Source organism: Zophobas morio, unplaced genomic scaffold (genome assembly GCF_036711695.1).
Source record: "Zophobas morio isolate AGI-343-1 ecotype UQ-CSIRO unplaced genomic scaffold, CSIRO_AGI_Zmor_V1 ptg000031l, whole genome shotgun sequence".
NCBI classification, from domain to species: domain Eukaryota; kingdom Metazoa; phylum Arthropoda; class Insecta; order Coleoptera; family Tenebrionidae; genus Zophobas; species Zophobas morio.
This window is the reverse complement of record NW_026972136.1, coordinates 3,982,734-4,271,091: the sequence shown is the minus strand read 5'-3', so window position 1 is coordinate 4,271,091 and position 288,358 is coordinate 3,982,734. Positions and strand designations below refer to the sequence as shown.

At 31.6% G+C, this 288,358-nt stretch overlaps 13 protein-coding genes, 2 long non-coding RNA genes and 1 pseudogene across 24 annotated transcripts in view; 13 read left to right on the top strand and 3 right to left on the bottom strand.

Moving 5' to 3' along the window:
- The window catches only part of LOC135139393 (lysosomal alpha-mannosidase-like), a 10,837-nt gene extending 6,634 nt beyond the window's left edge, over nt 1–4,203 (top strand). Inside the window, exons 2-12 of the mRNA XM_064069604.1 lie at nt 656–765; nt 813–915; nt 970–1,577; nt 1,627–1,760; nt 1,808–2,230; nt 2,279–2,681; nt 2,727–3,049; nt 3,099–3,520; nt 3,578–3,708; nt 3,757–3,906; nt 3,954–4,203. Coding sequence (XP_063925674.1) covers nt 664–765; nt 813–915; nt 970–1,577; nt 1,627–1,760; nt 1,808–2,230; nt 2,279–2,681; nt 2,727–3,049; nt 3,099–3,520; nt 3,578–3,708; nt 3,757–3,906; nt 3,954–4,163 — 3,009 coding nt within the window. The 5' untranslated portion in view covers nt 656–663 and the 3' untranslated portion in view covers nt 4,164–4,203. The remainder of the gene's footprint in view (nt 1–655; nt 766–812; nt 916–969; nt 1,578–1,626; nt 1,761–1,807; nt 2,231–2,278; nt 2,682–2,726; nt 3,050–3,098; nt 3,521–3,577; nt 3,709–3,756; nt 3,907–3,953) is intronic.
- Nucleotides 4,204–9,536: 5,333 nt separating this feature from the next.
- Nucleotides 9,537–33,730, top strand: LOC135139386 (lysosomal alpha-mannosidase-like). Of its 2 annotated transcripts, XM_064069598.1 has the most exons (12): nt 9,538–9,865; nt 9,913–10,021; nt 10,078–10,159; nt 18,379–18,564; nt 18,619–18,824; nt 27,162–27,429; nt 27,479–27,901; nt 31,840–32,245; nt 32,290–32,630; nt 32,679–33,097; nt 33,146–33,426; nt 33,473–33,730. In XM_064069598.1, the coding sequence occupies exons 1-12, from the start codon at nt 9,773–9,775 to the stop codon at nt 33,680–33,682; spliced, it is 3,024 nt and encodes a 1,007-aa protein (XP_063925668.1). In that variant the 5' UTR covers nt 9,538–9,772; the 3' UTR covers nt 33,683–33,730. The 2 variants fall into 2 exon arrangements, with proteins under 2 accessions (XP_063925667.1, XP_063925668.1); XM_064069597.1 differs by having other exon boundaries at nt 9,537–9,865; nt 32,679–33,426.
- A 6,565-nt stretch (nt 33,731–40,295) lies between these two features.
- LOC135139328 (lysosomal alpha-mannosidase-like) lies at nt 40,296–44,276 on the top strand. 2 transcript variants are annotated; one of them, XM_064069531.1, is made up of 12 exons: nt 40,296–40,426; nt 40,486–40,594; nt 40,884–41,151; nt 41,198–41,525; nt 41,571–41,704; nt 41,755–42,177; nt 42,227–42,635; nt 42,688–43,004; nt 43,057–43,466; nt 43,516–43,643; nt 43,697–43,843; nt 43,893–44,276. In XM_064069531.1, the coding sequence occupies exons 1-12, from the start codon at nt 40,337–40,339 to the stop codon at nt 44,211–44,213; spliced, it is 3,084 nt and encodes a 1,027-aa protein (XP_063925601.1). In that variant the 5' UTR covers nt 40,296–40,336; the 3' UTR covers nt 44,214–44,276. The 2 variants fall into 2 exon arrangements, with proteins under 2 accessions (XP_063925601.1, XP_063925600.1); XM_064069530.1 differs by having other exon boundaries at nt 42,685–43,004.
- A 2,312-nt stretch (nt 44,277–46,588) lies between these two features.
- Nucleotides 46,589–50,788, top strand: LOC135139218 (lysosomal alpha-mannosidase-like). Its single transcript, XM_064069363.1, has 13 exons — nt 46,589–46,679; nt 46,736–46,844; nt 46,897–46,978; nt 47,031–47,216; nt 47,262–47,589; nt 47,635–47,768; nt 47,819–48,241; nt 48,287–48,695; nt 48,748–49,064; nt 49,117–49,526; nt 49,576–49,703; nt 49,757–49,903; nt 49,955–50,788. Exons 1-13 carry the CDS (start codon nt 46,599–46,601, stop codon nt 50,204–50,206), a joined length of 3,006 nt encoding a protein of 1,001 aa, XP_063925433.1. The 5' UTR covers nt 46,589–46,598; the 3' UTR covers nt 50,207–50,788.
- Nucleotides 50,789–51,260: 472 nt separating this feature from the next.
- On the top strand, nt 51,261–55,335 carry LOC135139219 (lysosomal alpha-mannosidase-like). Its single transcript, XM_064069365.1, has 12 exons — nt 51,261–51,385; nt 51,450–51,558; nt 51,796–51,877; nt 51,923–52,108; nt 52,154–52,359; nt 52,412–52,524; nt 52,577–52,710; nt 52,756–53,178; nt 53,231–53,977; nt 54,024–54,723; nt 54,776–54,947; nt 55,196–55,335. The coding sequence occupies exons 1-12, from the start codon at nt 51,299–51,301 to the stop codon at nt 55,201–55,203; spliced, it is 2,967 nt and encodes a 988-aa protein (XP_063925435.1). The 5' UTR covers nt 51,261–51,298; the 3' UTR covers nt 55,204–55,335.
- A 434-nt stretch (nt 55,336–55,769) lies between these two features.
- Nucleotides 55,770–58,251, top strand: LOC135139220 (lysosomal alpha-mannosidase-like). The gene is made up of 8 exons (XM_064069366.1): nt 55,770–55,938; nt 55,984–56,117; nt 56,167–56,589; nt 56,635–57,043; nt 57,096–57,412; nt 57,465–57,874; nt 57,924–58,051; nt 58,107–58,251. Exons 3-5 carry the CDS (start codon nt 56,537–56,539, stop codon nt 57,390–57,392), a joined length of 759 nt encoding a protein of 252 aa, XP_063925436.1. The 5' UTR covers nt 55,770–55,938; nt 55,984–56,117; nt 56,167–56,536; the 3' UTR covers nt 57,393–57,412; nt 57,465–57,874; nt 57,924–58,051; nt 58,107–58,251.
- Nucleotides 58,252–61,310: 3,059 nt separating this feature from the next.
- Nucleotides 61,311–68,702, top strand: LOC135139413 (lysosomal alpha-mannosidase-like). Of its 2 annotated transcripts, XM_064069630.1 has the most exons (12): nt 61,311–61,534; nt 61,584–61,692; nt 61,824–61,905; nt 61,952–62,137; nt 62,192–62,397; nt 62,451–62,697; nt 62,755–63,177; nt 63,223–63,619; nt 63,666–63,970; nt 64,016–64,550; nt 68,200–68,346; nt 68,398–68,702. In XM_064069630.1, exons 1-12 carry the CDS (start codon nt 61,436–61,438, stop codon nt 68,674–68,676), a joined length of 3,015 nt encoding a protein of 1,004 aa, XP_063925700.1. In that variant the 5' UTR covers nt 61,311–61,435; the 3' UTR covers nt 68,677–68,702. The 2 variants fall into 2 exon arrangements, with proteins under 2 accessions (XP_063925700.1, XP_063925701.1); XM_064069631.1 differs by lacking the exons at nt 62,192–62,397; nt 62,451–62,697 and having other exon boundaries at nt 61,313–61,534.
- Nucleotides 68,703–76,424: 7,722 nt separating this feature from the next.
- LOC135139450 (lysosomal alpha-mannosidase-like) lies at nt 76,425–80,198 on the bottom strand. Its single transcript, XM_064069689.1, has 14 exons — nt 80,077–80,198; nt 79,862–79,964; nt 79,730–79,811; nt 79,502–79,687; nt 78,979–79,452; nt 78,712–78,931; nt 78,465–78,667; nt 78,221–78,417; nt 77,971–78,173; nt 77,585–77,922; nt 77,247–77,538; nt 76,937–77,197; nt 76,736–76,885; nt 76,425–76,690 (listed from the first exon to the last, which is right to left on the bottom strand). Exons 1-14 carry the CDS (start codon nt 80,164–80,166, stop codon nt 76,472–76,474), a joined length of 3,018 nt encoding a protein of 1,005 aa, XP_063925759.1. The 5' UTR covers nt 80,167–80,198; the 3' UTR covers nt 76,425–76,471.
- Nucleotides 80,199–83,993: 3,795 nt separating this feature from the next.
- On the top strand, nt 83,994–87,890 carry LOC135139432 (lysosomal alpha-mannosidase-like). Its single transcript, XM_064069663.1, has 14 exons — nt 83,994–84,167; nt 84,311–84,413; nt 84,464–84,545; nt 84,622–84,807; nt 84,857–85,330; nt 85,378–85,597; nt 85,643–85,845; nt 85,893–86,089; nt 86,137–86,339; nt 86,389–86,726; nt 86,773–87,064; nt 87,114–87,374; nt 87,426–87,575; nt 87,627–87,890. The coding sequence occupies exons 1-14, from the start codon at nt 84,078–84,080 to the stop codon at nt 87,843–87,845; spliced, it is 3,018 nt and encodes a 1,005-aa protein (XP_063925733.1). The 5' UTR covers nt 83,994–84,077; the 3' UTR covers nt 87,846–87,890.
- Nucleotides 87,891–92,561: 4,671 nt separating this feature from the next.
- Nucleotides 92,562–242,059, top strand: LOC135139250 (G-protein coupled receptor 52). 3 transcript variants are annotated; one of them, XM_064069413.1, is made up of 5 exons: nt 92,562–92,778; nt 149,136–149,180; nt 221,926–221,991; nt 222,107–222,237; nt 236,485–242,059. In XM_064069413.1, exons 4-5 carry the CDS (start codon nt 222,123–222,125, stop codon nt 237,318–237,320), a joined length of 951 nt encoding a protein of 316 aa, XP_063925483.1. In that variant the 5' UTR covers nt 92,562–92,778; nt 149,136–149,180; nt 221,926–221,991; nt 222,107–222,122; the 3' UTR covers nt 237,321–242,059. The 3 variants fall into 3 exon arrangements, with proteins under 3 accessions (XP_063925483.1, XP_063925481.1, XP_063925482.1); XM_064069411.1 differs by having other exon boundaries at nt 221,926–222,237; XM_064069412.1 differs by lacking the exon at nt 149,136–149,180 and having other exon boundaries at nt 221,926–222,237.
- Nucleotides 210,525–211,036, top strand: LOC135139551 (uncharacterized). The gene is made up of 3 exons (XR_010282173.1): nt 210,525–210,638; nt 210,695–210,796; nt 210,854–211,036. It is a non-coding gene; the product is annotated as an uncharacterized LOC135139551 (long non-coding RNA).
- Nucleotides 211,232–221,251, bottom strand: LOC135139585 (lysosomal alpha-mannosidase-like; annotated as a pseudogene).
- Nucleotides 242,060–242,078: 19 nt separating the features above from the next.
- LOC135139251 (protein UXT homolog) lies at nt 242,079–242,965 on the bottom strand. The gene is made up of 2 exons (XM_064069414.1): nt 242,340–242,965; nt 242,079–242,284 (listed from the first exon to the last, which is right to left on the bottom strand). The coding sequence occupies exons 1-2, from the start codon at nt 242,777–242,779 to the stop codon at nt 242,215–242,217; spliced, it is 510 nt and encodes a 169-aa protein (XP_063925484.1). The 5' UTR covers nt 242,780–242,965; the 3' UTR covers nt 242,079–242,214.
- Nucleotides 242,966–245,042: 2,077 nt separating this feature from the next.
- LOC135139280 (uncharacterized) lies at nt 245,043–246,891 on the top strand. The gene is made up of 5 exons (XM_064069462.1): nt 245,043–245,200; nt 245,254–245,355; nt 245,411–245,783; nt 245,843–246,689; nt 246,742–246,891. The coding sequence occupies exons 3-5, from the start codon at nt 245,602–245,604 to the stop codon at nt 246,748–246,750; spliced, it is 1,038 nt and encodes a 345-aa protein (XP_063925532.1). The 5' UTR covers nt 245,043–245,200; nt 245,254–245,355; nt 245,411–245,601; the 3' UTR covers nt 246,751–246,891.
- A 563-nt stretch (nt 246,892–247,454) lies between these two features.
- On the top strand, nt 247,455–248,199 carry LOC135139498 (uncharacterized). Of its 2 annotated transcripts, XR_010282161.1 has the most exons (3): nt 247,455–247,550; nt 247,763–247,982; nt 248,045–248,199. It is a non-coding gene; the product is annotated as an uncharacterized LOC135139498 (long non-coding RNA). The 2 variants fall into 2 exon arrangements; XR_010282160.1 differs by having other exon boundaries at nt 247,763–248,199.
- A 1,017-nt stretch (nt 248,200–249,216) lies between these two features.
- LOC135139224 (roquin-1) lies at nt 249,217–284,224 on the top strand. Of its 4 annotated transcripts, none has more exons than XM_064069371.1 (10): nt 249,217–249,476; nt 249,814–250,400; nt 256,778–256,953; nt 257,007–257,340; nt 265,373–265,604; nt 270,938–271,724; nt 281,931–282,011; nt 282,235–282,361; nt 282,422–282,645; nt 282,702–284,224. In XM_064069371.1, the coding sequence occupies exons 2-10, from the start codon at nt 249,815–249,817 to the stop codon at nt 282,894–282,896; spliced, it is 2,742 nt and encodes a 913-aa protein (XP_063925441.1). In that variant the 5' UTR covers nt 249,217–249,476; nt 249,814; the 3' UTR covers nt 282,897–284,224. The 4 variants fall into 4 exon arrangements, with proteins under 4 accessions (XP_063925441.1, XP_063925442.1, XP_063925444.1 ...); XM_064069372.1 differs by having other exon boundaries at nt 249,218–249,476; nt 270,938–271,715; XM_064069374.1 differs by lacking the exon at nt 281,931–282,011 and having other exon boundaries at nt 249,219–249,476.
- The last annotated feature ends 4,134 nt before the right edge of the window (nt 284,225–288,358 follow it).

Here is a 288,358-nt window from a genome sequence, read left to right as displayed (position 1 = left end):
CACCACTTTGTATATTTGAACCCGAAATATAATAAGTTTATATAAAAAAAACTGAATATCATTATTGGAAAAAAAATCTAACGACGGAAATTAATTTCGTCGCGTGTACTAAACTCCCGCTGGCGATTAAGACATATTTTTGTCCCTTGTGTCATAAACAAGCATTATCTCACTACAACTATCAAATAAGATTGATATATGGAGCTTTGTTACCGATGAATTTATGCAACGCTGAAAAAAAATCGACACCCTGTACAACACTAAAACCTTGTAATAATAATGTTTCATCTGTGAATAATGTTTTCACGGATTGTATACACAATATTATAATTCAAAACATTAACGACTGTACTTTAAAACATTTTTACTATAACCTATAACTCATTTGGACCTGATCCCCTGGCGTGGCGGCAAAACATAATAAAACACGAGTTTAATTTTAAGTTTAAATGTAAACGTAAATAGAAGGAAACTTATGACCCCTAGTTTTTGCAATACAACCGTATTACTGATAAACTTAAAAATAACACAAGCACTTCGATAAATTTCATTATCGCTTACTGATCAAAATCGCTAATCACTATGATAACATTATCCTTAAATGTAATAAAACACAATACCGATACCCAGATAACGTAACAATATCGTGTTTTAGATCCAACCATGTGTACTAGACTCGGAATAATTTTAATTTTTTTGAATCTCGCAGCCGTAAGTCCGAAACCATTTACAAGAGACGCTCAATTAACCCCAGCCACGTGTCAAGTAAGTCACTGCAAGCAAAAATCGCCCTATGTACTCTAATTTTTAAGGCCTGCCATCCCATTGACGTGGAAAAAATCAACATCCATTTAGTCCCTCACTCCCACGACGACGTCGGCTGGTTGAAAACCGTCGACCAGTATTATTATGGCAGTAAGTAGAAATTTGGAGTTATCAGAGAATCTCCATGATTGTTTGAATTAATAGACCAAAAACGCATCCAATACGCTGGGGTTCAATACATCATCAGTTCGTCAATCCAAGCCTTGATAGGCCACCCCGATCGACGCTACATCCAAGTCGAAACCGCCTTCTTCTGGAAATGGTGGCAACACCAAGAGGACGCCCTCAAACGACAAGTCATAGAGTTGGTCAATAATGGTCAATTGGAAATTATCAATGGGGCTTGGTCCATGAATGACGAAGCCGCGTCGCACTACCAGTCAACCATTGACCAGTTCACGTGGGGTTTTAGGTTCTTGAATGACACGTTTGGGGATTGTGGGAGACCCAAGGTGGGTTGGCAGATTGACCCGTTTGGGCACAGCCGCGAACACGCGTCTCTCATGACCCAATTGGGCTTCCAAGGGCTAGTCATCGGGCGTTTGGACTACCGAGACAAGATGAAGCGACGTCTGGACAAAAATTTGGACTTCGTGTGGCGAGGTAGCGCCAACTTGAACAACTCCGAGATTTTTACGACCATGTTCCCGGATTTTTACGTGACTATCGATGGGTATTGTTTTGATGTGCTGTGTAACGTCGAACCTATTGTTGATGACGAGAAAAATCCGGATTACAATTTGAAGAAAAAAGTATACAGTTTGAGAGGGGTTAATGGGGATGACATTGTTTGTGTTACAGGTGGAAGGATTTGCTAACAAAATGGACCAGTATGAGAGTTATTATCAAACGACCCAGTTCTTGGTACCGATGGGTGGCGACTTCAATTATCAAGCAGCTGAGATTAACTTCTCCAATTTGGACAAACTGATAAAGTAGTGCTTGGACTATCTTCACTCGTTTAGTTATTGTTAAATTTTAGCGGCTTCAAAGCTCACAAAAAGTACAACGTCTTCTACTCAACTCCGTCGTGTTATATCAAAGCCGTCAATGACGAAATCGCTAGAAGATCTCTCACTCTACGAAAAAAAACTGACGATTTCTTTCCATATGCGTCCGAAAAACACGCCTACTGGACTGGGTATTTCACCTCCAGACCGACGTCGAAGAGATTTGAAAGAACCGGGAACAATATTCTACAAGCAATGAAGCAACTGGTCACTTTTTCTAGAGTAAAAGGGGACGACCGAGAAAGTTCGATCACTGGTCTACGTGAAGCTATGGGAATAATGCAACACCATGACGCCATCACAGGTACCGAGAAGGCAGCAGTTGCTAAAGATTACGCACGATTGCTTACTCAAGCTATCAAAGATGCTGAAGCACCAGCTGGAGTTATTATAGGGTAAGCACCAAGTGCGAATTTTGAAATACAACTGAAACCCAATTCTAGAAATCTTTTGAAGAAATCTTTCCAAAATGATGTAGATCTCAAGTTGTCTACTTGTTTGTTGGCAAACGTGAGTATTTGTCAAACCACACAGAAAGATCGTTTTGTGGTGGCGGTTTATAACCCGCTTGCACGTCCAGTGACCCATTATGTTCGACTACCAGTAGAGGGAGACAATTTTAAAATTAGTGGACCAGATGGTGACGAAATCTACGATGTGGTGCATAGCATGTCCAAGTTCGACCATGTCAAAGAGAGTTTAAAACCGACTTCCAAAAATTTAGTGTTTGCAGCTAAAGAGATTCCCCCTTTGGGGATAAAGTTGTACTATGTTGAAAAAATAGAAGGAGAGGAGGAGTTTCGCGCTTTTGAAACACTGTCAGAGAATGACTACTTTGGAACGGATGTAAGTTTATAATAGTTTTTTATAGTCAACTTAATCGATTTTTAGGAAAATGGATTTACCATTGATACAAACACTGGAAGATTAAATTCAGTAACTATCAACGGGCTAACTCTTAACATCACACAAGATTTTATGTATTATCAAGGTTATTCTAGTGGTGGTCGAGTTTCCGGTGCCTACGTGTTTCGAACCACAGACAAACAAGCCAAACTTATAACTTCCGAAAAACTCGAAGTTAAGTTTATCAAAGGAAAACTCGTAGACGAAGTTCTCCAAGTGTACAGTCCAGAAGTGTCTCAAGTTATTCGTGTTTACAAAGACGACAGTGGGTTTATAGAGTTTGACTGGTTAGTTGGAAACCTACAACAGTAAGAACATTTTCGTGTGAAACCATTTCGACTAGTTAACACTTTTCAGAGACTCCAACGCCGGAAAAGAAGTTATCACAAGATTTGCTGTTCAGAATTTCTCCAATAAAGGTGTCTTCTATACGGATTCCAACGGTCGGGAACAAATCCGTCGAGAATTGAATAAAAGAAGTGATTATGATTACGATGCAACTGATGACCCGATTTCTAGTAACTATTACCCCGTCACGTCGAAGATAGTAGTCAAGGATGAAGAACGGAATTTAGAGGTGGCTGTGTTGAATGATAGAGCACAAGGGGGTAGTAGTTTGGGTGATGGTGTGATTGAATTGATGGTCCATAGAAGGTTAGTGCGAGATGACGGTTTTGGGGTTGGTGAAGCTCTAAAAGAAGACGAGTATGGGAAAGGGTTGTATGCGAGGGGTCAACATTATCTGGTTTTTGGACCAATAACAACCGAAGACGATGGTGGTAGGATTAGTAGCATCTAGAGAGTCATAGTGTACTTATTATAAATTGTAATTTAAGAGAAATCAGCTGCTGCGATAGAACGAGATCTAGCTCGTAAGAAATTACTAGCACCATGGGTACTAGCAGTTGCTTCCACAGAAGGACCCTTCAGCTCGTTAGAAAACACAAAAAGTTTTATCAACTTTAAGGTAGTCGTTACTTTTGGAATTCGATTTTCATTTTTCAGTTATTTATAGTTCGCAGGTCTTACAAGACCCCTTCCGGAGAATGTTCATCTTCTAACTCTAGAACCCTGGAGGGACGATACTTACCTTCTGCGACTCGAGCACGTGATGGAAAAGGGCGAAGATGCGGTTTTATCCAAGCCGGTCGTGGTTGACATAGAGGTATTTTTTGTTTTTGGAAACAATGTTTCTAGAAGTTGACGTTTTAGAACCTTTTCACTGGTTTTCAAATTTCTGCGATTGGTGAAACTACTCTTGGTGCTAATCAGTGGTTGGACGACTACGAAAGAGAGGAGAAGTTGGTTTGGAACGACAATGCGCCGACGCCTTGGATGACATTGGATGAGAATGATCCTTTGAAGATTGAGTTGCATCCGATGCAAATACGGACGTTTATTATTAGAGTTGAGGCAAAATAATGTGTACAAAAAGACGTAAATATATGAGCAAAGTGTTGAACAGCGTATTTTTTAAATGCGATTATAACTGCAAGGAAATGTGTTTAGTTGAGTTTTTAAATGTCAAAATTTTTGCGAAATTTGAAGAAAGAGGGACCATTAAAAAATTTCAATTTTAAAAAAGTTGTCTAAAACTTATAAAAAAATTCAGGGATGTAGATCTCGACACGCTGATTCCAAAAATATAACATGTTGATGGTAACGAAGCAACATTTTCGAAAAAATCGCTGCGAAATGCGAATTTTTGAAAATTTCAAAAATTTCGAAATTTCAACGGTCGATTCTGGAAAAACGGTTGCAGGTATCAAATAACCGAAGACGGATTTGAGTTCTAGAGCTCGAAATCTACAAGAACATGTGTTTAGTTGAGTTTCGAAAATGTCAAAATTTTTGCGAAATTTGAATAAGGGGGGACCATTAAAAAATTTAAATTTTAAAAAAGTTGTCCAAAAATTATGAAAAAATTCAGGGACGTAGATCTCGACACGCTGATTTAAAAAATTTAACATGTTGATGGTCACGAAGCAACATTTTCGAAAAAATCACTGCGAAATGAGAATATTTGAAAATTTCAAAAATTTCAAAATTTCAACGGTTGATTCTGGAAAAACGGTTGCAGGTATCAAAAAACCGAAGACGGATTTGAGTTCTAGAGCTCGAAATCTACAAGAAAATGTATTAAGTAAAATTTCAAAAATTTTGTTGAAAATTGGTCGAAAATTGGGGTATTTTGCATATTTTTGAATGTTTCAAAAGACGATTCTGGAAAAACCAATGGAGTTATCGAAGAAATGAAAGCGGTTATGATTTCTGCGTCCCGAAATCTACAAGAAAATGTAATAAGTAAAATTTCGAAAATTTTGTTGAAAATTTGTCGAAAATTGGGGTATTTTGCTTATTTTTTAATGTTTCAAAGGACGACTCTGGAAAAACCAATGGTGTTATCGACGAACTGAAAGCGGATATGACTTCTGCGGCCCGAAATATACAAGAAAATGTATTAAGTGAAATTTCGAAAATTTTGTCAAAAATTGGTCGAAAATTGGGGTATTTTGCATATTTTTGAATGTTTCAAAGAACGATTCTGGAAGAAACATTGCAGTTATCGAAGAAATGAAAGCGGATATGACTTCTGCGGCCCGAAATCTACAAGTATAATGTATTTAGTGAAATTTCGAAAATTTCGAAATTTAAGTGGTCGATTCTGGAAAAACGGTTGCAGGTATCGAAAAACTGAAGCCGGATTTGAGTTCTAGAGCTCGAAATCTACAAGAAAATGTTTTTAGTTGAGTTTCGATAATGTCAACATTTTTGCGAAATTTGAAGAAGGGGGGACCATTGAAAAATTTCAATTTTAAAAAAGTTGTCTAAAAATTATGAAAAATTTCAGGGACGTGTATCTCGACACGCTGATCCCAAAAATATAGCATGGTCACGAAGCAACATTTTCGAAAAAACCGCTGCGAAATGCAAATTTTTGAAAATTGGAAACAATTTCGGAATTTCAACGATCGATTCTAGAAAAACGGTTGCAGGTATCAAAAAACCGAAGCCGGATTTGAGTTCTATAGCTCGAAATCTACAAGAAAATATATTTGGTTGAGTTTCGAAAAGTCAAAATTTTTGCGAAATTTGAAGAATTAAAAAATTTCAATTTTAAAAAAGTTGTCCAAAAATTATGAAAAAATTCAGGAACGTAGATCTCGTCACGCTGATTCCAAAAATATAGCATGTTGATGGGCCCGGAGCAATATTTTCGAAAAAATCGCTGCGAAATGCGAATTTTTGAAAATTCGAAACAATTTCGGAATTTCAACGATCGATTCTGGAAAAACGGTTGCAGGTTGCAGGTATCAAAAAACCGATGCCGGATTTGAATTCTATAGCTCGAAATCTACAAGAAAATATATTTAGTTGAGTTTCGAAAATGTACAAAATTTTTGAGAAATTTGAAGAAGGGGGGACCATTAAAAAATTTCAATTTTTATAAGTTGTCTAAAAATTATAAAAAAATTCAGGGATGTAGATCTCGACACGCTGATTACAAAAATGTGTCATGTTGATGGTCACGAAGTAACATTTTCGAAAAAATCTCTGCGATATGCGAATTTTTGAAAATTCGAAAAAATTTCGGAATTTCAACAGTCGATTCTGGAAAAACTGTTTCAGGTATCGAAAAACGAAAGCCGGATTTGTATTCTAGAGCTCGAAATCTACAACAAAATGTATTTAGTTGAGTTTCGAAAATGTCAAAATTTTTGCGAAATTTGAAGAAGGGGACCATTAAAAAATTTCAATTTAAAAAAATTTGTCTAAAAATAATGAAAAAATTCAGGGACGTAGATCTCGACACGCTGATTCCAAAAATATAGCATGTTGATTGTCACAAAGCAACATTTTCGTAAAAATCACTGCGAAATGTGAATTTTTGAAAATGTCAAAAATTTGGAAAGTGAACGGTCGATTCTGGAACAACGGTTGCAGGTATCAAAAAACGAAAGCCGGATTTGTATTCTAGAGCTCGAAATCTACAACAAAATGTATTTAGTTGAGTTTCGAAAATGTCAAAATTTTTGCGAAATTTGAAGAAGGGGGGACCATTAAAAAATTTCAATTTAAAAAAATTTGTCTAAAAATTATGAAAAAATTCAGGGACGTAGATCTCGACACGCTGATTCCAAAAATATAGCATGTTGATTGTCACAAAGCAACATTTCCGTAAAAGTCACTGCGAAAAGCGAATTTTTGAAAATTTCAAAAAAACCGAAGCCGGATTTGAGTTCGAGAGCTCGAAATCTACAAGAAAATGTATTTAGTTGAGTTTCGAAAAAGTCAAAATTTTTGCGAAATTTGAAGAAGGGGGGACCATTAAAAAATTTCAGTTTTAAAAAAGTTGTCCAAAAATTATGAAAAAATTCAGGAACGTAGATCTCGACACGCTGACTCCAAAATTATAGCATGTTGATGGTCACGAAGCAACATTTTCGAAAAAAATCACTGCGAAATGCGAATTTTTGAAAATTTCAAAAATTTGGAAAGTTCAACGGTCGATTCTGGAAAAACGGTTACAGATATCAAAAAACCGAAGACGGATTTGAGTTCGAAAGCTCGAAATCTACGAGAAAATGTATTTAGTTGAGTTTCGAAAAAGTCAAAATTTTTGCGAAATTTGAAGAAGGGGGGACCATTAAAAAATTTCAATTTTAAAAAAGTTGTCCAAAAATTATGAAAAAATTCAAGGACGTAGATCTCGACACGCTGACTCCAAAATTATAGCATGTTGATGGTCACGAAGCAACATTTTCGAAAAAATCACTGTGAAATGCGAATTTTTGAAAATTTAAAAAATTTGGAAAGTTCAACGGTCGATTCTGGAAAAACGGTTGCAGATATCAAAAAACCGAAGACGGAGTTGAGTTCGAGAGCTCGAAATCTACAAGAAAATGTATTTAGTTGAGTTCCGAAAAAGTCAAAATTTTTGTGAAATTTGAAGAAGGGGGAACATTAAAAAATTTCAATTTTAAAAAAGTTGTCCAAAAATAATGAAAAAATTCAGGATCGTAGATCTCGACACGCTGATTCCAAAATAGCATGTTGATGGTCACCAAGCAACACTTTCGAAAAAATCACTGCGAAAAACGAATTTTTGAAAATTTTAAAAATTTCGAAATTTCAGTGGTCGATTCTGGAAAAACGGTTACAGGTATTAAAAAACCGAAACGGGATTTGAGTTCTAGAGCTCGAAATCTGCAAGAAAATATATTTAGTTGAGTTTCGAAAATGTCAAAATTTTTGCGAAATTTGAATAAGGGGGGACCATTAAAAAATTTTAATTTAGAAAAATTTGTCTAAAAATTATGAAAAAATTCAGGGACGTAGATCTCGACACGCTGATTCCAAAAATATAGCATGTTGATTGTCGCAAAGCAACATTTTCGTAAAAATCACTGCGAAAAGCTAAATTTTCAAAATTTCAAAAATTTAGAAACTTCAATGGTCGATTCTTGAAAAACGGTGGCAGGTGTCAAAAAACCGAAGCCGGATTTGAGTTCTAGAGCTCGAAATCTGCAAGAAAATATATTTAGTTGAGTTTCGAAAATGTCAAAATTTTTGCGAAATTTGAAGAACCAATCAAAAATTTCAATTTTAAAAAAGTTGTCTAAACATTATGAAAAAATTCAGGGACGTAGATCTCGACACGCTGATTCCAAAAATATAGCATGTTGGTGGTCACGAAGCACATTTTCGAAAAAATCGCTGCGAAAGTCGAATTTTTGAAAATTTCAAAAAATTACACAATTCTAAACATTTGTCAAAATATTCTAAATACTGTGAAAGTTCAAAGACAATAGTGAATCCAGGAATTTCAAAAGCCTTTAATTCTGTGACAGCAACAATGATTATAGATAAGTGTATATTAAGTTGCATAACTACATTTCCATGTTTGAAATCTACTCCAAGACAAATAATTTTTGTGATGTGATCCTTATTATAAAATTTTTAGGGGTAAGGCTATTTTTTAGGAAGTGTGACAGGCTCTAGAGAGCACAAATTTTAACAACTTTTTTGTCTAATTTATTCATGAAGAAGAGAAATCTTCAATAAGCAACCGGATGGTAAAACCCAAGGCATTACGATGGTATGGCGACAGATTTAAATTATTAACACACAAGAAAGTAACAAAAGATTTTATTCTCAAAAGACCTGTCGCATATTATACGCTATACTCCGTTTTCAAAAAAGATATAACAAATAACATGAAAACAAAACCGCTTTACGTAGAACAGAATGAGTTCTAGAATTACAACTGAGGAAAGAAAAAATCTTCAAAGCATTAAAATTTTCATATCTGTAGAGATATGCCAGTAGTAAAGAGATTCGTTTTAGTTCATACATTCTGGGAAATCGTTGATGTGTGAGTAAAATGAGGACGAGTCCCAAGATGAATCTCTGTAAAATGAGAAGTTGTTTTCTAATAATTTTTAAGTAGCTTTTCATTTAACAATTCCTGGTCTGCCATACTTTATTGCATTCTGAATCATTTTTCGAAGAGTTTTGGACAACTTTCGTTCGATTTCACGTTTTTTAACAAAACAATTTTTTCCACATCTGGGTTTTTGCTGAATTAAAATTTCAGTTAATCGTTTAAAATACGTAAATGATCAGTTTCACTTGCAATGATTCAATTTCTTTGTACAATTTTATTATTACACTGTTTAAACCGTCCGAATAATCCGTTTCACGGACAATGATTCAGTTTTATTGTCCGATTTTGAAAAAACCCGATCACATCATTGTATTGGCTTCGTACTACCATTACCAGCCGTGCATTTCAACCCACTCTCCCATCACCCAACTTCGCCGTATTCGCTTCCAACAAAAGCGTTCCCCCTTCCCAGCTAAGGTACTTCCCGGGCACAAAATCCGTCCGACGCTGAACCTGGTGCAGCCTAGCAACAATATATCTCCAGATATCCAAATCTCAAAATCGGTACTCGTCTCAAAATCTAAAGTGGCGCTCGAGTTTCCATAAACAAGGAGCACAACATGTAAACAGCACAGGTCGTACCATGGATCATCGAACAGTGCTTGTGGTACTCTCCTTGAACTTCCTAGTGGCTGCAGTTCCCGTCAGACGAGACTCAAAAGCGGCCACTTGTAACGTAAGTACCGCATTTAGAAAGTCGCGAAGTGGCGAATTTGTTTTCAGGCCTGCCATCCGACCGTTGAGGGGAAAATCAACGTTCATTTGATCCCGCATTCGCACGATGATGTCGGGTGGCTGAAGACCGTGGATCAGTACTACTACGGGTCTGGAGGTAATTGAACTGCTTGATTTCGAGCAAGGACAGTCGAGTAATTGTTAAATTGGTAGTTTTTACTAGCTATGAGACTGCAGGAGTGCAGTACATTATCAGCTCCGCCGTGGACGCTCTACGGAGTCATCCTGACAGAAGGTAAATTTTGTTGAGTCACGGTTTTTCTATGTTTTGATGTTGTTGGTGATAATTATCGAGGAGGTTTTATCAGAGTTGTTTTAATTATGTTATTGCTAGCTCGGGATTCGAAGCTTGTTTTAATGTCAGATTTAAATGTCAGTGGGCTAAAGATAATAAATCTTAATTCGAGTTTGTTTAAACTACTTTTTATGTCCAGTAGGTGGTTTTAATTTCTTGGTTATCGAAAAAGATTACGTATTTAAAGACAAAGTATTTAATATAGGTTTGGGTGTTCTTGTTAATCCGATTTTAATTTAATTTTTGGTGGTCACTGGGCCTTAATGTACCTATTGGAAAATAAAAATAGTCCATTGTTCCAGTGTGAACTGTCTCACTAATCAATCGTGAAAAATTTTGTTTATTTGAAATATCAGTTCTACAGTCTACATTTGATCCAGGTTTTGCAATATTTATTATCTCTATTATTGTATTTGCTAAATCAATAAATCAATAATTTTCTAACACAAATCGAAACTGTTAAAAAACTTAGAATCAATCTTCTTGATAGTTTGGTTGGAAACTAAAAAAACCAATAAAATGGGGAGGGAAGGTGGATGACGCTTGTCGATAAAACCGACTCCTCTGAAATCTTGTAAATGTTCCAAGGTTAACGTAAATATTTACGTTAAATATGGTAAATCGCTAATTAAAATTTTTGTTCATTCGTTCCAAAAACTTGTTTATTTCATCCCAAAATTTTGCTGAATAAATCCTAGCTAAAGTGTGCAAAATATGATGAATTGGTGACTCATTCGATATTTGTAATTTATCAGTCTGTCATTTTTATTTCAAAATTTGTGTTGTGTTTTTTGTTGATTTTCTGTGTTTCTTTTGGTAGTTTTATGTATTGTCCTCTTTGTCGCCTTTTCGGTGTTCCACTATTTCTCACCTCTTTGTAACATATTCTGTCGCTTTCTGTTACCCTTTTTGGCGTATTTTGGTGTTTTTTGTGTTTTTTCTTTTATGGCCCATTCTTCGCTTTTTTGTTGTCATTTTTCTTTTAGGCTTTTTTTTTAACTTTTCAACGTTTATTTTTGGGATTTTTTACTCCTTTTTTTGGGTCTTTCATTGTCGCCGTGTTTTTTTGTTTCTTTTGGCAACCTTTTTTTTGTAGCATTTTTTGTGCCATTTTTTATTGCTTTTATTCTGATCGCCCGTTTTTTTGCTTTTTTTGTTGCATTTCCTAGGTCCCCGGTTTTCTGCAGCTTTTTTTCGCCTTCTTTTGCTGTTTTTTGTGTCTCGTTTTTCTCTACCACTTTTTTTAACTCTTTTGTAGCATTTTTTGACGTTTTTTAACGCCTTTTTTCGTATAGTTTTTTTTTTTGTGGATTTTTTTGCCTCTTTTTTTGTCGTGTTTGTTTGACTCTTTCATTGTCGCCGTTTTTTTTTTGTCTCTTTTGGCAACCTTTTTTTGTAACGCATTTTTTTGTGGTTCTTTTTAAAGTTGTCTTTTTTCTGTGCCATTTTTTATTGATTTTATTCTTATCGTTCGGTCTTTTGCTTTTTTTTTGTTGCATTTCCTAGGTCCTCGTTTTTCTGTAGCCTTTTTTTCCCGTTCTTTTGCAGTTTCCTTGTCGTCATTTTTAGTCGGAGTTTTTGTGAACCTTTTTCTTGTCTTTTTTTTGTCGGTTTTTATTACCTTTTTGTGTCAACATTTTTATCTCGCTTTTGGGACCATTTTTTGACCTTTTTGGTCCCCGTTTTATGCTCCCTTTTTTTCACCTTCTTTCATCGCCCATTTTTGTTTTCTGTTTCCTTTCCTTTTTTCGCCTTTTTTGTCTCGTTTCAGATATTCTTTTTTTACTCTTTTTCTATAGCACTTTTTTTACCTTTTCTTATAGCACCTATTTTACCTTTTTTTGTAGTGCTTTTTGTGTTGTTGCAATTTTTGTCTTTTTTTTATGTTGCCTTTTTTTAATCCATTTTTTATTTCTTTTACTCTTATCCCCCAGATTTTTGCTTTTTTGCTGCATTTCTTAGGTCCTCTTTTTTGTAGCTTTTTTTCGCTTTTTTATTGTCATTTTTAGTGGGAGTTACTGTGAATTTTTTTCATCTCTTTTTTGTTGGTTTTTGTTATCTTTTTTTAATCTCTTTTTGTACGCTTTTTGACCTTCTTGGTCTTGCTTTTGTGCTCTAATTTTTTTTGACACTTTTTTGTGTCATTTTTTATCGATTTTCTTTGTCGGTTTTATGTGGATTTTTTGACGCCTCTTTGTGCTCATTCTTGGACTCCCTTTTTCGTCGATTTTTTTTTCATGTTTATTTGGCCCCATTTGGACTCCTTTTCTGTTTCCTTTTTGTATTTTTTTGTCTCTTTGACGCTTTTACTTGTATTTCTTTTGATCCCCTTTTACAACAGCGTTACTTTTTGTCGCCTTTTTCTGTATCTGTTTTTTGTTGTCTTTCTTGTAGCTTTTTCTGTCGTTTTTCTTTGTCGGAGTTTGTTGCCTTTCTTTTCGTTTTCTTTTGTCGCCTATTTTTGCGGTGATTTTGTTGGATTGTTGTGTGCATTTTTTCACCTTCTTTTCTCGCATAGTTTTGTCGTTTTTTTGTCCTTTCTTTTTGTCACCTTTTTTTGTGTCGTTTTTTAAGGCCTTTTTTGACTCCTTTTCTATAGAACTTTTTTTGCCTTTTTTGTAGCATTTTTTATACCGTTATTTGTAGACCCCTCTTCTGCAGCCGTTTTCGTAGCAGTTTTTTAAATCTTTTTCGCACCGTTTTTGACCACTTCGCTATAGCCTTTTTTCTAACCTTTATTTTTGGCGTCTCCTTTTTCTCGTCTTTTTTTGCTCTTTTATTGTGGCTTTTATTTGTCTTCTGTTTTGTCTTCTTTGTATTTCCTCCATTGTCGCCTCTTTTGTGTTTCTTTTGTTTTTATGCCATTTTTTGTTGCTTCTTCTTTGCCAGTTTTTGTCGCCTTTTTTCTTTGATTTTTGGTCCCTGTTTCTTTATCGTTTTTTTTTGGCGTTTTTTTTGTGATCATTTTTTGTGTAAGTTTTTGTACACTTCATTTGCTTCTTTTTCCTATATTCTGCTACCTTGACTTGTTCTTTTTCTATAGCACTTTTTTTACCTTTTCTTATAGCACCTATTTTACCTTTTGTTTGTAGTGCTTTTTGTGTTCTTTTTATGTTGCCTTTTCCTTTTGTGCCATTTTTTTTGCTTTTATTCTTATCGCCCGTTTTTTGTTTTTTTTTGCATTTCCTAGCTTTTTTTGGCCTTCTTTAGCGACTTTTTTTTCGGCATTTTTAATCGGAGTTTTTATGAATTGTTTTCTTGTCTTTTTTTGGCGGTAACTGCTACCTTTTTTTGTCACCTTTTTTATCTCTCTTTTGGACCATTTTTTTACCCCCTTGGTCGTATTTTTTTTTATTCCGGTTTTGTGATCCCATTTTTTCGTCTTCTTTTGTCACCTGTTTTTGCAGTTTTGTCGGATTGTTGAACAGTTTTTATCACCTTCTTTTATCGCCTAGTTTTGTCGTTTTCTGTCTCCTTTCCTTTTCTCACCTTTTTTTGTTTCGTTTTTGAGAGCCTTTTTTTAGTCTTTTTTCTATAGCACTTTTTTTAAACTTTTTTTTGTAGCATTTTTTGTCGTTATTTAACGCTTCTTTTGTATCGCTTTTTTGTGGATCCTTTTTGCCTCTTTTTTTGTCGTGTTTGTTTGGCTCTTTTATTGTCGCTGTTTCTTTTTTAAGTTGTCTTTTTTTTCTGTGTCATTTTTTATTGCTTTTATTCTTATCGTCCGGTTTTTTGCTTTTTTTTGTAGCATTTCCTAGGTTCTCGCTTTTTTGTAACCTTTTTTCGCCTTCTTTTTGCAGTTTTTTATCAGAGTTTTTGTGAACATTTTTCTTCTCTTTTTTTTGTCGGGTTTTGTTACCTTTTTTCTCACATTTTTTTGTCTCTTTTTTGTGTGTGATTTGTTGTATTGGATTGTTGTACATCTTTAATCGCCTAGTTTTGTCGTTTTCTGTTTGTTTTCCTTTTGTCACCTTTTTTTGTCTCGTTTTTGAGAGCCCTTTTTACTCTTGTTCTATAGCACTTTTTTTTTACTTTTTTTGTAGCATTTTTTTAGCGTTTTGGCGTTTTTTTAAACCCTTTTTTTCTTTTTTGGGAACCTTTTTTGTTGCGCATTTTTTTATTGCAGTTTTTGTCTTTTTTTATGTTGCCTTTTTCTGTGTAATTTTTTATTGGTTTTATTCTTACCGCCCGGTTTTTTGCTATTTTTTGTGGCATTTCCTAGGTCCTCGTTTTTTTTTGTAGTCTTTTTTTTCGCTTTCTTTTGCAGATTTTTTGTCGACATTTTTAGCCGGGGTTTTTGTGAAGTTTTTTCTTCTCTTTTTTTTTCGGTCTTTGTTACCTTTTTTGGGACCTTTTTATCTCTTTTTTGGCCTTCTTGGTCGTCTTTTTTTGACACTTTTTTGTGGAATTTTTTATCGATTTTCTTTGCCGATTTTTTGTGGACTTTTTTGACGCCCCCTTTTCCTCCTTCTTGTACTCCCTTTTTGTTATTTATTTGGCGCCATTTTGATTCCTTTTCAAACTTTTTTCTTTGTCGGAATTTGTGTGTTGTTTTGGTCCCCGTTTTCTGCCCCCTTTTTTCGTCTTCATTTGTCGCCTATTTTTGCCGTGATTTTATCGGATTGTTGTGCACATTTTTCATCTTTTTTTATCGACTAGTTTCGTCGTTATTTGTCTCCTTTCTTTTTGTCACCTTTTTTTCTCTCGTTTTTTGGGGCCTCTTTTGGCTCCTCTTCTATAGAAATTTGTTTACCTTTTTTTTGACATTTTTACACACCTTTTTTTATACCGTTGTTTGTGGACCCCTTTTGACTCCTCTTCTACAGCCGTTTTAGTGGCCCTTTTTTAAATCTTTTTCGCACCCTTTTTCACCACTTGTCTATATATAGCCTTCTTTGTAACCTTTATTTTTGGCGCCTCTTTTTTGTCGTCTTTTTTCCTCTTTTATTCTGGCTTTTATTTGTGTTTTTTTTTCATTGCACTTTATTTGCTGTATTTTTTGTCCACTTTTCGTCATGTTTATTTTGGAGCATCTTTTTTGTCTTATTTGTGTTTCTTTTGGTCGTCTTCTTTTTTTGCGGCGTTAATTTTTTGTTTTTGTTTTTTTTTTTTTGTTGGATTGTATGTGGTTTTTATGCCATTTTTTGTTGCTTTTTTTCGTCGGTTTTTGTCACCTTTTTCATTTTTTTGGTCTCTGCTTCTTTATCTTTTATTTGTTAGTCGCTTCTTTTATCATCATTTTTTGTGGAAGTTTTTGTACACATTTTTGCTCCTTTTTCCCATTTTCTGCTACCTTTTATTTTGTGGCATTTTTTGTCTTGTTCTCTGTTGTTTTATTGTTACGTTTTTATGTAGTTTATGATATTTTTTGTTGCCTTTTTTTAGTACCCGTCTTTTGTCGTTGATTTTGTCAGATTTTTGTGGACTTTCTATTTTTTTCTCCCTTTTTTGCTTCCTTTTTTGTCCCCTTTTTTTGCATTGATTTGGTTTGGACCCTTTTTGACACCTTTTCTGGCCTTTTCTGTAGTCTTTATTGTTCTTTTTTGTCCATTTCTTTTGTGTTTCTCTTAGTCGCTTTCTTCAACCGCGTTGTTTGTTTGTCTCTGTTTTTTGTTGCCTTTCTTGTGGCTTTTTTGGTGTTTTTCTTTGTCAGGGCTTGTTGCCTTTTTTGGGTCCCCGTTTTCTGCCCCATTTTTTCGTCTTCTTTTGTGGTCTATTTTTGCAGTATTTTATTTTGTCGGATTGTTGTGCACTTTTTTTTCGCCTTCTTTTATCGCCTAGTTTTGCCTTTTCTTAGTACATTTTTTTACCACTTTTCTACCATATTTGCCATTTTTTTTCACACCCTTTTTTTGTATGGTTGTTTGTGGAACCTTCTTGACCTCTCTTCTATAGCCCTTTTCGTGTCTTTTTTTTTAATCATTTTTCGCACCATTTTTCCCGCCTTCTCTATAGGTTTTTCGCAACCTTTATTTTTGACGCTTATTTTTTGTCATCTTTTTTCCTGTTTTATTGTGGCTTTTATTTCCGTCGTTTCTGTTTACACTTCATTTGCCCTATTTTTTTGTCATATTTAACTTGAAGCATCTTTTTTTGTCTTCTTTGTGTGTTTCTTTGATTGTCGCCTCTTTTGTGTTTCTTTTTATCGTCTTCTTTTTTGTTTCGTTAATTTTTTTTCTCGCATTTTGTGTCATTCTTATAGCATTTTTTCTTGATTTTTTTTTCCTTTTTTCGTCTCTGTTTCTTTGTCGCCTTTTTTGTCGCAGTTTTTGTAAATTTTTATTGCTTCTTTTTTCGATTTTTGCTACCTTTTTCTTTATTATAGCATTTTTTGTGTTGTTTTCTGTTGTTTTATTGTTGCGCGTTTTACGCATTTTTTGGTATTTTTTATTACCTTTTTTGGTACCCGTCTTTTGTTGTTAACTTTTTCGTCGGATTTTTGTGGACTTCCCCTTTTTTTGACGTCTCTTTTTGTCCCTTTTTTGCTTCTTTTTTTGGTCGCCTTTTTTGTATAGTTTTTGTTTGGACTCTTTTTGACTCCTTTTCAGGTCTTTTTGTAGTTTTTATTGCCTCTTTTTGTTGCTTTTCTTTGTGTTTCTTTTGGTCGCCTTCTTTCTGTCGCGATACTTTTTTTGTTTTTTTTGGCTTTTTTTTATTTGTCGGATTTTTGTGAACTTTTTTACCTTTTTGTCGATTTTTCGCTCAATTTTTTGGTGCCTTTTTTCGTTTCGTTTTTTTATGACCTTTGTTGTGGCATATTTGTTCCTTTTTTGACGCCTCTTTTTTGTATCGTTCTTTGTACGTTGTATCTTTTTTTGTTTCGAACGTTTTTTTATTACCTTTTTTAATTTTTGGCCTGGATTAAACAACAATTTATTTGTTGGTAATTCAAATTCACACGACTAATTACACAGCGATTATGTACAAAAATAATTCCGGCGCAACTTGTCTGGATTTTCTCAACACTCGCTGTACTCGACTTGTTCGCTGAATAATCCTTGTTCTCTGTTTAAACCCATACTTCCTTCTCGATGTTCGGTGATCGGCATCTTTCTGGAATACCAATCGCGAGTTCCGCTTCCAGGCTTTTCTGTAGCGAACGCCATCCGGCCACATCATCGACGATGAGTCATTATCGCCGTATTTGCTAGAAGGGTCTCGAAGACCCCTAGGCGTCGTACCGGGGCGGCGTATGGGTTTATTTCTCGAAAATGTGAAGAACACCCACAAATTCATTCAAATCAAACTAATTTCTACGTGACATTCTTCCGATGTATAAATATAAATAAACACTGCCTAGTGCTGAAGGACAATGGGTGTTATTTATGCCTCTGGTTTTTTACTTTACAGCGGTTATCACAGAACGAAAATCGTAAAATCAAATTTTATCATTTTTTAAAAAAGCTGGATTTGTCGGATTATACTTGTAGTCTTCGGCCAATTTTTTATTGATCAAACTGAGAACCATATTCAAAACATTTTGTTTCATTGTGTTTTAATTAATAATGTTAGTCTTCTGTTTTGAGGAGACAACTCATTCAAATTAAACAAAATTCTACGTGACATTCTTCCGATATATAAACATAAACAATCGAAGTTAAGCATGTATACTGATAATAATACACTATTTTCCGATGGATATTTGCTTTGAATATATCTACACCACTGGTTTTTATTATATAAAGGTTATCAGAAAACACAAATTTTCTATTTTAAATATTTAGTCTGAATATACAGTCAATAAAAATGGAGTGCTTTAGTTTTTTTTCCCTCTAGAAAGAAGGTCTTGTTTTTGGCTTTGTTCTCACTTTTATAATTAAGTGCATTAAAAAAAAATAAACAAGAAAAATTTAGTAATAAAATCTAAAAATTTGAATTACCCTCGTAAATGATCCTGATTGATTAAAAATTCCAACTATGTCAACCCCAGACCCAAACACACTTAACAAAGTATTAGGGATTATCTTATCGGATTTTTATTGTATTTATGCAAACAGCTGAAACAATCCCGACGTAAATCGATGATTTATTATGTGTAACATCAACACAAAATCGCCAAAAAATAGATCAGGTCATGTAGTTTAAACAATGGATAATAAAATAAAATAAATAACATTACAATCTTTGTTTCTAATTAATTACGAAACCTCACACCCCAGGTTCATCCAGGTCGAGACCGCCTTCTTCTGGAAATGGTGGCGGAACCAAAACGATGCAGTGCGGCAGGACGTGGTTGATTTGGTTAATAATGGACAATTGGAGATTATTAATGGGGCTTGGTCCATGAATGATGAGGCGGCGTCTCATTACCGCTCGACCATAGATCAGTTTACTTGGGGCTTCCGGTAAAAGTGCATTAATTACGAAAAACGAATTATTTGGTTTGTGTTTGTCCGCAGGTTCCTAAATGATACTCTGGGGGAATGTGGACGGCCGAAAATTGGATGGCAGATTGATCCTTTTGGTCACAGTAGGGAACATGCGTCGCTTTTGAATCAGTTGGGCTTTCAAGGGTTGATTATTGGACGTATTGATTTCAGGGATAAGGAGAAAAGGAGGGCGAACGGCAATTTGGATTTTCTGTGGCGGGCTAGTGACAACTTGGGTATGGAGTTTTTCAGAATTTTCATCTTTACTGTGGAAATACTGAAGTTAAAACTAAAATGATGTTTGCTATCAACTCCAAAAAAAGGGACATAATTAACATTTATTTGTTTATCCCCTATGGAATACTGATGACGTCATCTCAAAAATAAATCTGTCGTATTTTTAGTTTTTTATCACGTGTGCGATGTAATGTGTCATTGAATTTATTACACAGATTGAAATGATAGGATTACTAAAAAATCCGAACACAATGGAGAATGTTTGTGTTTGGGATTTTTTACTGTAATAAAATTGATGAAACATATTACATATTACATTGCACACGTGATAAAAAATTAAAAATGTTCATTATGTTTCCGATTTGATAAAAAATATCAACTTTATGCTAAAACTTAATACATTAATCTTTCGGAGTTCATCCCACTAGTTAATTTTGTTTAGAACAAGATTATCAGCTTAAAATTTGGCTAATCGTTTTTGATAAAACATTTAATTTTTAAGAATGATAAAAGTTTACTTAATTTTTTTGTATACATGCTAAGATAAAAAATATTACTAATTCAATTACTTACAATTTGTTTGTTGCGCGCTTGGAGGAAACCTGTATGTGTAAGCTGGACTTAAGGGAGACCGCTTACTTATTTTCCGAGCGACTGGATACTTTCATGTTTTTGTGTCGAATTTTGTTATACAGATAATATCCGAAATCACTGGATCCATTATTGTCAAAAATTGACGTCATCTACAAATTTTGCGATATATATTTAAATTTTGTAAGATAACATGTGGTTTATGAATCCGTGTTGAATTTTTATTTTAGCCGTCGAGATTTTTGGAAACAAATCAAAATTGTACAATTTTTCGTTTTCTCAAGTTTTCGAATTTTCGATTTTTTGGCTTATCGATGTTTTAGATATTAGTTTTGGAATTTTTCAGTCTTTTGGTTTTTAAATTTTTCGAATTTTCAGTTTTTCGATATTTCAGTTCTGGGATTTTTCAAATGTTCTATTTCTCGACTTGTTTGTTTTCCGATTTCTCAATTTTCTCAAGCTTCAGTTTTACGATTTTTCAATTGTTCGATTCTTCATTGCTTTTTTTTCGGATTTTCAGGTTTTCAATTTTTCAATTTTCCAACTTTACAATTTTTAGATTTTTCAAGTTTCTGCTTTTTCAAATTTTCGATTTTTCTAATTTACCACTTTTCACTTTTACGGCTTTTCAATTTTTTCTCGGTTTTTCAATTTTTCGATTTTTAGATTTTTCAACTTACCGATTTCTAAATTTTACGACTTTTCGACATTTAGATTTTTAAATTTTTCGATTTTTTGATTATTCTCTTTCTCAATGTCTTGACTGAGATGTTTCGGTTTTGGCATTCTTCGGTCTTTTGATTTTTAAATTTTTCGACTTTTCAATTACTAGATGTTTTAATTTTTCAATTTCTCGAGTTTAAATTTTTCCATACTCAATTTTTCGATATTTCAGTTTTGGGATTTTTCAAATTTTCCATTTCTTCATTTATTTATTTTTCGATTTCTCAATTTTCCAATGTTTGTTTTACGATTTTTCAATTTTTCGACTCTTCATTACTTCGATTTTTTAATTTTTCAATTATTGGCGTCTCTAAATTTTCGATTTTTCGATTTTTTAGATTTTTATGATTTTCCGATTCTCGACTTTTTGATGTTTCGGTCTCCCGACTTCTGATTTTTCGTTTTTTCGAATTTTCAGATTTTCAATTTTTCAACTTCACGATTTTTAGATATTTCGCATTTCTGATTTTTTTAAATTTCGATTATTAGAATTTTCGACTCTTCGTTTCGATTTAACAATTTTTTGATTCCTCAGTTTTTCGATATTTTGGTTTTTCGATTCTACAATTTTTATTGATTTTTTAAGTTTTCGATTTTTGGATTTATTGATTTTCCTATTTATCGATTTCTCGACTGTTAGATGTTTCGGTTTCTCGACTTCTTCATTTCACAAATTTTCATATTTACAATTCTACAATTTTTCGATTTTTCAATTTTTCGGTATTTCAGTTTTGGAATTTTTCAATCTCTCGATTTATAAATCTTTCACCTTTTCGATTACTCGATTTTTCAATTTTTCAATTTCTCCTTTTTGAATTTGTCGATTACTCAATTTTTCGATTATCAGTTTTCAGATTTTTCAAATTTTCCATTTTTCGATTTGTTTATTTTTCAATTTCTCAATTTTCTGACGTTTCAGTTCTACGATTTATCAATTCTTCAATTCATTTCTTCGATTTTTCAATTTTTGGGGTCTCTAAATTTTCCGATTTCTCGACTTTTCCATGTTTTGGTTTTTCGAATTCTTGATTTTTCGATTGTTCGAATTTTCACGTTTTCAATTTTTCAATTTTTAGAATTTTTACATTTTTCAGATTTTTGACTTTTTAAATTTTCGATTTTTCGAAATTTCGACTTTTCGTTTCCACCATTTTACAAGTTTTGGATCCCTCAGTTTTTCGATATTTCGATTTTTCGATTCTTCAAATTTTTCAAATTTTAGATTTATCGATTTACCTAATTCTCGATTTCTTGATTTATTTTATTATTCAATTTCTCAATTTTCAGATGGTTCAGATGGTTCAGTTTTATTGTTCTTCGATTTTTTGACTTTTCGATTTTTTGACTTTACGACTTTCCAATTTTTAAATTTAAAAATTTTTCAATTTTCTTGGTTTTCCTATTTCTCGATTTCTCAACTTATTCGATGTTTCGAGTTTTGAATTTTTCAATTTGTGGCTTTTCTAAATTTTTGATTTTTCTATTTCTCGGCTAATCAATATTTCGATTTTTCGATTTCCCAATTTTTCAATTTTTTGAGTTTGGCACTTTTCGACTTTCAGATTTTTCGATTTTTCGTTTTTTTGATTCTCTCATTTCTCGATTTCATGACTTCTTGATTTTTCGATTTTCAGGTTTTCATTTCTACAATTTTTCGATTTTTCATGTTTTTGATTTTTCAATTTTTCATTTTTTTAAATTTTCGATGTTTCGATTTTTTGACTTTTCGATTTTTTGATTTTACGACTTTCCGACTTTTAAATTTTAAAATTTTTCAATGTTTGGTTTTCCTATTTCTCGATTTCTCGACTTATTCGATGTTTCGATATTGCGACTTTTTCATTTTTCGAATTCTCAGGTTTTCATTTCTACAATTTTTTGATTTTTTAGGTTTTTGATTTTTCAATTTTTCGATATTCCGATTTTTCGACTTTTCGTTTTCTCGATTTTACAATTTTTCCATTCATCAGTTTTTCGATATTTCAATTTTTTGATTCTTCAATTTTTCTTCGATTTTCCCATTTTTCTATTTTTCGATTTAATCAATTTTTCGATTTCTCAATTCTTTCATTTTCGATTTCCCAATTTTCCGATCTTTTAGTTTTACAGTCACCAATTTTTAAATTTATTCATCAATTTTTTCTATTTTTAAAATTTTGGATTTTTGAATTTTTCAATTTTTGGCTCTTCTAAATTTTCGATTTTTCGATTTCTCGGTTAATCAATCTTTCGAATTTTCGATTTCTCAATCCTTCAATATTCCTCGATTTTTCAAATTTCGATTTTTCGTTTTTTATTTTCTTGTTTCTGGATTCTTGACTTTTAAATGTTTCGGTTTCTCAACTTCTTTATTTTTCAAATTTTCAAGTTTTCAATTCTACAATTTCTCGATTATTCAGGTTTTGGACTTTTCAATTTTTCGATATTTCAGTTTTGAAATTTTTCGGTTTTTGATTTTGAAATTTTTCAACTTTTCGATTACTCGATTTTTCAATTTCTCGTTTTTGAATTTTTCGATTAGTCAATTTTTCGATATTTTAGTTTCCGGGTTTTTCAAATTTTCCATTTTCCGATTTATTTATTTTTCAACTTCTCAATTTTCTGACGTTTCAGTTATACGATTTTTCAAATTTTCAATTCATTTCTTCGATTTTTCAATTTTTCAATTTTTAGATTTTTCAGGTTTTCGACTTTTTGAATTTTCGATTTTTCGAAATTTCAACTTTTCGTTTTCACCATTTTAAAAGTTTTCGATCAATCAGATTTTCGATATTTCGGTTTTTCGATTCCTCAGTTTCTCTTCGATTTTTCGATTTATCTATTTTTCGAGATCTAGATTTTTTTTATTATTCAATTTCATAATTTTCAGTTGATTCAGCTTTGCAGTTTTTCAATTTTTCGATTCTTCAATTTTCCTTCGATTTTTAAAAATTTCGATTTTTCGATTTTTTGGTTTTCCTATTTCTTGATTTCTCGACTTTTTTGTGGTTTCGGTGTCGCGACTTTTTCATTTTTAGAATTCTCAAGTTTTCAATGCTACAATTTTTTTAGTTTTTTGAGTTTTCAATTTTTCGAATTTCGATTTTTCGTTTTCTCGATTTTACAATTTTTCTTTTCATCAGTTTTTCGATATTTCAGTTTTTCCATTCTTTAATTTTCCTTCGATTTTTCCATTTTTCTATTTTTATTTTGCGATTTCCCAATTTTCCGATGTTACAGTTTTACGGTCACCAATTTTTGAATTCATTCATCAATTTTTTTCTATTTTTAAAATCTTGGATTTTTGAATTTTTCAATTTTTGGCTTTTCTAAATTTTCGATTTTTCGATTTCTCGGTTAATCAATCTTTCGATTTTTCGATTTCTCAATTTTTCGATATTTCAGTTTTACGGTTTTTCAATTTTTCGATTCTTCAATTTCTCAATTTTTCAATATTCCTCCATTTTTGAAATTTTCGATTTTTTTATTTTTATTTTCCTATTTCTGGATTTCTCGACTTTTAGATGTTTCGGTTTCTCAACTTTTTTATTTTTCAAATTTTCAAGTTTTCAATCCTACAATTTTTCGATATTTCAGTTTTAAAATCTTTCGGTCTTTTGCTTTTAAAACTTTTCAACTTTTCGATTACTCGATTTTTCAATTTCTCGTTTTTGAATTTTTCGATTAGTCAATTTTTCGATATTTCAGTTTTCGGATTTTTCAAATTTTCCATTTTTCGATATGTTTATTTTTCAATTTCTCAGTTTTCTGACGTTTCAGTTCTACGATTTTTCAATTTTTCAATTAATTTCTTCGATTTTTCAAATTTTCAATTTTTGGAGTCTCTAAATTTTCGATTTTTCGATATCTTAGGTTTTTTGATTTTCCGATTTCTCGACTTTTCCATGTTGCAATTTTCGACTTCTTCATTTTTCGATTGTTCAAGCTTTCACGTTTTCAACTTTTCAATTCTACAATTTTTAGATTTTTCAGGTTTTTGACGTTTTAAATTTTCGATTCTTCGAAATTTCAACTTTTCGTTTTCACCATTTTACAAGTTTTCTCGATTTCTAGAATTTTTTATTATTCAATTTCTCAATTTCCAGATGGTTCGGCTTTACGGTTTTTCAACATTTCGATTCTTCAGTTTTCCTTGGATTTTTTAATTTTAAAATTTTTCGATTTTTTGGTTTTCCTAGTTCTCGATTTCCCGACTTTTTCGATGTTTCGGTATCGAGACTTCTTCACTTTTCGAATTCTCAGGTTTTTATTTCTACAATTATTCGATTTTTTAACTTTTTGATTTTTCAATTTTTCGATATATCGATTTTTCGACTTTTCGTTTTCTCGATTTTACTATTTTCCCATTCATCAGTTTTTCGATATTTCAGTTTTTCGAATCTTGAATTTTTTTTCGATTTTCCACTTTTCTATTTTTCGATTTAATCAATTTTTCGATTTCTAGATTCTTTCATTTTGCGATTTCCCAATTATCCGATGTCCCAGTTTTACGGTTTACAATTTTTTGAATTTATTCATCAATTTTTTTAATTTCCGATTTCTGAATTTTTCAATTTTTGGCTTTTCAAAATTTTCGATTTTTCGATTTCTCGACTTTTCTATTTCTTGAATTTTAAACTTTTCGACTTTCAGATTTTTCGAGTTTTCAGTTTTTTTATTATTCCATTCTTTGATATTTTAATTTTTAAGTTTCTTCAATTTTGGATTTTTGAGATTTCGATTTCTCGTTTTTCTATTTTTCGATTTTTCCATTTTTCAATCTTATAATTTTTTATCTTCTTTGACACCTCGGTTTTTCGATTTAAATTTTTTTTTTGACATTTCAATTTTTCTATATAACTTTTTGACTTTTTAAATTTCATATCTTTTAGTTTGTCGATTTCGCAGTTTTTAGATTTTTTAAACTTTATTTAGTTCTTAATTTTTCCGGTGTTTCGATTCGTTTTTGTTTTTCAAATTTAGATTTTTCGGTTTTACAATTTTTCGTTTCTTCAGTTTTCCCTGAGTTTTTCAATTTTTGATTTTTCGATTTTTCGACTTTCCGATTTCTTAATTTTACGACTTTTGGACTTTCAGAATTTTGAATTTTTCGATTTTTTGGTTTTCCTCTTACGGTTTCTCGACTTCATTTTTCGATTTTCCAGGTTCTCGATTTTTCAATTTTTCGAAATTTCTGTTTCAGGATTTTTCAGTCTTTTGATTTTTAAATTTCGACTTCTCAATTACTCGATATTTCAATTTCACAATTTTTCGAACTTCAATTTTTCCATACTCAATTTTCCGATATTTCAGTTTTGAGATTTTTCAAATTCACAATTTTTCGATTTCTCAATTTTCTGTTATTTCGGTTTTTCGATTTTTCAATTTTTCTTCGCTTTTTTCAGTTTTCAACTTTTCGATTTATCCTTTCATCCATTTTTCGCTTTTTAGATATTTTTTATTTTTCAATTTCTCAATTTCGAGATGTTTCAGTTTTTCTATTGATTGATTTTATCAATTTTTCGATTTATCGATTTTTTTATTTTTCGATTTTCCGAATTTCCAATGTTTCAGTTTTATGGTTTTCAATTTCTATTTATTAAAGTTTTCGATTTTACATTTTTCAATTTTTTACTTTTCTAAAGTTGTTTTTTCGATTTTTCGATTTGTCTACTATTCTGTTTCTTGAATTTGGGACTTTTCGACTTTCAGATTTTTCGATTTTTCAGTTTTTTTATTATTCCATTTTTTGATATTTTAATTTTTCGATATTTTCAATTTTGGATTTTTGAGATTTCGATTTCTCGTTTTTCTATTTTTCGATTTTTCCATTTTTCAATTTTATAATTTGTATCTTTTGGATTTTTCCATTTTTTGACATCTCGGTTTTTCGATTTAAAAATTTTTTTTTACATTCCAATTTTTCGATATAACTTTTTGGCTTTTTAAATTTCATATCTTTTAGTTTGTCGATTTCGCAGTTTTTAGATTTTTTAAACTTTATTTAGTTCTTTATTTTTCCGGTGTTTCGATTCGTTCTTGTTTTTCGAATTTCGATTTTTCGGTTTTACAATTTTTCGTTTCTTCAGTTTTCCCTGGGTTTTTCAATTTTTCGATTTTTCGATTTTTCGACTTTCCGATTTTTTAATATTACGACTTTTGGACTTTTAGAATTTTGAATTTTTCGATTTTTGGTTTTCCTCTTTCGGTTTCTCGAGTTCATTTTTCGATTTTTCAGGTTCTCGATTTTTCAATTTTTCGAAATTTCTGTTTCAGGATTTTTCAGTCTTTTGATTTTTAAATTTCGACTTCTCAATTACTCGATATTTCAATTTCACAATTTTTTCGAACTTAAATTTTTCGATACTCAGTTTTCCGATATTTCAGTTTTGGGATTTTTCAAATTCACAATTTTTCGATTTTTAGATATTTTTAATTTTTCAATTTCTCAATTTTCAGATGTTTCAGTTTTTCTATTGATTGATTTTATCGATTTTTCGATTTCTCGATTTTTTTATTTTTCGATTTTCCAATTTTCCGATGTTTCAGTTTTATGGTTTTCAATTTCTATTTATTAAAGTTTTCGATTTTACATTTTTCAATTTTTGACTTTTCTAAAGTTGATTTTCGATTTTTCGACTTTTTCTTTCCTCGATTTTAAAGTTTTTCAATTTCCCCAAATTTCAGTTTATCGATTCTTCAATTTTTTTATTCCGATTTTTAGCTCTTCGATTTTTCAAATTTTCCGCTTCCTGACATCTTGGTTTTCCGATTTATAAAATTTTTCGAAATTTCGATTTTTTTCATTTATCGATTTTGAAGTTTTCGATTTCTTGATTTTTCAAAATTTTAATTTAAGGAATTTTTTCATTTCTGCATTTTTCAATTTTTCGATTTGTTAAGTTCAATTTTTTTTAATTTCAATTTCTTAGTTTCAATTGCTTGTTCTTGTTCAATTTCGAATTTCGATTTTTCGAATTTTAGTTATAATTTTTTGAAATCTCGATTAACCGATATTTCGACGTTTCAATTTTTCGATTCAGACAACCCAAACCTCTTCACATCCATGTTCCCCGACTTCTACGTGTCCGAGCCCGGCTTTTGCTTCGACATGATTTGCAACGAGCGCCCAATCAACGACGACGAAGAAAGCCCCGACTACAACCTAAAACAAAAAGTCGACCAATTCGCACAACGCATGGACACCTACATCTACTACTACTCCACCTCCAACCTCCTCATCCCAATGGGCGGAGACTTCAACTACCAAGCGTCCGAAATCAACTTCTCCAATCTAGACAAACTCATCAAGTACGTACCCATTCTATATCACCTCCCGTCACCATAGAATAACTTCCAGAGGCTTCAAAAACCACACCAAATACAACGTATTCTACTCAACCCCATCGTGCTACATTCAGGCCGTTAATAACGAAATCAGCAAAAACTCGATGAAACTGACTACGAAATCGGACGACTTTTTTCCATATGCGTCAGACCAGCACGCCTTCTGGACCGGGTACTTCACGTCAAGACCCACTTCCAAGAGGTACGAAAGACAAGGCAGCGGTGTTTTGCAGAGCGCTAAGCAGCTGGCAGCGTTTTCCAAAACTTTTGGCAAAGATGTAGATGAATCGTTGAATGAGTTGAGGGCTGCGATTGGGATAATGCAGCACCATGATGCTATCACTGGTACTGAAAAGCAAGCAGTGGCGGATGACTACGCCCGCTTGGTGAGTAAAGGTCTGGCGAAAGCGGAGGCACCTGCTGGACGAGTAGTCGGGTAAGTACTATTCTAGTCTCCAACAGCTACATCTGGATTTTTTCAATTTTTCCATTTGATTTTTTGTTTGTTTTCTAATTTTTTAAATGTTTAAGACATGTTCAATTTTTAGGGTTATTTAAAATTATTAGATTTCGAGTTTTTTGAATTTCTTAGCTTTCTTGGATTTTTAAATTCTTTGACTTTTTGGATATTTTTTAAACTTTTGATTATTTTCGATTTTTTGGATTTTTGTTTTTTTTAAATCTTTGTGCATTTTCGATCTTTTATTTTTCAGATTTTTGAAATTATTGGCTTTCTTGAGTTTCTTGGGCTTGTTGGATTTTTTGAATTGTTTGGAATTCCTGTCTTTTTTTGTTTTTGTTCTTTTGTTCGTTCTCTAATTTTTTTAATTGTGTGGATTTCTAAGATATTTTCAATTTTTTGGATTTTTAGAATAATTGGGTTTCCAATTTTTTGAGTTTCTTAGGTTGCTTGTACTTTACAGATTTTTGGATTTTTTAAATTCTTTGACTTTTTGGGTTTTTTTTAACCTTTTGAATATTTTCGATTTTTTTCAATTTTTGAATTGTCTAGATTCTATGGACATTTTTGAGTTTTTCCGATTTTTGGAATCTTTGGATTTCTTGAGTTTCTTGGGCTTTTTAGATTTTTTGAATTGTCTGGAATTTCTGTTTTTTTGTTGTTGTTTTTTGAATTTTTTTGGGGATTATGCGATTTTTTCAATTTTTCTATTTGATCTTTTGTTTTCTAATTTTTTGAATTTTTTAGATTTTTAGGGCATTTTTAATTTGTATGATTTTTAAAATTATTGGATTTCGAGTTTTTTGTGTTTCTTAGGTTGCTTGGATTTTTTAGGTTTTTTAATTTTGGATTTTTTTAATCTTTTGAATATTTTCGATTTTCTATGATTTTTGAATTTCTTAGATATTTTATACATTTTCAGTTTTTTGTATTTTTCAGATTTTTGTAATTGTAGGATTTCTTGACTTTCTTGGGTTTCTTGCATTTTTTTTAATGTTTGGAATTTCTGTTTTTTGGGGATTATTTGATTATTTCCATTTTTTGCATAATTTTTCTTTCTGCGCTTTTGTTTGTTTTCTAATTTTCTGAATTTTGTGGATTTTTAGAATGATTGGATTTCGAATTTTTCGGGCTTCTTAGGCTTCTTGGATTTCTTTTAATGTCTACAATAGTTTCGATTTTTTTTGGCTTGTTCGAATTTTTTGGATTTAATCACTTTTCTGATTTTTCTGATTTTTCAGACTTCGAATTTTTTTATTTTTCGGATTTTTTAAATTCTTTCACTTTTTGGATTTTTTGTGCTTGTCAGATTTTTGGATTCCTTGGGTTTTTGGACTTTTTTAATTGTTTAAAATTTCTGTTTTTTGTTTTTTTTTGGGATTATTCGATTTTTTTTTTCGGATAATTTTTCTATTTGCTCTTTTGTTTTTTGAATTTTGTGGATTTTTAATATCTTTCAATTTTTTGGGTTTTTATTTTTTTAATGGATTTCCAGTTTTTTGAATTTTAGGTTTCTTGCATTTTTTGAAGTTTCGAGTTTTTTTATTTCTTTCATTTTTGGATATTTTGAATTTTCGAATTTTTTAAATTCTATGGACATTTTCGATTTTTTGTATTTTTCCGATTTTTGCAATTATTGGATTTCTTAAGTCTTCTTTTGGGGATTATTCGATTTTTTTTCAATTTTTTTGGATAATTTTTCTATTTGCTCTTTGGTTTGTTCTCTAATTTTTTAAATTTCGCAAATTTTTTAAAAATCTTCAAATTTTTTAATTTTTTTTCTCTTTTGAATATTTTCGATTTTTTTGAATTCTTAAATTTTTTATATTATTTGGACATTTTCGATTTTTGTATTTTTCAATTTTTGGAATTATTGGCTTTCTTGAAGTTCTTGGGCTTTTTGGATTTTTTGAATCGCTGGATTTTCTGTTTATTTTGTTTTTTTTTGGATTATTCGATTTTTTTCCATTTTTTGGATAATTTTGCTATTTGCTCTTTGGTTTGTTCTCTAATTTTTTTAATTTCGCAAATTTTTTAAGAATCTTCAAATTTTTTAATTTTTTTCCTCTTTTGAATATTTTCGATTTTTTTGGATTTTTAAATTTTTTATATTCTTTGGACATTTTCGATTTTTGTATTTTTCAATTTTTGGAATTATTGGCTTTCTTGAAGTTCTTGGGCTTTTTGGATTTTTTGAAACGTTTGGATTTTCTGTTTTTTTGTTTTTTTTTTGGATTATTCGATTTTTTCCATTTTTTGGATAATTTTTCTATTTGCTCTTTTGTTTGTTTTCTAATTTTCTGCATTTTGTGGATTTTTAGAATGATTGGATTTCGAATTTTTCGGGCTTCTTAGGCTTCTTGGATTTCTTTTAATGTTTACAATAGTTTCGATTTTTTTTGGATTGTTCGAATTTTTTGGATTTAATCACTTTTCTGATTTTTGGGAGTTTTCAATTTTTTCTGATTTTTCTGATTTTTCAGACTTTTCGAATTTTTTTATTTTTCGGATTTTTTAAATTCTTTCACTTTTTGGATTTTTTGTGCTTGTCAGATTTTTGGATTCCTTGGGTTTTTGGACTTTTTTAATTGTTTAAAATTTGTGTTTTTTGTTTTTTTTTTGGGATTATTCGATTTTTTTTTCGGATAATTTTTCTATTTGCTCTTTTGTTTTTTGAATTTTGTGGATTTTTAATATCTTTCAATTTTTTGGATTTTAATTTTTTTATTGGATTTCCAGTTTTTTGAATTTTAGGTTTCTTGCATTTTTTGAAGTTTCGAATTTTTTTATTTCTTTCATTTTTGGATATTTTTAATCTTTTGAATATTTTGAATTTTCGAATTTTTTAAATTCTATGGACATTTTCGATTTTTTGTATTTTTCCGATTTTTGCAATTATTGGATTTCTTAAGTCTCTTCTTTTGGGGGTTATTCGGTTTTTTTTCAATTTTTTTGGATAATTTTTCTATTTGCTCTTTGGTTTGTTCTCTAATTTTTTAAATTTCGCAAATTTTTTAAAAATATTCAAATTTTTTTATTTTTTTTCTCTTTTGAATATTTTCGATTTTTTGAATTCTTAAATTTTTTATATTATTTGGACATTTTCGATTTTTGTATTTTTCAATTTTTGGAATTATTGGCTTTCTTGAAGTTCTTGGGCTTTTTGGATTTTTTGAATCGCTGGATTTTCTGTTTATTTTGTTTTTTTTGGATTATTCGATTTTTTTCCATTTTTTGGATAATTTTGCTATTTGCTCTTTGGTTTGTTCTCTAATTTTTTAAATTTCGCAAATTTTTTAAGAATCTTCAAATTTTTTAATCTTTTTCCTCTTTTGAATATTTTCGATTTTTTTGGATTTTTAAATTTTTTATATTCTTTGGACATTTTCGATTTTTGTATTTTTCAATTTTTGGAATTATTGGCTTTTGAAGTTCTTGGGCTTTTTGGATTTTTTGAATCGTTTGGATTTTCTGTTTTTTATGTTTTTTTTTGGATTATTCGATTTTTTCCATTTTTTGGATAATTTTTCTATTTGCTCTTTTGTTTTTTGATTTATAATATCTTTCAATTTTTTGGAATTTTACAATTATTGGATTTTGAGTTTTTGAATTTATTGAGTTTCTTGGATTTTTTTTCGGTGTTCGAAATTTTTAATTCTTTGACTTCTGGATGTTTTTTAAACTTTTGAATATTTTGCATTTTTTTGGATTTTTGAATTTTTAGATTCTTTCCACATTTTTGATTTTTTTATTTTTCAGATTTTTTTGAATTATTTGGAATTCTTGTTTTTTTTGTCTTTTTTTTGGGGAATTTTTTTCGGATTATTCGATTTTTAAATTTTTTTGGATAATTTTTCTAATCCTTTTAATTTGTGGATTTTTAAGACATTTTAAATTTTATTTTGTATTTGTAGCACCCTTTTGAAGAAGGAGTCTGCAGCGGAAGTCGATTTGGCTCTTAGTACTTGTCTTTTGTCAAACGTGAGCATTTGCTTGACGTCCCAAAAAGACAAATTCATGGTGGTGGTACAAAACCCATTGTCACGACTAATCACTCACTATGTGCGGCTGCCCGTCGATGGTACTAGTTATAGAATCACGGGTCCTGATGGTGAAGAAGTTTACGACGTTTTTGACACTATTCACAGTTTTGACTATGTACAAGAGCAAGTAGTACCGAGTTCCAAAGAGTTGGTTTTTGCGGCTCGCAATGTACCGCCTTTGGGGATCAAACTGTACTATGTTGAAAAAACTGACGCTGCTTCCAGTTACAAACCCTTCAAAAGTGGTACTAGTGGTGACGATTATTTCGGGACGGAGGTTTGTGGAAGATTTAGTAGTACCACGATTACACACTTTTGCAGATGAACGGGTTCACCGTTGACGGAAGTACTGGAAGGTTGTCCTCTGTTACTCTAAGAGGTGGTACCTTGGGTATTACGCAAGACTTTCTTTACTACACGGGTTCAAACGGGAACAACGGTGGTGCTGAAAATCGGGCTTCCGGTGCCTACATTTTCAAACCAACGAAAATTGAGGCAGTACCTATTGTGACAAATATTTCAGATTTTAAAAGTGCTAGAGGGAATCTATGTGATGAATTTATCCAGGTTTTGAATAATGAAGTCAGCCAGATTATTCGGGTGTACAAAGGGGATGACGATGCCTATATCGAGTTTGATTGGTTGGTGGGAAATCTTCAATTGTAAGTGGTCGTACCTAGAGTCGTCTAAAAATTAATAAAGAGTTTCAGTATTGACCAAAAGGGTAAAGAAGTGATAACAAGATTTATGGTGAGCGATTTTTCGAACGACGGAGTTTTCTGCACGGATTCTAACGGACGCGAGCAAATCAGAAGACAACTAAACACTAGAAGTGACTACGAGTACGACCCTAGTGAAGAACCAGTGTCTAGTAATTATTACCCAGTCACCACTAAAATGGTAATAAAAGATCTACAGAAAGGTCTAGAAGTGGCAGTTTTGAACGATCGAGCCCAAGGTGGTACCAGTTTACACGACGGCGACATCGAATTAATGGTACATCGACGATGTACCAGAGACGACGCTTTTGGTGTCCATGAAATTCTAAGCGAGAAACAATACGACGTCGGTCTTTACGTCCGCGGCCAACACTATCTCACCTTCGGTACCATAGAATCCACAACCGACGGTACTACCAACCCCATTTCCCAAAAAACTCTTCAACTTTTGCTTCTAGATTTATCCACAGCTGCGTTCGAGCGCGAACTCGCCCAGAGAAAACTCCTCACACCCTGGATTCTCCTCTCCGACGCCACCACAACTTCCTTCAACTCCCTCGACAAGGTCCAAAATCTCGTCAACTTCCAGTTCGCGGGTCTCACAAGGTCGCTTCCCGTCAACGTCCAGCTGCTCACGTTCGAGCCGTGGAAGGACGACTCCCACATTTTGCGCTTCGAGCACATCCTGGAGAAGGACGAGGATCCCGTTTTGTCCCGGAGGGTCATGATTAATCTAGAGGTGAGGCTGGTGGGGGTAAGAAAGGGTGAATAAACTCGTGTTTTAGAATCTTTTCACCGGTTTTGATGTTATCGAGCTCGCGGAAACAACTCTCGGCGCTAATCAATTGTTGGACGACTACAACAATGAGGAAAAACTAATTTGGAACGGAATTATTCCCACGCCTTTAGCCAGATTGGATTCGGCTAATCCTCTACAAATTGAGCTGGGGCCTATGCAAATAAGGACTTTTATTGTGAAGGTTGCGAAGAAGTGAAACGTTGATGTGTAGATACTGGCTTTTTTAATAAATAAATAAATGTGTTTGTAGATTTTTATTTCCTGAGTGAAAAATTGAAAATAAAAAAAAATCAAAAAATCAAAAAAATGCAAAACTGGAAAATTTAAAAATTGGAAAATTGGGGAATTGAAAAATCGAAAATTAAACATTTTAAAAACATAATGAATAAACTATACAATCGGAAAAAGCATTGAAAAAATAAAGGAAATAAAAAAAACGAAGAAATGTGATATAAAATCGAGAATATGAAAAATAAAAAATAGGTGGAAAAAATAAAAATATTGAAAAATGTAGAAATCGAGAAATTATAAAACTGAAAGATATTTAAAAGTTGAAAATACTAAAAATTATGAAATTGAAAAATGGGAAAATTTAATTTTAAGGATTTATTCGCCAAAATTTTGAGACGATGTCATCAGTTTTTTGGAAAAATTTTTGTTAACCTTTTACCATGATTACGATAACCTTGAAAGGTTTGCAAGATTCATAGTTTTTTTACTAAAGTCAAATTTACAATATTTCGTTTTTTTGATTTTGCCCTTTGCGATTTTTAAGTTTCTCAATTTTTAATCATTCGATGTTTCAGTTTTTCGTTTCTTCAATTTTTCAAGTTCCAGATTTTGAAAAGTTTTCATTTTACAGTTTTTCGTTTTTTTATTTTTGATTTTTCGATTTTACAAATTTGCAATTTTTTTCATTTTTTTTACTCGAAAATTTGAAAAATCGAAAAACTGAACAACGAGAAATACAAAAACGAAAAACTGGAAAATTGAAAATTTGCAAATCGAAGAACTGAAAAAATGCAGTGAAAAATTAAAAATCGAGAAACTTAAAAATCGAAAAAGCAATTAATTGAAAAATTTGAAAACCAGAAAGTTGTAAAACCGAAAAATTTTAAATTCGTCAAAATGGTAAAGTGAGAAACTGTAACATCGAAAGATGGAAAATTTAAAAAATTGAATATCGAGAAACTCAATAAATTAACAACTGAAAAATTAAAAACTCGAATAAATGAAAAAGTTTTAAAACCCAGTAATTGAAAAATGAAAAATTCTAAAATCGTAAAATTGAAAAAAATCAAATTCATATTAAAACGAAAACTAGAAAAATTGGAAATCAAAAATTGAAGACATAAAAACTGAAAAAAACATGAAAAACTGAAAAATTGACAAATCCAAAAGAAAATATATAAAATTGGAACATTGAAAAATCGAAAATTTGAAAAAATAAAGAAAATAAAAAACCGAAAAATACAAATCGGAAAATTGAGGAAATAAAAAACTGAAAAACTAAAAATTGGGACATTCAAAAGTTGGAAAATCGTAAAATTAAAAACGAGAAATTGCAAAAACGAAAACCCGCAAAATCAAAAAATCGTAAATCAAAGACTGAAGAAACCAAAATTGAGGAACTAAAAGTCGAGAAGCTTAAAAATAGGGAAATTAAAAATCAAAAAGAATAAATGAATCAAATAGCAGAAAAAACGAATCGAATCGGAAAATTGAAATACCAAAAAATTGTAAAATGGAAAAATTATTGAATCGTCAAAATTGAAAAAGTGAAAAATTTTTAAATTTACAATTATTATTACTTTATTACATATATATTTAAAATGACACTAGAAAAATTGAAGAAACGAAAAATTTGAAAAATCTAGTAACTGGAAAATTTGAAATTGAAAAAACAAAAAATTAAAAAAATCTAAAAGTTAAAAAACCGAAAACTGAATACTGAAACATTACAAATCGAACACCTGACAAATCCAAAAATTGAAAAATTTTATTGAAAAAAAAATTATAAAATCGGAACACTGAAAATCAAAAATTGAAAAAATAGAGAAAAAAAAAACCCAAACCAGAAGTTTCAAATCAAAAATTTAAGAAATGAAAAATTGAAAACTCGTGAAATAGCAAATCTAAAAATAGGAACATCCAAAAGTTGGAAAATCGAAAAACTAAAAAATTTGAAAACCAAAACTAGAAGCGTTACCTATGGTTAAATTGAACAAACAAAAAAAAATGGAAATGAAAAATTCCAACCCAAAAATTGAAATTGAAAAAACGAAAAATCTGACAATTAAAAAACTGAAAATTCCAGACATTTTAAATCGAAAACTTGCAGAACCTAAAAACTGAAAAATTCGAAGACGGTAAATTGAAAAATTGAAAAATTTTAAAACGAAAAGTGAACAAAAAGAACTGAAATCTTGAGACTTTGCAAATCGAAAAACTGACAAAATTTAAATTGCAAATACAAAAACTTATGAAATTGGAACATTGAGAAGTCGAAAAATTGTAAAACCAAATGAAATAGAAAAACAGAATCTAAAAAAATAAGAAAAATTCCAGAGGTGGTAAATTGAAAAATTAAAAACTTTAAACTCGAAAATTCAAAAAATTGCAGATCGAAAAATTGAAGAAATGAAAAATTAGAAGTTGGAAAATCGAAAAACTGAAAAATTTTAAGAAGAAAACAGGAAAATTGAACAATTAAAAAAAATGAAAATTTGAAAAAAATTGAAATTGAATAAACAAAAAAATATAAATTCTGAACTTTGAAAAATCGAAAAATTGTAAAAATAAAGAAAATAAAAACCGAACGAAAAACACCAAATTGAAAATTGGAAGTAATGAAAATTTTGAATATAAGAAAAACTAAGAAATCTGAAATTGAAAAATCGATAAATAAAAAAGTCTAAAAATGAAAACCGAAAAATTTAAAACTGAAAAACTAGCAAATCCAAAAATTTTAAAAATTGCATGTTAAAAAAAATGTAAAGTGGGGACAGTGAAAAACCGAAAAATTGTAGAAATAAAGAAAATAAAGAAAATAAAAACCCGAAACGAAAAATTGCAAAGCGAAAATTAGAAGAAATGAAAAATTAAAGTAACAAAAAACTTTAAAATTAAAAATTGAAAACTGGAGAAATTTTAAATCGAAAAATTGAAAAATCTAAAAACTAAAAAATTTCAGAGTGGATAAATTGAAAAATTGAAAAATTTAAAGTTGGAAACTCGAAAAATTGTAAATCGAAAAACTAAAGAAATGAAAAAATGAAGAATTGAAAATTGAAACTTAGTGACATACTAAATCGAAAAAGTGCCAAATGTAAAAACTGAAACATCCATAAGTTGGAAAATGGAAAAACTGAAAAATGTTAAAACGAAAACTCGAAGAGTTACATATCGTTACACTGAAGAAACCAAAAAAATGAAAATTTAAAAAATCACAAACACTAGAATTGAAAAAAAAAAACAAAAATTTACAAAAATTGGAACATTGAAAAATTTAAAAATTGTGAAAATGAAGAAAATAAAAAAACGAACCAAAAATTGAAAATCAAAAATAAGAAGAAATGAAAAATTGAAGAAACGAAAAATTTAAAAAGCGAGAAACTAAGAAATTTAAAAGATGAAAACCGAAAAACTTAAAATTGAAAAATTCAAAAATCCAAAAATTGAAATATTTCATGTTGAAACAAAAATTGTAAAATGGGGGCATTGAAAAACGGAAAAATGCAAATCGAAAATTAGAAGAAATGGAAATAAAAGAAAAGAAAAATTTGAAAATTAAAAATTGAGATCACGAGAAATTTTAAGTCGAAAAATTGAAAACTCTAAAGACTGAAAAATTTCAGAGTTGGTAAAATAAAAAATTGAAAACTTTAAATTCGAAAACACAAAAAATTGCACATCGAAAAATTGATGAAAGGAAAAATTAAAAATTATAATCTGAAACATCCAAAGTTGGAAAATCGAAAAACTGAAAAATTTTAAAACGAAAACGGGAAAATTGAACAATAAAAAAAATTAAAATTTGAAAAAAATGAAAATGAAAAAACAAAAAATTATACATTCTGAACATTGAAAAATAGAAAAATTGTAAAAATAAAGAAAATAAAAAACCGAACGAAGAACTGCAAATTGAAAACTGGAAGAAATGAAAAATTTTAGAAACGAAAATTTTGAAAATCGAAAAACTAAGAAATCTAAAATTGAAAAATCGATAAATTAAAAAATCTAAAAAATGAAAATCGAAAAATTTAAATCCGAAAAATTGGCAAATCCAAAAATTGAAAAATTGCATGTTAAAAAAAATGTAAAATGGGGACAGTGAAAAACCGAAAAATTGAAGAAATAAAGAGAATAAAAAACCAAAACGAAAAATTACAGAGCGAAAATTGGAAGAAATGAAAAATTGCAAAATCCAAAAATTCAAACATCCAAAAGTTGGAAAATCGAAAAACAAAAAAATTTAAAAATGAAAACTCGAAAAGTTACATATTGTTAAATTGAACAAACAAAAAAATGAAAACTGGAAAAATTGCAAACAGAAAAATTGAAAAAACATTTTTTTCTCTCAATTAAAAAAAATTAGAAATCTAAAATTGGAAAAAATGAAAAATTAAAGAAGCGGAAAATTTGAAAATTACAAATCGACACCTCGAGAAATTTCAAATCGAAAAATTGCAAAATCTAGAAACTGAAAAATTCGTTGGTAAATTTAAAAACTGAAAAATTTAAACTTGAAAACTCGAAGAATTGCAAATCGAAGAATTGAAAAAACTGAAGGAAAACCAAAAAATTATAACATCGGAACAGTGAAACATCGAATAATTGTAAGAAAAAAAAATAAAAAACCGAAACGAAAAATTGCAAATCAAAAATTTGAAGAATCGAAAAATTTAAATATTAAAAATTCGAAAATTTTTAAATCGAAAGTTGGTAAATTGAAAAACTGAAAAATTTATTTACACCACTAGTTTTAACTTTATAGATGTTACAAGAAAAAAAAAATCGCAAAAAATGTTTACAGTTTTCAAAGAAGCGGGATATTCTGGACTGCACTTCAGAAGCCAGGGAAGTTCAGTCGAAATAACATTCGACCAATTTTTGATAACGTCGGTAGTATTAATCAGGTAATTACAGATCTTGTACAATTAATTAATGTAACGAAGTGTTGGTTATCTGATTGCGTTTCACAGTACGCTGTCACGCAAATTTTCAAACGAATATACGTAAATCAACATTTTAAAGTCATGCTTCTTTAAAAACAACGTCAAATGAAGTGTGAAGTTCGTTTTCGTGGAAATTCTCAAGTACAAACTTTCAGATACAAGTGTTTTTTTAAAGATAAGAATGCCATTAAAATTTACATAACAATAATTTATTTTCGGAATTAAACGTGATTTTGGTGACAAAAATTTAACGTATGTATGATTCTTACAGGATGAACGAACATTGGGACGTTTATCTCATGACAATCTTTTTCTACGGAACGAAAAATATTTATGATTGAGAAACAGTTGAAAAAAAGAGAAAATGATTACATCGATAAAAAGAGAATGCTTCTAAAGATAAGATCGAAGCAAAGTAAACATTTTATAATGAAAAGGATTAATGAGTCAAAATTTGAAAAACAAGTGTTTACGATAAAATTATTTTAGCACTATTTGAAGATCGTCAGGTTTGGACTGAAACTTTCCACTCATAGAAAATTTTTTCTTTATCCACTTGCGTCATAAACAACTACATACTATTGTTTGAAATAAGTGTGCTATTCGAATGTTCTATCACGTCACATTTGGCAATAATTTATTTGTTTATTTTGGATATCTTTAACTACGTTATTAACTAAATATTACATCCGTTACATTAAATTATCTTGTAAACACTATTATCAAGTGGACTGCGAAGGACAAAACTAAGTTGCTATGTGTCAGTTGGATGAAACTCTATTTTGTGAAAATGAATAACTACGTACCTCTCCAACACTTGCTAAAAATAAGTTAAAAATGTCAGTTAACAATTAATTGGTCAATGTAATAGATACGTTATCAGAAATAACTGTCCACATCGATCACCTTCAAAATTTTTCAAATGCGCAATAATATAGAAATTTGGTCCAACTCTCAATAGTTTGTTTGACTGTTTGGCTTTTCTCCATCACGTACGTGTTTAACTTCAGCAAAATTATCTACATGTTTGAAATTATTGATGCCAACACCTTCTGCCTAAGAAGCATCCTACCTGCGTTCCCTGAGGCCTAAAACACTCACGCTTGATTTAACTAATGAAGTGTCTACTAAATTAATCTTGTTTTCAGCGTCGTACGTTTACATATAGCATTTCACACGCATTTCCGGGGATGCTAACAGCGGTATACATTTTTTTACATTTTAGATTTCTGACGTAACAATATTTTTATAAAACTTGTATTTTAAAGTCCATTTATTTTTAACGATCAGTTTCCTGTACTTTGGCGTCATGAGAAATCTAGAATCATCGATACTTTTATAAGTACATCAATTATCTGGATAATTCGTTGAATCTTTACCGCGATCCTTTGTCCTAGATTTGTTCTGATTGATAATACTTAGGGGAGAGCGGGCGAACTGTTCTCAGTGGGTGCAAATTTTAACTTCGTGTTGCTACGATGTCCCGAGGAAATTTTTTTGATACGTGACTTTCCCTCACTGTCCCCTACTCCCGGTGATTCAGAACAAATGATGCTCACTTCGGATATATCGACACAATCATCTGATAAACATAATCGATTCACTATCTTTTTATATAAATGAAGACCGCAAATACTAAAGTCGAGTAGAGTCAAAATTTTCCAGAGTTCACAATGCTGAAGACGGTCGTGTTTTTAGTAAATTTGTATTTCGTTTTTGGTACGCCGTTCTGGCCTTCCCTCAAAGCCACCACTTGTCAATCTGTAAGTTCAGAAAATAGAGTGCAGTTTGTTTGTTAGTGTTGTTTTTTTGTAATTTTTAGGGTTGTCATGATTTAGTTGACGGGAAAGTGAACGTACATTTCGTACCACATTCACATGATGACGTCGGGTGGTTGAAAACGTACGACCAGTACTACAATGGAACTGGACGTAAGTCCGACTTTATTTTTTGTGTTTCGTCAAGGTCCGGAGGGTAAAGTTGCGTCACAAAGAAATTTCTGTACCAAAAATCAATATTCCATTCCGGGTACTTGTAACGTTGAAAGGATGAAACTAATACCAGTGCTCTTATCAATAATATCTACCAAATTAAACTCGAGTGCTTTGTTTGCTTAGAAGAATGTTGACGTTCATTTTTACTTAAATTTTTCCTTCCGATAAGATCAGTTTTATAATCTTACATGTCAACAACCAAAACTAACAAACTAAATTTGTTTAGAATTCGATTCCATTGACCATGCTGGCGTTAAGTACATCCTCGACTCCACCATTCAAGAACTCAACAAGAATAAAGACAGAAGATTCATCCAAGTCGAAACCGCGTTTTTCTTCAAGTGGTGGAACGACCAAGACCAAGAAACCCGAGACCTTGTCAAAACTTTGGTCAACGAAGGTCGGCTAGAAATGATCAACGGTGGTTGGTCCATGAACGACGAAGCGGCTGCCCATTATCACTCCATCATCGACCAGTTCACTTGGGGTTTCCGGTAAGTACTAAATCTTCCGAAATATTAACAAACTAACAAACCACAGAATTTTGGAAGAAACTGTTGGTGAGTGCGGAAGACCCAAAATCGGTTGGCAAATCGACCCATTTGGACACAGTCGGGAGCACGCTTCCATCATCAAACAGCTCGGCTTCGATGGTCTAGTGGTCGGTCGTCTTGACTACCGAGACAAAGCGAAAAGAATCGAAGAGAAAAATTTGGACTTCATTTGGAACACCAACGACAACTTCGAGGAAGAAGATGCGAAAATTTTCACCACCATGTTCCCGGATTTTTATGTCTACGAAACGGGATTTTGCTTTGATGTTTATTGTCACGATCAGAACATCACTGATGACAATTTGGAAGAAAGGGTAAGTGGGTTGACGTTTGAAGTTTGTAACTAAAGTTGTGAGTAGGTGAAGACGTACAAAGTCATCCTCGACAAATACAAGGAGTATTACAAAACCCACAACATTCTTATTCCCATGGGACATGACTTCAGTTACCAAAAAGCTGACAAGAACTTCAACAACCTTGACAAACTTATAGAGTAATTGTTTGTTTTTTTTGTACATATATTTGCTAAACGAGTCGTTTCAGAGGATTCAAGGATGACGACACCTACAACGTGATTTATTCAACACCGTCGTGCTACATTCAAGCTGTCAAAGACGAAGTTGAGAAAAATAAAATCGAGTTGACTGTCAAAACAGACGACTTTTTCCCCTATGCTTCCGACGTTCACTCCTTCTGGACTGGTTACTTTTCGTCTAGACCTACATCCAAACGTTTCGAACGAGTAGGCAACAACATCCTTCAGAGTGCCAAACAGTTGACAACTTTCTCCAGAATCAAGGGTAACGACGACGATGTAAGCATCAACAAACTGAGAATGGCAATGGGTGTTTTGCAACACCACGATGCTATTACTGGTACTGAGAAACAAGCAGTAACGGATGACTACACTTTCATGCTTGACGAAGCAATTAAAGAAATTGAGAAACCCGTAAGCAGCATCGTCAGGTAAGAATTGTCACACATTTATCGTTGCTGAACTAATCGAAATTTCTAGTGGTCTTCTAGTTAAAGACGATAGTGCTAGTGTTGATCTAAATCTTGTCAATTGTCTGCGGGCAAACATGAGCATTTGTGATAACAGCAAAAAAGATCGTTTCGTCGTTGCTATCCAGAACCCACTGTCTAAAAGTGTGTCTCATTACGTGCGACTTCCTGTTGACAATGAAAACTACAAAATAACAGGACCTGAAGACGACGGTGATATCACTTTTGACATTTTTGATACTATACATCCTTTCGATTTCGTCACTGATGGTGAACCAGCCACCAAAGAATTGGTGTTTTTGGCAAAAGATTTGCCCCCTCTAGGTGTTAAACTGTACTACGTTGAAAAAATTGACGACGCTTCAGATAAATATCACAAATTTGAAGACATCGCTGATGTAAAATCTTTCGGAGATGACGTAAGTCAAACGCTTTTTTAGTGATTTATATAATGACTGTTCATTTCAGAAGAAAAATGGTTTCACTATTGACGATGACGGTAAACTTGCATTGGTAACAATTAACGGGCAAGGGAAAAAGCTGCAACAAGATTTCCTCTACTACAAAGGAATGGCCTCTGGTCAAGCTTCCGGTGCTTACATCTTCAGACCAGATGGTTCTGCCATCCCAATTAACGAAAAACTTACAACTGTGAAGTACGCACAAGGAAGTCTCGTTGACGAAGTGTATCAAGTTTTTGACGACGAAATCACACAGATCATCAAAGTATACAAAGGAGAGGAAGATTCGTATATTGAATTTGACTGGCTAGTGGGTAACCTTCAAGTGTAAGTATGACTTGATTACAACTAAGAAAAGTATTACCTGTTCGTATTTTAGTGACAGTGAGGGCAAAGAAATCATCACGAGATTCACAATCACTGAGGCGTTTGAAAACAACGAAATCTTCTACACTGATGGAAATGGTCGCCAACAGATGAGAAGAAGGCGAAATAAGAGAAGTGACTACAATTACGTCTACTCTGAAGAGCCTGTTTCCAGCAACTACTATCCGGTTACTAATAGAATTATGATTCGAGACGAAACGAAAAAATTCGAGCTTGCTGTTTTGACTGACAGACCACAAGGTGGCAGTAGTTTGAAAGAAGGTGTTGTCGAACTAATGGTTCACCGACGTGACACCAAAGACGATGGATTTGGTGTATCTGAAGTCCTAAATGAACAACAGTACGGTAAAGGTCTTTACGCAAGAGGTCAACACTACCTTACTTTTGGTGAACTAGAAACAGGTAAGTGTGTGTTTGGATTTTGATTCCAGTAGTAAGTTTCGAGTTCTAGAAACTTCTCCTGTCACTTTTGAGCGCGATCTGGCCCGCAGAAATCTTCTTGCTCCTGTGGTCTTGGTGGGTGATGCAACTGGAGATGATCTCACTCTGGAAAAAGTACAAGCAACATTTAACTTTAAGGTATCACGTTTGAACCTCTACCTCTATCAATATACTCAGACGGTTGATTTTAGTTTGAAGCTCTGTCTAAATCGCTTGACGACAATGTCCACATTTTGACCCTTGAACCCTGGAAAGACAGCTACCTGCTCAGACTGGAACACATTTTTGAGAAGAACGAAGACGCCACGTTGTCAAAAGATGCTGTGGTGGATCTTACGGTACTTTGGTTGCTAATTTTTATGCTTTTTTAACGGTGTGTTGTTCCAGGACCTTTTCACTCAATTCAAAATCACAGCGCTTACGCCGGTGAAACTAGGAGCGATTGGAAATTTGGAAACTTCTTCGGTTTCTATTCTGAAACGAGTAGCTCAGGGATTTAAGCTCAGTAAGGTTGCAGCCGATTTGCAAGTCACGCTTAAACCAATGGAGATTAAAACGTTTGTTTTTACAACTGATAAAGAAAATGAGGGTGGACATGATACCGGGATTATTGATAATGGTGATGATCCTGATACGAGTAGTGCACAAGGACTGAGTGCCATCACACTTCTGACTCTTCTGGTTTCGGTGTTTTATAGAATGTTTTAATATTTATTTATAATTTATAAGATTATATAAGTTTTGTCATTTTTAAATATAACTTTTAATTTACGGGAAATGTTTTATTCGCAGGGTTAATATTTATTATTATTGTTTAGTGTGTTGCCGCCCAATCAGGCGCATAATGCTCGGGATCAAGTATGATGGTTTTTGTATGGTCGATTAGTTAGCTGATGGACGATGTACTAGTACAAAAAACTCTTCGATTAAAAACCTCTATGCTCACCCAGTATCTTCAATGAATATTCATTGATTGGAATATAAGGAATATTGATTTATTTTTTTCTCTTTACAAGTTTAAAGCAAGCTGTGCTAATTAATTAAAAACAAAGCCGACTTGGAAAAGTTAAAACGGAAGTCGGTGATGTATAAGGTTATGTAACGTATTATTTCTATTATTTCATTATCAATTGTTTAAATATGACTTGGCCTATTTTTCATACATTTTTCTTTGATGTTGCACCACACATTTGTCATCGATTTACGTCGGGATTATTTTCGACTGTTTGCATTAATACACAAAAACTCGATAAGATAATTGCCAATATTTTGCTAAATGTGATTAGATGTGTAATTGACATAGTTAGAATTTTGAATCATGATCACAATATCATTTACGACGGAGGTCTAAATTTTTTTTATGACAGTACACTTTACAAAGTTTATCTCATCACAAGTCTTCCACAGAATAGGTAAAGTTGAAAAATCAGTAGGCTTAGGATTTTAGGTCGTTAAAAAATGAATAAAAGGAGACGTTTTTAGATCCCAAAATTGACGAATTAGGTTATAAAAATATCTTAGTTTAAGTTACAAACTTGGAGGAAAAATATTTGCTCAACAAAAAAGCATACATCAAAAAAATATATATTTAAAAAATATATTAAACAAAACATTATAGAAACAAATATTTTGTATAACAAACAAAAAAATGATTAAATAAACAAACGATCTATAGTTACGTCCACTAATTCTAAGTTATCGCAAAAAAAATGGCGATCAATTGCCAATAAAATTTCTAATTTGTTTAATTACCTGTAAATTATAAAATTTATGTTAAAAAGTTTTTAAATAAAAATTCTAGTGCTCACCATATCGTAATCTTTTGGTAAATAATTTTTTCTCAGAGTGCTTTCTGAGGGTAAATGCCTTCCTGTATATTTATGCATAAAATTTTTAAACTCAGGACAACTAACTTTATTCCATGGAATATTTGCTGCGGTAAATGCCCTACATAAATCGATGCAAAATTGCGTAAAATCATTGTCGGAACTAATGTTTAATAAAGTCTGTTCACTGGATTTATTCTCGTTCTTTTTATGTGCATCGCCACTGCAGGGTTGTTCAAAGTGTGATTTATTTTCGCACTTAAACTAGGAAACAAAAATGTGAACATCATTCAAGCTTCAGTATTTTAAATGTTTACTTACAACTTTTCCACACACTTTGCAGAATAACTCATTGTCTTTGGTGGAATCCCATTTTAAGTTTTTAAAATTTACAATTAGGTCTCTAACAATAAATTCGGATAAATATATAAATTTCGCTGCGATGCCTGAAGTAGATATAAATAGGCAAAAAACCTAAGATCCGAAGCCTAGAAATCAGTAAAATCCCTACGTATATACGATTGAAGCAAAGCAAACATTGCATAAAAATTCAATAATGTTCCTATCAACTTAATATAATAAGTAATTAATGTCACATTATGACTCAGATAAATAAAAATTCGAAACAAATTAGCGGTTATATTGTTAATTGATTTACACTATCAAGAATTGATTCATTTAGGAGCTTAGCAATCACACTGGATTTTAATCAGTTGCTCTAATAATCCCAATAGCTTGAATACTTTAAATATTATCAAAATCCGGTCGATTCTACTTTATATTCAACAACGAGAAAAACTCCAGAGGGTTTTCTCAAGATTTGACCGTTTCTCCTTCAAGCATGTGTCACTTATTTTTTAATTATGGACAGTTGAAGAAAATTATATTTTTTTGTAAGTAGATCAGTTACCTGGAAATTATTGCTTCACAGAATCTTTGCCACGAATCTTTGGCCTAGATCTGGCTCTAACTGATAATAGGGGAGAGCGGGCGATTTGCTCCCAGTGGGTAAAACTCGGCACTACCGTTATTAAAAAAAAAACGGCATCTGCAAGCTTTGAATACCACACCAAAAACTTAATGCCAAAATTGGCGTTCACACTGCAATGATTTTAATTGTAACGGCAAGTAAATTTTGTTGCTGGGTCCCATTTGCTCGCTGTCCCCTAATCCATCAGATAAAAAAAATCGATACGCTAAGTTTTTATATAAATGCAGACCGCAAATACTGACTACGAGTAGAGTCAAAATTTTAGAGTACTTCACAATGCTGAAGGGATTCGTGTTTTTAGTAAATTTTTATTTCGTTTTTGCCACGCCTTCTCTCAGAGCCAGTACTTGTACATCTGTAAGTTTCGATCAAATAAATTCCGGTTTGTTAATCGTTTTTTCTGTAATTTTTAGGGTTGCGATAAATTAAGCGAAGAAAAAATTAATGTCCATATCGTACCACACTCGCATGATGACGTTGGGCGGTTGAAAACGTACGACGAGTATTACACTGGAACTGGAAGTAAGTCCAAAGTTAACTAAAATCGAAAACTAACTAAATAAAATTTGTTCAGAATTCGATTCCGCCGAAGATGCTGGCGTCAAGTACATCCTCGACTCCACGATCCAAGCACTCAGCAAAAATAAAGACAGAAGGTAAGCAACACACTACAAACTTTCACAATATGTGAACCCTAAACCATTTTAGATTCGTCCAAGTCGAAACTGCGTTTTTCTTCAAGTGGTGGAACGACCAAAACCAAGAAACCAGAGACCTGGTCAAAAATTTGGTCAACGAAGGTCGGCTAGAAATGATCAATGGTGGTTGGTCCATGAACGACGAAGCCACTGCCCATTATCATTCCATCATCGACCAGTTCACCTGGGGTTTCCGGTAAGCACTAAATCTTCTGGAATATAACAAACTAACAAACAACAGAATTTTGGAAGAAACTGTGGGTGAGTGCGGGAGACCCAAAATCGGCTGGCAAATCGATCCATATGGACACAGCCGGGAGCACGCTTCCATCGTCAAACAGCTCGGCTTCGATGGTCTAGTGGTCGGTCGTCTTGACTACAGAGACAAAGCGAAAAGAATCCAAGAGAAAAATTTGGACTTCATTTGGAACACCAACGACAACTTCGAAGAAGAAGATGCGAAAATTTTCACCACCATGTTCCCGGATTTTTATGTCGACGAAACGGGATTTTGCTTTGATGTTTATTGTAACGATCAGAACATCACTGATGACAATTTGGAAGAAAGGGTAAGTGGGTTGAGGTTTGAAGTTTGTTACTAAAGTTGTGAGTAGGTGAAGACGTACAAAGTCATCCTCGACAAATACAAGGACTATTACAAAACCTCCAACATCCTTATTCCCATGGGACAAGACTTCGGTTACCAAAAAGCTGACAAGAACTTCGACAACATCGACAAACTTATAAAGTAATTGTTTGTTTTTTTTGTACATATATTTGCAAAACGAGTCGTTTCAGAGGTTTCAAGGATGACGACACCTACAACGTGATTTATTCAACACCGTCGTGCTACATTCAAGCAGTCAAAGACGAAGTTGAGAAAAATAAAATCGAGTTGACTGTCAAGACAGACGACTTTTTCCCATATGCTTCCAAAGATCATTCCTTCTGGACTGGTTACTTTTCGTCCAGACCTACAGCCAAACGTTTCGAACGAGTAGGCAACAACATCCTCCAGAGTGCCAAACAGTTGACAACCTTCTCCAGAATCAAGGGTAATGACGACGATGTAAGTATCAACAAACTGAGAATGGCAATGGGTGTTTGGCAACACCACGACGCTATTACTGGTACTGAGAAACAAGCAGTAGCGGATGACTACACTTTGATGCTTGACGAAGCAATTAAAGACACTGAGAAACCCCTAAGCAAAATTGTCAGGTAAGAATTTACATTTATCGTTGCTAAACTAATCGAAATTTCTAGTGGTCTTCTAGTTAAAGACGATAGTGCTAGTGTTGATCTAAATCTTGTCAATTGTCTGCGGGCAAACATGAGCATTTGTGATAACAGCAAAAAAGATCGTTTCGTCGTTGCTATCCAGAACCCACTATCTAAAAATGTGTCTCATTACGTGCGACTTCCTGTTGACAATGAAAACTACAAAATAACAGGACCTGAAGACGACGGTGATATCACTTTTGACATTTTTGATACTATACATCCTTTCGATTTCGTCACTGATGGTGAACCAGCCACTAAAGAATTGGTGTTTTTGGCAAAAGATTTACCCCCTCTAGGTGTTAAATTGTACTACGTTGAAAAAATTGACGATGCTTCAGATAAATATCGCAAATTTGAAGACATTGCTGATGTAAAATCTTTCGGAGATGACGTAAGTCAAAGAGTTTTTTAGTGATTTATTTAATGACTGTTCATTTCAAAAGAACAATGGTTTCACTATTGACGATAACGGTAAACTGGCAACGGTAACAATTAACGGGAAATTGGTAAACCTGCAACAAGATTTCCTCTACTACAAAGGAATGGCATCTGATCAAGCTTCCGGTGCTTACATCTTCAGACCAGATGGTTCTGCCATCCCAATTAACGAAAAACTTACAACTGTGAAGTACGCACAAGGAAGTCTCGTTGACGAAGTGTATCAAGTTTTTGACGACGAAATCACACAGATCATCAAGGTATACAAAGAAGAGGAAGATTCGTATCTTGAATTTGACTGGCTAGTGGGTAACCTTCAAGTGTAAGTATGACTTGACTACAACTAAGAAAAGTATTACCTGTTCGTATTTTAGTGACAGTGAGGGCAAAGAAATCATCACGAGATTCACAATCATTGAGGCGTTTGAAAACAACGAAATCTTCTACACTGATGGCAATGGACGCCAACAGATGAAGAGAATTAGAAATAAGAGAAATGACTATAGTTACGACGACACTGAAGAGCCTATTTCCAGCAACTACTATCCGGTTACTAATAGAATTGTGATTAGAGACGAATCGACAAAATTGGAGCTTGCTGTTTTGACCGATCGACCACAAGGTGGCAGTAGTTTAGACAAAGGTGTGGTGGAACTTATGGTTCACCGACGTGACACAAAAGACGATGAAATTGGTGTAGCTGAAGTCCTGAACGAACAACAGTATAACAAAGGTCTTTATGCAAGAGGTCAACACTATCTTACTTTTGGTAAACTAGAACCAGGTAAGTGTGTGTTTGGATTTTGATTCCAGTTATAAGTTTCGGGTTCTAGAAACTTCTCCTGTCACTTTTGAGCGCGATCTGGCCCGCAGAAATCTTCTTGCTCCTGTAGTCTTGGTGGGTGATGCAACTGGAGATGGTTTCACTCTGGAAAAAGTACAAGCAACATTTAACTTTAAGGTATCACGTTTGAACCTCTACCTCTATCAATATACTCAGACGGTTGATTTTAGTTTGAAGCTCTGTCTAAATCGCTTGACGACAATGTCCACATTTTGACCCTTGAACCCTGGAAAGACAGCTACCTGCTCAGACTGGAACACATTTTTGAGAAGAACGAAGATGCGACTTTGTCAACAGATGCCGAGGTTGATCTTGAGGTATCTTTGGTTGCTACTTTTGATGCACTTTTTAACGCAGTGTCGTTCTAGAACCTTTTCACTCAATTTAATATCACAGAACTTAAGTCTGTTACACTAGGAGCGAATGGAGATCCAGGAACTGTCGAAGGGTTGAAAGTTACTCTTAAACCAATGGAAATCAAATCGTTTGTTTTTATCACTGATAAAGAAAATAAGGGTGGACATGATATCGGGATTCGTGGCACGAGCAGTAGCGCACAAGCATTGACTTCTCTCACACTTTTGACTCTACTAATTTCGGTATTTTATAGCGTGTTTTAATATTTATTTTGTGAAATTTGTCCTTTTTAAATACAACATTTAATTTGCGGGAACTATTTTATTGTCCATGAGTGCATTGGTTACATAGTTCATGCGTAAGGACGTCTCACCTTGAAAACGCACCTGACACAGCAGAAATTCATTACATCATTAAATTTATAACTATGTGAGTATCTCTGAAACAAATTTTATTAAATCGAAATTTTTATTACGAAACTAAGATACACATTTCGTGTTATGCGTTGGTTTTTGGCATTGTTAGTTTTTATGCTTGTTGAATTTGATTGCAATAACCTATTATCTAGTTAATAAAATTTTTATGTCATTAATATTTATCAACAGGCAAAAAGGTGCGAACTTACATCAACGAATTATTAGCATCATGAGTGCACTCGAGGTATTTTCAGAAGGACTGTTGTTATTAAATCAAATAAAATTTTATGATTGTTGATATGTTTCCAATTATCTCTGAAAACAAAGGACTGTGTATATCTTGACTGAATATTTTTCGTGTTTTCGTTATTCTAGTGTTTAATTTACCTTGTGAAAGTTAAAAGTTAATAAAAATTATTTCTACTGCTATTGTTATTAACTTATTACCATGAATCAAGAAATTTTTAATTCTGTTCTGAAACTGCATGAAATTGAATTCCATTGTGTTATAATCAGTCCGTTGCTGCATTCTTAGCAGATTATGTGTTAAGCGGTTTGGCTTTTAAATTAAAGAACAAAATGTGCACGTGTGTTCTAATTAGTACTTGCTGGCGTGACTGAATGGTTTGAAAAAATCAGTTTCCTCGTTTCTGCTAAACCAGGTAATTTATTAAACATATTTTATATCAAAAATGTTTTGCAATAAACAAACAAATTTGAAATTAAATACCAGACTTTTTTTACATTGTGGTGTTTTTCACATTGTTGCCATTTTTTATAATGTTCAAAAATCGGCTAACAATTAACTCCCCTGGCCAATTGTGTGGCAAAAATGTATCTTATCTGCGATAACTTCATATCGTGTAATTCACATATTGTCGCTTATAAATTTAAATGATCTGTAAAATTTTATTATAGCTTTTGTGACAGCATTAAAACATGATATCCGTCACAGCAATTTTTATTCTCAATTTTTATTTGTTGGGAGCTACTCCCATAAAAGAAAATTCTTCCGAGTGTAAAAAAGTGAGTACATTAATTTTAATACGAAATTTTATTTCATCCGTTTCCGCCTTTGTGTCGATTTCAGGTCTGTCATCCCCTAGACGATAAAAAAATCAATGTCCATTTGATTCCACATTCGCACGATGATCTTGGCTGGTTGAGAACGTTCGATCAATATTACAATGGAACCGGACGTAAGCTTCATGATATTTAGTTTTTCACTGAAAATTCCAAGGATTTTATTAACTAAAACAATAGGCAGAACTGGAAGATTTTCTGCGTCAGTTTGTGTTATCTTATATAACATCCACTCAAACAGTATATTTATCACACAGTTTTGTTATCGGCTTATCCGAAACTACGATCGATCTATCTTATCACCGTACTTCTGGAAAGTCACCCAAAATTTAAATTTTATGGATATGTTGCAGAATTCAACGCTGTAGAAAATGCCGGAGTTCAGTACATTATAAGTTCAACCATACCAGCTCTGAAAAAAAATCCAGATCGAAGGTAACTATCATCTTCTTAGACCACCTCTAAATCCAATTTCTCCAGATTCATCCAAGTCGAAACCGGTTTCTTCTGGAAATGGTGGCAACAACAAACCCCCGAAACCCGGCAAGACGTGGTGGACCTGGTGAACAGCGGCCAGCTGGAAATGACCAATGGCGGTTGGTCCATGAACGACGAAGCGGCGTCCCATTACCACTCCATCGTGGACCAGTTCACCTGGGGCTTCAGGTAACAACCCAATCACCAAAAACCATTTTCAGCCCATTTTCGCAGAAAACTGGAGGACACTGTGGGCAAATGCGGCCGCCCGAAAATCGGCTGGCAAATCGACCCATTTGGACACAGTCGAGAGCACGCGTCGCTGGTAAAACAGCTGGGTTTCGATGGTCTGGTTATCGTGAGGATAGATTACAGAGACAAGGAAAGGAGGCGAAGCGAGAAAAGTCTGGACTTTATTTGGAACACGAATCCAAACTTTGGTACTTTGGTAAAGTTTGTGTAAGGTTTGTAGGAGTAATTTTGTGGTTGTAGATGATTCCCAGATTTTTACTACCATGTTCCCGGACTTTTACTTCGAAGAGGCTGGATTTTGCTTCGACGTTATGTGTTGGGACACAATCACGGATTCGAACGTCAAAACAAAAGTACTGGTTCATGTGAAAGTAGTACCAAAACTGGTTCTAATTTTTCTTCAAGGTGAACGCCTATGCCAAAATTTTGGACGGCTACAAGGACTACTACAAAACCAGGAACATAATGATGCCCATGGGTCGCGACTTCACGTACCAAAAGGCCGACCAGAACTTTGCAAGCTTGGACAAATTCATCGAGTAAGTACCCACTGGGTTAAAACTTCAACAGACTTTCGTTTGTAGTGGCTTTAAAGACCATGACACTTACAACGTAATCTATTCAACTCCATCTTGCTACATAGAAGCGGTGAAGAACGAAGCTGCCAAAAATTCTATATCTCTGGAAGAAAAATCAGACGACTTCTTTCCGTACGCGTCTGAACCCCACTCCTTCTGGACCGGGTACTTCACGTCCCGTCCGACTTCCAAACGTTTCGAACGAGTGGGTAACAATATTCTTCAGAGTGTGAAACAACTGACGACGTTTGCTAGAATTCAAAACAAAACGTATGATAAAAACCTTGAGGATCTACGTGGTGTTATGGGTGTGATGCAGCACCATGATGGTATCACGGGTACTGAAAAGCAGGCTGTTAGTGACGACTACGCTAGAATGTTGCATGCCGCTGTCACTAAAGCCGAGGAACCTGTGGGTGCCATTATTGGGTGAGTGATAACGATAATTCTAGTGATGGTGTTTAATATCATCAAATTTTAGTGATCTTTTGAAAAAGGACTCGGGTGAAGTCGATCTTAAACTTTCGAGTTGTTTGCTAACTAATGTTAGTATTTGTGAAACGACTCAAAAAGACCGGTTTCTGGTGGTCATCCACAACCCACTTTCTAGGGTTGTTAGTCACTATGTTCATCTACCCGTTGAAGGTGACAGTTATAAAATTACAGGCCCTGATGGTGACGAACTTTATGATATTTTTGACACGATTCACAGCTTCGATTATGTGAAAGAATCAGTTAAACCGGCATCTCGAGAGCTTGTTTTTGTAGCTAGAGATCTTCCAGCTTTGGGTATCAAAGTCTACTATGTGGAAAAAACGACACAAGAGTCGGAGTATAAACCATTCAAAGAACTGACAGACGAAGATGATGGGAAGTTTGGAACTGAGAGCAATGGTTTTACGGTTGATCCAAAAACAGGCAAACTAGCAACGGTGACAATTAATGGTGCTAAACAAGATATAAGTCAAGAGTTTTTGTACTACCCTAGTTACACGGATGGTACCAGTGGTGACCATCGATCCTCCGGAGCTTACATTTTTAGACCAGCGGCTAATGTAGCCACACCCATGACCACCCAACCCTTCGAGTCCATCAAATTCGTCAAAGGAAACTTAGTAGACGAACTAATCCAAGTCATAAACCCTGAGGTTACTCAAATTATCAGAAGCTACAAAGCCACCGAAGAACCATACGTAGAGTTCGACTGGCTAGTCGGAGACATCCAAATGTAAGTACCAGTCTTAGTACTACTTTGACTAACACTAATTCAACAGTGTCGACAACAAAGGCAAAGAAGTCATCACCAGATACACCGTTGGCGACTTTTCCAACAACCAAATCTTCTACACTGACGCAAACGGGCGCCAACAAGTCAAACGACAAGTAAATAAAAGAAGCGACTTTACTTACAACGCAGACGAAGAACCAGTGTCGAGTAATTACTACCCCGTGACGTCAAAAATTGTCATTAAAGACGAAAAACAGAAGTTGGAGGTGGCGGTACTGAACGATCGTGCTGAAGGTGGTACCAGTTTGCAAGAAGGCGCTGTGGAACTCATGGTCCATAGACGATTGAAGCAAGACGACGGGTACGGTGTGGGTGAGGTTTTGAGTGAGGTCCAGTACGGGAAGGGTTTGTACGTGAGAGGCCAACACTACCTCACTTTTGGTAGTACTGAGTCTAAAGTGGAAAGTGGCAGATCGACTGCCGCTTTGGAACGAGAGTTGGCGCATCGGGTACTTTTGGCACCAAGGGTTTTCTTCGCTGATGCCACTGTTGACGGGTTGTCCACGCTGGAGAAAGTCCAAGGTTTGATTGATTTTAAGTTCGAAGCTCTTAAAACCGCTCTGCCTGAAAATGTGCACATTTTGACTTTGGAACCGTGGAAGGATAGTTATATTTTGAGACTGGAGCACTTGATGGAGAAGGGGGAAGATGATGTTTTGTCGGGGGAAGTCACTGTGGATCTTCAGGTTGGTAATTTAGAGGAAGTGTGTTAATTTCGTTTGTGATTTATATTTTTAGGGGCTTTTCACGTTGTTCGATGTAGTGGAAATTTCTGAAACTAAACTCGGGGCAAATCAACTGTTGAATGAGGAAGCGACGAACGTCGTTGAAGATTTAGCAGTCGTGCTACAGCCTATGGAAATCAGAACTTTTCTTATCAAGACTGACAAAAACAACAGTGGAGACGATGGTAAAGGGAGTGGTCATATTTTTGTTGTTTCACCAGTAGTGGCTTTGCTTACACTTACACTCGTTTTTATTTTTAATTAATTATACTAACAATTGTGACACTTGGTGATATTTTGCTTCAATTCACACGCAATGTCTTCTACTCTAACACGCCTATTAATGTTTCATTCAAGGCGAGGGAACTTCTGTCTACATAAACTTCGACCATTTTTTTTATTCGAAACAACAGTAAATTTTATTTATTTTCAGCCATCTAGAACAGTGATTCCTGGGTAGTGAATGATCGTAAAGTAAATAATTAAAATAAAAATGAAAATAATTCCATGTTGCCATATCTACCGTAAACTATGTAATATAAACTAAAATTAATAAAAAGATATATTTTGAAACGTGTCTTTCTATTATTTACAACATTCAAAGTGTGAAAGTGTAACACTTTTAGTTTCATTCAACTCGAAATCGCGTTTTTCTTCAAGTGGTGGAACGACCAAGACCAAGAAACCAGAGACCTCGTCAAAAATTTGGTCAACGAAGGTCGGCTAGAAGTGATCAATGGTGGTTGGTCCATGAACGACGAAGCCGCTGCCCATTATCATTCCATCATCGATCAATTCACTTGGGGTCCGGTAAGCACTAAATCTTCTGGAATATAAAAAACTAACCAAACAAGAGAATTTTGGAAGAAACTGTTGGTGAGTGCGGAAGACCCGAAAGTGGTCGATCCATTTGGACACAGTCGGCAGCACGCTTCCATCGTCAAACAGCTCGGCTTCGATGGTCTAGTGGTCGGTCGTCTTAACTACAGAGACAAAGCGAAAAGAATCCAAGAGAAAAATTTGGACTTCATTTGGAACACCAACGACAACTTCGAAGAAGAAGATGCGAAAATTTTCACCACCATGTTCCCGGATTTTTATGTCGACGAAACGGGATTTTGCTTTGATGTTTATTGTAACGATCAGAACATCACTGACGACAATTTGGAAGAAAGGGTAAGTGGGTTGACGTTTGAAGTTTGTTACTAAAGTTGTGAGTAGGTGAAGACGTACAAAGTCATCCTCGACAAATACAAGGACTATTACAAAACCTCCAACATCCTTATTCCTATGGGATAAGACTTCGGTTACCAAAAAGCTGACAAGAACTTCAACAACATCGACAAACTTATAGAGTAATTGTTTGTTTTTTTGTACATATATTTGCTAAACCAGTCGTTTCAGAGGTTTCAAGGATGACGACACCTACAACGTGATTTATTCAACGCCGTCGTGCTACATTCAAGCTGTCAAAGACGAAGTTGAGAAAAATAAAATCGAGTTGACTGTCAAAACAGACGACTTTTTCCCTTATGCTTCCAAAGATCATTCCTTCTGGACTGGATACTTTTCGTCCAGACCTACAGCCAAACGTTTCGAACGAGTAGGCAACAACATCCTCCAGAGTGCCAAACAGTTGACAATTTTCTCCAGAATCAAGGGTAATGACGACGATGTAAGTATCAACAAACTGAGAATGGCAATGGGTGTTTAGCAACACCACGACGCTATTACTGGTACTGAGAAACAAGCAGTAGCGGATGACTACAATTTGATGCTTGACGAAGCAGTTAAAGAAACTGAGAAACCCCTAAGCAAAATTGTCAGGTAAGAATTTACATTTATCGTTGCTAAACTAATCGAAATTTCTAGTGGTCTTCTACTTAAAGACGATAGTGCTAGTGTTGATTTAAATCTTGTCAATTGTCTGCGGGCAAACATGAGCATTTGTGATAACAGCAAAAAAGATCGTATCGTCGTTGCTATCCAGAACCCACTATCTAAAAGTGTGTCTCATTACGTGCGACTTCCTGTTGACAATGAAAACTACAAAATAACAGGACCTGAAGACGACGGTGATATCACTTTTGACATTTTTGATACTATACATCCTTTCGATTTCGTCACTGATGGTGAACCAGCCACTAAAGAATTGGTGTTTTTGGCAAAAGATTTACCCCCTCTAGGTGTTAAATTGTACTACGTTGAAAAAATTGACGACGCGTCAGATAAATATCACAAATTTGAAGACATCGCTGATGTAAAATCTTTCGGAGATGACGTAAGTCAAAGACTTTTGTAGTGATTTATTTAATGACTGTTCATTTCAAAAGAACAATGGTTTCACTATTGACGATAACGGTAAACTTGCATGGGTAACAATTAACGGGCAATTGGTAAACCTGCAACAAGATTTCCTCTACTACAAAAGAATGGCCTCTGGTCAAGCTTCCGGTGCTTACATATTCAGACCAGATGGTTCTGCCATCCCAATTAAAGAAAAACTTACAACTGTGAAGTACGCACTAGGAAGTCTCGTTGACGAAGTGTATCAAGTTTTTGACGACGAAATCACACAGATCATCAAAGTATACAAAGGAGAGGAAGATTCGTATCTTGAATTTGACTAGCTAATGGGTAACCTTCAAGTGTAAGTGTGACTTGACTCCAACTAAAAAAAGTATTACGTGTTTGTATTTTAGTGACAGTAAGGGCAAAGAAATCATCACTAGGTTCACAATCACTGATGCGTTTGAAAACAACGAAATCTTCTACACTGATGGCAATGGTCGCCAACAGATGAAAAGAAGGAGAAATAAGAGAAGTGACTACAATTACGTCTACTCTGAAGAGCCTGTTTCCAGCAACTACTACCCGGTTACTAATAGAATTGTAATTTGAGACGAAACGACATAATTGGAGCTTGCTGTTTTGACTGATCGACCACAAGGGGGCAGTAGTTTGAAAGAAGGTGTTGGCGAACTAATGGTTCACCGACGTGACACCAAAGACGATGGATTTGGTGTAGCTGAAGTCCTAAATGAACAACAGTATGGTAAAGGTCTTTACGCAAGAGGTCAACACCATCTTACTTTTGGTACACTAGAAATAGGTAAGTGTGTGTCTGGATTTTGGTTCCAGTTGTAAGTTTTGAGTTCTAGAAACTTCTCCTGTCACTTTTGAGTTCGATCTAGCATGCAAAAATCTTCTTGGTCTTGCGGTTTTGGTAGGCCATGCCACTGAATATGATCTCACTCTGGAAAAAGTACTGGCAACTTTTAACTTTAAGGTATTACGTCTGAACCTCTATCTCATTATTGTCAATATACTTAGAATGCCAACAGTTGGACCCTTGAAATCTGGAAAGACAGTTACTTGCTCAGACTGGAACATATTTTTGAGAAGAACGAAGATTCAACGTTATCAGAAGATGCTGTGGTGAATTTTGATGCCCTGTTTTAACGTCGTTCAACTTCCATTATTTGGGTTTTGGAATTTTATAGTGTGTTTTAATATCAATTGTAGTTTGTTATTTATCAATTATAAAAAATTGTGATTTTGGAATTTTAAAAGACAACATTTAATTTACAAGAATTGTAAACTCTAGATTGAAAATACATGCTTTGAAGCAATAAATTGTCTGCAACAAAACTATTAATTTAAAAATCGTGAAATGGAACAATCAAATAATCGAAAAAGCGATACAGTAAAAAATTGGAAAATCGAGAAATTAAAAAGAAGGAATTCGAAAATTTAAAAATTCCGAAAATTGAAGAACTGCAAACTCGAGAAAGCGCAAAGCCTACAATTTTAAAATCTGAAACGCTAAAATATCGAAAAATTGAAAAATTGAGAGATCGAACTGTAAAACAGTCGGAAAATTGAAAAATCTAAAGCTTAAAAAACGAAAAATTGAAAATCCAAAAAGTAAAAAATTGAGAAATAAAAAAATCCAGGACTCGAAAAATCGAAGAGACGAAAGGAACAATCAAATAATTGAAAAATCGATACAGCAAAAAATTGAAAAATCGAGAAATTAAAAAAAAAGGAAAATCAGAAATTTAAAAATTTCGAAAATTGAAGAACTGCAAACTCGAGAAATCGCAAAACCTAAAATTTTAAAAACTGAAAATCTAAAATATCGAAAAGTTGAAAAATTGAGAAATCGAAGTGTAAAACAGTCGGAAAATTGAAAAATCTAAGGTTTAAAAAACGAAAAACTGAAAATCCAATAAGTAAAAAGTCGAGAAATCAAAAAATCCAGAACTCGAAAAATCGAAGAGACGAAAGGAACAATCAAATAATTGAAAAATCGATACAGCAAAAAATTGGAAAATCGAGAATTTAAAATATAGGAAATCAGAAATTTAAAAATTTCGGAAATTGAAGAACTGCAAACTCGAGAAATCGCAAAACCTAAAATTTTAAAAACTGAAAATCTAAAATATCTAAAAGTTGAAAAATTGAGAAATCGAAGTGTAAAACAGTCGGAAAATTGAAAAATCTAAGGTTTAAAAAACGAAAAACTGAAAATCCAATAAGTAAAAAGTCGAGAAATCAAAAAATCCAGAACTCGAAAAATCGAAGAGACGAAAGGAACAATCAAATAATTGAAAAATCGATACAGCAAAAAATTGGAAAATCGAGAAATTAAAAAAAAAGAAAAATCAGAAATTTAAAATTTTCGAAAATTGAAGAACTGCAAACTGCAATTGGAAAATCTAAAATTGGCCAAAATCGGAAAATGGAAAAGTTAAAAATGGAAAAATTGATGAATCGAGAGATTGAACAGTCAAAACATCCGAGTCTCATTTCAATTCTGTTGGAGACGTAATAGAATAAAATAAAATAAAATAAAAATAAACTATTAAATAAAATAAACTATTAAATCGAGACCACAAAAAATTGAAAAATCGAAAATTTAAAAATTTCGAAAATTGAAAAATTAAAATATAGATGAATTGAAAATTTGAGAATTAGAAAAATCTAGAATTTTAAAAATGATAAAAGTTGAATAACTAAGAAATCGAAATATAAAACAGTCGAAAAATTGAAAAATTTTAAATATAAAAATTGAAATATTTAGAAGTCGCAAAATCGAAAAGTCCAAGAAAGGAAATGTTGAAAACTCCCAAAACCAAAGAAATATCCAAACTGAGAAATTAAAATATTGGAAAATTGAGAAATTGAAAAACCAAAAAGCAAAGTCCAAAATTCGAAAAATTGAAGAACTGAAAAATCTAAAATTCAAAACATTGACCAATTAAAATATCGCAAAAATGAAAAATCGAGAAATCCAAACATCAAAAAATCAGAAAAAGTGGTACCTGCTAAGATAAGGCTGATTTTGACAAATGATATACCTTCTAAAAAATAGAAGGCTGTAGTACTTACAACTTAAAACACTTTGACGCTTTTGAACTTCACTTTACGCAAAACTCGAAAAATCGAAACCCCTAGAATTTTAAAAATTGAAAAATTCAAACATCGAAAAGTTGAAAAACCTAAAGTTTAAGGAAACTCAACATCATCAACTCCTGGGGGGCATCAACGGATAAATTTTGACTAACAATTTAACATATGCTTTCAATAAATCTAAACTGGAAAGTGTTGTTGATTTTTTTCCAAAAATCTAGACGTCTAAGGTAAAATTTTGTATATGTATACGTATATTTTGACAAATATTTGTGCATATAAATTTGCTCCTTACATAACTTATCCCACTCTCCTGTACAAGTCATAAAACGTGTATTATCATTTATCATGTGCTCATCTTAAGCTGCTAATATTATTATCACATCTGACAAAGATAACGTACGTCAAGTATGTTTCGAAATGTTATTAACCGAAAAATGGGTACTTTAGATTTCTAGGTCCAAAGGTGATAAGCTAAGGATTGTTCACAAAAATTGAGGCTACCTGTAGATTATCCACTTTTTGTGATACAATTATTAGTGCTAAAATTATTATTATAAATGAAATTCAAAATTCAAAATTGTCGTAGCCGACGCAAGATAGGTAGGTGTAGGTGTAATATTAATAGTCACTGATTAATTACCAACGATTTTCAACCGTTTTAAAAGCGTTTAAAAATAACCATCCAATACTTGCCACGAGTTTTCTGTCTAAATGGAATCAAAACACATTTTAAAAATATTTTGAGATATAAAAAAATTTAATGTGTGTTTCTGACCGTAACAGCCCATTTTCAACATATAACTAATTTGCAGTGTCTTATCCAACATAAACTCATGGGGTTTTTAGAACTTAATGAAAGGATTTTATTTTCTCTTGTCTCCTTAACGTATAAACACAGATAAATTCTAAAACTTCAGGGTCGGTTTTATGCGATAGTAAAAATATTCTGCCTGAAATTATCAGAAAATAATTTAGTCCAAACGAAAACAAGTACTACTAGTAAAAAATAATCAAAAATGACAATTATTTAAAAAATTGACAATTCAGTCACATACCGAAACGATGACAGATTTCGTCATAATTCCCACTTCCGTCGGCAGATTTTAATCACGTCTCATCTTGATATCTATTACACAGTCTCGGAGTCTATTAAAAGTCTAAAATTGTAACAGTAGTTTAGTATTTAACCGCATTTGTTACCATAATCTTTGATAACGTGTAAACCCTTTTTTGTATTTTCTGTGATGATATAACAATGCGAAATTACATAGTACCAACGGTACTTATTCTAGTTTTAAATTCGTTTAGTGTTAAATCTAGTCCTGTTAAACCTAAGAATCTTGAAACATGCCAGGTGAGACTTCAAACTAGTATCTAATAACCAAAAAACGTGCCTTTTTCAGTCATGCCATCCTCTAGTTGACGGAAAAATTAACGTCCATCTTGTGCCACATTCTCACGATGACGTAGGCTGGTTGAAAACATTTAGCCAATACTACTATGGGACTGGAGGTAAGTACTATTATAATTCGAAATAAACGAGAAAACCTTATCATTATCAATTTTATCTCCCACGTGTGAACACACTATAATTCCTAAAAATCAGATAGATAATCCACCTACTAATACTTTTTTATCGTCAGATTTCACAACATATGAGAACGCAGGTGTCCAATACATCCTAAATTCCACGATTAAAGCCCTCAAAGCAAAGCCCGACAGAAGGTAAACCTACCAAACACGATATCCACAACCTGATAAACCCGTCTAGGTTCATCCAAGTCGAAACCGCCTTCTTCTGGAAATGGTGGCTGCACCAAGACGAAGCGACCAAACAAGACACCATAGATTTGGTCAACAATGGGCAACTCGAAATGATAAATGGAGCCTGGTCCATGAACGACGAAGCGGCAGCCCATTATCAATCCATCATCGACCAGTTCACTTGGGGTTTTAGGTATTAGTTATCAAATTTTCACTACTATCAAATTTTGAAAATCGTTATTAATAGAATTTTGGCAAAAACTGTGGGAGAGTGCGCCCGTCCGAAAATAGGTTGGCAAATAGACCCGTTTGGTCACAGCAGGGAACATGGGTCGATTTGCAAACAGTTCGGGTTTGAGGGTTTAGTGGTAGGGAGAATCGACTATAGGGATAAGGCTCGACGAAAAAGCAACCAAAGTTTGGACTTCATTTGGAAAACCAGCAACAATTTAAGTAGATTTTGAAAATTTGTTCAGTACCAAATAATTTAAGTTTGATAAATTTAGACAACTCGGAGCTTTTCACCACCATGTTTCCCGATTTTTACGTAGACGAGCCTGGATATAGGTTCGACGTCTTGCATGGGAATACCATAGAAGACTCGAACTTAAACGACAAGGTTAACGGCTTTGCCAAAATTTTAGACACGTATAGAAAATATTACCAAACTTCTAATATCATGATGCCCATGGGCAACGACTTCACGTATCAAGTGGCCGAAAGGAACTTCAAAAATATGGACAAACTCATAAAGTAGTACTTTCAATATTATATATATATATACACCAAGTAGCTACTATTGTCTTTCAGGGGTTTCCAAAACCACCAAACTTACAACGTGTTCTACTCAACCCCTTCTTGCTACATCAAAGCCGTCCAGGACGAAGTTCGTCAAAAATCTATAGTTCTAGAGGAAAAAACCGACGACTTTTTTCCGTACGCATCTAACTCTAATTCGTACTGGACGGGCTATTTTACCTCCAGACCCACACTAAAACGGTTTGAAAGAATAGGCAACAAGGTACTCCAAAGCGTCAAACAATTGGCCACTTTTTCACGAATCAAGGACCAAGACCATGATATCTACACTCTAGACTTGAGACAAGCTATGGGTGTGCTGCAACACCACGACGCCATCACTGGTACCGAAAAACAATTCGTTGCCAATGACTATGCCAAACTGCTTGACAGCGCGATCAAAAAAGCCGAAGAACCACTTAGTGAAATAATAACGTAAGTACTTTTTCTAGTAGTGGTACTACTAACGACGAATTGTAGAACTCTTTTAGGGAAAAACGGTTCACCAAACCTGAACCTAAATTTTTCTTCGTGCTTATTGACCAACATCACCGTGTGTGACAATTCCCAAAAAGAACGCTTTGTGGTTGTTGTCCAAAACCCTCTGTCCAGAAGTGTGACTCATTACGTTCGTCTTCCTGTCAATAGTGACGGTTTTAAAATAACAGGACCTGACGGTGAAGAAAGTTTCGACGTTTTTGAAAGCATCCACAAGTTTGACTATGTCAGGGCAAAAATTGCGTCCAAAGAACTGGTTTTTGCGGCTAGAAATTTGCCACCACTTGGTGTGAAACTTTACTACGTTGAAAAAACGTCTTTGTCTAAACGGTTTAAGCCTTTTAAAAAATTGACAGAGGATTTGTATTTCGGGACCAAGGTTAGTACCATTTGGAAGAATTTCAAAAATTGGTTACATTTTTCAGAGCAATGGTTTCATCGTTGACTACGCGAGTGGTAAAGTCAAGTCGGTGACTATTAAAGGAATCACACGTCAAGTCAATCAAGAGTTTCTCACCTATCGTACGACATCTTCAGGCGCTTATTTGTTCAGACCGTATGACAAAGCAGCTGCACCGATTGCTAGTAAGGTAGGTACTTACGCTTTAGGAAGTTTCGTCGACGAGTACCACCAAGTCATTAATACAGAAGTTACCCAAATTACAAGAGTCTATAAGGGCGAAAATGACGCCTACATCGAATTTGACTGGCTAGTCGGAAACTTACAATAGTAAGTACTATCTCTAATCGTCATTGTTTGACAATATTGTCGTAGCATTGATTCCTACGGGAAAGAACTAGTCACAAGGTACACCATTCAAGATTTCAACAACAATGAAACCTTTTACACTGATTCAAACGGTCGAGAAATGATAAAACGTCAGTTGAACCACCGAAACGATTACTCGTACGACCCCTCGAGTTCCCCTGTCACCGGTAATTACTACCCTGTGACGTCAAAAATCGGGATTAAGGACGAAACGAACAAGTTCCAAATGGCGGTTTTGAATGATCGTGCCCAGGGTGGTACCAGTTTGACAGAAGGGAGCATAGAATTGATGCTTCACCGGAGGTTGACACAAGATGATGGTTTGGGTGTGGGTGAAACGTTAAATGAAAAACAGTACGGGCAAGGGTTGTACGCACGAGGGAGACATTTTCTGACGTTTGGTAGTACCGAAGCAAATGGTACAGCCGCTTTTGAAAGAAATTTAGCAGAAGAGGTACTTTTGTCGCCTTTGGTGCTACTCGCTGATGTTAGTACCGAGGGACTGACTTTGGAAAAAATTCAGGGGTTGCTGGAGTTCAAGGTATGGGCATTGTTTAAGTATATTATAGTTGGGCAACCTATACGGACAATCACTTTCCCATGTAGAAAAGAATGAATATATATTTTACATCTCACTCGCTTCACTATGAAGTGGCGGTACCTTACGAAAGGGGGTAAAAATAGTCTGTAAGCACGTGATGTCGATAAGGTAGTAAACGGACGTATTAATCAGTACGTTGTACGGGGAGCAGTCACAAAATAAGCAAACGTACGTGTTGAAGACTTTACATATATGTAATATATGTATATGTAGTGCAAAATCGAGAAATCGAAACTTAAAAAAATCAAAAAAATAAAAATTGGAAAATCTAAAATTTAAAAATCGAGAAATTGAACAATAGAAAAATTAAAAAAAATTGGACAACCGAAAATTTAAAAATTCTGAAAATTGAAAAATTGAAATATAGAAGAACTGAAAACTCAAAAAATCGAAAAAAATTAATAATTTAAAAATTGAAAAGTTAAAATTAAGAAATCGAAAAACTGAAAAATCACAAAATTGAACGAAATATCAAAAAATTAGGAAATTAAAAAATTGAGAAACAGAAAAGTCATAAAAGCAGAGTCGAAAAATCGCAAACTTAAAAAATCTAAAAATTGAAAAATCAAAAACCTGAATAATCGAAAAATTGAAGAACTGAAAAAGTGAAAAATCGAAACTTTAGGAAGTGGATAAATGGGAATCTAAAAAAATTGATTAATTGAGAAATCCGAAAACTAAAATTCAGAAACGTCAAAATTTGAAAAATTAAAAAATATTGAAGAACTGAAAAATCGAAAAATCTAAAATTTAAAACACTGAAAAGTTAAAATATCTTAAAACTGAAAAATGGAGAAATCCAAACATTAAAAAATGAAAAAAATAAAAATTCGAAAATCTAAAATTTAAAAATCGAAACACTGAAAAATCAAACAATCGAGAAGACGAGAATTTAAAACATTAGAAAATTGAAAAATCGGATAAATCAAAAATCGAAACATCGAAAAATTGAGAAACCGAAAAGCAAAAAATCAAAAAACCAACAAACGAAAAATCGAAACATTGTAAAATTCAAAAATTGAGACATCGAGAAATCGTAAAATCAAAAGACAAAAAAATCGAGGAGATATTAAAAAATTCGGAAATTTGAAGAATTAAATTATAGAACTGGAAACTCGAGAAACCGAAAAATCTTGAAATTTAAAAATTAAAATATGGAAAAGTTGAAAATTTGAGAAATTGAAATATAAAACAATCGAAAAATTGAAAAATCTGAAGTATAGAAAACAAAAAACTGAAAATCCAAAAATAAAAACTAGAAAAATCTGGAAGTGGAAAAATCAAAGAATCGAAGTATTGAAAAATATCATAACTGAAAGAAATATCCAAAAATTGAGAAATCGAAAAACCAATAAAGCGAAGTCAAAAATCGAAGAATTGAAGAACTGAAAAATCGAAACTTTGAGAAGTGAGAAAATCAAAAATAGATGAATTGAGAAATCAGAAAACTGAAAATTTAACGCAAAAATTTGAAAAATTGAAAAATTTAGATACTGAAGAACTGAAAAGTCAAAAAATCGAGAAATCGAAAAACTAAAATTTAAAACACTGAACAATTAAAATATCGCAAATCGAGAAATCCAATTCAATTTGAAAAATTGAAAAATCGGGACATTGAAAAATTGGAAAATCCAGAAATTGAAAAGCTCAAAAGAAAAAAATCGAAAAACCGAGAAATCCAAAAATCGAAACATCGAAAAATTCAAAAACTGAGACTTCGAGAAATCGAAAAAAGAGTCGGAAGCCGGAAAGGAAAGTTAAAAATTGAAAAATTGAGAAATTGAAAAATCAAAACATCTGAATTCGATAAATTGAGAAATTAAAAGAATGAATAATCGAAAAATTTTAAAAAAGACAAACTGGAAAATCGAAAAATTGAAAAATTGAAATATAGGAGAACTGAAAACTCGAGATATCAAAAAACCTAGAATTTTAAAAAATGAAATATTAAAACATCGAAAAGTTGAAAAATTGAGAAATCGAAGCATTAAACAGTCGCAGAATTGAAAAATCTAAAGTTTACAATAAATTGAAAATCTAAAAAGTAAAAAATCGGGAAATCAAAATAAATCCATCAATTCAAAAATCGTAAAATCGAAAAATTGAAATATTGAAAAATTTCATAACTGAAAGAAATATTCAAAAAATTGACAAATTAAAAAATTGGAAAATTGAGAAATCGAAAATCTAAAAAAGCAAAATCGAAAAATCGTAATCTTAAAAAATCGAAAAATTGAAGAATTGAAGATGTGAAAAATCGAAACTTTAGGAAGTCCAGAAATGGACAAATAAAAAAATACTTTAGAAATCGGCAAACTGAAAATTTTGAAACGTGAAAATTTGAAAAATCGAAATATTTAAAAACCATAAAATTGAAAAGGACAAAAATTGAGAAATCGTATCATTGAAACATCGAAAGATTGAGAAATCGAAAAATAAAAAAATCGTGAAATACAAGATTCGAAGAATGGAAGAATCGAAAAAGCCCAAAATTGAAATATTGAAAAATTGAGACATTTAAAGTTGAAAAATCGAGAAATCGACAAGCCGAAAAATCCTAATAGCGTATTTAGGTATAAGTCACAAGATCAGGACTATGCTATTTTTTAAAATTTAAATAATATTATAAATTGGAAAATGTTGATTTTTTTTCCAAAAATCTTGACGTCCAAGGTGAAAACTCGACACGGATGCATAAACCGTAAACGGGGAATATACTATTGTATAGTGGACCAAGAGCTATAAGGTTATATGGCCATCATAAAATCATCCCATTGTGTCGAAGTTAAGTTGTTTACAATAGAAAAGATTTTAGGGTCGTAAATAACGTGCCCTTTGCAGCTCGACCGGCTGTTGTGGTTTCGTTCAGGAGCGGCTTTCACTAAATATGAAAATCCACCACTCCACTATTTCTTTACTACCTGCAGCCGCTGAGGGTTCTGAAATAACCACTCGCTTTGAAAGCCGGCCCTGTTAAATGTGAGCAAGAATTGTTTAGAAGAGGATTTATTGCCAACCGGTAAGCTTAGTGCGAACCACACAAAGGGGGTATTTATTTGCGGTCAACTACTTTTATGATGGTCATATAACCTTATACCTTTTGGACAAGTATATATCAGTTTAAAAACCCTTGGAAAGTTTCTGTCAGTTTTCAGATATAGTCAAATAAAAATAGGCGTCAAATTCATTTAAATACAATTCTTTCGTATCACGTTACAGCGCGTTGCTTCATATTTTTTATGTCAAGTAGATTTTCATATTTTGTACACATATGTTTATACACATTACTGTTTACGGAACAATGTTAATTATGGATTTATGGATAACTCCTCGTATAAGAGCAGAGCGAAGGGTGTTTGCCTTTGCTAATGTTTGATGGCGCCATCTGATGTAGAGTAAAATAAACCTAATACGTTGGCTCACTGTAGTGAAAATGCGCGTTGACGAAAAGTTTGTCCTACGCCCCCTGGATTCCTTGTCCTAAAGCTCACTATTTAGGTGAAGTAAAATTTGTAGGTTGTCCAACTATAATATACTTAAACAATGGTATGGGGTACTGTTTTAATTATTTTGTTACATTGGGGGTTAGTTTGAAGGATTGACGGCGTCGCTGCCTCAGAATGTCCATATATTGACTTTGGAACCTTGGATTGACAGTTATTTACTAAGGCTTGAACATATTTTGGAACGGGGTGAAGATGAAGAGTTGTCGAAACCTGTGACGGTTGATCTTAATGTTAGTCTTTGATTGTGGATTGTGCCGTACTAAAGGTGTTTTGTTTTTTAGAAACTTTTCACTTTATTTTCAATTACAAAAATTAGAGAAACTTCTTTAGGTGCTAACGAGTTTCTAGAGGACTCAGAAGTTGGTGTAACTAAAACGGTGACCTTAGAGCCCATGCAAATTAGGACGTTTATTTTCGAGACTGATGGTAATAATTCTGGTGGGAATGATGACAGTGACGGTGATGACGATGACGATTATTCCAAAGGTGGTGATAGTACCACTCGAACCACGTCTTCACTATTTATTTTACTTATAGTTTTAAATTATTTATTTATGTAAATATACCAAGACTGACGTCGTTTTTATTTTGTGAGTAAACCTCTCCCGACGTTTCTACTCTAGCATGTAATTTTCCACCCCGCATCAAACATCTTTCCGCCCCCACAATCCAACCACCCCTCCACAACTCCGAATTTGGAAAGCAAAGTTTCTTGAAGTGATTACAATAGCGCTGTATTGTCGCCTAGATGGTGGACTTTGAGCACACAGAACTTCCCTAATGTGCCATTCCAACTCCGACAAGACGATCAATGGATTTAATAGCAAATTTGGCGAAATATGAATTATTTAGACAGACTCGTGTGCCGCCACCTTTACGACCTTCCATTCGTACAGGACGGGAGAGGCAAGTTGGAAAGCCGTATCAAGAGAAATTATTCACGTTACAAAAGGCGCAGTCAGGAAGATGGCACAAAATGGATTCCTAGATAGGGCCATAAATTGTTAATTTCCTCGTATTTCCCTTCATATAAATTTATTTACAACTGACACCACTACGCGACCATAATTCATAAAAGTTTGCCAAGTTTGTGCGATTGTCTGCTTCAAAAGTGCTCCACCTGAGGGTTCCGGGGTAATTGTCGTTCGGATGGAGGGAGGGGGCGATATTTTCGGGCGGTTTTGGCAAGATAAACGACTGTGTTGCTTGTTCGCATAATCTAAATTTAGCCGGAAGCTGAAGCTGGGCTAAGTAATTTATTCGTGCGGAGATAGTACATTCTTGGATTTTACTTTAATAAACCAACTATAACTAAAAACAAAAATTTAATATAGTCATTTCGGTAAAAATAAACTTATCGGGATTTAATATAAACGTGCAAAAAAATCTTAAATGGGTAATTAGATTCAAGCTCCTTTTTATATTTATATAATTTTTTGAGACAAAATTTTCTGCAATTATTTTTCAAATTCGATTAGATATTCGACAACATCAAAATCAGATGTTCAAAGTTCCTGCCTTGTACATGTAAGTAAGCTCGTAATGTTTCCAAAGTTTCGATTCTTTCGTCATTTTGTCAAAATAGACAATATTGGTGCAATTAAAAAAAAAATAGCACAACACATTCAAGATTATTCGAAAGCTATCGGTGTTTTATTTTTGATACTCTATGTAAATTGTTGAATTATGAAAATTGGTGTAAAGTTATTTAGACAGCGCTTTCCTTCTCAGCTCTTGAAGTCCGGTATAACATATTTAGTTTTGTCTGATAATTGTAAGATTCGATTTAGAGATTTTTTTGCTGATCACGCAGTAAAGAGATCCATCTAGCGAATATACTAATCGATTTTATATCAGAATTTTTGGTTTCTTCATTTTCTTTATTTTTTTGTTGTTTCTTTCGATTTACAATTTTTATTTATTTAATTTTTCAAATTTTCAGGCTTTGATTTTTCAATTCCATGATTTTCCACGTTTAAAATTTTTCAATTTGCAGATTTTGGATTTCCAGTCTTCCAAGTTTTCAATTACTTTAATTTTCAATATTTTGATTTTACAACACATATTTCTTTTTTTTTATTTTTCACTTTTTCGAATTTTAAGTTTTTCAATTTTTAATCATTCGATTTTTCAAATTTTCGTTTCTTCAAATTTTCATGTTTGATTTTCACTTTTGACATTTTTCAAGTTTTTTTTATTTTTGATTTTTCAATTTTACAGTTTCTTGACTTCTAAATTTTTCAATTTTTCGAGTTGCAATTTTTAAATTTTGTAATTTTTCGATATTACAGTTTCTCATTTTTCGATTTTTCACATTCGTAGTTTTTAATTTTTGTCATTTTCAATTTTTCGTTTCCTCAATTTTTCAAGTTCTAGATTTTTATTTTTATTTTCCCGATTTTTTTATTTTTCATTTTCTCGGTTTTTCGATTTTCCAATTTTTCGATGTTTCGATTTTTCAGTTATCCGATTTTTCAAATTTTCAGGCTTTGAATTTTCAATTCGTCCATTTTTCAATTTTTAAATTTTTCAATTTGCAGTTTTTGGATTTCCAATCTTTCCAATTTCTTTCATTTTCAATATTTCTAATTCATAATACATACTTCTTTTGTTTTATTTTTCACTTTTTTTGGATTTTATATCACAACTTTTCGTTTTTCATTTCCTTTATTTTTTGTAGTTTCTTTCGATTTTACAATTTGTCGTTTATTTAATTTTTCAAATTTTCAGGTTTTTTAAATTTTTCTTCAAATTTTCAAGTTTGATTTTCACTTTTTACATTTTTCAAGTTTTTATTATACACTTTTTCGTTTTTTTATTTTTGATTTTTCAATTTTAGAGTTTGTCGACTTCCAAATTTTCCAATTTTTCAATATTACAATTTCTCATTTTTCCATTTTTCACATTTTCGATTTTTAATTTTTCCCTTTTTCGTCCCCTAAATTTTTCAACGCCCCGATTTTTATTTTGCATTTTCCTGATTTTTTATTTTTCATTTTCTTGATTTTAGATCACAATTTTTTGTTTTTTCATTTCCTTAATTTTTGTCGTTTCTTTCGATTTTCCAATTTTTCGTTTATTCAATTTCTCAAATTTTCAGGCCAATCGATCCAATTCGTCGATTTTCCAATTTTAAAATTTTTCAGTTTGCAGTTTTTGGGTTTCCACCCCTTTTTTACTTTTTGGTTTTTCAATTTTTCGTTAAACTTTAGATTTTTCAAATTTTCGACAGTTTTATACATCGATTTCTCAATTTTTTTCCAACTTTTCGATGTTTTAATTTTTCTTTTTTAAAATTTTTCTTTTTTTTTATTTCTCGATTTATCGAATTCAGATGTTTGGATGTTTTGATTGTTCAATTTCTCAATTTATTAATTTCTCATTTTTTTTGTATTTCTAGATGTTTCGATTTTTAGATTTCTCGGTTTTTCGATTTTCCAATTTTTCGATGTTTCGATTTTTCAGTTATCCGATTTTTAAATTTTTTTAAACTCTGGAGTTTCGACTCGTCGATTTTTCAAATTTTCGTTTCTTCAAATTTTCTTGTTTGATTTTCACTTTTGACATTTTTCAAGTTTTCATTATATACTTTTTAATTTTTTTATTTTTGATTTTTCAATTTTACAGTTTCTTGACTTCCAAATTTTTCAATTTTTCGAGTTGCAATTTTTTAATTTTGCAATTTTTCGATATTACAGTTTCTCATTTTTCGATTTTTCACATTCTCAGTTTTTAATTTTTGTCATTTTCAATTTTTCGTTTCCTCAATTTTTCAAGTTCTCGATTTTTATTTTTATTTTCCCGATTTTTTTATTTTTCATTTTCTCGGTTTTTCGATTTTCCAATTTTTCGATGTTTCGATTTTTCAGTTATCCGATTTTTCAAATTTTCAGGCTTTGAATTTTCAATTCGTCCATTTTTCAATTTTTAAATTTTTCACTTTGCAGTTTTTGGATTTCCAATCTTTCCAATTTCTTTCATTTTCAATATTTCTAATTCATAATACATATTTCTTTTGTTTTATTTTTCACTTTTTGATTCTTAAGATTTTTGCAAGTTTTCATTTTGTAATTTTTCGTTTTTTATTTTTGATTTTTCAATTTTACAAATTCTCGACTTCCAAAATTTTTAATTTTTTGTTCCTTCAATTTTTCGGTTTGCATCAGTTTTTCAATTTGGCAATTTTTCAATATTACAGTTTTCCACTTTTCGATTTTTCCGTTTCTCACTTTTTAATTTTTTCCTTATCCTATTTTCTGCTTCCGATTTTTATTTTTCATTTTCCCGATTTTTTAATTTTCACTTTTTCGATTTTATATTACAATTTTTCGTTTTTTCATTTCCTTTATTTTTTGTTGTTTCTTTCGATTTTACAATTTTTCGTTTATTCAATTTTTCAAATTTTCAGGTTTTTTCAATTTTTCTTCAAATTTTCAAGTTTGATTTTCACTTTTTACATTTTTCAAGTTTTTATTATACACTTTTTCGTTTTTTTATTTTTGATTTTTCAATTTTAGAGTTTGTCAACTTCCAAATTTTCCAATTTTTCAGTATTACAATTTCTCATTTTTCCATTTTTCACATTTTCGATTTTTATTTTTTCCCTTTTTCGTACCCTAAATTTTTCAACTAACCGATTTTTATTTTGCACTTTCCTGATATTTTATTTTTCATTTTCTTGATTTTATATCACAATTTTTTGTTTTTTCATTTTCTTCATTTTTGTTGTTTCTTTCGATTTTCCAATTTTTCGTTTATTCAATTTTTCAAATTTTCAGGCCAATCGATTCCAATTCGTCGATTTTCCAATTTTTAAATTTTTCAGTTTGCAGTTTTTGGGTTTCCACTCCTTTTTTACTTTTTGGATTTTCAATTTTTCGTTAAACTTCAGATTTTTCAAATTTTCGACAGCTTTATGCTTCGATTTTTCAATTTTCGTTTTCTCGCTTTTATGTCACAAATTTTCATTTTTTCAATTCCTCTATTTCTTGTTGTTTCTTTCGATTTTTCAATTTTTCGTTTCGTCAATTTCACGAATTTTCAGTTTCTCAATTTTTCGTTTCAACAATTTTTCATGTTCCCGATTTTTTTTTCAATGTGGCGAATTTTTAATTTTTATTTTCTCGATTTATATCACAACTGTCCGTTTTTTCATTTTCTTTATTTTCTGTGTTTTTTTTCGATTTTACAATTTTTCATTTGTTCAGTTTTTCAAATTTTCAGGCTTTGAATTTTCAATTCGTCCATTTTTCAATTTTTAAATTTTTCACTTTGCAGTTTTTGGATTTCCAGTCTGCCGATTTTCCAATTTCTTTAATTTTCAATATTTCTATTTCATAATACCTATTTCTTTTTTTTTTTAATTTTTCACTTTTTCGATTCTTAAGATTTTTCAAGTTTTCATTTTGTAATTTTTCGTTTTGATTTTTAATTTTTCAATTTTACAATTTCTCGACTTCCAAAATTTTCAATTTTTCGTTCCTTCAATTTTTCAGTTTGCATTAGTTTTTCAATTTGGCAATTTTTCAATATTTCAATTTTTCTTTCTTCGATTTTTCAGTTTCTCAATTTTTAATTTTTCCTTTTTCCAATTTTTTTGTTTCCAATTTTTATTTTTCATTTTCCCGACTTTTTAATTTTCACCTTTTCGATTTTATATTACAATTTTTCGTTTTTCATTTCCTTTACTTTTTGTAGTTTTTTTCGATTTTACAATTTTTCGTTTATTCAATTTTTCAGATTCTCACGTTTTTTTCAATTTTACTTCAAATTTTCAAGTTTGATTTTCACTTTTTACATTTTTTTATTATACTTACACTTTTTCGCTTTTTTATTTTTGATTTTTCAGTTTTAGAGTTTGTCGACTTCCAAATTTTCCAATTTTTCAATATTACAATTTCTCATTTTTCCATTTTTCACATTTTCGAATTTTAATTTTTCCCTTTTTCAATTTTTCGTCCCCTAAATTTTTCAACTCACCGATTTTTATTTTGCAGTTTGCAGTTTGCAGTTTTTGAGTTTCCACCCCTTTTTTACTTTTTGGATTTTCAATTTTTCGTTAAACTTCAGATTTTTCAAATTTTCGACAGTTTTATACTTCGATTTTTCAATTTTCATTTTCTCGATTTTATGTCACAAATTTTCATTTTTTCATTTCCTTTATTTTCTGTTTTTTTCCTTTTTACAATTTTTCAATTGTTTAGTTTTTCAAATTTTCAGGTTTTGAATTTTCAGTTCGTCCATTTTTCAGTGTTTAAAATTTTTCAATTTGCAGTTTTTGGAAATTTTCCAATTTCTTTAATTTTCAATATTACTTTTTCATAATACATATTTTTTTTTTATTTTCCACTTTTTCGATTCTTAAGATTGTTCAAGTTTTCATTTTGTAATTTTTCGTTTTTTATTTTTAATTTTTCGATTTTACAATTTCTCGACTTCCAAAATTTTCAATTTATCGTTCTTTCAATTTTTCGGTTTGCATCAGTTTTTCAATTTGTCAATTTTTCAATATTACAGTTTTCCACTTTTCGATTTTTCCGTTTCTCACTTTTTAATCTTTCCCTTATCCTATTTTTTGCTTCCGATTTTTATTTTTCATTTTCCCGATTTTTTAATTTTCACTTTTTCGATAATATATAACAATTTTTCGTTTTTTCATTTCCTTTATTTTTTGTTGTTTCTTTCGATTTTACAATTTTTCGTTCATTCAATTTTTCAAATTTTCAGGTTTTTTCAATTTTTCTTCAAATTTTCAAGTTTGATTTTCACTTTTTACATGTTTCAAGTTTTTATTAAACCTACACTTTTTCGTTTTTTTATTTTTGATTTTTCAATTTTAGAGTTTGTCGACTTCCAAATTTTCCAATTTTTCAATATTACAATTTCTCATTTTTCCATTTTTCACATTTTCGATTTTTAATTTTTCCCTTTTTCAATTATTCGTCCCCTAAATTTTTCATTTATTTTTCATTTTTCCTGATTTTTTATTTTTCATTTTCTTGATTTTATATCACAAGCTTTTGTTTTTTCATTTACTTAATTGTTCTTTCTTCCGATTTTCCAATTTTTCGTTTATTCAATTTTTCAAATTTTCAAGCCAATCGATTCCAATTCGTCGATTTTCCAATTTTAAAATTTTTCAGTTTGCAATTTTTGGGTTTCCACCCCTTTTTTACTTTTTGGATTTACAATTTTTCGTTAAACTTTAAATTTTTCAAATTTTCGACAGTTTTATACTTCGATTTCTCAATTTTTTTCCAACTTTTCGATGTTTTAATTTTTCTTTTTAAATTTTTTCTTTTTTTTTCGATTTATCAATTTCTCAATTTTTTTCTATTTCTCGATGTTTCCATTTTTAGATTTCTCGGTTTTTCGAGTTTCCAATTTTTCGATGTTTCGATTTTTCAGTCATCCGATTTTTCAATTTTTTTAAACCCTGGAGTTTCGACTTGTTGATTTTACAGTTTTTCGATTTTTGAGTTTTAGATTTTCGCATTTTTCTTTTTTGATTCTTCGATGTTTGGATTTCTCCATTTTTCGATTTTGGGATATTTCAATTGTTCAGTGTTTTAAATTTTAGATTTTCGATTTCTAGATGTTTTGATTTTCCAGTTCTTCAATATTTCTATTTTCCAATTTTTCAAATTTTGACGTTGCTAAATTTTCAGTTTTCCGATTTTTCAATTAATTTTTTTTTATTTTCCCGTTTCTGGAATTCACAGTTTAGAATTTTCAGTGCTACAATTCTTCGATTTTTGGATTTTTCAATTTTCCTATTTTTTAAATTTTCAAGTTTTGACGTATCTGAATTTTCAGTTTTCCGATTTCTCAATTAATCTATTTTTTGATTTGCCAAGGTTTCGATTTTTCAGTTTTTCAGCTCCTCAATTTTTCGATTTTTCAGGCTCCAGATTTTTCAATTTTTCGATTCTTTAGGTTTGCTATTTTTCGGCTTTTCGATTTCCCAATTTTTCAATTTTTAATTTCCCAATTTTGGATGTTTCGTTCAATTTTGTGAGTTTCCTCAGTTTTTCCATTCTTCAATTTTTCAATTTTGGAATTTTTTAGTATTTCGTATTTTGGATTTTTCACGTTCTGGATTTTTCGATTTCTCGACTTTTTACTTTTTGGATTTTCAATTTTTCGTTTTTTGAACTTTCGGTTTTCACAATCTTTCAACTTTTCGATAAAATATGAAGCACTTGAGCTTTTAAGCTCAAAAAACCTTAAGCAAACGAAAAATCTACCAAAAGAAAGACAAGATTTTTGTAATTATTTTTAAAATTCGTTAAAAACAAAATCAGACACATACCCAAAGTAAAATTTTATTGTTCGTTACATTTTTCCATAATTTGATTAATTCTTAGTTACTTTAATAACAAAAGTACGAATCTGCATGGGGTCCAACGCAATCACCGGATCTTCTAGCGAAATGATAGATTTCTTCGTAACAATCTTCTTACCATTTTCTATATTCCACGAGTACTTTTCTTTAGCCTGGAACTCGTCAAGCCATTGGTTGGCAGCAAGTGTCGTCTCTCTAATTTCCGTTACTTCGAAAAGTGTGAACAAACCCTTAAAAATATTTTGTAGAAATTACAAGAAATAAATAGTTCCTACCTGCAAATCCACTGAAACACTCTGTGACAAAGCCGCATCTTCATTATTTTCCAGAATGTGTTCAAGTCTCAGAATGTAAGTGTCATCCTTCCAAGGTTCTAGAGTCAAAATGTGGACATTATCAGGCAACGTTGCTTTTAAGCCTTCAAACTAAAAATAAATCCTTTAATATGAAAACACCTCCTTGATAACACTTAGTACGTTGAAATTGAGGGCACCCTGAAGATTCTCCAACGACAAATCATCCGAAGAAGCATCACCAACCAACACCAAAGGCCCCAAAAGTTTCTTCAGAGCTATTTCACGTTCTTGGGCAGCTGTAGATTTACCATCGACCTCAGAAGCACTGGAACCAATAACCAAAAAGTGTTGACCTCTCGCTACTACTCCTTGTCCGAACTCTTCGTCGTCAAGACCCTCACCCACACCCTTAGCATCGTCCCTAAGAAGCCTCCTGTGCACCTACAATTCCCATTTTGTCAACCAATGTCAATCTATCAAAAACACCCACCATCAATTCAATCACACCGTTTTGCAAACTAGAACCACCTTGAGCCCGATCATTCAAAACTGCCACCTCCAGACCTTTGTTTTCGTCTTTGATAACGATTTTGGAAGTGATGGGGTAATAGTTACTGGCGATGGGTTCAAGGGTTGGGTCGTATTCATAGTCGGAGCGTTGGTTGACTTGTCTTTTGATCATTTCACGACCGTTGGAATCGGTGTAGAAGGATTCTGCGTTGTCAAAATCGTTGATTGTGAATCTGCTGACTATCTCACGTCCGATTCCATTGTCGTTGTCCCTAAATTGAAGATCAGTGTTTTGTGGGTGAGTAAAGTGATGCTTACACTTCAATGGGTCCTACGAGCCAGTCGAATTCTATGTAGTTGTTTCCTTCGTCTTTGTAGACTCGGATGATTTGGGTGATCCAGTCGTTGAATTGTTGACGGACTTCATCGACAAGAGTGCCTGTGGTGGAAGTAACAGAGACGGAGTCGGCTACAATGTTAGCTTCGTTGACTAGCGGGCGGAAAATATAAGCACCAGAAGCCGCATTGTCTTCACCGTTATTGTCACCATTGAATCCGTAGTAGAAGATAAATTCTTGCTTGATTTCTAGAGTTTGGCCGTTCATGGTGACGGATTTCAAGAGACCAGTTGCGTCATCTATCTCAAAACCGGTGGTCTACAAAGAATTGTATAAGTGCATGGATACAAAAACGGTTTTTCTTACATCAGTGCCAAACTTCACACTTGGTGTTTTCTTTACAGCAACAGATTTCGCTTTGGTGGCAGTTTTTTCAACATAATACAGTTTTAGTCCAAAACCGGATACATCAGCAGCAAAAACTAGTTCTTTAGGTTTAGGGCTTCCGAAATTTTGGTCTACGTAACTGAAGTCAGAAATGCTGTCAAGCAAATCGGATGCAACTTCGCCTAGAAGCAGAAAGTTAACAAGTGTTGTAAGTTTACAAAATTGTTACCATCAGGTCCTGTGATTGTGTACGAGCCATCAGACACCGGTAGCCGCACGTACTGAGTCACGGGTCTTTCAAGAGGGTTATAGACACTCACAACGAATCTATCTGAGTTGGTAAAATCGCAAACACTGACATTAGCCAAGAGACACGGTCGAAGACCTAGATTTATATCAGTCGAGGCATCTTTCTTCAATACGTTACTGAAGTCAGAGTTTAGACGATTATTGTTGACGATACAAAGACTTACGTGACGACAATATCAAGCATGAGTTCAGCTTGTTGGACGCTTTTTGTCAACAGTCTTACGTAATCGTCAGCCACTGCTTCTTTCGCCGTACCCGTAATGGCATCATGGTGTTGTAAAACTCCAAGAGCTTCTTTAATAAGTGTTAGTTCATACTCATGGTCTTCGCCATTGACTTTGGAGAACGTTGCAAGTTGTTTAGCCGCCTAAAATTTGATAAGACTGGCTGCATTTCAAGACAATAAATTACCTGTAGAATGTTGTTGGTTGTTCTTTCGAAACGTTTAGTGTTAGGTCTGGATGTAAAATAGCCGGTCCAGTAGTTATGGGCACCGGAGGCATACGGGAAAAAGTCGTCTGATTTCAGAGGAAACTCGATGTTGTTGGCGACCGCCGCGTCATTGACAGCTTGAATGTAGCACGAAGGGGTTGAATAAATCAAGTTAATTTGGTCGTTGTCTTGGAAGCCGCTGAAATTTTTGATTATCACTGTCACCATGTCCGTGGTCCAACTTACGCGATTAGTTTGTCTATGTTGATATAGTTCTTCTCTGCTGATTGAAACTGGAAGTCTCCACCCATTGGAATTAAGACATGATTCGTTCGATAATTACTCGCCAGAGATAGCATTTTGCTCACAAATTCGTCAACCCTTCTTGGAACATTGTAGTCTGGACTGGTATCATCGTCGACGATAACTTCATCTCCGCATTCAATATCAAAGCAGTAACCGGGTGGAGGCCCATACATATCGGGCATGATATAAGTGAAGATGTTTGTATTCTCGAGATTAGCACTACCTTGCCAAATCACTTCCATGGTCTTGTCAATATTTCGTTGATTGTGGTCGTTGTAGTCGAGCCTGCCCAGAAAAACACCGTCGAAGCCCAACTGGGCAAAAATTGAGGCTTGTTCGCGACTGTGACCGAACGGATCGATCTGCCAGCCGATTTTAGGGGCACCACAGGCCCCAACAGTCTCATTGATAGTTCTAGAATCATGAATGAACTTCAGTGTTTCACAAACAAAACTAGTAGTACCTAAGTCCGTGCGTGAATTGATCAATCGTGGATTGATAATTCACAGCGGCTTCGTCATTCATTGACCACGCCGCATTGATAATCTCCAACTGACCATTGTTCACTAGATCGATAAAGTCTTGCTTGACACTATCAGGTTGCTTTTGCCACCATTTCCAAAAGAACGCGGTTTCCACTTGCACAAATCTAAATAAAACGATGACGATAACACTGTATTTGTCGACTCACCTCCTATCGGGATTGGCTTTCAGCGCCTCGACCGTCGACGAAATAATGTATTGTACCCCGGCCCGCTGTATCTCGCTGTGGCCTGAAAAGCAAGAGCTGATATCTCAAAGTTTACAATGCCGTAAAACGCACTTCCGTAAAAGTATTGATCAACAGTTTTCAGCCAGCCGACGTCATCGTGGGAATGAGGGATGAGATGAACGTTAATTTTGTCGGGATCTACGGGATGGCAAACCTGGAATAGATTGCGCGAATTTTATAGTTAATAACTGTATATTGCAACAGTCGGGAGACGGTGAAAAGGGAAAGACAACTACAATCAATGTTTAGTTAAGCTATCAAGTTACCTGACAGGCCGGAGCGGCTTCTTCGCGCTTGATGGGGGAAGAGTGTCCCCAGGCGAAAAGCACTGTTAAAACGACTAAGTATTTGATCATGTCTCATTAAAAAGTGGAAATTTTGTGAATGAAAATGATGGATGTCGTGACCCTTTAAGTTAAATATGGTTGGAGAGCGTGGGCGATAACGGAGATTTCGCTTAGATAATTAGAAGTACGTGAGAAGTGTTTACTGGCACGATAAACTCGAGAATCAAAATAAAAGAATTATTATTAAAAAAAATTGGTCTAAAGAGTTTAGACAGTACTTCCCTCGCTGTCGGAAACTTGACGACTGCATGCCTATTGTGTTTTTTTTCTCATTACATTTTTGTAGTGGGAATTTAAAAAAAAATTGCGATGACGTCATCAACATTTTTGCAAGGACACGTATATCAGTTGGGATAGATGTAGTGTAATACTAAGAATAAAATTATTATATTCTCAAATTTTCGGGAAAATGAATTGGGTCGTTTTGAATATTGATTTGTAATAATCAATAAAATAACGAAACAATCTACTCACGTATACGTATCAGAGGCAACTGAAAATCGTGTATGTATAAACATTCTTAATTTAAGATGACAGGCGTAACAGCATACGTGAGAGCCAAACACAGAAACTGTAAACAAAACGACCGTCGGTTTTATTGCTTTGACTTCCGCTTATTATATAAAACATTGGGTTTTATTTTAATTCTTGACAGTGAAATTCACAATTGGTTGATTATAAACATGTCTATTTCGCATTCGCGGAACCAAGTGAGCGCATAAAACAAATGCAGGTCTGTAATGTTAAAGTCGATGTAAATAAGCGTGCTACCCTTATGTTTCAACCGAGTTTTTCCTTTAACAAATTTTGTGTCTACCAAATTGGGTTGGTTGGGGTGTAATACTAATAATAAGTGTTGCCTTTAATTTAATCAATAAAATAAATTGACTTCATTAATTTTTTTGAACCACCTCTTAAGAAAATCTAAAAAATATGAATGGAATGATAAATCACAAGTACAAACTCATCATATTTTTTGCATTTTAGATAGGATTTATTCAGCAAAATTTAAGGGTGACGTCATCAATTTTTTTAGGAGGGATGAACAAATACATTTTGAACAAAAGTTTACCATGCTTATAATAACTTTAAAATATTCCCAAGATTTCAAAGCATTCGGTTTTGTAATTCCTGATTAAATCGATAAAATAAATTCACGCCTTCATTAATTTTTTTCAGTCACCCTGCATATGCAAATCCAAAAATATGAATGGAATGATAAATCACAAGTACAGACTCATCATATTTTGTACATTTTAGATGCGATTTATTCGGAAAACTTTTGAGCTGACGTCATCAGTTTTTTGTAGAAGATAACCAAATATATTTTGACTAAAAATTTATTATGCTCTTTATAACCTTAAAACATCTGCAAGATTTCAAAGCATTCGGTTTTGTAGTTCCTGATTAAATCAATAAAATAAATTTACGCATTCATTAATTTTTTTGAGTCACTCTGTATATGCAAATCCAAAAAATATGAATGGAGTGATAAATGACAAGTACAGGCTCATCATATTTTGTACATTTTAGATATGATTTATTCGGCAAACTTTCGAGCTGACGACATCAAGTTTTTGGAGGGGATAAGCAAATATATTTTGACTAAACATTTATTATGCTCTTTATGACCTTAAAACATCTGCAAGATTTCAGAGCATTCGGTTTTGTAGTTCCTGATTAAATCAATAAAATATATTTACGCATTCATTAATTTTTTTGAGTCACCCTGTATATGCAAATCCAAAAAATATTAATGGAGTGATAGTTCACAAGTACAGACTCATCATATTTTGTACATTTTAGATATGATTTATTCCACAAACTTTTGAGCTGACGTCATCAAGTTTTTGGAGGGGATAAGCAAATATTTTTTGACTAAAGATTTATGATGCTCTTTATAGCCTTAAAACATCTGCAACATTTCAAAGCATTCTGGTTAGCAGATTAAAAATTAAATTTCAAAATGTTGTTTTATAATTTTGATTTTTTTTCCAAAAATCTGGACGTTTCGGGTGAAAAGTCGATTCAGAGTTGTAAACTACATGTGTAGGACTATGTTATTTTATACAATTGAAAACCCATTTACTATGTACAATTTTGAAGTGACGTCATCGCTTTAGTGGTGGGGATGATTCGACAAATTTTGGTTAGCGTTTTACCATCTACATGATATTCTTAATATAAGTACAAAATTTCACAACAATCGGTCGAGTACTTTCGGAGATTATCTGTCTAATAAAAATCCGTGACAACAGACGGACAGACGGACAGACGGACAGACGGACAGACGGACAGACGGACAGACGGACAGACGGACGGACGGACAGACGGACAGACGGACAGACAGACGGAAATGGGAGACCTATTTCTTCGTCTTCTAGGGGTCATGAAAGATCGAGAAAACGTAAAAGTAGAGAGTCGGCCGACGGACTCGATTACAATACTTCCTTTGCTTACGCTCGGGAAGTAAAAATTGTGTGTCGTCATTAGCGAGCTCAGTGTTAATTGATATTTTGATATAAATTTAAGTAATTTAATTCAAACTGAACGTGATTCATCAATCACGTTAAGCCACAGTCGTGAGTGGGTGGATTACCTCAAACTTGGGAATTCTGATGTTTACGTACGGGGGTGACAGTATCTAATTAAGAACAAACTTGATCATCGACTAAAAATTTTTAAGTGTAGACTGTCCTTCGACTAGTTGAACATAAAAACTATATCCTGTCCTAGCAACAGATATCAGCGGCTTTGAAGTGTTCATTCAGGTGTTTCTACTTCGTAAACAATAAACAAAACTAATTTAGAACTGTTCGTGTTTATCAACGTTGTGTTTATAAACTTGAGATTTCGATCTATCCTCAACCAAAATACCAGCTCTGTTGTCGTAGTAACAAAATCAGTGTCGTGTCGAGATTCATATTTCTCTTAACTGATGGAAAATGTAAATTTTTATCGACTTAACATCCATCAAGTTCTGCTTCGAGCGCTTTAAATGTTTATGAAATATTGAACCCTGTGTACCATATGCCAGGGGCGGAAAGACTAAATTTATCTTTGTCGTGCTGGATTTCAATTTCCAGAATCAATCCATAGCTTTGAATGTTTCCAATTTCACAAGTGGGTTTATCCTTATACTGTATTAGACAGTATACTGCGCAGTGTAATTACAGGGTGACATTTATCACCGACTAACAAATCACTGCATTCCGATAATTTCGACTGGCAAAACAACGCAGTAACTTTTTGTCGAAACTGAATGGCATTCAGCTGAAAATTATGTAAAGAAGTCAGGTTTCAATCGCGAACAATTTATTGATCAACTGTACAAAAAGCTTCTTGTTAAATAACTTCTAAAGGCGTAATTCTGCAAGCAGATGCTTCTCGAGTTACCGCTGCTTTCACTCCTACATATAAAATTACGAAGCGTATTTTTAGAAGCTATAAATTTGATAAAAGAAGCTAAATAATTACTTTTCGGCATTGAACTAAATCTCTTTATTCAGGTTCGCCTTTTTGTTCAAGGAACTGTCTAATTTAAAATGATCAAAATTTACTTCGTCACCTGATGACTTTAAAAACTAGTTAACGTTAGAAATATAAAGTGCATAGTAATATTTATCGACAACCAGTTGCCAACCAATTGAAACCGACCTCGTTAATGACGTCATAAAACCAGAAAAAAGAATTTCCATAACCTTCCTATTTATTTAAGGTAGCAACATGCCCACTTCTCACAAAATAATTTTCTTTTGTTTTGGATCTCGAGTATATCGTGTCTGTAAACACTTATCTCCAGCGTACTTCCAATTATTATCTGAAAGAAATCTCCGTTATCGCCCACACTCGAACGAATTAACTTAAGGGCCTTCGACGTCCAGTGTTTCGCTCACAAAATCGCTATTGTTTAATGAGACATGATTAAATATTTAGTCGTGTTAACAGTGCTTTTCGCCTGGGGATACTCTTCCCCCATCAAGCGCGAAGAAGCCGCTCAGGCCTGTCAGGTAAGTTGATAGCTTAACTAAACATTGATTGCATTTGTCTTTCCCTTTTCGACGTCTCCCGACTGTTTCAACGGAAAGCGATCCAAATTTACTGCATACCCACATTCAGTTATTAACTATAAAATTCGCGCAATCTATTTCAGGTTTGCCATCCCGTAGATCCCGACAAAATTAATGTTCATCTCATCCCTCATTCCCACGATGACGTTGGCTGGCTGAAAACTGTTGATCAATACTTTTACGGAAGTGCGTTTTAGGGCTTTGTAAACTTTGAGATATCGGCTCTTGTTTTTTAGGTCACAGCGAGATACAAAGGGCTGGAGTACAATACATTATTTCGTCGACGGTCGAGGCGCTGAAAGCCAATCCTGATAGGAGGTGAGTAGGAATCAAGGTCAATGTGTTTGACAATCGCGTTATCGCCATAGTGATAGTAAATCATACTGTGGTTTAGATTCGTACAAGTGGAGACGGCGTTCTTCTGGAAATGGTGGCAAAAGCAACCTGATAGTGTCAGGCAGGACTTTATCGATTTAGTAAACAATGGACAGTTGGAAATTATCAATGCGGCGTGGTCAATGAATGACGAAGCTGCTGTCAATTATCAATCAACTATTGATCAATTCACGCACGGACTTAGGTACCACTACCTTTATTTGTAAAACATTCAAGTTAATTCATTTTCCTAGAACTATCAATGAGACTGTTGGAGCCTGTGGTGCCCCTAGAATCGGCTGGCAGATCGACCCGTTCGGTCACAGTCGCGAACAAGCCTCCATTTTTGCCCAGCTGGGCTTCGATGGTGTCTTCTTTGCCAGAATTGACTACAACGACCGAAATCAAAGAAATGCCGACAAGACCATGGAAGTGATTTGGCAAGGCAGTGCCAATCTAGAAAACACGAACATCTTCACAAATGTTTTCCCCGAATTTTATTATCCGCCTTCAGGTTATTGTTTTGATATTGAGTGTGGTGATGAAGTTCTCGTTGACGACGACACCAGCCCTGATTATAATATTCCGAGAAAAGTTGACGACTTTTTGGGCAGAGTGACTTCACTAGCTAGCTATTATCGGACGAACAATCTCCTGATTCCAATGGGTGGCGACTTCCAATATCAATCAGCAGAGAAGAACTTTATCAATATTGATAAGCTAATCGCGTAAGTTTGGCTATGAAAATATTGCAAGATGTAAGACAGAATTTTAGGGGCTTCCAAGGCAACGACCAAATTAACTTGATTTATTCAACCCCTTCGTGTTATATTCAAGCTGTCAATGATGCCGCTGCCAGTAACAACATCGAGTTTCCTCTAAAAACCGACGACTTTTTCCCGTATGCATCAGGTGGACACAACTATTGGACCGGCTACTTTACGTCAAGACCTAATGCTAAACATTTTGAAAGAACAACCAGCAAAATTCTACAGGTAATTTACTACGTTGAAAATACAATCAATCTTATCAAATTTTAGGCGGCCAAACAACTTACAGCTTTCTCCAAAGTCAATGGTGAAGATCACGAAGCAGATCTAACACTTCTTAAAGAAGCGGTTGGAATTCTACAGCACCACGATGCTATTACAGGTACGGCGAAAGAAGCAGTGGCTAATGACTATGTAAGACTCTTGACGAAAAGTATCCAAAGAGCTGAACCCACGCTTAATGTCGTCGTCACGTAAGTCTTTATACACTCAACAACAATCGTCTAAACTCTGACTGCAGCAACCTCCTGAAGAAAGACGCTTCGACTGACATAAATCTAGATCTTCGAACTTGCCTCTTGGCTAACATCAGTGTTTGCGACATTACCAACGCAGATAGATTCGTTGTGAGTGTCTATAACCCTCTTGAACGACCTGTGACTCAATACGTGCGGCTACCGGTGTCTGATGGCTCTTACACAATCACAGGACCTGATGGTAACTTTTTTGTAAACTTACAACACTTGTTAACTTTCTGCTTCTAGGCGAAGTTACATCCGATTTGCTTGACAGCATTTCTGACTTCAGCTACGTAGACCAAGATTTCGGAACACCCAAACCTAAAGAACTAGTTTTTGCTGCTGATGTATCCGGTTTTGGACTAAAATTATATTATGTTGAAAAAACTGCATCCAAAGCAAAATCTGTTGCTGTGAAGAAAACACCAAGTGTGAAGTTTGGCACTGATGTAAGAACAACCGTGTCTGTATCCACGAACTTTTACATTTCTTTTATAGACTACCGGTTTTGAGATAGATGACGCAACTGGTCTCTTGAAATCCGTCACCATGAACGGCCAAACTCTAGAAATCAAGCAAGAATTTATCTTCTACTACGGATTCAATGGTGACAATAATGGTGAAGACAATGCGGCTTCTGGTGCTTACATTTTCCGCCCGCTAGTCAACGAAGCTAACATTGTAGCCGACTCCGCCTCTGTTACTTCCACCACAGGTACCCTTGTCGATGAAGTCCGTCAACAATTCAACGACTGGATCACCCAAATCATCCGAGTCTACAAAGACGAAGGAAACAACTACATAGAATTCGACTGGCTCGTAGGACCCATTGAAGTGTAAGCACCACTTTACTCACCCACCAAACACTAATCTTTAATTTAGGGACAACGACAATGGAATCGGACGTGAGATAGTCAGCAGATTCACAATCAACGATTTTGACAACGGAGAATCCTTCTACACCGATTCAAACGGTCGTGAAATGATCAAAAGACAAGTCAACCAACGCTACGACTATGAATACGACCCGACCCTTGAACCCATCGCCAGTAACTATTACCCCATCACTTCCAAAATCGTTATCAAAGACGAAAACAAAGGTCTGGAGGTTGCAGTTTTGAATGATCGGGCTCAAGGTGGTTCTAGTTTGCAAAACGGTGTGATTGAATTGATGGTGGGTGTTTTTGATTGATTGACATTTGTTGACAAAATGGAAATTGTAGGTGCACAGGAGGCTTCTTAGAGACGATGCTAAGGGTGTGGCTGAGGGTCTTGACGATGAAGAGTTCGGACAAGGAGTAGTAGCAAGAGGTCAACACTTTTTGGTTATTGGTTCCAGTGCTTCTGAGGCCGATGGTAAATCCACAGCTGCACAAGAACGAGAAATAGCTCTGAAGAAACTTTTGACGCCTTTGGTGTTGGTTGGTGATGCGTCTTCGGATGATTTGTCGTTGGAGAATGTTCAGGGTGCCCTCAATTTTAACGTACTAAGTGTTATCAAGGGGGTGTTTTCGTATTAAAAGATTTATTTCTAGTTTGAAGGCTTAAAAGCAACATTGCCTGAGAATGTCCACATTTTGACTCTAGAACCTTGGAAGGATGACACTTACATTCTGAGACTTGAACACATTCTGGAGAATAATGAAGATGCGGCTTTGTCACAGAGCGTTTCAGTGGATTTGCAGGTAGGAACTAAGGTATTTATTTCTTGTAGTTTCTACAAAATATTTTTTAAGGGTTTGTTCACACTTTTCGAAGTAACGGAAATTAGAGAGACGACGCTTGGTGCCAACCAATGGCTTGACGAGTTCCAGGCTAAAGAAAAATTCGCGTGGAATATAGAAAATGCTAAGAATAGTGTTACGAAGAAATCTATCACTTCGCTTGAAGATCCGGTGATTGCGTTGGACCCCATGCAGATTCGTACTTTTATTATTAAAGTAACAAAGAATTAATCAAATTTTGGAAAAATGTAACGAACAATAAAATTTTTCTTTGGATATGTGTCTGATTTTGTTATTACCGAATTTTCTTCAAAAAAAAGACAGTTGGAGCCTCCAAAAAGGTTTCATCTAAAAAAAAGGCAGTTAGGAGCCCTCGAGAAGGTTTCATATTCTTAAAAAGATAGTTGGAGGCCACCGAGGAGGTCTCATCTTCAAGAAAAAGATAGTTGAAACCCCCAAGAAGGTTTCATATTCCAGAAAAAGACAGTTGAAGCTCCAGAGAAGGCTGCATCTAAAAGAAAGACAGTTGGAATCTACCTAGGAAGTTTCATGTCCTTTGAAAAGAAAGACAGTTCAAGCCTCCGAGAAGGTTTTATATTCTTAAAATAAGACAGTTGTGGAACACCGAGAAGGTTTTATTGTCCTCCGAAAAAATTACAGTTTAGGCCCCCGAGAAGGTTACATCTTCCAGAAAAAGACAGTTGGAGCTAGAGAGAAGGTTTTATCTTTCAGAAAAAGACAGTTGGAGCGCCAGAGAAGGTTTCATGTAAAAGAAAGACAGTTGGAATCTACCAAGGAAGTTACATGTCCTTTGAAAAGAAAGACAGTTCAGGCCCCCGAGAAAGTTTTATATTCTTGAAATAAGACAGTTGCGCAACACCGACAAGGTTTTATTGTCCTCTGAAAAAAATTACAGTTTAGGCCCCCGAGAAGGTTACATCTTCCAGAAAAAGATAGTTGGAGCAGCAGAGAAGGTTTTATCTCTCAGAAAAAGACAGTAGCAGCCACCGAGGAGGTTTCATGTCCTTTGAAAAAAAAAAGCCAGTTCGGACCCCCGAGGTTTCTCTTTCAAAAAACGACAGTTGGAGCCCTCGAGAAGGTTTCATCTTCCAGAAAAATATAGTTGGAGCCCCACAGAAGGTTTTACCTAAAAAAAAGACAGTTGGGGGACCCCAAGAAAGTTTAATATTTTTAAAAAAGACGGTTGGAAGCCACCGAGAAAGTTTCATGTCATTTGAAAAAAAAAGACAGTTCAGGCCTCCGAGAAGGTTTTATCTTCCAAAAAAAGACAGTTGGAGCCACCGAGATGGTTTCATGTCCTTTGAAAGAAAAGGCAGTTTGGGCTCCCGAGGTTATTCTTCCAAAAAAAGACAGTAGGGGTCCCCGAGAAGGTTTCATATTCCAGAAAAAGACAGTTGGAGCTCCAGAGAAGGTTTCATCTAAAGGAAAGACAGTTGGAATCTACCTAGGAAGTTCCATGTCCTTTGAAAAGAAAGACAGTTCAAGCCTCCGAGAAGGTTTAATATTCTTAAAATAAGACAGTTGTGGAACACCGAGAAGGTTTTATTGTCCTCTGAAAAAATTACAGTTTAGGCCCCCGAGAAGGTTACATTTTGCAGAAAAAGACAGTTGGAGCTACAGAGAAGGTTTTATCTTTCAGAAAAAGACAGTAGCAGCCACCGAGAAGGTTTCATGTCCTTTGAAAAAAAAAGGCAGTTCGGACTCCCGAGGTTTCTCTTTCAAAAAAAGACAGTTGGAGCCCCCGAGAAGGTTTCATCTTCCAGAAAAAGATAGTTGGAGCCCCACAGAAGGTTTTACCTAAACAAAAAGACAGTTGGGGGACCCCAAGAAAGTTTAATATTTTTAAAAAAGACACTTGGAAGCCACTGAGGAAGTTTCATGTCCTTTGAAAAAAAAAACACATTTCAGGTCCCCGACAAGGTTTTATATTCTTAAAATAAGACAGTTGTAGAACACTGAGAAGGTTTTATTGTCCTCTGAAAAAAATTACAGTTCAGGGCCCCGAGAAGGTTTCATCTTCCAGAAAAAGACAGTTGGAGCTCCAGAGAAGGTTTCATCTAAAAGAAAGACAGTTGGAATCTACCAAGGAAGTTTCATGTCCTTTGAAAAGAAAGACAGTTCAGGCCCCCGAGAAGGTTTTATATTCTTAAAATAAAACAGTTGTGCAACACCGACAGGGTTTTATTGCCCTCTGAAAGAAAATTACAGTTTAGGCCCCCGAGAAGGTTACATCTTCCAGAAAAAGATAGTTGGAGCAACAGAGAAAGTTTTATCTCTCAGAAAAAGACAGTAGCAGCCACCGAGAAGGTTTCATGTCCTTTGAAAAAAAAGCCATTTCGGACCTCCGAGGCTTCTCTTTCAAAAAAAGACAGTTGGAGCCCCCGAGAAGGTTTTACCTAAAAAAAGACAGTTGGACCCCAAGAAAGTTTAATACTTTTAAAAAAGACAGTTGGAAGCCACCGAGAAGGTTTCATGTCCTCTGAAAAAAATGTCAGTTCAGGCCCCCGAGAAGGTTTCATCTTCTAAAAAAACAGTTGAATCCCCCGAGAAGGTTTCATCTTCCAGAAAAAGATAGTTGTACCAAAGAGAAGGTTTCATCTAAAAAAAAAAGACCGTTGGGGGACCCCAAGAAAGTTTGATATTCTTAAAAAGACAGTTGGAAGCCACCAAGGAAGTTTCATGTTCTTTGAAAAAAAAGACAGTTCGGATCCGAGAGGAGGTTTTATATTCTTAAAAAAAACAGTTGCAGAACACCGAGAAGGTTTCAAGTCCCCTGGAAAAAATGACAGCTCAGTCCCCCCAGAAGGTTTCATCTAACAAAAAAAGACAGTTGGTTGTCACCGAGGAAATTTCATGTCCTAAAAAAAAAAGACAGTTAAGGCCCCCCGGGAAGGTTTTATATTCTTAAAAAAAAACAGTTGTGAGACACCGAGAAGGTTTCATGTTCTCTGAAAAAAATGACACTTCAGGCCCCCGAGAAGGTTTCATCTTTCAGAAAAAACAGTTGGGGCCCCCGAGAGGATTTCATGTTCCAAAAAAGGACAGTTGGAGCGTCCGAGACAATTGGGGGCCGCCGAGAAGGTTAATGTCCTTTGAAACAAAAAGACAGTTTTCAGAGAAGGTTTCGTCTTCTCAAAAAATTCAATTGTGGCCACCGAGGTTTCAAGTCCTTTGAAAAAAAAGACAGTTCGCCCCCCCCCGAGAAAATCTCATAATCTTAAAGAAAAACAGTTAAAGGCCACCGAGGTTTCATGTCCCTTGAAAAAAAAAACAGTTGGCGCTCGCGAGAACTCTTCATCTTCCAGAAAAAGACTGGACTGTTGGAGCCCCAGAAAAAGTTTCATGTAAAAAAAGACAGTTAGGGACCCCCAAAAAGATTTCTTATTCTTAAAAAAGACAGTTGAAGCTCCAAGAAGGTTTCATCTTAAAAAAGAACAGAAAAAGATAATTAACTACAAAATAAATAATTACAATCTATGGTTTATACAGCTAGACTTTAATGACAACTGTGGTTAAAAATTGTCATAAATCAGACGTAATTCAGCTTCCAACTATAATGTAGTGTGAATTTTATTCATCATTGACAAATAGTAGAAACGTATTCTTAAAAATTACCTGCAGTTTAAAATCTGGTCATTTTATTCCTTGGTCTGTTAGCGATTTTACTTATTACACACAGTTTCCAAATATTTAAAAAATTAACATTTTAAGTGTAGCTTAAGATTACATACCGACAATCGAAATTTGTCTCGTCAGATGAGACAACTGAAGCCTGGCCTCACAGTGACTACTCAACAAATGTATACAAAAGAGTTGTAAAATGATTAATATTGAAATTTATTTCGTTTATTCTGTCAATGTCATTAGCACAGCAAGTTGTGGCCACTCGCTACACTTCGATGTGTTGATAAAATGATTTTTATTTTTAACTTTACATTTTTTGGAAAATTCTTACCATTTTTCCAAAATCGTCAAAACAATATATGAAAATTTTCTAAATTTTTTTAAAAATCACCGTATCGCTCTGAATAGTTTTCCCCGATAGACACAGTTTAATTTGAAATAAAATTTTATTTCGTATTTGTGCATCATGGTCGCATCAGCACTATTCCTGAAATACCTCAAATTTACAGAATCCCAAACCGCCAACTTTTGCATCGATTTCAGATACACTACTCCTATTGGCGAATCAGAACCTTTTCAGCATACATGCTCGTAAACAGGAAGCCGAGAAGTTTTGTGTGCACGAGTGATAAAAGCTCCTGCGGAAGCACGAGATGAGGGATGCTTGCAGGAACAATCTCGGACAGTGGAATTTTTCAGGGTCGTAAAGGCGCGCGACGCAGACGTGATTTAGTGAAAATTGCGATTTTAACGGTGGCGGAGGCGCAATTACTGTTTAATGAAAGCTCGGACATCAATTTCCAAGCACAAACAAGTAATTACTTTTTAATGCCTCTGACGAAGATAGTTTCAACTTATCGCAATGGAAATTCGGTCTAGCGCTTCCACAAATTTTATCTCCACTTCTTTTCGTCCGCGCTCACATGAATCCGGTGTTTTTCGAAACGGCACAAAGCACACTTATCACTAAATGTGCGCAGTTTTAAATGCTGGGGGCCTTATCGGTGTAATATTTATTGCTGGAAAAAGACAGCCATAAAACTCTTTTTAAAGATATGTTCTGCGGCACAACCTCGCCAACTTCCCGTTTATGAGCATCCCCGAAAAGGGCCATTGATTCCCGAACGCGCGGCTCCACAACATAGTCCGGAGCGCTCCGGTCCCTTTCCGGGAGGGTGGTCGTGACGTTTCAGCCGTCGGTGACGTAACGCTGGCAAATCCGCCGCCGACGCCTGCGTCGCCATATTCACGGCCGACTCGATCGACTCACTCAGCTAAGCCTGGAACATCAGTTCTCGGGGAGCTTTCGAACGAGCTTTTGTCGCGAAGCTGTCATGTTCAGTGGCGGCGCACAGCATCCGGATTTTTGCGCGGAAAATCGCCTTTTCGAGCCTCTCTAGGTGTGCACTCAACGGGGAAAAGCGCCCAGGAAAGCTCCAATCGCTACCATCTCGTGGGATGCTTTCGGGGATGCTTGATGGTTCCGCACCGCTGTTTAATGACCGGAGACGATTTTAAGGTATTTATGGGTGTCTGTGGGCGGGGGCTGGCTGGTTGCGGGTTCGAAACATGGTTATGACGGGAAAGCAATTTCGCAAAGAGCTTTCGTAGTAAAGTTTTATTTATTTTGCGCTGTGCGACTTTTAGTGGAAACGGAATGCGTAGATGTGCAGAGGGTTAATAAAACGGTGGTTTTTAAATGGGGGATTGTTGACGCTGGCAGTGTTTTGGCGAAAAATTCTAGTGGGAAAGGTGTTGCATGATATTGTCAGGGACGGCACTTTTAATAGATGCGAGGGTATATTTAAAATTATTTATGAGGTTTTATATTGGACCGAAATAAAAATGTGCGCTAAAAATACCGAAGGTGTGGCTTCTGACCTAGCTCACGTTTTGAAACAAAAAGGCGGGTGGAATTACGCAACTGGGATTGCTCGAAGATGGCTTTTGGAGTTGACATTGTACTGGATAAATAAAGGCAGCCGAAAAGAGTAAAATTAAGCAATTAAACTAACTCAATTCTGTCTAATTTTAATTAAACACAGTAAAACAAGTATAAACAATATTCTGAAAGTAGTTCCATCTGGTAGCCTTTGTAATAAAAATTGACTCAACAACAGACGACAGATAGGCAGATGGAAACGGAAGACCCATTTTTTCATATTCTAGTGATCACGAAACGTCGACAAAACATGAAAGTAGCCATTGATCAGATGGATCTATTACAATACTTTCTTAGTTTACGATCGGGAAGTAAAATTATAAATCCACAAATCAGCAATGCAAAAATAGGAAAATGGAAGAACCAAACCATTTAAAAATATTTTTTTATATCTAAAACCATTGTTAACGAGTCAAGAATAGGAAAACAGTCCTTATCTAATTTTACATACCGAAGCACGTGTAGCAGTCAAATAATTTATTTTGGAACCGAAAGTGTATTTCAATACTTATTTATAAATTCCTTGTTGTCTGTTATGGTTCACATTCGCGTCTGATCCAAAATAAAAACAGATGAAAATAGGTTATCAAACATTTCAATTTAAAACTGTCAATTAATGATGACAATAGAATAACCAATTAAAAAAATTAAGTTATTCTGGTAGCTTCTTCGAAAAGTGATAAAATTTGTGTTTGAGAAATTTTGTTTATTTTATGATAACGATAACCTCTATAGGTTAAAAGTGTAAGAAAAAGTTGCCCAGATCCGAACCCGCGACCTTCACGTTAACACGACCTCAGAGCTATACGGCGTTGTTGTGCGCTACTGGTTTATACTGGATAAAGTGTTATTAAACAATTTGGGTTTTTTGCCAAAAATCTGGATGTCTGTGGTAGACAATCAAGGCGAATTCATAAACCACAAGTACATGAGTATGTTATTTCACAAAATCTGAATAGCATTTACCATGTAAAAGTTTCAGGTGATGTCATCAAATTGTTGATGGGGATGATTACACAAATTTTGGTTAGCGTTTTACTATCTATACGATGTTCTTAACATACACATAAAATTTGAACACAGTCGATTCGGAGATTACCTGTCTAATAAATATCGGCACAGACGAAGACAGACGGAAATGGAAGACCTATTTTTTCGTACATCAGGGGTCATGAAACGTCAGAAAACATGAAAATAGCCATTCGCCGAATAGAACATTACAAGAGTTCCTTAGCTTACACTCGGAGAAATTTTTTTATTTTCACCAAAAAATATACTTGATTATTTTCGTCAATCTGTTTCGCAAATTTGATGTTCTTCTTCAAATAGTAGCTTCACTTTCACCGGAAATAAATTCAGAACTGCTAAATTTGGTTCCTAAAAAATATTACACACACAAAAAAAGATCTAAAGTTATTTAGACAGAACTTCCCACACCTCTGAAGTACACTCAAACAAATACTACTTCTTCGAAAAATTATAAAATTTAATTTTGGAATTTTTTCATGAAAACCCCTATTAGTTAAAATATTTTAGATAGAATTTATTTTACAAATTTTTGAGAGAGGATAACCAGATAAATTTTGATTAACGATTTACATTGCTTACGATGACCATAAAACTTTTGCAAAATTTCAAAGCATTCGGTTCAACACAGAATCATAAACCACAAGTACAGGAGTATATGACTTCATAAAACTTAAACAACATTTATTATTGTAAATTTTGGAGGTGATGTCATCTCATTGCTGGTGGGGATGATCTGACAAATTTTGATTAGCTTTTTACCATCTACACAATATTCCTAAAGTGCATCCAAAATTTGGCAACAATCGGTCCAGTAGTTTTGGACATTACCAGGCTAATCAAAATTGACACAAACAATTAGGTCAAAGCTTATTTTTTTTATAAAACATAAAAAATTGAAAACATTTATCTCCGTTTTAAATAAGATTCGAAAACATTTTCAGCATTTCTTTTTTTTTATAATATTTTTGTATTTTTTTGTCATTTCCTTTCGCAAAATCACCGAAATCATGGACAAATGCGAGACACCACACTGTTGACTAAGTATAATACTGTCGACGTCTTACAAGTTTTTCATTATCATTTAAATAATAGACAAACAAACTGAGATTTAGTACGCATCCCTGTCTCAGCCCTCTAGTCGTCCAAAATGTTTCACATGTTTCTACTCTTAGTCTGATTCTACTTTACTTAAGGAAACCAACTTTTTTTGTTGAAATGCAATAATTTCAATAAATTCAATAATAAGTATAGTTTTGGAAATTTTATTCTACCTTATAAAATTTTATTGACAATAACGAGGTGGACAGTAGTACAATGGTAAGAAATATTTATGCCACACACCAAATTTGTCGGAGAACATTTAGTAGGTAAATAATGCTTACTTTTGTTCGTGAGTAACGATGGGCCCTGTCCGGACCTGAATTATTCTGCCTTCTAACCTCCGGGGATTACCGGCACGCGACAACTTCAAGTTGTAAAATACCTCTTTCTATTGTACTATTGTCCGTCTCGTTATTGGCAATAAAATTTTATAGGGTAGAAAGAAATTTCCAAAACTATACATTGAATACATCGACGCAAAGCCCTCTAAAAAAATGGTTATATTTTGTCTTCTTTTCCCAACAAGAAATTGACAACATGTTTAACTACCTATCCTGTTATTGAAAGAAAACTTTGTATATTAAAAACAAAACAAAAATTAAGCCCCGCCCACCCTCCCCGATCTCAATTGTAATGAATTTTTCATTCGTTGTTAGACTGAAGGACGGAGTTAAATTGTAACATCAAAATTTCTCCAACAAATTCTACCCTTTTAAAAACATATTTTATATGGTAATTTTTTTGTAGAAAATGAGGACTTTGCAACTAAACTACGCCCTTCAGCTCACAACGAATAAAACATTCATTACAATTGAGAAGGGGTGGGTGGGCGGGGCTTATATTTTGTCCATTTTTTCTTAATATACGAAGTCTTCTTTTCCCAACAAGAAACTGGAAACAAGTTTATCTTTCCTGTTGTTGAAAGAAAACTCCATATATTAAAAAAGAACACACAAAAATTATGCCCCGCCCACTAGCCCCAATCTCAATTGTGATAAGTTCCTAATCAGACAGAAGGGCGGAGTTTAATTATTGTAACATCAACATTTCTCTAAGAAATTCTACCCTTTTAAAAACACATTTCATATGGTAATTTCTTGTAGAGAAAAGAGGATTGTACAACGATGAATAAAACATTCATCACAATTGAGAAGGGGTGGGTGGGCGGGGCTTGTATTTTGTCCATTTATTCTTAATATACGAACTCTTCTTTTCCCAACAAGAAACTGGAAACATGTTTAACTTTCCTGTTGTTGAAAGAAAACTCCATATATTAAAAAAGAACACACAAAAATTATGCCCCGCCCACTCGCCCCAATCTCAATTGTGATAAATTCCTAATCAGACCGAAGGGCGGAGTTTAATTATTGTAACGCCAACATTTCTCTAAAAAATGCTACCCTTTTAAAAACACATTTCATATGGTAATTTCTTGTAGAGAAAAGAGGATTGTACAAAAATGAATAAAACATCCACCACAATTGAGAAGGGATGGGCGGGCGGGGCTTATATATTGTCCATTTTTTCTTAATATACAAAGTCTTCTTTTCCCAACAAGAAACTGAAAGCATGTTTAACTTTCCTGTTGTTGAAAGAAAATTCTATATATTAAAAAAATACAAAAATTAAGCCCCACCCACCCGCCCCGATCTCAATTCTGATAAGTTCCTAATCAGACCGAAGGGCGGATGTTAATTATTGTAATATCAACATTTCTCTAAAAAATTCTACCCTTTTAAAAACACATTTCATATGGTAATTTCTTGTAGAGAAAAGAGGATTATCCAACGATGAATAAAACATTCATTGCAATTGAGAAGGCGTGGGTGGGCGGGGTTTATATTTTGTCCATTTTTTCTTAATATACGAAGTCTTCTTTTCCCAACAAGAAACTGAAAACATATTTAACTTTCCTGTTGTTGAAAGAAAATTCTATATATATGAAAAAAAAAAACAAAAATTAAGCCCCACCCACCCGCCCCGACCTCAATTGTGATGAGTTTTTTATTGCTAATCAGACCGAAGGGCGGAGTTTAATTGTACCAGCAATATTTTTTTAACAACATATATCATATGGTAATTTCTTGTAGAAAAATGTGGATTTTGCAAGTAAACTCCGCCCTTGAGCTCACCTTGAATAAAACATTCATTACAATTGAGAAAGGGTGGGTGGGCGGGGCTTATATTTTGTCCATTTCTTCTTAATATACGAAGTCTTCTTTTCCCAACAAGAAAATGAAAACATGTTTAACTTTTACATTTTGTATTTTTGTTTTAATATGTGTAGACTTCTTTCCACAACATGAAACTGAAAACATGTTTAAAATGGAAAATTGGTATAAGGAAACATCGCTTTTACAATTAGGCTCCGCCCCTAGGTCTGCGAAAATGTACTATTTTGACTATGTTTTAAGTTTATTGTTGTCGAAATAAGTCTACACATATTAAGAAACAAAGGCAAGATGGAGCCCCGCCCACCCACCCTATCTCAGTTGTGACGATTTTTTTTATTCATCGTGAGCCAAACGGGCGGAGCTTAACTGCAAAATTCTTATTTCTCTACGAGAAATTAAAAATATGATTTTGGATATCGTATTGTTCAAAAAATAACTATGTATGTACAATATGTCTCCGGCTTTAGTTCACAAGAGGAAAAAAACTGTATTTTCTATTTTACAAAAAAATTACATAGGTATAACATTTTTTGCTTAATTCAAAACGAATAAATCTGCAATTAAAATTTTAATATTATCACGTTGTGTCCTTAAAATAAAAAAAAACTAAAAGTAACGAAAACTTAGAAATATGAAAAAATTAATTTTAAGAGTACAGACCAGGAATATTGAAGTTTTAATTCCAGATTTATTCGTTTTGAATTAAGCAAAAAATGTTATTCCTATGTAATTTTTTTGTAAAATACAAAATACAGTTTTTTTTCCTCTTGTGAACTCAATCCGGGGACATACTGTATATTAAGACAAAAATAAAGCCAAAGATTAGGCTCCACCTATATCTGACCCGAACTTAATTCTCAATTGTGATGAATTTTTCATTCGTTGTCAGATTGAGGGGAGGGGCTTAATTGCAAGATCCATATTTGTCTATAAGAATTTACCTTTCCAAACATGTTTTAAGTTTCTTGTTCTGAAAAGACGACTACGTTTATTAAGAAAAAAGGCAAAATATAAGCCCCGCCCACCCACCCTATCTCAATTGTGATGATTTTTTTCAATCGTTGACAGCCAAAGCAGCGGAATTTAATTGCAAAATTCTTATTATTTCTCTACAAAAAATTACCATGTAAGACATGTTTTTGAATGTCATGTCATTCAAAGAATACAATGTATATTAAGAAAAAATTAAAACCAAAGATTTTGAGAGAGGGTGGATGGGCGGGGTTTATAATTTGGCTTTTTTTTCTTAATATAGATAGTATTCTTTGAACAACACGATACTCAAAAACAAGTTTGTAATTTCTTGTAAAGAAATAAGTATTTTGCAGTTAAGCTCCGCCCTCTTGGTTGACGGCGAATAAAAAAATCATCACAATCGAGATAGGGCGGGTGGGCGGGCTTACATTTTGTATTTTTGTTTTAATATGTGTAGACTTCTTTTCACAACATGAAACTGAAAACATGTTTAAAATGGAAAATTGGTATAAGGAAATATCGATTTTACAATTAGGCTCCGCCCCTAGATCGGCAAGAATGTACCATTTTTACCATGTTTTAAGTTTCTTGTTGTGAAAAGATGGCTATGTATATTAACAAAAAAAGGCGAAATATACGCCCCGCCCACCCACCCTAACTCAATTGTGATGATTTTTTTTTATTCGTCGTTGGCCAAGGGGGTGGAACTTAACTGCAAAATCCTTATTTCTCTACGGGAAATTAAAAACATGTATCGTATCGTGTTGTTCAAAGAAAACTATATATGTACATTAAGAAAAAATAAAGCCAAAGATTAGGCCCCACCCATACCCGCCCTGTTCCCAATTCTCAATTGTGATGAATTTTTCATTTGTTGTCAGATCGAGGGGCGGGACTCAATTGCAAGATCCATATTTTTCTACAAGAATTTACCATTTTAAACATGTTTTAAGTTTCTTGTTCTGAAAAGACGACTACGTATATTAAGAAAAATGGCAAAATATAAGCCCCGCCCACCCTCCCTATCTCAAGTGTGATGATTTTTTTTTTAATAGTAGAGAACCAAAGGGGCGGAATTTAATTGCAAAATCCTTATTGTTTCTTTACATGAAATTCCCATGTAAGACATGTTTTTGAGTACTCTATTATTCAAAGAATACTATGTATATTAAGAAAAAAACAGGCCAAAAATTAATTCCCACCCATATTCATCTCAAGTTCAATTGTGATGAATTTTTATTCGTTGTCAGATCGAGGGGCGGGGCTTAATTACACGATCCATATTGTTCTACAAGAATTTAAGATTTCAAACATGTTTTAAGTTTCTTGTTCTGAAAAGACGACTACGTATATTAAGAAAATGGGCAAAATATAAGCCCCGCCCACCCGCCCTGTCTCAATTGTGATTATTTTTTTTTTAATCGTCGATAGCCAAAGCAGCGGATAGAAAACTCTATATATTAAAAAAAAAACAATAATCAAGCCCCACCCACCCGCCCGGACCTCAATTGTGATAAGTTTTTCATTCCTAATCAGACCGAAGGGCGGAGTTTAGTTGTAACATCAATATTTTTTCAAAAACATATATCATCATGGTAATTTCTTGTAGAAAAAAAAGGGACTTTGCAACCAAACTCCGCCCTTGAGCTCGCCTTGAATAAAACATTCATTACAATTGAAAAAAGGTGGGTGGGCGGGGCTTATATTTTGTCCATTGTTTCATAATATACGAAATCTTCTTTTCCCAACAAGAAACTGAAAGCATAATTAACTTTCCTGTTGTTGAAAGAAAATTCTATATATTAAAAAAAAAAACAATAATTAAACCCCACCCATCCGCCCCAACCTCAATTGTGATGAGTTTTTTATTGGTAATCAGACCGAAGGGCGGAGTTTAGTTGTACCATCAATATTTTTTAACAACATATATCATATGGTAATTTCTTGTAGAAAAATGGGGATTTTGCAACTAAACTCCGCCCTTGAGCTTACAACGAACAAAACATTCATTACAATTGAGAGGGGGTGGGTGGGCGGGGCTTATATTTTGTCCATTTCTTCTTAATATACAAAGTTTTCTTTTCCCAACAAGAAATTGAAAACATATTTAACTTTCGTGTTGTTGAAAGGAAACTCTAGATAGATTAAAAAAAACAATACTTAAGCCCCACCCACCAGCCCCAACCTCAATTGTGATGAGTTTTTTATTGCTAATCAGAAAGAACCGCGGAGTTTAGTTGTACCATCAATGTTTCTCTAAAAATTCTACCTTTTTAAAAACATATTTCATATGGTAATTTCTTCTAGAGAAATGAGGATTTTGCAACGATGAATAAAAAATTCATCACAATTGAGAAGGGGTGGGCGGGCGGGGCTTATATTTTGTTCATTTTTACTTAAAATACGAAGTCTTCTTTTCCCAACAAGAAACTGACAACATATTGAACTATTGTGTTGTTGAAAGAAAACTTTATATATTAAAAAAAAGCAAAGATTAGATTCCGCTCGAGAAGTAAATATGTATAAAAGAAAAACTTTTCGCAACTAGTTTTATCCACAGTCAGAATTGTTATTTTATCGTCCAAAGACCCTTGCAAATTGCATGTCGTCAGGCTACCAACTTTTCCAATTTAAGAATTTCATACCACATCATTTTCAACGATATTTTTAATGTCTGTGAAAAAAAAGTGCATGCAACACGCAAGGAAATTGTCTTTTTCTCGTTCCCGAAGCAATTTCCGCACTTGTTGAATAAATAACCATTACGTTATTAACATTTTCTCCAAATCTTTTGTTCAATCTAAGAAATAAAGCAATTTGATGAAAACTGCCAATTTTTGTTTATAGTAGACCGCATTTAGCACTTATGAATTCATTAACTCGTCGAACAACTTTTACGTTTGCGCACGTCATAAAAAACTTTTTTTTACAAATGACGCAAGCTCACCTGATTACTTTATATCAGGACGTGCGAGCTTTTTCAGGCGTGAGCTTCGAATAATAACAAACAAAATTACTTTACTCTGAAATCCATGTCCCCTGTAACGCTCGTCGCCGAGCTTTCAGGAATGTCCTTCTGTAAAGATGGTCAGCGCGCTTTCAGGAATTCCTGACGGCTTTAATGAAAGCACACGTTTTTCAGGTGCGTGGGTGGACGAACCGCAAACACGAATGGAAATTCGTGCCCAGATATGGCTATCGCTGGAGTGCGCTTATCGGAAATTTCAGAATTACAATTTCGCTGAAACAAGGGATAATGTTCAGACATGTTCATGCCGGAAAAGCAATCTCGCAAAAAGCTTTTGCAATAAAGTTTTTATTTATTTTGCGCTCATGCGACGCGGGTTATTAGACTTTAGTGTGAATATGCAAATACGTGCTTAATAAAGCCGAGCTTTTTTAGTGGCGGAGTTTGGCAAAGGTTTCGCGATCGAAGAGAGACATTCATTAACGTCTTGGTAAAAAATTGGATGCTGTAACATGCATGATATTATTAAAGACGGCACTTTTTATAGAGGCGAGGGTATATTTAAAATTATTTATGGGATTTTATACGGACCGGAATAAAAATGTGGGATAAAAATAGGCGGTTTTGACCCAACGAGGAAATTTTCGAAGACAATTAATTAATGTGGTGTTTACGTTCTTTGATGAACGTAAAACACGAAATAAGTAAATAAAAACAAGGTCTGCATATTTTGAACCGAAAATATTTGATGTATTTTTCTAATTGAGGGAATATTTACGTAATACAACCACTCAGTTTTAAAATAACATTCTTGCATGTTTTGAATCGGTGATAGTAATAAATATTGACGTATTCTGTAGTGAAAAATGGACCTAAAATACACACACATTAGGGTTTTGCGTGTGTAGTTCTGTTTTGGTAAATTAAATCGATTGTCCAGGCTGTGTCATCTTTCCTTTAATACACGACTAAAAATAAACATTTTGTGTTTGGTAGCAAGAAAACATTTTCTCTGGACGTTTCAAAATAAACAGTAATTATTTACGTATGACGTGTTCTTCAGTTGAAAGGATATAACAATTGTAATTTTATATTAAATTGTTACAAAATTAGAAATCTAAGCGACGATTATCTATAACATTATCTTTTGTAACAATTGTAATTTTATATTAAATTGTTACAAAATTAGAAATCTAAGCGACGATTATCTAATCTAAATTTGATTTTGCTTGGCGTTGAGAGTACAGAAAAAAATTAATGAAAAAAGTGAGGATCACATTCAAGCCCGTTTAAAATTTTAATAAATAGCCTGTCTGAAATCCAACTGTGTGCACTAGACTGAACTGTGCACAGGTAATGCCTTTGAAGAAACACTTTATTTCAGAATATTGTCGAAAAAAGTGAGAGTCTAGACTGAAATGAACGTTTGCCTATTTGAAAATTGTATAAATAAAATATTTGTTTTAATAAATTCGAAACAGGGTATTAAAATTTTTAATCTTTTACAAGATGTTTTCCTATATGTATAAATCTAAAGAGATTTTTAAACGGTCTTCTAGCTTTTAAATAACTAATAATAATTATAATTTTTTAAATTTTTCACTTTTTGGTTTTAAGATCCTATAATTTTTCGATTTTACAATTTTTGGGTTTTCCAATTTTTCGATTCATTAATTTTTTCGATTTTTAAGTTTCCCGATTTTTGGTTTTCGGTTTTTTATTTCTTTAGTTCTTTGATTAGAAATTTTTCCACTTTCCACTTTTTCGATTTTCTAACTTTTCGTTTTTTCGGTTTCTCGATTTTTCAAAATTTTCCGATATTTTAGTTTATTCATTTTTCGATTTTTCGATTTTTCCACTTTTCGAGAGTGGAAAAATTTAAGAAACGAAAAATTCAAAAAACGGAAGATTGAGATTGAGAAACTTAAAAACCGAAAAATACAAAATCGAAAAAACGAAATATTGTAAAATCGAAACATTGAGAAAAAAAGAGATCGTGAAATTGGAATATTGAGAAAACCAAAAATTCAAAAATTTAAAAATTTAAAAATTGGAAAAACGAGGGATTGAAAAATCAAAGATTAAAAATTTGAAAACTTGAATAAACAAAATGAAAATGAAAAATTGAAAAAATGAAAAACAAAAATCTAGAACTTGATTTTTTAATTGTTTAATTTTTAATTTTTTTGTATCTTCAAGATTTCGAGTTTTCAAGTTTAAATATTTTATTTTGTGGATTTTCCAACTTTTACAAGTTTCAGTTGTCATATTTTCAATTTTTCAATCTATAATTTCACGAGTTTTCAATTTTTAGTTTTTAAATTCTTCGATTTTTCGATTTTTCACTTCTTCAATTGTTCGATTTGGAATTTTACGTCTTTGTTTTTTATTTTCTTTATTTTTTGACTTTTTCGGATTTTTTAATTTATCAGTTGTAATTTTTCCTTTTTCAATTTTTCGCTTTTTAATTCTTGAATTTTTCGATTCGGTTTTTATTGTCTTTATTTCCACAATTTTTCGATTTCCAGTTTTTCAATTTTTAATTTTTTTTTATTTCCTTAATTTTACGAGAAACAACTCCGGGAGTTTTCGTTTTTAATTTTTTTCCTGTTTTTCGGTTTTCCAATTTTTAGATTTTTCAATTTCTCGATTTGTAATTTTTCGGTTTTCAATTTTATATTTTCAGTTTTCCGATTTTTCAATTTTTCGTTTGTTCAATTTTTGATTTGCAATTTTTCTAGTTTTCATTTTAAATATATGATAATAATTATAATTTAAAAAGTTTTTCATATTTTCAATTTTAAGATTTCAGAATTTTTCCGTTTTTTCAATTATTAGATTTTTTCATTTATTTGTTGTAAAATTTTTCGTTTCCTAATTTTTCAATTACTCGATATTCAGTTTTTCCATTTCAATTCTTACAATTTAAGGTAGTTTTTCGACTTTACATTTTGACGAATTTTTTGATTCATTAACTTTTTTCAATTTTTAGTTTTTCAATTCTTCGTTTCTTTAGTTCTTCGATTTGCCATTTTTTGTTTTTCAATTTTTAACTTTTCGATTTTTCAACTCTTCGAATGCAAAATGGTTAAAATTTTGAAAAACAAAAAAATTGTAAATCAAGGAGATTAAAAATTGGGAAAATTAAAAGTCGAAGTCAAATGTAAAAAATCTGAAAAATTGAATAAACCAAATAGCAAACATTATAAAATCGAAAGAAACATTGAAAAAATAAAGGAACTGAAAAACTAAAAAAAAACGGGAAATCAAAAAAAAATTGAAGAACTGGAAAAATTGAGGAATCTTAAAATTGAAAAACAGAAAAACTGGAAACAGAAACAGAAAAATCGGAAAATGACAAATTGTAAAATTGAAAATTAAAAAATTGAAAAATTTTTAAGTCGAGAGATTGGATAATTGAAAAATTGGTAAATCGAGGAACTGAAAAATCAAATATTGAAAACTTGAAAATTTGATTAAACAAAAAAATGATAAAATCTAAAGAAACAAAAAAATAAACGAACTGGAAAAACCGAAAATTGTGATATAAAATCGAGAATATCAAAAATAAAAAAAAACGGGAAAACGAAAACAAAATCAAGAACTTGAAAAATTGAGGAAACTAAAAATCAGAAAATGAAAAATTGTAAAATTGAAAAATTGCAAAATTGAAACATTGAAAATTAAAAAATTGAAAAATTTGGAAGTCCAGAGAATGAAAAATTGAAAAATTGGAAAATCAAGGAACTGCAAAATGAAAACGAAAAATTAAAAATTTGAAAAATTGATTAAACGAAAAATGAAAAAACCGAAAGAAACAGCTGAAAACCGAAAAAACGGAAAAACAAAAAAAAATTAAGAACTTGAAAGATTGAAAAATCGAAAAAGTATAAACCAAGAAACAGAAAAATCAGAAAATGAAAAATTGTAATATTAAAAAATTGAAACATTGAAATTAAAAAAATTGAAAAATTTGTAAGTCGAGAGATTGAAAAATTGAAAAATTGGAAAATCGAGGAATTGAAAAATCAAATATTGAAAATTTGAAAAATTTTTGTAAAACAAAAAATGATATAAATTGAAAGAAACATTGAAAGAATAAATGAAATGAAAAACTGAAAAAAAGGGAAAAATAAAAAAATCAAGAACTTGAAAAATTGAAGAATCGAAAAACTAAACTGAGAAACAGATAAATCGGAAAATGAAAAATTGTAATATTGAAAATAACAAAATTGAAAAATTTGTAAGTCAAGAAAGAGATTGAAAAATTGGAAAATTCGAAAATCCAGGAACTGAAAAATAAAAACGAAAAATTGAAAATTTGAAAAATTGATTAAACGAAAAATGATAAAATTGAAAGAAACATTGAGAGAATAAATGAAGTGAAAAACCAAAAAAAAGAAGGAAAAACAAAAAAAATCAAAAACTTGAAAAATTGAAGAATCGAAAAATTGAAAAATCGAAAAACTAAACTGAGAAACAGAAAAATCGGAAAATAAAAAATTGTAATATTGAAAATTACAAAATTGAAAAATTTGTAAGTCAAGAGATTGAAAAATTGTAAAATTGGAAAATCCATGAACTGAAAAATAAAAACGAAAAATTGAAAATTTGAAAAATTGATTAAACGAAAAATGATAAAATTGAAAGAAACATTGAAAGAATAAATGAAATGAAAAACTAAAAAAAAAGGAAAAACAAAAAAAATCAAGAACTTGAAAAATTGAAGAATCGAAAAATTGAAAAATCGCAAAACTAAACTGAGAAACAGAAAAATCGGAAAATGAAAAATTGTAATATTGAAAATTACAAAATTGAAAAATTTGTAAGTCAAGAGATTGAAAAATTGGAAAATCCAGGAACTGAAAAATAAAAACGAAAAATTGAAAATTTGAAAAATTGATTAAACGAAAAATGATAAAATTGAAAGAAACATTGAGAGAATAAATGAAATGAAAAACCAAAAAAAAAAGGAAAAACAAAAAAAAATCAAAAACTTGAAAAATTGAAAAATCGAAAAATTGAAAAATCGAAAATGAAAATTTGTAATACTGAAAATTATAAAATGGAAAAATTTGTAAGTCAAGAAATTGAAAAATTGAAAAATTGGAAAATCGAGGAACTAAAAAATAAAAACGAAAAATTGAAAATTTGCAGAATTGATTAAACGAAAAATGATAAAAATCGAAAGAACCATTGAAAGAAGGAACTAAAAACTAAAAAATCGAGAAAACGAAAAAAAATCAAAAACTTGAAAAATTAAGGAAACGCAAAATTGAAAAATCGAAAAATTATAAACTGAGAATTAGAAAAATTAGAAAATGAAAAATTGTTTTATTGAAAATGAAAAAATTTAAATATTTGGAAGTCGAGAGATTGAAAAATTAGAAAATGGAGGAACTGGAAAATCAAATATTAAAAATTAGAGAAAGTGATTAAACGAAAAATAATAAAAATCAATAGAAACTTGAGAGAATAAGGGAACACCAATAAAGTATTGACTGAACAGAAAAACTGAAAAAAGTACAGGAAAACGAAAAAAAAATCAAGAATTTGAAAAGTTGAAGAATCGAAAAATTGAAAAATAGAAAAATTACAAACTGAGAAACCGAAGAATCGACAATTAAAAATTGTAATATTGATAAATTGCAAAAATGAAACATTGAAAATTAAAAAATTGAAAAATTTGGAAGCCGAGAGATTGAAAAATTGAGAAATTGGAAAATCGAGGAACTGAAAAATCAAATATTGAAAATTTGAATCATTGATTAAACGAAAAATTATAAAAATCGAAGAAAATTTTGAAAAAATAAAGGAACTGAAGAAACGAAGAACTGCGATATAAAATCGAGAATGTGAAAACTAAAAAAAAACGGGAAAACGGAAAAAATCAAAAACTTGGAAAATCGAGGAAACGAAAAATTGAAAAATCGAAAAATTATAAACTGAGAAACAAAAAAAATCATACAATCAAAAATTGAAAAATTAAAAAGTTGAAAATCAAAAAACTGAAAAACTTGAAAATCGATAGATTGATAAATTGAGAAATTTGAAAAATTGATAAGGAAAAATTATAAAATGGAAAGAATATCGAAAAAATTAAGGAATTGAAAATATAAAAAATTGTAAGAGATATAAAATCGAGGAAACGAAAATTAAAAGCTCGGGAAAACGGAAACTAAAAATCAAGAATTTGAAAAACTAAGGAAACGAAAAATTGAAAAATCAAAAAGCTAAAAACTGAGAAACAGAAAAGTCGGAAAATGAAAAATTGCAAAATTGAAAAAATATAACATGGAAAAATGGAAAAATTTGGAAGTGGAGAAATTGAAAAATTAAAAAAATTGAAGCTGAATAAACGAAAAATTATAAGATTTGATTTTGCGTTTTATTTTTGTATGATAACCTTTATAAGGTTATAAGTTAAAATAACGATATGTAAAAAAAGAACATTTTTGTAAATTTTGGAGAAATTGTATAAATAAAATATTTTGAAACGGGTATTAAAATTTGTAACCCTTTACAATGTTTTTCGATATAAATCTTAAAAGATCTGCACTGCAGTATTTTACATTAACAACATTAACGAGGTGTTGAAACTTTATTCCACTAATAAACTTTATCACACGACATTTATTACCGCAATTCCAGCTCCAAGCCTCACACAGGTTTTTCACAAATATCGCCACTAAATTCCCGCGTCCACCGATTCTTCATAAACCAAAGAAAAAATCCGACTTCTCCTGCTCCACTTCCTGCGAAAACGCTGAAAACCCCGCTCACGTTTTCCATCAACCTGTCAAAACCAGCCCTTATATTTCAATCTTAGCGCCCCAAGGCCGCCCGGCGCGTTTCTACATCGCCATCCCCGGCCTGCACCCATAAAATTTTTACTGTGATTATTCCCACTATCAGAAAACAATTTCCACAGACGTAAAGACGACCAAACTGCTCAATTTTTCCGCATTTATGCCGGCGGTTCAACCCTTCCGCTCCGCCGTAAAATCCACTCAAACACCCCGATTGCGTGCATTTTTCACGGAATTAAGACGAAATTCCCGGAATTTTCTGCCGTTACAGATTGCCCGAGATTAACTAATCCTCTGCGCTGACACTTGACACATGGCCGTCCTCTGTTCCTGAAATCCAGAAAAACTTACCCAACTTCAGGGAGAAAACTTTCCAGACATCTTCAATCCACCTTTAGTGTCTCTTTACAACCGATCGTTGCACCGGAAAATAAATTTTCGAGCGATTTTCGCCTGGATGGGGCAAATAGAGCGTAAAGTACGGTTTCCATGTTTGCTCAAGTTCGGTATTCGATTCTGAGGGGAAATCAATGAGAGCTTTTTACGTACAGAAATTGTTCATTTCAACTAAGAATCCTTGAAAAAAAAATACGGTCTATAATTTCCTCGTTACATCTGAGCACGTCAGGACTTAATCTTGATTGAGACCTCCTGAATCGAACTTCCGAAGGATCCAATTTCTGCTCGTGTCAGTATTTTATAGGATACCTGCAGGATTAGAGATAATATCATATTTCAGATTTTTATTTTAAAAAGGAATCCTCGAAATCCCGCGCTGAATTTTTCAATTTCGCTCGGGAATATTTCACGGGAATTGGCCCCAGCGAAAAGTTAACAACGTTTTTCGCGTTTAATAAAGATAAAAGCGAAGATGAGATCTAAAAGAAAAATATTTGTGTATAAATAGCAGGTGTTGTTTACGAAAGCAGGTTTATTCCGTTTGTAATATTCGAGGAATCTCATGTTATGCTTGAAAGGAAATGTCTTTGAATGCTGCAAACTTTCGAGTGTTCGGGCTCTTCAGAGCACAAAGCTTTCGGAATTAAATCATTGTTTTATTTTCGGCGTGTTTTAGAATGATGGGCGTTTTTACGGCAAAAGTTGAATTGTTAGACGAAGTTTCGACAAACTGCACGTGTCAGAATTGACATACCTGTTCCTGCTGAAATTATGTTGATAGATTTTAGAACCACCGATTATTCCACTTAAACATCAACCCCCACACCGACCCACTACCCCTAACAAAATTCTCCAATTAAGAAGAAAGACGAGAACTGCCATCCAAAGACAATATTATTTTTCCATCTGCGTTTCACCCGGCTCTTAATATCCTTAAGAGATTCACCAACAATAAGTCCTGGAGCGTAATGGCAAACTTCGTAACAAACAGTCCGCTCATACTTCTGGATTATTATCACAGTAATGAAATGAAACCGTTAGACCCTTTCCGGAGTAGTTAACGACCTCTCTCCTGAAGTAAATCCATCCGCTGAAAGGTCAAACGTCAGCTGCATATTCACCTCCGAGGAGTTATTCCCGCGTCTCTGCACGACGTCCCGTCCATAAATCATTCAGGAAGGGCTGCATCGGATGGCGCAACACCGAAACCACCGAAATAATTGGGATTTAGTTTAATCCCCAATTTCGGGGGAATCAGCACGACAAAGGACTGCGGATTAAGTTTCTTAAGTCGAAAGTGGGTCAGCGAGAGGGTACACGATCTGCATCGCGATTTCGAGATCCTCGTCTGCAAAACATCGATCGGAACATCAAAGCGATTAGTGGATGGGGGCTGCAACGAAGGGTGAAGGAGAGTTTTTTAATTACGCGCCGAGACACAAAGGTTAAAAATTTGCTGAAACACCCTGTATGGTTGGTCTGTTTTTTTTTTTTTTTATTTGTTGATATAGCACAATCATGCTTTCTTTCTGGCTGAAATGGCAAAATAAATTATTTTAAATAAGAATTGCTACAAATAATAATAATAATAATAATACTTTTTTTATTACAGTAGCGATTTACGAAGTTAAATTAAATTCGAAATATAAAATAGAATGAAATATGACAAAAAAGAACATCAGAAAAAATCTTAATTAGAAATTCTGCTCTCAATAAGACGTCTAAATACCCTATATGGAACCCCAAACTATTTCAATATCAAACTGTAGCATCTGACTGTCAAATAAATTTGATACTCTTCTAAAAAACTTTAAATCATCTGCAAAAATCAGGATTTTACTATTAATGACATCACCTATGTCGTTGATGAAAAGAGGAAATAAAAGAGGCCTAATATGAGATCCTTGCGGAACTCCAGACAGAACATTTATGCATACATCAGATTTAAAACTGTTCACGAGTACAAACTGAAAGCGACCATTTAAGAATGATTTTAACCAAGATAAAAGTGGATCTCCTATACCAATATTAAGTAGTTAAAATTTTTTACAATACCAGCGCTTTGACAAACAGGTCTGAAGTTAAGAGCATTAGATTTATCTCCATTTTTGTATACGGGAATAATATATGATATTTTCCAAAGTTTAGGAAAGAAAGAAGTATGAAGAGATTTTTTTGCTGATAATGCAATCCAGAGATCTAAATGACTAATTTTATGTCTTCTCGACATTTCTCGATTTTATATCACAATTTTTGGTTTCTTTATTTCCTTTATTTTTTTGTTGTTTCTTTCGATTTACAATTTTTTATTTATTCAATTTTTCAAATTTTCAGGCTTTGGTTTTTCAATTCCATGATTTTCCACGTTTAAAATTTTTCAATTTGCAGTTTTTGGATTTGCAGTCTTCCAATTTTTCAATGTCTTTAATTTTCAATATTTTACATTTTCAATACAATTTTTTTTTTTTTCACTTTTTCAAATTTCAAGTTTTTCAAATTTTCGTTTATTCAAATTTTCATGTTTGATTTTCACTTTTAACATTTTTCAAGTTTTCATTAGATATATACTTTTTCATTTTTTTAATTTTGATTTTTCAATTTTACAGTTTCTTGACTTCTAAATTTTTCAGTTTTTTTTTTGGAGTCGCAATTTTTTAATTTTGCATTTTTCAATATTACAGTTTTTCTTTTTTTGATTTTTCGCATTCTCAGTTTTTAATTTTTGTCATTTTCAATTTTTCGTTTCCTCAATTTTTCAAGTTCTCGATTTTTATTTCACATTTTCCAGATTTTTTTAATTTTCATTTTCTCGATTTTATGTCACAAATTTTCATTTTTTCAATTCCTTTATTTTTTGTTCTTTCTTTCGATTTTTCAATTTTTCGTTTCTTCAATTTTTCGAATTTTCAGTTTCTCAATTTTTCGTTTCCACAATTTTTCATGTTCCCGATTTTTATTTGTCAATGTGGCGAATTTTGAATTTTTATTTTCTGGATTTATATCACAATTGTCCGTTTTGTCATTTCCTTTATATTGTGTTTTTTTTCCGATTTTACAAGTTTTCATCTGTTCAATACACCAGAAAAGTCGTGACGTCATCAGTCGTGGTTGCTATAGCAACTGATTCCAAACACAACAAACCAGTGCCACTGATTCCACTTTCTTATGGCCATTTAACACAGGTAACCATGGCAACCATTTTTGTTTGGAATCAGTTGGAACGCGCCAACGCCTATGTGACGTCACACTTTTTGCATGCATTCTTCAAATTTTCAGGCTTTGAATTTTCAGTTCGTCCATTTTTCAATTTTTAAATTTTTCACTTTGCAGTTTTTGGATTTCCAGTCTTCCGATTTTCCAATTTCTTTAATTTCCAATATTTCTATTTCATAATATATATTTCTTTTTTTTTTATTTTTCACTTTTTCGATTCTTAAGATTTTTCAAGTTTTCATTTTGTAATTTTTCGTTTTTTATATTTGATTTTTCATTTTTACAATTTCTCGACTTCCAAAAGTTTCAATTTTCCGGTATGCATCAGTTTTTCAATTTGTCAATTTTTCAATATTACAGTTTTTCATTTTTCGATTTTTCAGTTTCTCAATTTTGAATTTTTCCCTTTTCCAATTTTTTTGTTTCCGATTTTTATTTTTCATTTGCCCGATTTTATAATTTTCACTTTTTCGATTTTATATCATGATTTTTCGTTTTTTCATTTTCTTTATTTTTTGTTTTTTCTTTCGATTTTACAATTTTTCTTCAAATTTTCAAGTGTGATTTTCACTTTTTACATTTTTCAAGTTTTTATTATACACTTTTTAGTTTTTTATTTTTGATTTTTCAATTTTACAATTTGTCGACGTCCAAATTTTCCAATTTTTCAATATTACAATTTCTCATTTTTCCATTTTTCACATTCTCGATTTTTAATTTATCCCTTTTTCAATTTTTTGTTTCCGATTTTAATTTTGCGTTTTCCTGATTTTTTATTTTTCATTTTCTCGATTTTATGTGACAATATTTTGGTTTTTTTATTTCCTTAATTTTTGTTGTTTCTTTCGATTTTCCAATTTGTGTTTTATTTAATTTTTCAAATTTTCAGGCCAATCGATTCCAATTCGTCGATTTTTCAATTTTTGAATTTTTCAGTTTGCAGTTTTTGGGTTTGCACCTCTTTTTACTTTTTGGATTTTTAATTTTTTTACTTTTAATCTTTAGATTTTTCAAATTTTCGACAGTTTTATACTTCGAGTTCTCTTTTTTTTCAACTTTTCGATGTTTTAATTTTTCTTTTTTAAAATTTTTCAATTTTTTTTATTTCTCGATTTATCGAATTCAGATATTTGGATGTTTTGGTTGTTGAATTTCTCAATTTATCAGTTTCTCAATTTTTTTCTTTTTCTCGATGTTTCGATTTTTGGATTTCTCGGTTTTTCAATTTTACAATTTCTCGACTTCCAAAATTTTCCGTTCCTTCAATTTTTCGGTTTGCATCAATTTTTCAATTTGGCAATTTTTTTATATTACAGTTTTTCATTTTTCGATTTTCCAATTTTTTTGTTTCCGATTTTTATTTTTCATTTTCCCAATTTTTTAATTTTCACTTTTTCGATTTAATATCACAATTTTTCGTTTTTTCATTTCTTTTATTTTTTGTTGTTTCTTTCGCTTTTACAATTTTTCGTTTATTCAAACAACTTTTCAAAATTTCAGGTTTTTTTCAATTTTTTTTCCAATTTTCAAGTTTGATTTTCACTTTTTACATTTTTCAAGTTTTTATTATACACTGTTTCGTTTTTTTTTTTGATTTTTCAATTTTACAATTTGTCGACGTCAGAATTTTTCAATTTCTCATTTTTCCATTTTTCACATTCTCGATTTTTAATTTTTGCCTTTTTCAATTTTTCGTCCTCTCAATTTTAACAACTCCCCGATTTTTATTTTGCGTTTTCCTGATTTTTTATTTTTCATTTTCTTGATTTTATATCACAATTTTTTGTTTTTTTATTTCCTTAATTTTTATTGTTTCTTTCGATTTTCCAATTCTGATGTTTGGATGTTTTGATTGTTCAGTTTCTCAATTTATCAGTTTCTCAATTTTTTTCTATATCTCGATGTTTCGATTTTTGGATTTCTCGGTTTTTCGATTTTCCAATTTTTCGATGTTTCGATTTTTCAGTTATCCGATTTTTCAATTTTTTTAAATTCTGGAGTTTCGATTTGTCGATTTTTCAGTTTTTCGATTTTTAAGTTTAAGGTTTTCGAATTTTTCTTTTTTGATTCTTTGATGTTTGCATTTCTCCATTTTTCAATTTTACGATATTTCAATTGTTCAATGTTTTAAATTTTAGAGTTTTCGATTTCTGGATTTTTGATTTTCCAGTTCTTCAGTATTTCTATTTTCCAATTTTTCGAATTTTGACGTTGCTAAATTTTCAGTTTTCTGATTTTTCAATTAATATAGTTTTGATTTTCCCGTTTCTCGATTTCGCAGTTTCGATTTTTCAGTTCTTCAATTCTGCGACTTTTGGATTTTTCGGTTGGCTAATTTTTTAATTTCTCAATTTTGGATATTTGTTCCAGTTTTGGGATTTTTCAATATTTCTATTTTTCGACTTTTCGATTTTTAATTTTTTGGATTTTCAGTTTTTCGTTTTTTAAACTTTAGATTTTTCAATTTTCGACTATTTTATATATATTTCGATTTCTGAATTTTTCGAGTTTCAGTTCTTGTGTATTTTAAATTTTCTTTTTTCCGAATTTTTTATTTTTCGATTTTTCAATTTTTTGAAAATGTTTCGATGTTTTGATTGTCTCAGTTTTTGAATTTTTCTCTATTTTTTAATTTTGTCATTTTCGACTTGCCAAGGTTTCGATTTTTTTTGTATAGGAATAATCTCTCTGTAAATTTAAATTTTTACCTGAAACTTGGAATGAATGGTCTTTAGCACAAGTAATTAAACACGTATTTCAGTATTTTCCGAAATTCAACCCCTAGGGGGGAGAAAAGTGGTGACTAAGTTTGTATGGGAAAAATATTTCTATTGTAAACTTTTGTCGTGGAATTTAATGTTAATGCATAATGAAACACATATTTACGCATTTTCCGAAATTCACCATCTAAGGGAGTGAAAGATGGTGGCGAAGTTTATATGGAAAAATATTTATATTGTAAATTTAAATTTTTACTTGAAACTAAACATTAAAGCTCTTCAACACAAATAATGAAACCCGTATTTAAACATTTTCCGAGATTCAACCCCTAAGTGGGTGAAAAGTGGTGGTGAAGTTTGGATAGGAAAAATATTTGTATTATAAATTTAATACAGAATTAAAAAATATATAATATGTTTTAAGTAATATAATACCAAAGAAATATAAATTCATAATACAAACAGAAATATAATGTTGACCGGAATGTGCTTTTCAGAATCAGCTTTCATTGTAATCTCTTCAAAAATAGACAGTATAACTGTTATATCTATTGCTATAAAAAATACCTTCCACGATATTCTTTGCTCTTGTCCCCGCCATTCTGGAATTTCCCACTGGCCTAGCCACGAACAAATTGTAGCAAATTGGTTGGAAAATATTTCTCTTAATACACGTCCCACATTTTTCCTGTTTCCATTACTACTTATTTGGAACAACAGCAGTTTCAGAAATAGGAAAATGTGTTCTTGTTATGTGTATGTATCACGTGACTCTGAAATAAGATCAGAAAATAAAATGACATTCATTCACACATTTCTATTAATCCTAGTGCAGGGGCAAAAATACCAAAATTCACACTTCAGTATTGCAAGCAAACAGTAACCAGTTAGTCTAGTGTGTACTCTTAATATTCTTCAGTCTTATCGTAGCAATTACTAACCCCACCCACCCGCCCTCTATTTTCTTAGAGGATATTTCATTTGCGGAAATCAGTTTTATCTTAGCAAGTACTCGGCCCGCCCACCCACCCTCTATTTTCTTATTGGGTATATCATTTGGAAAAGTCAGTCTTATCTTAGCAAGTACTATCCCTACACACCTGTCCTCTATTTTATTGAAGGCGGCAGGGCGGGGCAAGTATTTGCTAAGATAAGACTGACTTTGACTAATGACATACCTCTAAGAAAGAAAGGGCGGGTGGTCGGGACCAGTATTTCCTAAGTTAAGACTAATGATATACCCTCTAAGAAAGTAAAAGGCGGGGCAAGAACTTGCTACGATAAGACTGACTTTGGCCAATGACCAGGCTTCGGCATCGCGGAAGTGATGCTCATTGCAGTCCGATCGCCAGCGCTATTGCAGTCGTGGCCTATAACTTCCGGAATTCCTAATAACAACTACTACTTTTTCTAGGTTTTCCGCAGTTACACGAGTTTTTCTAGATGTTAAAATACTTTCAAAATTAAAAATGGCTATTCATCATCACAATTTTCGTGATGATCTTTATCAGATCCATACATTCTGGCGACCCTGTATACAACTTTCATGCATTTGCCCTAGACTCCGCTCTTTACTTATCATTTTTCCATTTTTCAAATTCTCGATTTTTAATTTTTCCCTTTTTCAATTTTCCGTCCCCTCAATTTTTCAACTCCCCGATTTTTATTTTGCGTTTTCCTGATTTTTTATTTTTCACCTTCTCAATTTTATATTACACTTTTTTGTTTTTTCATTTTCTTAATTTTTGTTGTTACTTTCGATTTTCCAATTTTTCGTTTATTCAATTTTTCAAATTTTCAATGTCTCTAATTTTCAATGTTTTGATTTTACAATACATATTTCTTTTTTTTTTATTTTTCCCTTTTTCGAATTTCAAGTTTTTCAATTTTTAATCTTTCGATTTTTCAAAATTTCGTTTCTTCAAATTTTCACGTTTGATTTTCACCTTTGACATTTTTTCAAGTTTTCATTATATGCTTTTTGGTTTTTTATTTTTAATTTTCCCATTTCACAGTTTCTTAACTTCTAAATTTTTCAATTTTTCGAGTTGCAATTTGTAATGTTGCAATTTTTCGATATTACAGTTTCTCATTTTTCGATTTTTCTCATTCTCAGTTTTTAATTTTTGTCATTTTCAATTTTTCGTTTCCTCAATTTTTCAAGTTCTCGATGTTTATTTTTCATTTTCCCGATTTTTTTCATTTTCATTTTCTCGATTTTATGTCACAAATTTTCATTTTTTCAATTCCTTTATTTCTTGTTGTTTTTTCGTATTTCAATTTTCAGTTTCTTAAATTTTTCGTATTTTCAGTTTCTCAATTTTTCGTTTTCACAATTTTTCATGTTCCCGTATTTTATTTTTCAATATGGCGAATTTTTAATTTTCAATATCACAATTGTCTGTTTTTTCATTTCCTTTATTTTCTGTGTTTTTCAAATTTTCAGGCTTTGAATTTTCAGTTCGTCCATTTTTCAATTTTTAAATTTTTTACTTTGCAGTTTTTGGATTTCCAGTCTTCCGATTTTCCAATTTCTTTAATTTTCAATATTTCTAATTCCTAATACATATTCCCTTTTTTTTTATTTTTCACTTTTTCGATTCTTAAGATTTTTCAAGTTTTCATTTTGTAATTTTTCGTTTTTTATTTTTGATTTTTCAATTTTACAATTTCCCGACTTTCAAAATTTTCAATTTTTCGTGCCTTCAATTTTTCGGTTTGCATCAGTTTTTCAATTTGGCAATTTTTCAATATTACAGTTTTTCATTTTTCGATTTTTCAGTTTCTCAATTTTTCATTTTTCCCTTTTCCAATTTTTTGTTTCCGATTTTTATTTTTCATTTTCCCAATTTTTTAATTTTTACTTTTTCGATTTCCTTTACTTCTTGTTTTTTCTTTCGATTTTACAATTTTTCCTTTATTAAATTTTACAAATTTTCCGGTTTTTAGCAATTTTTCTTCAAATTTTCAAGTTTGATTCTCACTTTTGTTTTTAATTATACACTTTTTCGTTTTTTTATTTTTGATTTTTCAATTTTACAATTTGTCGACTTCCAAATTTTCCAATTTTTCAATATTACAATTTCTCATTTTTCCATTTTTCATATTCTCGATTTTTAATTGTGCCCTTTTTCAATTTTTCGTCCCCTCAATTTTTCAACTCCCGATTTTTATTTTGCATTTTCCTGATTTTTAATTTTTCATTTTCTCGATTTTATGTCACAATTTTTTGTTTTTTCATTTCCTTAATTTTTGTTGGTTCTTTCGATTTTCCAATTTTTCGTTTATTCAATTTTTCAAATTTTCAGGCCAATCGATTCCAATTCGTCGATTTTCCAATTTTAAATTTTTCAGTTTGCAGTTTTTGGGTTTGCACCCCTTTTTAACTTTTTGGATTTTCAATTTTTCGTTAAAGTTTAGATTTTTAAAATTTTCGACAGTTTCATACTTCGATTTCTCTTTTTTTTTCAACTTTTCGATGTTTTAATTTTTCTTTTTTAAAATTTTTCAATTTTTTTTATTTCTCGATTTATCGAATTCAGATGTTTGGATGTTTTGATTGTTCAATTTCTCAATTTATCAGTTTCTCAATTTTTTTCTATTTCTCGATGTTTCGATTTTTGAATTTCTCAATTTTTCGAATTTCCAATTTTTCGATGTTTCGATTTTTCAGTTATCCGATTTTTCAATGTTTTTAAATTCTGGAGTTTCGATTTGTCGATTTTTCAGTTTTTCGATTTTTAAGCGTAAGGTTTTCGAATTTTTCGTTTTTGATTCTTTGGTGTTTGGATTTCTCCATTTTTCAATTCTGCGATATTTCAATTGTTCAATGTTTTAAATTTTAGGTTTTTCGATTTATGGATTTTTTGATTTTCCAGTTCTTCAGTATTTCTATTTTACAATTTTTCAAATTTTGGCGTTGCTAAATTTTCAGTTTTTCGATTTTTCGATTAATATATATTTTTCTCGAATTCGCAGTTTCGATTTTTCAGTTCTTCAATTCTTCAGTTTTTCGTTTTTTACACTTTAGATTTTTCAATTTTCCACTGTTTTATATATATTTCGATTTGTAAATTTTTCGAGTTTTCAATTTTTTGAGAACTCGATTTATCGAGATTCGGATGTTTCGTTGTTTTGATTGGGTCAGTTTTTGAATTTTTCGATGTTTCGATTTTTCAATATATCGGTTTATCGTTTTTTTACTTTTCGGATTTTCGATTTTTCGATTTTCCAATTTTAAAAATTTTTAGTTTTCCGATTTCTTGTTGTTTCTTTCGATTTTTCAATTTTTCGTTTCTTCAGTTTTTCGAATTTTCAGTTTCTCAATTTTTCGCTTTCACAGTTTTTCCTGGTCCGGTTTTTTATTTTTCAATGAGGCGAATTTTGAATTTTTATTTTCTCGTTTTATATCACAATTGTCCGTTTTTTCACTTCCTTTATTTTCTCTGTTTTTTTTTTTCGATTTTTTAATACAAACAGATATATAATATCTTAATTTAAAAGTAATACTCCTATAATAAAAAATACCTTCCACCATATTCTTTGCTTTTGTCCCCGCCATTCTGGAATTTCCCACTGGCCCAGTCACGAGCAAATCGTAGCAAATTGGTTGGAAAATATTTTTCTTAATACACGTCCCACATTTTTCTTGTTCCCATTACTACTTATTTGGAACAACAGCAGTTTCTTAACAAGAAAATGTGTTCTTTTTATGTGTATGTAACACGTGACTTTGAAATATTTTCAGAAAATAAAATCACATTCATTAACGCATTTCAATCGTAGCAATTACTAACCCCACCCACCCACCCTCTCTTTTCCTAGAGGATATTTCATTTGCGAAAATCAGTCTTATCTTAGCAAGTACTATCCCTACACACCTGTCCTCTATTTTATTACAAGTATTTGCTAAGATACGACTGACTTTGACTAATGACATACCCTCTAAGAAAAAAAGGGCGGGTGGGCGGGTCAAGTATTTCCTAAGTTAAGACTAATTTTGCAAATGATATACCCTGTAAGAAAGTTAAGGGTGGGTGGGCGGGGCAAGAACTTGCTAAGATAAGACTGACTTTGGCCAATGACCAGGCTTCGGCATCGCGGAAGTGATGCTCATTGCCGTCCGATCGCCAGCGCTATTGAAGTCGTGGCCTACAACTTCGGGAATTCGTAATAACAACTACTACTTTTTCTAGGTTTTCTGCAGTTATACGAGTTTTTCTAGATGTTAAAATGCTTTAAAAATTAAAAATGGCTGTAGACTCTGTTCTTTGCTCATCATCTAGTTAATTTTAATCAACTAAAAACCCGTTTATTATGGAAGAGTAAATGCGTGTGGTGTAACCCCAAAAATTGTATTTATACTTACCGCCGTGCATTTTTAATAAAACCATTGTCCTTAAATTTTCAGCCAATCCTCTTTGCGGAATCCATTCCGTCCCATATGCCCCGAACTTTATGCCACCGCCTGTACATAATTTTTTTACAGCCAGAAATAAAACCGCTCCACATAGCTTTACCTACATCCCCGTTATAGCTTCTACAATATGTTACATAAACGATTTCCAATATTTCGTACGGCTTTGATGTTCCAAACTTAAGATATCCATGAACTTGAACATCACAATCCAATTTCGTTAACATCAGCTGATCGATTCCGGTTCCTTTGAGACGCAAACTTACTGACACATAGGCGACCGCGATTCAGACTCCGGGGAACATCTGCATTCGGGTAATTTGCTTTAATTCCAATTAACAAAGAAAGGACGGTAATATTGTTGATGGCACATTATGGTGGATTAAATATTCTGGGAGGGTTAAATAATTAAAATAACCGCACAAAGCTGCGAGGATGTTGAAGCTCGAGGAAAGCCGAGGAAGGGCGGTTGCAGGGAGCGGACTGGAAAAAGCTGCTTGTTCTCGTAAACCGCAGGTGTTATGGGTGCGATTAGCAGTCGCGGGTGAAGGCGAAATGATGATGAGGATCTTGTATAATTTAAAGGTGTGGAGGTTCGGGGGATGAATTACGATGTTAAAATTTTATGGCGTGTTTAGTGCCACAGAACGAATTATTACTTAAAAATATATATTTTTAAATTCTCTTCTGAGTTTTTTCCACTGTATTTTTATTAGTACCGTATCTTACTCTGTTTTTGTTCGTGTTCTTCTAATGTGTCTTTTAAAAAAATATCTTACAATTAACTTTAAATTTTGAAAATAGACAACTTCAAATATAAAAGAACCGAAAACTCGAAAAATCGAAAAACTTAAAATTTTAAAAATTGAAAACTTAAAATATCGAAAAATTGAAAGTTTGTGAAAACCGAAAGTTCAAAAAACGAAAAATTGAAAATCCAAAAAGTAAAATGTCGAGAAATCGAAAATTCTAGAACGTGAAAAATCCAAAAGTCGAAATACTAAAAAATCCCAAAATTGAAAAATTGAAGAATCGAAAAACTGAGAAAACTCACAAAATTGACGAAATATCCAAAAATTGGGAAATTAAAAAATTGAAAAACTGGGAAATCGAAAATCCGAAAAATTGCAAACCTAAAGAATCGAAAAATTGAAAAATCTGGTGCCTGAAAAATCGAAAAATTGAGGAACTGAAAAACTGAAAAATCGAAACCTTCGCAAGTCGAGAATGGGAAACCAAAAAATAGATTAATTGAGAAATTCACAAAACGAAATATATATAAAACAGTCGAAAATTGAAAAATCTAAAGTGTAAAAAACGAAAAACTGAAGAATTGAAGAACTGAAAAATCGAAACTGCGAATTCGAGAAACGGTAAAATAAAAAATATATATACATATTAATCGAAAAATCGGAAAACTGAAAATTTAGCAACGTCAAAATTTGAAAAACTGTAAAATAGAAATACTGAAGAACTGGAAAATCAAAAAATCCAGAAATTGAAAACTCTAAAATTTAAAAAATTGAACAATTGAAATATCACAAAATTGAAAAATGGAGAAATCCAAACATCAAAGAATCAAAAAAGAAAAATTTGAAAATCTAAAACTTAAAAATCGAAAAACTGAAAAATTGAAACATCGAAAAATTGGAAAATCGAAAAACCGAGGAATCCAAAAATCGAAACATCGAGAAAAAGAAAAAAATTGAGACATTGATAAATTGAGAAATTGAGCAATCAAAACATCCAAACCTCTGAATTCGACAAATCGAGAAATAAAAAAAATTGAAAAATTTTAAAAAAGAAAAATTAAAACATCGAAAAGTTAAAAAAAAAAAGAAATCGAAGTATAAAACTGTCGAAAATTTAAGAAATTAAAGTTTAACGAAAAATTGAAAACCCAAAAAGTAAAAAGTCGAGAAATCGAAAAATCCAGGACGTGAAAAATCCAAAAGGCGAAATACTAAAAAATCCCAAAATTGAAAAATTGAAGAATCAAAAAACTGAGAAAACTCACAAAATTGAACGAAATATCCAAAAATTGGGAGATTAAAAAATTGAAAAACTGAGAAATCGGAAAGCCGAAAAATTGCAAACCTAAAGTATCGAAAAATTGAAAAATCTGGAGCCTGAAAAATCGAAAAATTAAGGAACTGAAAAACTGAAAAATCGAAACTTTCGCAAATCGAAAATGGGAAAACCAAAAAATAGATTAATTGAGAAATCCGAAAGCTGAAAATTTAGAATCGTCTAAACTTGAAAATTTAAAAAATTGGAAAATTAAAAAATCGGAAAATTCAAAAATCGAAATGCCGAAAAGTAGAGAAACGAAAAACCTATAAACCGAAAATCGAAACATTGAAAAATTCAAAAACATCGAAACATCCGAATCTCGATAAATGGAGTTCTCAAAAAATTGAAAACTCGAAAAATTCACAAATTGAAATATATATAAAACAGTCGAAAATTGAAAAATCTAAAGTGTAAAAAACGAAAAACTGAAGAATTGAAGAACTGAAAAATCGAAACTGCGAATTCGAGAAACGGTAAAATACAAAAAAAAAATATATATTAATCGAAAAATCGGAAAACTGAAAATTTAGCAACGTCAAAATTTGAAAAATTGTAAAATAGAAATACTGAAGAACTGGAAAATTAAAAAGTCCAGAAATCGAAAAATCTAAAATTTAAAACATTGAAATATCACAAAATTGAAAAATGGAGAAATCCAAACATCAAAGAATCAAAAAAGAAAAATTCGAAAATCTAAAACTTAAAAATCGAAAAACTGAAAAATTGAAACATCGAAAAATTGGAAAATCGAAAAACCGAGAAATCCAAAATTCGAAACATTGAGAAAAAGAAAAAAATTGAGAAATTGATAAATTGAGAAATTGAGCAATCAAAACAAACATCTGAATTCGATAAATCGAGAAATAAAAAAAAATTGAAAAATTTTAAAAAAGAAAAATTAAAACATCGAAAAGTTGAAAAAAAAATAAGAAATCGGAAGTTGAATATCCAAAAAGTAAAAAAGGGTTGTAAACCCAAAAACTGCAAACTGAAAAATTTAAAAATTGGAAAATCGACGAATTGGAATCGATTGGTCTGAAAATTTGAAAAATTGAATAAACGAAAAATTGGAAAATCGAAAGAAACAACAAGAATTAAGGAAATAAAAAAACAAAAAATTGTGATACAAAATCGAGCAAATGACCAATAAAAAATCAGGAAATGCAAAATAAAAATCGGGGAGTTGAAACATTGAGGGGACGGAAAATTGAAAAAGGGCACAATTAAAAATCGAGAATGTGAAAAATGCAAAAATGAGAAATTTTAATATTGAAAAATTGGAAAATTTGGAACTCGACAAATTGTAAAATTGAAAAATCAAAAATAAAAAAACGAAAAAGTGTATAATTAAAACCTCAAAATTTTGGAAGTAGAGAAATTGTAAAATTGAAAAATCAAAAATAAAAAACGAAAAATTACAAAATGAAAATTTGCAAAATCTTAAGAATCGAAAAAGTGAAAAATCAAAAAAAAGAAATATGTCTGGATTCTGGATTCTGGATTCTTAATTATGGGAAGTAGAGAAATTGTAAAATTGAAAAATCAAAAATAAAAAACGAAAAATTACAAAATGAAAACTTGCAAAATCTTAAGAATCGAAAAAGTGAAAAATCAAAAAAAAGAAATATGTATTATGAAATAGAAATATTGAAAATTAAAGAAATTGGAAAATCGGAAGACTGGAAATCCAAAAACAGCATAGTGAAAAATTTAAAAATTGAAAAATGGACGAACTGAAAATTCAAAGCCTGAAAATTTGAAAAATTGAACAAATGAAAAATTGTAAAATCAAAAAAAAACACAGAAAATAAAGGAAATGAAGAAACGGTCAATTGTGATATAAATCGAGAAAATAAAAATTAAAAATTCGCCACACTGAAAAATAAAAATCGGGAACATGAAAAATTGTGGAAACGAAAAATTGAGACACGGAAAATTCGAAAAATTGAAAATCGAAAAATTGAAAAATCGAAAGAAACAACAAAAAAATAAAGGAATTGAAAAAATGAAAATTTGTGACATAAAATCGAGAAAATGAAAATTAAAAAAATCGGGAAAATGTAAAATAAAAATCGAGAACTTGAAAAATTGAGGAAACGAAAAATTGAAAATGACAAAAATTAAAAACTGAGAATGTGAAAAATCGAAAAATGAGAAACTGTAATATCGAGAAATTGCAAAATTAAAAAATTGCAACTCGAAAAATTGAAAAATTTAGAAGTCAAGAAACTGTAAAATTGAAAAATCAAGAATAAAAAAACGAAAAAGTTTATGATGAAAACTTGACAAATGTAAAAAGTGAAAATCCTTATGCAAATTTCGACACATTTTCCACGATTTTCGAAATTATATAAATACATTTTCTGGTAGATTTTCGAAAATATTGCTCCGTGACCCTAAGAATCGGCACGTCATGATCTATAACCCTGAATTTTTTGAAATTTTTACCACTTTTTCAAAAATAAAATTTTACACAAAGTATCTTTTGGCTTTCTTTTTAACTTAATACTTACAGTTCGCTTTGAACAACACGTTACTCAGGAAGATGTTTCACATGGCAATTTCTCGTAGAAAAACAAGGATTTTGCAATTAAGTTCCGCCCCACGACTTACGACGGGTAAAAAAAATCGTCACGATTTAGAAAGGGCGGGTGGGCGGGGCTTATATTATGCCCTTCTTTCTTAACATACGTAGTTATCTGTTTTAAATTTTTGTTGTGACAAGATGACTATATATATTAAGAAAAAAACTTAAATGTACTCCAAGCATGTGGCAACATTTTTGTAACCATTGTGAAAAACTTATTTTGGCAGATTGGGAAAAAATATGGGAAATCTTTCGTACGAATCTATACCTCCTTTCATTATTTCGCTAGGTGAATCTGATTCAGAATCTGAATTTGAAAATGACGGTGATGATACAGATTTTCGTAGCGAAATACTGGAAATGGAGTGAATTGTAGCTTGTCGGGGGGTGATATTTTTACGCATCTTTCGTTCTAAATTTACCAAGGTAGTATGTGAAAAACTACCTCACGTACAACAAAATAAATATAATTTTAGTTAGATCATCCACGTTGTTGCTTTGCACCAAATTTTAAGCATTTTCATTTTTTTTGTAATTCTTCATGGACCTGGAGAAGGCGTATAATAACGTTCTTATTAATAAGCGTTTGGAAGTACTTAGTAAAAACAAATAAAGAGCACTTACGTAAGCATTAGTAATAGCTATATAGATAAATCATTCAATTTAAGGCCGGAAAAATGTTTCAGAAGAGCTAAACCCATCAAAGCACTAGAGCAAGATTGTTGTCTTTTACCAACCCTTTTAGTAATCTTAGAAAAGTGAAAAAAGAAGTTGGAAGATATGGAAAAAGGGTGTTCACAAAGGTCGAAATTTCCATTTCTAAGAAGAATGGGCGAGCAGAACGAACTGATGATTGAGAATTAAAGATGAGATGCTAAATATGGCATGCGACAATCGTCGTATGCAGAACCCCCATTCATATAAAAACAATGTTTAAGTGACATTTTAGTGTTTGTTCCTTACATATGAAATAAACATTTACAAAAAGCCGAATAACTGTTTTAAATAGCGTAAAGTTTTATGCTTTCTAAGAAATGGATACCGTTAACTTAGTTTAACCTTTAATTTAATAAAACATAACCTAACGAAAAAAAGTTCAGGGAATTTTTATTCTTCTGCATAGAATACCAACAAACTCACTAGATTTTCATGGCCAACCCTACCATATAAAGATCGTGAACGGATACCTAATATGTACTTGTGACAGTAAGGACATTTATTTACATACCAAAATAGATCTTACGTCAGCCCTTCCCACGTTTCTCGACCCCATTCTAAATCAAAATCACCAATAATCCGCCCGTTTAAACTTTTCGTCTCAAAAGTAATTTAACATTTGATGATCCACACGCTTTCTCGGCCCCATGCCGCGAACATAATGACGAAATTAAACTTTCCAAATTTGTAAAATTTATTCAAAACGGTTAACTTTTCCGGCATATGTAAATCCGGGGGAAACTGGAGCACATGTAATCCTCTTTACCCCCCGTCAACTAGCACTCCGCCCTCCATCAATTCAGTGCGCCAAAACAAAATCGATAGCCCAATTATGAACGAACCGAATTGAAAATGTACGCGATAGCACCGAATCTCGATGATTCATTGAGCCGCATCCGTTCATACACGGAACCGAAGCACGACTTAATTGATGAGAATAATTCAGGCGAAACGGAAGTTGAGTCGATCTGTTTGTTGTGGCAATCAATGGGTGGCAACATGTTTCAATGGGTAATTGGACTGAGGAGATTTCAAACACGGTGAAAGACTCCAACCCTCTGGCGACTGACGTCACGAAATTGCTTCTTTTTTCTCGTGCAGCCCGGCAGTCACTTTTTCGAAATAATGACCGCATTACTCATGCCGTAGCCAAATTAATGAAACTTTATGATCCCCGTCTCGACTTCATCCTCAGATAAATTAAACAGAGCTCGCCCCCACCCCGGCCGATCTCGCCGACCCGGCGCGTTCCAGCCGGGCAAAGAACACATCAGTGACGACACATCGATAAATTCAAATTAATTTCAAACCCGATCAGTTTTTCCGAACTGAGTTTACCTCCTCCCTTCTCATTTCCTCGATGGATGCGAAATTTATGTTTGGCCCGAGAAAGATTCGCCGGTCCATCGATAATGGCGGCTTTTCGTGCCGCAGCGATCAATCCGACCGTTGCCAATTACCAAACCCGTCCAAATCAGGTCAAAAAGTCGATTTATTCCATTATTAACAGTGGTGTAGCACGTTAAAAGACTAGCGGCAAATTTGGCCGCAGTGGCGGGGTGGATGAATAAAGAGCGGATTTTAGGGTAAAAAGCCAAAATGGGCATTGCATCATTTGACAATATTAGTCTTATCGTAACAAATACTAACCCCGCCCACCCACCCTCTCTTTTCTTAGAGGGAATGTTATTTGTCAATATCAATAATTACCTTAACAAATACTAGACCCGCCCACCCGCCCTTTATTTGCTTCGAGGGTTTGTCATCAACCAAAGTCAGTCTCATCTTAGTAAATACTATACTGGAAAACCGATAGGAGTTATCAAAGAAACCAGACCGGATGTGAGCTCTTATGTATCTACTTAAGTTTACTTAAGTTTCGAAAACGTAAAAATTGGCCGACATTTGAAGAAGGGGGACCATTGGAAAAATTTCACTTTTAAAAAACTTGTCTGAGAATTATGAAAAAATTCAGGGACCTAGATCTCGACGTCTTGATTTCTGGATTTTTCGATTTTTTGATTCCTCGATCTTTTGATGATTCGATTGCTCGATGTTTCAACTTTTTAATTTTCCCATATTTGGATTTTTCGATTTCTTGATTTCTCGGTTTTTAAAGTTTTTAAATTTTAGAATTTTAGGCGTTTCGATTTTTATTTCTGGATTTCGCGTTTTTTGATTTTTTAATTTTTCAATTTCTTAGACTTTTCGATTTCATATATTTCGATTTTCCAATTTTTTGATGTTTCGAACTTTTAATTCCTTGATATTTCAGTTTTTCGGAATTCCAATTTTGGGATATTTTATGTCCTTAATTTTTAATGTTTCGATTTAATATTTTGATTTCGCGTTTTTTGAGTTTTTCATTTTTCGATTTTCGGCTATTTCGATTTATCCATTTTTCAGCTTGTCCAGTTTTCCATTTTTCGATTTATTGATGTTCAAATTTTTTAATTTTGCAATATTCCGATGTTTCGGTTTTTCAATTTTTCGAATTTTACGCTTTTAGGTTTTTCGATTTTATATTTTTCGAATTTCCAATTTTTTGGGTTTCGATGTTTCAATTTTTGATTTCCCAATTCTTCGAAATTTCAATTTTGGGATTATTTGTTTCTTGATGTTCCAATGTTTCGATTTTGATTTCGATTTCTCATTTTAGCGTTTCTTGATTTTTTTTAATTTTACAAATTTTCGATTTGGGCAATTTCGATTTCTCAATTTTTTGTCGAGTTTTCTACATTTCGATCTTTTGATATCTCGATCTTTTGATGTTTCGATTTCTCAATGTTTCAATTTTTTAATTTGTTAATATTTCGATTTTTCGATTTTCCGAATTTCCGATTTCTCGAATTTCGGTTTTTCAATTTTTCGAATTTTTGACTTTTGGGCTTTGCGATTTTTAAATTTTTTAAATAGTCCAATTTTCAAATTTATAATTTTTTTATATTTTCCAATTTTTTGATTTCTTAATTTTTGATTTCCCAATTTTTCCATATTTCAATTTTGGGATATTTTAATTTCTCGATTTTTCAATGTTTCGATTCAATTTTTTGATTTCTCGATTTTTTTTATTTTTAGTTTTTCTATTTTTTGATTTTGGGCTATTTCAATTTCTCGGTTTTTCGACTTTCCGAGTTTTCCACTTTTCGATTTTTTGATTTCTCGATCTTTTGACGTTACGATTTCTCGATGTCTCAATTTTTTAATTTTACAATATTTCGAAATTTCTATTTCTCGATTTCTCCATTTTTCGGTTTTTCAATTTTGCGAATTTTACACCTTTCGGGTTTTCGATTTTATATTTTTGGGTTTTCCAATTTTTTAATGTGTCTAGTTTTCAATTTTTCGAAATTACAATTTTGGGATATTTTTTTCTTAATTTTTGATGTTTGAATTAAATTTTTTGATTTTTCAATTTTTGATTTTTTGATTTGTCGATTTTCGATATTTCAATTTCCGGATTTTTCCACTTTTCGAGTTTTGTACTTTACGATTTTATGATTTCTCGATGTTTCAATTTTTGGTGTTTCAATATTTCGATTTATCAATTTCCCGATTTCTCGATTTCCCTATTTTTTGGTTTTGCAAATATTCGAATCTTGGACTTTTATGTAGGCTTTTCGATTTTGAAATTTTTCCATTTTCCAGTTTTTTGATGTATCGATTTTTAAATTTTTTGATTTTACCAATTTTTTGAAATTTCAATTTTGGGATATCTTAATTTCTTGATTTTTCAATGTTTCGATTCAGTTTTTTGGTTCCAAAAATATAGCGTGCTGATGGTCACGAAGCAACATTTTCGAAAAAATCGGTACGAAATGCGAATTTTGGAAATTTTCTAAAAATTCCGATATTTCAAAGGACGATTCGAAAAAAAAACCAGGTGGGAAGTAAGTTCTAGGACTCAAAATCTACAAGAAAATGTATTTAGTTAAGTGTCGAAAATGGCAAAAATTGGCCGAAATTTGAAGAAGGGGAGACCATTGAAAAAATGTCACTTTTAAAAAAGTTGTCTGAAAATTCTGAAAAAATTCAGGGACATTTCGACATCTTGATTTCTGAATTTTTCGATTTTTTGATTTCTCGATATTTTGATGATTCGATTTCTCGATGTTTCAATGTTTTAATTTTCCGAAATGGATTTTTCGATTTCTGGATTTCACGGTTTTCAAAGTTTTCAAATTTTAGAATTTCGATTTTTATTTCTCGATTTCGGGTTTTGTGATTTTTTAATTTTTCAATTTTTTAGGTTTTTCGATTTCATATATTTCGATTTTCCAATTTTTTGATGTATCGAAGTTTTAATTTTTTTAAATTTCAGTTTTTCGGAATTTCAATTTTGGGATATTTTATGTTCTTAATTTTTCAATGTTTCGATTCAGTCTTTTGATTTCGCGTTTTTGAGTTTTTCATTTTTCGATTTTCGGCTATTTCGATTTCTCCAATTTTCCACTTTCGATTTATGGGTGTTTGAATTTTTTAATTTTTCAATATTCCGATTTTCCGATTTCTCGATTTTTCGGTTTTCCAGTTTGTCCAATTTTAGACTTTTAACTTTTCGATTTTGTATTTTTCGATTTTGCAATTTATTAATGTGTCGATTTTTCAATTTATTGATTTCCTAATTTTGGATATGTAAATTTCTTAATTTTTTTATATTTCGATTCAACATTTTGATATTTCAGCTTTTTGATTTTTTGATTTGTCGATTTCGCATTTTTTGATTTTTTCATTTTTCGATTTCTCATTTTTTCGACTTTCGATTTTTTGATTTTTTTAATTTTTTAATATTTCGAATTTTCTATTTCTCGAATTCTCGATTTCTCGATTTCTCCATTTTTCGGTTTTTCAATTTTGGGATTCAATTTTTACTTCCCAAGCGTAAGCAAAGGAAGTATTGTAATCGAGTCCGTCGGCCGACTCTCTACTTTTACGTTTTCTCGATCTTTCATGACCCCTAGAAGACGAAGAAATAGGTCTCCCATTTCCGTCTGTCTGTCCGTCTGTCCGTCCGTCTGTCCGTCTGTCCGTCTGTCCGTCTGTTGTCCCGGATTTTTATTAGACAGATAATCTCCGAAAGTACTCGACCGATTGTTGTGAAATTTTGTACTTATATTAAGAATACCATGTAGATGGTAAAACGCTAACCAAAATTTGTCTAATCATCCCCACCACTAATGCGATGACGTCACTTCAAAATTGTACATAGTAAATGGGTTTTCAATTGTATAAAATAACATAGTCCTACACATGTAGTTTACAACTCTGAATCGACTTTTCACCCGAAACGTCCAGATTTTTGGAAAAAAAAATCAAAATTATAAAACAACATTTTGAAATTTAATTTTTAATCTGCTAACCAGAATGCTTTGAAATGTTGCAGATGTTTTAAGGCTATAAAGAGCATCATAAATCTTTAGTCAAAAAATATTTGCTTATCCCCTCCAAAAACTTGATGACGTCAGCTCAAAAGTTTGTAGAATAAATCATATCTAAAATGTACAAAATATGATGAGTCTGTACTTGTGATCTATCACTCCATTCATATTTTTTGGATTTGCATATACAGGGTGACTCAAAAAAATTAATGAATGCGTAAATATATTTTATTGATTTAATCAGGAACTACAAAACCGAATGCTCTGAAATCTTGCAGATGTTTTAAGGTCATAAAGAGCATAATAAATGTTTAGTCAAAATATATTTGCTTATCCCCTCCAAAAACTTGATGACGTCAGCTCGAAAGTTTGCCTAATAAATCATATCTAAAATGTACAAAATATGATGAGCCTGTACTTGTCATTTATCACTCCATTCATATTTTTTGGATTTGCATATACAGAGTGACTCAAAAAAATTAATGAATGCGTAAATATATTTTATTGATTTAATCAGGAACTACAAAACGGAATGCTCTGACATCTTGCACATGTTTTAAAGTTATAAAGAGCATAATAAATGTTTAGTCAAAATATATTTGCTTATCCCCTCCAAAAACTTGATGACGTCAGCTCGAAAATTTGCCGAATAAATCATATCTAAAATGTACAAAATATGATGAGTCTGTACTTGTGATCTATCACTCCATTCATATTTTTTGGATTTGCATATACAGGGTGATTCAAGAAAATAAATGAAAGCGTAAATTTATTTTACTGATTTACTCAGGAACTACAAAACCGAATGCTTCGAAATCTTGAAGATATTTTAAAATTATCATAAGCATGGTAAATTTTTGATCAAAACGTATTTGGTCGTCCCCCCTAAAAAATTTATGATGTCACCACAAAATTTTGCTGAAAAAATCCTATCTAAAATGTACAAAATATGGTGAGTCTCTTCTTGTGATTTATCATTCCATTCAAATTTTTTCGATTTGCATATACAGGGTGACTCAAAAAAATTAATGAATGCGTAAATTTGTTTTATTGATTTAATCAGGAACTACAAAACCGAATGCTTTGAAATCTTGCAGATGTTTTAAGGTTATAAAGAGCATAATAAATTTTTAGTCAAAATATATTTGGTTATCTTCTACAAAAAACTGATGACGTCAGCTCAAAAGTTTGCCGAATAAATCGTATCTAAAATGTACAAAATATGATGAGTCTGTACTTGTGATTTATCATTCCAATCATATTTTTGGATTTGCATATGCAGGGTGACTCAAAAAAATTAATGAAGGCGTGAATTTATTTTATCGATTTAATCAGGAATTACAAAACCGAATGCTTTGAAATTTTGGGAATATTTTAAAGTTATTATAAGCATGGTAAACTTTTGTTCAAAATGTATTTGTTCATCCCTCCTAAAAAAATTGATGACGTCACCCTTAAATTTTGCTGAATTAATCCTATCTAAAATGCAAAAAATATGATGAGTTTGTACTTGTGATTTATCATTCCATTCATATTTTTTAGATTTTCTTAAGAGGTGGTTCAAAAAAATTAATGAAGTCAATTTATTTTATTGATTAAATTAAAGGCAACACTTATTATTAGTATTACACCCCAACCAACCCAATTTGGTAGACACAAAATTTGTTAAAGGAAAAACTCGCTTGAAACATAAGGGTAGCACGCTTATTTACATCGACTTTAACATTACAGACCTGCATTTGTTTTATGCGCTCACTTGGTTCCGCGAATGTGAAATAGACATGTTTATAATCAACCAATTGTGAATTTCACCGTCAAGAATTAAAATAAAACCCAATGTTTTATATAATAAGCGGAAGTCGAAGCAATAAAACCGATGGTCGTTTTGTTTACAGTTTGTCTGTTTGACTCTCACGTATGCTGTTACGCCTGTCATCTTAAATTAAGAATGTTTATACATACACGATTTTCAGTTGCCTCTGATACGTATACGTGAGTAAATTGTTTCGTTATTTTATTGATTATTACAAATCAATATTCAAAACGACCCAATTCATTTTCCCGAAAATTTGAGAATATAATAATTTTAATAATAATTTTATTCTTAGTATTACACTACATCTATCCCAACTGATATACGTGTCCTTGCAAAAATGTTGATGACGTCATCGCAATTTTTTTTTAAATTCCCACTACAAAAATGTAATGAGAAAAAAAAACACAATAGGCATGCAGTCGTCAAGTTTCCGACAGCGAGGGAAGTACTGTCTAAACTCTTTAGACCAATTTTTTTATTTTGATTTCTCATTTTAGCGTTACTTGATTTTTTTGAATTTTACGATTTTTCGATTTGGGCGATTTCGATTTTCAAATTTTTTAAAGATTTCAATTTTCCAATTTATATATTTTTTTTAATTTCCCAATTTTTTGATTTTTTAATTGTTGATTTCCCAATTTTTCGAAATTTCAATTTTGGGATATTTTAATTCCTTAATTTTTCAATGTTTGGATTCAATTTTTTGATTTCTGGATTTCTTGTTTTTATTTTTAGTTTTTCTATTTTTTGATTTTGGGCTATCTCGATTTCTCGATTTTTCGACTTTCCGAGGTTTCCACTTTTCGATTTTTTGATTTCTCGATCTTCTGACGTTTCAATTTCTCGATGTTTCCATTTTGCGAATTTTACACCTTATGCTTTTCGATTTTATATCTTTGGATTTTCCAATTTTTTGATGTTTTGATTGTTCAATTTTTTGATTTCTTAATTCGTCGACATTTCAATTTTGGGATTCTTTAATTTCTTAATTTTTCGATGTTTGGATTAAATTTTTTGATTTTTCAAATTTTTGATTTTTTAATTTGTCGATTTCGCGTTTTTTGAATTCATAATTTTTCGATTTTTCGATTTTCGGTATTTCAAGTTCTGGATTTTTCCACTTTACAAGTTTTCTACTTTACGATTTTATGATTTCTCAATATTTCGATTTCTCGATTTCTCAATTTCCCGATTTCTCGATTTCCCTATTTTTCGGTTTTGCAATTATTCGAATTTTGGACTTTTATTTAAGCTTTCCGATTTTTAAATTTTTCCATTTTCCAGTTTCTTCATATATCGATTTTAAAAATTTTTGATTTCACAATTTTTTGAAATTTCAATTTTGAAATATCTTAATTTCTTGATTTTTCAATGTTTCGATTCAGTTTTCTGATTCCAAAAATATAGCGTGTTAGAATCGGTACGAAATGCGAATTTTGGAAATTTTCTAAAAATTTCGATATTTCAACGAACGATTCTGGAAAAACGGATGGAGTCATCACAAAAACCGGGCCGGAAGTGAGTTCTAGAGCTCGAAATCTACCTGAAAACGTATTTAGTTAAGTTTCGAAAATCTCAAAAATTGGTCGAAATTTGAAGCACTACCAGTGGAAAAATTTGACTTTTACAAAAGTTGTCTAAAAATTGTGAAAACATTCAGAGACGTAGATCTCGACATGCTGATTCCAAAAATATAGCGTGTTGATGGTCACGGAGCAACATTTTCAAAAGAATCGGTACGAAATGGGAATTTTGGAAATTTTCTAAAAATTTCGATATTTCAAAGCACGATTCTGGAAAAACGGTTGGAGTTAGCAAAAAAACCAGGCCGGAAGTGAGTTCTAGAGCTCGAAATATACAAGAAAATGTATTTAGTTAAGTTTCGAAAAAGTCAAGAATTGGTCGAAATTAGACAATTGAAAAAATTTCACTTTTAAAAAAGTTGTTTAAAAATTGTGAAAAAATTCACGGACGTAGATATCGACATGCTGATTCCAAAAATATAGTGTGTTGATGGTACCACAGCAACATTTTCAAAAGAATCGGTACGAAATGTGAATTTTTGAAGATTTCTAAAAATTTCAACATTTCAACGGTCGATCCCGGAAAAACTGTTGCAATTATCAAAGAAACGATGCCGGAAGTGAGTTCTAGAGCTCGAAATCTACAAGAAAATGTGTTTAGTTAAGTTTCGAAGATGTCAAAAATTGGCCGAAATTTGAAGAAGGGGGGACCACTGAAAAAATTTCACTTTTAAAAAAGTTGTCTAAAAATTCTGAAAAAATTCAGAGACGTAGATCTCGACATGCTGATTCCAAAAATATAGCGTGTTGATGGTCACGGAGCAACATTTTCGAAAGAATCGGTACCAAATGCGAAAGCTTAAACTTGTCAGCAAAGTACTCCAAAGATTTTAAAATGAACTCACTAAAATTTCTAATGTTAAATATTCTTCTTTAACATCGTATCTTCTCTAGGTATAAAAATGTCCCAACAGACAAAATGAAAAATTTTCCTAAGAAAAATTTAGAAAAATATCTAATTTGTCATGCAAATTTTAACGAAGATTAGGATCGCTGATTATGTAAAATAATAAAATAAATGTAAATCTCAAAGAAAACTAAACGTTTCGTAAACTTATTTTGACTTTTTTTACCCCAAAATCCGCTCTGTACTAGTAAGAACGCCCGCAGTTAAATTTAATGAACGAAAATTCCTACGGAAAATTTAGAAAAATATCTAATTTGTCATGCAAATTTTAATGAAGATTAGTATCGCTGATTACGTAAAATAATAAAATAAATGTAAATCTCAAAGAAAACTAAACGTTGCGTATAATTTATTTTGGCTTTTTTTACCCTAAGATCCTCTCTGTACTAGTAAGAACGCCCGCAGTTAAATTTAATGAACGAACTTTTTCCCGACACGGAATGCAAACAGGATAAAAAGGAATTATTCGCGGAAGCTCCTAGCTACTAGTTGCACAATTTTTCCTCTTTGTTTTATGTTTGTTCGAAGCTTTGACGTCAAGCATCAATTTGCACCATGCAGTGTTTAATAACCCTTCGTTCGAATTGTAGTCACGCAGAACACATCAGTCGAAAATAGAAACAATTATGTGCATGTGAAAATTTATAGGCAGTAACAAGCTGTGTGAGGGCATTTGAATATCCCGATGCGGTGAAATCCCTGCGAGAGAAGGTTGTTGCCATCAATACCTGCCGTATTGACGTAATAAATCTTGTTTTATTAAAGCGGTCCCCGAAGAGGCGCTTTGATCCAGACGAATGGCAGCGTAAATAAAACGGTGATTTTTTGTTGCTGGGGACAAAAACGCAGAGCAGGACAATGAGTTTTTTGTTGATCTACGATGGGTTTATGTAAAATTTAGGTAGGTGTACGTTTGAGGGGTTAATTTTGCAGGAGATAGACGTCACGGAATTACAATTCAGGGATTTTGTAAAGCTGTCTTTACAACGATTCCAACTTATTTATTTTTAGCAGGAAAATGTTTTCTAATTAATTTATAGCATTACTTGAAATTTGAAAGAGCTAATTTCCCGAAAGCCTAGATTTTCTGATACGAATGAGCTATTTTTCGCTAAAACCTAATAATCGGATATTAACTTCATATACAGAAACACAACATGTGGAGGAAAATTCGTCAGTTCAAAAATAAGTTCTAAACTTAAAAAAAAACACAGGGTTGAAAGTCATAGATGTCAATAAAATTTATATACTCTTGACTCCTGACTACTTATTGGGCGACTGCTACTTTGATGTTTTCTCGACGTTTCATGACTCCAAGAGTACCAAAATATAGCCCTCCCACTTCCGTTTGTCTGTCTGTCCGTCGTCTCTGTCAATTTTTATTACATAGCTAATATCCGAAATTACCGGACCGATTTTTGTCAAATTTTACATGTATGCTAGGAATATCATGTAGATGGTAGAATGCTAACCAAAATTTGTCTAATCGTCCTCACCAACAATGGATTGATGTCATCTGCAAATTTTAAAAGTAAAGGTTATTTAAATTTTCGAATAATAAATAGATACTCTTCGAGTTGTGGTTAATAAGTAAATCAGTTTTTATCCACTAAAGTTAACTGAAGCATGGTAAATCGATAATCAAAACTTATCCATTGATTATATCATCTTACAAATTTGTCTTAAACGTTAAAAAGTAACATAGTCCTGAACTTGTGCTATATGAGTCAGTGTTGATATTTTTTTATTCTAAACAAAGCTTTTGAGAAAAAAATGTACAATTTCTCGTTTTCTCAATTTTTCGAAATTTGGATTTTCAAGTCACGAATTCCCAATTTTTCGATATTTCAATTTTGAGTTTCCCAAGTTATTTGATTTTTAGATTTTCCAATTTGTCGATTTTTCTATTTTTTATTTCCCAATATTTCAGTTTTACGATTTTTCAGTTTTTCGATTGTTCAATTTGTTGAGATTTTAATTTTTCAATTTTTCGATTTTGGGCTATTTAGATTTCTGGATTTTTCGACTTTTCGATTTTTGATTTCCCCATTTTTGATGTTTCGATTTCTCGATTTTTCAATATTTCAGATTTGTATATTTTGTTCCACTTTTAAATTTCTCGATTTTTCAGTTTTTCAATTTCCCAATTTTTCATTTTTCGATTTCTCAGTCAATTTATAGATATTTTAGTGTATCGTTTTTTCGATTTTGGATGATTTCTATTTCTAGATTTTTTGACTTTTCGATTTGTTGATGTTTCGATTTCTCGATGTTTCAGTTTTTAATTTTTCGATTTTTCGGTTTTTCAGTTTTCGAAATCTTAGGCTTTTCGATTTTTAAATTTTTCCATTTTCCAATTTTCTGACGTATCCATGTTCAAATTTTTCGATTTTCCAATTTTCCGAAGTTTCAATTTTGAAAAATTTTAATTACTGGATTTTTGAATATTAAGATTTTCGGGTTTCCCGATTTCTCGATTTATCGATTTTTTAATTTTCGAATTTTAGACTTTTAGGTTGTTCGATTTTATATTTTTCGATTTTCCAATTTTTTGGTCTTTCGATTTTTCAATTTTTTAATTTCCTAATTTTTCGATATTTCAATTTTGGAATATTTTAATTTCTTCATTTCTCAATGTCTTGATTCAATTTTTTGATTTTTTTTGTTTTTTTGATTTCCCGATCTTTTCGCGCTTTTTGATTTTTTAATTTTTCGAAATTTTGATTTTGGGCTGCTTCGATTTCTCACTTTTTCGACCCGTCTTGTTTTCCACTTTTTGATTTTTTGTTTACTCGATCTTTTGATGTTTCGATTTCCCGATGTTTAAATTTTTTAATTTTTCAATATTTCAACTTTTCGATTTCTCGATTTCTCCATTTTTCGGTTTACCAATTTTTCGAATTGTAGACTTTTAGGCTTCTCGATTTTTAAATTTTCCCATTTTCCAATTTTCTGACGTATCGATGTTCAAATTTTTCGATTTCCCAATTTTTTGATTTTTCTATTTTTTAAAATTTGGATTTCTCAATTTCAACTTTATGGTTTTTTTATTTTTCTAATTTTTTATTTTTCGATTTCGCGTTATTTATATTTTTTAATATTTCAATTTTTCGATTTTGTTCAATTTCTGGATTTTTCGACTTTTCGACTTTTCGATTTCTCGATCTTTTAATGTTTCGATTTCTCCATGTTTCAATTTTTGAATTTTTCAATATTTAAATTTCTCGATTTCTCGATTTTCCGATTCCTGGATTTTTCGGTTTTGCAATTTTCGAATTTTAAACTTTTAGGTTGTTCGATTTTATATTTTCCGATTTTCCAATTTTTTGATGTTTCGATTTTTCAATTTTTTAATTTCCCAATTTTTCGGTATTTCAAGTTTGGAATATTTTAATTTCTTCATATTTCTATGTTTCGATTCAATTTTTTGTTTTTTTTTTTGATTTTTTGATTTCCCAAATTCGCGTTTTTTGATTTTTTAATTTTTCGATTTTTTTTATTTTGGGCTGTTTCGACTACTCAGTTTTCCGACTTGTCGAATTTTCCACTTTTCGATTTTTTGATGTTTCGATTTCCCGATGTTTAAATTTTTTAATTTTTCAAAATTTCGACTTTTCGATTTCTCGATTTCTCCATTTTTCGGTTTTCCAATTTTTCGAATTTTAGACTTTAAGGCTTTTCGATTTTATATTTTTTGATTTTCCAATTTATTGATGTTTCGATTTTTCAATCTATTGATTTCCTAATTTTTCGATATTTCGATTCAACATTTTGATTTTTCAATTTTTTGATTTTTTGATTTCCCCGTCTCGCATTTTTTATTTTTTTCATTTTTCGATTTTTTGATTTTGGGCTATTTGAAGACTTTCGATTTTTTGATTTTTTTTAGTTTTTTAATACTTCGAATTTTCTATTTCCCGATTTCTCCATTTTTCGGCTTTTCACTTTTTCGAATTTTACACTTTTAGGCTTTCCGATTTTTCAAGTTTCAATTTCCCAATTCTTCGAAATCTCAATTTTGGAATATTTTGACTCTTGATTTTTCAAGAATTTTTTGGTGTTTTGATCAATTTTTTGATTTTTTGATTTCTCGTTTTAGCGTATTTTGATTTTTTTAATTCTAGGATTTTTCGATTTGGGCGATTTCGATTTCCCAATTTTTTGATATATTGATTTTTCAATTTTTTGATTCCCCAATTTTTTTATTTTTTTGGTTTCTCGATTTCGCCTTTTTTTGTTTTATAATTTTTCAATTTTTCGATTTTGAGCTATCTCGATTTCTGGATTTTTCGAATTGTCGAGTTTTACATTTTTCGGTTTTTTTGATTTCTCCATCTTTTAATGTTTCGATTTCTCAATGTTTCATTTTTTTAATTTTCCGATAATTCGATTTTTCAAGTTTTAGAAATGAAGAGTTTTCAGCTTTTCGATTTTTATATGTATTTATCGTTTTTACAATTATTTTATATTTCCATGTTTCACTGTTTTGATTTCCCCATTTTTCCAAATTTCAATTATTTGATTTTCCGATTTGACGTTTTTTAACTTTTCGATTTTTCGATTACTCGATTTTTAGGTTTGTCGAGTTTTCCACTTTTGGATTTTGTGACTTCTGGATTTTTCATGTTTCGATTTCTCTTTCATTTTTCGGTTTTTCAAATTTTATAATTTTAGACTTCTGGGCTTTTCGGTTTTTAACTTTTTATATTTTTCACTTTTTTCATATTTCCATTTTTCAATGTTTTGATTTCCCAATTTTTTGGAATTTCAATTTTGAGTTATTTTAATTTCTTGATTGATTTTTCAGTGCTTTAATTTAATTTTTTGATTTTTGGACTTTTAGGCTTTTCGATTTTTATATTTTCGATTTTCCAATTTTTTGATGTATCGATTTTTCAATGTTTCGATTCAATTTTTTTAATTTTTCAATTGTTTGATTTTTTGATTTCTCGATTTCGCGTTTTCTTGATTTTTTAATTTTTGGATTTTTCGTCTTGTCGAGTTTTACAGTTTTTGATTTTTCTATATTTTGATGTTTCGATTTCTCGATGTTTTATTTGTTTTAATTGTCGATATTTCACTTTTTCGATTTATCGACTTCTTAGTTTTTCAAGTTTTAGAATTTTTGGACTTTTAGGCGTTTCGATTTTCGAATTTTTTGATTAGTATTTCCATTTTTGAATGTTTTGATTTCTCAATTTTTCGAAATTTCAATTTTGGGGTATTTTAATTTCTTGATTTTTTAATGTTTTAATCCAATTTTTTTTATTTTTTTATTTTTCTGATTTTTTATTTCTGGATTTCTTGATCTTTTGATGTTTAAATTTCTCGATGTTTCATTTTTATTATTTTCCGATATTTCAATTATTCGATCGATTTCTTGATTTTCCGCTTCTTCAAGTTTCAGGATTTTAGAGTCTTTGGCTTTTAGATTTTCACATTTCTCAAATTTCCTATTTTTTTGATATTTTCATTTTTCAATGTTTTAATTTCAAAATTTTTCGGAATTTCAATTTTGGGACATTTCAATTTCTTATTTTCCAGTGTTTCGATATTTTGACTTTTCGAGTTTTGAATTTTGCGAATTTTAGAATTTCAGGCTCTTCGATTTTATATTCTTTGATTTTCCAATTTTTTGATGTTTCGATTTTTCAATGTTTCGAATTCCCAATTTTTCGAAATTTCAATTTTGATAAATTTTAATTTCTGAATTTTTCCATGTTTCAACTCAATTTTTTGATTTTCTGATTTTTCGATTTTGTTTTTTAGATTTTTTCATTTTTCGATTTCGGGTTATTTCGATATCTGAATTTTTCGACTTTTCAAGTTTTCCATTTTTCGATTTTTTGATTTCTCGATCTTTTGATGTTTCGATTTCTCGATTAAATTTTTTTAATTTTTCGGTATTTCGATTTTTTCATTTCTCGATTTCTCGGTTTTCCAAGTTTTCGAATTTTAAACCTTCAGGCTTTTCCATTTTTCGATTTTCCGATTTTTTGATGTTTGCGGGTTTCAATGTTTTGATTTCCCAATTTTTCGGAATTTCAATTTTGGGATATTTTAATTTCCTGATTTTTCAATGTTTCAATCCAATGTTTTTTATTCTCCTATTTTTCTGATTTTTTATTTCTGGATTTCTCGATCTTTTGATGTTTCAATTTCTCGATGTTTCATTTTTTTTATTTTCCGATATTTCAATTATTCGATCGATTTCTTGATTTTCCGTTTTTTCAAGTTTTAGGATTTTAGACTTTCAGGCTTTTCGATTTTTATATTTCTCAATTTTCCTATTTGTTTGATATTTTCATTTTTCAATGTTTCGATTCAATTTTTTGATTTTTGAATTTTTCGACTTTTCGATTTCTCGATTTTTCGATTTTTTAATTTGTGAATTTTAGACTTTTAGGCCCTTCGATTTTATATTTTTCGATTTTCCAATTTTTTGATGTTTCGATTTTTCAATGTTTCGAATTCCCAGTTTTTCGAAATTTCAATTTTGAGAAATTTTAATTTCTGAATTTTTCTAATTCGACTCAATTTTTTGATTTTTTGATTTTTCGCTTTTGTGTTTTTTAGATTTTTTCATTTTTCGATTTTGGGTTATTTCGATATCTGAATTTTTCAACTTTTCGAATTTTCCATTTTTCGATTTTTTGATTTCTCCATATTTTGATTTCTCGATTAAAATTTTTTAATTTTTCGGTATTTCGATTTTTAAATATCTCGATTTCTCGGTTCTCCAAGTTTTCGAATTTTAGACCTTCAGGCTTTTCCATTTTTCTATTTTTCGATTTTCCCATTTTTTTATTTTTATTGAGATTTAGATTTTTCGACTTCTCTGTTTTTCAGTTTTTCAAATTTTGGACTTTTCGGCCTTCCAATTTTTATATTTTTCGATTTGCCAATTTTTTGATGTTTTATCATTTAAATATTTAACAACATTTTGTAAATCTAAAAATAGGAAAGAATGATCCAAAAACTGAACAGTCGCAGTTAATTTTTTTAACATAAACTTCTTACATTGTTGGTTTTTAAATCCTGAAAGCCCGAAAACTGTGATACAAATTTTTTTTTAATTTTCTGTAGTAAACCACTGCCTGCCAAATGTTAATGTATTCTTAAACTTTGACAATAAACTTTCAACGCCCTAATTACCAACGGGAGTATACTTATCTAAACACATCTCTACATTTATCAAACTTAAATGTTTCAGTTTCTGTTTTAATTTTTGTAAAATGGAATCTCGTTTAGTTTCTTGTTAGGAACATTTTACGAAAAAACTTCACAGCCAGAATATTTATTGCTTCATTAAACAACTCAGAACTGTCTAATAGAAGTAATGGTTTAGATTAGAATCTAGAATTAGAATTTGGTGATAGTTCCTGGTACGTGTCCAAAATTAAGCTTTAGCTTATAAATCACTCAGCTGCTTTCTAATTTTGGGTGATGTTATAATTTCTTCGTACAATATTTTCCAATAAAGCCTCCACTTCTTTCCAGCCTCCACTTCTTTTTACAACCTGTCTACAAAACTCATCTTTTCTTCTTTTTTTTTAATAAAACCACCCCTGTCTTCCGGCTTTCATAATAAATATGACAAGCATCTGCACTTATTCAGCCCTCGCAACATGCACATTCGTAGCCTTATTTGAGGAAACACACTTCCGTCTCAAAATTAAATTAGACAACCAGAAGCATTAAAACAGAAAACTTGTAACCCAGCTCAACGAAAACCCCGCAGACACTTTTATCCGTTGATTTCCAATTTCAGATAAAATTGATTCAAATCTAACACATTCATGTACAAGGCCAAAATAATCCCATAAAACAAAATCGTGGTAACAATGGATTTATGCCATCTGCAAATTTTAGAAGTAAATGTTATTTAAAATTCCAGTTATGGTTTATAAATCAGTTATCCATTGATTATATCATCTTACAAGTTTGTCTTAAACGTTAAATAGTAACATAATCCTGAAATTGTGGTATATGAATCAGTGTTGATTTTTTTTTTTATTCTAAATAATGAGGTTTTTGAGAAAAAAATGTACAATTTCTCCTTTTTCCAATTTTTTGAAATTTCGTTTTTTCAAATTTTGGGTTTCTTAAGTTATTTGATTTTTATATTTTTTTCGATTTTCCAATTTGTCGATTTTTCTATTTTTTATTTTTCGATTTCTCAGTTTTCCAATATTTCAGTTTTCCGATTTTGTAGTTTTTTAGTTCTTCCATTTATTGATATTTTCATTTTTCAATTTTTCGATTTTGGGCTAATACGATTTCTGGAAATTTTACACTTCTCGAATTTTCCACTTTTCGATTTTTTGTTTTCCCGATTTTTGGCGTTTCGATTTCTCGATTTTTCAATATTTCAGTCTTGAGTTTTTTAAGTTTTTTGATTTTTATATTTGCGATTTTCCAATTTTTCGATTTTTCAATTTTTCAATTTCTCGATTTTCTATTTGTCCACTTTTTCGCTTTTTGATTATTCGATCTTTTGATGTTTCGATTTCTCAATGTTACAATTTTTTAATTTTTCAATATTTTGATCTTTCGATTTCTCGAATTTTCGGGTTTTCAATTTTTCGTTTTTTAGACTTTTAGTCTTTTCGATTTTATATTTTTCGATTATCCAATTTTTTCGTGTATGGATTTTTCAATTTTATGATTTCCTAATTTTTCAAAATTTGAACTTCGGAATATTTTTATTTCTTGATTTTTCAATGTTTCTATTTTTCAATTTCTCGATTTTCGAAATTTGGACTTTTAAGCTTTTCGATTTTATATTTTTCAATTTTCCAATTTTTTGTTATTTCGATGTCTCAATATTTTGATTTTCCAATTTATCGAAATTTCAATTTTGGAATAATTTAATTCCTTGATTTTTCAATGTTGCGATTCAATTTTTTGATTTTTCTTTTTTTTTGATTTCTTGATTTACCGATAGTGCGTTTTTTTGATTTTTTATTTTTTCGATTTTCCGATTTTAAGCTATTTCGATATCTCCATTTTTCGATTTGTCCAGATTTCCATTTTTCAAGTTTTCAATTTTTCGATTTCTCAATTTACCGATTTTTGGGGTTTTCAGTTTTTCATATTTAAACTTTTAGGCTTTTCGATTTTCCAATTTTTTTATGTTTCGATTTCTCGATGTTTCAGTTTTTTAATTTTTCGATTTTTCATTTTCTCGACTTTTTGCAATTTTAGGCTTTGAGGTTTTCAATGTTGTCCAATTTTTTGATAATTGCATTTTTCAATGTTTTGTTTTCCTAATTTTGAGAAATTTCATTTTTGGGATATTTCAATTTCTTGATGTTTCAATGTTTCAATAAAATTTTCTGATTTTTCAATTTTCTGATCTCTTAATTTTTCGATTTTTCGTTTTTGGGTTACTTCGATTGCTCGATTTTTCGGCTTGTCCAGTTTCCCACTTTTCAGTATTTTGATTTCTCAATCTTCTGAAGTTTCGATTTCTTGATGTTTCATTTTTTTTAATTGTCCGATATTTAGATTTTTCGATTTCTCGGTTTTTCAATTTTTCAAATTTTAAACTTTTAGGCTTTTCGATTTTATGTAGTTCAATTTTCCAATTTTTTAATTTCCCAATTTTTCGAATTCTCAATTTTGGGATATTTTAATTTCTCGATTTTTCAATGTTTCGATTCAATTTTTGGATTTCTCAATTGTCTAAGTTTTTGATTTCTTCATTTCGCAACTTTGATTTTTTTTTATTTTTCGATTTTTCCATTTTCGGCTATTTCGATTTAGTTTTCCACTTTTCGATTTCTCGTTGTTTCAATTTTTTAATTTTTCGATTTTTCATTTTTTCGATTTTTTGCAATTTTAGGCTTTTAGGTTTTTTGATTTTTTTAATTTTTCGATCTTCCAATTTTTTTGTTTCGATTTTTCAATTTTTTGATTTCTTGATTTTCCGAAATTTCAATTTTGGGATATTTTCATTTCTTGATTTTTCAATGTTTCGATGCAATTTTTTGATTTTTAATTTTTCGAATTATCGGTTTTGGGCTATTTCTATTTCTGAATTTTTCGACTTTTCAAGTTTTCCACTTTCTGATTTTTTGATTTCTCGATCTTTTGATAATTCGATTTCTCGGTTTCTTGGTTTTTCAAGTTTTCGGATTTTTTACTTTTAGCCTCTCGATTTTTTGATTTTTCGATTTTTTAGTGTTATTAAATTTTTTGATAATTGCATTTTTCACTGTTTTGCTATCCTAATTTTTCGAAATTTCAATTTTTGGGATATTTAAATTTCTTGATGTTTCAATGTTTCAATAAAATTTTCAAATTTTTAAATTTTTTGAACCCTTAATTTTTCGATTTTTCGATTTTGGCTACTTCGATTACTCAATTTTTCGGCTTGTCCAGTTTTCCACTTTTAAATATTTTGATTTCTCGATCTTCTGAAGTTTCGATTTCTTGATGTTTCATTTTTTTTTTGTCTCGATTTTTCAATTTCTCGGTTTTTCAATTTTTCGAAGTTTAAACTTTCAGGCTTTCTATGTAGTTCAATTTTCCAATTTTTTTATTTCCAAATTTTTCGAATTCTCAATTTTGGGATATTTTAATTTCTTGATTTTTCAAAGTTTCGATTCAATTTTTGGATTTCTCGATTGTCTAATTTTTTGATTTCTTCATTTCGTATTTTTGGATATTTTAGTTTTTCGATTTTTCCATTTTCGGCTATTTCAATTTCTGGATTTTTCGAATTGTCGGGTTTTACAATTTTGGATTTTTTAATTTCTCGATCTTTTGATGTTTCGATTTCTCGACGTTTCAATTTTTTAATTTTTCAATATTTCGATATTTTGATTTCTCGAATTCTGGATTTCTCCATTTTTCAATTTTTCGAAATTTAGACTTTTAGGCTTTTCGATTTTTATATTTTTGGATTTTCCAAATTTCTGATTACCGAATTTTTCGGAATTGCAATTTTGGGTTATTTCAATTTCATAATTTTTCAGTGTTTCGATTCAACTTTTGGTTTTTTGGTTTCTAGATTTCGCATTTTTTTATTTCATAATTTTTTGATTTTTCGATTTTGGGCTATTTAGATTTCTAGATTTTTCGACTTGTGGAATTTTACCATTTTCGATTTTTTGATGTTTCGATTTCTCGATGTTTCAATTTTTTAATTATTCTATTTCGATTTTTTGATTTCTCGAATTCTCGATTTCTCTATTTTTCAATTTTTCGAATTTAAGACTTCTAGGCTTTTCGATTTTTATATTTTTCGATTTTTGAATTTTTTGATTTCCCAATTTTTCGGAACTTCAAGTTTGGAATATTTCGATTTCATAATTTTTCAATGTTTCGATTCAATTTTTTGATTTTTTGACTTCTCGATTTCGCGTTTTATTTATTTCTTAAGTTTACGATTTTTCGATTTCTCGATTTTTTCGATCTTTTAATTTCATAATTTTTCAATGATTCGATTAAATTTATTTGATTTTTAAATTTTTTCAATTTTTTTTTTCGAATTCTCGTTTTTTTTTATTTTTTAAATCTTACATTTTTCGACTTTCCAATTACTCCTATTAAATTTTTCGATTTTTCGAACTTCGACAATTCGAATTTTCGATTTTATAACTTTTTCGACTTTTTGCTCAATTTTTCAAGTTTTTGATTTGTCGATTTTTCAATATTATACAATTTTATAAAATTTAGATAACATTTACCATGCAAAATCTTGAGATGACTACTGTTCATCCTTTCTAAAAACTAAATGAAATGCATAATCTTCAAATCCTTAGAACACGAGAATCCTCAAATCCCCAGAACTTCATAATTCTCAAATCCTCTGAACACCAGAATCCTCAAATCCTTAGAACACCAAAATCCTCAAATGCTTAGAACACCAGTTAGTCCTTTTTTGCTGTTTTGGTCCTTTTTTGTCCTTTTGGTCCCTTTTCGTCCTTTTTCGTCCTTTTGGTCCTCCTTCAGCCATTTCGTCCTTTTTCGTCTTTTTCATCCTTTTCCCCCTTTTGATCCTTTTGGTCCTATTTCATCCTTTTCGTCCTTTTTCGTCCTTTTCGGCCTCTTTCGTCCTTTTGATCCTTTTTCGTCCCTTTTGTCCGTTTTCGTCCTTTTGCTCCTTCTTCGTCCTTTTAATCCTTTTTCGTTCCTTTTGTCCTTTTTCGTCCTTTTGGTCTTTGTCTTTTTTTTTCGTTTTTCGTCCTTTTCGTGCTTTTCGTCCTGTTGGTCCTTTTTCGTCCTTTTTCGCTATTTTTTTTTAAATTGCTTGGCAGAATGTCACTAAATATTAATTGTAGAAAAAATGTAACGATTACGTTAAAACGGTTTATGTCTTTTACTTGAAAGTTTTAAATTCCAAAATTTCAATGTTTTTTTTGACAACTACGTACTAAAAAAGCCAAGGCAAGCATCTGCACATTCGTACCCTTATTTGAGGAAACACACTTCCGTCTGAAAATTAAATTAGACAACCAGAAGCATTAAAATAGAAAACTTGTAACCCAGCTCAACGAAAATCCCGCTGATTTCCAATTTCAGATAAAATTGATTCAAATCTACCACATTCATGTACAAGGCCAAAATAATCCCATAAAACATAAAATCGTGATAAGAAGAGGAAATAAGTTTGCGTGCAGAGAAAGATCCGCACTATCTTTCAACCCCCACTTTATCTATCGCTCCACTTTTATAGACTTTTCCAGCAAACTACAGCAATTATCTCCCTAAATGTGCTTCGGAGAATCTGATAATCCTTTTAATCCCGATGTAATCAGTTACACGCTACGATCATCTCCAAAGCACGCAAGATACAGGAAGCAGGAAGTTCAAGGCTAGCTGAAATTGGCTCAGCATAAATCTCCGGTGCTGCTATTTTTTCCACCGGAAAATGCCCATTATCATCATTAATCGTCGTACAAAATTAAATAGTTTCTAATTAGTTTCAATTTAAATTTCGCTGTCACCAACACACGTCTAAATACTCTCGTTTCCAATTTAACAAAAAAACTCCAAATTTCCTCCATTAAAAAACACTCCATTTCAAAGATACACCAAAATTCCGATAAAAAGTAATGCGAAAACAATTCCTACACGTTTTCCAGGCGGATGTTGACTCCTTCCCACCACTCTCGTTTGCATGTTTAAAACGTTTTTTATTAGCGGGGTTGTAAAGGTTAACAACCCTCGTTATTTCCGCTATTCCTCGGTAATTTATAACCCTTAATGCTCTTCAAAGATACACCAAAACAAACACGAATCCGTCGAACCTCCCCTGCTAGCCCAGATCGTGTGTTGAATGCTGAAACGTCTGGAACTTTGTTTGCCTGATCGATCCCTGCAAAAAATTCCTCCAACTTGTGGACCACTGGACCAGATTTTTATCGTGGACTCTTCCGGTTGACCCTCAAATTTCCGGATTGTGGAGAGATTAACTATCCTGCTCTGCGATATCCAGGGGCCAAGTGGCAGCACATGGACGACCTTAATAAAAGAGATTCGTCAATTTACGAGGACGTAAAAAAGGGCTTTCGCAATAAAAGTATTACTAAAGAGTCAAAATTCGAAATACGGTGTCTGGAATTATAATTTTTAGGGATTTTTGTTTGCGTTTTCGATGAGGTGTCCCTTTACAGGTTTGGAAATTTTTCGTGCGAGCTTTGATAACGGAAAACGCTGCCTCAGCTTTGGCCCAAAAACACAGCTAATGAAATATTTCACGAACGTGTCCTGAAATAACACTGTTTGCTGGCGGACAAGAATGCACAAAATATACTCGATGGGGTGTTCATGAGATATTCACGATTCGTGTTTTTGTTGGGGCGAAAGGGTGGAAAAGTCAGCGGGATTAGGGACCCCGTGTCGTATGGATTTTCCAAACAATATGTCTGGGTGGGGCGAATTGTTCCAGTTTTATTTTGTTTTTGTGACGACTAATTTGTAAATAAATAAACACAACAAAAATTGAAAAATAAAAGCAATGTAATGCATCTATAAGTCGTTAAATAATGTTTGATAATTATTTTAGCACAGAACGGAAGAGAAAAAAACATTTTTGGTAATTTTTCATTTAATTTCAGTGTGGCTCACCAACTACATACTTCGTAGTCCCTCTTTGGTACTGGGTGAGTAAAATTCGTCATTATATCGTAGCTTGAGAGATAATATGATTTGAATTTGTTTTAAATTTAGAGCTTGGCAATTTTTTTCAAAAATTCTAACCGTTTTTGAAATATTTAAAAAAAATTAATTTCAAACTGAATATTTCCAAAAACAGTAGTGATATCGAGTTGGAATTATTTTCACTCCTAAATGAATCATTCCTCTGTAAGCACGATTTTTTTCATAATTTTTGGCCATTCAGTTTTCCGGAATCTTACTAAATACCATCTTAACAAAAATGCCACGCTTGCTTCGGAATTTTAAATGATAGTCATCAATCTTGGACTGTGATTACTGATTATCAACATGCTTTGTTTTTTCGATACAACTCGTCGAAATTTATCTTCCAGGATTTTTTTTTTTTTGGATTTGTAGCCTACTTAGCTAAAAGTTGAATTTTTCAGCACCTTATTTTTGTACTCAACTGATTGAAATCTGTCAGCCAGATTTTTGTGTGGATTTTTTTGCAATTTTTTTGTGAAATGTTGGCCCTTTCCTAAGCACTTTTGAATTCTTTTACGGCTTGAGTGAATCGAAAATTCCAATCATTTTTCCAAAAATGAGATATTTTAAAAATTTGAATTTGAAAAAGCGCATGTCGAAAACCAGTCATCATTCGGACTAAAGATTATTTTTCCCAATAAATCCATCATTCTTGAATAAGCATCATTTTTGGACACCCAATTTTTCCATAATCACGCTAAATACGTTCTTAACAAAAATTCCACTATTATTGCTGGGGAATGTTCGATGATGGGGGGGAATTTTGGTCCAGAATATTCAATATTCCATATTTTTGAGTCCAGCTTGTTGAAATTTGTCTCCCAGATTTTTTGTGAATTTTTGGCAAATTTCAAGAAAATCTCGTGAATTTTGTGACTGTCGATCCCCTGAAGTCATCGAAAGTCATCGAAAACTCCCACCATTTTTCCAAAATCGCCAAAACTCAACATAGTTTTTCTGACATATTTTAAAAATTGGACTTTGAAACGAATATTTAGAAAATTAGTCGACGTATCGATTTGAAATTATTGTTACTAATAAATCCATCATTCTAAACACGATTTTTTTCATAATTTTTGGATACACAGTTTTTCCACAGTTGCGCTAAATACGTCTTTAACAAAAATGCCAAGACTACTTTGAAATTTTCGATGATAGCTTTCAATCTTGGATCAGAACCTTCAACCTGGCATGTTTTTGAAGTCAGCTCGGTGATAGTTATCTTTTAGATTTTTTTGTGGATTTTTGGCCAATTTCAAGAAAATCTCGATTTTTCAATCTCCCCTTTTAAAAAATTTTAGCTCTTACCTCAAGCAATTTTGAAACTTAACAAACACGAGAATTTCATTACTTTCGATTCCTTGAAGTCTTTTAAGGCTTTAGTTCATCGAAAACTCCCACCTTATTTTTCCAAAATCGGCAAAATGAAACAGGTAATTTTTGAGATGTTTTAAAAATATGACTTTGAAACCGATTATTTCGAAAATTAATCGTCATATCGACTTGGGATTCTTATTCCTAACAAACCCATCATTCCTCGTAAACAGGAAGACACCCAATTTTTCCATAATCGTGCTAAATACGTTCTTAACAAAAATCCACGATTATTACTATTACTATTATCAAAACTTCCACCTTATTTTTCCAAAATCGCCAAAATTCGACTTTTGAAACTGAATATTTCGAAAATCAGTAGTCGTATCGACTTGGGATTATTTTCCCTAATAAATCCATCATTCCTACGTAAACACGAATTTCTTCGTAATTTTTGGGCACCCAGTTTTTCCAAAATCGCGCTAAATACGTCCTTAACAATACTGCCAAGACAGCTTCTAAATTTTCGATTTCAATCTTCGATCAGAATTCAGAACCATCACATTTTTGGATTCAGCTCGTTGAAATTTATTTCCCAGATTTGTTTGTGGATTTTTGACCAATTTCAGGAAAATTTCAATATTTCAATATCCCCCTTTATAAAGTTTAGACCCTTCCCTCAAGCTCTTTTGAAACTTAACAAACGCGATAATTTTGGTGACTTCGACCGCTTGCACACTTTTATGGCTTCAGTTTATCGAAAATTCTCACAATTTTTCCAAAATCGCCAAAATGAAAGATGGTAATTTTTGAGATATTTTAAAAATGGGAATTTAAAATTGAATGTTTCGAAAATTAGTCGTCCTATCGACTTGGGATTATTGTTACTAATAAAACCATCATTCTTGCGTAAAAACGATTTTTTTCATAATCTTTGGGCACCTAATTTTTCCACAATCGCGTTAAATACGTTCTTAACAATGCCACCAAAAATTCAATTTTTTTATACTCGCCCCTATGAATTATTTTACCTTTTCTCAAGCAGCCGCGAAGTTAAACAAAAGAAACTTTTGTAGCTACTGATTTTTTAAAGTAGCTTCAATCCTTGGAAATTCGTACTAAATTTCGAATTCGTCAAAAAGAAATGTGGTAATTTTGGAATTTTTTTTTTAATTTTATTTTGAAACCGAATATTTCGAAAACCAATAGCCGTATCGAATTGGGATTATTTTTCCAGATAGACGCATCAGTCTTACATAAACGCTATTTTTTTTTTATAATTTTAGACACACAATTTTTCCAGAATGTCGCTAATTATCTTTTTTAACAAAAATTCCGGAAATTTCGATTACAACCTGACTAAAACTGAAAGTCTTGATCTGAAACCACTAATGTACCATGTTTTTAGATTCGGCACGTCGAAATCTATCTCCCAGAATTTTCTGTGAAATTTTAGCCAACTTACCGAAAAGGACACCTCTTCAATAAATCCTTCTTTTCAAATTTTTGACCATTTCTCGAAGAGCTTTGAAATTGAGCAAACGATCGACGAAAGTCGCCAAAAAGAATTATGGAAATTTTTGAATTTTTTTTTAATTTGACTTTGAAAGCGAATATTTCGATTTCTAGTAATCGTATCAAGTTGAGATTATTTTTCCCGATAGACTCATCAGTCCTCCGTAAACACAATTTTTTTTTTGTAATTTTGAATACACAGTTTTTCCAAAATTTTGGTGATTACGTTTATAACAAAAATTCCGAAATATTCAGTGATATTCTGACGATGACTGAGAGACCATCAAGATGCCATGTTTTTGGATTCAGTTCGTCAAAATCTTTCTACCAGACTTTTCTGTGAAATTTTAGCCAACTTACCGAAAAGGTCAACTTTTCAATATTGCCTTCTTTGAAATTTTTGAGCATTTCTCGGACATATTTGAAATTGAACAAAGTTTTTTTATGTTGATTTCGATCCCTGACATTGTTTACGCCTTCAGTTCTTCAAAAATTCCTAACAATTTTTCGAAGTCGCCAAAAAAAATACGGCAAATTTTGAAATAATTTTTAAAAATGTGACTTTGAAACCGAATATTTCGAAATCCAGTGGTCGTATCAAGTTGAGATTATTTTTCTCGATAGACGAATCACGATTTTTTTTTTGTAATTTTGGATACTCAGTTTTTCCAAAATTTCGGTGATTACCTTTATAACAAAAATCGGGGAATTTTCAATGATAGCCTGACCAAGACTCAGAGACCATCAAGATGCCATATTTTTGGATTCAGCTCGTCAAAATCTTGCTACCAGACTTTTCTGTGAAATTTTAGCCAACTTACCGAAAAGGTCAACTTTTCAATATTCCCTTGTTTGAAATCTTTGACCATTTCTCGAACATCTTTGAAATTGAGCATAGACTTTTCTTTTGTTGATTTCAATCCCTGAAATTGTTTACAGCTTCCTACCAATTTTTCGAAGTCGCCAAAAAAAAATTAGGGCAATTTTTGAAATATTTTTTTAAAAATTTAAATTTGAAACCGAATGTTTCGAATTCTAGTAGTAGTATCAAGTTGAGATTATTTCACCCGATAGACTCACCATTCCTCCGTAAACACGATTTTTTTTATAATTTTTGGCCACACAATTTTTCCAGAATCTCGCTAATCATCTATTTTAACAAAAATTCCGGAAATTTTGATGATAATCACCCCAAAACTAAAAGTCTTGATCTGAAGCCATTAATATGCCATGTTTGTTTGCGTTCGGCACTAAAATCTATCTCCATGAATTTTCTGTGAAATTTTAGCCAACTTACCGAAAAGGTCAAATTTTCAATATTATCCTCTTTGAAATTTTTTACCATTTCTCGAACATATTTGAAATTGAACAAATTTTTTGTTGTTGATTTCGATCCTTGACATTGTTTACGGCTTCAGTTCTTCGAAAATTTCTGCCAATTTTCCAAAGTCGCCAAAAAAAACACTACAATTTTTGAAATAATTTTTTAAAAATTTGACTTTGAAACCGAATATTTCGAAATCCAGTAGTCGTATCAACTTGAGATTATTTTTCTCGATTGACGCATCACGATTTTTTTTTTTGTAATTTTGGATACACAGTTTTTCCAAACTTTCGGCGATTACCTTTATAACAAAAATCGGGGAATTTTCAATGATAGCCTGACCCAGACTCAGAGACCATCAAGATGCCATATTTTTGGATTCAACTCGTCAAAATCTTTCTACCAGACTTTTCTGTGAGATTTTAGCCAACTTACCGAAAAGGTCAACTTTTCAATATTCCCTTCTTTGAAATTTTTGACCATTTCTCGAACATCTTTGAAATTGAGCATAGGCTTTTCTTTTGTTGATTTCAATCCCTGAAATTGTTTACGGCTTCCTACCAATTTTTCGAAGTCGCCAAAAAAAAATACGACCATTTTTGAAATATTTTTTTAAAAATTTGACTTTGAAACCGAATATTTCGAATTCTAGTAGTCGTATCAATTTGAGATTATTTCTCCCGATAGACTCATCATTCCTCCGTAAACACGTTATTTTTATAATTTTTGGCCACACAATTTTTCCAGAATCTCGCTAATCATCTTTTTTAACCAAAATTCCGGAAATTTTGATTATAACCTGACCAAAACTGAAAGTCTTGATCTGGAGCCATTAATATGCCATGTTTGTTTGCGTTCGGCACTAAAATCTATCTCCCAGAATTTTCTGTGAAATTTTCGCCAACTTACCGAAAAGGTCAATTTTTCAATATTCTCCTCTTTTAAATTTTTGACCATTTCTCGAACATATTTGAAATTGAACAACGTTTTTTTTATGTTGATTTCGATCCCTGACATTGTTTACGGCTTCAGTTCTTCGAAAATTCCTGCCAATTTTCCAAAGTCGCCAAAAAAAAACACTACAATTTTTGAAAAAATTTTTTAAAAATTTGACTTTGAAACCGAATATTTCGAAATCCAGTGGTCGTATCAAGTTGAGATTATTTTTCTCGATTGACGCTTAACGATTTTTTTTTGTAATTTTGGATACACAGTTTTTCCAAAATTTCGGTGATTACCTTCATAACAAAAATTGGGGAATTTTCAGTGATAGCCTGACCAAGACTCGGAGACCATCAAGATGCCATATTTTTGGATTCAGCTCGTCAAAATTTTTCTACCAAACTTTTCTGTGAAATTTTAGCCAACTTACCGAAAAGGTCAAATTTTCAATATTCCCTTCTTTGAAATTTTTTACCATTTCTCGAACATCTTTGAAATTGGGCATAGGCTTTTCTTTTGTTGATTTCAATCCCTGAAATTGTTTAAGGCTTCAGTTCTTCAAAAATTCCTACCAATTTTCCAAAGTCGTCAAAAAAATACGACAATTTTTGAAATATTTTTGAAAAATTTGATTTTGAAACCGAACATATCAAAATCCAGTAATCGTATCAAGTTGAGATTTTTTTTCTCGTTAGACGCATCAGTCCTACGTAAACACGATTTTTTTTGTAATTTTGGATACACAGTTTTTCCAAAATTTCGGTGATTACCTTTATAACAAAATTCGGGAATTTTCAATGGTAGTCTGACCAAGACTCAGAGACCATCAAGATGCCATATTTTTGGATTCAGCTCGTCAAAATTTTTCTACCAAACTTTTCTGTGAAATTTTAGCCAACTTACCGAAAAGGTCAACTTTTCAATATCCCCTTCTTTGAAATTTTTGACCATTTCTCGAACATCTTTGAAATTGAACAAAGTTTTTTTATGTTGATTTCGATCCCTGATATTATTTACGGCTTCAGTTCTTCGAAAATTCCTATCAATTTTTCAAAATCGTCAAAAAAAAACGGAATTTTTAAAATAAAAAATTAAAAATCCAGTAGTCGTATCAAGTTGTGATTATTTTTCTCGATAGACGCATCAGTACGTCCTACGTCCTACGTAAACAAGATGTTTTTTGCAATTGTGGATACACAGTTTTTCCAAAATCTCGGTAATAAAATATTTACAGCTTCAGTTCTTTGAAGATTCCTACAAAGTTTCCGAAATCGCCAAAAAAAAAATGTGGCAATTTTTGAAATGGTTTTTCAAAATTTGATTTTAAAACCGAATATTTCGAAAACCAGTGGTATCAAGAGATTATTTTTCCCGATCCAAAATCTCGCTAATTAACTTTTTAACTAAAATTCTGAAATTTTCGATGACAATCTGACCCAGACTGGGAGCCTTGGACTGGGACTATGCACTATCTCTTAGGATTTTCTGTAAAATTTCAGGCTACTTAACCAAATGTTCAATTTTTCAAGATTTCCTGTTTGAAATTTCTGACCTCTTCTCAGACACTTCGAAATTGAGCGAAGGAAATTTTTTTATGGATTTCGATCCCCGAAGTTTTTTACAGTTCTGACCTAACCTGACCATACTTAACCTGATTTCTATATTTGAGAACGCATGCATCATTTTTTCTATGTTATGAGCTTATTGCACAAATAGATATTATAATAAAGTACTTAATTAATTATAATTAACAGCACCTGAGAAGTAGACAACCAGTAATTCAGATTTTAATAATAGCATTCATTGTTTTTAAAAAGCGCCAAATTTTGATGACACTTTCAATAGCCTGATTCATAATAACCGCTTTGACTATAAACACCTTTCGACACCCTGTATAGTTTAAAATGAAAGAAAAATGATTAATATACACAAAACTGATCCTATTTTCTTGAAAAAATCTCTGCCCTTTTAACTTGGAAGCTGAGAAGTCAAAATTTGCTGCAGAACTGGAACTCGTGTGTCAAAAGCCACTTCTAGAGGAATTTTCTTATTTTCTTCGTTTTCTCGCAAGTCCAAACAAAATAATTGACTTCTCCCATTTCCCTAGTGCTGACGCAGACACCATCCGTCACGCGATATTTTATTGGCACCAGTTTACGCCGCATGAATTTTTGAGTGCCAGCATGTTAGACTTCCCCTGTGTGCGCTTACGTAATGGCGGTAATGTGTCGCTGCGTCTGTTATATGTAGCCTAAATATTTCAGGGGAATGAGGTAGTAAATGCTGACGCATGCTGGTGTCCTAACTGCCTTAATAACACGATACCGCCCCTGTGATTAACAAGCTTCGCTAATTAAATCTTGGTTCACGGTATTTGCCTAATCGACTGCGTTGCTGCTGGCCTATCTGAATACTAAAAGGGGGCCATAGATCAAGCGAGGAGGGTTTCTTTGACGGGCGAAGTGTCCGGTTCAAAGGTGGACTTTGCATGAAGACGACTCGGATTTCGTGTCTTGATGGAGGCCGTAATGGGGCTTTAATGGGTGTTGCGTTATCGGACACTCGAGATAACGACGACGGATAAGGTGTGGGTGTTTGATTGAAGTTTTTATATCGAGATGGATTCCATGTATGTGTGAGGGATTTTGTGGGTTTGGGCTGGCGTCCAATTTTTTCATGAGTTGATTAGTTTTGTGTTGGTTTTGTTAGCGATATGGGGAGATGACATCACATTTATGGACGAAAAAGCTTCCAGACATGTGCTTAAAAATTTAGAGAGCAATTCTCTCCTCGAGGCTCTTAGAAACCGTGGAGTGTATTAAATTTTTTCTAGGGGCGATATTCATTTTTAAATAATTTGTTCTTGTAAAAGAGATTGTGTTATGATATGGGGGTATCTGGGGAACATAATTATGGACGGAGTTATTTAAACAATAACGCGTTGTGCTTAGTTGGTCAGGTCAAGCGAGGTCAGGTTGACATATTTATTGTGAAACACAAATTCAAGAAAGTTTCTCGGAAAATCAACAAAGTTTTACATAATTAAGATTTTTTAATTTATTATTAACGGTTGGAAAAATATTTTGAGCCAATTGTATTGAAAATGAAAGGAGAGTTATTGTTTTATTGACACTGATTGGTTTTGAAGTTAACAAAATTCTATGTAATGTTTCACATCCAATTTTACCAAAGGATAGGTCATTTAAAAGTTTATGTGATATTTTAAAACAACAATTTTCATTGATTAAATCAAATTTTCAAAATTCAAATTGCATTTTATTCAGTTAAACGAGACTTTCATGAATCCGTTAATGAAGGGTTTGATTGCAAGTTTGATAAAAATTTGACTGATATTTTAAAAGACAAGCTTGTCTGCTCAATGAAAAAAGACTCAGTATTCGACAGACTTTGCAAAGAAGAGTTTAGTAAGTCCTTAGAAGAACTAGAACCCTTGGAACTAAGCAGTTTGCAAAAAGCAGCAGTTCGGTATTATATTTTCTTTATTTTTTCAAATATTGAATTTTTCAGTGCTTCGATTTGATAATTTTTTTCCATTTTTAATATTTTCAATTTTAGGTTCTGATTTTCTATTTTCTTTATTTTTTTTAAGTTTTTGGTTTTTTCAATGTTTTCAATATGTTTTTACTTTTTTTTCAGTGCCAGTTCAGTTTTTGAATTTTTCACTTAATCGATTTGCAATTTTTCGGTTTTTCAACTTTTATATTTTTGAATTACTTATTGATTCCTCGATTTTTCGTTTCTTGAATTTTTGATTTACAATGTTTCTAGCTTTCATTTTCATTTTTAAAGTTTTATTTTTTCGATTTTAGAATTTTTCAATTTTTATTCATTGGTTTTTAAAACTTCTTGATTTATTCGGTTTTTCAATTTTTTTATTTTTAATTTTTCAATTTCTCGATACTTAATCTTTCAGTTCTTTACTTTTCAATTTTTTGATTTCCAAATTATCGGTTTTCGGTTGTATCTTTCGACAATCGAATTTTCAATTTTTTTAATTTTCGATTTTTCCGAACTGCCAATAATGGAATTTTCAATTTTTTCATTTTTGACTTCAATTTTTTCACTTTTCGATTTTTTGATTTCTCGAGTTTCCGATTTTTGACATTTTTGGATATTTGGTTTTTCGATTTTTTGTATTCGATTTTAATTTTTTTTTACTTTTCGACGTTTCGTTTAGTTTTAAAGATTATATAATTTTTCGATTTTACAATTTTAGATTTACCATTATTTCTTCATTCCAATTTTTCGATTCATTTTTTTTTTCGATTTTTAAGCAACTCGATTTTTAGCTTTTCAATGTTTCAATTTTTGGTTTCCTCAGTTATTCGATTTCCATTTTCCATTTTTTCACATTTTCGATTTTGCAATTTTTCAGTTTTTCAATTTTTGGATTTTCAGTTTTTTTAATTTGCGATTCTTCGATTTTCAATTTTCCGATTTTTCAATTTTTAGATTTTTTAATTTTGCGATTTTTCAGTTTTAGATTTTCCCTTTCCTGATTTTTCAATTTTTCCTTTCTTGAATTTTTGATCTGCAATTTTTCTTTTTAAATATGTATTTAATAATAAAATTACAATTTTTAAAATTTTTTGCTTTTTAGTTATTGGATTTTAAAATATTTCATTTATTCGTTTTTGAATTTCTCGATATTTAATTTTTCAATTTTTTCTTCTTTCCGAAAAAACGTAAAACTCAAAAATGAAAAATCGAAAAAGTATAAAATGGAAGTCAGGAACTTGAAAAATTCAAAAATCGAAAGAAACATTGAAAAAATATAAGAAATGACAAAAACGAAAAAATTTTATATAAAATGGAGAGAATGATAAACAAAAATCAGGAATTTGAAAAATTTCGACAACGAAAAATTTAACAATCGAGGGATTGAAAATTGATAAACTGAAAAATCAAAAAGTGAAAGATTGTAGTATCGAAAAATTTGAATTTATTATTTTTTCAGTTCTTCGATTTCTTAATATTCAATAGTCCTCTAATAGCTTGTATTCGTTTGTATAATTATATTATTAGCAGAGATCAAAATATTGACATTTTCTTTAATAATTTTTGTAACGTTGGGATTAGGAATAAGATACTGAAAATTGTAGTTGCTGTGTTGTAATGTCGTTGTATCCACTAGAGACATAATTGTCTGCTGGAAATAAATTTACTTATTATTATTATTATTATTATTATTATTAATATTTTCCGAATTTTAGTGTTTCGATTTTTCAACTTTTTGATTTTTCAACTTTTCGAATGCATAAAGTGGAAAGATTGTATAATAGTAAAATTGAAAAATCAAAAAATGGTAATCAGTAACTTGAAAAAATTTCGGAAACAAAAAATTGAAAATACGAGACATTAAAAACTGAGAAACCTAAAAAACCGAAAAACGAAAAATTATCGTATCGAAAATTGCAATGTTTCGTTTTTTTCAGTTTTTCGATTTTTCAATGTTTTCCGATTTTTTGATTTTTCGATTTTTTGTATTCGATTTTTAATTTTTTTTATTTTTCGACGTTTTGTTCAGCTTTCACGATTATGCAATTTTTCGATTTTACAATTTTAAGTTTTCACAACTTTTCGATTCGATCCATTATTTCTTCTTTCCAATTTTCGATTCATTTTTTTTCTGATTTTTAAGTTTCTGGATTTTTAGTTTTTCAATGTTTCAATTTTTCGCTTCTTCAGTTGTTCGATTTCCATTTTTCGTTTCTTCACATTTTCGATTTTGCAATTTTTCGGTTTTTCAGAATTTTTTTCATTGTAAAATTTTCCAATTTTTGGATTTTCAGTTTTTTTGATTTGCTTTTCTTCGGTTTTCAATTTTCCGGTTTTTCAACATTTCAGACTTTTTAATTTTTCGTTTCTTCAATTTTTAATCTGCAATTTTTCTAGTGTTCATTTTAAATATGTGTCTAATAACAATTAGGAGTACAATTTTTAAAATTTTTCGCTTTTTCAATTGTATGATTTTAGAATTTTTTCAATTTTTCAGTTATTGGATTTTCAATTTCTCGATATTTAATTTTTTCATTTTTCGGTCTTTCGGTGTTACAGTTTTTCGACTTTTTGACGATTCTATAATTTTTCGATTTTACAATTTTTGTGTTTTCCAATTTTTTGATTTATTAATTTTTTACGATTTTTAAATTTCTCAATTTTTAGTTTTTCAATGTTTCGATTTTTCGTTTCTTGAGTTTTTCGGTTTGCAATTTTTCCATTTACCACTTTTTCGATTTCGCAATTTTCGTTGTTTTAATTTCTCGATTTTTCATTTTTTTACGATTTTTTAATCTTTCGATTTCCCAATTTTTCTTCTTTCCGAATTAAAAAAACGTAAAAATTGCAAGATTGTAAAATCGAAAACGCAAAAATGAAAAATCGAAAAAGTATAAAATGGAAATCAGAAACCTGAAAAACTGAAGAAAAGAAAAATTCAAAAATCGAAAGAAATGTAAAAAATAAAGGAAATGACAAAATGAAACATTGTTAGATAAAATTAAGAAAATGAAAATTAAAAAATCAGCAAGAGCGAGGCATTAAAAACTGAGTAATTGAAAAACCGAAAAATAAAAATTTGTATTAATAAAAAAATTGCAATTTTTCGGTTTTTTTCAGTTTTTCGGTTTTTCAATGTTTTCCGATTTTTTAGTTTCGGGATTTTTTGGTTTTTCGATTTTTAATTTTTTTTTACTTTTCGACGTTGTGTTCAGTTTTGACGATTATATAATTTCTAATTTTACAATTTTAGGTTTTCCAATATTTCGATTCAATCCATTATTTCTTGTTTCTAATTTTTAGATTCATTTTTTTTATTTTTAATTTTCTCGATTTTTAGTTTTTCAAAGTATCAATTTTTCGTTTATTTAATTCTTCGATTTCCATTTTTCGTTTCTTCAATTTGTAATCTGAAATTTTTATAATTTTCATTTTAAATATGTATCTAGTAACGATTAGGAGCATAATTTTTAAAATTTTTCGTTTTTTCAATTGTATGATTTTAAAACTTTTTCATTTAATCGATTTTCAATTTTTTGATATTTAATTTTACAATTTTTCGATCTTTCAATGTTGCAGTTTTTCGACTTTCCAATTTTGACGATTTTATAATTTTTCGATTTTACAATTTTTGTGTTTTCTAATTTTTCGATTTATTGATTTTTTACGATTTTTAGTTTCCCAATTTTTAGTTTTTCAATGTTTCGATTTTTTGTTTCTTGAGTTTTTTGGTTTGCAATTTTTCGATTCTCCAGTTTTTTCCGATTTTCTAATCTTTCGATTTTTCAATTTTCCTTCTTCCGAATCAAAAAAGATTAAAAATTGCAAGATTGTAAAATCGAAAACTCAAAAATGAAAAATCGAAAAAGCATAAAATGGAAATCAGGAACTTGAAAATTGAAGGAACGAAAAATTCAAAAATCGAAAAAAACATTGAAAAAATATAGCAAATGACAAAACGAACAATTGGTGTATAAAATTGAGAAAATGAAAACGAAAAAATCGGGAAAATGACAAAGGAAAAACCAGGAATTTGAAAATTTTCGGTAACTAAAAATTTAAAAATCCGAAGATAAAAAATTGAGAAACTGGAAAATCGAAAAACGGAAAATTGTAATGCCGAAAAATTGCAATTTATTATTTTCTCATTTTTTCGATTTCCTAATATTTTCCGATTTTTAGTCTTTCGATTTTTCAACTTTTCGAATCCATAATATGGAAAGATTGCATAATTGTAAAATTGAAAAATCAAAATGAAAACTTAGGAAAATTTAAAAAATCAAAATCAGTAACTTGAAAAAATTTCGGAAACAAAAATTTGAAAAATCGAGACTTTAAAAATTTAAAAACTGAAAACCGAAAAATAAAAATTGCAGTATCGAGAAATTCAGTTTTTTTACATTTTGGTTTTTCGATTAGCAAATTTTCGGTTTTTTCTTTTTATAAATATCTTTCGACAATCGAAATTTCAAGTTTTTCAGCTTTCGATTTTCGGGTTTTCGATTTTTCGATATTCGAATTTTCAATTTTTTTTACTTTTTTTTCTTTCAGTTCTTTGACTTCAATTTTTTTTTATTTCGATTTTTTTAATTCTCTAGTTGTCGGTTTTTCGACTTTCCAGAAAATTTTTAATTTTTTCGATTTTTTGATTTTTCCATTTTAGGTTTTCCAATTTTCCGATTCAATCCGTTATTTCTTGTTTCCAATTTTTCGATTCATTTCTTTTATTTTTCTCGATTTTTAGTTTTTCAATGTTTCAATTTTCCGTTTCTTCAGTTGCTCGATTTCCATTTTTCGTGTCTTCACATTTTCGATTTTGCAATTTTTTTGTTTTTCAGTGTTTTATTTTTCATTGTGAAATTTTCCAATTTTTGGGTTTTCAATTTTTTTGATTTGCGAGTCTTCGGTTTTCAACTTTCCGGTTTTTCAACATTTAGAACTTTAGTTTTCATTTTAAATATAATAAATATAGTAACAATTAGGAGCATGATTTTTTAAATTTTTCGTTTTTTCAATTGTATGATTTTAAAATTTTTTAAATTCTTCAGTTTTCGGATTTTAAAACATTCATTTCATTCTATTTTCGATTTCTTGATATTTAATTTTTCAATTTTTCGATCTTTCAATGTTGCAGTTATTCGACTTTACAATTTTGACGATTTTATAATTTTTCGATTATACAATTTTTGTGTTTTCTAATTTTTCGCTTTATTAATTTTTTCGATTTTTAAGTTTCTCAATTTTTAGTTTTTCAATGTTTCGATTTTTTGTTTCTTAGTTGTTCAGTTTGCAATTTTTCGTTGTTTTAATTTTTCAATTTTTCAATTTTTTCCAATTTTCTAATCTTTCGATTTTTCAATTTTTCTTCTTTCCGAATCAAAAAAGATTAAAAATTGCAAGATTGTAAAATCGAAAACTCAAAAATGAAAAATCGAAAGAGTATAAAATGGAAATCGGGAACTTGAAAAATCGAAGAAGCGAAAAATTCAAAAATTCAAAGAAACATTGAAAAAATATAGCAAATGACAAAACGAACAATTGTTGTATAAAATTGAGAAAATGAAAACTAAAAAATCGGGAAAATAACAAAGGAAAAACCATGACTTTGAAAAATTTCGGCAACTAAAAATTTAAAAATCGGAAGATAAAAAATTGAGAAACTGAAAAATCGAAAAATGGAAAATTGTAGTACCCAAAAAATGCAATTTATTATTTTCTCATTTTTTCGATTTCTTAATATTTTCCGATTTTTAGTCTTTCGATTTTACAACTTTTAGATTTTTCAACTTTTCGCATCCATAAAATGGAAAGATTGCATAACTGTAAAATTGAAAAATCAAAATGAAAATTTAGGAAAATTTAAAAAATGAAAATCAGTAACTTGAAAAAATTTCGGAAACAAAAATTTGAAAAATCGAGACTTTAAAAATTGAAAAACTGAAAACCGAAAAACAAAAATTGCAGTCTCGAGAAATTCAGTTTTTTTACATTTTGGTTTTTCGATTAGCAAATTTTCGGTTTTTTGTTTTTATAAATATCTTTCCACAATCGAAATTTCAATTTTTTTCAGTTTTCGATTTTCCGATTTTCGATTTTTCGATATTCGAATTTTCAATTTTTTTACTTTTTTTTCCTTCAGTTCTTTGACTTCAATTTTTTTTGCTTTTCGATTTTTTGAATTCTCTAGTTGTCGGTTTTTCGACTTTCTAGAAAATTTTTAATTTTTTCGACTTTTTGATTTTTCAATTTTTTGTATTTGATTTTTCTTTTTTTTTATTCTTTTCGACATTTTGTTCAGTTTTGACGATCATATAATTTTTCAATTTTCCATTTTAGGTTTTCCAATTTTTCGATTCAATCCGTTATTTCTTGTTTCCAATTTTTCGATTAATTTCTTTTATTTTTCTCGATTTTTAGTTTTTCAATGTTTCAATTTTCCGTTTCTTCAGTTGCTCGATTTCCATTTTTCGTTTCTTCACATTTTCGATTTTCCAATTTTTTGTTTTTCAATGTTTTATTTTTCATTGTGAAATTTTCCAATTTTTGGGTTTTCAATTTTTTTGATTTGCGAGTCTTCGGTTTTCAACTTTCCGGTTTTTCAACATTTAGAACTTTAGTTTTCATTTTAAATATGTGTCTAGTAACAATTAGGAGCCTGATTTTTAAAATTTTTCGTTTTTCAATTGTATGATTTTAAAATTTTTTCAATTTTTCAATTTTCGGATTTTAAAACTTTCATTTCATTCTATTTTGAATTTCTTGATATTTAATTTTTCCATTTTTCGATCTTTCAATGTTGCAATTTTTCGACTTTACAATTTTGACGATTTTATAATTTTTCGATTTTACAATTTTTGTGTTTTCTAATTTTTCGCTTTATTAATTTTTTACGAGTTTTAAGTTTTCCAATTTTTAGTTTTTCAATGTTTGAATGTTTTGTTTCTTGCGATTTTCGGTTTGCAATTTTTCGATTCTCCAGTTTTTTCCGATTTTCTAATCTTTCGATTTTTCAATTTTCCTTCTTCCGAATCAAAAAAGATTAAAAATTGCAAGATTGTAAAATCGAAAACTCAAAAATGAAAAATCGAAAAAGTATAAAATGGAAATCAGGAACTTGAAAATTGAAGGAACGAAAAATTCAAAAATCGAAAGAAACATTGAAAAAATATAGCAAATGACAAAACGAACAATTGGTGTATAAAATTGAGAAAATGAAAACGAAAAAATCGGGAAAATGACAAAGGAAAAACCAGGAATTTGAAAATTTTCGGTAACTAAAAATTTAAAAATCCGAAGATAAAAAACTGAGAAATTGAAAAATCGAAAAATGGAAAATTGTAATACCGAAAAATTGCAATTTATTATTTCCTAATATTTTCCGATTTTTAGTCTTTCGATTTTTCAACTTTTCGAATCCATAATATGGAAAGATTGCATAATTGTAAAATTGAAAAATCAAAATGAAAACCTAGGAAAATTAAAAAAATGAAAATCAGTAACTTGAAAAAATTTCGAACACAAAAATTGAAAAATCGAGACATTAAAAACTGGGACAACTGAAAAACCGAAGATTAAAAAATTGTAGGATGGAAAAATAGCAATTTTTCGTTTTTTTCAGTGTTTCGATTTTTAATTTTCCAATTTTTCAATTTTTCGATTGTTCAACTTTACAAGTCAAAAAATGAAAAAATGCAACATTGTAAAATTGAAAATTCAGCATAAAATAAAAATTTTGAATAATCCAAAAGTGCAAATCAAGAACTTGAAAAACTGAAGAAACGAAAAGTTGCAAAATCAAAACTGAAAAACTTAAAAATCGAAAAAGTGCAAAATCTAAAAAACGAAATATTGTAAAATCAAATATGTATTCGGATAACTGAAAAATCCAAAAATTCCACAATTGAAAAATTTTAAAATTGTTAAATCGAGGAACTGAAAAATCAAAGATTGAAATTTTAAAGAATTGAATGGACGAAAAATAATAAAATTGAAAGAAATATTGAAAAATTAAATGAAATTGAAAAACTAAAAAATGAAAAACGGTAACATCGAAAAATTGAAGCAACGAAAAGTTGAAACATTTGGAAATCGAGAAATTGAAAAATTATTAGATTTGGTTTTGCGAATATGTATGACATATTAAAGTAAATGTAAAGAAACATGCTAAGCGTTTGTATCAAGTGAGTTTTTCCATCAGAAAATTTTATGATGACCTCATCAACATTTTCTTCTTGATTTTAATCAGGAAACAACAATTAAAATGGTGAAAACAGGTTTATAAACCATATGAACGCCTCCATGTAGATTACACAGGTCCATTTCAAAATAAAAAAATTTAATTGTTCAACAGAGTTATTATATTTTGACATCTTAGAATTAAAGTTCCATTCTAATTCATCAGGTAAGGTCAAGTGTCAAAATCAGACTCATTTAGAACCCATTAGAATCTCATCAGCGCATAATTATTCACATCAGAACGAAACGAGAGTTTAATGTTCAGCTTTTTGTGCAGATCGGGAGAAAATCTATTACGCAGAAACACAACTCTTGCATCTTCCCCGGCATTAAACACAACCACGCCACCAACCCCAAACCTCTTCATTAATCTAAAAGAAATCCCATCAAAGCCTCCCCTAGCATCGCGTGCATCCCATTTTTCCCGAAAGGGGTTAATGATAAGTGATATTTCCTTCGCGGAGTGCCCTTTAGTGTAAATAACGATTTCCAGCGAAAGCCCTAGAAGCGGCCCATTTGCGCTGCTCCCTTACGAGCCATTCCGCCTCGCTTAAAGCGGAAGGTCAAACGGCTCGGCTCAGGAATTATCACCCGCTCCAGGTGCAATCCATTCCTGGTTTTACGTGTCGACTTGCCCTATCGCTTCCATTTCTCATTGGCGCCGTCAAAACGCGCAATTTTATCGACACCGGTTTACACAAGCATTAATTTTTGAGGGTGAACATGCGGGATTTCCCGCGGGGGTGCTTATGTAATGGCGGCTGCTGTACAGGGTGTTGCCGACAGTCGGAATAAACAAGCCATCGAGCTTTGCGGAAAGCTCGTTCACCGCCGTAAATAAATCATAAAAATCGATGAGGAAATATTTTGATGAGGTTGAAAGTCACGCACGACGAACTCGGGGTGTTTTTTTCAAACCGGAAGGTCGTAGCACCTAATACCCGGAATGCGAACGACATGCTAATGCGCTGTCTAGACGCCCATGATATCCACATAACCAACGGGGTCTAATTTATTGAGGATTCCATTTTAGCTACCCCATTTGCTACGTATGTTTGGTTGCCTGAGCATAGATAAGAATTTCAATTTAAACGTTGGCAGTCCTGATTTACCTGGCGGACGTTTAAACTAAAAGGGCGCATTCGGGCAATAAATTGCCTTTCTATGCATATTAGTTTGCGAAAAATGCACGTTTTGGGAAAGTAATTAGGGGGAAGTGGACCGGGAAACTAGTTTAGGGACGGTTGAGAAACTTTGTAGCTTTTTCTCGCTCGGATAACGAGTTTAAAAATGCAGTCTGGTTGAACGGAGTTAAAAACACTATTCGGGATGACAGGTTTGATGTATGAGATGCTTATAGCAATAGATTACCTGCTGCAGCCCATACTAGACTGTCTATATAAAATGTCATTGTTAAACCCCGATGACAAACTAGGGTTGTGTGTTTACGGCGTTTTTCGCTGTTTTGAGCAACCTAAAGTGCATTATTTACAAAATTATGAATTACGGTGACGTGGTGATACCCTTAAGGCTTAAGGGGGTACAATGAATTACATTAAGCAGGTACTTGTAAATCCTTCGGTTTCAGATTATCTGCGAAGCTTTGTGCTTAAAATAGATTTTCGTTGGGGTCGTTTTCTAACCAAGTAATGTAATAGCAAGAGAGATTTATATAAATTACGTTACAAGACGACACGTAAAAAATACTTGAATATTTATGAATCGACAACATCTGCACAAATGCAACATTTTTTAGAATTACGAGAAAAGTAATTTAATAACAGGGAGGTTAACATCCGGAATCACGTGATGTTTGTTATTATCGTAACAATAACAGATTGAGAAATTCTCAGCGTCAAGAAATATATAATATAGCTCAAGAGGGTTAGATCAGAGTTGATTGTCACGTAAGGATGGAGATGGTTCTAGAAACTCAAGTCGTCTTATTTTGTCACTAGTTTTCTCATTACATGTGTTGCCTGAATGCGGTAAAGTTGGGTTGAGGTTAATGAGATCATGAATATTGTAATGAGAATTCCGCAGAAGTGTGTTTATTACTGAAGAAAATATCTAATGTGTTTAGCGAACTTTCTTGTCAGGATGACATTTCAGTTAACATGTTGCGGTTTTCAGTTTTCTTATGTATATTCAAATCCACAGTTTCCGACTGAAACTTCCATAGTGACAAATTCCTAGTATTTCAAATATTATACTACATTGTTGCGAACTGTCCCAAGTCACTGTGATCTAATAAAATATTTTTTTTTTGTCAAAAATGTTTTATTTTTAATGAAGAATATAGGAATATTGTTCAGTTTTTTTTCGATAAAAAAATCGTAATTGATATTTATTTTTTATTCACTAACTGCTCAATAATTTTTTTGTTTCAAACCTCAGACAAGCTGTAAATTTAGAGTTTTTAATAAAAAAACTACTCGAATAAAATATTTCTCCCATACAAATGGTGGATGCGCCGGGTTCAATTTTAATTCAGATTAGTTTATATATACATATACAGGATGAGTGAATAACCACGTGTCCTCGCTTTTCGTAAGTAGCTTACTCTTCCTAGGCCATAGTTTATTTCTGAAATTCCTGAAAAATGTTTAAAAATTTCCCAGAACCAAAATTTTGAAAATATTAAACTTCAAAATTGAAGAATTAATTTTGATATATTTTAATGTGAATTCAATTAACAAGCTAAAAATTTTGTATAAAAATGGTGGAGGCGCCGGGATAATAATTAATTAAAAAATTAATCCGAGAACAGTTAAAAAACTTCTGTAAGAAACGGCAGTTTTCTTGTTTTTCGAAGAAAAATGTCAAAAAGAAATCTAGATTAATCGTCCTTAACAAATTTTCAATAACAGTAAGCTTATTTCAAACCCATTGAGGCAATTTTAAAAATTTTTGTATAAAAATGGTGGAGGCGCCGGGATAATAATTAATTAAAAAATTTGTCCAAGAATAGTTAAGAAACTTCTGTAACAAACGATATATGTTAAAAGATAATAGACATTTTAAAGGAAGAAATGTTCGATATATGAACAAAATAAAACCACACACACAGATTGGTCCTAAAATTAAATATCTGGTTTCTGACCGATTTGGTCAAATTTATTTTTTTGTATAGAAATTGATTTTCTTGTTTTTCGAAGAAATATGTTGAAAAGAGATCAAGATTAGTGATACTTAACAAATTTCTAATAAGAGTAAACTTATTTCGAACCCACTGAGGCAATTTTAAAAATTTTCGAATAAAAATGGTGGAGGCGCCGGGATAATAACTAATAAAAAAATTAGTCCAAGAATGGTTAAGAAACTTCTGTAATAAACGGCATATGGTAAAAGAAAGTAGACATTTTAAAGAAAGAAATGCTCAAATTATGAACAAAATAAAAGCACACTAACAGATTTAAATATCTAGTTCTATTTTTTTGTATAAAAACTTGTTTTCTTGTTTTTCGAAGAAAAATATCAAAAAGAAATCCAGATTAATCGTCCTTTACAAATTTTCAATAACAGTAAGCTTATGTCGAACCCATTGAGGCAATTTTAAAATTTTTGTATAAAAATGGTGGAGGCGCCGGGATAATCATAATTAATTAAAAAATTAGTTCAAGAATACTTAAGAAACTTCTATAAGAAACGTCAAATGTTAAAAGAAAGTAGACATTTTAAAGGAAGTACCTGCTAAGATAAGAGTGATTTTGGCAAATTACTTATCCTTTAAGAAATTTAATTAAATTATTATAAGAAAAGACACTAGAGGCTCCAAAGCACTTTCAAATTCTTTCCAAACATAAATACCTAGAACCTCAAGATTGTTTTAAATTTTTCAAAAAGAACCGAGGTCCCAAAATTAACTCAAAAACTGGATATCGAAATCTACACGAAAATGAGTTCAACTATTTTGAAAATAGTTGAAAAATGGTCCAAAAATTTTAAAACTGCCAAAATCAGTTATATCTCGTCAAATACTAGCCCCGCCCACCCACCCTCTATTTTCTTGGAAAGTATGTGATTTGCCAAAATCAATCTTATCTTAGCAAGTACTAGCTCCCCCCCGCCCTCTTCTCATTCTAACCACTAATTTTATTTCTGTTCAGTATAAAATCATTAATTTCATTTAGACCGGATAACATCATTCACTAAAATAGAGACAGGGTGGGTCGGCGGGGCTAATTATGTTCTGTTGAGTGGGAGTGGAAAAAGTATGTGGAAAAAGTAAAAAAAGCGCCAATCGTATTTTTTTTTTTTTGTTACACTATTTGCTATAAAATTTATTTCTTATTTCATGCACCTGACCTGACTTGACCTAATGTGACCTGACCTGTTCTGACTTTTTTATTGTCCCAAATAAACAAATTTTAAACATTTCTGTGAATATATAAAAATCACAAAGTGCATTCTTAAAATAATTGCATTTTGTGAAACAGAAATTAATAATTATTTGCTTTTTATCTACAGGATTTTTATACCCAGCTATATTGACGCAACTGTAAAAATTGCTATATTTCAGTTGGCGATTTTGAAAAAACGGTAGGAATTGCCGAAGAAATGAAGCCGAAAATGACTTCTGGATATCGAAATCGACAAGAAAATGACATCAAGTATTTCGAAAATTGGTCGAAAATTTCAAAAATGCCAAAATCAGTTTTATCTTATCAAATACTAGCCCCGCCCACCCACCCTCTCTTTTCTTGGAGCGTATGTGATTTGGCAAAATCAGTCTTATCTTAACAAGTACTAGCTAGATAAGATAAAACTGATTCTGGCAAATGACATACTCTCTAAGAAAAGAGAGGGTGGGTGGGCGGGGCTAGTACCTACTAAGATAAGACTGATTTTGGCAAATGATATACCCTCTGAGAGAAGAGAGGGTGGGTGGGCGGGGCTAGCACCTGCTAAAATAAGAGTGTTTTTTGCAAATGACTTATTCGTTAAGAAATTTAATTAAATTATTATAAGAAAAGACACTAGAGACTCCAAAGTACTTTCAAATTCTTTCCAAACAGGAATACCTAGAACCTCAAGACTGTTTTAAATTTTTCAAAAAAAAACGGGGTCCCAAAATTAACTCAAAAACTGGATATCGAAATCTACACGAAAATGAGTTCAACTATTTTGAAAATGGTTGAAAAATGGTCCAAAAATGTTAAAACTGCCAAAATCAGTTATATCTCATAAAATACTAGCCCCGCCCACCCACCCTCTATTTTCTTGGAACGTATGTGATTTGCCAAAATCAATCTTATCTTAGTAAGTACTAGCCCCCCCCCCCCTCTTCTCATTCTAATCACTAATTTTTTTTTCTGTTCAGTATAAGATCATTCATTTCATTCAGACCGGATAAAATCAATCACTCAAATAGAGACAGGGTGGGTGGGCGGTGATAATTATGTTTTTCTGTTGATTTGGCTTCGAAAAAGGATGTGAAAAAAGTAAAAAAAAAGCGCAAATCGTATTTTTTTTGTTATACTATTAGCTATAAAATTTATTTTTTATTTCATGCACCTAACCTGACCTGTTCTGACTTTTCTACTGTACCAAATAAACAAATTTTAAATATTTCTGTGAATCTACAAGAAAATGTCTTCAATTAATTTTCGATACATGAACAAAATAAAACCACACTCACAGATTTGTACCAAAATTAAATAACTGGTTTCTGCCCGATTTGGCCAAATTTATTTTTTGTGTAATAACTCATTTTTCTCTACTCCTCGAAGACATATGTCGAAAATAAATCCAGATTAATAATTCTGTACAAATGTTCGATTAAAATAAGCTTATTTCGAACTCATTGAGGCAATTTTCAAATCTTTGAACAAAAATGGTAGAGGCGTCGGGATATTAATTTAAAATTATTTCAATCGTTCTTAGAAAACTTCTACATAAAATGACATATTTCAAATGAAACTAGACTTACAAAGAAGAATCTTTCAATACAAGAACAAAATAATATACGCACAGATTTGTCCAAAATTAAAAATCCGGTTTCTGACCGACCTGACCTTTTTTTTAAATAATAACTCATTTTTCCACATTATTACAAGAGATGTGTAAAAAATAAATTCAAATTACTTCGATTAATTTGAATAAAAAATATAGAGTAGAACTCTTACGGTATTCATTTTATTCAGATTAATAATAATTATAAATTCACTATATTGTTAACCAGTTTAAATTGATTTATCTTCGTACCATTAAATACCCCAGTGTAAATACGAAATTAATGTTTTTCATAGGAAAATTTGTTTCAAAATTAAAAACGTGGTTTTTGACCGACTTGACCTAATTTATTGAATGAGAAAAATTAATCTAAATCATAATTCTCTCCCAAAAACGACCTTATTTCAAGCAGATTAGTCAAATTTTAAATATTTATGTATTAAAATGGTGGATGCGCCGGGATAATAATTAATTAAAAAAGTAGTCTAAGAATTTCTAAGAAACTTCTGGAAGAAATAACATATAAAACAAAGAAATTTTCGATATACAAAGAAAATAAGACCACACTCAGACATTTGTCCCAAAATTAATTATCTGGTCTCCACCCCATTTAGCCAAATTAATTTTTTTTGTATAAAAACTCGTTTCTCTGTTGTTCAAAGAAATATATCGAAAATATATCCAGATTAGTGATCCTTTACAATTTTCCGATATGAATAAGTTTATTTCCAAATTATTGAAGCAATTTTAAATTTTTGTAAAAAATGGTGGAGGTGCCAGGATAATAATTAAAAACTCGTTCGATCATTTTAAAAACCTCTGTATACAATCCACCCAAATTTCGAGAAGATCGTTAAGAATTAGAAGGAATCGAGAGAATACGAAAGAATCCGACCAAGTTTTGAGAAGATTTAAGAGAGCCCGGAAGCATATGAAAGAATCTGAGAGAATACAAAAAAATTCGAGAGAATCCGAGAGACTACAAAAATACGACAAAATATGAAAATCTACAAGACAATACAAAAGAATCTGAGAGAATCCAAAAAAATTTGAGAGAATTCGAGAGAATTCGAACAAATCCTAAAATATATAATTCGAGAGAATCCGACAGAATGTAAAAAAATTTGGGAAGAATCAGAAAGAATGCGATAGAATCCGACGATATTGCGAGAGGATCGGGGAGAGTCCAAAAGGATCTACGAGAATACGAGAAAGTCCGAAAAAATCGAAGATCCAGAACAACACGAAAAAAATCAAACAAATTTCGAAAATATTCAAGAGAATCCGAACAAATCCGAAAGAATGTTAGAGAACCCAAAAAAATTCTAGCGAGGTCGAAAAAATCCGGGAGTATCCGGTAGAACCCGATAGGATCCGATTGTATGCGACAGAATCTGAAGGAATACGAAAAAATCCTAAAGAATACAAGAGAATCTGAAAAATATCCAAATGCATCTAAAAGAATGCGTCAGAATCCGACGAAATTCGGAAAAAATCCGGCAAAACCTGCGGGAATCCGAAATAATCCGACCAAATTTTGAGAAGATTCAACAGAATCCGAGAGAATACGAAACAATATCAGAAAATCCAAGAAAATTCGAAATAATACAGCGACTTCGTTATTAAAAACACACTAAAGATCAGTTTTATCCATTCTAATATTTTCTAATAATAATTATTGCTGCATTCTCATAGACTTTTCCAAAAATTAAAAATCTGGTTTCAGATAGATCTGATCTTTTTTTAAATATTAACTTATTTTTCTAGATTATTCGAACAGATATGTGGAAAATAAACCCAGATTAATTCGACGGATTTTCAAAGAAAAATACAGAACAGAACTATTGCGATATTCATTTTATTGAATATAATAATAATAATTTTAAATCCACTATATTGTTAATCTGTTTAAATTGAATTATTTTCGTAATTATCCAAATGCAAATACGAAATTAATGTTAAAATCCTGGTTTTCGATCAATTTCGCCAAATTTATTTTTTGTATAACAACTCGTTTTTCTCTATTGTTTTAAAACATGTGAAAAATGAATCTAAAATCATAATTCTGAGAGAAAATTTTCTCACAAAAATTACCTTATTTCGAACAGATCAGACAAATTTTAAATATGTTTGTATAAAAATGGTGGAGGCGCCGGGATAATAATTAATTAAAAAATTAGTTCAAAAATCGGTAAGAAACGACAAATATTAAAAGAAAGTAGACATTTTAAACAAAGAAAATTTCGATATATGAACAGAATAAAACCACAATGAGAGACTTCCCAAATTTAAATATTTTGCCAAATTTATTTTTTGTATAAAACTCCTTCTTCTGTTGTTTGAAGAAATATATCGAAAAGAGATCCCGATTAATGATCCATAACAAATTTTTAATAAAAATAACCTTATTTCGAACTCACTAAAGCTATTTCAAAATTTTTTGTATAAAAATGGTGGAGGCGCCGGGATAATATTTAAAATCTGGTTCAATCATTGTAAAAACTTCCACATATAACGACATATGTATTTCAAATAAAACTAGGCTTTCAAGGCAGAATTTCTCGATACAAAAGCAAAATAACATTATACTCACAGATTTTTCCAAAATTAAAAATCTGGTTTCTGACCGATCTAATCTTTTTTTAAATAACAACTCATAATGCCAAATTAATACCGACTAATTTTCATAGAAAATTTGTAGTATTTAAAGTCATCACAAAAAATTAAAAACGACCTCTAAAAAAAACACATTAAAATTAAATTCTGCTTAGGGATTAATGCGTGATTTTAAATAATTTCTATGAAACGCGATACAAGGTCAAGTGATGTCAAACCTTTCTATAAATAATTTTTTTCTAAAAATAATTTAATCTCCTCGACACTTAATAACTGATTCTAATCAATGAATTAAATAATTTTCTCGAAACAACCAACAATACTTCGTTCCTCGTCTTGGTAAAAACGTCCTAATTTTTACTGCAGATTAATAAAATGCTTAAAGTCCACCAACAACACAAATCTTGTCCCAACACACAAATTAAATTTGTCGAAAAAATTCACCCATTTATAATTTTTATGTCAACCTCTTTTTGCCCGAATCCACAGGAACAGGAACAAACCCATTTATCTTCATCCGTTCGAATGCTCCACAGCCATTTTAACGATCCTGTTCGCTTCGCACAACAAAAACCCTAATCAAATCCCGAAAAAATAACAGTAAAGCCAGACCCATCCTAAAATTAATTTTTAACTTGTGTCCCTCTAAACGCCCCAGACATGAATATTTAAAAAAGCACAAGCGTAACTCCATAACCGGAACCTAAAGCTCCCTCATAACTTTAATCACATTTAGATTCACCCCCTCGTATTCAGTTATTTGCATTATTGACTCACATCTCAAGTCCTCTTACTTGAAACACACTTCTCCCGAGAGCGCCTCCTCGACTGTTATCTCCACGCTAATTCTCCGCCCAAATTGCATCCTCATTATTCTGCAGGAAAAATCCGCCACAAAAAGCTCCGATTCGCAGAAATCAGGTAGAAGAAAGCGATTTGGGTGATTAAAGCCCCGGGCTTTTAATTCCGCCTTCGTATTCCACGCTCTCTTCATAATTTAGGAAAGTTTTTAAGCGTTCTCCGATTTACATAATAATATTGCAAAAACGCGAATAATAAGTCTAGGGTGAAATGTTTGTTGTGGATGTATAATTAGGAAAGTTCGCGGAGAGGATGCTATTTATGGGCGAAATTTAATTTTACACCAACTTACCGCCGTAAATAAGTATTGTTATAAGCGGTGAGGGCGTAATAACAGTTAATTTTGGCCTGAAATAGCAAAAAACACAACAGGGCTGCAAATTGCGGCGGAGCTATATCTAGAAGTTTGTTGGATATGTATTAATTAAGGGGAGCTTGTAGCGAGATGATGTAAAGTTCAGACCAAGGGGGGCTTTCTGGATTTTTTTAAAAGTACACTTCGTATATAATTAGTACTAGAAGGTATTTATACTTCATTGTAAGCTCATTGCATAACATAGCAGAATTTTATAGTAGCAGATTAATACAGAAAATAAGTCGCTGTTTGCTAATTTCAATATTTTGATAAACATTTTATTTATTTTATACAAAATGTGGTTTGATAAACGAAATTGTAATAAATGCGATACATCGAAAATTCATTTAATAACAAAAAAATAAAACATTATCGTATTGTATCGGAACGAATGTGTCATAAAAAAGTTTCTATATTGATTGAATCAGCTAGTTGTAATTTTCTAAATTATTTAAAATGTTGAATATTATTCAGCCAAAATATAATACTTAAATAATACCCAGAAGTATTAGTTTTAAAACTTTTTTTTACAGTTCTTTCAGTAATAAAAAACTGGGAAAAACAAAACTCGTTCACATAATTTTAAGTGCATTATTTATAGAAAACCTTGACTTATAATTCACCTTGTTTTGGGTTTCATTCAAATAATATGTTACATTGAAATTTAGCTTTAGTTCTTATAACTAAAAACTTTTCTGTTTTGTGTATTGCATTTGAAAAGCTCTCCGAATTTTTCAAAAAGCATGTAGAAAATAGTGAAAGTTAAATCCTGAAGTAAGCTCTGTTCAAATATCATAATTGTGTCTTAAAACATTTACCAAATAGGAGTATTAAAGAAAATATACAAAAATTTTCGTATTTCATTTTGTGATTTGAAATTCTTACAATAACTCGATTTAAACGTGGTCAATAAATAATAATATAATATTCAACAACTTTTAATAAATATTGTAATATTTACCTATTTCTAGTCGATCTCACTATTTTTTTATAATGACTCAATTTTCTCTGTTATTCAAACACACGTTGAAAATAAATCGAAATTCGTAATTCCGAGAAAATTTTTACCAAGAGTGATCTCATTCCAAATCCAGTAGGCAATAGTTAGATTTATATCGCAATTAAAAAACTTATTTCTAACCAATTTCCAAATTTATTTTTTATAGTAAATACCTCATTTTTCTCTATTGTTGCAAAACACGTCAAAAATAAATCTAAAATCGCAATTCTAAGAAAATTTCTGTAAAGAATTACTTGTATTTAGAATCGATTGGAGGAAGTTTAAATTGGTGCAACAAATGGTGAAGGCGCCGGGACTATTATTAATTGAAAATTGAAAATTTCTAAAAAAATTCTCGAGATATGAACAAAAAAAGCACCATACTTACAGATTTAATTTGAGCAAATTTATTTTTGTATAATAAATTTATTTTCTCTATTGCTCGAAAACATCTGCGAAAAATGAATTTAAAATACTATTCCTGAGACACTTTCTTGCAAGAATAAGCAAATTTCGAACCAATTTTAATTAATATTTCAATTATAGTTAATTAAAAAACAGTTGAACAGTTCTTTAAAAAAAATTGTATGAAATAATATATTTAAAAAAAATAGGTTTCAAAAACATTCTGGATATACATATATAAATAATACCACACTCCTACATGCTTGCCAAGATTAAAAATAAAATTTAGCTTCTAGACGATTTAACGAAATTAATTTTTCTGCTATTCGGAGACATTTGTCAAAAAAAAAATCAATATCGGAATCCTGATAAATTTTCCGATAAGAATGACCTTATGTCGAGCAGGTTAGGCAAATTTTAATTGTTTTTGGGTGCAAATGATGGAACCGCCGAGAAAATATTATAGGAAAAATTAGGCCAAGAATTGTTAAGAAACGTCTGCGGGAACATTTCTAAAAAAAACTTGTCGATATGTAAACAATATGACACTATACTCACAGACAAAAAGAAAATCCGATAAGAATAAGCTTATTTCAAATTTTAAATTTATTGCAGAAATGGTGGATGCGCCGGGATAATAGTAATTAACAAATTAGTTCAACGATTGTTAAAAAATCCACCACCATACTCACAGATTTATCCCAATTAAAAATTTGGTTTCTGTACGATTTCAATAAATTAATTTTTTTTTTTTTAATATATGTAATAACAACTTTTTTTATGTGTTCGACGACAACAGATGCCAAAAATAGATCTAAATTCGCAACCCTTAAAAAATCCGATAAGAATAAGCTCATTTCGAACTCATTTGAGCAATTCTAAATTTATTGTTAAAAAATGGTGGAGGCGCCGGGATAATATTATATAAAAAATTACTTCAATCGTTATTTAAAAAACCTCTGCATAGAATGACATATTTCAAATGAAACTATACATTTCACGAAGAATTTTTCACCTTAGTCACAGATTTGTCCAAAATTAAAAATCTATTTTCTGGACAATTTGGTCTTTTCTGTTTAATAATAACTCATTTTTCTAATTTTTTCGAAAAGATATCTCAAAACTATCAAGAAAATTTCCAATAAGAATAACCTTATTTGGAATCTATTAAGACAATTTCATTGATATATATTATTATAATTAATTGAAAAAATAGTTCAACAATTGTTAAAAACTTCTAGCTGAAATCACCTATTTAAAAAAAAACTTGACTTCTAAAATAATTCCGGATCAATTATGATGATTATTTTATTCGTTGTCCTGTTATGAAAAGAAGACTAAGTATATAAAAAAAGGCAAATTATAGTTGGCTTATAAGCCCCGCCCACCAGCCCTATCTTAATTGTGATAACTTTTCTATTCGTCGTAAGCCGAGGGGCGGAATCAAATAGCAAAATACACATTTCCCTGTAAAAATTTACCATTCTAAACATGTTTTAGGTTTCTTATTATGAAAATAAGACTAAGTATTATATTGAAAAAAAAAGGCAAAATATAAGCCCCGCCCACCCGCCCTACTAAAGTAGGGTGTGATGACTTTTTTATTCGTCATGAGCCGAGAGGGGGAGCTAAATTGCAAAATACATATATCTCTGTAAAAATTTATCATTTTAAACATGTTTTAAGTTTCTTGTTATAAAACGCAGACTATGCATTATATTAAAAAAAAAGAAAATATAAGCCCCGCCCACCCGCCCTATTTTAATTGTGATGACTTTTTTATTCGTCATAAGCCGAGAGGCGGAGTTAAATGGCAAAATACACATTTCTCTGTAAATATTTACCATTTTAAACATGTTTAGAGTTTCTTGTTATGAAACGAAGATAATGTATATAAAACAGCGAAACATAAGCCCCGCCCACCCACCCTGTCTTAATTGTGATGACTTATTTCATTCGTCGTGAGCCGAGGGGTGGAGTTAAATGGCAAAATACCACATTTCTCTGTAAAAATTTACCATTTTAAAGATGTTTAGAGTTTCTTGTTATGAAACGAAAATAATGTATATAAAACAGCATAACACAAGCCCCGCCCACCCACCCTGTCTTAATTGTGATGACTTCTTTCATTCGTCGTGAGCCGAGGGGCGGAGTTAAATACCAAAATACACATTTATCTGTAAAAATTTACCATTTTAAACATGTTTAGAGTTTCTTGTTATGAAACGAAGATAATGTATATAAAACAGAGAAACATAAGCCCCGCCCACCCACCCTGTCTTAATTGTGATGACTTATTTCATTCGTCGTGAGCCGAGGGGTGGAGTTAAATGGCAAAATACCACATTTCTCTGAACAAATTTACCATTTTAAAGAATTTTAGAGTTTCTTGTTATGAAACGAAAATAATGTATATAAAACAGCGTAACACAAGCCCCGCCCACCCACCCTGTCTTAATTGTGATGACTTATTTCATTCGTCGTGAGCCGAGGGGTGGAGTTAAATGGCAAAATACCACATTTCTCTGAACAAATTTACCATTTTGAAGATGTTTAGAGTTTCTTGTTATGAAACGAAAATAATGTATATAAAACAGCGTAACATAAGCCCCGCCCACCCACCCTGTTTTAATTGTAATGACTTCTTTCATTCGTCGTGAGCCGAGGGGCGGAGTTAAATACCAAAATACACATTTATCTGTAAAAATTTACCATTTTGAACATGTTTAGAGTTTCTTGTTATGAAACGAAGATAATGTATATAAAAAAACCAAACATAAGCCCCGCCCACCCCCCCTATCTTAATTCGGATGACTTTCTTTATGCGTCGTCAGCCGAGAGGCGGAGATACGTTGCAAAATCTATATTTCTCTATAAACATTTACCATTTTAAACATGTTTTAAATTTCCTGTTATGAAAAGAAGACTATGTAAATTAAAAAAAGGCAAAATATATTTGGACTATAAGCCCCGCCCACCCACCCGTCCTGTCTTAATTGTGATGACTTTTTTCATTCGTCGTGAGCCGAGTGGCGGAGTTAAATGGCAAAATATACATTTCTCTATAAAAATTTACCATTTTAAACATGTTTTAAATTTCTTATTATGAAAAGAAGACTATGTATTACATTGAAAAACAGCAAAAGATAAGCCCCGCCCACCCACCCTACTTTAATTGTGATGACTTTTTTATTCGTGAGGATGAGCTGAGAGGCGGAGCTAAATTGCAAAATACATATATCTCTGTAAAAATTTAAGATTTTAAACATGTTTAGAGTTTCTTGTTATGAAACGAAGATAATGTATATAAAAAAAGCAAAACATAAGCCCCGCCCACCCGCCCTTTCTTAATTGAGACGATTTTCTTAATTCGTCGTCAGCCGAGAGACGGAGATAAATTACAAAATAAATCTATCTCTATAAAAATTTACCATTTTAAACATGTTTTAAGTTTCTCCTTATCAAAAGAAGACTATGTAATATATTAAAAAAAAGCAAAATATAAGCCCCACCCACCCGCCCTACTTTAATTGTGATGACTTTTTTATTCGTCATGAGCCGAGAGGCGGAGCTAAATTGTAAAATACATATATCTCTGTAAAAATTTAAGATTTTAAACATGGTTAGAGTTCCTTGTTATGAAACGAAGATAATGTATATAAAACAGCGAAACATAAGCCCCGCCCACCCGCCCTTTCTTAATTGGGATGATTTTCTTTATTCGTCGTCAGCCGAGAGGCAGAGATAAATTTCAAAATAAATCTATCTCTGTAAAAATTTACCATGTTAAACATGTTTTAAGTTTCTCCTTATCAAAAGAAGACTATGTATTATATTAAAAAAGAAAAGCAAAATATAAGCCCCGCCCACCCGCCCTAATTTAATTGTGACGATTTTCTTTATTCGTCGTGAACCGAGAGGGGGAGATAAATTGCAAAATACATATTTCTCTGTATAAATTTACCATTTTAAATATGTTTTAAGTTACCTGTTATGAAAAGAAGACTATGTATTATATTTAAAAAAAAAAGCAAAATATAAGCCCCACCCACTCCCCCTACTTTAATTGTGCTGACTTTTTTTTTCGTCGTCAGCCGAGGGACGGAGCTAAATTGTAAAATACTATTTATCTGTAAAAATTTACCATTTTAAACATGTTTTAAGTTTCTTCTTATAAAAAAAGAATATGTACTTATATAAAAAAAAAACGAAACATAAGCCCCGCCCACCAGCCCTATCTTAATTATGTTGACTTTTTTTATTCGGTCGGAGCTAAATTCCTCTGTATAAATTTACCATTTTAAATATGTTTTAAGTTTCTTGTTGTGACAAAAAGACTATGTATATTAACAAAAAAGGCAAAATATAAGCCCCACCCACCCGCCCTACTTTAATTGTGGTGAATTTTTTATTCATCGTGAGCCGAGGGGCGCGGCTAAATTGCAAGATACATATTTATCTGTAAAAATTTACTTTTTTAAACATATTGTAAGTTTCTTGTTGTAAAAAGAAGACTATGTTTATTTAAAAATAAGCAAAATATAAAAATAAATATATGTGAACAAATTAATACCAAACTCATGGATTTGTTCCAAAATTAATTATCTACTTTCTGAGCGATTTAACAAAATTCATTTTTTTTATAATACATAACTCACTTTTAAATACAAGAAAGGTCGTGATAAGAATGAAGTTTTTTCGAAAAGGTTAGGCAATTTGCTAATTTTTTGATTTTTTTATAAACAATTTTTAATTCAAGGGTTTTTGACCGATTTGGCCAAACTTATTTTTTATCTAATAACTCACTTTTCTCATTTGTTTGAAAAAGTATGTCAAAAATAAATCTAAATTCGTAATTCTGAGATATTTTCCTCTACCTAATCGTCGTATTTTGAATTGATCAGACCAATTTTTCGTTTTTGTTTTTGGTCCTAGGGATTATAACTAATTGAAAATTTAGCTCAACAATTGTTAAAAAACTTCTACCTATTTAGAAAAAAAACTAAATTTCAAGAAAACAATTTCCAGACATGTGAACAATAAAATACGGATTTATGCCAAGATTAAAAATTTAATTTCTGAGGGATTTGACCAAATTTATTTAATTTTATAACAACTCATTTTTCTCTGTTGTCCGAAATCATGGGTCAAAAATAAATCCAGATTCATAATCCTGAGAAAATTTAGATAAAAATTGTTGTATTTCGAATTAATGAGGCCAATTTTAACGTTTTGTACGTATAAAAATGGTGGAGGCGCCGGGATGATAATTAATTAAAAAAATAATTCAAACATTATTAAGCAACTTATACTTAAAATGACATATTTTGAAGGAAACTAGACATTTCAAAGAAAAATTTTTCTAAATATGAACAAAATAACACTATATCCACAGATTTCTCACAAAATTAAAAAAAAATATTTTCGACCGATTTGGCTAAATTTTTGTCCAAAAAAACAATTTTAATATTCAAAATAAGTAATATACGAGTATAATATCCCATCCTAAAATTCTGCTTTCTGACTAGTAGCTAGGTTTGTAATACAAAAATTCCATCTATCTATCGTTTGTACGAAACTAACGAACTGATTACTTAAAAACCTTACTTGTATTTTACGAAAGCCATAAAAGTGTAAAAAAGGCGACTATCTTTCCAAATTGAGCTCCCTTGTAACACATTTTTCTCCTCTACAACCCACTTGAAAAAGTAATTTTTAACTCCTAAAGTTAAGCTTAATGAACTTAGTTGAAACTTCATGTTTACCATTCTGCTCTTACACTTTGGGGATTTATGTGCACATTCGTACGAGCATGTATAAAACATTGCTGTACTGCAGAGACTGCTAGAGCAACGTTAATACCAACATACAATTTACGTTCAAGCTTAGCGGAACACTTATTTATAATGCTTTTAAATGCTTTTCATTTTTAATGGCCTAAAACGCCTAGTGTACTTTAGAGAGATGCAAATGTTGTGCTTTTGCATAAATTCGCGCTACACATAGCCATTTAGTTGCAGCGGAACTAGGCGATTAAATAGTTGGGGCGTTGGCTGTTTCCTGGCTTCATAGATAGCACACATTCGCTTTGTCTTTGTTGCTGTGCTAATATTTGGTGTGTTAATACAGACAGACTGAAATCATAAAACATATTTTGAATATCTACTACAATAAAAATTGACGAGAGAAAACCGTACGCATGTTGTCGTAGTCTGACGTTACATGTTTATTTTTTATTTAACATTCGTTCTTTCCTTCTTCCTTTCCGGGTTTTAACGGCAGTTTTATCACATCCTTCGGCTTGTTTTATTAACGTTGGCTTTATGACGTCGAACGTGGCAACCTTGTGGTGTGAAAATTAGTTGAAAATAAAAATTCAGAAATGTAAATTTAGTCGAGTCACGGCGTGACGAAGTTCCTATAAAATAAAACGTTGAAATATGAAAGTTAATTTATTTAAGTATTTAGGTTCAATTTATCAGTCGCTGACAAGCTTAACTAATAGTGGTATTAAACTGTTTTTTTTTTATAATTAATTAATTGCCATAAAATGCTTCCACGATTTAATCCATATTCTGGTATAATTAATGGAATTCACAGTATATTTTATAATTACACGTCGTCTCCAGTTCTCTTTCACGCTCGAGCAATCATCCAACACAACCAGCCCCAACTTCCAAAAGCAACTATAAGTCCGCATATGAAACTGTCAGCGTTTCCTGCAAATCCTCTCCGGAAATTTGTTTTGTAAATGATTTCAGAGGCGCTTACAAAGCCACTACTTTAGTGGTTATACGCAAAACCACACACCGTCCCTCTACTTTAATTCAGCAAAATTTAATTTCCTGACTTTTCGAACTTTTTAAATAAAACTCCCATCATTACCACTTTATTGATAATGATAATAATATACATGAGCAAAGCATGTATGTAATGTGGATTAAGCGAGGAAGTAACAGCATCTGATGACATTAATATCATTTTTTCAACTGGAACTGGTTCCGGAAGAAAACGGTTCGTTAAATCTTCATGAATAAACCGTGTAATGGTATTAAGTATTATTTGTTTTTTCCAAAGCTTTTGTGCTAATCAAAAATGAAGTGCTAAATTTTTCACTGATCAAAGTTCCAATCAACAAATTTGCGATGTTGTTTCATCGACATAAAAATAAATTAAATTATCGCCTATTATTAACACTTTGTCGTAGTTTTTTCTTAACGTACTCTCATCGGGAATTGAATTCATGGTTCCCTTTTTAAGAAATGATCCAATTGAGAATTTTCATCTAACACTAGTTCGGGGAACTTTTTTATCCAGCCGTGGACACTTACAGAATGTTTTGACATTTTCTGCTCGAAGTTCTCTTAACAGTAAGTATCAAAATAAGGACTGACAAACTTAGGAACGAACCGGGTGAATGACAAAATGAGTAATTGCTAATAGGATGCTACCCGAAAAGTTAAATAAGGGAGAATTAAATTAATTTAAAGCCGGATGCGGCCTATTTAATATACCAATAAACGAAATGTCTCCAGTTCGGATGAGGATGTCTTAATTATTGGTTTTTGCACATAAAAATTCTACCGAAATGTCTTGGTATTTGCTGAATAAAGGTACAATTTGAAAATTTTACAAAAATATGCATAAATATGCACTTAATCGGTAAATATATGCAGTAAGATTGGAAAATTTATAAAAAATAAAAGGAATTATATGGCTGAGGAATATATATGTATTTTACATACAATCCGCGCCTTATACACCACATGCTGCGCACGTCTGCGTTCCCTCTACTGTGGAATGTAATTAATCGTCACAATACGAGTTTTGGTACATGATTTACTTTGTATTAAACAAAACACACAGAAATTGCCCCTTGTTTATTCTCACTTCCGGTGTTGCCTAGAATGTGCTTTTTCAGAATTTTCGATTTTTTCGTTTTTAAATTTTAGATTTTACAATTTTTCGACTGTTTTATATTTCGATTTCTCAGTTTTTCAACTTTTCGATATTTTAATTTTTCATTTTTAAAATTCTAGATTTTTCGATTTCTCGAGCTAATTTTTTTATTTTCCGAATTTTTAAATTTTCGATTTGTCAATTTTTTGCGATCTCGATTTATCGAAATGCAGATGTTCCAATGTTTTGATAGTTCAATCTTTCGATTTATCTTTTTTTCCATTTTTAACTTTTCGATTTTTCGATTTCGGCTTATTTCGGTTTCTCAATTTTTCGATTTTTCGACTTCTCCACTTTTCGACCCCTCGATTTTTCGATGTCTCAGTTTTTGAATTTTTCGATGTTTCGATTTTTCGATTTGTCGGTTTTCGATTTTTACTTTTCGACTTTTGCATTATTCATTTTTTCAACAATTTTTCCATTTTTTTTTAATTTTCGAGTTTCGATTTCTCGATTTGTTGATTTTTTAGTTTTTCAATTTTTCAAAATTTTAGATTTTTCAATTTATATTTTTTTGATTCTTTGATGTTCAGATTTCTCCATTTTTCAATTTTCGGATATTTTAATTTTTCATTTTTAAAATTGTAGGTTTTTGGATTTCTCGAGTTAATTTTTTAATTTTCCGAATTTTTAATTTTTCGATTTGTCAATCTTTTGCGATCTCGATTTACCGAAATGCAGATATTCCAATGTTTTGATAGTTCAATCTTTCGGTTTATCAATTTTTCTATTTTTAACTTTTCCATTTTTCGATTTTGGCCTATTTCGGTTTCTCAATTTTTCGATTTTTCGACTTCTCCACTTTTCGACCCCTCGATTTTTCGATGTCTCAGTTTTTGAATTTTTCGATGTTTTGATTTTTCGATTTGTCGGTTTTCGATTTTTACTTTTCGATTTTCGCATTATCCATTTTTTAACCATTTTTCCATTTTGTTTTAATTTCCGAGTTTCGATTCCTCGATTTGTTGATTTGTTAGTTATTCAATTTTTAAAAATTTTAGATTTTTCAATTTATATTTTTTTGATTCTTTGATGTTCAGATTTCTCCATTTTTCAATTTTAGGATATTTTAATTTTTCATTTTTAAAATTCTAGATTTTTGGATTTCTCGAGTTAATTTTTTAATTTTCCGAATTTTTAAATTTTCGATTTGTCAATTTTTTGCGATCTCGATTTATCGAAATGCAGATGTTCCAATGTTTTGATAGATCAATCTTTCGGTTTACCAATTTTTCTATTTTTAACTTTTCGGTTTTTCGATTTTGGCCTATTTCGGTTTCTCAATTTTCCGATTTTTCGAGTTCTCCACTTTTCGACCCCTCGATTTTTCGATGTCTCAGTTTTTGAATTTTTCGATGCTTCGATTTTTCGATTTGTCGGTTTTTCGATTTTTACTTTTCGATTTTTGCATTTTTCATTTTTTCAACAATTTTTCCATTTTTTTTTAATTTTCGAGTTTCGATTTCTCGATTTGTTGATTTTTTAGTTTTTCAATTTTTAAAAATTTTAGATTTTTCAATTTATATTTTTTTGTTTCTTTGATGTTTAGATTTCTCCATTTTTCAATTTAACGATATTTTAATTTTTCATTTTTAAAATTCTAGATTTTTCGATTTCTCGAGTAAATTTTTTAATTTTCCGAATTTTTAAATTTTCGATTTGTCAATTTTTTGCGATATAGTTTTATCGAAATGCAGATGTTCCAATGTTTTGATAGTTCAATCTTTCGACTTATCAATTTGTCTATTTTTAACTTTTCGATTTTTCGAGTTTGGCTTATTTCGGTTTCTCAATTTTTCGATTTTTCGACTTCTCCACTTTTCGACCCCTCGATTTTTCGACTTCTCCACTTTTCGACCCCTCGATTTTTCGAGGTCTCAGTTTTTCGATTTTTCGACTTCTCCACTTTTCGACCCCTCGATTTTTCGAGGTCTCAGTTTTTCGATTTTTCGACTTCTCCACTTTTCGACCCCTCGATTTTTCGATGTCTCAATTTTTGAATTTTTCGATGTTTCAATTTTTCGATTTGTCGGTTTTCGATTTTTACTTTTCGATTTTTGCATTATTAATTTTTTCAACCATTTTTTTTTTAATTTTCGAGTTTCGATTTCTCGGTTTGTTGATTTTTTAGTTTTTCAATTTTTCAAAATTTTAGATTTTTCAATTTTTATTTTTTGATTCTTTGATGTTTAGATTTCTCCATTTTTCAATTTTACCATATTTTAATTTTTCATTTTTAAAATTGTAGATTTTTGGATTTCTCGTGTTAATTTTTTAATTTTCCGAATTTTTAAATTTTCGATTTGTCAATTTTTTGCGATCCCGATTTATCGAAATGCAGATGTTCCACTGTTTTGATAGTTCAATCTTTCGGTTTATCAATTTTTCTATTTTTAACTTTTCGATTTTTCAATTTTAGCCTATTTCGGTTTCTCAATTTTTCGATTTTTCGACTTCTCCACTTTTCGACCCCTCGATTTTTCGATGTCTCAGTTTTTGAATTTTTCGATGTTTCGATTTTTCGATTTGTCGGTTTTCGATTTTTACTTTTCGATTTATGCATTATTCATTTTTTCAACCATTTTTCCATTTTTTTTTAATTTTCGAATTTCGATTTCTCGGTTTGTTGATTTTTTAGTTTTTCAATTTTTCAAAATTTTAGATTTTTCAATTTATATTTTTTGATTCTTTGATGTTTAGATTTCTCCATTTTCAATTTTACCATATTTTAATTTTTCATTTTTAAAATTCTAGATTTTTGGATTTCTCGTGTTAATTTTTTAATTTTCCGAATTTTTAAATTTTCGATTTGTCAATTTTTTGCGATCTCGATTTATTGAAATGCAGATGTTCCAATGTTTTGATAGTTCAAACTTTCGGTTTATCAATTTTTCTATTTTTAACTTTTCGATTTTTCGATTTTGGCCTATTTCGGTTTCTCAATTTTCCGATTTTTCGAGTTCTCCACTTTTCGACCCCTCGATTTTTCGATGTCTCAGTTTTTGAATTTTTCGATGCTTCGATTTTTCGATTTTTACTTTTCGATTTTTGCATTATTTATTTTTTCAACAATTTTTCCATTTTTTTTTTAATTTTCGAGTTTCGATTTCTCGGTTTGTTGATTTTTTAGTTTTTCAATTTTTCAAAATTTTAGATTTTTCAATTTATATTTTTTGATTCTTTGATGTTTAGATTTCTCCATTTTTCAATTTTACCATATTTTAATTTTTCATTTTTAAAATTCTAGATTTTTCGATTTCTCGAGTTAATTTTTTAATTTTCCGAATTTTTAAATTTTCGATTTGTCAATTTTTTGCGATCTCGATTTATCGAAATGCAGATGTTCCAATGTTTTGATAGTTCAATCTTTCGGTTTACCAATTTTTCTATTTTTAACTTTTCGATTTTTCGATTTTGGCCTATTTCGGTTTCTGAATTTTTCGATTTTTCGACTTCTCCACTTTTCGACCCCTCGATTTTTCGATATCTCAGTTTTTGAATTTTTCGATGTTTCGATTTTTCGATTTGTCGGTTTTCGATTTTTACTTTTCGATTTTTGCATTATTCATTTTTTCAACCATTTTTCCATTTTTTTTTAATTTTCGAGTTTCGATTTCTCGGTTTGTTGATTTTTTAGTTTTTCAATTTTTCAAAATTTTAGATTTTTCAATTTATATTTTTTGATTCTTTGATGTTTAGATTTCTCACTTTTCAATTTTACCATATTTTAATTTTTCATTTTTAAAATTCTAAATTTTTGGATTTCTCGTGTTAATTTTTTCATTTTCCGAATTTTAAATTTTCGATTTGTCAATTTTTTGCGATCTCGATTTGTCGAAATGCAGATGTTCCAATGTTTTGATAGATCAATCTTTCGGTTTACCAATTTTTCTATTTTTAACTTTTCAATTTTTCGATTTTGGCCTATTTCGGTTTCTCAATTTTTCGATTTTTCGACTTCTCCACTTTTCGACCCCTCGATTTTTCGATGTCTCAGTTTTTGAATTTTTCGATGCTTCGTTTTTTCGATTTTTACTTTTCGATTTTTGCATTATTTATTTTTTCAACAATTTTTCCATTTTTTTTTAATTTTCGAGTTTCGATTTCTCGGTTTGTTGATTTTTTAGTTTTTCAATTTTTCAATTTTTCAAAATTTTAGATTTTTCAATTTATATTTTTTGATTCTTTGATGTTTAGATTTCTCCATTTTTCAATTTTAGGATATTTTAATTTTTCATTTTTAAAATTCTAGATTTTTCGATTTCTCGAGTTAATTTTTTAATTTTCCGAATTTTTAAATTTTCGATTTGTCAATTTTTTGCGATCTCGATTTATCGAAATGCAGATGTTCCAATGTTTTGATAGTTCAATCTTTCGGTTTATCAATTTTTCTATTTTTAACTTTTCGATTTTTCGATTTTGGCCTATTTCGGTTTCTCAATTTTCCGATTTTTCGAGTTCTCCACTTTTCGACCCCTCGATTTTTCGATGTCTCAGTTTTTGAATTTTTCGATGCTTCGATTTTTTCGATTTGTCGGTTTTTCGATTTTTACTTTTCGATTTTGGCATTATTCATTTTTTCAACAATGTTTCCATTTTTTTTTCATTTTCGAGTTTCGATTTCTCGATTTGTTGATTTTTTAGTTTTTCAATTTTTAAAAATTTTGGATTTTTCAATTTATATTTTTTTGATTCTTTGATGTTTAAATTTCTCCATTTTTCAATTTAACGATATTTTAATTTTTCATTTTTAAAATTCTATATCTTTCGATTTCTCGAGTTAATTTTTTAATTTTCCGAATTTGTAAATTTTCGATTTGTCAATTTTTTGCGATCTCGATTTATCGAAATGCTGAAATTTTAGCTTTTTCAATTTATATTTTTTTTATTGTTTGATGTTTAGATTTCTCCATTTTTCAATTTTACGATATTTTAATTTTTCAATGTTTTAAATTTTAGATTTTTCGATTTTTCAGTTCTTCAATATTTTTAAATTTTTCAAATTTTGACGTTTCAGAATTTTGAGATTTCCGATTTCTTAATTGATCTACTTTTTGATTTTTCCATTTCTCGACTTCCCAAAGTTTCGAGCTTTCAGTTCTTCAGTTCAATTTTTCGATTTTTCTGGTTTTTGATTTTTCAAATTTTCGATTTTTTAAATTTGCGATTTTTCGAATTTGCTTTTTGACTTTTTGCTTTCTCAATTTTTCAATTCTTTAACTTCCTAATTTTAGAATATTTTGTTCACTTTTGTGATTTTTCCTGCTAATTACCTACTACCGCTTTAATCCGAAAATTAATGGTTGCCAAATACCATCCCCAAATTTCTCCTCCTACATGTTTTAATCCCAACAGCACTATAAAATGTTCAAAAATGGTAAAATATTTTTTCCTCTCTTAATCCATATTACATGCTTAGCTCATGGTATAAACAGAGCGGCTGAAGAAATTAGAAATTTATTTCCAGTAGTAAACGATTTAGTCTATTTGTTAAAAAAAATTGTTATTTTACTTTATCATGAAATTGAAATTTTAATCCATGTTTTCAAAATACTTATTAAAAACTTAAATTCAATTATCAGACTGACTCAGAATTACCCTAGAGAACAACCATCATCACACTTTATCTGCACAAAAACTCCTCCAGGAACACACATACGTCATCCGTCACGCCAAAATTCGCCTTTATGAATTTTTATTACCTTGTCACGCGGTACGTCGCAGCTTTGACACACAAATAAACCGTTATTTCCATAAAACAAATGTAGGCGGACGTCCACATCCCGCCACACAAATCTTCCATTAAAATGCAAAATTTTTCAAGAAAACCGAGCTTTGCTTACATTTAAAAAACGTGATTAAAATATTTTTACATAACAAATACAAAAGCGTCAGCCTGCAAAGTCGCACATAATTCCGCCCTTCCATACATCACGGAATTCAACACGAAATAATTTCGAACAATGGGGGTCGTAATTCGCACGGCCGGCCCTTTTCAGGACCTTTTCAGCGCCCCTGGAAACGAGCCCGACGCCATAAAGGAAACGCGGATGTGACATTAAGGGTAATTTAGGAATAGTGATGCGAAAGCAAGGCGACCGAGGGTCTTCGTTGTGGTTATAAAAATTAAATTCTACAAAACAGATTAAAAATCAGTACTTGGTCTCGCGAATGCAAAAGACAGTTTAGTTGGTGGTCGTAGAGCTGTGAAATCAAATCGCCCGAGGGCTAGACCAACCCTTTGCTATGGTTTGCGGTTTAGTGCTTTGTACATAATTTTATTCAGGGAACGTGGCCGACATGCAAACAGTTTTACGTAATGCCGGCGTGTTGACGTTTTTAATGCTAGGAAAACAGGGAGATTGTGGGGAAAATCACGGGGTAATTGCTCGGGAGTTATAAGGGTGGAATGCGGTTGCGGGTGTTTGAGTCGTTGGCTGCTAGTTTTTCCCGATCTCATGAATTATGGAACGTCGCAATGTGAGCTCTCGGTATCGATTGATTGATTATTATTTTACTGAAATATTTAGAGCGAGACATGTTTTAGTTCTCATTATTACTAATGGAGGGGTGGAGGGAGAGTGAGGACGAGTTGACGATTAGGTTAATTACAGAGCGTGTGGGAAATGGGAAATCGTGTGTTGATTAGCAAGGCTGTTTGTTGGGACTCTGCTTTGAGCATCAAGGGAGGGTGGGTATTTTGGGAACTGAAATTATCTGTATTTTAGTTATTCATGAAAATCTAGATGGACACGTGTCCTTAGACATGGTAGGGAATCATAATCTTCAACAAAATGGTGCGCCACCTCTTTTTGATCTGTTGACTGGAACAGATCTTTTCAGACAAATGGACAACTCAGGTCAGGTCAAAGCGACTTAGCTCCTGCCACTGCCCATCCTCGTTTTGGCCACTTTTTCAAAATCAAAATTTTTCCGTACCCATTGAAAATTTCGACCTCCAAAAGCCTACTGACTATATATCTATTATTATATTATATATATTATCTGGATTTAAATAAAATACATTTTCCGACCGAATGTTTTGAATTCTGCCACCGGGAGCACAAGCCTGTTTTTGGAAACAACACGACCAAAGCTATATTCCAGAAATTTTTGGGAATTTTTTTGTAAAATTTTTTCAACAAAAAATGTTTCAATGAAATTTCCGCCAATTTTCGACAGTTTTCGAAATTTAGCCAAAGATACTTCTTCATGGATTTCGACCTCCAGAAGCTGATTTTTTCGATTTCTCCTATTCCTTACTTACTCAGAAAATGGAGGGGGGTGGGCGGGGCTAGTATTTGCTAAGATAAGACTTATTTTGGCAAATGACATATCCTCGTAATTCCTAAATCTAATAGGGTGAAACAATCCTCGACCAATTTTTTTATTTTTAGATTTATCGATTTTTACAAATTTTAAATTTTCCAAATTTTCAATTTTTAATTTCTCGGTGTTTTGATTTTTCGATTTCTAGGATTTTCAACCCTATGAGAAAATAGGGGGCGGATGGGCGGAGCTAATACTTGCTAAGATAAGGCTGATTTTGCCCCTATTAATCTTGTAAAAACTTGTTAAATTTAGAAGGTGTTAAATTGCGAATTTCCATGCTAACGAGTTGAATTCCTAAATCTGATAGGGTGTATATTTTTTATGTTTCATTCTTTCATCAGGCGCGAGGGAAGTTCTGTTGAAACAACTTTCGACCAATTTTTTAATTTTTCGATTTATCGATTTTTATAAATTTTAAATTTTCCAATTTTTCAATTTTTAATTTTTCGAAGTTTTGATTTTCCGATTTCTAGGATTTTCAGTTTTTCAGCTTTTCAGTTTTTCTATTGATAGATCTTTCAATTTTTCTATGTTCAATTGTTCGATTTTCCAATTTTTCGGGGTTTCAGTTTTTCAGTTTTTCGATTCTTCAATTTTGCGATTTTTTGATTTCTCGATTTTCCAAATTTCTCAATATTTCAACACTAAGTTTTGGGAATTTTTCAATGTCTGGATTTTTCAATTCTTCAATATTTGGGCTTTTCAATTTTTCAATTCTTCGTTTTTTAGTAATATTCCAACGTTCCAATTTTTCTCTCGATATTTGAATTTTGCAATTTTTCGACTGTTCGATTTCCCGATTTATCGATTTTTTGACTTTTCAATTCATATTTTTGAGATTTGCCCCATATTTTCTCAGAGGATATGTCATTTGCCAAAATTAGTCTTATCTTAGAAAGGACTGATATTGATAGTAATTTTTAATTAAAAAAAAAAAATTTTTAAACTGGTACATAAACATAGAATTTTTTGGCAACTTTATCAAAACCAAAATTTTTCGATACCCTCCCCTAAGAAAATTTCGGTTAATTTCCAGCTATTTTCGAAATTTAAGTAAAGACATTTTCTCATAGATCTCGACCTCCAAAAGTTGGTTTCAAACTTATTTTTTCCATTGCTCCTATTATTTTTGTGGATTCGCCCACTGAAATGTAATATTTCGACTAAAAAAAAATCAAAACGAATATTTTTAAAACTTGCACCCGGAGCATAAACACGATAAATTTTTGGAATATCTGTGTATATTACCGAAATTTTTTGGAAACTTTTTCAAACGAAAATTTTTTCAAAATCCTCTGAAAATTTCGGCCAATTTTCAACAATTTTCGAATTTAACTAAAGCCATTTTCACATGAATTTCCGCCTCTAGAAGTTAGTTTCGGATTCATTTATTTGATAGTTTGCACCGTTTTTCTAAAATCGCACGCTGAATACTAATTCCAATTTTTGATTTAAAAAAAGGAATTTTTCAACCAAATATTGCAATGGAAGATAAACGCCATGTGTTTTTGGAATCACAACAACGAAATTTAAATCCCAGACGTTTTTGGGAATTTTTTGACAATTTTTGGCAATTTTTCCAAAAACAAAATGGTTCCATACCTACTGAAAATTTCGGCCAATTTTCCGCATTAATGGAAAATTAACGAAAGACATTTTCAACCTCCAGAAATTAGTTATGGACTCAATTCTTGGAAAAATACTGTAATTTTTTGGATTAAATTTTTTTTTAAATCGAATATTTTCAAATATCGCACGGCAAAATCTATATTCTGGTAATTTTTTCAAAAGCAAAATTTTTCATTACCGTCCCCTATGAAGATTTCCATTAATTTTCGACAAGTTTGGAAATTCAACTCAAGGCATTTTCTCATAGAATTCGACTTCAGCCACTGAAATGTAATTATTTGGATAAAAAATATTTTCACAACACACAATACATATTTTAGGAATCAGCACGACCAAATCTATATCCCAGAAATTTTTGTGAATTTTTTGGTAATTTTTTCGAAACCAAATTTTCGACAGTTTTCGAAATTTAACCAAAGACATTTCTTCATAGATTTTGACCTCCAGAAGTTGATTTTGATTTTTGATTTGAAAAAAAAAATTCCGAACGAATATTTTTAAAGAAATTTTTGGGAATTTTTTGGCAACTTTTTCAAACGTAAAATACCTCCTGAAAATTTTGCCCAATTTTCGACATTTTCCCATAGATTTCGACCTCCAGAAGTTAGCTTCGGCCTGATGTCTCCGATAGCTACCACTGTTTTTCCAAAACCGTCCACTGATATATGGATTGCAATTTTTGATTTAAAAAAAAATTTTTTCAGTTTAAAATTTTTTAATTCTTCAATTTTTTGATACTTCGATTTCCCCATTTTTCGATGTTTTCATTCATCATTCTTTCGGTTTTTCAGTTTTTCGATATTTTAATTTATCATTTTCTCGATTTTTCGATTTTTCGTTTGGGTTGTTTATTTTCTCTATATATTTAATTTTTCTTTTTTCAATGTGAAAATATTAATAGAATTTTGCCATTTTTCAATTTTTCGATTTTCACTTTTTCGATTTTGCAATTTTTCGTTGTTTCAGTTTTTTGTTTCCCAACTGGAAAAAATTGCAAGATTTTAAAACTGAAAAATCTAAAATGAAAAAACGAAAAAGTATAAAATGAAAATTTTGAAAAATCCAAAAATTGTAACTTAGAAAAAACGACATATAAATTGTAAAATCGGAGTATTGAAAATTAAAGAAATTGGAAAATCGGATAACTGGAAATCCAAAAATTGCTAAACTGAAAAATAAAAAATGAAAAAATAAAGGAAATGAAAAGATGAAAAATTGTAATATGAAATTATGAAAATGAAAATTTTAAAAATCCCAAAAACAGAAAGAAAAATCAAGAATTTGCAAAATTGAAGAAACGAAAAATTGAAAAATTCTAATATCGAAAAATTGCAAGACTGATAAATTAAAAAAATTGAAGTTGGAAATGAGTAAATTAAGAAACGATAGGAACTGAAGAAACGAAAAATTGTAATATAAAATCGAAGAAAAAGGAAAACGAAAAACTGTTACATGAAATCGCGAAAATAAAAATTAAAAATTCAGTAAAAAGAAAAATTAAAATAAAGAGCTTGAAAAAAATTGGGAAACTTAAAAATGAATTTTTAAAAACAAAATTTTTATGTGTTTTTGGGCAAAAGAAAATATTTTCAAAATGAAAATTTTTAAATCTTGCACGGGGAGCATAAACACCTAAGTCTTAGGAATCACTAGGATCAAATCTATATTCTAGAAATTTTTGAGAATTTTTCGGCAATGTTTTCAAACACAAAATTTTTCAATACCCCTTGAAGATTTTGGCCAATTTTCGACAATTTCGAAAATTTTACCAAAGACATTTTCCCATAGATTTAGATCTCCAGAAGCTAGTTTCGGACTGATTTCTACGATAGCTTCCACCATTTTTCCAAAATCGCCCACTGATATTGATGACAACTTTTGAATAAAAAAAAAACAAATTTTCCAACAAATTTTGCAAATATTTTTAAATATTGCACCAGGAGCATAAACACAATGTGTTTGTGGAATCAGTACAACAAAAAATATATCCCAGACTTTTTTGGGAATTTTTTGACAACTTTTTTAAAAAATACATTTTTGTTGTCGTTTTTTGGATAAAAGAAAATATTTTCAAAATGAATATTTTTAAATCTTGCACGGGAAGCATAAACACGTTAAGACTTTGGAATCACCAGGATGGAATCTATATTCCAGAAATTTCTGAGAATTTTTTGACAACTTTTTCAAACGCAAAATTTTTCAACACTTTCTGAAAATTTTCGCTGATTTTCGACAATTTTCGAAACATAACTAAAGCCATTTTCTCATAGATTTGGATCTTCAAAAGTTAGTTTCGGACTCATTTCTTCGATTTCCAAAATCGCCCACTGATATGTTGTTGATATGTTTAAGTGTTTTGAAATTGAATCTTCTTCTTCTTTCTCTAGTTCCATTTTCTAAAGAAGATTAAAACAGAATCCCTCGAACTAGGTATTTTCTCTAATAAACCAGTTTAGAACATGGAAAACTGACATTATATTTTATTAACTTGCCGACGCTTCACATGCATTCATTTTGTAAAATAATAAAAACATAAATTAAAAAAATTGAAAATGAAAAATCCATCATTTTCAGACACGAAGTTTTATAAAATTAAAGTATGTATATTGCAGACGCTCTGAATGTTACGGATGAAGATTAAACTGAGCGAATTAACCCTTAACCTTTAGTCAGAGTTAATCGGTGATGCAAAATTCCGCCCTCACTATGTCTGGCTAACAAAGCAATAAATATGGAATAAATCTTATTTAAATTCAAGGCTTGAATAAAATTTGAGAAAACACCTAAAATTTATTGTGCATATCCTCCAATAATTAACACGAAACACTTTAATACGTCATGTAGCCCGGAATGTAATTCCAGTTGTTGCTCCTGTTCATTATTATCTGATAAAATGCACTTTGTACCCATCACGCAATACTAGTTGGGTGTTTGTTGTTTCAGATCATTAATTATCTCTTTGAACTCACTCCCAGGCCTATACTAATGACGGAGCTACGAAAGGCAATTACCAGCACATTGATGTGGCTTTCGCATTGGCTTTAACGCCGACAAGGCGAAAAAGCTCACAATAAAACTACATCAATCACACTAAACCAAAGCACACCCAAAAATGCATAAAAAGCTCGAAACAAAACAGGCGAATTTGTCCCTGTTCTCACTAAAACTCGCCACCTAACCAATCCATGCCTCCAATTCCATCCACCCAACCGAATTAATTCCGCTGATTCTTTTCGCTAAAAAAACAAAATAAATTTCCATAATTGCGAAAACCCGAACGAGCTTTCGCCATTAGGGGCTTGTCATTAATGAGCTAACTGCTTTTAAGCGAAGACATGGCAACTTTTCTTCAAAGCAGCCTCAAAAAGGAGCTCCGGAAGCTCGGCCTCCGAAAGGATTTGTTTGATGTTATAATGAATATGAAAAGACAGTAAGGAACCGTGGCGTTTCACTTTTACGGTTGCCTTTCGGCTCGAAAATTAATTGTGCAGGCTTTTTCAGGACAATGTATCAACGGATCAAAGTCGATTCCTTGATTGCCTCTTCAAAGCCGTGCGTGTCGGCATAGGTGTGGCGTTTTAATTAACATAAGTCGGGAATTTGATGCAAATTAGAGTCCCCGCCCATGGGTGGTTCGCAAAAAGCGGCTGGGAATCGATTCGGCGGTAATCTGGGATTATGAATATGCATGAGGTTGGTTAATGACGTCAGCGGTTTTTTGCAAGGATAAATAAATAAATATACAAGGATGAAAACGAAATAATTGATTATGTCTTAACGATACAGCTGGGAAATAAGCCTTCACACTAGAGTACTCATGTTATGTTATCTATATCCGTTTTATTTTTATTATTTATTTATATAAACTTCTCAGTTCATTTTACATAACGGTGTGTCAAATCGAAAATTGACGTTTTTGACACGGCAAAACCAAAAAACATTTCAAACATGCGTATATTAAGTATTAGGGATTGAATCTGGAAAAATGCTTAAATACGTGTTTTATTATTAGTGCTGAAGAACATTCATACCAAGTTTTAAGTAAACATCACCATAAAAATATTTTTCTCATACAAACTTAGCCACACCCTTTTTTATCCCCTTAGGGGTTGAATCTCAGAAAATGTTTAAATACGTGTTTCATTATTTGTGTTAAACAGCATTAATTTAAAAACAAGTTTCACGCAAAAATTTAAATTTACAATAGAAATACTTTTCCTATACAAACTTAACCAGTACTTTTCACCCCCTTAGGGGTTGAATCTCTGAAAATGCTTAATTACGTGTTCCACTATGCATTAATACTAAATTCCATGTCAAAAATTTACAATAGAAATAATTTTCCGATATAAAGTTAGCCAACACTTTTCACCCCCTTAGGGGTTGAATCTCGGAAAATGTTCAAATACGTGTTTCATTACTTGTGTTGAAGAGCATTATTACCAAGTTTCACGTAAAAATGTAAATATACGTACAATAGAAATATTTTCCCATACAAAATTAGCCTCCACATTTCACCCTCTTAGGGGTTGAATTTTAGAAAACGCTTAAAGACGGGTTTCATTATTTGTGTTGAAGAACATTAATACCAAGTTTTACGTAAAAATTTCAATTTATAGTAGAAATATTGTTTCTATACAAACTTAACCGCCCAAAGTTAGACACCACTTTCACCCTCTTTGGGGTTGAATCTCCGAAAATGCTTAAATACGTGTTTCGTTATTTGTGTTGAAGAGCATTAATACCAAGTTTTAAATAAACATCACCTCAAAATTTACAATAGAAATATTTTTCGCATACAAAATTAGGCAACACTTTTCACCCCCTTTGGGGTTGAATCTCGGAAAATGCTTAAATAGTGTATCATTATTTATGTTTAAAACCACTAATACCAAGTTTCACGTAAAAATTTAATTTTACAATGGAAATATTTTTTTCGCACAAAGTTAGCCAGTACTTTTCACACCCTTAGGGGTTGAATCTCGGAAAATGCTTAAATACGTGTTTCATTATTTGTGTTGGAGACAATTAGTGCCAAGTTTCACGTAAAAATTTAAATTTACAATAGAAATATTCCCACACAAATCTAGCCACCATATTTCACCCTCTTAGGGGTTGAATTTTAGAAAATGCTTAAAGACCGGTTTCATTATTTGTGTTGAAGAACATTAATACCAAGTTTCACGTAAAAATTTCAATTGATAGTAGAAATATTGTTCCTATACAAACTTAGCCTCCCAAACTTAGACACCACTTTTTACACCCTTAGGGGTCGAATCTCCGAAAATGCTTAAATACGTATTTCCTTATTTGTATTGAAGAGAATTAAAATTTACCAGGTTTTGCGTAACAATCTAAATTTACAGTAGATACATTGGTCCTATACAAATATTATCACCCCTTTTTAACACCCTTAGGGGAGATTGATTGATTGATTAATAATGATTAAATGAATGATCTTATACTGAACATAAATAAAATTTAGATTAGAATGAGAAGAGGGGGGAGGGGCTAGTACTTACTAAGATAAGATTGATTTTGGCAAATCACATACCTTCCAAGAAAATAGAGGGTGGGTGGGCGGGGCTAGTATTTGATGAGATATAACTAATTTTGGCAGTTTTAAATTTTTGGACCATTTTTCAACCATTTTCAAAATAGTTGAACCGATTTTCTTGTAGATTTTGATATCCAGTTTTTGAGTTAATTTTGGGACCCCGTTTTTTTTGAAAAATTTAAAACAATCTTGAGGTTCTAGGTATTTATGTTTGGAAAAAATTTCAAAGTGCTTTGAAGTCTCTAGTGTCTTTTCTTATAATAATTTAATTAAATTTCTTAAAGGATAAGTTTTTTGCCAAAATCACACTTATTTTAGCAGGTGCTAGCCCCGCCCACCCACCCTCTCTTTTCTCAGAGGGTATGTCATTTGCCAAAATCAGTCTTATCTTAGCAGGTACTAGCCCCGCCCACCCACCCTCTCTTTTCTTACAGAGTATGTCATTTGCCAGAATCAGTTTTATCTTATCTAGCTAGTACTTGTTAAGATGAGACTGATTTTGGCAAATCACATACCTTCCAAGAAAATAGAGGGTGGGTGGGCGGGGCTAGTATTTGATAAGATAAAACTGATTTTGGCATTTTTGACATTTTCGACCAATTTTCGAAATACTTGATGTCATTTTCTTGTCGATTTCGATATCCAGAAGTCATTTTCGGCTTCATTTCTTCGGCAATTCCTACCGTTTTTTCAAAATCGCCAACTGAAATATAGCAATTTTTACAGTTCCGTCAAAATAGCTGGGTATAAAAATTCTGTTGATAAAAAAGCAAATAATTATTGATTTCTGTTTCACAAAGTGCAATTATTTAAGAATGCACTTTGTGGTTTTTATATACTCACAGAAATGTTTAAAATTTGTTTATTTGGGACAATAAAAAAGTCAGAACAGGTCAGGTCACATTAGGTCAAGTCAGGTCAGGTGCATGAAATAAGAAATAAATTTTATAGCAAATAGTATAACAAAAAAAATTACGATTGGCGCTTTTTTTACTTTTTTGACATACTTTTTCCACTCCCACACAACAGAACATAATTATCCCCGCCCACCCACCCTGTCTCTATTTTAATGAATGATTTTATCCGGTCTAAATGGAATGAATGATTTTATACTGAAGAGAAATAAAATTAGTGGTTAGAATGAGAAGGGGGGGGGGGGAACTAGTAGTACTTGCTAAGATAAGATTGATTTTGGCAAATCACATACCTTCCAAGAAAATAGAGGGTGGGTGGGCGGGGCTAGTATTTGACGAGATATAACTGATTTTGGCAGTTTTAACATTTTTGGACCATTTTTCAACCATTTTCAAAATAGTTGAAACCATTTTCGTGTACATTTCGATATCCAGTTTTTGACTCTTATTTTAGCAGGTGCTAGCCCCGTCCACCCACCCTCTCTCTTCTCAGAGGGTATGTCATTTGCCAAAATCATTCTTATCTTAACAGGTACTAGCCCCGCCCACCCACCCTCTCTCTCTTTTCTTAGAGAGTATGTCATTTGCCAGAATTAGTTTTATCTTATCTAGCTAGTACTTGTTAAGATAAGACTGATTTTGGCAAATCACATACGCTCCAAGAATACAGAGGATGGGTGGGCGGGGCTAGTATTTGATAAGATAAAACTGATTTTGGCATTTTTAACATTTTCGACCAATTTTCGAAATACTTGATGTCATTTTCTTGTCGATTTCGATATCCAGAAGTCATTTTCGGCTTCATTTCTTCGGCAATTCCTACCGTTTTTTCAAAATCGCCAACTGAAATATAGCAATTTTTACAGTTCCGTCAAAATAGTTGGGTATAACAATTCTGTAGATAAAAAAGCAAATAATTACTGATTTCTGTTTCACAAAATGCAATTATTTTAAGAATGCACTTTGTGGTTTTTATATATTCACAAAAATGTTTAAAATGTGTTTATTTGTGACAATAAAAAAGTCAGAACAGCTCAGCTCACATTAGGTCAAGTCAGGTCAAGTGCATGAAATAAGAAATAATTTTATAGCAAATAGTATAACAAAAAAAAATTACGATTGGCGCTTTTTTTTACTTTTTTCACACAGTTTTCTCAGAGGGTATGTCATTTGCCAAAATCAGTCTTATCTTAGCAGGTACTAGCCCCGCCCACCCACCCTCTCTTTTCTTACAGAGTATGTCATTTGCCAGAATCAGTTTTATCTTATCTAGCTAGTACTTGTTAAGATGAGAATGATTTTGGCAAATCACATACGCTCCAAGAATAGAGAGGGTGGGTGGGCGGGGCTAGTATTTGATAAGATAAAACTGATTTTGGCATTTTTGACATTTTCGACCAATTTTCGAAATACTTGATGTCATTTTCTTGTCGATTTCGATATCCAGAAGTCATTTTCGGCTTCATTTCTTCGGCAATTCCTACCGTTTTTTCAAAATCGCCAACTGAAATATAGCAATTTTTACAGTTCCGTCAAAAGAGTTGGATATAAAAATTCTGTAGATAAAAAAGCAAATAATTATTGATTTCTGTTTCACAAAGTGCAATTATTTTAAGAATGCACTTTGTGGTTTTTATATATTCACAGAAATGTTTAAAATTTGTTTATTTGGGACAATAAAAAAGTCTGAACAGGTCAGGTCACATTAGGTCAAGTCAGGTCAGGTGCATGAAATAAGAAATAAATTTTATAGCAAATAGTATAACAAAAAAAAATTACGATTGGCGCTTTTTTTTACTTTTTTCACATACTTTTTCCACTCCCACACCACAGAACATAATTATCCCCGCCCACCCACCCTGTCTCTATTTTAATGAATGATTTTATCCGGTCTAAATGAAATGAATGATTTTATACCGAATAGAAATAAAATTAGTGGTTAGAGTGAGAAGAGGGAGGGGGAAATAGTACTTGCTAAGATAAGATTGATTTTGGCAAATCACATACCTTCCAAGAAAATAGAGGGTGGGTGGGCGGGGCTAGTATTTGACGAGATATAACTGATTTTGGCAGTTTTTACATTTTTGGACCATTTTTCAACCATTTTCAAAATAGTTGAACCCATTTTCGTGTAGATTTCGATATCCAGTTTTTGACTCTTATTTTGGCAGGTGCTAGCCCCGCCCACCCACCCTCTCTTTTATCAGAGGGTATGTCATTTGCCAAAATCAGTCTTATCTTAGCAGGTACTAGCCCCGCCCACCCACCCTCTCTCTCTTTTCTTAGAGAGTATGTCATTTGCCAGAATCAGTTTTATCTTATCTAGCTAGTACTTGTTAATATAAGACTGATTTTGGCAAATCACATACCCTCCAAGAATAGAGAGGGTGGGTGGGCGGGGCTAGTATTTGATAAGATAAAACTGATTTTGGCATTTTTGACATTTTCGACCAATTTTCGAAATACTTGATGTCATTTTCTTGTCGATTTCGATATCCAGAAGTCATTTTCGGCTTCATTTCTTCGGCAATTCCTACCGTTTTTTCAAAAACGCCAACTGAAATATAGCAATTTTTACAGTTCCGTCAAAATAGTTGGGTATAAAAATTCTGTAGATAAAAAAGCAAATAATTATTGATTTCTGTTTCACAAAGTGCAATTATTTTCAGAATGCACTTTGTGGTTTTTATATATTCACAAAAATGTTTAAAATGTGTTTATTTGTGACAATAAAAAAGTCAGAACAGCTCAGCTCACATTAGGTCAAGTCAGGTCAAGTGCATGAAATAAGAAATAATTTTATAGCAAATAGTATAACAAAAAAAAATTACGATTGGCGCTTTTTTTTACTTTTTTCACACACTTTTTCCACTCCCACACAACAGAACATAATTATCCCCGCCCACCCACCCTGTCTCTATTTTAATGAATGATTTTATATTTTATACTGAACAGAAATAAAATTTAGTGATTGAAATGAGAAGAGGGGGGGGAGGGGGCTAGTACTTACTAAGATAAGATTGATTTTGGCAAACCACATACCTTCCAAGAAAATAGAGGGTGGGTGGGCGGTGCTAGTATTTGATGAGATATAACTGATTTTGGCAGTTTTAACTTTTTTGGACCATTTTTTAACCATTTTCAAAATAGTTGAACTCATTTTCGTGTAGATTTCGATACCCAGTTTTTGAGTTAATTTTGGGACCCCGGTTCTTTTTGAAAAATTTAAAACAATCTTGAGGTTCTCGGTATTTATGTTTGGAAAGAATTTGAAAGCGCTTTGGAGCCTCCAGTGTCTTTTCTTATAATAATTTAATTAAATTTCTTAAAGGTTAAGTCATTTGCCAAAATCACTCTTATTTTAGCAGGTGGTAGCCCCGCCCACCCCCTCTCTTTTCTTAGAGGGTATGTCATTTGCCAAAATCAGTCTTATCTTAGCAGGTACTTCGTTTAAAATGTCTACTTTCTTTTAACATATGACGTTTCTTATAGAAGTTTCTTAACTATTCTTGAACTAATTTTTTATTCAATTATGATTATCCTGGCGCCTCCACCATTTTTATACAAAAAATTTTAAAATTGCCTCAATGGGTTCGAAATAAGCTTACTGTTACTGAAAATTTGTTAAGGACGGTTAATCTGGATTTCTTTTTGACATTTTTCTTCGAAAAACAAGAAAACGAGTTTTTATACAAAAAAATAGAACTAGATATTTAAATCTGTGAGTATGCTTTTATTTTGTTCATAATTTGAACATTTCTTTCTTTAAAATGTCTACTTTCTTTTACCATATGCCGTTTATTACAGAAGTTTCTTAGCTATTCTTGGACTAATTCTTTAATTAGTTATTATCCCGGCGCCTCCACCATTTTTATTCGAAAATTTTTAAAATTGCCTCAGTGAGTTCGAAATAAGCTTACTCGTATTGGAAATTTGTTAAGTATCACTAATCTTGACCTTGTTTAACATGGTTCTTTGAAAAACAAGAAAATAAGTTTTTAACAAAAAAATAAATTTGACCAAATCGGTCAAAAACCAGATATTTAATTTTGGGACCAATCTGTGGGTGTGGGTTTAGTTTGTTCATATATCGAACATTTCTTCCTTTAAAATGTCTATTTTCTTTTAACATATATTATCGTTTGTTACAGAAGTTTCTTAACTATTCTTGGACAAATTTTGTAATTAATTGTTATCCCGGCGCCTCCACCATTTTTATACAAAAAATTTTTAAAATTGCCTTAATGGGTTCGAAATAAGCTTACTCTTATTGAAAATTTGTTAAGGATGACTGATCTGGATTCTTTTTGACATTTTTCTCCGAAAACAAGAAAACAAGTTTTTATACAAAAAAATAAAAATAATAGACCTTATATTAATCTTTTCAACTTAAAAAACTGTCAAGAGCGATGTTCTTTTACAAATTTTTGTTTTAATTTTTAGTTAAATGGATTTCATTTTGTTACACGTTTATTTCGTTTTTTATTTATTTTCTCCATTTTTTTTGTTATGCAACCGCTACATCAAGCTACATTCTCATATGTAGAAAAATAAGTTTTATCAAAAAATCCGATCAAAATTATAGCTATTATGTAAAAACATACTAAGCGATAACAAATGCTTACACTAGAAATGGACTACTTTGCCATCCAGTAACGCTTGAAGCTCGCCAGACGCCGAAAAGCATTCAATTTTGTATTAAAACAAAATGAAAACACCAGCTCGACAGCAGAAATTACGAAACCCGGAACCAGAAAACCCTCCGTTGACCTAAAAGCTCGCTCTATTTTTCTGCTAAATGAGTTTTAAAGCAAGAACAACACAGCAAAACTGCATTACCTCAAATAATTATTTTTATGTAATCCACATCAGCGGCTGCACTCGCCCGTAATTGAATTGTTTGTTGCAAAGCGTTCGCACAAAGCTCTTTTTAATTAAACTCGAAAACGCTCTTACCAAAGAAAATAGTTTCTTTTCGTGTGAATCACCAATATCTGGCAATTACGCCAGTTTTTCTGGTAACGAGTTTATAATGTGATGTGTAGCGTGTAAATTTCACGTAATGTTTTTGCCGACGACAGCACCCCCGAAATAAATGTATTTCGAGTTAGTTGCTGCTAGGAACACTCATAATTACATTGTAACAAGAAACATTCCGGAGATTTATTAACGCGGCGTTATGACACTGTGTTGCAACCTTTTTCGTTGTTGTTTTGCGTAAGTTAGAGTTTGGTCGATTTATAACACGAACTTATGCAGAGTGTTAAGAATGTTTTTTGTTTTTTTAATAATTACCCCGGCGCCTCCACCATTTTCACGGAAGATAAAATTCCACGCCACCTATCGACGCAAAAACCCACCAGTTTTTATCACCGCTCCTCCACTTCTAATTCGTATCAACTTCCTCGAATTCTTCGCTTTCGGCGACGCGAATATAAGCTCGTTATTCCCTCAAGAAAACACCAACTTTTTCATATTCCAGCCCATTTTCGCTTTGTAAACATATCACGTCTTATCAGTTAACGCCAAGCGGCGGCCTGGTCGTTCCGCAAGAACAAAAAACCCAAAGAACAGCGTTTAAGCTCCATTGAGCGAAATCGCCTGGAAACGTTGCATGGAAATTTAACGGAGAAAAAAGACCAGTATTTTAAGCTTCACTACTTAACCGAATTTGTCAGGATCGATACGTCTTGGCTGCTTTTCAAGAGATTGACCATACAGATATAAAGCGGAGGAGGAAAAGGATAAAGGGGCGGCGGGTTAGAAACTGACAAAGGAGGACTTATCAGGGATCAATTTATAAGTCCATCGATGACAAGCTGCGGCCTGAGTTTACATTGTCAGCACCTAATGATGTGGTCTGCGAGGAATTTTAAGCGGTTTGATGTTTGTGGCACGTCGAGGGTGTTTTTTCCGAGTTCGGGATACTGCGTATGACGGGTGGGTTCTACGACCATAAAAAGATAAGTTGGGGGTTCCTAGGACGGCAATTTCGGGGCTTTCGCGGGGGATTTGCATTTTAGGCGATATGCTGTGGACGGGAATGGATTTAGGCTTTTTGAATTGCGTTTTATCGGTTTTCTTTTCACGTTGGGGAGTTAGGATATGCTTACAAGTCGAGTGACAAAAGATGAGGTAAACAATTTTTCGAAGCACTTGTGTTGTGCAATTTTTTAATCAAGTTAACAAATGTTTTAATTTTGTTAACATACATAATTTGTCATTGCGACATTATTTAAAAAGAAAATGCCTAAAATAGATTTACTGCAACAAAAAATTGCAATAAAAAGATGGAAAATTTTATCAACAGGGGACCAAAATTTAAAAACATCACTATCTGGCAAGCGAAAACCAACGGATTTATTTACAAATTATATGTTTCGGGAAGACCTGCAACGACGAATTTGGCAACTTAATGAAAAAAACGAATAGATACTGTAGATACTATTTTGGCATATTCTAGGGAACAGTTGGAATTTAAAGGGAGGCGAACCACATTATACAAAATTCTCCATTTTATAACACAATTTTTGATTTCTTTATTTCCTTTATTTTTTTGTTGTTTCTTTCGATTTACAGTGCTTTATTTATTCAATTTTTCAAATTTTCAGGCTTTCATTTTTCAATTCCGTGATTTTCCACGTTTAAAATTTTTCAATTTGCAGTTTTTGGATTTCCAGTCTTCTAATTTTTCAGTTTCTTTAATTTTCAATATTTTGCTTTTACAATACATATTTCTTTTTTTTATTTTTCACATTTTCGAATTTTAAGTTTTTCGATTTTTAATCTTTCGATTTTTCAAATTTACATTTTTCAAGTTTTCATCATAAACTTTTTCGTTCTTTTATTTTTGATTTTTCAAGTTATAGTTCCTTGACTTCTAAATTTTTCAATTTTTCGATTTGCAATTTTTTAATTTTGCAATTTTTCGATGTTACAGTTTCTCATTTTTAGATTTTTCACATTCTCAGTTTATAATTTTTGTCATTTTCAATTTTTCGCTTCCTCAATTTTTCAAGTTCTCGATTTTTAATTTACATTTTCCCGATTTTTTTAATTTTCATTTTCTCGGTTTTATGTCACAAATTTAAATTTTTTCAATTCCTTTGTTTTTTGTTGTTTTTTTCGATTTTTCAATTTTTCGTTTCTTCAGTTTTTCGAATTTTCAGTTTCTCAATTTTTCGTTTCCACAATTTTTCGTGTTCCCGATTTTTATTTTTCAGTGTGGCGAATTTTTAATTTTTATTTTCTCGATTTATATCACAATTGTCCTTTATTTTCTGTGTTTTTTTTTTCGATATTACAATTTTTCATTTGTTCCATTTTTCAAATTTACAGGCTTTGAATTTTCAGTTCGTCCATTTTTCAATTTTTAAATTTTTCACTTTGCAGTTTTTGGATTTCGAGTCTTCCGATTTTCCAATTTCTTTAATTTTAAATATTTCTATTTCATAATACATATTTCTTTTTTTTTTGATTTTTCACTTTTTCGATTCTTAAGATTTTTCAAGTTTTCATTTTGTAATTTTTCGTTTTTTATTTTTGATTTTTCAATTTTACAATTCCCCGACTTCCAAAATTTTCAATTTTTCATTCCTTCAATTTTTCGGTTTGAATCAGTTTTTCAATTTGGCAATTTTTCAATATTACAGATTTTCATTTTTCGATTTTTCATTTTTCCCTTTTCCAATTTTTTGTTTCCGATTTTTATTTTTCATTTTCCCAATTTTTTAACTTTCACTTTTTCGATTCTATATCACAATTTTTCGTTTTTTCATTTCCTTTATTTTTTATTGTTTCTTTCGATTTTACAATTTTTCCTTTATTAAATTTTTCAAATTTTCAGGTTTTTAGCAATTTTTCTTCAAATTTTCAAGTTTGATTTTCACTTTTGGTTTTAATTATACACTTTTTCGTTTTTCTATTTTTGATTTTTCAATTTTACAATTTGTCGACTTCCAAAATTTTCAATTTTTCAATATACAATTTCTCATTTTTCCATTTTTCATATTCTCGATTTTTAATTGTGCCCTTTTCCAATTTTCGGTTCCCTCAATTTTTCAACACCTTGATTTTTATTTTGCATTTTTCTGATTTTTTATTTTTCATTTTCTCGATTTTATATCACAATTTTTTGTTTTTTCACTTCCTTAATTTTTGTTGTTTCTTTCGATTTTCCAATTTTTCATTTATTCAATTTTTCAAATTTTCAGGCCAATCGATTCCAATTCGTCGATTTTCCAATTTTTACATTTTTCAGTTTGCAGTTTTTGGGTTTGCACCCCGTTTTACTTTTTGGATTTTCAATTTTTCGTTAAACTTTAGATTTCTCAAATTTTCGACAGTTTTATACTTCGATTTCTTATTTTTTTTTCAACTTTTCGATGTTTTAATTATTTTTTTTTTAAATTTTCCAATTTTTTTTATTTCTCGATTTATCGAATTCAGATGTTTGGATGTTTTGATTGCTCAATTTCTCAATTTATCAATTTCCCATTTTTTTACTTTTTCTCGAGGTTTCGATTTTTGGATTTCTCGGTTTTTCGATTTTAAAATTTTTCGATGTTTCAATTTTTCAGTTATCCGATTTTTCAATTTTTTTAAATTCTGGAGTTTCGATTTGTCAATTTTCCAGTTTTTCGATTTTTAAGTTTCAGATTTTCGAATTTTTCTTTTTTGATTCTTTGATGTTTGGATTTCTCCATTTTTCAATTTTATGATACTTCAATTTTTCAATGTTTCAAATTTTAGATTTTTCGATTTCTGGATTTTTTGATTTTTCAGTTCTTCAGTATTTCTATTTTACAGTTTTTCAAATTTTGACGTTGCTAAATTTTCAGTTTTCCGATTTTTCGATTAATATATATTTTTTTTATTTTACCGTTTCTCGAATTCGCAGTTTCGATTTTTCAGTTCTTCAATTCTTCAGTTTTTCGTTTTTTACATTTTAGATTTTTCAATTTTCGACTGTTTTATATATATATTTCGATTTGTGAATTTTTCGAGTTTTCAGTTTTTTGAGAACTCGATTTATCGAGGTTCGGATGTTTCGATGTTTTGATTATCTCAGTTTTTGAACTTTTCGATGTTTCGATTTTTCGATTTATCGGTTTTTCGTTTTTTTGCTTTTCGATTTTTGAATTTTCCGATTTTTCAGTTTTCCAAATTTTTAAATTTTCAAGTTTTGACGTTTCTGAATTTTCAGTTTTCCGATTTCTCAATTAATCTATTTTTTGGTTTTCCCATTTCCGACTTGCGAAGGTTTCGATTTTTCAGTTTTTCAGTTCCTCAATTTTTCGATTTTTCAGGCTACAGATTTTTCAATTTTTCGATTCTTTAGGTTTGAAATTTTTCGGCTTTTCGATTTCCCAATTTTTCAATTTTTTAATTTCCCAATTTTTGGATATTTCGTTCAATTTTGTTAGTTTTCTCAGTTTTTCGATTCTGGCAAATATCAGGGAGTTTCCACCCTCTGCATTACTCAAGTACATTCAAGCAGTTGGGTGGCTTGACGAGTGGAGGAGCGGGAAAACACCCTGACATGGACTTGGGGAAGGTACAATGGGCTCAAAGGCGAGGCTGGCTACGGTCAGCCCCCATAAATTAAGAATCCAGAATCCAGAATCCAGACCCTGTATATGAAAGCATTTTTATTTGTCATATCAAAAATAGCTGTAGAAATAACGAAAGCAATTAATTGCAATATTTTCCTTTACATAGGCAACTATTTATCACAAAATGTTTGTACTATGATAACCCAAAAAACTAATCATTTGATCTTTGAAACCCGCTTTTAAATTTCCTAATGCCAACAATGCAGATTTAGCACTATTTGAGACGTATAAATAAATAGTTTATCTATAACTTATCTTAACACAGCAAGATGAATTCGTTGCCGCTAGTACTGCTCCTGGTGTATTGCTCCACGTTACATTTTTCCCACAGTAGAGAGTACCAAGATTCACTTAACGCAATTCCCAAGGAAGGTTAGTTAGAGCGTGCGTTATCTTCTTTATATGTCCATTTTTTAATTTTTTTACAGGAACTCAAAAACGACGTCCATCTGTTAAATTGCCATGTCCGACGACATTTTGCTTTAAAGACAGATCCTGTGTGGATTTATGTGACGATAAATTTTCTGCTGGTATTAATAAATGAAAACTATTGTTTAAAAATTATAAATAAATGCAAGCAATTGTAGGGTCAACTACGTCAAAAGTGGTTCAGAATGGACAAACTTACAAATTATTTTGGGTAAAGTGTCCACATATTGTGTGTTTCCCAAATGGAAAATGCTTAGACTTTTGCGATATTGGAATACTTCCATAATGATGTTTATGTAGACACCACTAACTTGGAAGATTAAAAATGATTCAAAAATGTATTTATTTATTTCACCTACCGTCACTCGTAAAAGTTTAATGTACTATAATCTGTACAAACATCAAGCGGAGTTTGTTTAAACATGACCCTCAGAACTATGTTTTGTTGATGATTATAACACTGTTTAACAATTGTATCAACAATAACGTAAGATAAGATCTTTTATTTAAGATTAGCTTTCTTCCATACTGTTTTTTCAAATTATATTTTTAACATCTTTTTCATAATCATCTGTTGGCGTCCATACATCAGTGTAGATGATTTCGTCGCCAAAAACTTGATACACTTCGTCAACGAGACTTCCTTGTGCGTACTTCGCAGTTATAAGTTTTTCGTTAATTGGGATGGCAGAACCATTTGGTCTGAAGATGTAAGCACCGGAAGCTTGATCAGAGACCATTCTTTTGTGGTAGAGGAAATCTTGTTGCAAATTTACCGTTATGGTCAATAGTGAAACCATTTTTCTTCTGCAATGAACAGTCATTAAATAAATCACTAAAAAGTCTGTGACCTAAGTCGTCTCCGAAAGATTTTACATTAGCGATGTCTTCAAATTTGTGATATTTATCTAAAGCGTCGTCAATTTTTTCAACGTAGTACAATTTAACACCTGGAGGGGGTAAATCTTTTGCCAAAAACACCAATTCTTTAGTGGCTGGTTTACCATCAGTGACGAAATCGAAAGGATGTATAGTATCAAAAATGTCAAAAGTGATATCACCGTCGTCTTCAGGTCCTGTTATTTTGTAGTTTTCATTGTCAACAGGAAGTCGCACGTAATGAGACGCACTTTTAGATAGTGTGTTCTGGATAGCAACGACGAAAGGATCTTTTTTGCTGTTATCACAAATACTCATGTTTGCCCGCAGACACTTGACAAGATTTAGATCAACACCAGCACTATCGTCTTTAAGTAGAAGACCATTAGAAATTTCGATTAGTTCAGCAACGATAAATGTGTGACAATTTTTACCTGACGATTTTGCTTACGGGTTTCTCAGTTTCTTTAATTGCTTCGTCAAGCATCAAAGTGTAGTCATCCGCTACTGTTTGTTTCTCAGTACCAGTAACAGCATCGTGGTGTTGCCAAACACCCATTGCCAGTCTCAGTTTGTTGATACTTACATCGTCGTCATTACACTTGATTCTGGAGAAAGTTGTCAACTGTTTGGATGTAGATCTGGACGAAAAGTAACCAGTCCAGAAGGAAACATAGGGGGAAAAGTCGTCCGTCTTGACAATCAATTCGATTTTATTTTTCTCAACTTCGGCTTTGACAGCTTGAATCTAACACGATAGTGTTGAATAAATCACATCTAGGTATCGTCATCCTTGAAACCTCTGAATGACTCTATAAGTTTGTCTATCTTGTTAAAGTTGTGGTCAACTTTTTGGTAACTGAAATCGTTCCCATGGATATAAGAATGTTGTGGGTTTTGTAATACACCTTATATTTGTCAAGTATGCCTTTGTTTGTCTTCACTTACTCACAAATTTAGTCACAAACTTCAAATTGTCAACCCACTTACCCTTTCGTCCAAGTTGTTATCAGTAATGTTCTGATCGTTACAATAAACATCAAAGCAAAATCTCAATTCGTAGACATCAAAATCCGGGAACATGGTGGTGAAAATTTTCGCATCTTCTTCCTCAAAATTGTCATTGGTGTTCTAAATGAAGCCCAAATTTTTGATCTTGGATTCTTTTGGCTTTGTCTCTGTAGTCAAGACGACCGACCACTAGACCATCGAAACCGAACTGTTTGACGATGAAAGCGTGCTCCCGACTATGCCCAAATAAATCGATTTGTCAACCAATTTTGGGGTTTCCGCACTCACCAACAGTATGTTCCAAAATTCTATTGTTTGATTAGTTTGTTATCAATCCAGAAGATTTAGTGCTTAACGGACCAACCACCATTGATTATTTCTAGAAAAACTTCAATGACCAAATTTTTGATGGGGAGGACTTGGATGAGTCTAAAAGTGTCTAGGGTTTACAAATCGGAAAAGTGCTAGCAAGATTAAAAAGCAGTGAACTTATCGGAAGTAAACAAAATTGGTAGAAAGTTGTTTCAACAGAACTTCCCTCGCTCCTGAAGTAGTGGAGTGCCGTAAGGTTTATACCTCGGAACCCGGTTCCACTGAATGGATTTTTGTAAAACCTTTTGGAATGTGTTTTTAATACTAAATACTAAAATGTTTACCCATTTATTTTTGCCGATCTCAATTTTTCAATTATTAAAATAAATAATAATAATTTTTTCGGGATTCACTTTCTATTAAAAACTCGAAATTTTTTGCTCTTAAAGTTAGATTTTTCATAGAATAACTAGTACAAACCTGTCCTTGGGGCCTCAGATAAAAAGGTGAGTAGAAGAAGGTATTATACATAAAAGGGACAACACAAGACGTTTGATGTCGGGCGCAACATAATAATACACGTTGCAACTAGCTAGGCTAAACACGTAGCTGTTTTTGTGCATTTGGAAAAAATGTTTTCTGTTTTTTATTATTTTGATTATTATAATAAAATTATTCATTTATTGGCTTTCTCAAGCAAAATAACAGTGGATGATAATATCATTCCGATTGACCCATTACTGTTATTTGAACGTATTTTCATTAAAAAAAAATCTGATAAAGAACTTAAAATCTACATGACTTGCGAATTAGCTCCTTATTCTCTTGCTCTTTTTGAAGATAACGAAATATGCAAAACAAAAAATTCCCAGAAATGACGGTGAATGTTAACAATGTACAAAAATTTTCATACATAATTGATGTAGGGATCTTAGTACACCGTTGCAAGTGTCAACTGGATGAAAATTTTGGCACTGTTTGTGAACACTATGTAAGCAATAGCAATTATGGACGCAACATTTATGTAATATTTGATGGTTATCAAAAAAATACCACAAAATCGATGGAAAGAACGCGTCGCTCTAAAAAAAATGCATGTATGTAATGACATCATATTCCACAAAAACACGCTTCTCAAAATAGGACAAGAAAAATGTTTTGCGAACGCCAAAAATAAGAGTAACCTCATAGATATGCTACGAAGCACACTTGCGGAAAATAAAATATTTTCTTGTCAAGTGGAAACTGATGGCGACCGATTAATAATAATTGAAACCGCAATTAATTTACAATCCGAAAACGTTGTAGTTTCTGAAAATGATAGTTTTACTGACTGCGCTTTCACCAACAGATTGAGAAATTTATTTTCAAAAACCAGCAAAAGGCAAAACACCACAAAAAGTATAATTCTCTAAAAGTTTGGAAACAGTATTACCAAAGTGTAAACAGCATATCCCTTTTTTAGATTATTTCAGTGGCTGTGACACGACGTCCTTTTTTTCGCAACGGGGAAAAAATGTTTTTGCAAAAAATTTAGAGAAACGACTGCACTTACAAAAAGCTGCAGCAGTTTTTGAAAATGAATGCAAAGACGCCAACAACATTTTTAACGCTGGTTTTACATGCATCCTTGCTTTATACGTTGACCCTCAAAAATAAAAGATCTAAATATCTTAAGCTACAACATTTTTGTAAAGCAACCGGTAAAAATAGCTGCGTTAAATAACCGTCTTTGGCACCTACTGCAAATGCCGCTTTTGAGCACTTCAAAAGAGTATACCTGCAAATTCAAACATGGATAGGAGGAGAAATATTACCAGAAGACTAGGGTTGGAAATATGAAAGCGAAGTACTGATACCAGAAATAAGGACGTAGCTAGGTCAGCTGCACAAACCTTACTGAAAATGATTTTTTACACACACTAAACAGGATGTGTAGCATCTTGTGGGTGCAGGAAGAGTGGCTTGCAATGCACTGTAGCTTGCTTAAAATGCAATGGCAACAGTTGTACTAATCCATCACCTATCATCAAAGTTAATAAGGTGGATGACGACAATGATAATGTAGATAATTGACTGAAAATTTTTCAGTTTTTATAAAATGAAATAATAAATATTTATTTTTTTATTAATGCAGTATATTTTACCTATTTTTTGTATCTTTGGTCTGATATGTATACGATTTTGGGCAACTTGCCATATCAATTTTTTTTTTTTGTAAATTTGTTATTTTTAGCTAAAAAATTATAAATTAATGTTAAAGGGACTATACAAATATCATTTATTGTATATAAAATTGAAATCTTAGTACAATTTTTTTTTCCTTCATATTTTTCTTATTCTTCAATTAATTGTTGTTATAAATTGTTGTAATAGAGATCGGCAAATTTTGATGGATAAACTTTTTCATTTAAACTTTTAACAATGCAATCGAAAAGGTTTCACGAAAATCCATTCAGTGGAACCGGGTTCCGAGGTTTTTACATTTTTATGTCTTACGGCACTCCACACTCGTTACTATAGAAATTTGCAATTAAACACTTTTTAAATTTAACAAGTTTTTACAAGATTAATAGAGCCAAAGTCAGTCTTATGTTAGCAAGTACTAGCCCCGCCCGCCCGCCCACTATTTTTTCAGAGGATATGTTATTTGCCAAAATAAGTCTTATCTTAGCAAGTACTAGCCCCACCCACCCGCCCCCTATTTTGTCAGAGGATATGTTATTTGCCAAAATAAGTCTTATCTTAGCAAGTACTAGCCCCGTTCACGTGCCCTCTATTTTCTTAAAAGGTATGTCCTTCGCTAAAATGCTAGTATTTGGTACGATAAGACTAATTTTGGCAAATGACATAATCCTCTGAGAAAATAAAGGGTGGTTGGGCGGGGCTAGTACTTGTTAAGGTAAGACTGATTTTGGTAGATGTGATACCTTCTAAGAAAAGAGAGGGTGGGTGGGTGGGGCTAGTACCTTCTTGAATAAGACTGATTTTGGCAAATGAGATCTCTCTAAGAAAATAGAAGACGGATGGGTGGAGCTAGTACCTGCTAAATCAGTTTTATCTTAGTAGCTACTAGCCCCGCCTTTTCCCACCCTTTCGTTTATTACAGAGTATGTAATTTGCCAAAATAAGTTTGATCTTAGCAGGTACTAAGCCCCACCCACCCACCCTCTCTTTTCTTACAAGGTATCTCATTTGCCAAAATCAGTCTTATCTTGGCAGCTACTAGCCCCCCACCCACCCAACCCTCTCTTTACTTAGAGGGTATGTAATTTACCAAATTCAGTTTTATCTTAGCAGCTACTAGATAGAAATTTGGCAAATGACATACCCTCTAAGAAAAGAGAGGGTGGGTGGGCGGGGCTAGTACCTGTTAGGATAAGACTGATTTTGGCAAATGAGATACCCTCTAAGAAAAGAGAGGGCGGGTGGGCGGGACTGGTCCTTGCTAAGATAAGACTAATTTTGGCAAATGACATATCCTCGGAGAAAACAGAGGGTAAATCTAAAAAATATGAATGCAATGATAAATCACAAGTTAAAACGCATCGTATTTTGCACATTTTGGGCAGAATTTATTCGACAAAATTTTGAGATGACATCAATTTCTTGGGGGGAATAAACAGATATATTTGTTTACATGCATACAATAATTGATTCATTAATTTTTTTGAGTCACCTGTATTACCAATTTTAAAAAATATGAATGCATTGATAAATTACAAGCACAGAATCATCATATTTTGCAAATTTAAGATAGGATTTATTCAGCAATATTTTGAGGTGACGTCATCGATTTTTTAGGGAGGATGAGCAAAAGATTTTGATAAAAAATTTACCATGTTTATGACAACATTAAAACATCTCCAAGATTTCTGAAGCAAACAAAATTGATCGAAAGTTGTTTCAACAGAACTTCCCTCGCTCCTGAAGTAGAAGATTTAGGAATTTCACTTGTTACTATGGAAATTTGTCATTTAACACCTTTTAAAGTTAACAAGTTTTTACAATATTAATTGAGGAAAAATCAGTCTTATCTTAGTAAGTGCTAGCCCCGCCCACCCACCCTTTATTTTTTCAGAGAATGTCATTTGCCGAAATAAGTCTTCTTTTAGCAAGTACTAGCCCCGCCCACCCACCCCCTATTTTCTCAGAGGGTATGTTATTTGGCAAAATAAGTCTTATCTTAGCAAGTACTGGAACCGCCCGCCCACCGTTTATTTTCTCAAAAGACATGTAATTTGCCAAAATAAATCTTATCTTAGCAAGTACTAGCCCCGTTCACGTGCCCTCTATTTCCTTAAAAGGTATGTCTTTTGCCAAAATGCTAGTATTTGCTAAGATAAGACTGATTTTGGCAAATGACATAATCCTCTGAGAAAATAAAGGGTGGATGGGCGAGGCTAGTACCTGTTAAGGTAAGAGTGATTTTGGCAGATGAGATAACTTCGAAGAAAAGACAGGGTGGGTGGGCGGGGCTAGTACCTGCTTGGATAAGACTGATTTTGGTAAATGAGATCTCTCTAAGAAAAGAGAGGGCGAATGGACGGGGCTAGAACCGGCTAAAATCAATTTTATCTAAGCAGCTACTAGCCCCACCCACCCACCCTCTCTTTTCTTAGAGAGAATGTCATCTGCCAAAATCAGTTTAAACTTAGCAGGTACTAGCCCCACCCACCCACCCACCCACCCTATCTTTTCTTACAAGGTATCTCATTTGCCAAAATCAGTCTTATCTTGGCAGCTACTAGCCCCCCACCCACCCAACCCTCTCTTTTCTTAGAGGGTATGTAATTTATCAAATTCAGTTTTATCTTAGCAGCTACTAGATAGAAATTTGGCAAATGACATACCCTCTAAGAAAAGAAAGGGTGGGTGGGCGGGGGCTAGTACCTGTTAGAATAACACTGATTTTGGCAAATGAGATACCCTCTAAGAAAAGAGAGTGTGGGTGGGCGGGGCAAGTCTTTGCTGAGATAACACTAATTTTGGCAAATGACATCCTGTGAGAAAATAGAGGGCTAATATAAAAAATATGAATGCAATGATAACTCACAAGTAAAAACTCATCGTATTTTGCACATTTTGGGTAGAATTTATTCGGCAAAATTTTGAGATGACATCATCAATTTCTTGGGAGGGGGGGATAAACAGATATATTTGTTTACATGCTTACAATTGATTCATTATTTTTTTTGTGTCACCCTGTATAAGCAAATCTAAAAAATATGAATGCATTGATAAATTACAAGCACAGAATCATGATATTTTGCACATTTAAGATTTATTCAGCAATATTTTCAGGTGACTTCATCGATATTTTAGGGGAGATGAGCAAAACATTTTGATCAAAAATTTACCATGATAACATTAAAACATCTCCAAGATTTCGGAAGCAAACAAAATTGGTCGAAAGTTGTTTCAACAGAACTTCCCTCGCTCCTGAAGTAGAAGATTTAGGAATTTAACTCGTTACTATGGAAATTTGTAATTTAACACCTTTGAAAGTTAACAAGTTTTTACAATATTAACTGAGGCAAAATCAATCTTAACTTAGCAAGTACTTGCCCCGCCCACCCGCCCTCTATTTTCTCAGAGGGTATGTTATTTGCCAAAATAAATCTTATCTTAGCAAATACTAGCCCTGTTCACCTGCCCTCCATTTTCTTAAAAGGTATGTCATTTGCTAAGATAAGACTGATTTTGGCAAATGACATATCCTTTGAGAAAATAAAGGGTGGGTGGGCGGGGCTCGTACTTGTTAAGGTAAGACTGATTTTGGCAATTGAGATACCTTCTAAGAAAAGAGAGAGGGGATGGGCGGGACTAGTACCTGCTAAAATCAATTTTCTCTTAGCAGCTACTAGCCCCACCCAAAATCAGTTTGTTCCTAGCAGGTAGTAGCCCCACCCACCCACCCTCTCTTTTCTTACAAGGTATGTCATTTGCCAAAATCAGTCTTATCTTGGCAGCTACTAGCCCCCCCCCACCCACCCTCTCTTTTCTTAGAGGGTATGTAATTTACCAAATTCAGTTTTATCTTAGCAGCTACTAGATAGAAATTTGGCAAATGACATACCCTCTAAAAAAAGAGAGGGTGGGTGGGCGGGGATAGTCCTTGCTAAAATAAGACTAATTTTGGCAAATGACATATCCTCTGAGAAAATAGGGCGCAGATCTAAAAAATAAGTAAAAACTCATCGTATTTTGCACATTTTGGGTAGAATTTATTCGGCAAAATTTTGAGATGACATCAATTTCTTGGGGGGGAATAAACAGATATATTTGTTTACATGCTTACACGAATTGATTCATTAAATTTTTTGAGTCCCCTGTATAACCAAATCTAAAAAATATGAATGCATTGATAAATTACAAGTACAGACTCATCATATTTTCTACATTTAAGATAGGATTTATTCATCAAAATTTTGAGGTGGCGTCATCGATTTTTTAGGGGGGATGAGCAAAACATTTTGATCAAAAATTTACCATGATTATGATAACATTAAAACATCTCCAAGATTTCGGAAGCAAACAAAATTGGTCGAAAGTTTTTTCAACAGAACTTCCGTCGAATTTTCTTTCTTATCTTAGCAAGTACTAGTCCCGCCCACCCGCCCTCTATTTTCTCAGAGAGTATGTTATTTACCAAAATAACTCTTATCTCAGAATGTACTAGAACCGTTCACCTGCCCTCTATTTTCTTAAAAGGTATGTCATTTGCTAAGATAAGACTGATTTTGGCAAATGACATAATCCTCTGAGAAAATAGGGGGTGGGTGGGCGGGGCTAGTACTTTTATTAAGATAAAACTGATTTTGGCAAATGACATATCTTCTGAGAAAATAAAGGGTGGGTGGGCGGGGTTAGTACTTGTTAAGGTAAGACTGATTCTGGCAATTGAGATACCTTCTAAGAAAAGAGAGGGTGGGTGGGTGGGGCTAGTACCTGCTTGGATAAGACTGATTTTGGCAAATGAGATCTCTCTAAGAAAATAGAGGACGAATGGGTGGGATTAGTACCTGTTAAAATCAGTTTTGTCTTAGTAACTATTAGCCCCGCCCACCCACCCTTTCTTTTCATAGAAAGTATGTAATTTGCCAAAATCAGTTTGATCTTAGTAGGTACTAGCCCCACCCACCCACCCTCTATTTTCTTACAAAGTATCTGATTTGCCAAAATCAGTCTTATCTTGGCAGCTACTAGCCATCCACTCTCTCTTTTCTTGGGGGGTATGTCATTTGCCAAAATCAGTTTTATCTACTAGATGAGACTTTGTCAAATGAGATACCTTCTAAGAAAAGAGAAGGCGGGTGGGCGGGGCTAGTCTTTGCTAAAATAAGACTAATTTTGGCAAATGACATATCCTTGAGAAAATAGGTGGCAAATCTAAAAAATATGAATGCAGTGTTAAATCACAAGTAAAAAATCGAAAATTTGAGATGACGTCATCAATTTCTTGGGGGGAATAAACATATATATTTGTTTACACGCTTGCAATAATCCTAAAACATCTGCAAGATTTCAAAGTGTTCATTTTTGCAATTCATCATTTATTCAATAAAATAAATTGATTGATTCATTAATTTTTTGGGTCACCTGTATAAGCAAATCTAAAAAATATGAATGCATTGATAAATTACAAGCATAGGATTTATTCAGCAAAATATTGGGGTGACGTCATCAATATTTTAGGGGGGATGAGCAAATACATTTTGATCAAAAATTTACCAAGCTTATGATAACTTTAAAACATTTCCACGATTTCAAAGAATTCGGTTTTGCAGTTCCTGATTAAATCAATAATAAAATTCACCCATTCATTTTTTTTTCCATTATCTGTCTAATAAAAATTCGAGATGGGCGGGAGACCGATTTCTTCGTCATCTAGGGGTCATAAAAACATTTTAAATTTCCTAAGAAATAACACAAGACTGATTCTGAAAATCCATCGAGTTTGTAGATAAAAATAAATTGCCAATTCTACGTGACCTCAATAATTATCTTGATCCCAATGACAAATTGTTCCAGACATGCGAGGTTGTTTATTTCATATCTCGGATTCAGGAATTCATTATGATAAGATGTGGGCTAAAAAATCAAAACACTGTTCGGAAAATTCCAATAGGACAACACTTCACACAAAAACTAAAATTAGCTTTTTTTAGTAAATTCGTTTTATTAATAAAGTTGTGTGAAATTACACACACTGATGAAACTCTGTTCCAGGAACGCACTCCCACTCCGCGTTCCCTTCCAAGAACCCTCTCAACTCCTCCCTCCTCCCCCATCCGCCTAATTCCAATTGTCGCAACCTCCCCAGCCCCACGAGCTGAACCCTTCATCTCCATTCATACGTTTTAACACAAGCACAACCATGAACGATCTACAAAAGCTATCTCAAACTCTGTAAACTCCCGAAAGCGCCATCAATAACTCTCGCTGCGATGAAAAATGATTCAGATGGCGTTTGTTTGCTCCGGAAAAACGTTTTCGCATTGTTGAACGTCGGCTCGGTTTGACTCCGGCCAAAAGTTGGAATTTATTTGACATAAAGAAAACGGTAATTGCACTCCCGCATTCCCTGGCTAAATTAAGCGGAAAACAAAGCAGCAGCAGCTTTGATTAACATCAAAGCAACACGAGGTGGGTGTAAAGAATGATGATCCAATCACCCCAAATCCAGATTAAATGCAAATAACCCGGTTCGTTTAAGAAACCAGCGCTCCGACCGACGCTGGCGGCGCTGCATTCAAATTCAATTTATATTTAGATTCGGGAAGGTTTATGTTGCGACGAGTGTAGGGAAGGTGGTTTACGAGTTTTCGATATTTGGGGCTAATTCTTAATTCGATTGGAGCGGCTTTGTTTACTGCTAATTGGGAGGGCGGCTTTGAATTCCGGAACTTCAAAAAAATTTGGATAATGTACGTTGCTTTCCTCCGTCGTGACGTAAAACCCCAGTAAAATTAGCCCGGCTGGCAGCGGTATCGACTGTGGCGTAATCGGATCCTTTTTGTTGCAGGAGTTCGATGCGAACTACCCGGAGTGCTGAGTCCTTGTCCAGGTGATCCTTGCAACGGCATGGCGGGTAGGTGGCGCCACCTGCATCCGGGGCCGCGCTCACAGCCTCGTCCGACTCGCTAGCGGCCCGGACCCGGCATGTTCCGTACCAGGGACACCACCTCTACTATGATCATTTTCAGTGACTCCAACGATGACATGGAAATCGTGTTCACGCTGGAGGGTCTTACCCAAGCGGGCATCATCTTCATCATGGCTATCGCCATCATCGTCACCAATATACTCATCATCGCTACATTCCTTAATTTCAGAGGTATGACTTTATGCTTGTTTTTTGGTTGTGACATTTAGAGATTGTAAGGGCACGGTAACATTTATTTTAGGGAGGTTTGCTATGAGTTGCTTTCCTTATTACATTAAAATAAATCCATTACAGCATTTCTAAAGTTTAATAAAATAAAACTTAGTTCTTTTGTGTTATCATACAAAGGGCAGCTAAAGCCGTCTTTGTATTGCTACAGAGGTATTAGTTTTATTGTTTTTATTTTGGTTGGGTCCGGTTCAGTTGTTTGGTTAAGCTAGGACATTAAGGTACAAAGTATTGTTGAACAAAAGCCAAATGAGGACATACAATCCAGCCAAACTAAGACCCCTTTATTAAAACAAAGTGTAGCTACAGATAAAGCGAACAAATGCTTATATTTTTCAATCAAAAGTTAATAAAAATATTGCCTGGCTTCTTATTCCCCCAAAAAAGATTTAAATTATTTCCACAGAATTTTCCACGTTCCTGAAGTACCACCCAGCAAAAACTGAAAAATCGAAATCCGAAAAATCGAAAGATCGAGCAATTGAGACATTAATCGAAAATTCTAAAATTTAAACAATCGAGAAATCGACAAATCGACAAATCAGAAATGGAAAAATTCCCAAAACTGAAATGTTGCAAAATTGAGAAATCGAAATAGCCCAAAATCAAAAAATTAAAAATTGAAAAAATTGAATTTGAAAAAATCGAAAAATCTAAAAAACGAATAAAAACTTGAATTAAAAAAAAGATAAATCGGAAAATCGAAAAATAAAAAATTGAAGAATCGAAAAATTACAAAATTGATAAATTGAGAAATTGTAAAATTGAAACATCTAAAATTAAAAAAAAAATCAAGAAATTAAATAACGAAAAAATTCAAGAATTGAAAAATTGAAAAATCTAAACTGAAACAGCGAAAAACTAAGAAATTGATGAATTTAAAAATTGAGAAATCGAAATTTAGAAACTCGAAAACCTAAAAATTTTTAAAATTGAATAAAAAATTGAAAAATTGAGAATTCCTAAAACTGAAGTATGTATCGGAAAATTCAGATATCGAAAACGAAAAAATCGAGGAAAATAAAATTTGAAAAACATAGAAATTAAAATATCGAAAATTTGAAAAATCCAGAAATCGAAAAATTCCCAAATTTGAAACGTTGCTAACTGAGAAACAGAACACTTGAAAAATCAAAACATCGAAACATTAGAAAATACTCCTAGAAAATTGGAGATATCGAAAAATTGACATATCGAGAAATTGAAACACCAAAAAATCGGAAAATCGAAATAATCCGAAGTCGAAAAATCGAGGAATCAAAATAGTCCAAAACGAATAAAAACCTAAATTAAAAAAAAAATAAATCGAAAAATGAAACATTAAAAAATTTAAAAATTTAAAAACTGATAAATTGAAAAATAGAAAATTAACAAATCCAAAATAAAAAAATCAAGTAATTAAATAATGAAAAAATTGAAGAACTGAAAAATTGAACAAATCTAAACTGAAACAGCGAAAAACTGAGAAATTGAAAAATTAAAAAACGAAAAATCGGATATTTAGAAACTCGAAACCCTAAAAATTAAAAAAATTGAAGAATCACAAAATTGTAAAATTGAAAATTCGTAAAACTAAACTATCGGAAAATTTAGATGTCGAAAACAAAAAAATTCGGGAAATATAAAATTTGAAAAACATAGAAATTAAAATATTGAAAATTTGAAAAATCCAGAAATGGAAACATTCCCAAATTTGAAATGTTGAAGAATGAGAAATCGAATACTTGAAAATATCGAAAAATTGACACATTAAGAAGTCGGTATGTCGAGAAATCGAAATAGTCCGAAGTCGAAAAATCGAGGAATCGAAATAGCCCGAAGTCGAAAAATCGAGGAATCAAAATAGCCCAAAATTGAAAAACTCTAATTTTAAAAAATCGAAAATAAAAAAATCGAAAAACTGAAAAATCGAAAAACCGAAAAATCGAAAAAACGAGTAAAAACTTAAATTAAAAAAAAAGATAAATCGAAAAATCGAAAAATGAAAAACTGGAAAATAGAAAAATTTAAAAACTGAAAAATTGAGAAATAGTAAAATTAACAAATATAAAATAAAAAATAAATAAATAATGAAAAAATTAAAGAATTGAAAAATTGAAAAATCTAAACTGAAACAGCAAAAAACTGAGAAATTGATGAATTTAAAAATTGAGAAATCGGAAGTTTAGAAACTCGAAAACCTAAAAATTTTTAAAATTGAACAATAAAAAAATTGAAAAATAGAAAATTCGTAAAACTGAAACATGTATCGGAAAATTCAGATATTGATAACGAAAAAATTGAGGAAAATAAAATTTGAAAAACAAATTAAAATATCGAAAATTTGAAAAATCCAAAAATCGAAAAATTCCCTAAATAGAAACGTTGCTAAATTAAAAACAGAACACTTGAAAAATCGAAACATCAAAACATTAGAAAATAGAAAATTGGAAATATCGAAAAATTGACATATCGAGAAATCGAAACACCAAAAGATCGGAAAATCGAAATAATCCGAAGTCGAAAAATCGAGGAATCAAAATAGCCCAAAACGAATAAAAACCTAAATTAAAAAAAAGATAAATCGAAAAATCGAAAAATGAAACACTAAAAAATTTAAAAATTTAAAAACTGATAAATTGAGAAATAGAAAATTAACAAATCTAAAATAAAAAAATCAAGTACCTTAATTAAATAATGAAAAAATTGAAGAATTGAAAAATTGAACAAATCTAAACTGAAACAGCGAAAAACTGAGAAATTGAAAATTTAAAAACCGAGAAATCGAAAAATCGGATATGTAGAAACTCGAAACCCTAAAAATTAAAAAAATTGAAGAATCACAAAATTGAAAAATTGAAAATTCGTAAAACTGAACTATCGGAAAATTTAGATATCGAAAGCAAAAAAATTCGGGAAATATAAAATTTGAAAAACATAGAAATTAAAATATTGAAAATTTGAAAAATCCAGAAATGGAAACATTCCCAAATTTGAAATGTTGAAGAATGAGAAATCGAATACTTGAAAATATCGAAAAATTGACACATTAAGAAGTCGGTATGTCGAGAAATCGAAATAGTCCGAAGTCGAAAAATCGAGGAATCGAAATAGCCCGAAGTCGAAAAATCGAGGAATCAAAATAGCCCAAAATTGAAAAACTCTAATTTTAAAAAATCGAAAATAAAAAAATCGAAAAACTGAAAAATCGAAAAACCGAAAAATCGAAAAAACGAGTAAAAACTTAAATTAAAAAAAAAGATAAATCGAAAAATCGAAAAATGAAAAACTGGAAAATAGAAAAATTTAAAAACTGAAAAATTGAGAAATAGTAAAATTAACAAATATAAAATAAAAAATAAATAAATAATGAAAAAATTAAAGAATTGAAAAATTGAAAAATCTAAACTGAAACAGCAAAAAACTGAGAAATTGATGAATTTAAAAATTGAGAAATCGGAAGTTTAGAAACTCGAAAACCTAAAAATTTTTAAAATTGAACAATAAAAAAATTGAAAAATAGAAAATTCGTAAAACTGAAACATGTATCGGAAAATTCAGATATTGATAACGAAAAAATTGAGGAAAATAAAATTTGAAAAACAAATTAAAATATCGAAAATTTGAAAAATCCAAAAATCGAAAAATTCCCTAAATAGAAACGTTGCTAAATTAAAAACAGAACACTTGAAAAATCGAAACATCAAAACATTAGAAAATAGAAAATTGGAAATATCGAAAAATTGACATATCGAGAAATCGAAACACCAAAAGATCGGAAAATCGAAATAATCCGAAGTCGAAAAATCGAGGAATCAAAATAGCCCAAAACGAATAAAAACCTAAATTAAAAAAAAGATAAATCGAAAAATCGAAAAATGAAACACTAAAAAATTTAAAAATTTAAAAACTGATAAATTGAGAAATAGAAAATTAACAAATCTAAAATAAAAAAATCAAGTACCTTAATTAAATAATGAAAAAATTGAAGAATTGAAAAATTGAACAAATCTAAACTGAAACAGCGAAAAACTGAGAAATTGAAAATTTAAAAACCGAGAAATCGAAAAATCGGATATGTAGAAACTCGAAACCCTAAAAATTAAAAAAATTGAAGAATCACAAAATTGAAAAATTGAAAATTCGTAAAACTGAACTATCGGAAAATTTAGATATCGAAAGCAAAAAAATTCGGGAAATATAAATTTTGAAAAACATAGAAATTAAAATATTGGAAATTTGAAAAATCCAGAAATGGAAACATTCCCAAATTTGAAACGTTGAAGAATGAGAAATCGAACACTTCAAAATATCGAAAAATTGACACATTAAGAAGTCGGTATGTCGAGAAATCGAAATAGTCCGAAGCCGAAAAATCGAGGAATTAAAATAGCCCAAAATTGAAAAACTTTAATTTCAAAAAATCGAAAATAAAAAAATCGAAAAACTGAAAAATCGAAAAAACGAGTAAAAACTTAAATTAAAAAAAAGATCGAAAATTTGAAAAATCCAAAAATCGAAAAATTCCCAAAATTGAAACGTTGCAAAATGAGAAACAGAACAATTGAAAAATCGAAACATCGAAACATTAGAAAATAGAAAATTGGAAATATCGAAAAATTGACACATCGAGAAATCGAAATAATCCGAAGTCGAAAAATCGAGGAATTGAAATAGCCAAAAATCGAAAAATTTTAGTTTTAAAATATCAAAAAATTGAAAAATCGAAAAATTTCAAAACTGATAAATTGAGATATTGTAAAATTGAAAAATCTAAAATTAAAAAAATTTAAGATATTAAATAATGAAAAAATTGAAGAATTGAAAAATTTAAAAATCTAAACCGAAACAGCGAAAAACTCAGAAATTGAAAAATTTAAAAATTGAAAAATCGAAAAATCGAAAATTTAGAAACTCGAAAACCTAAAAATTTTAAAAATTAAAGAATCAAAAAATTAAAAAAAAAAGAAAATTCGTAAAACTGAAGTTTCGAAAAATTCAGATATCGAATACAAAAAAATCGAGAAAAATAAAATTTAAAAAACATACAAATTCAGACATCAAAATATGAAGAATAGAAAAATTGAAAATTCCCAGAACTCCAATTTCAAAAAAATTATAAATAAGTGGAAAAATTCCAAAGTTTAAATATCGGAAAACTGAAAAATCAAAATAACCCAAAATCGAATAAAAACTTACATTAAAAAAAAATAAATCGAAAAATCGAAAAACAAAAAAACTGAAGAATCAAAAAATTTTGAAACTGATAAAATGAAACAATTGGAAAAATTGACACATCGAGAAATCGAGGAATCGAAATAGCCCAAAATCGAAAAACTTTAATTCTAAAAATTCGAAAAACTGAAAAGTCCAAAAAACTAGAAATCGAAAACCCTAAAATTAAAAAATTGAAAAATCGAAGATCTAAAATTAATAAATTGAAAAATTAAAATATCGAAAATTTTAAAAGTCCAGAAATGGAAAAATTTCCAAAATTGAAATGTTGCAAAATTGAGAAATCGGAACACCGAAAAATTAGAAAATGGAAAAATCGAAATACCGAAAAATTAACACATCGAGAAATCGAAACTTCAAGAGATTGAGAAATCGAAATAACCCAAAGTCGAAAAATTCAGAAATCGAAATAGCCCAAAATAAATAAAAACATAAATCGAAAAACGAAATACTGAAGAATGGAAAAATTTAAAAACTGATAAATTGAAAAATTGTAAAATCGAAAAATCTAAAATTAAAAAAAAATAAGAAATTAAATAATGAAAAAATTGAAGAATTGAAAGATTAAAAAATTGAGAAATCGAAAAATCGGAGATTTAGAAACTCAAAACCTAAAAATTTTTAAAAATTGAAGAATCAAAAACTGAAAAATTGAAAATTCGTAGAACAAAAAAATCGAGAAAAATAAAAATTGAAAAACAAAAACTTACAATAAAAAAAAGATAACTCGAAAATATACTGATGATATTTTGCACATTTTAGATGACGTCATCAAGTTTTTGGGTTTGATAAACAGATATATTTTGATTAAAAACGTACCATGTCAAACAGTAACTTCCAAACGTCTGCAATATTTCAAAATTCAGTCTTGCAATTCTTGATTCAATCAACAAAATAAATTGACTCAGTGATTAATTTTTTTGAGACACCCCCTATAAGCAATACTAAAAAATATGAATGGAATGATAAATCACAAGTATAGTCTCATCCTATTTTGGACATTTTAGATTTGGCAAAATTTTGGGTTGACGTCATCAACTTTTTGGAGGCGATAAGTAAATATATTTTGAATAAAAATGTATTATGCTTATCATATGTTTAAAACATTTGCAAGATTTCAAAGCATTCGGTTTTGCAGATTCAAAATTAAATTGTAGGTGAAACGAAGTTCAGAAATTAACATTAATAATAGAATATTGAAATATATAGTTGAAGTATATGACTGAAAACAGAGGCAGCCTCTGACTGACCCCCGATAAAACACCCAAAGTTAATCTTCGGCTTATCTGCAGAAACAGCATGTTCCATGTTTCAATAAGACTAAAAGAAATAAAGGCGACGACAGAAACAAAGCCGTGACCTACTTATAGCGAATATGCGGAGCAAATGCAGGAAATTTCCAGCACCTGACACAAGATTGTGTTAAATTAGAAAAAAGCTGACAAAAAAGACAAGAACGGCTCTCTCTTATCCGGAAGGGCTTGACACGGATGAACGCCTTATGAAAAAAGAAAGTTTTGATGTTCGTTCCATATTCATTGTGTGCGAGCACTTATGGCAAACTTCTTCCACTCCCACCACTGACACCACTAACTTGTAATAACTGTAGTGGAGTGTTTATTAGTGGAAGGATATCGTTCGTTACCCACAACACGCACCTATTTGAATAACCGATGTCTCTGGATAATGGGGAAGTGTTAGAGATGTTAACGTGGGCGTAAGCCATTCACGGAACCCATAAATCTATTTCTATGAATAAACAGTAATTCACTGTGACAACACTGGCTGCATCAATAACCTGCGATATAGGGTTGAATTCATAAAGGGTTGGATTTATGCACCCCTTAACTATTTTTCGAAGAGTCATTTATAATGTTGTAAATAAAGCACACGCCAATTAGTACGGGATGTTTACTTAGGGTCTTTAGGCTCTTAAGTGCCCGTCCTGTCCCACTTTTACAGCTGACCCTTATCGGAAAGGTTTTGCTGCGGAAATTATTTATTTTTCCGCAGATGTTCGTTATATGAGAGAATCCCTGAATTTTTAACGAAGTGAATATCTCCTACGAGCTACGTAAAATGTAAAGGTGCAGACGGAAGCACTAAAACCCCTCGGCCATTTTTGCTAGATCCGCTGCTTCGGTTTTATGGCGGCGTTATCCGTAAATAAATAAATGAGAAGACATTTTTATTGAACTTCTGTGATTGAGCTTTTTTATTGGCCGAACATGATAGATGCGCTTACTGGAATACGGAAGGGTAGTAATTTTTTTATGGAATTGATGGGCTTTGGTTGGAGATGGTTCGTTCTTCCGGTTTCCGAGCATTAACTAAAGTTTATGCGCTGGGGTCGTGTCTCGATGAAATGTGTAATTTCTGAATTTATAAATTGATGAGGAAAAGTAGCCGGTGGTGTTTCAAGAAAGCTCTAGGACTTTATTCGAAAATAGGGAAGAAGAAAACAAGCTAGAGGTAGAAAACAGAAGTTTGATTAGGTCAGATCAGGATAAGGAAAAAACCCATTTACTATGTACAATTTTGAAGTGACGTCATCACATTAGTGGTGGGGATGATTAGACAAATTTTGGTTAGCGTTTTACCATCTGCATGATATTCCTAATATAACTACAAAATTTCACAACAATCGGTCCAGTACTTTCGGAGATTATCTGTCTAATAAAAATCCGGGACGGCAGACAGACGGACAGACGGACAGACAGACGGACAGACGGACAGACGGACAGACAGACGGAAATGGGAGACCTATTCGTCTTCTAGGGGTCATGAAAGATTGAGAAAACGTAAAAGTAGAGAGTCGGCCGACGGACTCGATTACAATACTTCCTTTGGTTATGCTCGGGAAGTAAAAATCAAGAAATTAAATACTGAAAAAATTGAAGAATTGAAAAACTGAAAAATCTAAACTGAAACAGCGAAAAACTGAGAAATTGAAAAATTAAAAAATTGGGAAATCGAAAAATCGGAAATTTAGGAACTCGAAAACTTATAAATTTAACAAATTGAAGAATCAAATAATTGAAAAATTGAAAATTCCTACTACTGAAGTTTCGAAAAATTCAGATATCGAAAACAAAAAATCGAGAAAAATGAAAACTGAAAAACAGAAATTCAAATATCAAAAATATGAAAAATAGAAAAATTGAAAATTCCCAGAACTCCAATTTCAAAAAATTATAAATAAATGGAAAAACTCCAAAGTTCAAATATCGGAAAACTGAAAAATCAAAATAACCTAAAATCGAATAAAAAATTACATTAAAAAAAAGATAAATTGAAAAATCGAAAAACGAAAAAACTGAAGAAACAAAAAATTTTAAAACTGATAAAATGAAAGATTGTTAAAATAGACAATTGGAAAAATTGACACATCGAGGAGTCGAAAAGTCGAAAAGTCAATATATCGAGAAATCGAAACAATCCGTAGTCGAAAAATCGAGGAATCGAAATAGCCCAAAATCGAAAAACTTTAATTCTGAAAAGTCGAAAATTTTAAAAATCCAAAAACTGAAAAGTCCAAACAACGAGAAATCGAAAACCCTAAAATTTAAAAAATCGAAAACTTCAAATATCAGAACTTTGTACAATAGAATAATTGAAAATTCCCAGAACTGCAATTTCAAAAAAATGATAAATAAATGGAAAAACTCCAAAGTTCAAATATCGGAAAATTGAAAAATCAAAATAACCCAAGATCGAATAAAAAATTACATTAAAAAAAAGATAAATTGAAAAATCGAAAAACGGAAAAACTGAAGAATCAAAAAATTTTAAAACTGATAAAATGAAAAATTGTTAAAATAGACAATTGGAAAAATTGACACATCGAGAAGTCGAAAAGTCGAAAAGTCAATATATCGAGAAATCGAAACAGTCCGTAGTCGAAAAATCTAGGAATCGAAATAGCCCAAAATCGAAAAACTTTAATTCTGAAAAGTCGAAAATTTTAAAAATCCAAAAACTGAAAAGTCCAAACAACGAGAACTCGAAAACCCTAAAATTTAAAAAATCGAAAACTTCAAATATCAAAACTTTGTACAATAGAATAATTGAAAATTCCCAGAACTGCAATTTCAAAAAAATGATAAATAAATGGAAAAACTCCAAAGTTCAAATATCGGAAAACTGAAAAATCAAAATAACCCAAGATCGAATAAAAAATTACATTAAAAAAAAAGATAAATTGAAAAATCGAAAAACGGAAAAACTGAAGAATCAAAAAATTTTAAAACTGATAAAATGAAAAATTGTTAAAATAGACAATTGGAAAAATTGACACATCGAGAAGTCGAAAAGTCGAAAAGTCAATATATCGAGAAATCGAAACAGTCCGTAGTCGAAAAACCGAGGAATCGAAATAGCCCAAAATCGAAAAACTTTAATTCTGAAAAGTCGAAAATTTAAAAAATCCAAAAACTGAAAAGTCCAAACAACGAGAAATCGATAACCCTAAAATTTAAAAAATCGAAAACTTCAAATATCAAAACTTTGTACAATAGAATAATTGAAAATTCCCAGAACTGCAATTTCAAAAAAATGATAAATAAATGGAAAAACTCCAAAGTTCAAACATCGGACAACTGAAAAATCAAAATAACCCAAGATCGAATAAAAAAATACATTAAAAAAAAATTGGTCTAAAGAGTTTAGACAGTAGTTCCCTCGCTGTCGGAAACTTGACGACTGCATGCCTATTGTGTTTTTTTTCTCATTACATTTTTGTAGTGGGAATTTAAAAAAAAATTGCGATGACGTCATCAACATTTTTGCAAGGACACGTATATCAGTTGGGATAGATGTAGTGTAATACTAAGAATAAAATTATTATATTCTCAAATTTTCGGGAAAATGAATTGGGTCGTTTGAATATTGATTTGTAATAATCAATAAAATAACGAAACAATTTACTCACGTATACCTACGTATCAGAGGCAACTGAAAATCGTGTATGTATAAACATTGTTAATTTAAGATGACAGGCGTAACAGCATACGTGAGAGCCAAACACAGAAACTGTAAACAAAACGACCGTCGGTTTTATTGCTTCGACTTCCGCTTATTATATAAAACATTGGGTTTTATTTTAATTCTTGACGGTGAAATTCACAATTGGTTGATTATAAACATGTCTATTTCACATTCGCGGAATCAAGTGAACGCATAAAACAAATGCAGGTCTGTAATGTTAAAGTCGATGTAAATAAGCGTGCTACCCTATGTTTCAACCGAGTTTTTCCTTTAACAAATTTTGTGTCTACCAAATTGGGTTGGTTGGGGTGTAATACTAATAATAAGTGTTGCCTTTAATTTAATCAATAAAATAAATTGACTTCATTAATTTTTTTGAACCACCTCTTAAGAAAATCTAAAAAATATGAATGGAATGATAAATCACAAGTACAAACTCATCATATTTTTTGCATTTTAGATAGGATTTATTCAGCAAAATTTAAGGGTGACGTCATCAATTTTTTAGGAGGGATGAACAAATACATTTTGAACAAAAGTTTACCATGCTTATAATAACTTTAAAATATTCCCAAGATTTCAAAGCATTCGGTTTTGTAATTCCTGATTAAATCGATAAAATAAATTCACGCTTTCATTAATTTTTTTGAGTCACCCTGCATATGCAAATCCAAAAATATGAATGGAGTGATAAATGACAAGTACAGACTCATCATATTTTGTACATTTTAGATATGATTTATTCGGCAAACTTTCGAGCTGACGTCATCAAGTTTTTGGAGGGGATAAGCAAATATATTTTGACTAAACATTTATTATGCTCTTTATGACCTTAAAACATCTGCAAGATTTCAGAGCATTCGGTTTTGTAGTTCCTGATTAAATCAATAAAATATATTTACGCATTCATTAATTTTTTTGAGTCACCCTGTATATGCAAATCCAAAAAATATTAATGGAGTGATAGTTCACAAGTACAGACTCATCATATTTTGTACATTTTAGATATGATTTATTCCACAAACTTTTGAGCTGACGTCATCAAGTTTTTGGAGGGGATAAGCAAATATTTTTTGACTAAAGATTTATGATGCTCTTTATAGCCTTAAAACATCTGCAACATTTCAAAGCATTCTGGTTAGCAGATTAAAAATTAAATTTCAAAATGTTGTTTTATAATTTTGATTTTTTTTTCCAAAAATCTGGACGTTTCGAGTGAAAAGTCGATTCAGAGTTGTAAACTACATGTGTAGGACTATGTTATTTTATACAATTGAAAACCCATTTACTATGTACAATTTTGAAGTGACGTCATCGCTTTAGTGGTGGGGATGATTCGACAAATTTTGGTTAGCGTTTTACCATCTACATGATATTCTTAATATAAATACAAAATTTCACAACAATCGGTCGAGTACTTTCGGAGATTATCTGTCTAATAAAAATCCGTGACAACAGACGGACAGACGGACAGACGGACAGACGGACAAACGGACAGACGGACAGACGGACGGACAGACGGACAGACGGACAGACGGACAGACGGACAGACGAACAGACGGACAGACGGACAGACGGACAGACAGACGGAAATGGGAGACCTATTTCTTCGTCTTCTAGGGGTCATGAAAGATCGAGAAAACGTAAAAGTAGAGAGTCGGCCGACGGACTCGATTACAATACTTCCTTTGCTTACGCTCGGGAAGTAAAAAGATAAATTGAAAAATCGAAAAACGAAAAAACTGAAGAAACAAAAAATTTTAAAACTGATAAAATGAAAAATTGTTAAAATAGACAATTGGAAAAATTGACACATCGAGAAGTCGAAAAGTCGAAAAGTCAATATATCGAGAAATCGAAACAGTCCGTAGTCGAAAAATCGAGGAATCGAAATAGCCCAAAATCGAAAAACTTTAATTCTGAAAAATCGAAAATTTAAAAAATCCAAAAACTGAAATGTCCAAAAAACCAGAAATCGAAAACCCTAAAATTTAAAAAATCGAAAACTTCAAATATCAAAAATGTATGGAATAGAAAAATTGAAAATTCCCAGAACTCCAAAGAAACTGATAAATCAAAAAATCGAAAAAATTAAAAACTGAAGAATAAAAAAAATAAAAACTGATAAATTAAAAAATTGTAAAACTGAAAATTCTAAAATTAAAAAAATCGAAAAAATAAAGAAATTTAAATATAAAAAACTTGAAGAATTGAAAAATTGAAAAATGTTTAACCTGAAACAGCGAAAAACTGAGAAATTGAAAAATTAAAAATTGAGAAATCGAAAAATCGAAGACCTAAAATCAAAAATTGAAAAATTAGAATATCGAAAATTTTAAAAATCCAGAAATCGAAAAATTCCCCCAAAACTGAAATATTGCAAAATTGAGAAATCGAAACATCGAAAAAATATGAAATGCAAAAATCGAACTATCGAAAAATTAACAAGTTGAGAAATAGAAACATCAAGGAATCGAGAAAAATTGAGAAATCGAAATAACCCAAAATGAAAAAATTAAAAATTGAAAAAATTTAATTAAAAAAAATTGAAAAATTAAAAAATCGAACTACTGAAAAATCGAAAAACCGAAAAATCTAAGAAATGAATAAAAACTTGAATTAAAAAAAAAGATAAATCGGAAAATCGAAAAATAGAAAATTGAAGAATCGAAAAATTACAAAATTGATAAATTAAGAAATTGTAAAATTGAAACATCTAAAATAAAAAAAAAATCAAGAAATTAAATAATGAAAAAATTGAAGAATTGAAAAATTGAAAAATCTAAACTGAAACAGCGAAAAACTGAGAAATTGACGAATTTAAAAATTGGGAAATCGAAAAATCGGAAATTTAGAAACTCGAATACCTAAAAATTTTAAAAATTGAAAATTCGTAAAACTGAAATACGTATCGAAAAATTCAGATATCTAAAACGAAAAAATCGCGGAACAACGAAAAACAGAGAAATTAAAATACCGAAAACTTGAAAAATCCAGAAATCGAAAAATGCCTAAAATTAAAATGTTGCTAAATGAGAAATTAACACTTGAAAAATCGAAACATCGAAACATTAGAAAATAGAAAATTGGAAATATCGAAAAATTGACACATCGAGAAATCGAAAAGTCGAGGAGTCGATATATCGAGAAATTGAAATAATCCGAAGTCGAAAAATCGAGGAATTGAAATAGCCAAAAATCGAAAAATTTTAGTTTTAAAATATCGAAAAATTGAAAAATCGAAAATTTTCAAAACTGTTAAATTGAGATATTGTAAAATTGAAAAATCTAAAATTAAAAAAAAATTAAGATATTAAATAATGAAAAAATTGATGAGGAAAAGTAGCCGGTGGTGTTTCAAGAAAGCTCTAGGACTTTATTCGAAAATATGGAAGAACAAAACAAGCTAGAGGTAGAAAACAGAAGTTTGATTAGGTCAGATCAGGATAAGGATTTTATGCATATAGATTATACCGGATTTGATCTTATCTGACCTGACGTGACCTTTTTCTTTCTCCTGAAGAAGACGGAGGTACCTTCAGAACACCCCTACAGGAAGGTGTGAGAGCCCACGAAAGAGTAGGACTGTAGGAGATTCTTACCACTTTCCTTTTGCTTCTACAAGTAGTTATTTCCGCCATCCAATTCTTCCTTTGTTCTATCATCCTTGCCTTTTTCGTTTTTTTTTTCCTGACCTGACCTGACCTGACCTGATCTGACCTGATCTGACATGACCTGACCTTTTACTTGCCAGTTGAACTATTAAATACTTCAAAGTAATGGTCTACTTAGGTAGAATATTTAACCTTTCCCAGTTCTTTGTCAACTGTCCTTTTCTTCGACACCAATATACCACGAGGTTCAAATCATGTACACGATCTGACTTGAACTATTTGCTTTTTTGACTCACTACTAGGCCGTTTATTTTATGAATGTACTGAAGAGGCTCATAATGTATGCATTCCGTGTTAAAATTTTGCTTGTCTGCAGGTCCCTCGGAGGTGATCAACTGCTACCTCCTCTCCCTCGCCGTGGCCGACCTCCTCTGCGGCCTGCTCGTTGTTCCCCTGTCCGTGTACCCCGCCGTCGTCCGCGACTGGGTGTACGGCGACGTCGTCTGCCGCCTCGTCGGCTACGTGGAAGTGACCCTCTGGGCCGTCACCGTGTACACCTTCATGTGGATAAGCGTCGACCGCTACTTGGCCGTGCGCAAGCCCCTCCGCTACGAGACCATCCAGACCAAGACCCGGTGCCAGTGCTGGATGGCCTTCACCTGGATCTCCGCAGCCATGCTCTGCTGCCCCCCGCTGCTCGGCTTCAACCAGCCCGTCTTCGACAGCGACGCCTACATCTGCATGCTGGACTGGGGCAGCATGGCCGCCTACTCGGTGACGCTCTCCATCCTCGTGCTCGGCCCCAGCCTCATCACCATCGTCTACACCTACACGTACATCTTCAACATGCTGCGCAAGCTGCGCTCCGGCTACGCTTTCCACGACAAGGAGTACGTGACGGCGCTGTCGGAGAACCTGTCCAACCCCAGCCACCTGATGTCGTTCTCGCTGGTGCTGGCCTTCTGGGCCTCGTGGACGCCCTACATCGGGGTGCGCCTGTACGAGTACTTCACGGGCGTCAAGATCCAGGTGCAGTTCCTCCACTTCGGCATCGTCTGGCTGGGGTTCCTCAACTCGTTCTGGAAGTCGATGATCCTGATCACCATGAGCCCGCAGTTCCGGCTGGCCTTGCGCATCTTCTGCATGACGATCTGCTGCCGCTACAAGGGCAGGATGCAGGCGGAGCTGATAGGGATGGAGGCAGACGACTGACTACTCTTTCCCGTCACCGGGTGCTTTCCGGGGCTCCCCATCACGGGGCTGGCCATGCGCGACTACGAGTACTTGCTCGGCAAGATCAGGCGCTACTGGTGGCAGTACTCGGGACGCAACCAGTTTCACAACCAGTGATAGGGACCTGTTCTATGTGGTTGTAGATAATACTGTACAGGTTTCAAGTGTTTTGTATTTTAACATTAACAGTCAATTAACATTACTTGTAGGTTTTAATCTCCGCGAGAAACTTGTAGCGTAAATGCGGCTTATTTGGGAAGCTCATAACGATTTTACAACCCCGTGTAACGGCTGCTTATGTGTAATCAAAATGAGGCTTAACACCAACTCCAAACACGACCGAGGTTCAAAAACTAAGGTGCAGATCCAAAAATTACAACAATCAAATAATAATAATAACAATAATCGTCACAACACATTTCTAAAGGCACGAAAGATAAATCGATGAAGTAAAACGTTTTTTTGGCTTCTTATACAACTTGCCAATTTAGGGCAACAAAAGGTTTAATTACTTCCTCAGTAATCGGTCTTCTTCCATAATAGCTTTTTTAATTGGCTGCCGGAAACTAACGCAGAAGCCACAAATGTAAATCTTAATTTCGTACAAACTACTAACCGAAGGTGAAGCCTCGATGGAAATCCTCCACCTACGAGCTCCCACGGGACGCCCCAATCTTATCTTTCATCCCACTAAATTCTACCTCTTTCCCTTCGTTGGTCTTAAAATACAACGCGACTATAAAAAATTGCTGTTGGAAAATCTATCACTGGATTTCTAATACGGTTACTTGAAAAGCTTAAGACGGCTAGATTATGACTGGCCATGAGTAACAATCATCATCACAACGAAGCGCCGAAGGACTTCACCTCGTTGATTTTATTGTTGATTCTTGGTGGAAAAATCTCCACGATGTTAAATTATGCCACACTCTATCAAGTTTCCACCAACAAAAAATTTACACAAAGGCGTCAATTAATTTTCGTTTAAACAATGGCTCTTTCATAAAATTATACTCACTTTAACTTAGGTACCCCTAATGCTCACCATGTGGCGTTTTTTCTCTCAGCGCGAAATTTGAATTTAAACTGGGACACCACAATATTATTTTATGATTATGATTCCACAAAAGTACAAGTTGAATTTTTGCTAGGAAACTCTTGGATTCATGGATTGTTTTCACTTGTGGTTGATGTATAATTGGTTGCATGTATGTATTTAACTAAGTGTTGTATAATATTTAAAACCATTTGCTGGAACACGGTATCACAGTACAAAATACACAGTACACTTAGCACCTATTTATAATAAAATTAATTGTAAGAACAACTTTAAAGAATTAGAAGAAAATGGAGCTTCTAATATGGTTTACTGAGCTAATTTTACACTTGTTTATCTATACACTTGTTTTCCATTCTTTTCACCACTTTGTATGAAAATTAAAATAAATCTAAAACACTTCGAAACTATCCAAAAAAAAAAGATTAAAATGAAAAAATAACAGTGTGCACAGCACACGCAAAAAAACAAGATATACAGGGTGTCCCAGCGAGCTAATTGTGTCACGACTGGACAATCAATGTCATCAGGTCGCAGAGACATCCTGAATACGTACAAAAATAATAACTGAAAATCTTCAAGTATAAAAGTGGAAGTTATCCAGTTCTACCAACTTTCCTTATGTTTAATTATCCCCCAACTTATTTTCACTGTAGTGGGGAAAGGTAAATAAAACAAACATATATCTCGTTTTTTGTGTAAAATTTTAACATTAGCACCGATCCTATCTTTCGTATTTTTGGAAAACCGACCCAAAACCACTGCATTTTCCAAACCGCTACAGGGTACCCCGCAATACCACCCAGATTTCCGCTTTTTGGGTCTGCATCTGCTCCATCCGCCAACACAATCAAACTTTTCATGCAACGAACAAAACCCAAAATTTACTCCGACTATAGATTGGACGTGATGATTTTATCGTAGTTGTTAAGGATGAGCTTAAAAGTGAGCAATCAAAACGTATTGCTAGAAAACACATAATAAGTTGCCTTGGATTTTGTACTGATCATCCCAAAAGAAAAAAAAAAAATTTACATCAACACTGTGTTAGGTCTAATGTTTCTCAGGCTAATAGATTACATGTTTTTAGAGCACAATTTTCTCTATTACCGAACGACTTGGGATATTTATTATGTACAATCGTTAGAATGTTAGATTTCTTAGACATGTAAACATTCTAATCAATGTTATCAGCATTTATTGGAAAGTATAGAATAGGTTGTGTAATTTTAAAGTTTTAATGCTACTTCGTTCTCCGACTGCTTTGTGTAGATCAGTCGATTCGGTTGGAAGACCACTTAAGAACGGTCATTTTTTTCCCAAACTCGTGTTACAGTAGATCTTGCTCAAATACATGATAATATCTGACTTAAATCTGTTGCTTAGGCGTTAGGCGAAGCGTAAAAACAATCATCGAATGCGACATTCCTTTATAATCTGTAACAAGTGATAGTGTCACTGTACAACAATGGAAAGCTAAGTTGTTTTTACGTGTCTATAGCCTGTTCTTTCGACTCGGACGGCAGACACGCGGGGACAGACGATCTACAGTCTGTCTCATCTGTAGAACGCCACCTCCAAAGCTCCACTCTGGACCGGCGAAATCCGGCAGATCCCGCGTGTCTGCCGCCCCAAGCCGAATCTTAAGGTTGATCTCCCCGGATTGGTAGTACCATGCCATCTGTTGCGATTTCCGTGCGTGGCTTAAGTCTAATTTCAGTGTCTACGAAATATCATCATTCTGCGAATGCTTATCAACGTTTAGGTTAGTGTTGTTATAGCCGTGCATTGCATTATTCTATTATTAGTGATGTATCCAGTCGGGTAATACCTGCTGAATCCATGGTGCAGGCGGCGCATGTTTCCATATGGCCTACTCATCAAGTTGGCGCGCACTTGCTGAAGCAAGTCGCTTGCTTTTGTACAGAGCTACTACATCTTGTCGGTAATCAGTATCCATGTGTTATGATATATACGATTTGTTGTTAATTTTTAATTCGATTAGCTGTTGTCCAGACAAATATCGAAACATCAATAAACGTTGTTTATATACTCTGTATATATTAAGGGAGCGGCACCGCAACCGGCAACGTTTCGGTGCAGCGGAACGAGCATCTTCGGCTAACGGAACGATGACACCGCACAAACCTGGAAGCACTCGACGCTGAAGATGCGCTTTCGCTGCACGAAACGTGGAGAAACGTTGGGGTTCGGTAACTGAATAGTGGTCCAGTGGAGATGAATGGGACGATTGCAGCGGCATTTGAGTTTCGTATGTGCAACAGTCGGTATTGTGTCAGGTCTTGAATTGACAAGTTAGGTTATGATTGGCATCCATCATCATAACGAGGCGGCAAATTCACTTGTATAAAACGACTCTTTCAACTCATGGCTACATGATTTTAGAACTCGCTCATATTTTACTTACTAAATTACTTCCAGCACTTGTTGACAGGCAAATTTTAAATAAAAGGGCGTTGTTTTCATGTGCAGTAATAATAAAACTGTGCCAAATTACACATTTTAGCCAAAGTTTCAAACGACTCAGGTTGCTAAAATCACTACCGATGTAATTACTCAAAAAATAGTTGACTACTTTTTTGTGTCTAGTTGCCAAGAAATAAAAGAATCCATTAGATGTAGTGACCATTATTTAATTATCTCAAATTAGTCAAAACTGGTCATCTAATAGCACTTTTAAAAAATTCATACATTCCACGGTCACTCACGAAAATAATTCGTATTATGCCACATACCTTTTTTAGCTCTTTACTATGGAGTAAGAAATTTTGCCGCTTCTTACTTTAATGCGCGTAACTAATTTTTATTCAAAGAATCATTTTTCGTTGTTCTAATTCATTTATTTTCCTCGTGACAGGGAAAACGAAAAAAATTGTAAATTCGATTAATATCTACCACCTTCATGGACTGAAATTGCGATAAAACCGATATGAAACGAAGCAATACTCACTCCCAAATTCGTAATTTTACCGAAAAAATTAAATAGACTTCAGTTAGTTATATAACTGATCCAAGATATACACAACCCGAAAGCAATAAAACTAATACGATCTTTAATATAAAACGGTATTCGAACTTCCATATTTCATATCATATCACGTGAGCAAAGTCAATTTCTGATTGGTGACGTATGACATTTAACGATCATGTGACAGTGACGTAACCACACAATTTTTGCTACAAAGAAACGTCAAAGTACAAGAATGAAAATCAAAATGACGATTTAAATCAAACCGGGGTTAACGTGGTACCTTGATTTCGAACTTGTAGTACATGTGGCACATATCTCCCCTATGTAATAAAGTTTTCCAGCCCACTACGTTCTTATTGTTCAAATGCTGCTGTCCCGCTGAAAAATCTCGCTGGACTGTCACTGTAAATTTCAGAAATGCACATAAATCTGCTTTATTTTATGCAGTATTCAGACTTAACGTAGCGTATAATTTACCGAAGAATCAGTGTGTGTTAAGAATTCTCGCCCACATTCCAGAGGGAGGCATTTGCATGAGAAGACTGACGTAGCGTAATATTTCGTTGAACTGCATAAAGTAAAGTTAATTTTTTAACAATGAATATGGCCAATTATAAACTTTTAGATATAATTCTTTTCACAATATAAGTGTGCTTTATAATAAACTAATTATTAGTAGTTACGTGATGGTTATCTAGTAGTTAACTAAGAAAAGAAATTACGATATGTTACAGAAGGAGTGAGTTTTTAAGTAAAATTTAAAAAAAGATGTAAAATATTTGTTACGCTCACAACAGTCTAATTTTGTACGTAGTCCGCTAGTTTTATACCATAGTTTTGTAATGTAAATGTAAGTATTGACTTATTAAAAGGTGTTCACATGTTGTGTAATAGCTTAAATTTAAATATTTTAAAATAAAATTGTTTTGAAAGTTGATAAGTTTATTACTTCAGCATGAGAGACTGCAGTTCATTGATAGCCAACAACACCATCTTGATATTGACTTTAATATGAACCGCCAGCTTCCTGTAATGCTCGATGTCCTTTTTCAAACTGCGCATCCTAATATCCGAATATTTATCAGCCTCCTTGGTGTCCATCTCCAGGAAATAACCCAACCCGACGTCGACGTAGGTCCGCTCATAATCCGACACTTCACCAGTCACGTGGACACCACAACCTAACCCCATGCGTACCACCATATCGCAGTCCTTCTCCTTGAATTCGTCAAGGGCTTTCGTAACCTGCTTCACTTCCTCCCATTCTTTGTATTGTTTCACTTTGTCCTCGAGCTTGGCTTGCACGTCGGCGAGGTCCCTTTTTAAAGTGTCTTCCAAGAAGGAGTGGTATTCTCTCACCTTAGTCCCAACTTCCTGCGGATTCATCATTTTTGAGCAGCTTCAAGGCTTTGAGGTTAGGAAATCTGGTGGTTTTCATCAACAATGCACTAAAACTTCGTCTTCGGTGGCAATTTACATGGAAATTGCTCGGATTGTGGTATCACAGGCTACATTGTCTGGTATTTTGTAAAATAACGAGTTCTGTGGCTGCTTTTTTGTCACAATTTTATGTCTGTCATTAGAGATGTGTCGTTCGCGAACGAACGAATCAAATTGAACGGGTCGTTCGAATGAACGAGTGACCGAAATCGTTCCCAACGCAAACTGGTCGTTCTTTCGTTCATTTCGTTCACTCGTTCACTCGTTCACCGTTCACATTGTCTCGACTGGATCTTGATTCCGTTGGATCTTTGAATCATGGCTCCAGCACAGTTCTATGTTCTGTATCAAATACTAGGAGCACATGCTATGCTATTTATGGAATTAACTAAGAACATAAGTTTTCCCGACAGATTAATTCCAGTAGTATGAATTTAAATTAGGAACCAGGAACGAAAATGACAATTTATGACGATAACTAATATACAATGTTCATAAACGTCTGAACATTAGAAACTAAAAAAATAAATGTAAATAAATAATTATTATTACTATTGTAATGATTATTAATAAAAAAAATCCCTATGGCCACGTAAAAAAGGTAATGTATAATATAATCAATGAACGTGACTATTCACGGCTTCATCACATTAGAACGTAAGGAAAAGGTATAAAAGGAAACAAAACAAATCTGCTCCTACATTGTTAATCGTAAGGGCGACGACCGAATGATTCGAAAGATCCAATAAATTATTTTTTTTTACTCAAAAGTTGCTTGGAAGCTGTGATAAAAACGAATTTAATTTTTGTGTCAAAAGTGCTAGTGATGTATTTATTAACACAATTATTTGCGTTCACAAATTCAAGTTACTTTTTTTAAATATTAAATTATTATTTTTACATCACAGAATTCAGAAAAAAATCGTTACATGAATCTCTAAAAAAATGGGAGGCATTAAAAAAAATTAAATGTAGACAAAACCAAATAAACGTTAAATCATTAATTTTTCGAATCAGATCATAGTATATTTCACACGATTTAATTTGACGTATCACACAATGCAGTATTCGAAAAATAAGACAGCAATGGGCCGGGGTTTTTTTTTTCGAATACCTATGCGATAGTTCTGAGCATGACTTTCCCTATAAAGTGATCGGATTCAAGCAAAAGGGGAACTAATTTGACCATTGACCGAAGAGCCGAAAGACCGAATGATTCATCAATAGATCCCTGAGCCTTGAATGATTAAGAACGAAGTGAACGGTGAACGAAATGAACGAAATGAACGAAATGAACGAAATGAACGACATTTGACGACCGGGTCTTCGTAGGGACCGAACGATGAACGATCCGTTCGTACTGATGACCGAATCTGCCCATCCCTATCTGTCATTGTGGACTGGCCCTAGTGACACCCACAGGTGACACCAAAAAGAACAAAAGTCCCTGATGATGATCTAGTGATTTTACAGGGTCTTGGAGAAATTTTTATAGAAAAAATTAATAAATACAGAAAATATGAGTTCGTTTTGCATAAATAACTGATTTCCTTTCGTGGTACGAGTTTTGGCCCATTGTAATCGCTAAAACTTGGTAAATTTAAAATTGTCTCTGCTTATGCAACCACTAATACACTAGCTCCCAAAATCACTGACATTCTTAAAAAAAATTCATTGTGTTTATATTTTCACGTTTCAAATCAATTTTCAACCTGTTTTCATGTCATAACATTTAAATAACAGATGTGGGGTCCAAAAATTCCCAATTTCGGTCCGACTGTTAATTAGCCAAATACACTGACGTCATCCGAGGTCATCAAGATGGCAGCGTTTGACAACTAGCATACGGTATTTGTGCATGAGAACATTCAGGACTGCCAACTTCGAAAAACAGTTGGTCTGAAGAAATCCCTAAGCCTAGTGTCATTACAAAAAGGCGGGAAAGGCAAAAGATCATTAATTGCTGTCACTATAGTCTGAACGCGCTTTTTCTATATTCTTCCAGAATGGAATCCATAAAGTGTTCTGTCTGTGACAAACAATTTAATTTTGTTACTTCCAGGAATAGACATTTTAGGCGTTTTCACCGTGATCAAAGTGTTGGTGGGATTTGCAAAACAAAGATTTTTTGTCCAATGTGTGGGGATGAACCAGAGAGAAATTTGAAATCCCATGAAGAACTCAAAACTCATCTTGAAATAAAAACATAATATAACAGTAGAGGTAGAAGATTGATACTAAGTCATGAAGATATTAAAAATTGGATTTGCGAAGAACGAAGAGATGTTAAATATATTAGTCGAAAGCAAAAGAAAGATGTGCGTTACCCCTATCAGCTGATATATTATAACTGCAACAAAAGCTACAGTGGTACATTATTATTGTAATTTGTTAAGAATATATTGTATTATTGGACATTTTAGGCTATGAAAGTAAAGCATTTAAGAGATTTCCAAAGGCAGGGGGTAGCAAGAAAATCTGTGGTACTTGTCCATCAAGAATCACTGCAAAAATTTTTGATGAAGGTATGTTATCTATGTGCACACTTTACTGTATATTAATTGCATCAATTGTTTATAGGAACAGTGAAAATTAAATATATAAAAACACATGTAGGACATGAAGATGAGGTGAGATACCAAGGGTTGACAAAAAATGAAAAACAAGAAATTTATTCAAAATTGAAGAATGAAGTATGTAAAAAGAGAATATTAAAAGATGCTCGGACCATTAAAGGGAATAAATTGGAAAGACTACACTTATTAACAAAAATGGATTTGAGAAACATGAGTCGAAGTTTATCAAAAACTAGAAATGCTGATGATATGGCTGCAACAACAATAAAGGTTTTGCATGAATGGAATCAAAGTGGCCAAAATTATGGATTTTTATTTAAACAAATTGGTAATGTATATGATTATTATTTTGTTAGCATGTGGTTTTTTACAATTAGGTAAAATTTTTGTTTAAAATCTGTGAATTAAGAGAAATATTCATGCATGTAGATTGTAGTTGGTGGTGTTGGTTGTTTAGCACATGCTTAGCTTGGCTTGTAGGGGAAAGGCATTCCATTCTTAGAGATGAAGATTTTGCAGTGGGCTTTATGAACCAGGTGATGGAATCTAAATTGAAACAATTCACAAATATTATTTGTATGGATGGGACGCACAACACAAATATTAGAGGATGGGAGTTAACAACAGTTTTAGTTAAAGATGATAGGGGTGTTGGTTTTCCCGTTGCATTTTTAGTGTCTAGTAGAAAAGATCAGTTAATTTTTGAAATTTTTTTAGATGCTTTAAAGAAAAAAGTTGGTGAAAAATTATGTCCCACCTATTTTATGACAGATGATGACCCAAAATATTATAATGCATGGATAAACGTTATGGAAACAAAACCAAGACATTTATTGTGTAGTTGGCATATTATAAAAAATTGGAACATTCAAGGCAAAGCAAAATTAAAAAATACAGAATTGAAGAAAAATATGAAGACCGAGATGGGAAAAATTTTAAAGGAAACAAATGAAGATAAATTTAAAGAGCTATACAACAGTTATTTTCAGATACTTTTTGAAGCGGGGGAAATTAATTTTTTGAATTATTTAAAAAAACATTATTTTCAGAATATGGAACGTATTAAAATGTGGGCTCACTGTTACAGACTAAATGCTGGGATCAATACAAATATGGCAATTGAAAGTCTGAACAAATTTGTTAAATATGATGAGTTGAATAAGAAGAGAAATAATACAATAGAGAAATTATTGGATATGTTAGACAGAGTAGTGGAAGACAAGGAATGGAACAAAATAATAGAAACAGAAAGACCTTCTACAGAAACGTATCAAAGCAGAATTGTAAGAGACAGACAAATATGAAGCAACATTATTATGAACTGATTGGTTACAGAAACACTAGAGAAATGAGTGGATTTTTGTGACATGGGTTATTAATAGGTCCTCATAGAATCACCTTTATAAATAATAGGATGAGAATTTTATTTATACAATTTAGTAATTATAATTTTTATTACTGCTACTATTACTATGTATTTTTCTGTTAGGTAAAGATGAATTCTGTTGTTGTATTTTTTGTTGATTCAGATTATTTCTATAAAGCAAATACAATTTTTTTACAAATACATTTTTATTTTACGCGTTTTTTGTATGTTACGCTTGATTGAAAATAGCACATTAATTAATAAAAAAAACTAAAGTCGTATTATTAAGTTTCATTATGTTGGGTAAAAGACGCAACAATCATGTACAGTTATAATCACATACTTAAGTTGGTTATTCAATGCAAGTAGGTATGTCTGGAGGAAAGCATGATTATACAGTTTTTGGTGTGACCCTAAGTACATTAATATTAAATTTTAAGACAGGTTATACGCAAACACAAACGATGATCAACTTATTATGAATTATATTTATCATTTCGATACAAATTCTGTTGTGATAACTGGGGGTTAATCCTTTTGGTAATTCGATGAGATTACATATATTTCAATTTGCCACATTTTTTAAATGACAAGTGTAAACACCTACGTTTGAATTTACCGGGTTTTTCAGTGACAGCTCAGGCATGCGCATACATACAGGTTCTTCGGCACAAATACCGTATGCTTTGACAACTAGCCGGTTTTCTCATAAGAGTCAATACTAATATTTTCGGAATTCATTTAAATTTGAGAGTGTCAACTGTGTTTTTATAGTTTGGTAAGTTTGTTACAGTTTCTAGACTGTGTAGATATCTGTAAAACGCACCATAACGTTTGATTATGCTTAAAAAATAATGTTTTCCAATGTGATGTACAGGTTAACTTCGCTGCATCTTATATTATTTGTTTTGCAAATTAATTCTTTGTTAATGTACATCAATGTTTTTTATATACACTAGTATCTTAATATTATAATATTTTGTATTTTAGGAGAAAATGCCTAAATTTTGTGCTGTTGTGGGTTGCGTGAATCGAAGCACCAGAAATATGGACAAATTTATTTTCCTTTCGCAGCAATTAGCAACAATAAAGGTAAATATATACAGGATGGGGAAAAGGGTGGAAGCTTTGGTTAAAAGCCTTGAAACGAGTGGATTTAACGAAGCCAAAGTAAAGTATTCCTATGTTTGTTCGGATCATTTTATTTGAGGTACAGTACCTACTTATTAGATTTACAGTTTCTAACAAATTACTACATTGGTGCTCTTTTAGGTAAACCTGCAGATTTATCAGATGTGGACCATCCTGATTATGTTCCATCACAAAATTTAGGATATCAAAATAAATCCACTCATAATACTTGTAATGTTGAAAGGCACAGTTGTTTAAAAAAGAGAAAACTGAATAAATGTCTCTAGACTTTTGAAGGCACGAGTTTTATTGGGGGTTATTTTACTTACTCTAAAAATAAAAAAGTTTAGAATGGTATTCATTGTTATGGTAGGGACATCGTCTAAACACAAACTAAAATCACTTGCACTCATTGTATAAGGATCTACGCCGTTTAAATTGTTTAACTTTTTTACATATCTGTTTTTGTCTTCGACGGAAAGACATCGTGCATAATCACTTATTATCCATACTTTAAAAACAAATCACACACCTTCACTTAAACCTGTCACAGTAACCTCAAACGAAAATATTAATTTACAATTTCCCGCTTAAAACACACGGATGTATTTTGGATGACGAGGAATTCAGATCAAAACAGTGTTCTGTATTTTTATTTTTGTTATGTATTTCTAAACTCAAATCGCCAAAAAAAGCACCCTGACACACAGAAAAGATATGAAAGGAGCTATTCACGTGTTTATTTTCTAAATAAATACCCACACTTTTAAATAAAATGCGAAAATGTTAACATTGTCGCTTATGGAGTTTCACGGCGCTTGTCAAACGCTGAGTTCCCGCCACAACATGACGTCACGTGTTATTGGCTAATTAATTAATGGAAAAAGGGTGGTAGAACACCTGGTACACTTCCATTAATAAAGTCGATGACGTCATAATAGACTCGTAACGCACGGTCTGATGATCATTAAAAAAATTAATTGAACTTAATTTAAGGCATTCTCAAGTTATATTTGATTAATTTATAAAAAAGTTTCTATCTAATTTTGTAGTTCTAGTGTGATACCGATTATTTTTTATTCGTTTTGCATTCCATTTGTACTTATAAATGGCCCGTCCCTAAAATAGATTTAACATGTACTGAACATTGAACATACACTTGAAAACTTATCGTCGACCTTAAATTCGATTATCAATGGAAACAAATATGTACTCGTAATAACGTGTTGGAAATTTGTGATGAATCACTCTGTACATATTTGCATATCGTTCTCAGCCCCACTCCACCGAACCAAATGTTTATGTCAACCGAAAAAATAAATAAAAACCGAAAATCTCTCCATTTTCTCCGAAATTTCCATTGTTTTGGCCAAAATCCACGAAATCCCCCCGATTAAGCCACCCAATCGCCGCCAACAGTGCGCAACACGTATTATGGAAAATGATCGGTATGTCTAGTGCGCAGAGTGCGATCACCTTCTCATTGACGTATGACGTTCGAGAAGATTTCACAACATTGTTGTGATGTCTGGTGGTGCTTCATGATGTGATGTTCTCTTGTAGATTAAGTAAGGTAAGCCCTCGTCTACCGTCCCCGTCGCCCCCAGCCGCCCCCGCCTCTCCCACCCCCCAAAGCCTTCGCCCCCCGAATTGCCACATTGGCACCAAAAGTGTCATCACCTGATTTTGACAAGTGATGATGTGAGCAATTCCCATCCCACAAAGCCAATTCGGTCCCCACAAATCCCGAAGCCCCTTTTTCGCCCCGTGAACCCCCTCAGTCGCACCAGCCCCATTCGCCCCCCCACAAGTGCCACAGTGGCAGCAAGTGTCATCACCTGATCTGACAAGTGATGATGCCAGGCACTAATCTAATAAACCCCCAAGCTACAACCGAATAACCTTCGCAGAATGCCAATTCAGGCTCCACAGTGGACGGAGTTCCTGTCTTGTCCCGTTTGCTGCAATGCATTTGACGTCGCCCACCGGAGCCCCATCAGCCTGGGCTGCGGGCACACGGTGTGCAAGACCTGCCTGTCCAACCTGCACCGGAAGCAGTGCCCCTTCGACCAGACCACCATCAGCATCGACATTGAGAGTCTGCCGGTGAACACGGCGCTGCTGCAGCTGGTGGGGCCCCTGATCAAGAAGGATGACGACGCGGTGGACCAGAAGATCGTGTCGAGGGACAACGTGGCGTACTACCAGGACTCGAGGAAGTGCGTCGAGGAGCTGGCGATGTACCTGAAGCCCCATCCGAACGGGAACGTGTGCGGGAGCGGGAGCATTCTGTCGAGGCCGATGCAGCGGAAGCTGGTGACGCTGATCAACTGCCAGCTGGTGGAGGATGAGGGCAGGACGAGGGCGATGAGGGCGGCAAGGTCGCTGGGGGAGCGGACGGTGACGGAGCTGATTTTGCAGCACCAGAACCCGCAGCAGCTCTCGGCGAACCTGTGGGCGGCGGTGAGGGCCAGGGGGTGCCAGTTTCTGGGACCAGGTAAGACAGTTCGGCTTACTACTTGTTATTTATAAAGGGAAACCGAAATCGGGCACCTTGACGGTCTTTAATAAGACGAAAGTTACATTAATAAGATAACAGATGTGGTTTTAAAACGTGGAAAATTGTGAACTAATTTCTCTTTACTTAACATTGTTTCCTATGGAGATGACTTTTTTTTATAAAATTACTTCATTCCGGAATTTACACAGTTGTGATGAAATCTGCCAAGTTATGTAAGCGGTATTTACCTACTTTTGAAGCACAACAAATGCTATTATTATTATTATTATTATTTTCAAATATACATTTTTTATGAGGATTAACATATTAATTTAGATATCTATCTACAGTGTAACATATGGCACATTGCATTGTTGCCATTTTTAGAAATATTAAATTAAATTAAGTAATCTGTGTTATAAAATAAAAGTGTATTACAAAAACACAAGCAGCGGTGTATCTAAAGGCATATGCACTAATAAACGTTGCTTTAATAATCTTTGTGGTGACGTCATCAACTTTTTGAGGAATACTTAGATAAATAAAGTTTAGTCGACATTAATCAAATATTAACTCAGTGTTATCTTTTAGCAAAATCTAACTTATTGGTTCCATAGCCTAATAGGGTATGGTGTCTCAGGTACTACAAGGTTATATGGCTGTTGTAAAATTAGGGTATTGTGTAAATTTTGTTTGTGTTGTTTTAATGTACCAAAAAGGGTTAAGCGGATTACCCAGCAGGTAATATTGAGGTGGCAAGATATTGAGACAAATCCTTGATTTATGACGCTAGGAGTGAGCCCGTAACTAACCGCATAAAAGGAATTACAACATCCCATTAGGAAGTTTAGTGAGGCCATAAACCCTTGTAGTATCACAAATAGAGACACTACATCCGGCAAACGGCCAATTGTCTGTTATCGACGTTTCGTAACCCCTAGAGTATGAAAAAGTGGGTCGCCCATTTGTGGCTGTGTCGTCTGGCGCCGTTAATTGACAGATAATCACCAAAACTACTAGACTAATTTCGTAAAAGTTTAGGAATATCGTGTAGATTTTTTCGTTTGGGGTCAGTTCAGAATTTTGCTGCTTTGTCGCGTTTTTCTGAGTCGCCTTTTTTTGTCCATTTTTAGTTGCCTTTTGTAATCTTTTTTTTTCTGTTTTATTTTGTCACTTTTTTCAACGGGGTTCAATTTGGCTTTTTTTGTTCTATTTTTATGACTTGTTTTTTTGTCGCCCTTTGGTCCTGTTCCGACTTTTTTGGGCTTTTTTATACGTTTTTGGTTTGACTTCTTTGGCACCTTCTGCTTTTTGTTCATTTTCTAGTGTCACATTTTTTTCGTTGCTTTTTTATATCCATTTTCGCTTTTCCCCTTTTTGGCCCTTTTTTTTTCCTTTATTAACCACCTTACTTTTCACATTTTTTTAGTCGCCTTTTTTTTTGTTAAAATTTTTTGTCTTTTTTCGGTTTTTTTTTTTGTATTTTATTTACGACTTCTTTTGTCGCTTTTTTGGGCCCTTTTTCGTCGTTTTTTCTTTGGTCTTTTTTTGTGGAGTTTTTGTCCCCACTTTTTAGCTTTTTTGTCGCCATTTTTGTTTTTTGTTGTTGAAATTTATGTATTTTGTGTTGTTTTTTGTCCTTTTTTCAACTTTTTTTTTTCTTAATTTTTCTCTGTCCTGTTTCGTTTTTTTGTAGCTTTTTTTTAATAGCGATTTTCTTTTTTCGACATTTGAAATTTTTGTCAACACTTGTTTTTGTCATTGGTTTGCGCCCGCTTTTATGAACTTAATTGACTCCTTTTTCATCGTCTTATTATCTTTTTTTTTTGTCGCAATTTTCTGACATTTTTTTTTTTTTGTAGTCTTTTTTGCGACTTTTTCCTTTTTTTAACATTTTTTATCTCTTTTTTAGTAGGATTTTTTGTTTCATTTTTTTTTGTATTTTTTGTCGTCAGTTTTATTACAATTTTTTTCTTGCGTTTTTTATCGCCTTTTTTGGGCTTGTTTGTGTCTATTTCAGTCGAATTTTTTTTACTTTTTCGGTGCATTTCTGTCGCTATATTTTCGCTTATTTCATTTTCTTTTGTTTTCGTTAGCTTTTCGGTTTTTTTTTTGTAGCTTTTCTTATAGCAATTTTTTTTGCGTCTCTTGGTCACTTTTTTACATATGTTTCTGGACTTAATTGTCGCCTTTTTATCTTTTTTTTCTACATTTTTTGTCATTTTTAATCGCCCTTTTTTGTCGTCTTTTTGCGACCTTTTTGTCTGCCTTTTTTCGCTCTTTTTTTTTTTAGTTGGATTTTTTGTGGACTTTGTGTCCTCCTTTTTTCGTTTTCTTATCGCCAATTTTATGTGTAGATTTTTCTAGGCATCTTTTGGCCTTGTTTGCTTTTTTTTACCGCCTTTTTTGTCTTTTTCACCTTTTTTAATCACATTTTCCACGCCTCTTTTTGTACCATAATTTGTCTCTTTTTAGAATTGATTTTTGTAGATTTTTTGTGGAGTTTATTATCGCCTTTTTTTGTTTCTTTTTTTTTTTTTTTGTCGCATTATTCTATAATTTTTTTAGTCGCTTTTTTGTAGTCGTTTCAGCAATTTTGTCGGTTTTTTCCAACTTTTTTTTTCTTTATTTTGACAATTTTTCGATTTTAAATGTTCGGATTTTATTCTTGTTTAATTTTCCAATTTCAATTTTACGAGTTTCCATTTTTAAATTTTTCAGTTTTTCGATTTTCCAACTGTTGGAGGTTTCAGTTTTTAGATTTACTGTTTCACGAGTTTTCAATTTTTAATTAATTTTTCGATTTTTAAATTTTTCATATCTTCCATTTTTCCCTTTGGTTTTATTTTTTCAATTTTCGGATTTTTCTTTTTTTTTCAGGATGAATGTTTTCAAATTTTGGATTTTTGAATTTTTCGGTATTTCAATTTTCGGATTTTTAAATTTTTCTTTTCTTCAATTTTTGAATCGCAGTTTTTCTAGTTTTTATTTGAAATACGTAATAATAATAATTATGATTTTTTAAAATTTTCCCCTTTTCAGTTTTAGGCTTTTAGAATTTTTTTATTTTTCAGTTTTTCGTTTCTTCAAATTTTCGATTTGTAATTTTTTGTTTTGGTTTTTTTATTTTATTTTCTATTATATAAATTTACTCTTTTGGCCTTGTTTTCGCTTTTCAATTTTACTATATTCTTTTGTCGCTTTTTTTTGCCTTTTTTGCGCCTCTTTTTGTGACATATTTTGTTTCTTTTTAGAATTGTTCTTTTATTTATTTGTTTTTGTGGACTTTGTTATCGTTTTTTTTTTTGTCGCAATATTCTATAATTTTTTTAGTCGCTTGTTTGTAGGCGTTTCTGCAATTTTTGTCGCCTTTTCTTTCATTTTTTTTCTTTTTTAAACTGATTTTTTTCTGTTGTTTTTGTCTGCTTTTTTTCGTTTTTTTTTCTGATCAACATTTTTTTTAATAGCGTTTTGTTAGCGCCTTTTTGATGCCTCCATTTTTTTTTTCTTTATTTTTTCTTGCTTTTTTTCTCATTATCGTCCATTATTGTCGTTTTTTGTTTTTTTTTTTTACCTTTTTTTTTCAAGTCAACTTTTTTACTCTTATAAAGTCTTTTTCGAATGTTTGTGGATTTTTTTTGTCCGCAATTTTTGGTTTTTTTTTTTTTATCAACATTTTGTTTGGTTTTTTTTATCGCATTTTAAAGTCTCCTTTTTGGTGACCCCTTTTTGTTCTGGTTTTTTGTGTTTTTTTTCGATTTTTTTGACCCATTTGTTATTTTTTTAGTCGGATTTTTGACTCCTTTTTTTCGGACTTGTTTGCCGCCGTTTTGTCGTTTTTTTTTGTCTTTTTTTGTCAGATTTTTTACACCTATTTTTCGGGAATTTAGTTGTCAATTTTTCCTCTTTTTTAATCTGTTTCCGCGCCTCTTTTTGTGGCAAACTTTGTTTCTTTTTAGAATTGATTTTTTTCTTTTTTTAGTCGCTTTTTTGTAGTCGTTTCAGCAATTTTTGACGCTTTTTTCCAACTTTTTTGTTCAGTTTTAAATTTTTTTAATTGTTCAATTTTGTTTTCATTTTTAAATTTTTCAGTTTTTCGATTTTCCAACTATTGGTTCTTTCAATTTTTAGATTTGCAGTTTCACGAGTTTTCAGTTTTTAATTAATTTTTCGATTTTTAATTTTTCATATCTTCAATTTTTTGATTTGCAATTTTTCTCTTCTGTTTTCTATTTTCTTTATTTTTCCAATTTTTGGATTTTTCAAAGTTCTGATTTCATAATTTTTCTTTTTTTTTCAGTATGATGTTTGGATTTATAAATTTTTCAGTTTTTCAACTTTCGGATTTTTTAGTTTTTCTTTTCTTCAATTTTTGATTCGCAGTTTTTCTAGTTTTCATTTTAAGTAGGTAATAATAATAATAAAAATAATTTTAAAAAAATTTCCCCTTTTCAGTTTTACGGTTTTAGAATTTTTCGATTTTTATTTTTCAATTTTTCGAGTCTTCAGTTTTTCATTTTTAAATTTTTCTATTTTTCGTTTTTACAAATTTTCAGTTTTTCGTTTTGTAATTTTTCGTTTCGGTTTTTTATTTTCTTTCCGATTATATAATTTTATTCTTTTATGTTTCTTTTTAAGTCGGATTTTTTTTTAGACTTTTTTTGTGAACATTTTCTATATTTTTTCATTGCTATTTTTTTGTCACTTTTTTTCCTCCTCTTTTAAACACATTTTTCGCTCCTCTTTTTGGGGCCTATTTTGTATTTTTTTAGAATTGATTTTTTTAGGTTTTTTTTTGAACTTTGTTATCGTTTTTTTTTTTTTTAATCGTGTTTTTTGGTTTCTTTTTTTCGCATTATTCTATAATATTTTTAGTCGCATTTGTAGTCATTTTTGCAATTTTTGTCGCTTTTTTCAACATTTATTTTTTTTAGTGTGATTTTTTCTGAAAAATTATGCAATTTGATGGCGCCACAGAATCGTCGTTCACCATCACTATATGATGTGTAAAATTCAAGACGGATTCATAAACCACAAGTACAAGAGCAAGTTATTAAGATTTATTAAATTACGTTTATTAGAAAAAAATTGTGGGGGCGTCATCAAATCGTTGCTGGGATGATTAATCAAATTGTGGTTCGCGTTTCGATGGAACTATCTGTGTAATAAAAATCCACACAGACGGAAAACTACGAGGAAAGCAACTCTTACATGAAACAAGTCGCTACGGAAAAATTCGCACCGACCGAATTCCGAGAATCCAAGCAACTTCAAAAAATGTTTAGATTTCGGCGTTGGTTAATCTGCTTGCAAATTTTGTTTTCACAGTAAATATGGAAAGGAAAAACTCCGATAAGAAAATAAACGTCCTCAAAGCCGTAATTATCCACCTGTTGTACGTTCTGAGGGTTTTCGTTGTTTATTCGCTTTTATGGTTTATGGATTCAGTTACAGTTCGCGGTAACATAAATGATTAAAATTTTTCACTTGTAAACAAAGTGTAAAGTTTGTTCACCTGCAACCTCAATGGAAGAAGCGCTAACTTGCGGTTGATTAAGAACGAAGTGTTTCTCGAGACTTATTTCCATAAAATAATGTTTTCACGTTTAGCCATAAAACTTTATACACACATAGAATTTCGTGTCGGGAGAATTAATCAGGTTGGAATTTTTTTATATTTCTCAAGATTTTCCTTTGTTTGTTTTATTTGTCTGAATTAAACACAACAAAACATTGTACAAATTATTACGATCAACAATTCATAGAAACATCGAGTGTTACATAACACGTTGATTATTTGTTTAGGGAGTTATAAAAAATGTAATAGTAGGCTTGTGGGAAGCTGGGGCGGTTCAACAAAGCTTGTAGTCATTTTGAATAATTTTAGAATGAATTCTGAGCCACTATAAATAAATAAAAATTTAATGAAGGCGGTTCTGAGTCAAGGTTAGAAGAAAACATTTTTTCTAAGACACAGACTTTTTTAATTCAATGTATCACGTAATGTCTACGCAACAAAAAGAAAATTGCGTTATTCTGTGACCTTTTATCGTTTATTGTTATTTATTATTAAGTTCATTTTTATTGAGACTACACCTAGAGTATTTTAGTTTTTTTTTTTTTTTAAGTCGAAACTAGGCAAAATTGTTGCTAACCACAGCACAACGTTGTTAATGCGGCCTTCAAATATGTAAATAAATTTGAAGGGTAATGTATACTGCATTTTATTGACGATTGTTTCGAATTTTAATCGTGCCATTTTGACTAAGGTTTGCTTAGCACTTTTACCGTGACGTCATCAAATCGGTGGTGGGGTTGACCCGACGCCCACGATTTTCACCTTCCAACACTAAAACGCTTTCTATTTCACGCAGCCATGCAGGAAGAGGTGTTAAAACTAGTCCTTCTAGCCCTGGAAGACGGCTCGGCCCTGTCGAGGAAGGTCCTGGTGATGTTCGTCGTCCAGCGCCTGGAACCCCACTTTCCGCAAGCCTCGAAGACTAGCATAGGTCACGTGGTCCAACTCCTCTACAGGGCGTCATGTTTTAAAGTAAGCGCGCGAAGGTCGGTCGGGCGCCAGTTTTTCATTTTCGAGCTCCCCAGGTATCGAAACGCGAAGGAGACTCCTCCCTGATGCAACTCAAGGAAGAATTCCGCACTTACGAAGCCTTACGTCGCGAGCACGACGCCCAAATCGTCCAAATTGCAACCGAAGCGGGTCTCAGGATCGCCCCAGACCAATGGTCGGCGCTGCTCTACGGGGACACCGCCCACAAGTCCCACATGCAGAGCATCATCGACAAGCTGCAAACTCCTCAGTCTTTTGCTCAATCGGTCCAGGAGCTGGTCATCGCCCTGCAGAGGACCGGGGATCCGGGGAAGTTGTCCGTTTTGAGGACGCCGCTGGAGCTCCTGGCGGGGATCGACCCGAGTCCTGGTGAGTTGTGGGCGAAATTTGTATTTGGTCCGTTGTTGTTTCTCGATTTTATTAGTGATTTTATGCGTTTGTGTTGGCAATATTATCATTTTAAAAACGAATTACATTGCTTACTAGAGGACTTTTTTTATCGTGTGGTACTTTAAGTAACAACATGAGTGCGTATAATAAACCGTTATTATTATTATTATTATTAATATTGTGTGGGTAAGTAATAAAGCGGCGAATATAGTGGTCGTTTAGGTTGCCAAAAAATAAAATAAAAATTAGACCTCACACGAATGCGTGGTGGCGATGTCCAAATGTAAACATAAACAACGTAAAATTGTAAATTTGTAAATAAATGAATGTGAATATTTGGTAGGCGCCCCCAACAACTACAAATTTTACAGGGTATTAACACATATAGTAAAAATTGGTCGAAGGTTATTTTAACAGGACTTTGAAAAATTATATATATTTTTTTGCGATTTTTGTTTTTTGATTCCCTCTATAAAGTAAAAACCAGTGGCGGAAATAACACTCCCAGCTTATGGACTTGAATTTTTCAATTGTTCAATTTTCATTTTTTCGATTTGCAATTTTTCTAGTTTTCAAATTTAAATTTTTCAGTTTTTCAATTTTCCAACTTTTGATTCCTTCAATTTTTTTGATTTTGCAATTTTTCAATTTGAGTTTATCGAGTTTTCAATTTTTCGATTTGCAGTTTTTCATTTCGGTTTTTTATTTTCTTTATTTTCTCAATTTTTAATTTTTCAATTTGCAGTTTTACGTTTATTTTCTTTATTTTTCCAATTTTTTGATTTTTCAGTGTTTCAATTTGATAATTTTTTTTTTTTAATTTTTCGTTTCTTCAATTTTTCGATTTACTATATTTCAGTTTTTTCTTAATTTTCTTGTCTCTTCAATTTTTAGATATTGCAATTTTTCGATTTAAAATTTGTTGAGTTTTAGAGTTTTAGAATTTTAGTTTTTCAATTTTTTTATTTTTTCAATTTTTCGTTTTTCAGTTTTTTTTATTCTTTAATTTTTCATTTCTTCAAATTTTCGATTTGCAATTTTTTGTTTCCGTTTTTTATTTTCTTCATTTTTCAAATTGTTCGATTTTTCAATGTTTCAATTTTACAATTTTGTTTTTTTTTCCGGTTTTAATTTTTTCAATTTTTCGATTTGCGTTTCTTAAATTTTTCGAGTTACGATTTTTCAGTTTTTTAATTTTCTTGTTCCTTCAGTTTTTAGATATTGCAATTTCTCGATTTAAAATTTTTGGAGTTTCCAATTTTAGTTTTTAAATTTTTTGGTTCTTTAATGTTTCATTTCGTCAAATTTTTGGATTTGCAATGTTTCGTTTCGGTTTTTTATTTTCTTTTTTTTTTACAGTTATTCAATTTTTCGATCTTATATTTGTTGGTCTTTTCAGTTTTAATTTTTTTTCGTTTCTTCAACTTACGAATTTTGGATTTAAAATTTGTCGAGTTTTTAATTTTTTATTTTTCAATAATTTTTCATTTCTTCAAATTATCGAGTTGCAGTTTTTCGTTTCCGTTTTTTATATTCTTTACTTTTACAATTTTTCGTTATTTTAATATTCCAATTAATGATTTTTTGTTTTTCCAATTTCAATTTTTCGTTTCTTAAAGTTTTCGGTTTGCCATTTGTTTCTTTAATCTTACGATATGGAACCCTTCGAGTTTTCATTTTAAAATTTTTAGTTTTTCAATTTTCCAACGTTTGAATGGTTCAATTTCTAGATTTGCAGTTTCACGAGTTTTCAATTTTTAATTAATTTTTCGATTTTTCAATTTTTCGTATTTTCAATTTCTCGAATTTCAATTTTTCGCTGCGATTTATTATTTTTTTATTCTTCTAATATGAATTTTTTCAATTTTTGGAATGTTGAATTTTTCGGTTTTCCATTTTTTCGGTTTTCCAATTTTCATGTTTTTTAATTTTTCGTTTCTTCATTTTTTGATTTCTATTTTTCAATTCAAATATGTAATAATAATTTTTAAAATATTTCACTTTTTCAATTTGCGTATTCTAGACTTTTTTGATTTTTTTTTTGTGGTTGTTTCGATTATTCAAAATTTTCATTTGCAATTTTTCATTTTTTTCACATCTTCAGTTTCTCGATTTGCAATTTTTCGCTTCGGTTTATTATTTTTTATTTTTCGAATATGAACATTTTCAATTTTTGAATTTTTGAATTTTTCGTTTATTCAGTTTTTGATCTCTATTTTTCATTTTCAGTTTTAGAATTTTTTATTTTTATTTCTCAATTTTTCGATTCTTCAAATTTTCTATTTGCAACTTTTCAATTTTTAATTATTATTTTTTTTTGTTTCTTCAATTTTATTACATGCAACTGTTCGGCTTTTCATTTTTAAATTATTCGGTTTTTCAATTTTTCAACTTTTGGATTATTTAATTTTTCATTTTAGATTTTTCATTTTCTCGATTTTTCAAAATTTCGTTTCTTCAATTTTTAAATAAGGAATGATAATTATATTTTTTAGAATGCTTCACCTTCTCAATTTTACGATTTTAGAATTTTTTGTTTTTTCCTTATCCATTTTTCAGTTTTTCCGTTTTTCAGTCTTTTGACTTTAATTTTTTTTTTACTTTTCGATTTTCTTATTTCCCTATTTTTAGATTTTTTAATTTCTCGATATCGAATTTTTCAATTTTTCGATTTCCGAATTTTCGTTTTTTCAATTTTCGATTTTTTTAACTTTTTTTTTATTTTCTGATTTCTCGAGTTTTTGATTATTCATCCTTTAACTTATAGATTTTTTATTTTCCTGATTTCCCAATTTTTGGATTTTTGGTTTTCGGATTTTTTATATTCGATTTTTAATTTTTTTACTTTTCAACTTTACAATTTTGACGGTTATATAATTTTTTTATTTTACAATTTTTGGGTCTTCAATTTTTCGTTCCTTTAATTTTGCGGTTTGCCATTTTTAATTTTGTTTCGTTTCTTCAATCCAACAATTTGGAACCATTCGAGTTTTCATTTTTAAATTTTTCAGTTTTTCGATTTTCCAACGTTTGGTTCATTGTCTAGATTTGCAGTTTCACGAATTTTCAATTTTTAATTAATTTTTCGATTTTTCAATTTTTCGTATCTTCATTTTTTCGCTTCGGTTTATTATTTTTCTATTTTTCCTATAAGAACATTTTCAATTTTTGGATTTTTGAATTTTTCGGTTTTTCATTTTTTCGGTTTTTCAACTTTCAGATTTTTTAATTTTTCGTTTCTTCAATTTTTGATTTCAGTTTTAGAATTTTTTTATTTGAATTTCTTGATTTTTCGATTCGTCAAATTTTCGATTTGCACTTTTCAATTTTTAATTTCTTTTTTTTGTTTCTTCAATTTTATCACAACATGCAACTGTTCGGCTTTTCATTTTTAAATTTTTCGGTTTTTCGATTTTCCAATTTTTGCCTATTTCAATTTTTCGGTTTTCCAATGTTCTGATTATATATTTTTCTTTTTTACAATGTGAAATTTTTCAGTTTTTGGATTTTCCACTTTTTCGGTTTTCAAGTATTCGATTTTTCAACTTTTAGATTTTTTAATTTTTAATTTTTTTTTAGATTTTTCAATTTCTCGATTTTTCAAAATATCGTTTTTTCGATGTTTTTAAACATGTAATGATAATTATAATTTTTAGAATGCTTCACATTTTCAACTTTACGATTTTAGAATTATTCCATTTTTTAATTGTTATTGGAATTTAAAACTTTTCATTTATTCGATTTTTCAGTTTCTCGATATCTAATTTTTCAATTTTTCGATTTCCGAATTTTCGTTTTTTCAATTTTCAATTTTTTTATCTTTCGACATTCGAGTTTTAGATTTTTCGATATTCGAGTTTTCAATTTTTGCCTTTTCCGCTTTTCTGGTTTTCAGTTTTTTGACTTGCATTTTTTATTACTTATCATTTTCCTGATTTTCCAATTTTTCGATTTTTCGACATTCCGGAAGATTTTTCAATTTTCAGTTTTTTTTTACTTTTCGATTTTCTGATTTCTCGAGTTTTCGACGTTTCGTCCTCTAACTTATAGATTTTTCATATTCCTGATTTCTCAGTTTTTCGATTTTTCGTCTTTACGGAAGATGTTTTGGTTTTCGGATTTTTTGTATTCGATTTTTAATTTTACAATATTTGAGTTTTCTAATTTTTCGATTCCATTTGTTATTTCTTTCCAATTTTTCGTTTCTTCAGTTGTTCGATTTGCATTTTTCGATTTAGCAATTTTTCGTTTTTTCAACCTTTCGAATAAAAAAATGGAAACATTGGAAAAACGAAAAGTCTAAAAATTGAAAAATGGACAGATTAAAAATCGAGAAACTTAAAAATCAGAAAAGTGCAAAATCGAAAAAACGAAATGTGTATTTTAAAAAAGAAATATTGAAAATTAAAGAAATAGGAAAATCGGAAAATTGGAAATCCAAAAATTGTAAAATTGAAAAATTTAGAAATTTAAAAATCAAAGACTGAACATTTGAAAAATTGAATAAACGAAAAATTATAAAATTGAGAAAATAAAGCAAATGAAAAAACGAAAAATTGTGATATAAAATAGAGAAAATGAGAATGAAAAAATCGGGAAAGTGAAAACTAAAATCAAGATCTTGAAAATTTAAAGAAACGAAAAATTAAAAATTGAGATATTGAGAAACCAAAAAATGGAAAATACGAAATGTATACTGTAAAATCGAAATATTGAAAATTAAAGAAACCGGAAAATCGAATAATTGGTAGTCCAAAAATTGCGAAATTGGAAAATCTAGGAATTAAAAATCAAAGACTGACATGAAAATTTGAAAAATTGAATAAACGAAAAATTATAAAATTGAAAAAATAAAGGAAATGAAAAAACGAAAAATTGTGATATAAAATCGAGAAAACGAAAATTAAAAAATCGGAAAAGTGAAAACTAAAATCAAGATCTGGGAAATTTAAGGAAACGAAGAATTGAAAAATCGAAAATACGAAATGTATACTGTTAAATCGAAATATTGAAAATTAAAGAAACCGGAAAATCAAATAATTGGTAATCCAAAAATTGCGAAATTTAAAAATTTAGAAATTGGAAAATCGAGGAATTAAAAATCAAAGATTGAAAAATTGAATAAACGGAAAATTATAAAATAGAAAAATTAAAGGAAATGAAAACACGAAAAATTGCGATGTAAAATCGAGAAAATGAAAATTGAAAAATCGGAAAAGTGAAAACTAAAATCAAGATCTTGGAAATTTAAGGACACGAAGAATTGAAAAATGAAAAATTAAAATTTGAGAAACTTAAAAATCGAGAAAGTGCAAAATCGAAAATACGAAATGTATACTGTAAAATCAAAATATCGAAAATTAAAGAAACCGGAAAATCGAATCATTGGTAATCCAAAAATTGCGAAATTGAAAAATTTTGAAAGTGGAAAATCGCGGAATTAAAAATCAAAGATTGAAAAATTGAATAAACGAAAAATTATAACATTGAAAAAATAAAGGAAATGAAAAAACGAAAAATTGTGACGTAAAATCGAAATATTAATAATTGAGAAATTTAAAAATCGAAAAAGGACAAAATCGAAAATAGGAACTGTGTATTGTAAATTCAAAATATTGAACATTAAAAAAACAGGAAAATCGGATAATTGGAAATCCAAAAATTGCGAAATTGAAAAATTTAGAAATTGGAAAATCGGGGAATTAAAAATCAAAGACTGAAAATTAAAAAAATTGAATAAACGGAAAATCATAAAATTGAAAAAATAAAGGAAATGAAAAAACGAAAAATTGTGATGTAAAATCGAGAAAATGAAAGTTAAAAAATCGGGAAACTGAAAACTAAAATCAAGAACTTGGAAATTTAAGGGCACGAAGAATTGAAAAACGAAAAATTAAAATTGAGAAACTTAATAATCGAAAAAGTGCAAAATCGAAAATACGAAATGTATACTGTAAAATCGAAATATCGAAAATTAAAGAAACCGGAAAATCCAATAATTGGTAATCCAAAAATTGCGAAATTGAAAAATTTAGAAATTGGAAAATGGAGAAATTAAAAATGAAAGATTGAAAAATTGAATAAACGAAAAATTATAAAATCGAAAAAATAAAGAGAATGAAAAAACGAAAAATTGTTATATAAAATCGAAAAATTAACAATTGAGAAATTTAAAAATCGAAAAAAGGAACTGTGTTGTAAAATCGAAATATTGAAAATTGAAAAAACAGGAAAATCGGATAATTGGAAATCCAAAAATTGCGAAATTAAAAAATTGAATAATGAAACATTATAAAATTGAAAAAATAAAGGAAATTAAAAAGCGGGAAAATGAAAAATAAAATTAAGATCTTGAAAATTTAAGGAAACGAAAAATTTAAAAATCGAAAAATTACAAAACAAATAATTGAAAAAACGAAAAATTACAAAATTTGAAACATCGAGAAAATGAAAAATTAAAAAATTTAAAGTTGAATAAACGAAAAATGGAACAAAATAAAAAGAACGCCTCATTCATTAATTTTTTTGAGCCACCCTGTGTAAGTAATTCTAAAGACTATGAGTGCATTGATAAACCACAGGTCATAATATTTTGCGTATTTCAGAGACGATTTATTAGCCAAAATTTTGAGATAACGTCATCGATTGTGAAGGGGAAAACGAATAAATTTTGATTTACGATTCACCATGATTACGATAACCTTAAAACGTTTGCAAGCTTTTGGAGCGTTCGGTTTTGCAGCTTCAAAGTTATTTTTATTATTTTTCCAAAAATGTACATGTCTCAACACAAAGTCATACGCCACAAGTGCAATATTATCTTATTTTATAAAATTTAAAAACATTATTATTGAAAATTTTGAAGACGACGTCATCCCGTTGGTGGTGGGGATGACAGTCACACTCAGGAAGTGAAATTCAAACCACGAATAACTGTGTCGATCTCAAGGGTCCACAGATTGTTTTTCTGCGATTCAAAATATCTAATCAACTACGAAATAGTGCGTTTTTAACGACTGGAAGATTCCGCGAAACGCAGATTATTATTTTGGTGATTTTCCGTTTCTGGTTGCGACTAGATCGGGCGCCTTCGCACACGCTCTTAATTTATTCACGAAACGCCATGAATTTTTATGGTTTTATTAGTTGTATGGAAATGCGGTTTAATTAATGGAATATTCGGCCACGTTTTCCAAGAACAAATAATTCCGTGTGCGGTAGATAAGTCGCGTCGGATTATTTGATAAAAGCACTTTTCCTGCTTTATCGAGTCACGATTTTAGCAATCGAAACGGATGACGAACTTTATTGTTTTTGTTTGTCACATCAATTATTCAATAAATCGCCCCGAAGCAATAAATCCCGGCGTTGTTCCGTTCGGGACTTTAACTTTTACAATATTAATTCGGATTTATTTTTAGTGGCGCGTTTTAGAAAAATTTACGTTCGGGCGTGTTTAGATCGGGTTTTAGAAAGCATCGATTTTTCCACGCTTTATTGTCGGGTGAGATAAGAGCCATCTTTTCACAGCTCGGTTATTAAATGTGGGTTCGAATTTAGAGTACCTATCTTGTCCGGTGGTAATGTCGTTTGATACGAAAGCAAAGGTTAAACGCATGTTTGAGGTCGAAGTACATAACAATAAAATTTGTTTTTATGACATGGTTATGGAAATTGAACCCAGCCTTTTTTAGTTCGGTGGAACTGCTATCAACTAATCTAGAAGGGGCGTTGTCGGGCGAAAATACAAGCTAGGTCGTAAAATATAACTGTAATTAACTTGTTGCACCTCGGTTAAAAAAATATTAATCAATTTAAAAAAAGTGTAAGCTACTTAGAAACATTAATTACAGGATTACACATGTTAAGTGATGATGATGATGATTACAAGTTTGGCTTTCTGTTGCGAAATTGTATTTAAATCGAACCGGTTTTTCTAGTCGCTCTAAATTAAAATCCTTTTTGGTAAATGTGTTAAAGGATTTTTTCTCAACAAGTTACATTGTTTCAGAATCATCTACGCCAACTTGGAAAGAGTGTAGCGAGGCCCTGGAGGCGGTCCGCCTAGTAGTAGCAGGCCTAGTAGAATTCATCCATCAGCATGGAAGTAGAAAATTACAAGACACTACCCATTCCCAACACGCCAAATATAAAATTAGTATGTGCCGAGATTTAACGTTGAGGGGGAACTGTCCGAGGGGCACTAATTGCACGTTTGCGCATTCTAATGAAGAACTAGAAAAGTAAGTATTTTTTTGTTGTTGTTTCAAATTGAAATAATATTTCTGTGAATTAATTTTGCAACTGTGACAGCAGGTGGTGGCTAAAGACACAGAAAACGTGTTAAAATAGCGTGTTTATTCTAAAGTGGGTCTACTTATGCAAATACTTGAATACTGTTATGTCATTATTGGTTTCAATTGGGGAATGGAAATTACCACGGTCGTTTGACGTTTTGTTGGTTGTGTTTTATTGTTTTTAAAAAATACGTTCTTTGAGGAAATTGTGACGACTGTTTAATCTTGGAACTTGTTTAACGGGTTGCCAACGTTTTTTACTACCTGATTCTACTATTTAATCTAGAGTACGACGGTCCGTTTTAAAACCAGAAGATTTCTAAGCCTTCGATTCTGCTGTTCCTGATTTATTCAATAAAATAAAGGGATAAACGAATGAATTTTGATTAAAGATTTACAAAATGCTGTTGTAAAATTTTAGAGATGACGTCATCCTAATGGTGATGGGGATGATTAACCAGATTTTGTTTAGTGTTTTTCCATTTATATAATAGTTTTAATGTACGTACAAAATTTGACAATAATCAGTCCAGTAGCTTCGGAGATTATCTGTCTAATAAAAAAATAAAAATTGACACATACGGACAGACAGACGGAAACGGGAGAGCACTTTTGTTCGTACTCTAGGGGTCATGAAACGTTGAGAAAACATTAAACTGGCAAGTCGCCCGATGGACTCGATTCCTAGCTTATGCTCGGGAAGTAACGGATGCTTTTCGAAAAAGCGAAATATCGATAAATTGAGAAATCAAAAAATTTTAAACACTGGAACATTGAAAAATTAAAATATCTAAAAGTTGAAAAATCGAAACATCAAAAACTCCAAAAATTGAAACGCCGAAAAATTGAAGAATCGAAAAATTGAAAAAAAGTTAAATAATGACGAGTCCAAAATTTGATAAAATCTAAAAAGTGAAAAATCAAAACAACAATGAATCCCCGAGAAATTGAAAAATCACAAAATTAAAACGTCGAAAAGAAAGCAGTTAAAAAAATGAAAAAGCAAAAATTAAAAAAATCTAAAACTTGAAAAACTGAAGAATTGAAAAACTGAAAAATCGAAACATTGACACAAAGTCGAGATATAGAAAAATCGCAAAATTGAAAATATAGAAACGCCAAAAATTAAAAAATTGAGAATTCCAAATAGACGAAAATCGAGAAGTTAAAAATTGTAAAATTTAAAATGAAAAAAAGTCGAAAATTCGAGAAATTGGACGATCAAAAAATCGAAACATCGAAAAATTGGAAAACCGAAATATTAAAAAATCTGGAAATAGAATATTTTAAAAATCGAAAACTTTTCAATTAAAAAAAAATGAAAAATGAAAATCTGTAAAAACATCAAAAACTCGAAAAATTGAAAAATCCCAAAATTAAAACGTCGAAAAGAAAGCAGTTAAAAAATGAAAAGGCCAAAATTAAAAAAATTTAAAAAATCAAAAACCTGAAAAATTGAAGAATTGAAAAATTGAAAATTTAGAAACGCAAAAAATTGAAAAAATGAAAATTCCAAATAGACGAAAATCGAGAAGTTAAAAATCGTAAAATTTAAAATGAAAAACATCGAAACATCGAATCTCAAAAATTTGAAATATCGAAATATTAAAAAATCTGGAAATCAATAATTTTAATAACAGAAAAATTTACAATTTTAAAAATTTTACAAAAACATCTAAAAATTGAAAAACCGAAAAATCGAAAATCGAGAAGTCGTGAAATCGAAACAACAAAAAACTGAAAAATCAAAACATTTAATACACATTTTAAAAATTGGAAAATAAAAAATTCTAAGAATTAAAGAATCGAAACATCAAAAACTCGAAAAATTGAAAAGCCGAAAAATTGAAAAATCCCAAAACTAAAACATCGAAAAAAACAATTAAAAACGAAAAATCGCAAATTTTAAAAATCTAAAAATTGAAAAATCAAAAACCTGAAAAATTGAAGAATTGAAAAACTGAAAAATCGAAACATTGATACAAAGTCGGGATATAGAAAAATCGCAAAATTGAAAATTTGGAAACGCCAAAAATTGAAAAATTGAGAATTCGAAATAGACGAAAATTGGGAAGTTAAAATTGTTAAATTTAAAATGAAAAAAAGTCGAAAATTCGAGAAATTGGACGATCAAAAAAATCGAAACATCGAAATATTAAAAAATCTGGAAATCAATAATTTTAATAACCGAAAAATTTACAATTTTAAAAAAATCCCAAAAAATAAAAATTGAAAAATCCCAGAACTGAAACATCGAAAAAAAGAAATTAGAAACGAAAAATTGAAGAATTGAAAAACTGAAAAATCGGAACATTGATGAAAAGTCGAGAAATGGAAAAATCTCAAAATTGAAAATTTAGAAACGTGAAAAACTGAAAAATCGAAAAGTTAAAATTGTAGAATTAAAGTGAAAAAAAATCGAAAAATCCAGAAATTGAACGATCAAAATATCGCAACATCGAAATCTCAAGAAATCGAAAAATTTACAATTTAAAAAAATAAAAAATCAAAATATCTAAAAGTCTAAAAAGCGAAAAATCCAAAATCGAGAAGTCGGGAAATCGAAACAGCAAAAAACTGAAAAGTTAAAAAAATTTATATTTTAAAAACTGAAAAATCAAAACATCAAAAACTCGAAAAGTTGAAAATCGGAACAATTAAAAAGTCCCAAAACTGACACATCGAAAAAAAACAGTTAAAAAAAAATGAAAAATCGGAAATTTAATAAATTAAAAATTGAAAAATCAAAAACCTAATAAATTGAAAAATGGAAAAAAAGAAGAATTAGGAACCTCAAAAATTACGAAATTGACAAATCGAAACAGCAGAAAACTGAAAAATTTAATATTTTAAAAATTGAAAAATTAAAATATCTAAATTAAAAAATCGAAAAATTGAAAAATCCCAAATAGTTTTGAAAAACATCGAAAAAAGGAATTAAAAAACTGAAAAATCGAAACATTGAAAGTCGAGAAATAGAAAAATCTCAAAATTGAACATTTAGAAACGCCAAAAATTGAAAAATTGAGAAATCGAAAAGTTAGAATTGTAAAATTTAAATTGAAAAAAATCGAAACATCGAAATCAATTGAGAAATCGAAAAATTTACAATTTTAAAAAAATGAAAAATTAAAATATCTAAAAATTGAAAAAGCGAAAAATCCAAAATCGAGAAGTCGAGAAATCGAAACAGCAAAAAACTGAAAAGTTAAAAAATTTGATATTTTAAAAATTGAAAAATCCAGACATCAAAAGCTCGAAAAGTTGAAAATCTGAAAAATTGAAAAATCCCAAAAATAAAAAATCGAAAATTGAAGAATTGAAACATGGAAACAATTAAAAGTCGAGAAATAGGCAAATTAAAAAAATAAAAATTTAGAAACGTCTAAAATTGAAAAATTAAAATATCTAAAAATTGAAAAAGCGGAAAATCCAAAATCGAAACAGCAAAAAACTGAAAATTTAAAAAATTTAATATTTTAAATATTGAAAAATCCAAACATCAAAAACTCGAAAAGTTGAAAATCCGAAAAATTGAAAAATCGCCAAAAATAAAAAATCGAAAATTTTAAAAATCCGAAAATTGTAGAATTGAAAAATCGAAACATTGAAAAATCGAGAAATAGAGATATCGAAAAATTGAAAATTTAGAAACTTCAAAAATTGAAAAATTAAAATGTCTAAAAATTGAAAAATCCTAAATCGAGAAATCGAAGCAGCAAAAATCTGGAAAGTTAAAAACTTAATAATTTAAAAATTGAAAAATCCAAACATCAAAAACTCGAAAAATTGAAAAGCCAAAAAATTGAAGAATCGAAGAATCCCTAAACTGAAACATCGAAAAAAGGAATTAAAAACTGAAAAATCAAAAATGTTAAAAATCTAAAAATTAAAAAATCAAAAAACCGAAAAATTGAAAAATCGAGAATTTGGAAGCACCAAAAGTTGAAAAATTCAGAAATCGAAATAGGCGAAAATCCAAAAGTTACCAACTGTAAAATTTAAAATGAAAAAAATCGAAAATTCGAGAAATTGAACTATCAAAAAATTGAAAAACCGAAAAAACTAAAACCGAGAATTCGAAAAATCGAAACAGCAAAAAACTGAAAAATCGAAACATGAAAAACTCGAAAAATTGGAAAGCCGAAAAATTGAAGAATCAAAAATTGAAAAATCCCAAATCTGAAACATCGAAAAATAGAAGTTAAAATAATGAAAAATCGAAAAACTGGAAATTTAGAAGCGCCAAAAATTGAAAAATTGGGAAACCGAATAGGCGAAAATCGAAACCGAGAAGTCGAAAAATCGAGAAATCGTAACGGCAAAAACTGAAAAATCGAAAAATCTACAATTTTAAAAATCAAAATATCAAAAAATTTAAGAATCGAAACATTGAGAAGTTGAGAAATCGAGAAATGGGAAAATCAAAGAAACGATTAATCGAGAAATCGTAAAACTGGAACATCGGAAAATTCAAACATCAAAAAATCGAAAAGTCGAAAAATTGGGAAATCGAAACACCCAAAATCGAGAAACTGAAAAATCGAAACATTGAAAAATCGCAAAAGTTAAAATGAAAAAAATCTAAAATTCGAAAAATTTAACGATCAAAAATCGAAACAAAATATCGGGAAATCGAAAAATTGAAAAACCGAAAAACTAAAACCGAGAAATCAAAACATCAAAAAACTAAAAAATTAAAACAACAAAAAAACAATTAATCGTAAAACTAAAACATAGGAAAATGGAAGATTGCTATTTTAACAATTGAAAAATTAAAATATCTAAAAATTGTAAATACGAAAAATTGAAAGTAAAAAATCGAAAAATTGAAAAGTCTAAAACATCGAAAAAAAGAAATTAAAAACCTGAAAAATTGAAAAGTCGAAAAATTAAAAGTTTAGAAGCGCCAAAAATTGAAAAATCGAGAAATCAAAAAGTTTAAAATTGTAAAATTTAAAATGGAAAATCGAGAAATTGAACAATCAAAAAATCAGGAAATCGAAAAATTGAAACACCGAGAAGTAGAAAAATCGAGAAATGGGGAGTCAAGAAAACGATTAATCGAGAAATCGATAATTTGAAGAATCGAGACATTGAAACGAAAAATTGGAGAACATTTATTCGACAAAATTGTAAGATGACGCGATTTTTGATGTGATGATAATACTGAGTTAAATCGGTGGGTAAATTCGCCACACTAAATTCCATTAAAATAAAAGAAAACGCAATCCACAACGGCTCCAAAAACACTCACAAAAATATTTTCCTTCTTGCAGATACCGCGCCAAGAACCGCAAGACCATCATCCGCAACAAAGAGCACCGAATCGACAGCCAATCCCCCACCGAGAAAGTCTACCCCCAAACCGAAGACTACTACTCCATGCCGAACACCGCCACCGTCAGTCCCGTTCCCATCCCGGCCGTCGTCCAAATCCAGCGAATCGGCTACGACGTGGCCTTCAACCACAACCTGCCTCCGTACGCCCCCCAGCCCATGTACGCCCAAACCGGCACACCCTACTCGCACGAAGTCTACTCCACAGCGCCGCCCAACATCGTCCTGACCAACAACGACCAGTTCTACCCCCAGCAGACCGACTACACGAACATCGGCCACCAGAGCAACCAAAACGCGGATAAGAGGACCAACTGGGACAACGTGATCAGCAAGAACCAGAACGTGATGCCGAGCACCAAGCGGTCGTCGACGAAGAGCCTCGCGGAGCTGCACCAGAGGAAGCAGGAGGTGCTGTCGCAGCTGGAGAAGGTGGTGGGGAAGAACGCGGCGACGGCGATTTCGCATAACGCGACGAGCATGGCGAGGCAGGAGTCGCAGCACGACCTTGATAGCCCCACGTCGCCGTACACCTTCTGGACGGGGCACGTCAACAGCGGGCCGACGTTCGTGAGGTCGGATTCGATTCTGGCCGCTGATGACGACTACGTGCCGTACGATTCGCCAGCGATTAGTAAATATGGGCCAATTTCGAGGATGCATAAGGATAATGGGCAGGTGTCGTCGTTTAGGGACGGGAATATGTCATCGCCTTTGGTAAGTTATGTAAGTTTTGTGAATTTATAAAGGTGTTTCCTGTTTTGATGGTTTAATCAGGGGTGTAGGTTTTTTTTTATCAATTAAAGTAGTTTTGAGGACACAATTCTAAATCCGCGATAAAAACTACACTGCAAAAACCCAAATCTTTTCAGTATTAAAAATCTAAATTTACACTTATTTACGACATTTGACTTTATCATTTCAAAAAAACTATTTACATAATTATTATTTTACATTTGGGGGAGAATTATATAAAGAAACACTAGGAGCTTGCTTAAGTCTAAAAATGCTTTCTTTAGAGTGCATAATTTTTTTATTGTTCGTTTTGATTGTTCGTTACTTTAAGAGACATTAAAGCAAATTTTTGCCAACCTAAGTAGTACTAAAGTTCCTTTAAAATATTTATCAAAATTATTATAACGGAAATTTGGCAATTAATTAATTTTAATGATTCACATTCTAAGATTTATTGAACTTTCTAATAAATTTTTGGTATTTTGAAAAATGTCTGGTCTTCGATTTTTTAGAAATTATCCTTCTATAGGGTGTATTGGTTGTGTTTTAGGGACAACTTTGGCTTAAATAATTTTGTGGATTGAAAAAAGTTAGCCCCACCCACCCACACCTTCTCCATTTAAGTGACCCAATTGCTTTGCTCTAAAACAAACCAAGGATTTCACATTATGAAAATCTAAAACCTCGAGTAATGAACTTCTTTTCCTCATTGTTGCGCTTCAAAGATGAAGAAAGTTCGTGTAAATAAAATTACGTTTCATCTGCATCCTATATGCAGTAATTTCATTTTCTTAAAGAAAGTTGCAAATTTTTTCGAAATTTTCCTGTCGAAATTGTCTACAAATTCTTTCAAAAACACAATACATTCTTAAAAAATAGACACAAGGGATCCCTAAGATTCTCTTAAACTTTTTGATAAACAAAACACAAGGGCCCCCAGATTCTTTCTCATTCTTGAAAAAATATACCAACAAATTTTCTGTGGTTTTAACATATTTTGCTATATTTTTTAACTGAAAGAAGACACCAAAGTTGCAAAAATATACAATATCTAATTTCATTCCATTCAGATTTCATTTTGTTTTTACCAACTTAACTTGAAATTTAGAACTTTTAAGTCTTAAAAAACTTTTTCAATTGATAAATAGCATTGTTGTTAGCGTTATTAGCATTTGAAACTTTATTAACGTTTGAGAACTTCTAAGATTTGAAAAAATTGTTATTCATGAGATTTTAAAAAATACAAGAATTTTTTCAGTTTTGAAAAGCGTCAGGTTATTGATATTTTTAGAAATAATCTTTCTATATTGGTTGTGTTTCAGGGGCAACTTTGACCTAAATAATTTTGTAGGTTGAAAAAAGTTAGCCCCACCCACCCACCCCTTCTCTATTTAAGTGACCCAATTGCTTTGCTCTAAAATAAACCAAGGCTTTCACATTATGAAAATCTAAAACCTCGAGTAATGAATTTCTTCTCCTCATTGTTGCGCTTCAGAGATGAAGAAAGTTCGTGTAAATAAAATTACGTTTCATCTGCATCCTATATGCAGTAATTTCATTTTCTTAAACAAAGTTGCAAATTTTTCGAAATTTTCCTGTCGAAATTGTCTCCAAATTCTTTCAAAAACACAATACATTCTTAAAAAATAGACACAAGGGATCCCTAAGATTCTCTTAAACTTTTTGATAAACAAAACACAAGGGCCCCCAGATTCTTTCTCATTCTTGAAAAAATATACCAACAAATTTTCTGTGGTTTTAACATATTTTGCTATATTTTTTAACTGAAAGAAGACACCAAAGTTGCAAAAATATACAATATCTAATTTCATTCCATTCAGATTTCATTTTGTTTTTACCAACTTAACTTGAAATTTAGAACTTTTAAGTCTTAAAAAACTTTCAATTGATAAATAGCATTGTTGTTAGCGTTATTAGCATTTGAAACTTTATTAACGTTTGAGAACTTCTAAGATTTGAAAAAACATTTTTCATGAGATTTTAAAAAATACAAGAATTTTTTCAGTTTTGAAAAGCGTCAGGTTATTGATATTTTTAGAAATAATCTTTCTATATTGGTTGTGTTTCAGGGGCAACTTTGACCTAAATAATTTTGTAGGTTGAAAAAAGTTAGCCCCACCCACCCACCCCTTCTCCATTTAAGTGACCCAATTGCTTTGCTCTAAAACAAACCAAGGATTTCACATTATGAAAATCTAAAACCTCGAGTAATGAATTTCTTCTCCTCATTGTTGCACTTCAGAGATGAAGGAAGTTCGTGTAAATAAAATTACGTTTCATCTGCATCATATATGCAGTAATTTCATTTTCTTAAAGAAAGTTGCAAATTTTTTCGAAATTTTCCTGTCGAAATTGTCTCCAAATTCTTTCAAGAACAAAATACATTCTTAAAAAATAGACACAAGGGATCCCTAAGATTCTCTTAAACTTTTTGATAAACAAAACACAAGGGCCCCCAGATTCTTTCTCATTCTTGAAAAAATATACCAACAAATTTTCTGTGGTTTTAACATATTCTGCTATATTTTTTAACTGAAAGAAGACACCAAAGTTGCAAAAATATACAATATCTAATTTCATTCCATTCAGATTTCATTTTGTTTTTACCAACTTAACTTGAAATTTAGAACTTTTAAGTCTTAAAAAACTTTTTCAATTGATAAATAGCATTGTTGTTAGCGTTATTAGCATTTGAAACTTTATTAACGTTTGAGAACTTCTAAGATTTGAAAAAATTTTTTTCATGAGATTTTAAAAAATACAAGAATTTTTTCAGTTTTGAAAAGCGTCAGGTTATTGATATTTTTAGAAATTATCTTTCTATATTTGTTGTGTTTCAGGGGCAACTTTGACCTAAATAATTTTGTAGGTTGAGAAAAGTTAGCCCCACCCACTCACCCCTTCTCCATTTCAGTGAACCAATTGCTTTGTAATAAGATTAAATTTCATATGCATGCTATCTACAGTAATTTCATTTCCTTAAACAGAGTTGTAATTTTTCGAAATTTTCCTCTCGAAATTCTCTTCAAAATGCTTTCAAAAACAAAGTACATTCTTAAAAAAAGAGACAGCAGGGGCACCAAGATTCTTTCACTTAAAAAAAGACACTAAGATTGTGTTAAACTCTTTGATAAAAAAACACAAGGGCCCCCCAAGATTCTTTCTCATTGTTAAAAAAATATTTATTATACAATTTTCTATGGGTTTAACACATTTTGTAAATTTTTTTCTGAAAGAAGGCACCAAAAAGCTTCAAAATTATATAATATCTAAAGTCATTCCATTCAAATTTCAATTTTTCAAATGAGACGTAGCATTATTATTAACATTTTAAGATTTTTTAAAATCTGGGGATTTCAAAGAGAAAAAAATTTCGGGATGCTTTTATGATATTTATGATACATATTTTGAAAATTCCTATAATTTTTACAATTTTGAATAATGTCTACTTTTCGATATTTCTAGAAATTATCTTCTACAGAGTGTATTAGTTGTGCTTCAAAGGCAACTTTGCCCTAAATAATTGTGTAGATTAAAAACAGCCCCACCCACCCACCCCTTCTCTCTTTCGGTGAACCAATTTCTTCGTTCTAAAATAAAAGAAGGATTTTACATTACCAAAAACTAAAACTTCTGGTAATTCGTTTCATCTCCTCATTGTTGCCCTTCAGAGATGATGAAAGTTCACGTAAATAAAATTACATTTTATCTGAAACCTCCCTGCAGTAATTTCATTTTCTTAAAAAGAGGCATTAATTGTTCGAAATTTTCCTCTCGAAATTCTCGTCAATTTTTTTCTAAAACAAAATACACTATTAAAAAAAAACACAGTAGGGGCCCCTAAGATTCTTTTAAACCCTTTGATAAACAAAAAAGGGGCCCCCAGGATTTTTCCTTATTCCTAAAAAAAGATACATGTATTAGAAAATTTTCTGTGCTTTTAACGCATTTTGTGTACAATTTTTTAACTGACAGAAGCCACCAAAGTTTGAAAATGTACAATATCTAAATTCATTCCATTCAAATTAAATTTTTTTTTTTCACCAACTGAATTTGAAATTTAGGGTTTTTAACTTTTCAACACCTTTTTCAGTTGATAGATGGCATTATTATTAGCATTTTAAAATTTATTAAAAGCTGAGGATTTCAAAGCGAAAAAAATTTCGGGGTACTTTTATGATATTTTGAAAATACCTATAATTCTTGCAATTTTGAAAAATTTCTACTTTTCGATATTTTGATATTATCTTCTACAGGGTGTATTAGTTGTACTTCAGAGGCAACTTTGATCTAAATAATTGTGTAGATTAAAAACAGCCCCACCCACCCACCCCTTCTCCCTTTCGGTGAACCAATTTCTTCGTTCTAAAATAAAAGAAGGATTTTACATTACCAAAAACTAAAACTTCTGGTAATTCATTTCATCTTCTCATTGTTGCCCTTCAGGGATGATTAAACTTTGCGTAAATAAAATTACATTTTATCTGAAACCTTCCTGCAGTAATTTAATTTTCTTAAAAAGAGGCATTAATTGTTCGAAATTTTCCTCTAGAAATTCTCGTCAATTTTTTTCTAAAACAAAATACACTATTTAAAAAAAACACAGTAGGGGCCCCTAAGATTCTTTTAAACTCTTTGATAAACAAAAAAGGGGCCCCCAGGATTTTTCCTTATTCCTAAAAAAAGATACATGTATTAGAAAATTTTCTGTGCTTTTAACGCATTTTGTGTACAATTTTTTAACTGACAGAAGCCACCAAAGTTTGAAAATGTACAGTATCTAAATTCATTCCATTCAAATTTAATTTTTTTTTTTTTTCGCCAACTGAATTTGAAATTTAGGTTTTTAACTTTTCAACACCTTTTTCAGTTGATAGATGGCATTATGATGAACATTTAAAATTTATTAAAATCTGAGAATTTCAAAGCGAAATAAATTTCGGGGTACTTTTATGATATTTTGAAAATTCCTATAATTCTTGCAATTTTGAAAATTTTCTACTTTTCGATATTTTGATATTATCTTCTACAGGGTGTATTAGTTGTACTTCAGAGGCAACTTTGATCTAAATAATGGTGTAGATTAAAAACAGCCCCACCCACCCACCCCTTCTCCCTTTCGGTGAACCAATTTCATCGTTCTAAAATAAAAGAAGGATTTTACATTGCCAAAAACTAAAACTTCTGGTAATTCATTTCATCTCTTCATTGTTGCCCTTCAGAGATGATGGAACTTCACGTAAATAAAATTACATTTTATCTGAAACCTCCCTGCAGTAATTTAATTTTCTTAAAAAGAGGCATTAATTGTTCGAAATTTTCCTCTGGAAATTCTCGTCAATTTTTTTCTAAAATAAAATACATTATTTTAAAAAAAAAGACAGTAGGGGCCCCTAAGATTCTTTTAAACTCTTTGATAAACAAAACACAGGGGCCCCAGGATTTTTTCTACTTCCTAAACAAAGATACCTGTATTAAAAAAATTTCTGTGCTTTTAACGCATTTTGTGTACAATTTTTTAACTGACAGAAGCCACCAAAGTTTGAAAATGTACAATATCTAAATTCATTCCATTCAAATTTAATTTTTTTTTTTCGCCAACTGAATTTGAAATTTAGGTTTTTTAACTTTTCAACACCTTTTTCAGTTGATGGATGGCATTATGATGAACATTTAAAATTTATTAAAATCTGAGAATTTCAAAGCGAAATAAATTTCGGGGTACTTTTATGATATTTTGAAAATTCCTATAATTCTTGCAATTTTGAAAAATTTCAACTTTTCGATATTTTGATATTATCTTCCACAGGGTGTATTAGTTGTACTTCAGAGGCAACTTTGATCTAAATAATTGTGTAGATTAAAAACAGCCCCACCCACCCACCCCTTCTCCCTTTCGGTGAACCAATTTCTTCGTTCTAAAATAAAAGAAGGATTTTACATTACCAAAAACTAAAACTTCTGGTAATTCATTTCATCTCCTCATTGTTCCCTTCAGAAATAAGGGAAGTTCACGTAAATAAAATTACATTTGATCTGAAACCTCCCTGCAGTAATTTCATTATCTTAAAAAGAGTATTTTTCGAAATTTTCGTCTCGAAATTCTCGTCAATTTTTTTCTAAAACAAAATATATTATTTAAAAAAAAACACAGTAGGGGCCCCTAAGATTCTTTTAAACTCTTTGATAAACAAAACACAGGGGCCCCCAGGATTTTTTCTCATTCCTAAAAAAAGATACATGTATTAGAAAATTTTCTGTGCTTTTAGCGCATTTTGTGTACAATTTTTTAACTGACAGAAGCCACCAAAGTTTGAAAATGTACAATATCTAAATTCATTCCATTCAAATTTAATTTTTTTTTCACCAACTTAATTTGAAATTTAGGAGTTTTAATTTCCGAACAACTTTTTTAATGGATGAATAGCATTATTATTAGCATTTTAAGATTTATGCAGTTTGAAGACTTGAAGAGAAACAAAATGGTATTCCTCAATGAAATTGTATTGGTTTTGCTTCACAGGCAACTTTGACCTTAATAATTTTGTGAATTAAAAGAGCTAGCCCCACCCACCCACCCCTTCTCCATTTCACTGAACCAATTGCTTTGTTCTAAAATTAAACAAGGATTTCACATTAACAAAAATTAAAACCTCTGCTAATTAATTTCTTCTTCTCCTCATTGTTGCGCTTCAGAGATGAGGGAAGTTCGGGTAAATAAGATTAAATGTCATCTGCATCCTGTCTGCAGTAATTTCATTTTCGTAAACAAAGGTGTAAACTTTTCCTCTCGAAATTCTTTCAAAAACAAAATACACTCCTAAAAAAAGGCTGCAGGGGTTCGAGATTTTTTATCAGTCTAAAAAATATATTTAATAAATTTTCTGAAGTTTTAACACACTTTGTCATAATTTTTTAACTGAAAGAAAACACCGAAGTTTAAAAAATATACATTATCTAAATTCATTCCATTCAAATTTCAATTTTTTTTAACAACTGAATTTGAAATTTAGAACTTTTGAACAACTTTTTCAATGATACGACAGCATTATTAATAACATTTTAAGATTTATTGCAGTTTGAGGCCTTCAAAGAGTAAAAAAAATTGTATAGTTATCTTCATGAAATTGTCAAAATTTCTATAATTTTTAAAATTTTGGAAAATGTCTGGTTCTCGTATTCTTAGAAATTAACTTTCCGCAGGGTGTACTAGTTTTGTTTCACAGGCAACTTTGACCTTAATAATTTTGTAGATTAAAAGAGTTAGCCCCACCCACCCACCCCTTCTCTATTTCAATGAACCAATTGCTTTGTTTTCAAATTAAACAAAGTTTTCATCTTGCCAAAACCTAAAACCTCGGGCAATTGATTTTTTCTCCTCATTGTTGCGCTTCAGAGATGAGGGAAGTTCGCGTAAATAGGATTAAATATCATCTGCATCTTGTCTGCAGTAAATTCATTTTCGTAAACTGAGATGTACATTTTTCGAAATTTTCTTCTCGAAATTCTCTTCAAATTCTTTCAAAAATCAAAATATGTACATTCTTAAAAAAACCAGCAGGGTTCCGAGATTCTTTATCATTCTAAAAAATATATTAAAATTTTCTGTGCTTTTAACGCATTTTGTATACAATTTTTTAACTGACAGAAGCCACCAAAGTTTGAAAATATACAATATCTATATTAATTCCATTCAAATTTTTTTTTTTTATCAACTGAATTTTAGAATTAGGTCTTTTAACTTTCGAACAATTTTTTTAATGGATGAATAGCATTAGCATTTTAAGATTTATTGCAGTTTGAAGACTTCAAGAAGTAAAACAAAATTGTATTCCTTAATGAAATTGTCAAAATTCCTATAATTAGTGAAATTATGGAAAATGTCTGGTTCTCGTATTTTTAGAAATTATCTCTCTAGAGGGTGTATTGGTTTTGCTTCAAAGTTTGACCTTAATAATTTTGTGAATTAAAAGAGTTAGCCCCGCCCACCCACCCCTTCTCCATTTCACTGTACCAATTGCTTTGTTCTAAAATTATAGAAGGATTTCACATGACCAAAAATTAAAACCTCGGCTAATTAATTTCTTCTTCTCATTGTTGCGCTTCAGAGATGAGGAAAGTTCGAGTAAATAAGACTAAATGTCATCTGCATCATGTCTGCACTAATTTCATTTTCGTAAACAGAGATGTTTTTCGAAATTTATCTCTCGAAATTCGTTCAAAAATAAATAAAATTCCTAAAAAAAGCAAGATTCGTTATCATTCTAAAAATATATATTTAAAAAAATTTATGGGGTTTTATAACATTTTGTCATAATTTTTTTACTGAAAGAAAACAACAAAGTTTAAAAAATATGCTTTATCTGAATTCATTCCATTCAAATTTCAATTTTTTTTACCAACTCAATTTGAAATTTAGGAGTTTTGAACAACTTTTTCAATAAATGGATGGCATTATTATTAGCATTTTAAGATTAATTGCAGTTTCAGCACTTCAAAGATTATACAAAAATGGTACACTTTCATGAAATTGTCAAAATTCCTACAATTTTTGAAATTTTTGAAGATGTATGTTTAGAAGTCACCTTTATACAACGTATATTGGTTTTACTTCACAGACAACTTTGACCTTAATAATTTTGTAGATTAAAAAAGTTAGCCCCATCCACCCACCCACCCCTTCTCTATTTCAATGCTCCGGTTGCTTTGTTCTGAAATTAAATAAGGTTTTCACATTGCCAAAAACTAGAACCTTGGGTAATTAATTTCTGTTGAGTTGTTAATTTTTCAAAAATTTTCTGTCAATATGTTCTCCAAATTCTTTCAAAAACAAAATACATTCTTAAAAAATATATATTAAAAGATTGTCTGTGGTTGTAAGACTTTTTGCAATAATTTTTAACTGAAGAAGACACCAGTTTCAAAAATGTACAACGCAAATTCATTCCTTCAGTTTTCACTTTTTTTTCCAACTGTATTTGAATTTAGAAGTTTTGACTTTTAAACAACTTTTTCATTATTTATTTTAAAATTTACTGAGGTTTGAGGATTTCAAAAATTAAATCAATATTTTTGGTACAGTAATGAGATTTTGAAAATCGTTATATTTTTGCAGTTTTGAAATATGTTTTTTATTTAGTTCGTCAAATAGCTGCAAGGTCAACATGATTATTTTAAAAATTAATTTCATGGCTCACTAGAGGTCATTTTTTCCGATCATATGATACATTCTACGTTTCATCTACGGTGTAGGCAACCAAATATTCAAAAAAAATAACCTCAAAAAAAATTGAAAAAACCTTTGCACTTTCTGGATTTATAGTACATACGTCAAGTATCGCCAAAACAAAACTATTCATTTACACAGAATTCAGTGTCGTTTTAATAATTTTATTGGAAAATTTTTAAGGACTTCCAAAAAAAATTTTCCAAGAAACCCAAACAGCCAAAGTAAAATATTACACACTTTCTTGTTGTAAAGAGTCACATGGAAATTTAGCTTCTTTATCCAAAATTGTTCTTTTGCTCTATTTTTTGTTTATTGTTTAAATAAATAAAATCAACCGTCAACAGGAATTAATTTTGACGTTTGTACTTTGTAGTCTGCGCTTGCGCGATCTAGTACTCTAGTTTACGTGTCTTGTGTCTAAGATCACGTTATTTCTTATTTTACCGTCGTCTTAATTTTTTTCCACAAACTTACGCCTGTGTGGAGATTTTTCGGGCACAATATTATAAGAAGCAGATATTGCACCTGGAATGAGATTCAGGGCTTCACAGACACTTTATTTTAATGCAAAATTAAAATTAAATGCGCCATCTTAGACATGTTTGGGAGTGTTGTGGTAATCATTGTACCGAAATTGACTTTATAACAATGAAAGAATGTCTATACATATAGGAGTGTTATTTTTGATCATTGAACGATTAAAAGTGACACTTCAATCTTTTCAGATAATCAGTGAAGTCCCAGAGTGCTAAAAAGAAATTACTTGTTGCAGAGTGCTTTGTGGCTTGACTCGATTTAAAAATATCGTCAGATTTATTGTAAATAATCCAAGTAGTGGAAAACGAAGCTTCTAGATCACCCTATAGCGCTATAGTTAACGCTTTTTTCGTTACCTTCACGCGCAAAAATTGCTTTCTTTTGGATTTTATTGGTTACTTTTATTGCAGAGTGATCTAAACTATCTCCAACCTTCCAAACTTGTGAGATGTGGCTTCAGTGTAACGCTTCTACAAGAACTCCTATCCAAGGTCACTAGTTACAATCCCACTATCTATTAAAATTTAAAACTAGCTCCGGAAACCAAAAACTACCAAGCAAAAAATATTTGTCCTTTAAGTGACAATCAGTTATGCGTGTTAATTTTTTTTAATAAGACTGACTAAATCGTTAACTCATTTTCGTTTTTTATTTGAGGGTTGAGTAGTTTTTCCGAAAAGTGAATTAAATAAGTAAAGTTGACTTAAATTGCAGATGCGCCGACCCCTCGCATCCGCCAGTCCGGTCACCTCTTTGTACTACAACAACAATCCGCCGCCATTCCACCAAGGGTCAATACCACCGGGACACGCCATCGTTGGACATCCTGGTAGCGGATTGGGTAATTACTGTGGACAAAACAATCGACGTAGTACTTAAAAAAAACGTCAATTTTTGCCAGGATCTCCCCAACTGATTTACCACCAGAGGATGCAAGACCCCTCCAAGGAGCTCCTGGCCGAGTCGCAGCGCGTCAAGCTGCAACTATGCAACTTGGAGAAGCAACTCAACGACCTAAAGCTGGCGACACAGGGCGTGACGACCTTGAGCGAACGCGACAGACTGACCCAGGAACTGCAACTCATTGAGCAAGGGATCCAGGAGAAGCAGAAGGAAGCCTGCCTGGTGAGTGACGGCGCGGTTGACCTCGCGACGTAAGTGATCGCGTTGGCGCGTTTCAGAATAAAATCGTGCACTCGTGGAACCAAGCCATGGGCAACTACAACAACGCCAACGTGGCGAATTTGGAGACGTCGGAGGAGGCGATGTACGAGGCCGACATTGCGAACGACATGCGCCAGTTAGAGATTCGTCTCCAGGAAGAGATCGAAGAGCAAGAGAAGATATGGAGCAGTGAAGAGGACTCCAACCAGTAAATTAAACCCAATGGGTTCAGTTCTTCTTTTATTTCATGACATGTTTTCGTGTGGGCATCAAAGTCTGATTGCTATTTTGAATCATAAATGTAGGAATACGGTCTATGCATTTTCTTTCCTAAGGTGATTTTCTAGCATTTTTTTAAGACGTGTGATTCAAAATATTTGATACTTTCAGACTGTTTTATTCACATTAAATACAATAGGTGCATTTCACATTTACTGAATTCGATGAGTAGTTGTTCCAGTTTTATTGGAAAACAGCGTGGCGTCTTTATCACTCGCTCCAGAGAATGATTAGCTGAAATGTTATCTATCTTTAATCATACTGTGTGTGATCGGTATATCAATGTTATGAGTTGATATATTTTAATTTAGTGTGCATTTGTTTGAAAATGCAACTGACTAAGAAGTTATGATGCTTAAATTTAATTATATAGTCTAATTTATTAAGCTTTATAAATGGTGTGTTACTGTGTTACAAAGAAATTATAAAAAATGTGTTTAAGTCGTTCTAGCTAAAGCATTCAGGTCTTAATATCTTTGTAATATACGTAAACCAACATACATGTATAATGTAATTTGATGTATGCATCCAAGGATTATTTAGAGCTGTCATTTTATTGTAATATCAAGTCATTGCAGTTTCGTCCCGTCGCGGAATCTATCGTGGAAATACCAAGCAATTTCAGCGCCTTATTTAGTTTTATTACGGACGGTCCTGTCGTAATTATCTTAGCGACTAAAAGATAATTATAAAATCGGTTGTTGATTTTCGCATTCAAAATGTCAAGTTGTTAAATTTCGATGACTTATTGCGTTTTTGAAATAAAATGAGTCTGTATTAGAAACTGAGCATCGAACTATTTTTTATAAATGTAGAAATGCCAAAGTAATTTTTTCCAACTTACTAATAATAAAACCTGATGATGTACTGGATGGCTCGATTATATAATTATTTATACAAGTGTTACGTAATCACGTGCTTTGTTATTTCAATTTTAGCTTGTCTACGACTTTCGCTTTGACAGCTCTGCGGTTTCGATTTATTGTATAATTGTAAAATTCTTTGCTGAAGCAAGTTTGCAATATTAGCCTAGGCTGTGTAACATTGTTTTTTTCGTGATTGTATTTAACGTTGTTTACGTTTGCCCTATAGTCAAGTTTTATTTATTGAGTCATCTGGCATTCATTTTTATATTAGGTCATGTTGCACATGTGATTAATATTTAACTATTTATACTGATTACATTAATCACGTATGTATATTTGGGTGGAAGTATATAAATTATACCAATATTTAAATAAATTATTATTACCTATCGTGACTTGAAGTTTTATTACCTTTTCTCGTATAAGGACTGCTAAAAGAGAAGCTAAGTTAACTAAACAAACCAAGCTGGACCTGGCAACTTTGCAGCTGCGTAAGTGGTTCTTTAGAGAAACTCTATGTGAATATTTTGCTGTATACGTTTCTAAATGAATTAATTCAAGAAATTCACGTGGTTAATGTAGAAGAACCAGAGACTTTAATAATATTTAAAGTCTCTGAGAAGAACAAACAATTGCTAGTTTCGAAGTCTCATTAATTCTTTATTGGCTAATTTGTATGCAACCAACAAAACAGCAATGGTTAGTATAAATATGTATATGGTCATCTTTGTTTTACTGGTTGCCAATACCGGAAATTCCAAAATTCTTTTAAATCTGTTCTAATCTAAACCAAAACACTAGAAGCCACTGAGATTCTTTCAAATTCCTCCCACGAGATTCCTTAAACTTCTCTCAAAAATAAAAACACAGTAAGTTGGTTTCCAAGATTCTTTCAAATTCTTCGTCAAACAGAACACCAGGGTCCTCACGGGTTTCTTCAAACTAAAACAGAAGCTGAGCGACCACTATTTAGAAAACCGGGTAAGTTAATATTTAGAAACATGGTTTATTAATTGTCAAAAATTTGCAAATAAATTCAAGTTAATTCATGTGTCAGTGTCGAGCAACCAGCAAAACATCATCGATCGGTAAAATTATATACCTGCGTGTTTTACTGGTTGCCTACTTTAAATAATTTTTATTATTTTATCATGAATGAGATGAATGATCTCTTATCTGTGATCAATGATCATGTTATGAGTTCTGAAAATTTCATTGAAATTGGAAATTAATTTATAAATATTCATAATGGGTGATACAGCTAACAATAATCATATGTAATTTTATAATTTGGTGCAAAAAAAAATATATATATATGACACTGATTCAAAATTACGCAAAATTAATAATGTCACAGAGATTTTCGTCCCAGAGTTTTTTTTAACACATGCATCCCTAAAATAAATAACTAATTAATTACATTTAAATTAGCGATGATTTTTTATTAAAAATGAATAAGTAATTAACTGTTGTCCCGTTTGTGGGTATCGTTATTTTTTATTGAATAATTATGCATGAACATTAATTAATTAATCGTTTACTGTGTTTATCTGTAAGTAATTGATTATAATAATACTTCTACGCCTATTTCATAAGCCATTAATTTCGGTTAATTAACTATGATTTAACGAATTGTTCGAATAACTAACTATAAAGCTAATTTGTTTTTATTGAATTAATGAATTAATTGATAGAAATTCTCTTTTTATTATTTTTTAAACAATGACTATAGAAAAAAAATGGTTATTTCGACAGAACTTTCTTGAAAGATTATAAATTTTTGCTGAAGTTTTTGTTTTCTGATAACCTGTGTAATGTAAAAACTAGTGGCGTAAATAATATTCCTACAATTTTTCGAGTTTTGAAGTTTAATTTCTCCAAATTAATTTAAATTTTTCAGTTTTTAGATTTTATAAATTTTCGATTTGAGTTTCTGAAGTTTTCTATTTTTCCATTTTTCCATCGTTTCGATTTTTAATTTTCTTTATTCTTTCAATTATTCAATTTTTCAGTGTTTCTTTTATAATTCAAGTTTTTTTAAATTTACCTAATTTTTCGATTTGCGTTTTTTCAATTTTTCATTTTTTTTTTTTTGTTTTTTCAATTTTTAAATTTGCCATTTTTCTGTTTAATATTTTCCGAGTTTACGATTTTTCAGTTTAGTTTTCTTAAAATTTTCAGTTTTTGAATGTTCCGATTTTTTCATTTTGTTCTTTCAATTTAATTTTTTTCAGTTTTTCCTTTCTTCAAGTTTACCGTTATTCAAATCTTTGAATTTTCACTTTTAAATTTTTCAGTTTTCCGATTTTCCAACTTCTGGATGTTTAAGTTCTTAGATTTTACAATTTTTTGATTTCACGAGTTTTCAATTTTTCATTTATCAATTCTTAGATTTTTCAATTTTTCGATTTCGAGCTTTTTGTTCTAATTTTTTATTTTCTTTATTTTTTCAATTTTTCGGCTTTCCAGTGTTCTGATGATCCAATTTTTTTTTTTCAATGTAAATTCAATTTTTCCATTTTTCAGTTTTAGATTTTTCAGTTTCTCGATTTTTCAATTTTTCGTTTATTCCATTTTTGATAGGCAAATTTTCTAGTTTTCATGATAAATATGTTAATAATTATTATAGTTTTTAAAAGTTTTCACTTTTTCAGTCTTAGGATTTTCGAATTCAGTTAGTGGATTCAAATCTTTAGCATTTATTCGATTTTTCAGTTTTTCGGCTTCTAATTTTTCAATTTCTCCATATTTAATTTTTCGATTTTTTGATCTTTTAATGTTGCAGTTTTTGGAGATTTTATCATTGTTCGATTTTACAAGTTTTGGGTTCTCCAATTTTTCATTTCAATTCGTTTTTTCATTCTTTCCAATTTTTCGATTTTTGGGTTTCTCGATTTTTAGTTTTTCAATGTTTCGATTTTTGGTTTCTTGGATTTTCCACTTTTTCGAATTTGCACAGTTTTTTGATTTTTGAATTTTTTCCGATTTTTTAGTTTCTCGAATTTTAATTTTTTAAATTGAAAAATCAAAAATGAAAAAACGAAAAAGTAAAACATGAAATTTTCGAAAAATCAAAAATATGGAAATCAAGAACTTGAAAAAACAAAAAATCGAAAAAATTATGCAACCGAAACAATGTAAGATGGAAAACTGAAAAATTAAAGAAAATGTGTTTATTCGTTTATACCCTCCTGCAAAATTGATGACGTCAAAATTTATCACAAAAAAAAATAAATTTCCCAGAATAGAATCTTATAATTTTCCTTCCTCTTCTATTTTACAATTTTTTGATATCACAATTTTCAATTTTTAAAATTCTAGATTTTTTGAAATTTCGATTTTTCAATTTTTAATTTCTCAATTGCTAGATATTTTTTCCAGTTTTGGGATTTTAAAATTTTTCGACTTCTCGATTTTTCAACATTAGATTTTTCAATTTTTCAATATTTCAATTTTGAGCTTTTTCAATTTTTTCATTCTACAAATTTTCGGGTTCTAGATTTTTTATTTTTCGATTTCCCAAATTTTTCACTAGTTTGACGTTTGTAAATTTTCAGTTTTTCAATGTTTCAATTTTTCAGTTTTTAGATTTTTTAAGTTTTCGATTTTTCGAAAATGCTTTTTTACTTTTTCGATTTCTAAATTCTTCATTTTTTTAATTTCGCAATTTTTGGATTTCTTTCAATTCTGGGATGTTTGAATTTTTCGATTCTTCAATTTTCCCTTCATTTTTTAATTTTTCGATATTTCCGCTTTGGAATTTTTCAGTGTTGCGATTCTTCGACTTTTAGATTTTTTAGACTTCTGGTTTTTTTAGTTTTTGGATTTTCAGTATTTCGCTTTTTAATTTTAAATATTTCAGTTTTTCGAGTGTTTAATATTTCGATTTCTCAATTTTTCAACTTTTCGATACAATCATTTTCCAATTTTTAAATTCTAGGTTTTTTGATTTCTTGACTTCTCAGTTCTTCTATATTTCAATTTTTCATTTTCCCGAATTTTTAAATTTTCAATTTTCCATTTTTTTTATATTTCGGCTTTTCAAGTTCTTAATTTTTCAATTTTTGGTATTCTTTCCAGTTTTGGGACTTCATTTTTTTAATATTTATTTAATTATCCGATATTTCAGTTTTGGATTTTGGATTCCTCAATTTTGTACATTTTGAATTTTCAATTTTTCGTTTTTTAAACTTTCGATTTTTCAATTTTTCAACTGTTTTATACTTCGATTTCTCAATTTTTCAACTTTTCGATATTTTAATTTTTCAACTTTTAAATTCTGGATTTTTAGTTTTCGATTTTTCGATTCTGACCTACTTCGGTTTGTTAATTTTTCGACTTTTCGACTCCTCTATTTCTCGATCGTTTGATTTTTCGATTTCTAGATGTCTCAATTTTGGAACTTTTCGACGTTTTTTAGATTTTTCGATTTCTCGGGTTTTTGATATTTCACTTTTCGGCTTTTCGATTTTTCGACTTTTCAGTTATGCAATTTTTTTAATTTTTTAGTTTTTTAATTTTTGGACTTC

Coding starts and splice junctions, on each gene's coding strand:
- LOC135139386 (XM_064069597.1), top strand. CDS start 9,773: ATGGATCATCGAACAGTGCTTGTGGTACTCTCCTTGAACTTCCTAGTG. Junction 10,160..18,378: donor CGGAGTCATCCTGACAGAAG/GTAAATTTTGTT, acceptor CTCACACCCCAG/GTTCATCCAGGTCGAGACCG. Junction 32,631..32,678: donor TTGGTGGGAAATCTTCAATT/GTAAGTGGTCGT, acceptor AAAGAGTTTCAG/TATTGACCAAAAGGGTAAAG.
- LOC135139328 (XM_064069530.1), top strand. CDS start 40,337: ATGCTGAAGACGGTCGTGTTTTTAGTAAATTTGTATTTCGTTTTTGGT. Junction 41,526..41,570: donor ATGACAATTTGGAAGAAAGG/GTAAGTGGGTTG, acceptor AGTTGTGAGTAG/GTGAAGACGTACAAAGTCAT. Junction 42,636..42,684: donor TAAAATCTTTCGGAGATGAC/GTAAGTCAAACG, acceptor TGTTCATTTCAG/AAGAAAAATGGTTTCACTAT.
- LOC135139218 (XM_064069363.1), top strand. CDS start 46,599: ATGCTGAAGGGATTCGTGTTTTTAGTAAATTTTTATTTCGTTTTTGCC. Junction 47,217..47,261: donor CAGTTCACCTGGGGTTTCCG/GTAAGCACTAAA, acceptor AACAAACAACAG/AATTTTGGAAGAAACTGTGG. Junction 47,769..47,818: donor AACATCGACAAACTTATAAA/GTAATTGTTTGT, acceptor GAGTCGTTTCAG/AGGTTTCAAGGATGACGACA.
- LOC135139219 (XM_064069365.1), top strand. CDS start 51,299: ATGATATCCGTCACAGCAATTTTTATTCTCAATTTTTATTTGTTGGGA. Junction 52,109..52,153: donor CAGTTCACCTGGGGCTTCAG/GTAACAACCCAA, acceptor CCATTTTCGCAG/AAAACTGGAGGACACTGTGG. Junction 52,711..52,755: donor AGCTTGGACAAATTCATCGA/GTAAGTACCCAC, acceptor TTTCGTTTGTAG/TGGCTTTAAAGACCATGACA.
- LOC135139220 (XM_064069366.1), top strand. CDS start 56,537: ATGCTTGACGAAGCAGTTAAAGAAACTGAGAAACCCCTAAGCAAAATT. Junction 56,590..56,634: donor CCCCTAAGCAAAATTGTCAG/GTAAGAATTTAC, acceptor CGAAATTTCTAG/TGGTCTTCTACTTAAAGACG. Junction 57,044..57,095: donor TAAAATCTTTCGGAGATGAC/GTAAGTCAAAGA, acceptor TCATTTCAAAAG/AACAATGGTTTCACTATTGA.
- LOC135139413 (XM_064069630.1), top strand. CDS start 61,436: ATGCGAAATTACATAGTACCAACGGTACTTATTCTAGTTTTAAATTCG. Junction 63,620..63,665: donor ATTTGTATTTCGGGACCAAG/GTTAGTACCATT, acceptor TACATTTTTCAG/AGCAATGGTTTCATCGTTGA. Junction 64,551..68,199: donor AGGGGTTGCTGGAGTTCAAG/GTATGGGCATTG, acceptor ATTGGGGGTTAG/TTTGAAGGATTGACGGCGTC.
- LOC135139450 (XM_064069689.1), bottom strand. CDS start 80,166: ATGATCAAATACTTAGTCGTTTTAACAGTGCTTTTCGCCTGGGGACAC. Junction 79,812..79,861: donor TGATCAATACTTTTACGGAA/GTGCGTTTTACG, acceptor CTTGCTTTTCAG/GCCACAGCGAGATACAGCGG. Junction 77,923..77,970: donor GTGTGAAGTTTGGCACTGAT/GTAAGAAAAACC, acceptor AATTCTTTGTAG/ACCACCGGTTTTGAGATAGA.
- LOC135139432 (XM_064069663.1), top strand. CDS start 84,078: ATGATTAAATATTTAGTCGTGTTAACAGTGCTTTTCGCCTGGGGATAC. Junction 84,414..84,463: donor TGATCAATACTTTTACGGAA/GTGCGTTTTAGG, acceptor CTTGTTTTTTAG/GTCACAGCGAGATACAAAGG. Junction 85,598..85,642: donor CAACCAGCAAAATTCTACAG/GTAATTTACTAC, acceptor ATCAAATTTTAG/GCGGCCAAACAACTTACAGC.
- LOC135139250 (XM_064069412.1), top strand. CDS start 222,063: ATGTTCCGTACCAGGGACACCACCTCTACTATGATCATTTTCAGTGAC. Junction 222,238..236,484: donor TACATTCCTTAATTTCAGAG/GTATGACTTTAT, acceptor GCTTGTCTGCAG/GTCCCTCGGAGGTGATCAAC.
- LOC135139251 (XM_064069414.1), bottom strand. CDS start 242,779: ATGATGAATCCGCAGGAAGTTGGGACTAAGGTGAGAGAATACCACTCC. Junction 242,285..242,339: donor CTGCAGTCTCTCATGCTGAA/GTAATAAACTTA, acceptor TTTAAATTTAAG/CTATTACACAACATGTGAAC.
- LOC135139280 (XM_064069462.1), top strand. CDS start 245,602: ATGGATTTGAGAAACATGAGTCGAAGTTTATCAAAAACTAGAAATGCT. Junction 245,784..245,842: donor ATGTGGTTTTTTACAATTAG/GTAAAATTTTTG, acceptor TGTAGATTGTAG/TTGGTGGTGTTGGTTGTTTA.
- LOC135139224 (XM_064069371.1), top strand. CDS start 249,815: ATGCCAATTCAGGCTCCACAGTGGACGGAGTTCCTGTCTTGTCCCGTT. Junction 265,605..270,937: donor TCTAATGAAGAACTAGAAAA/GTAAGTATTTTT, acceptor TCCTTCTTGCAG/ATACCGCGCCAAGAACCGCA. Junction 282,646..282,701: donor AGCAGAAGGAAGCCTGCCTG/GTGAGTGACGGC, acceptor GGCGCGTTTCAG/AATAAAATCGTGCACTCGTG.